Source organism: Martes martes (genome assembly GCF_963455335.1).
Source record: "Martes martes genome assembly, chromosome: 12".
Taxonomy (NCBI): Eukaryota; Metazoa; Chordata; class Mammalia; order Carnivora; family Mustelidae; genus Martes; species Martes martes.
Genome location: NC_137900.1, coordinates 91,771,586 through 92,057,618, shown reverse-complemented (window position 1 = coordinate 92,057,618; position 286,033 = coordinate 91,771,586). Strand labels below are relative to the sequence as shown.

At 49.4% G+C, this 286,033-nt stretch overlaps 1 protein-coding gene across 3 annotated transcripts; it reads left to right on the top strand.

Moving 5' to 3' along the window:
- Nucleotides 1-69,159: 69,159 nt before the first annotated feature.
- MED27 (mediator complex subunit 27) lies at nt 69,160-264,543 on the top strand. 3 transcript variants are annotated; one of them, XM_080819910.1, is made up of 8 exons: nt 69,160-69,388; nt 71,386-71,530; nt 133,442-133,572; nt 198,455-198,548; nt 234,729-234,836; nt 245,021-245,062; nt 261,678-261,755; nt 263,947-264,543. In XM_080819910.1, the coding sequence occupies exons 1-8, from the start codon at nt 69,186-69,188 to the stop codon at nt 264,079-264,081; spliced, it is 936 nt and encodes a 311-aa protein (XP_080676036.1). In that variant the 5' UTR covers nt 69,160-69,185; the 3' UTR covers nt 264,082-264,543. The 3 variants fall into 3 exon arrangements, with proteins under 3 accessions (XP_080676036.1, XP_080676037.1, XP_080676038.1); XM_080819911.1 differs by lacking the exon at nt 234,729-234,836; XM_080819912.1 differs by lacking the exon at nt 71,386-71,530 and having other exon boundaries at nt 69,169-69,388.
- The last annotated feature ends 21,490 nt before the right edge of the window (nt 264,544-286,033 follow it).

Sequence of the window (286,033 nt, the reverse complement as noted above, 5' to 3'; positions counted from 1 at the left end):
TCCAGGGCTGTGCAGACAGCTTCCTCCATCTTCCAGGGGGGACGTGTGGATTTCAGGTGCTCCTGGCCTCCACCTCCGGGGTGGGTTCCCACTGCAGTGCTCAGGCAGCCAGGCCTGCTGTTTGGATGCATCGAGAACAAAGCCTGAGGACAGGGAGGGAGAGGGACTGGTCCAAGGTCACAGAGGGTGTCAGGAACAGGAGCAAGACGGAGCACCTTAGGGCCCCACCCCTCGGCCGCCTCTTGCCTCCACCTCGACCCCTCCCTGCCATTGGCTCCCCCCTTAGCTTGGAGGGGGGCTGTCCTGCCGAGAACCATTTCGGCTCTTGTCGCAAAGCAGGCAGAGGATGCAGAATTAGAGACTGTCATCTGCTTTAATAATAATAACAGTAACAATAATTTAACATTTCGTGAACACCTGTTTTAGGCCAGGCTTCATGCAAACCGGGTTTTGTGTATCCGCCACTGATTCTTCCCAACAGACCCATGACTTAACTCCTATTAGCAAAGTCCCAAGTTAGAGATGAAGCTTAGAGACGGTAAGTAGCTTGCCCAAGGTCACACAGCCCAGGGAGACTCGGGCCTGTAGGCAGGGCTCTCTGGCTCCCAGGGAGTCCTCTGCCACTGCCTGGCTTCCCGGTTAACTTGGGGCACAGCTCAGATTGGGGTCTCAGTTTACCCATTTGTGAGATGTGAATCTTTCCTTTTCCAAGGAGGGGTCAGAACAGCCTTTGAGCGCCTCTTCCTTTACGGGCTCTCGGAACCCTCTCGCTGGAGAGGGGCTCACTCCGCAAAGCTGTCTCGGAGAGCAGATCGGTGCCAGCCTGGTCACCTGCTCCCTGGCCCCAAAGCATCTAGTCGGAGGAGGCTCCTCAGAGTCGAACAGATCCCAGCCGTTTGATTTGCAAGCGCCAGGCCCGCAGGCAGCAGAGAAGGGCACAGTGTGGGGCTCCTGTGGAGGCTGGGTGAGTGATGACCCAGGTCGGTCCTCAGCCTGCTGTCGCCCCCAGGCAGGGTCATCAATTCCCTGGAAACGCCCAGGTCCTCCATCATCCCTGACACGGGATGCTGTCAGGAACGCCAACGAGCCGTGGAGGTTGTGGTTCATCTAAATACAGTGGAGGGGCTGGGGCGCGTCCTCTTGTCATGCTTTAAGGGACCCACAGGCAAAGCTCCGGGCCACTGGAGACAATGCTTACAACACCTCTCCAGCCCTGCTCTCCCTGCCCTCTCTGCCTCACCAAGAAGCCGATGCCAACAAACTTTTTCAGGGACCCATCTGGAAACTATCTTCTGGTCTCCCCATCTCCAGGCCCTGGAAATTACGGGATGGTAGAAAGAGCACTGACCTGAGTCAGGATCTGGCGCTTTTCTCCGTTCAGCCCCTAACTAGGTATGTGGCATGGGGTCATCGCTTACCGGCTGTCAGCCTCAGTTTCCCCATCTGCATAAGGAGAGGTTTGCCCGGGGAAGGTGGTCCCTTTGTGACAATCGTGACAGCAGCCACAGGCAGCATCCGGAAGATGCAGGTCCTGTCACGCGAACTACAAAGATGGAAAACAAATAGGATTCTGGCCGTGTAGGGACCAGGTGGTCAAGAGACGTTCATTTTAAAACTTCATAAAGGTACCTTATGACAAATAACCTCTTCCTGGTGGTAATGAAAGGAAGCTGAGCACCAGGGGCAGGAAAGGGTTAATGAGTCTCCCCTCCCCCCCCCCCCCGCCCAAATAAAATGAAATAAGATGAAAATCCTCGTTGCTGACCGCCCCCCTCCGGAGAAGCCCAACCACCCTCCTCGGTTGCGGTTGCGGGATTTTGGCTCTGAGATGCAGTTTTAATTTGAATTGTGTATGTCACATCTTAGTACCAAAAAGCGTCTGCAGAACAATGCATTTAATTTTATTCCATCTATGTTTTTTTAAGGCTATATATAAAATAAAGATACCAAAGTATGAACAGGAGACATGGGGGGGGATGACATGCTTTATTACATACATAATCTCCCCGTGTTGCTTGACTCCTGTACAATGAGGAAATCTGCATGGGGAGGGGGAGACGAGTAATAGGAAATTATAAAGTCACATGCAAAAAGGATCTAGTAGCTTTGCAATGAGAGGTAGCAGATGAGGTCCAGGCCCTCTGGGATTTTTGAGAGAAGGCAAATCCTGCTGCAGACAGACAAAAGGACAGACAGGTAAAAATGAGCTCACGTTACTGGTTCAAGTCAAGGGAACGCTGAAGACCACCCCCTTTGTGTGTTCGCCCTTGCCTCCTTCCCTCCGGTCTCTGTTTTGCCAGACCAAGATTTTGATTTGTCCCCCTGACCTTGAGCAGTTGCGATGCAGCTGTGGGTTGTTAAGATCCAGGGAACTAGCCCAGGACCATCCAGGGGTTTTCAAGCCATCCCTGGGCCCCTTACTTCTACAGCCAAGGCAGGGGGAGAGTGACCAAGGCCCAAGCCCAGGGCCTTCCCCAAGGTGACACCTCCAGGCAGCGGCAGAGCCTTCAAGAAGCACCCTGACTCCTCCCTGCCAGTTCTCCGCTCCAATCTCCAGACCATAGTCCCATTAATTATTATTACTGTATTAATCATACATGTGATTAATTCAGTAATGGTGATTCATAATTGATTGCATTTTATATGGCGCCTTTCATCCACACATCTCCCAAGATGTGCACTGCCTACAACAAGAGACACATAAAGCAGAACGTGTTCTTTGCTCGCCTGCATTTTGTTGGAAAAACTTCTCTTCGCAGAGGCAGGGGGCTAATGGTTTTCGGGCAGACTGGGCTTGCCAGCTCCGTGCCCATCTCCCTGGGTAGTGTAGCTCACGCCACGCTCTCCCCGCTGGGGTCTCCTGCTACACCCTGCCTTGCCTGGGGGTGGCCGTGCCCTGGGGGCCCTGCGGACCCCATTCTCCTGGCAGATAATTCTGCCTGGGACCCAAGTTGCTGGGCAAGGCTGGCTTGGACTCTGTGGGCAGGCCGTGCCGCAGGGGCCCTGGAGGAGGGCTCTAGAGTTTGGCTTGCGGCATACGAGTCCTACCTCTCCTGTTAATTAGCTGTGTGACCTTGAGTAAACTACTGCCCCTCCCTGCCTTGGTTTACCCAAACAAAGAATGGGATTGATACAAGTATCTTTCCACCTAGGGTTATTATAAAATCGACATGCGATGATACACAGGGAAGGCTTCATACCTGGCGCATAGGAAGTGGTAGGTTAATGGGAACAGTGACTGTGGGGGCTGGAAGTCCAGTTCCAGCAGCAGCCCTGTGACCGCACTGCTCTCTTCCTGTCTCTGGGCCTCGGTTTTATCCGCTGTAAAATGGGATGGCCAATCAGCTTTGAGGGTTAATTCTAGGTCTTAAATGAGCACACGCTCTAGTAGAGATTGGGGTTCAAGGCTTCAGAGACAAGCAGCCCTGGGCTCACACTCCTGCTCACCATTTCCTAGTTGTGTGACCTCGGGTCGTGGGCTCACCTTGCCAAGCCTCAGTTGTCTACTCTGGAAAATGGGCATAACAATGGTATCCAATGCCTTGGCTTGGTGGAAGGATTTAATGAGCTAATGCTTGAGACTTGTTTGGCTTCTAGAAAGTGCTTAACACAAGGTGGCTCTGGTATTCCACACCAGGCATGGTGCTCAGCACATTATGGATGTTCTCACATTTCTGCTTTCCTACCACCCTGTGAAAATGCTCTTATCCTCTCCATTGTTCAGATGAGAATGCCGAGGTTGAGGAGCCTGTCCTGGGTGATTCGGTTAGGGCCGCGTCAGGATTTGAACTCAGGTCTCATGGCTGGGATCTCTGGTGTATGGTCCCTCCCCCAACCCCAAGCCCGCCTGGGATCCCAGGATCCACATGAGAATGTCCCCTCCCTGAGCCCCAGGCAGCATGGCAGGATGGTGCCGGTGAGCCCCAGCCCAGGAAGAAGAGCCTGGTTCCTCCAGGCACAGCGGCTTGGCTCCTTTGGGAGCTGGTGTGGGGAGGCTGCTGCGAGGAGGATGCCCCCACCCCAGTTCTTGGGGAGGCCAGCGGACAGCCCGAGTTTCAGGCCAGTCGGAGCCTAGAGTGCCTTTGACAGAGAACAGGTCTCTCGCCTACTGCTGTTCACCCCTGTGGATTCTGGAGTCTCGGGGGGAATCCTTCAGGTCTGGGAGATACCAAGGAGCACTGGCCTCCCCATCTCAGTCGGGGGTGGGTAACTGTCCTGGCCCTGCCAGCTTCCATCTATGGAGACGTGTCCCTGCAGGAGACCATGGGGCACCCGCTGAGCGCCTACTGTGTGCCGGCACCCCACCAGGCCTGGGGATGCAAGTGATCCCGAGTTCTCTGGGTCCCACCTTCAGATGATTCATGTCCCAGGCCCCGAGGGGCCCGTGCACCTCATAAAGGTTTGCTAAGCACCTACTATGTGCCAGACACAGTCAGGTCAAGCTAGGGGGGGCGGCTGAGTCTGGGGAAGTATGAATGTGTATGTGTGTGTGTGCGTGTACATGTACACACGTGTGTGTAAGGCCCAATGTAAGTGTGCCAGCTGCCAGATTTGCCAGAAAACCCTAGACAAATCCAAGTGAACTGCAGAGGCCTAACTCTCGGGACAGGAGGGAGGAAGCTACCAGAAGCAGAGCACCCAGGCTCTTTGGGAACCCATACCTTGACTCCCGCCCTCCCGGCCTGTTTTGTCATCTGTCAGGTGGGGAGGATCGTAGCACCTACTCCCTGCGGTGGTTTTGGGGGGGATTCTTGGAGAGAGGCCTGGGACTCTTCAGCTCTGGTTGTAGTAAATGCTCAGCAAATGTTGGCTCTGGCGAGTGTCCCCGGAGCATCTCTGCGAGGGCAAGTCCAGGACCCCGTGGGAGCCGGGGGGCCAGCAGAGGGGACTCCTCTGCTCGAGTCTGGGAAATATGCGGGAAACCAGCCCCAACATTCCTCCAGGCCCAGGCAGCTCCTCTAGCAAAAGGAGTTCGAAATCCCCACAGTTTGAAATCTGCTCTCGGGAGGCTGAACGGCCACCCCCATCCCCACCCGGTCCTCTCCCCGTGCACGTGGGATGCTCCTCCCAGCTGTCAGTGTGGGGGGCAGGAGAGCTGGGGGTGCTGACGAAGGAGCCACGCCCACTCCCGCAGGTGCGATCCTACACCTGGGTCCTCCCTGTGCTCGCTGGGTGTGCAGGCAGCTGGCAGGGCTGCCTGGCGCGGGGGGTGTTTGGAGGTGGGGGGTCCACACCAGCCAGGAGAGGGAAGCCGAGTCAGAGCAGCAATCCGGCAATCCGAGGGAAAAGGCCGTGTCAGCCGGACGAAGCTGCTCGTTGTTCCCATCCGGCCACCTCGCCTGGAGGAAAACATTTTTCTTTCTTACTGACCAGGTGAGCCAGGCCTCCAGACAGCTGGCCGATGTGGTTTTCCTCTCCGATATGTGCCGATCACAAAATAATTCACCCAGTTATAGTAATACCTGCTGCACCGCGTTGGCCGGCTCCCTCCTGCTCCTCCGTGAGCGCGGGGACCCTGGAGGGGCTCACGCCCCCCACCAAGCAGGCAGGCTGAGTCCTGGGCAGACCGACCTCTGCATGGGGACCAGCCAGGAACAAGAGTCCCTGCGACCCAAGGAGGCTGGAAATTCCGAAAGAGCTCTCGGGGAGAGAAAGAAATCAGCAGAAAGGCAGTCCCTCCAGCTCCGTCCTTCCTGGGCATTCACACGCACGTGGGTCACGTTGCCTGTAACAATTTCCTCATCAAACTATCGGAGGGCCACTGGGCGTACAAACTTCTCTGCCATGAAAACCCTGAATTCTAGGACCCCAGCTCCTGCGTCGAAGGGCCCTCGACTGTGCCTCCGGGAACTTCCGGCTCTCCCCATCACTCCTGGCCAAGCTCTTCTGCCCAGAGTGGGGCCTGGGGATGAGGCCCCCGAGAAGCTGCAGGCACCATCACGCATGAAGCGTGACTCTTGATCCCAGAAACCGCTTCGATTTCTCTCCTAATGGCAGTTGGCCTAACGGACGGGGACAGTTCACAGCTGACTCCCTACCCTCGCTCGGTGGACCGCTGTCTGTCGCCCGCGACCTCCAGGATGTCCACACTTAACCCATGCAGCCCCCGCTCCCCGGAGGGCTCCTCCCGCTCCGAGAGGTCCTGATGAGCTTTTGTCTTCACTGGGGTCTTCCTGACGCTCTGCCTTCTGGTCCCATCCCTGCTCCCCCTTCTCACTAACAGATGTGTCCCGGGCTGGGGACGACAAGCCGGCTGGTCACCTGACCGCATGCTTTGCGTGTTGTGTCATCTGCCAGGCAGAGGGGCATGGCTTCCGACGTCCCACCCAGTGGAGGACTCCCAGAAATGCTTATTATTATTACTATTTTTTAATCTGGAAAAACACAAGCTCCAGATCAATTTCCTCCTTGTCTGGACTCGGCTAATTCCCGAATCCAGATGTGTCGGCATTGTGCACGGATCCCTCTGCCTCTGCCGCCCAGCTCTTCTCACTGCTCCAGACATCGCTGTGGGGCCTCCGGTCGCAGAGCAAGGGGCTATGGCCCCCCGCCAGGCACAGCCTTCAGACCCAGAGCGAGGGTCTCTGGCCACATCTGCACTTAGCCTGGCGTTTCTTTTTTTTTTTTTTTTTCTTTTTTTAAGATTTTATTTATTTGCCAGAGAGGGAGATAGTACACACAAGCAGGCAGAGAGGCAGGCAGAGGCAGCCCCTGGCAAGCAAGGAACCCGATGCGGGACTCGATCCCAGGACCCTGGGACCATGACCTGAGCCGAAGGCAGCGGCTTAACCAACTGAGCCACCCAGGCGTCCCATAGCCTGGCGTTTCTGAGCAGAGCGGCGGACCCCGACAGCCGGGTCCAGCATCCCCACACTGCGGCTTGTTCCCTGGACACCTGCCTGCCCCTCATTTTCCATCCATACAGTGGGGTCCACAGCAGCGCCCGCCTCTGAGGCTCCTTATGAGGATCCCATAATGAAACAATTAACTGGTGCCGTGGGGTGTGCTTGGAGGGCTGCAAGGGGCCCTCCTTGGGATCAGGCTGGTGGGCCAGGTTGGCCCTTGACCCCACACAGCCTCCAGCGACAGGATGTGCTCAGCTCTTGTACCTCAAAGGGGAAATAGCAGCTTTGCTTTGAAGTCCCAGAACAAACTACTGCGCGGTCCAGGATCATAGGGAATCACTCCTGTCCTCCACGGTGCAGAGGAACTGTCCCCCGAGGCCGGCTCAAATCACCATCCCCTGCAGGGCTGGGAGCGCGACCCTCTCTTCCGAGCCCCACCTCCCTGGGATTTCCCGACCACCTGAGCTTCCCTGTTGGCCGGTATGTGCGGCCATGGTGACTCTGGACAGCGGAGTTTTGGAGAGACTACTGGGGTTGAAAGAAATCTCTATCAACTGATAACAGACCACGTGCCCAACCTCAGCGGGGAGGTTCTCTTTTTTGCCTCTACCTTACATATGGGGAAACTGAGGCTCAGAGAGTGACACAGCTCGGACTCAGCCTCAGACCCGCCTGACCCCGCAGCCAATGCTTTTGACTGCCCCGCCCCCATGCCGCACTGGCTCAGAGCTTCTCACCCCAAATGTGTCCCCTGCGAGCTTTGGGACACTGCTTGAGTCCCACACTCCCTTGCTGGGCCTCAGGACCCTCATGGTTGCAAGTGAGGGGGTCCTCCCAGCACAAGCGTTTTCTGAAGAACTACCCTCCTGGCAGGTTCTGTACCAAGGCCACAGTCTGAGATCACCCAGTACAAATGGTCGGACTGGTCAGCACTTGGGGCCTCCGGGTCGTGAACTGTTCTAATGATCACTGCTGGCCAAACCCCCTCCCCACTCTCTGAGCTCAGACGCCAGCCGTGCGGTTCTCTGCTGTCTCACAGGGTCCCCCGTGGATGGCTTCAGGAAGACCCCACTCCCAGGCACCCCTCAGGGCCCTGTTCACGGGCTGACCCACAGGGCTGTGTTGAGCAGGACCCCAGCTTATCAGGACACAGCGCTGCGATGGAGGGGTCTGGCTCTCTGCGCGTGGATCTGGGGACAAGTGCTCAACCTCACATCGTTCTCCGTGATCAGGAGGGAGCGGATGAGTCTCTGTCCGCCCCTTGGACAGCCCAGAATTGTACGAGACACAAATAGGTGCTTGGGAAATGCTGCTCGTGGAGGAGGGCGTGCAGCCTGGTCTCAGCCCCCCGCATGGACCGAGGACATCCTGCGCACGCTTACGCGGACGATTAGCGGGGAGGGGAACCAGCAGTGATGGTTCGGGGACATTTCAGCGTCAGTTAATTTCTCCATCCATCCACCCACCTACTTCACAGCTGTTTTTTGAGTTCCTCCTGTATGCTGAGCTCCGTGTCGGCCGGTGGAGATACAGACCAGCTCTAGGATGTTCCCGGCCGGGTGTGGGGAGACAGACAGGTGACTATGGGCGGTGTGTGAGCTGCTGTTGGTAGCAGGGGGTGGATACGGCCCTGCTGTTCGCCTCCCCGGCAGAGCCGCCCTCCAAGGACCAGCCGGGCTTATTAATATCCTGCTGAGTCAGGGGGCCCTGGAGTCTCCGAGTCACAAGATATTGGATACTCACGACTCCTGGCTGCCCTCTCCCTCCTTCTTCCCTTCCACCTGCCCTTCCTTACGAAGCCTCCACCTGCCGCAGGCTGTCCAAGAGGCTGCGGGTGCTGCTGGAAAGAGTGCGGGGGAGAGAAGACGTTGGGAGAGTCGTGGGGGAGGACAGGCTCAGATCCCCATTCTCCCACTCATTAGGCCCCCGTGGAAAAGCCACGTCTCTGAGTCCCCTCCCCTACAAAAAGGAGAGGAGAGCTGCAACTCGACAGCATTAAAGGGGCTGCTGATGCCTTGGGCTGGCCCCGAAGAGTCGTTCAAAAGTGATGGCCGTTCCTCCAAGTGCCCACGGAGGCCGCTCTGTGTGCCTTGTCTGGGGGCGCGACAGAGAACCAGACCCACATAGTTCTATGGTCGTAAAACTCAGACGGGTCAGGAGACAGATATGGGGCCTCTGATGGGGGACCCCAGGGCCTGGCAGCTCCCAGCAGAGCCCAGGCTTTCGCTCGCATGGAGGCGCCCATGCGGTATGGTGATTTCCTGGTTCCTGATGTCCCTTCCCCACACCCCTGCTGGAGCGTGAGTTCCACCGGGACAGCTGTGCCCGTCTGGTCAAACGGGGACTTCCCAGTGTCTAAACCACGGTAGGTGCTCGGTCAGTGTCCGCTGCCTGCAAGAATGGACGGGCAGCGGGGATCAAGAGGGTGTGATGCTGTTGATTCCAAATCACTCGCGTGTGCACAGGTAAAGCTGAGTAATTAGTGGGTTAATAGGCTCGGTATCGCTGCTAATTGGAATATTAAAATCAAATTTCCTTTCTGCTCTTGCTAGCGCCGTGCTCATTTCCTCTCTCCCCCGTCGCTTCCTCTCCCCCAACTAGAATCGTCTCCACTGTCGGCGCTGACTTGGACAACACACTCTGATAAAAAACGTGGAGGCCTACGTGTGCCTCACTCGGCATCACACACATCTCGGGGCCCGTCCGAGCACTCCCACCCTGTCTGGAATTCCCACACTGGGTCCAGGGGCACCAGGAACTCCTGGCACGGGCGAGACGGAACACGGCCACGCAGGGTCCGCCTCGGCCGCCCGCCACACGGTCCTGGTCTTTCCATCCCGTTTCCAGGTATCCCTTGTGATTTCATGAGCGCAAAAGGCGCTTCTGATGCTCTCACCAGGGAGCGTCTAATCATCGGGTATGTGTGACCTGCGGCTCCGTGAACGCCCAAGAAGAACGTTCTTCCATCCGACCTCAGCGAGCTTTTGAGTTGGGGAGGTGGAAAGCAGCTTAGTTTAAAAGTGCCTCCAGGGAGGGGCGCCCGGGGGGCTCAGCGGGTTAAGCCTCTGCCTGCGGCTCAGGTCATGATCCTAGGGTCCTGGGATCGAGTCCCACATCGGGCTCTCTGCTCAGCGGGGAGCCTGCTTCCCCCTCTCTCTCTGCCTGCCTCTGTGCCTACTTGTGATCTCTGTCTGTGAAATAAATAAAATAAAAAATCTTAAACAAAAGAAGAAGTGCGTCCAGGGAGTAAACGGCTGACCCACGCGGGGTCCCCAGCAGACAGCTTAGTTCTCGTCTCCTCTCTTTGATTCTATTGTCCCCAGGCCCCTGCCGTCCCGCTTCGTTCCGTAGCTGGCCATACTCAGCTCTCAGCCTGGAAAATAAGGCTCAAGGTTGATAGGTCGGTGCCAGCCCAGGTTACCTGCGTGATCCTCTCCTGGCCCTCCTCCTGCTTTAGTCAGTGCCGGGGGGTGGGGTTCCCAAACATGCCTGGAATGTCCCCTGCCCAGATCTGCCTGCCCCTGGCAACAAAGGAGCAGGCACTTAAGTGGACTCGAGCAGATCCGAAGCTCTCCGGATGGGTCCCTCTGCCTCCGTGGGTCTCAGGAAGCTCGGCTCGGCTTCGAAGACTGCGGCCCCCGCACTCTCTTCCCGGAGAAGCCGACCCTGGCCTTCGTCTTGGAAGAACTGACCCCAGTCCTCACCCTGAGGCCCCTGGGCGACTCTCGTGGGGAGAAGACACAGTGTGACGATGAAACGTGTGACTGCCAACGCTTGGGGTCCCGGGCACACCTTCAGGATGTCTATGACTTTGGACACATCAGCTGAACCTCAGCCTCCCCCTGGACGGGACGGGAATAAGGGTCTCCCACGGGATGGCTCTGGAGATGGGAAGAGATCACACACAAGCGTGACTGTGTGACTTCCGAGCCGAGTGCAACGCGTCGTAAGCGCTCGGCAGACACGGGCCGTGAGGACATGGTCACGGACTGACTTACGCTGCCGCTCGTGGCACATATGGCTCCCTCCTCTTCTAGACTGCGAAGAACTTGACGTCAGGGACCATTCATGTCTCATTTTAGTCTTTCCTTCCCTCCCGTGCCTTCCTGCCCTCACACCCCCACTCCCTTGGGAGGAAGGAAGGAGGAAGTGGTACTAGAACGAAAAGGCAATGCCATTGCCAAGTCCCAGCCACGCAGCTGGTTTGTGTGGGGCTATGCGCCCTATAACCATCACCTCTATCCCCCCGGAACTGTGCTGTAGCCCCCTTGTTTGCCAACGAGGAAACTAGGCTCAGAGTGGTGAAGTCACTGGCCCGAGATCACCCAGCTGGTGGGAAGCGGCCTGCTGGGTCCCAAGGGGGTGCTCACGGCCACCACCACGGACAGTGGCTGCAGAGGGCGCTCCCACGTGTACGCACGCGCCCAGTCAAGCAGGACCAAGGGCTCCCAGCCTGTGTTTCTTCTCCAAGACTCTCAAACCAGGTTGAACAGGAGCAGAGAGTGATGGAGAAGCAGTTCGGGGACCACCGTCCTATGGGAAGCAGGACTCGATGTGGGCCGCGGTGGACCAGCCCTGCTTCATTCCCCCCCCCACCCGATGCTCTTTTCACGCGTGGTGGGAAAAAGAACCGTTTCATTCCCCTCTCCCGACCCAGCCCCAGAAGGGGTAGCTTGTAAACATATGGAGAGTGGGGAAGAGAGAGTCTGAGCCTTGACTCAAACGTCATTCGTGTGCCAGTTTTCCAGGCAGACGAAAATGAAAGTCGGTGGCGAAGCACACGGAGGGAAGTGAAACTTGGAGAAAGGGAACAACAACCGAGCGGCTCCTCCTCCCGGTAACTCCTGCTCCCTGGGCGTAAGGCTGCATTCCCTGGCAACAATATTCACACTTCGCTGAAATGAAAGCTCCTACCAGCTAGACCCGTCATTAAAGAGGAGCCCCAGGATCGGCACATTCCGCGTGAGTGCGGAGGGCCTGCGGCTGCCCCCCTGCCGGCTGGACGGGCTTCCGGAGGTGCGGGGGCCCCAAGGCAGAGTTGCGAGAAGCCTCGCTCCGCCAGACCCCGGAGACTCTGTGGCCACTCCACCCAGAGTCTGTGACTGCCGCCGGACCAGGGTGCCTGAGGACACCGGGGGACCCCAAGACCTAAAAGTGGGTCCTACTGAGCCCGGGGGCCCGAGGACGGGGAGGAGTGGGGGAGAAAAAGCCAAGTTCAAAGAACTGCGTTGGCCAATACCCAACTATCAGACCTGGAATGGGTCAGTTCTCCTCTCTGTACTCAGTTTGCACATCTGCTAGATGGGTATAACAGCACACCCCACCGAGGGCTGCACGCTGATCCAGCAAAGAGATGTATGCCGGCGCGTAGCGCTTAGCACGTAGCACTTAGCACTTAGCAGTTAGCACGCAGCACGCGGTCCACACGTCCCAGCTTTCTGGTCAGTTCTTCTAGAGAACCACGGCTGACTTCTCAGGAACGCACCTGTTGTATTAAGGGAGCTATTATTGGACCATTTGAATTTGATGCTCTGCGAACACTTTTCCTGCGGGCCCAGTGCTAAATATGGCACCAAGCCAGGCATGTGAGTACGTGGTGTGTGTTTGTGCGTGTGTGAGAGAGTGCGTGTGTGGCATTCACGGTGCAGATGGAGGGGAGGAAGCTTTGGGGGCCAGAGCGATGGGGTTTGAGTCGGGCTTCCCCATTGACTGAGCGTCCTAGGTGAGTCACCTCACCTCTGCTCCCTGCCTCCTCTCCTCTCCGGGGCGGTGATAAAGTCCCTCCGTCGTAGAGTCGTTGCGATTAAAACGACTGCTGTGCAGGGACCTGACATCGGCCAGCCTCGCGACAGGCAGAACGGCTGGACCCGAATGCGAAGCCAGACCCCAGAGCAGAAAAAGGATGTCAGAGGAAAAACGGGTGAAACCCTTGACCAGATCTGTGCCAGTGCTAATTTCTGTGTTTTGACTAGTGCGTCATGGTTACTCAGGATGCTGACACCGGGAGAAACGAGGTGAAGGGCCTGGAGAACCACTCTGCACTGTCTTTGCAACTTTTCTGTAAATCTAGAATTTTTCCAAAATTAAAAAAAGGATATATGTCTTTGTCATTTTTAAGGGCTGAGCCACTGGTCTTAGGGGCCCTAAAGATAAGGCAGCACAACCCGAATCAGCGTGGGTTGCCGGATTGGATCCCGCGCCAAGGGAAGGAAGGAAATCATCAGAAAGAACAACGCTGCGGAAATCAGCAAAGTGTGCACACGGGCCATGTACAGAGGGGGAGAGTTTCATCGGTGGGAAATTCCTGCCCTGATCACCATCCTGAGGGGGCCAAAGGGAGCAGCCCTCAGAACGCAGGCCCGTGTGGCCGGGACTGGGCAGGAGACTGGGAGCGATCCCGTCGTGGTTACCGGTTTGAGGTTGGGCTGTTGGAAATGTTCCAGACTAGACACAGGGTGTGCTGAGCGCCACGAAATTGTTCACCTCAAAATGGTCCGCTTTAGGGGACACGCATTTCACTTCTGTGCATTCAAAAATATATGGGAAAAAGAGAGAGAAAGCGTCTCTATTCTTAGGAGACACAAACTGCAAGTGATTGGTGGTGAAGGGCACGACGTCCACAGACTTACTCCTAAATGATTCAGCAAAACACCACCAACAAGGCCAGCGCTATGGGGCGGCGGGGGTGGGGTGGGGATACAGCGCACGTGGGGGACAGTGGAGTCCAGGCAAAGGCTGTACTTTACTATTCTTGCAGAGGTCTGAAATTTTTTCGGATTAAAAAGCAGAAAACAGAAAACAAGGACATTTAATTTAAAGCAAGCGCGTGCTGGCTGCATCGCAGGGAGCTCTTTCAATAATGCGGTTACTGTCGCTGTGCACCCACGCAATAGTAGAAGTTCACCCTCATGGTTATGATTTATTTTCGCAGGTATGTTCTGAACCCTCCTCTGGGTGCGATCGGAGCGGAGGCAGGGGTGAGTCAGCAGCGCCCACCCCCGGGGGCTTGGGGGCAGGGTGGGGGGAAGGTCTTGTTGGGACTATAGTCAGGGGACAGCAGGTTTCTGCTGCCGTGCCCTGGTCCTGGCAGCGTGCCCGCACACGAGAGATGGCCACCAGAGAGCAACAGGTTGAGCGCACAAGACGAACCAGCAGGTCCTGGACCCAAAGACTGTAGGTGCCACAGAGCGGTCCAAGGGGCCCTGTCCGAGTGGTGGGGGTTCTGGGGGCTGTGTTACCTCACCCGTCCTTCTTGGCCACTAACAAATGGACTAGAAGTCACTCGGGAGAGTTCAGTGGTGGCCAAGTCTCCAGGGGCTGCCGCCTGGGGCTAGGGACTGGTCACTATGTAGGACGATGTCTGCTGGGCCCTGCCCCGACCTGGAGGAAGCAGGGGCGGGCTGGGGGTGGGAGGGAAGTGGGCGTGGGGGTCGCGTCCGTCACCGCAGCTCACCGGTGCTGGCTCCCGTAGAGCCCCATCAACACGTGAGTCACCACGTCCTGCATTAATGAGAGCAATCAGGTTAGGAGCGCATAATTAGATAATTCAATTGCTTTCCAGGGAGAGCTGCTGTTTAATTAAAGAGGACTTGAACTGAAGGCAGAACGAGGGAGCTAGGCAAGACCCGCTTGATCGGCTGGAGGGACGGAAGCAATCGGACACGGTGAGGGGCGGCCGTGCCCGCACACGCTGCCTTGGGCTGCTGGTGGCTGCCCTGGGCACGGAGGCGGAGCGAGCACCAGCTTGCTTCCGTTTAAGGGCTGGGAGCAGATCGCGGATAGCAAATCAGAGAAAGATCCGGTTAGCCTAGGTTTCGAATCGGTTTGCGTGGAAACAAGCACTGTAGCCTCTGGTCTGTCAGTTTCTAGCTCTGTGACCTTAAGAGCTTCCTTAACCTCTCTGAGCCTCAGTTCCCTGATCAAGGTCGGAAAGTGAGAAATGTGACTCTTGGGTAAAGTGAGGGAGTCTTTTTAACCTTTGACCTTTTTAACCTTTGTAAACCCTTTTTATATTAGCCAATCGCTAAAATGGCCTGCAGCTCTGTGGCGGTGGGGTGTGCACGCGGGGGAGCAGAGCAGATTGTCTCTTCTTTGGGACACACTGATTAGGTGCTCACCCAGCTGGAGAGTGAGGCTGCGGTCATACTATGTGTCTGAGGGTTATGTGAGCTTGTGAATGGAAACTGTCAGAGCAGGCCCGGGGCATGCTCAGTGCTCAATAAATGTCACTTGTATTAAAAAAAAAAAAAAATGGACTTCTCTTGAACCCAGAGAAGAAAATTTCTGCTAAATCCCTGACATGAATAGATTTATAAGGAAACACATGTTCAAGCAAAGTCACTCTTGGGGCACCCGGGTGGCTCAATCAGTTAAGCATCTGACTCTCGGTTTTGGCTCCGGTTGGGATCTCAGGGTCATGGGATCGAGCCCCGTGCTGGGCTCCACACTCAGTGTGAAGTCTGCTGGGGATTCTCTCTCTCCCTTTTCCTCTCCCACTCGTGCTTGCTTTCCTTCTCTCAAATAAATAAGTCTTTTTTAAAAAAGGAAAGAAAGCCCCTCCTAAGACAAGTAGAGATGTTCACGTGTTCTCTGCCCCTCCCCCGATCATTCGCAGACAACTGAGAGTTGCTTTCAGTGTGCTGGGGATATGATAACGTTATCATGATCATTCATTGGGGATTTTGAAAACGCATCTATGTGCTGGGCCCCAGGGAGCACGGTCGGCAGGGTCGGTGGGCAGGGTCCTTGCCCATAAGAATTTTCAGTTGGGTCCACGCCATCACCTTCGGTCTCGGAGGTAGGAGACCCTAAGCGGTAGATGGATGATAAAAATGCTGCGAGGGCAGGAAACAGACACATACGAGCGGGAATAATTTTTACTCCAATAGGACAGACAAAACAAGGAGCAAGATCGAGTTCGTGCCACTTCCTCCCCCAATTTCTTGCAGGGTGCCCCCCCCCACCGCCACCAAGAGCCTCCTCGGAGACCACAGCTGCTGCTCCCGCCGTGACCAGGCCCTGCACGCAGAGCCCTGCCGGCGGGGTTAACATTTTTAATTGGCGTTTTCACCCCACTGCAGCTGCCCGGACGCCGCTGGCTTCTGGGGAGGCTGCCCCATGGCTTTTCACTCCGCCCTCCCGGGAGCGAGTTTCAGTCTCTCTAACGAAGCGGCTCCGTCCTTCCATCTCTGTCGTCTTCGCTGCCGTCTTATTAGGGAAAGCTTAGCCCTGCCCCCCAGGGTCCGATATTGTCCTCCTCTTCCCAGAAACCACCATGGCTTTGAACTACAAAATAAAACTATTAAAAGGCACACAGTCCCTCCTTCCTGGCTGGAGCGGGTGGGGATGCCCCTTTCTGAGCTGCCCAGCACCTGCAGCTGGGGCGTCAGGAAGACCACGGTGACCGTCCCTGAGTCAGTGGGTGGCAGAAATGCTGGCCATGTGCCCTCCAGAGAGGACAATTCTGGGAAGAGTCCAAGGTTTGGAGAGCTTGGGTAAGGGATGGGGCCCGACTGTAGGAAGTGAAGAAATAAGGAGTAAGTGCCTGCGTGCGAAGTATTTTTAAGGGTCATTAATATTAATAGCATCATTCCAAATAGAATAATGAGCAGGACTCTAATTAATCATTTTTAATGGCAGCTTTGCTCCCATTTTCATACTGCATTTTTAATCAACAAGTCTCCCAAAGGGCCTTTCGCCACTGGGAATATTAAGTGGCAGTGGCTGCTCCCCTCCCCCCCAGAGGAAGCCCAGGCCAGCCTGTGGTCCAGCGACGGTTCCCAGGTCAGAATATCCATGAGGCTGCCACCAAGACCTGGCAATTAAAGAGACGACTGTCATGCATTCATTCAGCAAACATTTTGGAAGTCCCTGTCGTGTATCTAATCCTTGGCTAGGCTCTGAGGCTGCACTGTTAGCGACAACAAGCCCAGCCACGTCCCCGCTCAGGGAAGACAGATGCGTGAGCAACCGTAACCACACGTGGAAGGGCTTCCCGGGAGATCCCGGGTGCTACGGGAACCCCTGAGGAGTGTAGCAGGCAGGCTTCCTGGAGGAAGTGGCATGAAGCCGATCCCTGAAGTGTGGGTAGGAGTTAAAGAGGGGAGAGAGGACCTCAGGGATAGACAGGCACGTGCAGAGGCCCAGAGGCGGGAAGAGAGGAGTGACAGGTTTGAGGACACTTCTGAGTGTCGTAGATCAATAGCGAGGTACACACTCATGTTTGCAGCTGCGTGACTCACAGCCGTCAAAATCGGAAGCAAACCAACTGTCTACCAACTGGCAATGGGTCAGTAAGATGCAGTAGGTCTGTACAATGGACTGTTATCCAGGCTTGAGAAGGAATGGGTTGCCGACACCTGCTTCAAGGTGGATGAGCGTTGAAGTCATTGTGCTGAGTGCCAAGAGTCCGGCACGAGAGGCCATGCATCGTATGATTCCCTTATGTAAAGTGTGGGTCCACGGGGACAGGACAGATGATGGCCGCCAGGGGCTGGGGCAAGTAGTGGGGAGGGTAGCCCAAGGGTACAGGGATTTCCCTTGGGCTAGTGTTTGGGGACGAGGGAGAAGTGGTGTTGAACAGCGCTGGGAACGTGCTAAATGCCCCTGAATTGTTCGCTTTAAAACGGCTTATCTGTTATGTGAATTTTGCCTGAAAAAAAAAAAAAAAAAAACAAGTGAGAGAAGAAACAGAGCATGTGAGAAGCCAAGCCAGAGACAAAGCTGCATGCGGTCTGTCTCCTTAAGTGACCCCCCAGCCAGGAGTCCTCGCTCACCTGCCCCCGCATTTCCAATCACGAGCCCCTTGCCAATCCCCCGCCGCCACCAAGAGAGAGCCCTCTCGACCCAGTACCGACACCGGCCAGGTTCTCAGATTTGCAAGGACTTTCTAGAAACTATGGTGATGACTGGCTGGCCATCCCGTTATCCAGGATCCAAAGAATTAATGCACAGGAAAGTGCCTAAAACGGCATTTTGCACAGAAGCAATAGCACCAGCTAAAAAGGATCAGGTGTGTCCTTTGGCCCAGACACACCTGTGTCATTCCATTCCACGCACGGTCCCCAGCCGCATCAACCAGGCACTATTACTATCCCCAATTTACAGATAAGGAAACCAATGGCTCAGAAATCTTAAGTCATTTGCCCAAAATCACACAGCTAAGAAGGAGTGGACCTGGGTCTGGAATTCAGGTCTATCCAGGTCCAAAGTCTGTGTTCTTTTGCCATTATGCTCTGTTGCTTCCTAAATGATAAATTATTAAGGAAAATAAAACCATGGGGGGCCTGCGTGGCTCAGTGGGTTAAAACCTCTGCCTTGGGCTCAGGTCATGGTCCCAGAGTCCTAGGATCAAGCCCCCCATCGGGCTCTCTGCTCAGTGGGGAGCCTGGTTCCTCCCCTCTCTCTCTCTGCCTGCCTCTCTGCCTACTTGTGATCTCCGTCTGTCAAATAAATAAATAAAATCTTAAAAAGAGAAAGAAGAAGAAAACCATGACCTTTTGCAGACCTGGTTGCACTCTGCCCCCTTTGCCAAGTCCTCAGGATGCTTTCTCTCTGTTTTGAAAGCCTGGACACTCATTTCTTTCATCCCGGTCGCACCATCCCCTGGGGGATGTTGGTGGGAGCAAGGTCAGGGCTCCCTGTCTCCAGCCCACATCTTAGAGGCCCTGTCACAGCGACCCTTACGTGGGTGCCTAAATCCAGCCTGCATACACCTGTGTCCCCTTCCCAGACGTAGGGGGCGTGCTGTCCGCTGCGGCAGCGGCTCTAGGCCCAGTACAAAGTTGGAGATGACCGTTGTCTTTACCACTTTATCAATGGCCGGAGCAGGAGCTATTGGAACGTGTGAACCGAGGGGGGTTGACCCCGTACCTTGCATATCGATTGGCCATCAGGAGTATTACATGTACCCAGAAAAGGCATCTTCTCATCCCAGACTGGCCAGGAACGGACAAATTCAGCCTCATTTGTGTGCCATGAGTTGGGCAGCTGCCCAGGAGCTGTCTCTTTGGAGAAGATGTCCCCTCCGGGGTGGTTCCAGAAGGTGCCACACACACCTGCAAAGACCGGAGCCTCCTGCAAAGGGCTTGTGACCAACAGACGCAGAGCACAGAGGGTTGGACGTGGGGTCCCCGAAGGTGGCCGGGAAGGTTAATGGGGCTGAAACAGAGGCGGACGTCGCAATCGTATAAATAAAAGATGGGGCCCTATGCGAAAAAGACTGGACTCATGTTACCGGCGACTTCCCTGGGTCCATCTCAGAACCAGCCGTTTTTAGTACTGCACTTTTTTGCAACTCATCGGAGGGTAATCGACGAGCTTCGGGCCTCACATTGATCTGAAACATAAATGCTAAAAAGAGGAGGGTGAGGTGACATTTTTATTGACTTGGTTGTAAAGGAACTCGGAGAACCCAAGGCAGGCGGCCAGCGAAAGGCACCAAATTGTCGAGAGTTAGAATCCATAGCAACTGACGGCCCCAAACCACCATCATTCCCCCAAGCCGTGGTTCAATGTTTAGAAATACATTTTTGGGGAGTTCTTCAGTAACAACGGGGGAAGGCAGGCTCCGTGCTGTGGCAAGGCCACCCCCACTCGAGGGCCCACACTCCCCACGACCCGGGAGGGACGGAAAGAGAGGCTCCGAGGACTTGACCCCAACACGGGCAGTCGCCAAATAGCCAGGAACCTCTAGGACAAGGAGCTCAGTCGCCAGCCATCTCCCGTGACAGTTAGGGGCTCAGGGCCCTGGCACTGCCCACCCCACCCCGGACAGCGACCTGGCTTGTCTGTGAGGAGCGTCTTCGGAGTGGAGGGCCAGGAAGAAGGCCCGAAGCGGCCGCGGGCCCGGAGTGATGGGGGCTGGGGGAGGGGAGGTCGGCGGAGAGCACAGAAGAATCCCATTAAAGAACAAAGCTGATCAATATTTGCTGCAACCAGGAAGGTTTAAAAGCCTCTCCACAAAGCCTGCTCCCCCATCAGTGGGGGGGACAAGTGGCAGGAGAGCTGTTTGGACCCTTCTCTGGGAAGGAGCACTGTGTCTGGCAGGGCGTGGGGGAGGGGCGGACCACGGCTGAATCACAGCCTGCGTGGCGGGCTGAGGTGGTCGGTCGCTGCCCCTCGGGGATCTGAGGGCATCAGACAGTCTCAGGGAGCCCTTCCTGGAATCTTCACTGTGCCTGCGCTGGACGGGACTTTGGAACCCTCTCAGGGCCCTTCCCTCCCATTTTACAGATGGGGACACTGAGTCCCTAGAGGGGAAAAGAGTTCCTGAGGCCACGTGGCTAGAAGTTTCCAGGCCTCTGTCTCCTGGCACGAGTGAATTTCCTCTTCAAGGCCTATTAACAAGACTGTCCCTCTCACTCTTCTTTATTATCGTTAATGATGCCAGCCGTCTTAGAACCTGCTATTAACTGATTGAAGCCCGGCTGTCTGCTCCGGCTGATGAGCGCGCTGGCCGCTGGGTGTGAATTAGGTGAGTGGATGGGAAAGCAGCGAGGCCGGAGCCTTCGGAGTGCTGTGAAGCCATCCGCTTACCACCCTAGTCTGGAGCGGAGACAGACACTCCTAGGTTCCATGACCGCCTTGGGGCTGATCCCCCTCCCCTGGGCTCCAGAGCTCCGGCTCCCAGATGCTGCACGTGGTGCTGCCCTTGGGAGCCAAGGACCAGTTGAGATGTGACCAGCGGCAGAGCTAGGAGAGGGGAGGCCCTGCTCTGATGCTTCTGTGGCCTCAGGGTTTGTGGGGTCCATTAATTCAGCCACCCCCTAGCTTAGCTGCCTCTCCTGACAGCTGCCCGGGCTGCGCGGGACCAGTGGGCTGAGAGGGTGGGTGGCTCCCCCTGAGTGGGTCCCCAGAGTCAGCCGAGGAGAGAGGTGCTCTCGTAAGCAGGGTCAAGGCCACTAGGAAAGGGGGGCCCCTGTGTCCTCATGGTCCCCAAGTTCTCCCAGCTCCGTCATTCTTCACGTCAGCCCCATTTACAGACACGACCGTCTGAACACTGTGACCGTTCATGGAGGGCTCCGGGTGGGCCAAGCCCTGGACAAAGAATGTGACATGCTCCCCACCTCCCTAAGAGGTAAGTAAGTGCCCTGATAATTCCCATTTCACAGGGAATCGGACTGAAGCCCAGCAGAGCTGAAGAAAGAGCTCAGGGTTTCCCACCACTAAGTGGGGGGACCCAGATCCGTGTGCCTCTGGGGGTGCAATGACAGAAGTACCACCCAGCAGGAGTAGGTGGGTGGCTGGTGGTTCCTTAGAAATATAAACACAGAATCACTGTAGGACCCAGCAGTCCCACTCCCAGGCACAGACCCGAAGGAACTGAGAACAGGCGTGGAAACCAGTCCCCCAGCGCTGGCGTTCACGCAGCACGTTCACTGCGGCCAGCAGGTGGAAGAGGATGGATCCAGACGTGGTGGAGTCACACAGTGGATTCAGTGTATTATCCAGCCACGAAAGGAAACAAAGTACCGATACATGCCGCAGTGTGAAAACATATGCTAAGGGATCAAATATTGTAAGATTCTGCTTATAGGAGATCTCTGCAGTGAACAGATCTCTAGACACAGAACACAGCTCGGTGGTCACCAGGGGCTGGGTTGGGGGAAGAGTACAGAGTGGGTGGGGAGTTCTACTTTGGGGTAACAGAATTGTTTTGGGACCGGATACGGTAGTGGCTGTACGACATTGTAAACGCCCTAAATGTCAGTGAATGCCACTTTACGATAGTTAATTTTATGTTACATGAGTTTCACCCAAATAAATTATGTTTTAAAGAAAAGAATAGTGTGGGTTTTATTGCTGTTGAGCTCCCCCTAATAATGGGGCGGGGGAGAGAAGAGCTAAAGGTCTAAGTGAGAACATGGAGGGAGCAAGTCCTTGGGGAATCTTGATCTCACCTCATTTCTGTTCCCACACCTCCTGAATGTGGCTCAGAGAGGACCACAGGACATTTGCATCTGAAACAGGGCGAGCAGAAGGCATGGATCCACAGCCCAGAGACAGTTGACACAAGGCCGGAGGAAAACAGCACGCACACCTTCACGGCAGGCACACGAAATCCCCAGCTGCCAAGTGAAAAGCTACAAGAAGCATGGCTGCTCCTCTCAGCCCCATCTCAAAATCTGTAAAAGTTCTACAACCTGTTCCCTGGGAGGAGAAGAAAAAAGGCAAAAAAACCTCTGGTGTGTAGAGTTGGCCAATTTCCATGGTGTAAATATTCCCGCCACGGTTGATTTCACGCTGGATGTGAACTTGGGAATAGACACTCAGCGGCCATCCTTGGGCGCCCCTCCACCACACAAACAACCTCACAAGGAAGGGACTAGCAGAATGTGGTGAAATAATTAGGAGGGAGGAGTTTTGAATATTTAATGTGTTTAATATAATTTATTTAATTATAAGTTTAAGATTTTATTTATTTATTTGACAGACAGAGATCACAAGTAGGCAGAGAGAGACAGAGGAGGAAGCAGGCTCCCTGCGGAGCAGACAGCCCGATGCGGGGCTCGATCCCAGGACCCTGAGATCATGACCTGAGCCAAAGGCAGAGGCTTTAACGCACTGAGCCACTCAGGTGCCCCTAATTATAAGTTTACATAATTTAATTTTTTATGAAGATTTCATTTTTTCATTTTAGAGAGAGAGTGCACAGAGCGGGGACAGGCAGAGGGAGAGAGAGTCTTAAGCAGACTTCTTGCTGAAACCAAGAGTCAGACACTTAGCTGACCCCTACATAATTTAATTTTTAATAATGGGTGTGTTCAGGACTCTTGGTTTCGGCTCAGGTTGTGATCTCAGGGTCTTGGGATAGAGCCCCGTGTTAGGCTCTGTGCTTAGTGGGGAGTCTGCTTGTGGATAATAGCTTATTATTAGATAATAATAATCTAATAATCTAATTTAATCTTATAATCTAATGTGTTTAACAACCAGCTCACCAAATTCTTCAACATTTAATGACCAGCTCTGGAGATGGGCCCCTCCAGCACAGGGCAGACCCCTCCCTCACCCACTGACACTTCTCCCCTCCCTCATGCCTGGTTTCTTCGATCCCTTTAACGTGGAGTAAAATTCTTCCTTTCCCAGGCATGGCTCTGGTATAAGGTGTAGGTGTAGCTCACGCCCCTGGAAGGAAAGAGCCACAGATTCAATGCGGATCGGTCGCCAAAAGCGGGACCCTGCAGAGGGCTCTGTGGAGTCGTGGGGGGCTGTGCTGGTGGAGGGGGAGGGGCATAGAGTGAACACGGTGGGGGGGGGGCACTGGGAACCAAGATGCCTGCCGACGGACCCCTGACTGTCTTGCCAAATTTTCACCCCGAACTGCCAACAGCACCCTTGAGCCGAGTCACCTAACCATGTGGGACAGATGTCTCCATAGCCTAGTGGCTTCAAGTGTACAAAGTGAGACCGTTGCCTCCCACAGCAGGGGCCTGGCTCGCTGGCTCAGGGTCCCTCTCGCTAGACAGTGGCTAAGGCTGGAATCTGCCGGAGGCCAAGGCTTGCCCACAGCAGTGGGGGAACCCGTCTCTCCGCGCTCCATTCATCTCCTCAGCTGGGAGCTTCAGAGCCCCCAGACTTCGCACCGGGCCGCTCAGCGCTCCAAGGCACGTGTGCACCTGTGAGGGCAGAGGGAGCGGGAGAGTGGGGAGAGGAGAGAGCGAGCCTCTTTGCTAACGTAGCCTCAGAGGTCACGTCCGCACCGAGGCATTCCGTTTGCTGGGAGTGGGTCAGGAAACCCAGCCCACATTCAGGGACCGGAATTGTTACGGGAGGAACATCAGAGGACTAGAGGACTTGTTCGCAAGTCACCACAGGCCGCTTGCTCGGATGCATCCCGTTCCCCCGCCGAGAAGGGTCATTGTCGGGCTTGCCCATCTCTCCAAGGTTGGGTCCGTCTTTGTGGCCATCCTGGCCCTGGCGGCACCAAACTCAGCCCTTCCCGAGACCCCCTGAGAGTTGCTAAACCCAAGAGGTTTGCTTGGTGTTTGCCATGGCTGGTCACCTCTTCCTGAAAGTCTGCATCTCCCCCCAAGCTGTGCCCCAGACCACCTGCCAGCCTGGGCCGCTCCTCTCTCCTCATAGCATCTTGGTCCCTCCCCTGGTTCTACCTCCCCCCCCCCCCCACTCCACGGCCTCCTCTTCACCTGAGTGGTTGACCCTCGAACTCTGTCTCCAGCCCCTGGTTGCTCCACCTTTGGCCCCTATCTGCCAGTTCTGCCCTCCCCCCCCGACCCCAAACCGAGCCCATCCTTAGCCACGTCTCCCCACTCTTTTGTCAGCCCCACAAACTCTGCATTGCAGACGTCCCTACACTTAGACTCTGATCGCATTCCTGCTGGGCCTTCCCCCACACGGAACAGAGGGGCCAAATCATGGTGTCCCCCTGCAGGATTTCTCACCCCCCTCTACCCCTCCCCTCTTCACTCCTCTTGACTTCACCTCCCACCGGAGCTCTTGGCGACATCTCTCCAGGGCCACTGCAAATCCTCCCTGCTCCAGAGAATCCCGGAATGGTCCCCTCGCGGGCAGAGAAGGCTCTGGGGTCAGGCAGACCGAGTTCAAATCCCCCATGAGCTTCTCACTAACTATAGCCTCCAAGGGCTAGTAAACCTTCAGAAACCCAAGTCCACATCTGTCGAATGGGAATTAGAAGCTGCTTTGTGCACTTAGGTGGGAACTAAATGAGGCCGTTTATAAACTCCCACCTGTGGTTGGCTCGGTAACGCTTGCCCCCCAAAGATGTCCACGTCCTAATCTCCAGACCCCGGAAATATGCTGTTTTACATGACAAAAGCAACTTGGCTGATGTCTTTAAATGAGGACTTTTGAGATGGGGAGATTATCCTGGGTTATTTGGATGGGCCGGTGTAATTACCAAGGTCCTTATAAAAGGGAGGAAGGAAGGTCAGAGTCAGAGGAGGAAACACCAGGATGGAGGCAGAGGTCACGGCAATGTGGGGCCGTGGGGCACAGGTGCCCGTAGCCTATGGAAGCTAGAAAGGCAGGAACAGACTCTCCCCTGGAGAGTCTCCGGAAGGAACCCAGCCTTGCCAACACCTCGACTTGTCAGAGGCCGATTTTGGACTTCAGGCTTCCAGAACCATAAAATAACACGTTCGTATTGTCTTAAGCCAGTAAGTGTAAGATAATGTGTTATAGCAGCTGCCGGAAACCAATACACTGGCCCAGACCAGACACCCAGTAGGAGGAACTTTCCTTCTCTCCTTACGGAAAAATCCACCTGCTTCCTGTCACCACTCACAGCCCCGCCCCCCTGCCACCCCGCCCCTGATTCTACCTAGAGTCAAGTGCCATGTTCCCAGGGCAGCTCTCTCTGTCCCCCCCGAAGCTGGCACCCCAGAAGGGCTCTGTCTGGACCTTTCTCGTGACTCATCACAGCTGACCCGGGGACAGCTTTCTATGTCCAGCCCCACCTCACCGGCCAGGATGCTAGTGTCTCCAGGCAGGGGCACCCCTTGTTCGGGTGCGGATACCTCACGATGCCTGACTCTGAGCCCAGCACGAGGGCGCCTTGACCACCTGTGCGACCAGACTAAAGGGGAGGTGGTGGAAGGAGGTGGAGGAGGGGTGGTGACCGCAGGCGTGGCTGGTCACCATTCTGCCCACTTCCTCATCTTCCTGGGAAAGCCCAGAGCCAGGAGGCTGAAAGAAGGCGGCGGCCAGGGCTGAGCACGTGAATGCTTTATCATGTAGATTTTACACAAATCAGCAGGATCTCCATGGAAAGGGAGGTGATGGGGTCCATTGGCCCAAGGAAGGGAGGTCTGCTAAGGGCAGGATGGAAAGTTCTGAAAGGGCTTAGGGAGCTCCAGACATATGTCTGGGTTGAAATTAGCCAAATGCCTGAGCAAACAGAACAAGGGGGGAGTCAGCTGTCTAGGGCGCTGGCCGTGGCCGCCCTTCGTGGCCCTGCCCTGATCAGGAACCGGCTGCAGAAGATAAGTTGGAGCCGAAGCAGCCGGGGTGAGCAGGTCCCCCACCATCACTGACATGTGCTGGGAGGGGAAGACGCCGGCCAGGAGCTGTCTGGCCTTTTCAATCTACCTGAGAGCTCTACCTGCCTGGAGCTCAGCCACGGGGCGTGGTGAGCCGCTTAGAACCTTCAAGAAGACACAGATGATAACCAAGGGGGGTAGACCAAGGCTGGCGTTGCTGGCAAAATGCAAAGGCCTGAGCATCAGTTGGGGGGTTGGGGTACGGGGGTGTACAGGGAAGAGTTTCCGAAGTGGAAACTGGTCCCTCAGGCTCGGCTTGAGGGGCTTAGCTCGTGGAGGGTACGTGGTATCGAGGATTGAGGTGAGAACACGCTTCCAGCCACGATGATAGGAAGATGCTACAAATCCGAGGTCTCTGCCAGGAGCTGTGGGCGCCAGGCTGAATTTCACGCAATCCCCGCCTTCCTGGGTCTATCTTTGGGGAGTGCGTGGGGAAGGGGCCGGGGATGCTGGAGGGAGGCCATCCTTTGGTCGGCCCCAAGCAAGGAGAGCCAGTCTGAGAGCAGAGTGGGACCCATTGCCTTTACCGTCAGTCTCCCTGGACTTCATTCCTGAGGGATTCTGCCCACAGTGTTCACTGCTGTGTTCCAGTGCCTGGAACCGTGCTTAGCACCTAAGAAGGGCTTAGTATATACTGCAGACGAACGAGAAGGAATGACTATTTATCGAAGCAAGTGTTGGATGTGAAGTGTCGTACGCCCGTGATTTCACTTCGCACCAGGGACGCCGCATCCCCCTCACACCCCAGGCGAAGAAACAGGAGACTCAGAGAGGCTAAGAAACGGGCTGAGCTCACCAGCTAGAGAGTGGTTCAGGCAGGAAAGACGTCCAGGTCTGCCTGTGCCCTGGACCGCAGGCTTCCCCGGTAAAGTGGGGCCGAACGTACCTGAGCCCATTTCCATCACCAAAGGCAGGTCAAAAATACCCAAAGCAGGAAAGAATAGGGCAGGTGGCTGCCCAGGTACGCCCTGTATGAGGGACCCTATGTGATACTACCAGGACAGCTGTGATACAGACCGCGGACAGGGGTGAGGGGTGATAGGGGAGTTGAACCACAGAAAGTTGTTTCTCAGGCTCTGGAGCCTGGACGTTCAAGAACAAGGTGCGGGGAGGGTTGGGTTCTCCTGAGGCCTCTCTGGCTTGTAGGCGGCCATCCTCTCCCTGCGTGTGTCTGTGTCCTAACCTCTTCTTATAAAAGCACCAGTTATACTGGCTCAGAGCAAGCCAATGAGCTCATTTTATCTCTGCAAAGACCCTCATCTCCAAACACAATCACATGCTGAAGTCTTGAGGTTCAGGATTTCAACATGCGGATTTGGGGGGGCAGGCACAATTCACCCCATATCTGGGCTTAAAGGGTGCCTTCTACTCCTTGAAGCGGCTAGCAAGCTGTGAAGCCCAGAAGTGGGGGCGGCTGCAGGAGGGGAGGGCCGTCATCCCCGCAGAGGGAAATACTGCACTTTGTGTTGTCCTGGTGCCTGAAACAGGCCTTCTCAGGCAGCACTCACTGCGTCCTGTGGCAGTTTAAGGACCTGCCCCCAGACCCTCAAAATCTATAGCGAGTACGCTCAGTGAGCCCGCAGCCCACCCAGGCTCCACTCCCACCCGCCTCTCTAACCTTGGGGGGTGGGGCTCAGTAGTACCATGACACCACACTTTGGATATATGGTCCAACCCCCAAGCCCATTCCCCTCGGAAACATGGGTCCTCCGGGTAGCACTGAGAGTAATTCAGTGCCGACCCATCCTCCCTACTCGAGAAGGAAACCGGTGAGCTCTGCATTCTGAGAACCAGCAAGTACTGTGGTCCCCCGTCTTCCCAGGAGCGCCCCGGCTGATGAGACTGAGACCCTGGATGGTCCTGCTCTCATCATTCCAGAAAGGATGGGTTCGCTTCTGAGGCAGGCTGTCCAAAAGGCCGTCAGGCGCCATGGTGAGGGACAGGCGGCTGCCGGTGTCTTTGTGCGTTCCGCGGTGTGCCCGCTGCGTGCGGGACTTTGACAGGGATGCAGCAGCTCCCAGATGGCCGGGGTCCTGACCCCTCTCTGTGTCCAGCCAACCCCCGGGAGCACACCACGCACATCACCCTGCCTCTCTAGTTCCCTCCAACCCCCCTGCTGCTGTCAGAAATTGGACACCTTAGTGCCATGCAGGTGACCCTTTCTACTGCAGAGGCAGCAGAGGAAAACTCACGGCCCCCTCGCCTGGCTGGCATTCTGATAGCCCTTCATCTACCCGTTCATTTATGCGGCTCTGATGAGCCAGACTGGGATCCGGGCACGAGCAAGACTGATATGGCCCCTGCCTTGGGGACTTCCATTCCAGCGGGAGAGACAGAAAACACGAAAGCAAGCAAGCAGAATCATTATGGCTTGTAAGAACACCTACATGAAATACACAATTCCCAGGTTCCCACTCTAGAGCTAAGGCTTCAGCAAGCCTAGGATGGGGCCCGGAAATCTGTATTGTGACCAAGTCCCCCAGGGCACTGGGATGCCCAGGCAGACATGGGTACCCCTGGTCTGAGCCATCTGACTGCCTACAGACACTCTCCGTAATGTTCCCTTCCATCCAAGAATCGCACGTCTGGGAATCTATCTACGGGTCCTTCGGCACAAATCAGAAATGATGGGCAAGACATCTTGCCTTGTGCTATTTATAAGAACAAATAGTCAGACACGGTTCTGGTGTCTCGTGTGAGTGTCTGGTTGGACACGCGACACTCAGCCGCCCCGTGGAAGAGTATGTAGCTACGAAGAATGAGCGCAGCGGCACGCACCGCGGCCGGGGACCCCCCGGGGACACGTCGCTCAACGGAACAGCCACAGAGGGAAGGGTCCATGCTCACAACCTGCTACTTTTGTATGCAAAAAGGAGAGGCAAAATAAGACTAGGTATATTAGATATAATATATATCTCTCTGTTTGTGTCTGCATAGAGAACCTAGAAGGGGAGCTAGGAAGGTAATGAGATGCCTGTCTGCAGGGTGGGGTGGTCGGGGGAGGAGGACCCCTGGAAGCAGGCGTCTCAGTGTGTGTACTCTTTCCTGTGCGGTTTTGATTTGGGAATCACGCAGTTACTTGCTGGTAGGAAGATCAGGCAGGAAGGTGTTGGGGGTAGGAAGGCAGGTTTAAACGGCAGAGACTCCTGGGCTGTGAGCTGGGCTCCCCGGCAATTCTCCTGCCTTGTCCACACCTCTGTTCCGCCTTCGCCTGAGGGTGAGGACGGCCCGCTTCACCTCCGAGGGCTGGGAAGGCGAGTGAGCGTGGCTAAAAGCCTCTGCACAGAGCGTGGCACGAGTGAGAGCCCATCAGCATCTCCCGAGTCTCCCTCCTTTGGGAGGAAGCTGGGTCCAGGGGTTCATGGGGAAAGGAAATATAACGTATGACATCATTAACCATACCCCTTACCTTTTTATAGCAATTTCCCTATGTTTAGAACTTTCCCAAACTGTTCTCATTTGCTCTTGATGTAACCTAAATATCCCTATTTATAGGTAGGGAAGCGGAGGAGGTCCCTGTCCTCTACTCGCCGCCCCCCACCCTGGCCTCGCCTCCCACGCCAGCTGGGACTAGACCTGTGCCCGGGCCCAGCCTGGCAGAGTTCCCACTCTGCGCGGGGAAAGAGCCGTGGGGACCCAGGCTGGAGAGAGAGGCGGGGAGGGGCGGAGGCCCGGGGCCAGGCCGGGTCTGTGCTGGGGCCCTCTGGCTCGTGGCCCACGTTCAGCAGCGGGCTCGCCCGTGTGGGACTTGGAGTCACGTGGCCCTGTGTGGGTCGTCTTTCTGTCACGTACCAGTGACCGTAGGCAAGTCCCCAGATTTCATAAATCGTGTTTTACAGCCTTCATTTGCAAAACATGGGTAAGAAAACCCCATTTCTAGTCCTCTTGAAAGGACTCCCCCAGATCCCACACGCCGAGCCCTTGGAACCATGCCTGACCTTCCCTAAACGGTAAAGAGCTATTACTCGTTTCTCCCCATCATCCGAGTTCTTTATGAAGTGACACAACATACCTACGCGTCACCTGAACTGGGTCTACAAGGGGACCACCAAGGCAGAGGTCTGGAGTTAATATATTAATTAATACATTAATAACTGACTTATTGAAATTCTCTGTGCCTCAGTTTCCTCATCTATAAAACAGGGATCACATCCACCTCGAGGGCTGGTATGAAGATTTGGCGAGACAAGGCTTGTGTGTGTGTGGGACAGGTCCCGGCGCATTACGAGGGAACGGGAAGTGTCCATTACTAATTATTATTATGATTAGTTAAGGAAGCAGCTGTCTGGTTCTGTTTTTCCAAACACTGCTTTCCGCAGGCCGATCACCTCAGCCCGCATGTTGGCATCCCGCAGGCCCAGCCATCATATCCTGCTTTCTCAGGTGGACGCAGAAAAGGGGTGGAAAGACAGTGAAAAATCTCAGTCTTGGTAGGAGTGAAGTTCAAGGCCCTGAGACGTGACTGGTCAGTGACACTTTACTGAGGACCATCATGAGACGAATACCCCGGGGGGTCTCAGAAGAGAATTAGCCCCCCTGCCCTCGCGAGCTCCTCCTTCCCCCACCCCAGGGAACCCCCCACTCCAAATCCAGCTTCCTGTTCCTCCGGGCTCACCAGCCGCAAGTTCTCAGCTCTGCCCTCGCACGTGCTGTTCCTCTGCCTGGAACACTGTTCCCTTCCCTGCCGTCATCCGCACATTTAAATTCTATGCAACGTAAAAGACCCAGATGGAAGGGGTCACCGCCACCAGCTCCCGTCACCTGTAGCCGAGGCCCCTGAGGTTCTAGAGTCATCTCCCTCAGGTCAAGGACCCAAGGACCTGCTGGCAGATGCACCGGAAGGGACCCAGCCAGCCGTGGAGGTCCAGGGCTGCCTGCGGCGGCGCTGATCTGGAGAGAAGCATTCGCACGGATTGCCTCGGCTCCCCAAGTACGCCAATAACCATGATACCACTTGGGGCTCTTAAAACCTATTTTTTAACAATTTTATTTATTTATTGGTCAGAGACAGAGCGCACAAGCAGGGGGAGGGATGGAGGGAGAAGGAGAAGCAGACCCTCTGCAGAGCAGGAAGCCCGATGTGGGGCTCCGTCCCGGGACCCTGGGAATGACTCATCTACCCTCTGTCTATCAGTTTGCCTATTCTGGACGTCTCCTATGAAATGGAATCACACGACATTTTTTTTGTGTGCGGTATCTGGCTTCTTTGACTTTGGAGAATGTGTCCAAGTTTCATCCATGTTGTGGCATGCACCTGGCCGCCGTTCCTTTTCATCGCTAAAAAAAGATGCCCTACTGTGTGGATGGATGGCGAATTCTCTCTAGCCAGTCGATGGTGGGTGAGGATTTGGGTTGTTTTCCTCTTTGGGCTATTATGAACGATGCTATTATGAACGTGCTCATACACATTCTTTTATTTAAATTCAATTTAGTTATGTAATAAATATATATAATATATATTATAATATATATTATATATTATATGTAAAATAATATACAAATATAATAATGTGATATATAATATAATATAACATAACATAATATAATAATAACATAATAGTGTATTATTAGTTTCAGGGGCAGAATTTAGTGGTTCTTCAGTTGCATACAAAACCCAGTGCTCCCCACATCACGTGCCCTCCTTAATGCCCATCACCCAGTTACCCCCTGCCCCCTCCCCTCCAGGAACCCTCCGTTTGTTTCCTATCGTTAAGAGTTTCTTAAGATTTGTCTCCCTCTTAATTTTCATCTTATCTTCTTTTTCCTTCCCTTCCCCTCTGCTCATCTGTTTTGTTTCTTAACTTCCGCACGAGGGATGTCGGATGGCATTTTTCTTTCTCTGACGTCCTGCGCTTAGCATAACGCCCTGAACTTCCGTCCACGTGCACGTACACATTTTTGTGTGGACACGTTCTCGTGTCCCTCGGGTATGTCCCCAAGAGTGGAATTTCTAGATCAAATGGTAATTCTGTGTTTCGCCTTCTGGGGGTCTGCCAGGCTGTTTCCCGGGGTGGTGGCACCATTTTACTTTCCCGCCAGCGGTGCATGAGGTTCCCACGTCTCCTCATGGGCACCTGTCACTCTCTTTTTTATTCTAGCCACCCTAGTGGGCATGAAGTGCTGCCTCCCGGGCTTTGATTTTCATTTCCCTGATGGCTACTGAGCACCTTTTCATATAATTAGCTCAGCAGGGCTCCCTCCCTCTCTCTCTTTCTTCTTCTTTTTTTTTTTTTTTAAGATTTTACTTATCTGTTTGAGAGAGAGGGAGAGGGAGAGAGAGTACAAGCAGGGGGAGGGGCAGAGGGACAAGCAGGCTCCCCGCTGAATAGGGAGCCCGACGTGGGGCTCCATCCCAGGCCCCTGGGATCATGACCCGAGCAGAAGGCAAATGCCCAACCACCTGAGCCACCTGGGCGTCCTCATCAGGACCCTCTGAAATGCAAGTGACAGAAACCTTCCTCAAACCACCGTCAGCACGAAGAAGTGTGTTTTGGTTGGTTTGGGTGAACAGGCCAATATGAGTTGGCAGAAGGGCTCGCTGCATCCAGCGACTCGAACGGGACTGGAGATGTATCTTTCTGTCCCTCTGTTACCTCAACTCTGAGCCCCGTCTGTCAGAGAGAGCAGGTGTGAGGCAGCCCACAGTCTTCCAATTCCAGAACTGTACGGAAAAGAGGAGTTTCCCCTTCTGATTCAGCATGAAAACCTTCAGGGAGGGACTTCTGCGGGCCTGGCTTGGGTCACACGCCCAGTTAATGGGCCATCCCTGTAGTTCCCCAAAGGAAAGTGAGTTTTTGGTATCAGGCGGACGGGTAGACACCAAGTGTATACTGTGTGTCCCCCAACACCTGTGATGGGGGTGCTGGCAGCCAGAGAGGAGCCCGTGGTGCTCAGTCTCCCTGACCAGCCCTGATCCCGCCAGGGTCAAACCGACTCAAACCGGCTCAGAGTTCCTCAACCCCACGCGCTCCCGTGTCGCCCTCACATGTACCGCTACATCCACGCACCCCCCCAGCCTATCGCCAACTTCATATTTTTATTTTGAATTGTCTGATGTGTAACTCAGATATAAGCACTTCGAAAGAACATTTTATATCACAATGGTAAATGGAAAATCAGTACAACTTGCAGCAAACCTCAGGTAACTTTGAAAATAAATACAGCAAAACCAAACGGTGCTGTCAGTCTCCAGAGATAATGTTCCCATTCCGGCCAGGAGCCCGAGGGCGGCTTTCCTCGTAAGGAGGGAGATGAGTGGGTGTGAGAGAGGCTGAGAAAGACACAGGGAGGCAGTGGGGGGGACGACGCAGGAGCCCCCAAGTCACAGAATTCCCTTTAGGGAACATGCAGGTTGAAAGCAAATTGGAGAGGGAGAAATCCTCACTCTGATTTGACGTTATCCACGTCATGCCCGATTTCCACCAAACCCTTTCCACTTACCACTGGGGCCACGCGTCCCACACGTTGGCAGGCGGCGACATGATCCATAAGGCGACTCCGTGGGGGGTCCCCGTGCCAGATTACAGAAGTCCGAATCACCAGGCTTGTCACACCCTCCATCCCCCCTTTGCCCTTGGTCCTTGATGCGGGGGGGTGGTGGTGGGGCTAACTGCCTCTGAGCTCTGAGCCAAAGCCTTCCCTTAAGAGTCCCAGGATGGCCAGGGGCATAGAACGGGCCAGTGTGTGTGTTTCCTCACACAGGAAATCCTGTTCCAAACCCGTTTGGACAAGGTCTTCCCTGTTATGACAGGACCCCCTCCCCCGCAACTTCCAACAGCCTCTGGCACTCCATCCGCCAGCACTGATAAATGGGTAGCATTAGTATTTTGATAACTGGAGGCCCCGAAGCTACTCACCAGTGGAGACAACCCCACCCCGGGGGCTAAATTATTAATACACTGACGATGTGATTGGAGAAGCTAGACTGAGGCCTCCGTGGGCCTTGCTTCGAGAGAAAGAGCGCGAACGCTTGCTGATCTTCGGGGAGGTGGTGGGCCGGGCTGGCTGTCACTGTTTTTATTAATTACAGAGACATCAGCTCTCCGTGGCTGCTTTCTATTCTGTATTTTCAGGACCAGGGGTTCCCTCGTGGGGGAGTAGGGGCTGGAGGAAATCCCCATTTTCAAAAAGAAACTCAGGTCAGCCTTGAGCACCAGAAGCGGGGGAGGGGAGCCTCTTAGGGACCGGCTGGGTTTATTTTGGGGGCTTGCGGAGAGAAGGATGGAATATGAGACTTGCTTATCGAAAAGAAACTATTGATTGCTGGACATCAATAGCAGCGAAGAGTTCTGGCTGAATCACCGGCTTTGAAGGACTCAGAAATCACTCCCTTTCTCACTTTGCTTCTCTGCCAGGACTTGGAGAGCCCTCGTGGGGCTGCAGGTGCGTTTGGAGTCCAGAGGGTGCCTAATGGGAGCAGTGAGTTTGCCCTCCAGCACCTGCACAGGAAGACCTGTGTTCTGACGTTTTTCTGGATGCGGGTGGGCCCTTTCCTTCAAGGAAACCCAATACCCAGTTCCCTGATTCCGGGGGATCTTCCGATCTTCGATCTTCGAGGTCAGGCAGAGGGATTGGGGAGGAAGTCGGGGTAGCCATCCTAAATGATGGGTTTCTACTAGACGTAGGAGAGCTTTGCTGAGTGTCTGGTGGTCTCCTGAAGCCAGACCATCTGCTGGGGGCCGGCCAGCAGGGAAAAGAGAAGACCAGAGGGGTGGAGAGTCTGCTAATACAGGAGGAGGGGGTGAGCCGGCGGGGAGGCAGCAAACAGCTGCCGGGCTGCCCCGGTTTCAGCAGAACCCTGAAATCAACAAGGACTGAAGACGGGGGGAGCTCAGGACCCCGGGAAGAAGGCGAGGGATTAAGCCTTAGGAGCCCTGATCAATACTGAGACGACACCAAGAGCAGCTCCTATTTTTTTTTTTTTTCTGTTTCCTTGTGATCGCCCAAATCCTTTACACAGTTGTCACGTCTCCCCCGGCTCCAGATCCCTGCGGGGAGGGCCGGAAGGGGCGTGGGGCAGACTGAGGTCCTGCCCCCTTGTCTTAAGGTTGAGCGCGCGGAAGCCCGGGGTGCTGTGGGAGCCTGGGGCACACGTGCTAGAAGCTGGGAGGGGGGAGGAGGCTGACGGGGGGTCCTCACCTGGTTCCCTCTGGGTAAACAAATGCGCCATCAGCACATCAGGGCGATGAGCTTCCCAGGGCCCTGGAGGAATTGCCTAACCTACTTAGTATTTTGGGAAAATTATACAGGCTGAAGCTGAGACCGGAAACACAAGATGATCTGTGCGTGATACAAATACCTCAGAAAAGACAGAGGAGTTGCTCTCCAGTCCCTCGCCCAAACTGAGAATGCCATCCGTAAGGCCACCTCCCCAAAGGGCTCACAGAATAACTGCTCCCTTTCTCCCCTTGGTGATGTTTTGTTTGCTCCCCCCACCCCTGTCAGACTGTTACTAGAGCCAGTCAAGCTGATGGATTTTCCCCAGGCAAGGACCTGTTGTCAGCCAGAGGGAACAAACAGGTCGTCCGTCTGGTGTGGGACATGAGCCCAAGCAAGCACGCGTCTCGGTGCTCCGCCGCGGAGCTCCGGCCGTGTGTCTTACCTGTGTGTGGGGTGTCCTGCATCCTTTGGCTTTGTGGGTGCGATGACCCTTCAGATGAGGAGGAGATGAGCTCAGAAACCTGAAGCCTTTTCAGGAATCCCACCCAGCGAGTGTGGTATTGGGGTGGTCCATCTCAGCTGGGTATTATACATTTGGCGTTGCTGTTGCCTCACCCAGTGATCAAATGGGTCAGATACAGACGATTTGGTAGGTAGTAGGGCCATATTCTAGTTCATCAGATTTCGGCATCTTCTGCTTCAAACACCACCCATGCTCAGCCTTCTAAGCTTCCCTAACTCAGGTCGGGATTTCCTCATACCTCTGCCCCTTGCTTCCTTTTGTTTCTATCTTGTCCTTCTCCTCCCTCCACAGCTTTTCCCAGAAAAGTGCATTTGGGTCAGTAGATGTTCACTATACATCTGTATAAACATATTTTGTAATTGTTGCTAAGCTGAACAATATATAATTTTTACCTGCAGAGGAACGATTTGTCATACAAAAGAATCCCAAAGTGAGTCCCTCTGCAAAGTTAAGAGGGTGGACATCTGTCACGGTCATTGCTGACAAGGTGGTTGTATTCAGGGTGAAGGTTGGGGTGAGGCAGGGGCTGGCTTCATGTGAACAATCTCAGGCTTTCTTCTAGCTCCAAAGGTCCCTGTGTCACACGTCTTGACATTCTTAGTTTCTCTTAGACTGTCTCCTAATTTATATATCTCTGTGTTTATTTTACATGACAAATGTCCTTGAGGATGGGCTAAACTGGGAATTCTACAGGGTAAATCATTTAGTTTCTTCAATGGGTAAATGGCATTTAAAAAAAGACATGTTGTAGATGAAGAGATTAAAGAGACATGTCCACCAAATACAAAAATGCGGTCCTTCTTTGGGTCCTGATTCAAGTAAACTAATTGCAAAGAGATATTTTGTAGACAATCCAAGAAAAAAATTGAACAAGGACCAGATCTTAGATGATGTGTCATAAAAATTACCTTTAATTGGGTTAGATGTGATAATGGTCTCGTGGCTACACACACACACACACACACACACACACACACACACACACATTAGAAATCCTTACCTGTTACAGGTGCATTCTGAAGTAATTACTGGTACAATATGATGTCTGGGGTTTGCTTTAAAGTGTTCCAGGGAAGGGGCACCTGGGTGGCTCAGTCGGTTAAGTGTCCAACTCTTGATCCTAGCTCAGGTCTTGATCTCAGGGTCCTGAGTTCACGTCCCATGCTGGGCTCCACATTGGGCATGGAGCCTACTTCAAACAAACAAACAAACAAACAAACAAAAAACCAAAGTTTTTCAGGAAAATAAAAAGGAGAAGGAAGATGAGGAGCAAAGAGATGGAATGAAAACAGCAAAATGTTGCAGCCATGGACCCTGAGGGGTGCGTGGAGGTTCACGTTCATTCCATTTTTGTGTGTGTGTTTGACATTTTCCATAACGACGAGTTCAAGTTTTCAAACACATGCCACACTCAGATATTTTTAAATGCAGCCTATACCTGATAGCATGCCACTTTCATCAGAATCCTGGTCCGCTCCTGTCTCCCTGTGTGGCAGGTGAATGTGCGCCAATGTCCCGTTCTCAGTTGGACTGTAAGGTTCTTGAGGACAAGGGCCGCTTCCTCTGTTTTCTTGTGTCTTCCCAGAGCCCTGGAAGCCAGGAGCTGGTAGGTATTTCGTACATGCTCTTGGCTGGCCAACCAAGTGAAATGGAGATATTGGAGGAAATTCAGCTAACACCCCAAAGGCCACTGACTCCCTGGCAGAGTTTCTACTGGAGACAAGCAGGTTCCTCAGCTCGCTCCTTCTTCTGCTGGGACCTGAAGGGCAGGGGTGCTGTGGATGGCTGTAAGATCAGGTTTTATTAAAACGTTTGCCATAATTTCCTATGAAACTTTCCTTACAAAATAAATTGAAACCTGGAAGAACCTTATGAAATAACGCACACAGGCAAACCAAAGATAAATGACAGAGCGCGGCCTCCCTGACGGTGTGTGGGACTGATGTTTGTTCTGCTCTTAGGTAACATCTTTAATAATGATCTGGAAGACGGAGTAAACAGCACACTAATGAAATTTGCATAAGATTCTTAATTGGGAGGTGCTGCTATTGCCAAGAAGGGCAGAGAAGGAATGCAGATGCCTCAAAGGGGGTTAAAGATATTGATGGAAAATAACAAAATAAGATTTGGCTCAGAGAGAGAAAGACAAATTCAATTGGGAGGAAAGTCTAAAACAGGATACTCCCTGGAGAGAAGAACAACTCAAAAATAATGCTGAAAGAAAGGCAGAGAGCAACCTTAGTTAGAAGAGTGACATGGGAAAAATAGTCAAGATTATGGAGAACACTCGAAGAGCAGATATGCATGCCCTGGGTGGGATCTCCATGCCCCTCTTCTCCTCCAGAATTTCATTTACCCCAGAGACTCCATTCTGGGTCACACAGGTTGGATGGGCTCCAGACCCTCTACTTGGGAAAGTGTCCTTACAGAGAGTAGGGAGTTTTCTGTGTGAGGTCACCCTGGCTCCTTGGAGGCCAGACATCCATTTCCCAGAGGCTCATCCTCCGGGAGGGTACTCTGGTACAGGCTATCAGCTCCTGGATAGCCAGTCATGCTGACCCAACAGGCAGTCCTTTATGGTTTCTGAACCAAAGAAGGAGAAATGGTGGGCTTCTGGAAAATCTTCCCAGAGACTGAGAAATCGGAGATTGGGCTGTATGCAGGGTAGAAGGCATCTTACCCTGCTTGGAGATATCAGTACCATTTCTGGAATTTCATTCACTCAACACATATTTTGTGAGCACTCACTACAGTCCTAGGCACCCAAGCAGACATTGTCCCTGTCCTCCTGGAGCTTGTACTCTGACAAATGGTACACTGGTACTTCAATGGCCGCCTCTCTATAAAGGAATCAAGAAGAAAGTGGTAATGTGATTGTATTATTTTCTAGAAAGATATCCTCCAGATGACTGCACAAGCTCAAACACACACACACACACACACACACACACACACACCCCTCCAGGAGATGAGCAGGTGACAAGCAGTGATTAAAGAAGTAGGGAAAGGGATCTGGAAAGATGAAGATAAACCACAAGAACAAGAAAGTAAGACACGGATCCTTGTCAAATTCTGATACACTGATATCACAATACCATTTTTCCAGTGGTGGCTTCCAGGCTGATGGCTGTTTGGGTCTCGAGTGTGCAATCCAGTGAGAAGAACCACCAGCCAATAGCTTCAAGTGAACTGGTTACCTTCAAATTAACAGGCTGAGTTTCATGTTCCAGCTTCAACTCTGACTAGCTGTGCAGCCTTGGGAAAATCACTTAACCTCTCTGAGACTCGGTTTTCTCCTCTGTCAGGTGGGAATACTGATAGCACCTACCTCTTAGGAGCTGGTTTGAGGCTTAAATGGAATCATGCACTTGGAGTTGCTAGTGCCGTGTCTGACCTTCGGTAAGCTTTTGGTAAATGCAGCTTCTAGGACCTGGTGCACAAGACAGTTGGCAACACAAACATTTTCTGCGTGTCTGAGGCAGGGTCTTGGCCCGTTGTTCATCCTTTCTGTCTGGGGTGATGTCCACACACTGGTCTTCTCCCCGGTGTGTCACGTTGGAGAGGCGTGGACTGTAGTATGCTTTCTGTGTGGTGCTTCTTCTCCAGTCTTCCCTTTCGGTGAGGTCATTTTCCAGACTCTGCATTTATTACTCACCACACGTTTATCGAGTGCCTTCCCTGTGCCAGGCTCTGTGGATACAAAGATGAGTAAGTCCATCCCTGTGCCCAGGACACTCCCAGCACAGAAGGAACAGCGCAACACACTGCCGTGCCCTTTATTTCCTGGGACCTGGGCCAAGAGACTTGGTCCCCAAGGACAGTGCTTTGCCATTTCTTCTTCCATCTTTGAAATTTGAACCTCTTCGGGCTTTATTGCCGCTCTCCTGCCTTCTCATCTCAAATGTCATCAAGACTGAAATGATGGGCTTGAGGTAAGACCTTTTTGGCGCTGGAATCGGAAACCCACCTGTGCCTCTAGTTTGCTGTGTGGCCATGCAGAAGTGAACTTAACCTTTCTGAGCTTCAGTCTTCTCAGCTGGGAAATGGGGATGATAGGGCCCACCTCCCAGGATTGCTGGGAGGATCAAATGAAGGAAATCACCTACCTGGGGAAGTTCCTTTCCTCACAAGCGGTAAGTGCTCAGTAAATAGTATTAGGCTGTGACTGAGCTAACAGCTCCAGTCAGATGACCTTACCCGTGACCATAGTATGCATTATTTTAGCCAGTAAAATCCAATGACTTGTTTCATTTTGTTTAATTTTATATTTATTTATATTCAACTCTCTCTCTCTCTCTCTAAAATCAATCAATCAATCAATCAATTTTTAAAAAGATTTTTATTTATTTGACAGACAGAGATCACAAGTGGGCAGAGAGGCAGGCGGGGGGGGGGGGGAAGGCTTCCCGCCGAGCAGAGAGCCCGATGCGGGGCTCGATCCCAGGACCCTGGGATCATGACCCGAGCTGAAGGCAGAGGCTTTAACCCACTGAGCCACCCAGGTGCCCCAATCAATATTTTTTTTAAAGGTGGAGGGGCACCTGGGTGTCTCAGGCAGTTGAGTTTCTGACTCTCGTTTTCAGCTCAGGTCATGATCTCCGTTGTGCGATTCAACCCCCTATGGGGCTCTGCACTCAGCGGGGGTGTCTGCTCAAGGATCCTCTCTGCCCCTCCCTCTGCCTCCCTCTCTCTCGCTCAAATAAAAAAAAAAATCCTTATTTATTTATATTCCAAAGGCCAAGCTGTCTTGAAAACAGTGACCTTGCAACTCTGTTGAGGTTATCCCTTCTCCGGGCTTCGGTTATCCCAGCTGTAAAATAAGATGACGGGACATGCGATGACCTCTAAGGTCTCCCCCGCCCTCATCTCCAAAAGCCTAGGGTCCGTGGCTGCAGGGGGGGCGGGAGACGAGGCCCTCATTTTCTGGGTCGTGTCTGGAGCACCCAAACAAGTATCAGGCCAACAGCGTGGAGCAGCTTTGGAAAGCGTAGAGTCGGGGTGGAGGGAGGCTTGACTGGTGAGACCCGGGAGCGGGCGGGAGAGACTAAGCATGGAGAACCAGCTCTCTGACGGCGAGAGACCAGCCTTCTTAGAAATTCCCAGCGCTTACAGCCAGAACGCTCAGCCATCCTAAAACCGGGATTGAGCTGACCTTCGCAGGTTGGGGCTCTGGCCTCTGCAGGACCCGAGGTGTTGAATGCCGGGACGGCTGGAGGTGAGTGGTTTGGGGAGGAGCACTTGAGAGCCCCCATTGACGCCAGCAGGAAAATAGGCGTGGGTGGGCGGAGAGCAGAGACCCCGAACACACCATGTTTGCGCTCCTCTCATGTTTGTTGTGCTTTCAACCTGTGTCCTGCCGGGCGCACACACACATGCGTGCACACACGTGCACACACACACATGCACATACACACACACGGGGAATCTTTACATAAGTGCCCTCCTATCCCCAAAGCTACCAAAGCAGGAGTAAATATCTCAATAGCATAGATAAAGACACTGAGAGTCAGGGAGGTTCCATGACTTGCCTACGATCACACAGTAAGGAAGAGGTGACAGTGGGACTCAAACCCTAAAGCCCAGAACCTTCCACTGCCATAGAAGACGTATCAATGCTGCACAAAACAGGGTGGAAACCCTGGCCTTAACCTTGTCCCAGCAAGTATTTGTTACAGGGATCAACTAAAGAATAACACTAACTGCTTTCATCTCAATACACCTTCAGATTAACCCCCTGCAACGGGAAATATATTGTTTCATTTCCGTTTTACAGGTAAGGAAACTGACTTCTACAGACGCTAACTAGGAAGGTCGCCAAAGAAGCTAGTGGTAGAGCCAGGCCTAGAATTCTAATTACCAACTTCAAGGCCAATGGTTTCCTTTCTCTTTGATTTTTCTTCTTTATACTGCACTGTCATCATTGTCATCGTCATCATTATTTTATTACTGAGGGCTTGAGATCTGGTAAGAACCATTCCCTACTAGGGACACTGTGAGATTGGGGGCTGGCTTTGAGGGAAAGCTGGCCGGGGAGGGGCCATCACTGGAGAGAACATAGAAAGAAATGATTAGGCAGCGAAAGGCAGGTGGTTGGGGCCAGTCTTTGGCTAAAGGTCCGGCCTCCTCTGTACCATGCAGGGTGACGACCACCAGCCCCCTTCGGTCTTCTGCAGTTCCCCTCCCCCATGGGGTGGCTGTTGGTGAGGAGGGTGCACGGGGAACGTCCTGTGTCGTGCCTGGTGCACAGTAGGTGCCCAGTCAATGTCATTCCAAAGACGAGGGCGCCACGTTAGTGCTCAGGGTCCTCCCAAACTGGGGAGCTGCCCACGTGTTTAGGGAAGAGAAACAAACTTCAAAGAAGCTATTCCTCAGGCCTCGAGGAGCTCTGGGCTTTTGTCCCTTGGGTCCCACGGGGCTTCGAATGACAGTGAAACAGCAGGCCACACGTACCAGGCCTTTAATGACCAGCTTGTTCTGGGCCTCCTAGTCCAGAACCTTCTCAGCAGTGCCCATCCAGACTCCGGTACTGGGGCAGGGCCCCACTGGGCCCCTCTCTTTGGCCTGCTACCTCCCCATGCCCCCCCCCCCAAATGCCCCCTTGCTGACGGAGCCAGGTATTTGCAAACAGCTTAGGCACACATGCACGCAATCAATATCACAAAAGATAAATCTGCTGCAATTGACTCCAGGCTGTACTGTCACTAAGTGACAATGAAAAATGATCAGCACTTGAATACATTGCGTTTTTATCTTTAAATCTTTCTACAGAAGCCGTGTCAATATCAGAGCACTAAATAATTTCTAGATAGCAAGAAGACGCAAGAACGTTTTTTTTTTTTCCTTCGTGGAAGATGGATGTAGCTTTTTTGAAGGCCTTAAATACTGAAGCAAGGAATTAGCTCTCTAAATGCCCTACAATGACTGGCCGCCTTGTCAGTCCTCCAAGGACGATTTGAATACCTAACTCCACTCTTCCATCAGTGTTCTTTAAATAACAGTGCTTGGCTCCAGGACCGGAGGCCCTTTCCAAACCCTAATGAGTCCATCAGTCACGGCTTGCTGCAGCTTCTTCCTCAGCACCAGCTCAGGGAGCGGACGGGGGAAACTGAGGCAGGGGAGAGTTTAGAGTCTCGTCTAACTGAAGTCCCGGAGGACCTCATTTTTCCCTACGGTCCCTGAGAAGAGGACAGGACCGATTTCACTTGGGGCTGTAAATGGAAATTAGGCGGGCCATCAAGAGTGCGGGGGCATCACCATCAAATGCTTGCTGGACCCTATGGAGTGTCAGCCAGTAACAGGCATTGGAAATGCAGAGAACCAGTCTTGCTCTTTCAATCTTACAAGGCGTTGGGGGGAAGGATGTTTGCTTAGTGATAATAACCACCACACACTGAGCACCCGCAGCACCCCGTTCTGTGCAAATTCTCAGCTGAGTGGCCCCATGGTAGCCCTGCGAGGTGGGTACCATCAATCCTGTTTTACAAATGAGGCAACACTTCCAGTGACAGAGAACCAGGGCAAGGAAGCCGACCCGAACTTGAGTCCCACCTCTGTGTGAACTTGGGCAAGCCATGACCCTCTCCGACAGGTCCCTGGTAAGTAAAGGGAGGGGAAGCCAGACTCAATGACCCCTGATGACTTCCCTGTCTTTATCATTGTCGGGCCCTGTGAATATCCAAGTAGATGGGCAGACTGTGTCCTGCAGGGTTGGTCGGAAACCTGTCGCATGCCAGGCCATGTGAATGCTGGTTGGCAGAGCTGATTTTCAGCGATACATCTCTTATTCTCAGAATGGAGAGCGAGATTACAGAAACCCATCCCCTCCTATAAAGTTATTGCAAAAGTAATTAAATATCAATAAGCTCTAGTGTGCCTGGCCCTGTGGGCAAGGGAGAGGTGTAGGTGTAGAACATGAAAAGAAGAAGAAAACAAAGTTTCTGACTTGAAAGATTTTGCAGTGATGCTGGAGAGAGGAGGCTGGTGTCCAATAGTCCTCCACAATGCGACGTGGGGACAGGTGCTAGGGAAGCTGGGGGCTAGGAGAGAGGGCACTGGAGGTGGAGTCCCAAGCCCTCGGACTGCAACCAGTCATTAGGGAACTGTTTGGAGATTAAGACCCTCTTTCAGTGTGGACCTAGTAAGAATGAGCCCAGAGCATATAAACCTGGACATTTGCTCACTCTGAGAAATAGCCCCTGAATGTCTTGCTGACTTGGAAAACACTCAAATCTAATCAAGGTGGACAGGGTGTATCATCAGGACAGACTAAGAAAGTGGTAACGACATCGATTGTGCTCTAACCTGTCTGGAGAGGAACTATTAACAGAAAAGTACTGGTCAGCATCGAGCTTAAAAGAAGGGAAACTGGGTAGCACGGACTGGTCAGTCTTCTAAAAAATTTTTTAATTTAAAATAAAATTTTTAAAAATCTTAAAAATTTTTAAATTTAAATTCAATTTAATTAACATATAGTGTATTATTAGTTTTAGAGATAGAATTTAATAATTTGTCAGTTGCCTACAACACCCAGTGCTCATTACTACAAGTGCCCTCCTTAGTGCCGGTCGCCCAGTTACTCCAGCCTCCCAACACCTCCCCTATGTCACCTCCCCTGCCCGAGGGAGAGAGACACAGCCCAAGGCAGCATTTTCAGCATTTCTTTGGTAGCTCACCATGCCCTGAAATGTTCGGGGAAAGAGCTCCCAACATGAGCACAGGTAGGAAATGCTGCATGCCACACCCCTTCTGTGTGTCAACATGGACATTAAATCCATTGAAATTTTTAAAAAAAATTTAAAAAAGAACTTTGGGGCAAAATATACATTATATGTTAATTTTTAAAAAAGCAGTGGCTGAAAAACAATAAAAAAAATAAAGTCCACTGGAGTCCAGTGAAGTTTTGTGGTTAAAAAATGAAAACCAAACAAAACCAAACCTACTTATCCTTGTTTAACCTAGAAATTACCACACTTATTTGAAGGTGAGGGGGGGATAGGAATGTTTGTGAATATGAAACATAGTTTAGAGAAGAATGTTCTAAAGATTTAGATCAAAGGCATTAATTGGTCTACAGAAAAATGTAGATAATGAGGAGTAGGGGAAACAATTTTGGAAAGACAAGATGTCTTAAATGCTAAACTAAGATATACAAATGGTGAGGGAGGTACCCAGATGCATTGTCTCAGATGAAGAAAGCTAGATGCAGAAGAGTGTGTCAGGTCTGTTTTCATTTTTAAAAATTTTTATTTTTTTTAAAGATTTTATTTATTTATTTGACAGAGAGAGAAATCTCTCTGTAGGCAGAGAGGCGGGCAGAGAGAGAGGGGGAAGCAGGGTCCTTGCTAAGCAGGGAGCCCGATGGGGGACTTGATCCCAGGACCCTGAGATCATGACCTAAGCCGAAGGCAGAGGCTTAATACACTGAGCCACCCAGGCGCCCTCATTTTTTTTTAAAAAGGGCGAATATATGTGGATATATATTATATGCACATATATAATATGTGTGTAAGTATATATATATTTGTAAGTATATGTGTGTATGTACTTATACACGTAAGTATATATGTGTGTGTGTGTATACATACACATTTTTTAAAAAGATTTTATTTATTTGACAGACAGATCACAAGTAGGCAGAGAAGAAGGCAGAGAGAGAGAGGAAGCAGGCTCCCGGCTGAGCAGAGAGCCCGACGCGGGGCTCGATCCCAGGACCCTGGGATCATGACCTGAGCCGAGGGCAGAGGCTTTAACCCACTGAGCCACCCAGGCACCCCTACATACACATTTTTATAGGCACAAGACATCCCTGGAAATATAAAGTATCAGCAAGAAATTAATAACACAGACTCCAGGGAAAAAATAGGAGAAAGATAGATTTTTTTCAATGACTCCTTTCAAATTTGAACCATATAAAAGTATTGTTTATCAAAAAGATAAAATATCTTGAACTATATAGGTATTATTCAATGTAGAGGAACCCAGAATGTGGTATTACTAAGAGACATTGCTCCCCTAAAATAGGTCAGTAACTTTCCACCCTCCTTGGGATGGAGTCTAGACCTCCATGAGGTCCTGCACAGTCCGCCTCATCGCTCCTCACCTTCCCTCTCATCCTCCCCACCGCCCGCATGGTGGTGTTCTTCCAACTCTTTAGACAAGCCACTATCTTACTCTCGTCTCGGGTTTTCTACGGAGGATAGTCTTTTCACTTGGAGTATTCTCTTCCCAAATGTTCATTAGGAAACCCATGCTCATCATGCAGGTTTCTCATGAGGTTCTGTCTTATCCACGCCTTTGGCTGCTTCCCCTCGTGGGGAGAGAGCACTGTCCGTGGTGCTGTCCGTGGTGCTGTCCGTGGTGCTGAGAACACAGTGGCCAAATGGGCTCTGCACTCACGGAGCTGGGATGCTAGAGTGACAGAAGCTGAAGATACGCAAGGAAGTAAATAAATACAGACTATTTATTAACACTGCCCCCTTCACTCTGACAGTGTCCTTTAGATCGCAAGCCATAAAGTCGCTCCAGCTATGAAGAAAATAAAGCATGCCCAGAGAGAGAAACAGAGACAAAGAGAGAGAAACAGAGACAGAGAAAATTGAGAGTATTGTCACTGCCTTGCGGGTGGAGGCTTTTCATGACCCTGGAGTTGAAGGTCTGTGAAAAACAAATAGCCAGAAGCAGAAAAACAAAGTAGAGCAAAAAGGTTGCTTAAAAACCCTAGAAACAAAGATGTCTCTAAAAGCAGGGTCTTGTCCCTCTTGAGAACTACTTCTGCTCTTGGTAGCTTTTCATAGATGATATCTCTTATCTTTTATCTTTCAGCAAGTACAGAAACACTGAACCGAGGTGAAATCAAATCTTGATCCAAGCAAAGTGGAAGTGAGATTTTCCATCTTGGGGGCCAAGGTGCTTTGCAAACACATTTTATATGTGTGTCTTTCTAATCTATTGGAGAGTGTTGCCTTGGGAACAAGGACGCTGAGAGAAAGTTAGGGAGCTAAGAGGGTGTGTTCCTCTGCTGTCCCCCCAACCCCCCGCCCCAAGTGAAAACAGTGTATTAATGAAGATGTTATCACTTTCTAAAGTTGACATTGTAGACCTGGGCCGATGTCGTCTCATAACCAGTTGTTAATCCACTTACTCCTGTTGGCTGCTACTTTCTAGATCCTGATTTGTCACTCTTTTTGCCTTTTGGTGATGTTGCTTCACCAGGATGGGAAACATGCGTTTTGGAGGGGTGGCACCAGAATGTGCAGTCTTGATCAATGGAGAGGTTTTATTTGTGTAGCTGAAGGTCTTAATCAGGATCCAGTCCTCCAGGCATAATATTATCAACCACAGTTCTTAAGGATTGTGTGCTTTCTTTGTAAATATATGCGGTTCTTGATGCGATGCCAAAAGTACATTTTAGGACAGGCTTTTCTCTTCCTCACTCTGCCCAGAACCTGAAATTGCCAGGCTATATTTGAAAAGTGAGCTCAGATGCAGATTTCCAGACTGTATTTTGTTTAGACAGTTCTTGTCCTAACCACCCACCCAACCACCACTACCTGCAGGAAATAGAGTTGGAATTTTGTATCAGTCTGAGTTTTGCCAACCAACATCTCTAAAGCTCTCATTTGTATCGCTAGTGTGGTTGTCTGTGAGTTTTTTTGGGAGGGAGGGTATTTGCCTGTTGCTTTTCATAATTATTTATCAAACACAATATATAGCAGAGAGGTTTTGAGGGAGCAGAAATACCACTTTCTACAAATACAACTACTTAGGTCTCAGTATTTTGGTTGAAGGGGACCTGAGCTCTCTGACCACCCCTTCCTTATCTCTACCCTTAAGGCAGAACCTTCACAATGCTTGCGAGGAATGTTGGTGACTTGCGGAACTCAGTTTGAAACCCACTGATACAGAGACATAGCGCTCCTTGATATTGGGAAACCTGATTCTGTCTTAGCTCTGCCCTTAACTGTTGAACATCGAGCAAAACAAAAAAAATGCCAGTGGGCTCAGTTTCTCCATCTGTATAGCGTTCCTCTTAGACTGACTGGTTTTAAATCCTGAACTCTTAGCTTTGATGTGGTAGAGATTCCACAACAGTAAGATTTAGATTCCAAAATTTTATGACTGTCAGATTCTGGAATTCTGCAGCTTAAACAATAATTTCATAGTAACTTCCATATTTTAAAAATGTTATCTATTCATTTATTTGAGAGAGAAAGAGCACAAGCCGGGGGAAGGGCAGAGGGAGAGGAAGAAGCAGACTCTCCGCTGAGTAGGGAGCCCAATGTTGTGTTTGATCCCAGGACCCCAAGATCATGACCTGAGCCAAAAACACTTAACTGACTGAGCCACAGAGGTGCCCCATAGTAACCTCTGTATTTAAAAAAAAGAAAAGGAAATGGGTCTGGAGAGTTAAGTTTCTTCTAAGAAAGAGTGGTTAGTGAATATCTTCTAGGAGAAAATGAAGAAAAGTCTTGAGTTATACAAAGACCTGTGGAAAGAGTATTCCTGGGAGCTGGATCAGCACATACAAAGGGCCTGTGGTGGGGAATGCATTTAGTATATTCAAGGAACAGCAGGCAGGCCAGCAGGGCTGGGATAGAGTGAGCAAGGGAGAAGGTGGTAAGAAGAGATGTGGAGACGATAGCTTCTTGGTCAGAGCTATTGAGTTTGAATTTTGTTCTGAGTGTAATGAGAAGTCACAGGAGAGTTTTAAGCAAGGGATGACATAACCTGATTTATAGTTTTAGAAGATGCTTTTGGCTTCTATGAGAAGAACGAACCAAAGGGAGGCAAGCATGGAAAGCAAAAGGACCAGAGAGAAAGCTAAAGCCCCATTCCAGGTGAGTAATGGCTGTGATGCCGAGCAGGGGGGCGTCAGAAGAGATGGCGAGAGGTGGTAGGATTCAAAATACATTTTGAGGGTGGAACAATCAGGACTTGATGACTGATTGGATGCTATGCCACACATACTAAGGTACTGTGGACATAGAAAACACAGAAGAAATTCTAATATGAGCCTTAAAGGTCATGAGCATGGTGTTCAGAATTGTAGATGTTGGTCTGCAATTGGGCTGCTTCTCACGTCGGCAACTTCAGGGAGTCTGCTTCAGAGCAAAGAGTAGCAAGGATGAAATTTATTCAACAATGGTTCAAGATTCTTCTGAGCCACACAAGACGGGCCAGCTAGCAAAAATGTAAGCACAGACCGATGGGATATATACAATAGTATAACAGCCAAAAGTGGAATTGTGAGCAATTTTCTTTTTCATAAACTTACGTATTTTCTAAGTTGTTTCTGATGGGTTGCTATAACTCTTATAATCAGAAAAAAATTATTCCTTTAAGACAAAAAATGAATCTCACCCAGTACTGTTGTTTCCCTTGCCACCTTTGTTGTCTTTTGAATTCCCAGTTCTCTGCTTTTAACTATAGCTTTGGTAATTTACCTCGTGGTCAGCTAACATGTGCCCCGCCTTGTCTGTCCACCTGCCCTTACCCCAAGTTCTGACTTGGGTCTGGGCTTCACATGGCCCCAGGCTGCCCCTGACAGCCCCCTGCTTCGGCACTCAGAGCCACACCTGCTTGGATCTGGGTACGTCCCGCTCAGGCAGCCCCTGTGAGTTGGCTGCCTGATTGATTCATTAGTCTAAGTTTGCTATTTCCCCAAAATGTTTTGAGGTTTTCCTCCTGACAACTGTGCTCATTGCAGTCATGATGAAAACAACAAAATGAAAAGGAACCTCATGGGCCACACAATTCAAAACGATGTAGGGAAACATTTGGTTTCTCGTAGCTGTCAACACAATTATACCCACAGAGGAAGAAAATGAAAGGCAAGGCAGAGACAGCTCAATTTGGCTTGGAGAGTGGGGCAAAGGCTTGGAGCTTTCATGCCTGGGCAGGAGGATGCCAAGACCTCTCCGGCTGGCCAGGGGCAGGGGCAGAGAGATAGGCCAGCGAGAGCAGGTTGCAAAGCTGACAATGGATGAGTCTTCCAACCGAAGACCTGCCAACCTTGCAGAGAGTGCCTCACCAAGCCCCTTCCGCTCTAGGGCAGGGGCCCCTCTAAGGCTGGGGAGCCCTGGAGGGCGACCCTTCTCCATGGCACAGCTTGCAAGGGATCCCAACCCGCCCTCGGGGTTCTTTCCTCTCTGGGGTTCCCAGGAATGAACAGAGCTGAACTTCATGATTTTAGAGAAGGCAAAGTTAACTTCGGACGATTGGTTCCTAAAGGGGAGGAAGGGATGCCCCGTTGGGCGCGGTATCAGAGTCCTAGAGAGAGCTTCTCTCATCTGCTTTCTACCTCCACCTCCCACATAGTCTGATTTTGCTGCCATAGGGAGAAGAGGGCCCCACTGCCAGCTCAGGCTACTGTTACTGACGGAAGCGCATTAGTCACTCATTCAGCAAGTACTTGCGGAGCACCTGCCACATGCCGGGCACAGTCTTAGCCCTCGGGTGGACTGGGACTAGAGAAAAGGGCTGAGCCCCTGTGATTTAGACTCCGCGACAAAGACCAGGTAAATGTGAACCACTGGGGTTTTGTTTAACTAAGTCGTCTCCCTTTCCCTGACACTCCTTTTTTAAAAGGCAGAGGACAAATGTTAATGCCAAATCAAACGAGTGACTCCAGGGTGGCAGACATCCCTTTGCTGCGTGTGCGTCATCATGTCATCCCAACTAGAAGGTGAAGACGTGGCTACTCACCCCCCCTTTTACAGAGGAAAAGTGCTAAGACTCAGGGAAGGTAAATAACCCACCCAGGTCACACAGGGAGGCAATGGCAGAAGAGGGTTTTAACTCAGAGGTCTCTGATGTCATAACACGTGCACCACACCCTTCCAAAACGTGTCATAGCACGTGCATCACACGCATCCAACTGATGTGGACGGGCTGCACTGACATCACTTGGGCTCTTGTTAGAAAGGCACCTGCTGAATCATGATTCGCATGTTAATAAGTACGGAGGTGATTCATTTACACATTAAAATTTGAGAAGCACTGAGCCAGGAAATTCACACACAAAAACAATCTCACTCTCAAACACAGTACACACATTGGAAATCGAAAGGATTCATTACATTTCCCCATTCTAGCTTCGGTTTCTCGAATGCTACAGTACAGACTTAAAGAACACTCCCCCAACCCAGAGTGAGAAACATTGGAGTTAAGAGGTCAAAACTGCCAGATGGTCGTTGTGTCCTGCTGATGCACCCTATGGTACCCTCATGTGGTACTCGGGATGAGTTCGAGCTTGGGAGGGAGCGTGAGGGGGGGAGGGGACAGCTTGATTTACAAAGCTGGGTGGCCAAGCCTGAATGTCCCAGTTCCACAAGGGAAAGCTAGAGGACAGGGACCTTGTTCTTAGGAAATAACTGGCCCCTGTTCTAATATGATTGGTGAAACTCACTTTACCATTTCTCATTTCTCAGATGAGCTAGTGCAGACCTGTTGCCCCTCATGTGGGGCGAACAACCATACAGTTCCATTTTTTTTTTTTAAGATTTTATTTATTTGACAGGCAGAGATCACAAGTAGGCCGAGAGGCGGGCAGAGAGAGAAGAAGGGAAGCAGGCTCCCTGCTGAGCAGAGAGCCTGATGTGGGGTTCAATCCCAGGACCCTGGGATCATGACCCGAGCCAAAGGCAGAGGCTTTAACCCACTGAGCCACCCAGGTGCCCCCAGTTCCATTTTTTTAGAAAAGATTTTATTTATTTGGCAGAGAGAGAGAGAGAGAGAGAGAATGTACAAGCAGGAGGAGCGGCAGGCAGAGGGAGAAGCAGGTTTCCCAAAGAGCAGGGAGCCTCACGTGGGGCTCAGTCCCAGGACCCCAGCATTGTGACCTACTGAAGACAGACACTTCACGGACTGATCCATCCAAGTGTCCCATAGCTCAATTTTTAAAGAAGATTCTATTTATTTGAGAGAGAGAGAGAGCGCACAAGTTGGGGGTGGGGAGAAGCAGAGACAGAGAGAGATAGAGGGAGGGAGAAGCAGACTTACCGCTGAGCAGGGAGCACAACGTGGGGCTTGATCCTAGGACCCCTGGATCATGACCTGAGCTGAAGGCAGACATTTAACCAACAGAGCCACCCAGGCATCTCCGGGATATAATTTTTAAAATCAGCTTTGGAGTTTAAAGACCCTAATAATAAGCCTGGAAATCATTGCCATGAGGCTACTCACAGTTCCCTAACCCCTATAACTTTACAGGAAGTCAGAGTTGCTGTTACCCCACACAGGAGCGCCTTTGTGCGAGTTAGAAAAATGTGCCCCGCCAGCTGGATGCTGTCCCAAACTTGGTCCCAAACTTGTAGTTTATTTGGTGAATGGACTGTGAGATAGATTTCAGTTCCCACTTCCCACTTGGGCTGGAGCCCTTGTGCAGTGAACAGTCTGCACAACCACACATGGCAGCCCTGCCGGAAGCAGTCATTTAAGATCAGTTAGGAGGTTGGATTGTCTGCTCTAGCAGGGTGGAGACAACACCTGTCTTGTTCACTGTATCCAAGTATCTAGTTCAGTGCCTGACTCAGAGTTGGTACTTAATTAAATACATGTTGGACAGATGGATGAATAAAAGAAGGGAAATGGGTTTAATGACTCCTTAGGATCCTAGGGGAATGTCAATGGCATTGGAGAACATGGGCCAGGGGACACGCATGAGATCCCTTTTGTCATCTGCAGCTTTTCATGCCCTTGAAGGCACCACTACTGCATGAGAAGCCTCTGTTGGAAATGGGTCTGTGGTTCTCTGCCTTTGAGAAAGGCAAAGCGGCCCCTTCTGAGACGTAGCATGAGGACTCTTCTTCACGGATACGTAAATCTTGGCTCTTTGGAACTAAGATAAGGAACTAAACAATCTGACTCTCAGGGTGGTGTGGACTAAAAATTCTCATGATGATTTTGTGAGGGATTGAAGAGGGAGACCCAAGAAATCAAGAAAACCAGAAGAATCGGGTCCACTAAGGTCCTGTTCCCAAGGCTCTTCTCCATGTCTGAGGAAATCAATGAAAGACGATGACATCTTGTGTGCACACCAGAAACCACATGGCCCGTGCAGGAGAAAAAGATAAAGTCCCTCCTTACACATTTCGAGGCAGCCTCACCAGTCAGGGGGTTGGGGAACAAAGCACAGATGTGTGTTCTAACCCCCGGGTGCTTGAGATGCTTGGCCGGCGTTTCCCAAAGTGTGTTCCATGGAACGCTAACCCCGTGAGATGCTTCTTGAGACCGTGCAGCTGTCCACAGGTATAAGCTTCTTTAGGACATTTGCAAAGCAAGTTGAAGTTTTCAGCATTCCTGCCCATTTTAAAAAGATTTTATTTATTCATTTGTCAGAGAGAGAGAGCAAGAGAGAACGAGCACACAAGCAGGGGAGGGGCAGGCAGAGGGAGAAGCAGGCTCCCCACTGAGTGAGGAGCCCAATGAGGGACTTGAGCCGAAGGCAGATGCCCAACCGACTGAGCCACCCAGGCATCCCAGTTTCCTGTCTGTTTTAAAAAATTGAGTCCGGCCTTTTCCAAACTCCTTTGACCACAGATAATGTCCCCTCTCCCTCCACACACCTTTATAACTTCTGTTACTCACCAGCACGGCGAGTTAGTTCCCCAGCACACGGGTTTCAGTTCTGGGGGTAATTTGGGGAACAGGCTTAGTCCTTGTTGGGTTCAAGGGCTTCCAAACTGCTTTTCCACCTCTCCCTTTGAGAACAGCAGGCATTGGAAGTCTGGGCTCGGCTGTTCTGACAGCACATCTCAAATGTGTTTTACATAATTTGGTGGTGACTATCAACATATTTATTATAAAGGAGGGACAGAGGAAACCAGTAAAGGCCACCTGCCATTCTCCTGTCCCTAAACCAGAAGCGACCACATTCTTTAAGCACCCCGCTGCTTTTCTGAGTGACTGTGCTGAGCTCCAGGGTGTCCGAGCCTGTGCAACCAAGGTCGGCCTGGGGTCTTTCTAGAATCCCCGGAGTAGCCCTCTTAGCAGCGAAGCTCTTTGTTCTTTTGCTTTTAGAGATATTTGTTTGTTTGTTTACTCGTTCATTTATTTATTTATTTGCGAGAGAGTGAGAGCAAGCAGCAGAGGCACAAGGAGAAGCAGGCTCCCCGCTGAGCTGGGAGCCCGATGTGGGGCTCGATCCCAGGACCCTGGGATCATGACCTGAGCCGAAGGCGGATGCTCAACCTACTGAGCCTCTGAGCGCCCCAGGGCACTTCGCTGCTATGAAGGGCAACATTCCCTTCTGCTCCCTAAGTCCTCCTGTCAGGGTTGCCTCCCTCCCTGGAGATCTTCCCTGATTTGGAGGTTGGAGCAGAGAAGTGAAGACAGAGTGAGTCTCTGGCTGCTGGAGCAAACCAGACTGCATTCACGTTCCCAGTGTCACGGGTGGGGTGGAACACGGGGCACAGCCCCATTCCCCTCCCACTAACCTCCCCAGCTGCCTCCAGCTCTCCCTCTCTGCCTGCCCCACCCTCCCCCTCCCCACCCAATGCACAGCCAGGTCTGCCCCTGGAAGCCGTATCACTCCCAAGCTGACCCTGGCCCGGGGCCGCCAGGCCTGCTGGGAGGACTGTGGGCAGTGACAGGTGCCTACAGCTCTCAGGACCCTGTCCACCACTGCTCTTGCTCTCACCGCAGCAGCCGCTGCGATCGCGGGGAGGCGGAGGGCTTCTGGCCTCATCGGACCTCCTGCAGGTTTGATGTCCTTTGCTGAGATCATCTCCCTCCTGTGACTTAATGAGGCTGGAGTAGGAGAAAACCCGGACCTGCCAGAGGGGCTGTGTGTCCAGGACCCCAACACCTGTCGCCTTGCTCAGGGGGCGATGACATCCTTCCCTTCTTTCCCTTTTAAATTGTTTAAAATGTTTTTTATTAAAGTGGTACAGGACATAGTTTAAACAGTTAAATAGACTGTAAGGCTTATATTTAAAAATAGCCCCACACACCACCCCTGATCTTTTGCCCCAGAAGCAGTCACCTTCAAGTCTTTTGGCTTTATCCTGATTTTTTTTAAAAAAGATTTTATTTATTTATTTGACAGACAGAGATCACAAGTGGGCAGAGAGAAGCAGGGGGAAGCAGGCTTGCTGTTGAGCAGAGAGCCCGATACGGGGCTCGATCCCAGGACCCTGAGATCATGACCTGAGCCGAAGGCAGAGGTTTAACCCACTGAGCCACCCAAGCGCCCCTGGCTTTTCCTGATTTTTTTATCTAATTGACTTCCTGCTGGAGAAAATGAGGGTTTAGCTCTCTTACACACACACACACACGCATGCACACACACTTCAATACCATAGACCCTCAGTTCCATCAATATTCCTTCTTTACTGTCCAACGATTTATGTAAACCGTTTGCCACAACCACCCAATGCCCTGGGATTACACTTTCAGTACAAGTTTACATTTCTCAGAGTTGGCAAACTTTTGGTCGCTTAGTTTTCTACTCGACTGTTGGTAAGTCGTCTCCAAAGTCTCCATCCTAACTCTAAAGTTTTGGTTAATATAATAAAAACCTCTAGAACCCATCAGTTGGGTGTTTCACTTTGAAGCCCGCATCCTGGTCTTGCTCTGTCGAGGCTGACGGCTGCGCTGAGCCCACTGCACGCCTGTGGTCGGGGTTTTCTGGGGTAACTTTGCCTCTCTCCTCCGTTCCTTCTGCTGTGTCCTGAATTCTCTGTCTTCCACTTCCATGACATACTGTCTCATTTGATGAAGCATAGCCTCTAGGAGCTTCTTGAGAAAGGTCCACGGAAGGAAACTTTGGTGAGAACCTAGGTGTCAGAAATATATTTAATCCACACTGACACTTGACTGATAAAATTATCAATAAATTCCAGGTTGGGATCTTTTTTCTCCTTGGGATGATGAATGTCCTGCACCCTATCTTCCAATTTCCAGAGATAATGTTAAAAAGACCAGCATGTGATACCTGGTCCTCTGTGGGCAGCATTCTTTCTTTGGAGGGTTTGCTTTTTAGAAGATTTTATTTATTTATTTTAGAGAGAGAGAGAGCAAGAGGGAGAGAGAATCTGAAGCAAACTCCACGCTCAGCACAGGGCCTGACTCGGGGCTTGATCTCACAACCATGAGATCATGACCTGAGCTGAAACCGAGAGCTGGATGTTCAACCAACAGAGCCACCCAGGTGCCCCGTTTTGGAAGCTTTTGATATGTTTCTGTGTCAGTCACTCTGAGGGCCCTTTAAATCTGGAAGTGTGTGCCCCACAGTTCTGGGAAATTGCCGTGTATTATTTCTTTGATAATCTCCCACCTCCCCTTTGCTTTTGGTCTGAAACTCCTAATTTTGGATATTGAACTTCCCGGACAATGGTAGACAGATGTCCCAAAGATGTCCCGCCCCAAAGATGTCCGTGTCCTAATCCCTGAAACTTGTAAGCATGTTAATCAGAGCAGTGATTAGGCTGAGGACCTCAAGATAGGGAGAATATCCTGGACCATCCAGGTGGGTCTAGCATAATCACAAGGGTCCTTATAAGAGGGATGTGAAAAAGGAGTGTCAAAGTCCAAAAAAGGTGATGTGATGAGCTTTGGAGGAGGAGAAGGGGCCACGAGCCCAGGGATGCTGGAAGAGGAGAGGGAATGGATTCTCGAGCCTCCAAAAGCCACATAGTCCTGGGGACACCATGACTTTAGCCAATCTCAGACATATGGCCTCCAGAACTGTAAGAAAATGAAGATATGCCACAAGCAGAGCATACGAAGACGAACAGGGAGCCCCTCTGTGCCCGGGCCCCGTCCAGTGGTTCACGTTCATGAACTTCTTTGCTGAAGCCTTCCTCAGCCTTCAGATCAGAGTGGGTCTCCCCTTCCAATTCTTGCTCATGGCCTTCGTCATCATCCTGACTGAATAGCAGAGGCTGTGATCATTCCTTTAATGCCTCTCTATGCACTAGACTGTCGCCGTCATGGGGTTGGGGCTGGGATCATGGGTCTCTTCATTTCATTCGGCACTTTGTCCCCTAGACGTTGATAAACATGCACCTTGGGAACGACCAGGTTCATCCGACGAATGACCTCCGGTCATCCTCCCAGCCATGCCGTGACATGGGAACCAGTATGCGTTTCACAGGTAAGGAAACTGAGGCACAGGGGAGGCCCCATCTCTTTTTCAAAGACACATGGATGAGAAGGGGCAGGGACAGGTTTTGAGCTCAGCTCTGAGGGTCTGGGCCCTAAGCCCCCCAAGTCAGCCACTGAAGTTAAGGTGTCCCTCCAGGCTCTTCCCCTCTGCCCGTCCCAGCGGAGGACGGAGCGTCTTTTTTTTTTTTTTTTTTTTTTTTTTATTTATTTATTTGTCAGAGAGAGAGAGAAGCGAGAGAGAGTGAGCACTGGCAGACAGAGGCAGAGGGAGAAGCAGGCTCCCTGAGGAGCAAGGAGCCCGATGTGGGACTCGATCCCAGGACGCTGGGATCATGACCTGAGCCGAAGGCAGCTGCTTAACCAACTGAGCCACCCAGGCGTCCCAGGACGGAGCGTCTTAATCAGGCGGGCCCGCAGCTGTGAAGGGAGCTGCCTGGTCCCCCGTGGAGGCGGAGGTTTTCAGCGACCAATCCCGCATTCTGCGCTTGGCTGGGCCGGGGGCGAGGTGCTCCTGGATTTGTCAGGTCTGCTCTGCGATCCTCTCCAGAATTACAGTGTCATCGTTATTATTGTTTTATCTAATCTGTTCTGGAGAACAACCATTTTGAAATTGGGCAAAAATACAGCCTAATATATTTAAACATATATATTTTTATTTTTATAGGATTTAAAAATAAATGCATTGATGTACATTTTCCAAGTGCCTGCCTGCTGAATTCCTAATGTAATACAACATGACTCAGAGCTAAATTTAAAGAGAGAAGCACATATGTTTAAAGCAGGCAGCAACTTTCAATCTGAGGAGAAACAGAGTCAAAAGTATTTTTTTTAGCGAGTGAACGGACTGAGTGCAAAGTGAATTATCTGCGCGCCATCTGGGCAGTCGGCTGTTTCTCAATCCTTCGCAACTCTAATTTTAAGCCGTTATTTGGCCTTTAAATAACAATGTCTTTTCTTTCCATTGGAATTTGCACCAGATTCCGCATTTATTGCGCTATCAGCTCCAAAAAGAGACCTATCTTTGAGAGCAAAAAGAGCAAAAGTTATTGAACGTATTACTCTGCAGATTGGCTCTGGGAAAAAAACAGCAGTCTGATATTTTGCAAATGAAGTTTGACATATTCTGGGACGGCATATTGTACTCACCACAAACAGGCTGGCTGTGCCCGGAGGGGAAAGCTTAATTAAGGCCCCCTTAACAGCATGCAACTGAAGGAAAAAGACTCGGGGCACACTCCCTGTGACCTTCACGTTGTTCTGTGGGCTTCTCATTTATGAATGGTCTTGATTTTCACCTAGAAGACAGTACAGTTGATTATCCAGTTTTAGCTCCAAGGGGGGCTCTGCTCCAACCTTCCAACCGATGCCAGACTCCCTTGCATGAAATTTCAGATAAATATCCATTTACTTTCTGTCTGAATACCGTTAGTCATGGAACTCACTGCCTTCCCATTGTAGGAAGCCCTTTGCACTATTACGGTGAAACCTTCCTCCCCACGGCTTCCTCACAAGTGGTTCTCGTAATCGCCACCATATGCCATATCCCATGGCTGCGTGAAGGTGAGTTGAAGGTCACCGTCATGACCTTCCTCCTGCCCTCATCTTCTCCTCTCCAAGCTACGGATGCCCAGCTCCTCTAAGGAAAGAATGTGACGACTTGAGGAGGTTCTCTCCAGTAAAGACGGTAATATTTTGGGGACCTGTCCATAGTGGAGAGGACAAAGGAGATGTCTTGAACCTCTGTGAAGCCCGATGTTTTGTCTATTTCATTTGAAACCCAAACACTCTGTTCCCTCCAGAAGCTGTGTCTGTATCTTCTCTTCAGAGGTGTGGGCTGTCCTGAAGACTAGATTCTGATTGGCACGGGGGCTCTCAAAGGGGAAGTCTTGATGACCACAGCATCCAGTCAAAAGACCCCTCAGATCCTTCCTGTTCTCTCTCTTTTACCACGAGAAAAAAAAAATACCAAGGAACTTTCCAGAATTAATGAGAGTTGACTCCAACAAAGACTATGGGAATGCTTTGGCACATCATCAATGTATGGCCCAAGAGTTCTCTCCACAATAGATGTTTGCCCCTCCCCTGACTTCTCCTTTCCCTCCCCTCTGCGAGAATGTTCTGCCTGCAGATATCCCCGCAGCTACTCCCCGAGTTCACACAGTTCACCCCCCAAAGATCTCATCAGACCGACTTGTCAGAATGGTCGCCTCCCTGTCACTCCGTTCACGCGTCCTGCTGTACTTTCCTTCTTAACTGTTCTCACTACATGATAGGCTCCAGGTAAAGCTATGCTTTTTATCATGTTTCTCTTGCCCAGAATGTAGGCTCTGCGAGGCAGGGACTTTAACCATGGACCTTGGTGAATCTGTTGGACATGTTCGATTCATCAATATTTATTGGATAAATGTTTGAGGATCGATTGGCGGATATCTATCTCAGAATATCCTGCAGATGGGCTTGGTAGGGACTGGCTTAACTTTAATGCTACTTCCCTCATGAGTTTCTGACTCCCAGAGCAAGTGGCTCTCCCTACCATAAGTTCTCTTCGACCCCCGGTCATCATTCAGGTGGCCTTTATCTTATAGCAGTTTGAGGTTTAGCTGACTCGCATTCATGTCTTTCCTGTTAGGAGCAGTTCCCGGAGAGCAATCACTCAGCCAGATGCCACCAGGTGCTCAGAAAACACAGGTATAAAAAGGAATGACGTCCTCCTCCTCCTCCCTCTGTTCTCTTTAACAGAAAGGTTTTGGAGGTATTTTGGCTTATGATAGCTCATCATGGTGAAAACCTGTCATATCCAGAACAATTTGGGGTGCTTGTTAGCAGTTTGGGTGAGGCACAGTATATGAATATCTCAAAAAAACTCATACTGTTTGCTCAATTACATTCTCTATAACGTGTGGCACCATGTAGAATTTATTTAAAAAGTCCTCTTACAACTCAACAATAAAAAGACAGATGACCCAACTTAAAAATGAACAAAGAATCACAAAGACATTCCTCCAAAGAAGATATTCAAAGACCAATAACATCTTTAGCCATAGGGAGATGCATGTCCAAACCGTGGGAGTCCGGTTCGCACTAGGACAGCTATCATCAAAAACACAGACAGATGATAAAAAGCATTGGTGAGGATGTGCACAAAGCATGGTTCTCATACATTGCTGGTGGGGATATGAAACGGTGTAGCCACTGTGGAAAACTTGGGCAATTTTCCAAAAATTTAAAGTTACCGCATGACCCAGCTATTCTACTCCTAGATAAACATCCAAGAGGACTGAAGGCATATGTCCGTCCACACAGGAACTTGTACACATGTATTTATAGCAGCATTATTCACCGTAACCAAAAAAGTAAAAGTCACCCAAATGTCCACCAACCGCTGAATGGATGAACAAAATGCCGTACGTTCATTCTCTTTAGCCATAAAGAGAAATGAAGTACTGGCCCATTATCTGTAACATGGGTGAGCCTTGAAAACATTATGCTCAGTGAAAGAAGCCAGACACAAAAGACCACTTATCGTACGATTCCATTTATATGAGATTTGCAGAATAGGCAAATCCATAGAGACCAAGAATCGTTAGCGGTCTCCAGGGACTGAAGGGAGTGGAAAATATTCTGGAATTAGATAGCGGGTGATGGTTGCACCACTTTCTGGATATATTAGAAACAGTTCTTTACAAGGTGAGTATTAAAGTATGTGAATTATATCCCAATAAAACCATTATTTTAAAACAAAAAAGAAAGTCATCACCTTTCAGTAATTGAACACTTACTAAAAGTGATTAGCATACAGCTCTTGCATTTCAATCCATTCTGGAAAACAAAACAGAACAAACTTCATGATGGAAAATGTCAAACAATATAATGAAACCTACAAACTCATCACCAATTTCAACAATTACCTTCTTTAAAAAAAGATTTTATTTACGTATTTATTGAGGGGGGCGAGAGGCAGAGGGAGAGAGAGAGAGAGAATCCCAAGTAGACTCTGTGCCCGGCATGGAGCCTGTTGTGGGGATTGATCTTATGACTCCAAGACCGTGACCCCCAGGTCAACCTGAGTCGGACATTCAACTGACCCAGGCACCCAGTCGCCCCGATTGCCAATCTTCTCTCATCCTTTCCCCATCTGTCTCTGTGCCCCCATATAATTTTGAAGCAAAGCTCACATATCACATTATTTTACCCATAAATACGTACCTCTAAAAAAACACACACAAAAAATAGAGGTGCCTGGGTGGCTCAGTCTGTTGGGGGGGGTCTGACTCTTGATTTTGACTCAGGTCCTGATCTCAAGGTTGTGAGATCGAACCCCGCTCCGGGGGTCTGCTTCTCTTCTCCCCCCACTCTCAGGAGCATGCTCTCTCTCTAAAATACATAAATCTTTTTAAAAACCCCACAAAACATATTCACATCTCTCTTATTGTCTTACAAACTTTTGAAGAAACAGTTTGTATAATGTCCTTTTTTATTGTTACCTCCATTCTCCATGGAAACATGGAAACATGAATAGCAATCATTGCTATTTACAGGAGCAGCTACTGTGTGCCTGGCAGCTCGCTGGGGGCTTTCCAGATATTACCCAACACAACTCTTGTGTCCATCGCGAGGAGTTGGCTGTTATCACTGTCCATGCTCCTTCCCCAGGTCAGGGAGGTTAACGGACTCAGCCAAGGGTCAGGCTGCCTTACCCAACCTCTAGCTCCTACTCATGCCTCTCCCTTGCCTGCCTTTATTTTAGGACTGTGCTCACCAACCGTGTAGCTACTGGCCACACGTGGCTACCGGGCTGAATGATAGCTGATGTGGCTGGTCCAATTCAAAATGTACTATAGGGTAAGATACATGAAGATTTCCAGAGGTTTAGCAGGCAACAAATACTGAAAATCTCAGTAATTTTCATACTGAAATGTCATGGTTCGGATATATCGTATTAAATAAATTATATTATTAAAATTAATTTGACCTGTTTCTCTTTACCTTTTCCTTCCAGTTACGGCAAAATACACATGACAAAATGGACCATCGTGGTCGTTTTTTAGTACCTCAGGGACATCAAGTACATCCACAGTGTTGTGCAACCGCCATCCGTCTCCAGAACTTTATGATCTCGCAAACGGAAACTCCGTGCCCATTAAACACTAACTGCTCATTCCGCTTCCTTCAGCCCCTGGCAACCACCGTCTACTCTGGATTTGATGACTCTCGGTATCCCATGTAAGTGGAATTAGATGGTATTTGTCTTTTTTGTGACTGGCGTAGCCTATTTCACTGTGCATAATGCCTTCAGGTTTCACTTACGTTGTAGCACGGGTCCTTTTTTGAGCCCGAATAATATTCTACTGCACAGATAGTCAACACTTGCTTAACCATTTACCCACTGATGGATATTGGGGTTGCTTCTACCATTTGGCTGTTGTGAACAATGCTACGATGAACACGGGTGTACATACATCTTTTCGAGATCCTGTTTTTGATTCGTTTGAGTGTATACCTGGAGTGGAATTGCTAAACAATGTAGCACTTCTCTTTTTAGATTTCTGAGGCAACACTACCTTGTTTCCCACAGTGGCTGTGCCATTTTACCTCCCCACCCTCAGGGTACCGGGGCTCCCGTTTCTCCACATCCCACCAAAACGTATTTTCTTTCCTTCTTTATAAAATAGTAGCCATTCTGGGGCTCAGTCAGTGAAGCCTCTGCCTTCGGCTCAGGTCCCGATCTCAGGGTCCAGGGATCGAGCCCTGTGTCGGGCTCTCTGCTAGGCGGGGAGCCTGCTTCCCCCCCACTCCCCGCCTGCCTCTCTGCCTGCTTGTGATCTGTCAAATGGATAAATAAAATCTTTAAAAAAAAAGAGAGAGAGAAGGTGGAATTCAGGTTCCCAGACTCCTTTGCAGTGAGAGGTGGCCATGTGACCCTGTTCTGGCCAATGAGGTGTGGGCAGAAGTCTGCTGGTGTCACGTCGGCTCCTTCCTTCTTCTTCCTGCCTGAAATGCAGAGCTGGGACCCAGCCACCCTGCAACCCTGAAGTGACAGAAATGAGTCTGGAACTAAGGGCGCTCAGGCAGACTGACAAACAGCTGTGGGTCCCTGATGACCCATTGCAGCAGCCCCGCATTATGTACCCCTGACCACTTCTCATGTGAGACCCGTCCGCCCTCTCTCTTTAAACTACCTTTATGTCATATGCTATTGTTAGTTTCAGCCAAACGCTTCTCCAGTGGGATCCCTCGGAAGGGGACAGCTGGGATTTGAACACACGTGTCTGTCTGTCCTTCAAAGCCTGGGCTCTTTCCACTTCTACCCACCACTGCCTTCCAAGAATGGACCGGCGTTACTTAGAAGGTGGGAACTGGTGAGGCTGTCCTCCACACCTGCTATCCCTGAACAGGCAAAGTGATTTGCAACCACATGGGGGACAGACATCACCTGCAGGGAACGTGTTCACTTTACACACAAAGATTTACGGTTAGAGTGTCTACAGCTGTACAGTTTCTCATGGAAAAACTGGGCGGTCCACGATAAGGAACTCAAGAAATTACATAAAGCCACTGAATGGAATCTTTGGGAGACTTTAACATGTTTTACAAGACTATTAGATGAGAGGAAAATGTATTTAGGCTATACTATGAACAACAGAGGTCACGATACAGTAGGGTTCTAGTTTTATAAAATAATGTGTACGTGAGAATAACCAAAATGTTGAGGTGGAATTGTGCATAACCTTATTTTCCTATGTAGGTTTTCTCTATAGTTTCCAACATTTCAAAGTACGTGTTTGTGATTAGGTAAAATAAAGCAACACACGAAAAAGAATTAGACTCCAGCGCCAAGGGGAACGGATCGCCTCCTTGTCAGGAATCTGAGGTGCCTTCTTTTGCTGTCTGACCTGAGGCTTAGAGGAGGGGGTGTGGAGCTGGAGGGGAGTGCTGGGAAGAGTAGGAGGTGCTAATGAGAGCTCCTGAGACAGGGATCTTGTGTTGCCCTGGCTGCCCATCTGCCTGGGCTTCCCCTCGGGAACCTGAAAGCCTCGCATCGGCCCTCTGCTCCCACGTTCTGTGTGAGGGTTACACGCTTAGTAGCTTCTGACGCTAGCGGCCCACTGTCAGTCTTGATTAAAACACACAATCCACATAATGCAGTAATAGAATTAGAAGGCAATCCCTCCCTCAAATGGGCTGCGGTAGAGGCTCAACAAACAACCTGCGTTTTGTTCCACTTTGATTTAGCCTAATGTGTTGGTAAAAGGGGCCATCCCTGAGATGCTTTGTGCTTAATTACGCACGAACATGGGAGAAAGCGGAGGTCCCTAACAACATGCTCGGTGGTTGATTAAGTGAGCGTCCAAATGGGCAATCAATAATTTACTAAAATATTTAAAATACCTCCTGGCTTCCTGTGATGGGAAGAATACGGCTCGTGTGTGGTCCATTGTTGACTTCTCTGCAGGTGGGGATAGTCCCCGTCTTTCTGGTGTCTCTGCCTTGAAGCCTGGACACTTCTGCCCACTTTCTTCATGGCTAGAGGGTGTACTTTCGCAAACACAGATCTAATCACAGCACAACCCACTTCAAACTGTCCACTGCACTCCCTTACCTCTATCCCCCACCACACCTGGTTAGCCCCTCGTCTCCTTGGAAGGCTTGACCCAGACCTCCCCTGTGCAGAAGGATGGCGTAACCACCTTCTCTAAGAACTTCAAAATTCTGTGTGCAGGTCTCTTATCTTGCAGTTGAACCTCACTGCGTTTCATGTTCCGTTTGTGTCTGTCTGCCTGGCGAGGCTATGAGCGAGCGCCATGAGAGCGGGAACGAGTTCCACAGGGATCCTTATTTAATCCTTTTATTCAGCGAGTGTCCCTGGGTAATGAATGAGTTGGATTGCAGGAATTCTGGTGCAGTGTTGTGATCAGAATTAACAATGAGTGATCCTCTCCCTTTCCTCCTTCTTGAATCACTAACACGTTGCTCCTAATCTTCCCCACCTGGATTGTTAGTTCTGGAGGTGATCCTACTTCCTTGTTCTCTAGATGCGAGATCTGGGGTTCAGAAGGGTTAACTCATTTGTCGGGGGGGACACCATTCTAGGCTGATTTCCTGCTCTCCAGGATCCTCTGTCTTTGGGATCATTTGATCACCGTTCTCATCATTGTTCTCGTTGTGTTAAAACCACAAGAGGCAAGATAAGAGGAAAACAGGAGTCGGGGGCGGGGTGGGGTGGGTTCAGAAGAGGCCAAAGGAAGTTTCTCAACCATACTTGCATTAGATTAATTTTAATGAACTTAACTCTAAACAATTTAAAACTCAGGGATGCAGTGAGCCTTCAGGTGAAGGTGAAGGAACACGTAATCCACTTCAAATATTTGCAGTGACATTTGTCAGGGCTAGACTGCGCCTGGTTTTACCACAGGCTCCCCAGCTGTTTAACAAAATGTCGAGCACATCCAATATCTATATTTGTTGAATGACTAACTCGCATGCCTACTATGTCCCCAGAACTGTATGCTGCCTCAATTTAATCCTCGGAGCAACCCCTAAGGTCTTAAGCATGATGCCACACTGATTACGACAGGTGGCTTAGTTATGTCTGGCTTATCCAAGGCAGATTTGGGTTTAAATCTATCTGGTGACATTCTGCCCGGCCGTCCAATGCAGTGTTCTGCATCTAGTAAATCCTTAATAATTATTAATTGATGAGGGTGCTTTCTCGGTCTGAATGCTTAAACCACATGCTCTCTGAATATGATGGGAGTTGCAGCATATTTTAATTAAATACTGACAACTTTAATTCTGATTGCTCATTCTAATACTCTTGAGCTGATAGCACCAAGCTAATGGCTTGTTCATTTTGGAAGATATTAGCAGCAGGGTGCTGCCTTTTACCCAAACATAAGATCACAATAATTAAAATCTGATATTGCTCGAAACGAACTCCTTTTAAACTAATTTATATCCCACAAACACACACAGATGCAAGCATATATGTGCCAACATTCTCAAGGATTTACAGCACCTTAGAGAAACTCTGTCCATTCCCTTCCAAAATGAAAAGTTTTCTGTTGCTGTGATGAAAAACTCCTTACTAGGTTCAGGGGGAAATGTGCATTGCCACAGATCAATTTCTGAGTTTCCCAGAAGAGGGGAGCCAGAGAGAAATCCTGAAAACTAATGACTGTGGGAGCGGAGCATGTTGGTACTTTATAGCTCCAATCAGTATCTAAACCACTGAATCAGAGAGTAAGACAAAGGACAATCTTATTGCGTGGGGGGTGGGGAGGGAGACGGTGGGCTGGGGAGGTGGGCTGAGCGGGAGGGAGAGACATCTGAGTATACAAAGGGATGAAGTAATTTGGAGGGAGGATCCAAGAAGGCAAACATAATATATGGTGTTAATTCTTTGCTTCCAAAAACTTACACTGAGCATCTATTGTGCCCCAGGCCTTGGAGACTTGCTGGCTACAAGCTAGCTGTGGGCCATCCCCCCATGGTGTTTGCCTTAGAACATGATTCTAACCAGAGGTCCATGTTTGGACTTTAGGGAGGCTATGAACCCCTGGAAACTGTATGCAAAATCTTGGGTTTGTAAGTACATATTGGTGCGGGCAGAGGTAGACTGGCACATTTTTTTCTTGGGGACAAAGTATGCAGCCAGGGTCACATTCTCTAAGCCTTCAGGGATTCCCAATAAAGTACATAACCACAATAACAGAGTTTGCCTTCTCTAATCTCCCCCTCGAAGGGATGAACAAACTAGAAGGGAAGCCGAAATCAAGAGAAGCCAACAGACACAGATATTTCCCTTCATTTACGAAGCTAAAAGAGGATTTTCTCCCTAAATCTTAAAAAACAAAAGCCAAAACCCTGTATGCCAAAGGAGATTTAAAAAAAAAAACAGGCCACCAAGAAATAGTGAATTATAGGACACAGGTAAAGGACAAGCTCTTAGCAGCAGGGTCATGTCACTAGAGATATTTGACCCAATAGACACATTGTACATCGTTGCCTGATTCTGAGCAGAGTCCTCAAGAGGAGATAGAAGCATGGCTCACAGGCCCACAGGAGGCTCTCCCAGCACATTCTCCTGACAGCTACAACCTTCTGAGTATTTATTACTTGCAAGGCATTATTTCAAAAGCTTTGCCTTCATGGTGCTATTGAACCTCACAGCTATTTAATGAAGGCGGTTATGATTCCTAGTTCTATTTCACAGATGGGAAGACTGAGGATCAGGGAGTTCTGGGACTTGTGAAGAGTTCCACAGCTGGAAGTTTCTCCTATCTCTTACCCCTCCTTAGGAAAAGCTGTCAATGGCAATGCTTGAAGGTGGTGTAGATGTCAGGAAATGACAGCTATGATGTAAGCCCAAGACAATGATCCCCTGCCCCCCACTTTTTATTTTCTCCCGGGATTACTCGTTCATCTAAATAGTGTCTAAACCCTCACGGAAAGCAACGTCAGGGTCCAGTTTTGGAGCAGAGTTTATCTTTCCTGCTCCACAACTGGAGAATCTGAATTGACGTGGTGTGGGATGGGGGGCGGGCAGGGAGGAGTGAGCTTGGAGAAGGAAGAGTGGAGGATGTATTAAGGAAGTAGGTTTGAGGTGAACTCCACAATTTCACATTGCTGGTCAGCACAGCCCGGCAGAACTGAAAATTTCTCTTACCACTTAGACCATGTTTACACTTTCCATGCCCTTTACTGACTTCTGTTTACAACAACTAATCTTGACGTCATTTCAGACTGATAGGTGCAACAACAGTACAAACCATTCCTGTATACTCTTCCCCCAGATTCCGTAATTGTTAATATCTTACCACATTGGCTCTGTACTTCTCTCTATAAATAAATATCTTCATACTATTTTCTTTTTCATAGAGACGCTCTTTCATAAATTATGCTCTTTAATGCCTTCAAGGTATCTTCCCCCAAACGAGGATGACCTCTCTCATAACCACAGTTGAGTGATCAAAATCATGCAATCATCACCGACGTATTAAAATACTATGAACTAACACACAGACCTTATTCAGGTCTCACCAATGGTCTCCGTGATGTCAGCAAAGAGAGTCCCAGGTCACATGCTTCTTCGTCTTCCATGACACGGATGTTTTGTGGAAAAGTATAGGTCGGTCATTTTGTCAAATGTCTTCGAGTTCGTCTCACGTCCTGATCAGATTCTGGTTTCGCATTTTTGGCAGGAATATCACAGAATTCACATTGTACTTTTCTCTGTGCATTGTGTCGGGAGATGGTTTGTCCTACCGCAGTAATGTCAACCTTGGTCTCTTGCTGGGGTGGTGTCTGCCAGGTTGCTCCACTGTGAAGTCACTAGGGCCCCCCCTCTTTAACATTACTGAATTTAAAAAAAAAACAAGAATTATGGTAAAATACACACAACATAAAATTTACCATTTAACCATTTTTAAGCGTCTCATCCCGCAGCATTGAAGGCTTTCACGTTGCTATTCAACCATCACCACCACCCACGGAAACTTTTCATCTTCTTGAACTGAAACTCTCTGCTGATTGAACACTAACTCCTCATTCTCCCCTTCCCCCAGCCCCTGGCACCCACCATTCTACTCTCTGTCTCTCGGGTTTGCCTACCTAGGTATCTCATCAGTGGAATCATACCGTGTTTGTCTTCTTCTGACTGTCTACTTCACTCAGCATCATGTCCTCAGGGTTGACCACGTTGTAACCAGTGTCAGAATTCCCTTCCGTTTGGATGCCGGACAGAGATCCCCTTGCTGTATATACCACACGTTGTTTATGAATTTATCCCATCACGGACATGAGCGGCTTCAGCCTTTTGGCTATTGTGAATAATGCTGCTACATACTTGAGGGCACAAGCACCTGTTCAGTCCCTGCTTTCCTTCCTTTTGAGTATATCACCAGAAGTGGAGTTGCTGGGCCATTATTTTACTCTTCTTAATTAATGAGTGTCTTGTGGGATGATGCTTGGAGACTATGCAAATATCCAGTGACTCCTCACACTCCCACCCACCAGTTTCCGCATTCCTTGACCCCTACCCGAACCAGTTATTCCTCTAATGGTTGCCAAATGGTGATTTTCACTCTATCATTTCTTCTACTTCTATCAGCTGGCATTCTGCCGTAGGGAAGAAATCTCCCTTCCCCCTCATTTATCTAACCGCACGGACTCATTTCATCCAATGGGTCATACTCCATGGCTCCGTGGCCACTTTTCTACTCTGAGCAATTCTTTTCCCTAGTATTTCCAAGAACTCAAGGTTGGGGAAACGCGGGAACTTTCTGTAGTTCCTTCTCACCATTAAGAAGACCGAGAACGCAGCCTGACTTCCCCAAGTCTAAGCGATCGCGTTCCCGCCTGCTCCTTGGCTTCCTTGAGTGGAAACCCTCTTTCGGGCTGCCGCTGCACTGACCCCCCGGGCAGCCCGTCCCCGCGAGAACTACATTTCCCAGAGGCCTTCGGGGTTCTGCGTCATCAGCGAGCGCGGCCTTCAGCGAGCGAGGCCGACTTTGGAGAGCCCGCTGTGGCGGCGGCAACATGGCGGACGTGCTCAGTGTCGGAGTGAACCTGGAGGCCTTTGCTCAGGCCATCAGTGCCATCCAGGCGCTGCGCTCCAGCGTGAGCAGGGTGTTCGACTGCCTGAAGGATGGCATGCGGAACAAGGAGACGCTGGAGGGCCGGGAGAAGGCCTTCATTGCGCACTTCCAGGACAACTTGCATTCGGTCAACCGGGACCTCAAGTAGGTACCGGCTGAAGGGGCCGGCGTCGGGGACCCTCCGGGCGCCCACCCTGCCCCGACCCCGCGCGAGTCTTCCCAGCCAGGGGCCGCTCTCCGTTCCTTGCTCGCTTGCTCTCTGCCCCTCCCTTCCAAGCCCATGCCTGTTCCTCAGGGACACCTCGTCTCCCACCCCCGCTCTCCCGTCTCCCTTCTCTTGGCCTCCTAGTCCCGGCTGCCTCCCGCCGCCCCGCACCTGCCGTGGGGTCGTTGTGTTCCTGACGAGGAGACGCGCTCTTCCCGTGCACTTCCACTTCTCGTCTCCGCCTGGCAGGTTTCTCACCTGTAGGCCCTCTGTGCCCCGGCGTGTCTGATCAAATAGTACCAAACAGGACCAGCCCAGCGCTGCCCCAAACCCAAGTGCACTTGGTCCCTTGAGCACCAGTTCCTCGCCTCGGAACCTGGAATTCGTCCGTTTCACACTACTCCAGACCCAAACTTGATAAAACAGGACTTGCTCTTTCCCTCTCCCCTGCCCCCTCCGGAACCGATCAGAATTCCACTCCCGCTCCGCTCCGGTTCTGTTTCCTCCTCTAGAGAGACCTCATCTCAGGTTTAATCACTTATGTTTAGCCCCCGCCCCCCCCATATTAATTTGCAGTCCTTTAGGGTTAAGGATTGTATATTTCTTTCTCGTTCTTACAAGTCACCTTCTTTACTTGTACTTTCTAAGTGGTCTGTAAGAAATAAGTGAGAGGGTGTTTGTGAGATGCCCATCAGGTTGGAGGAACTCTTTAGCTGGTTAGGTTCTAAACGTGTCTTCCCTTCCTTAAGAGAGTCAGCCCTTCTCAGGGAGGTTGGAGTTCCAGGATTTTTGCCTTTTACTTCTCAGAACTGACCTTAGCAGGGAAAGGCGTTTGCTAAGATAGTCATCCTGTAATTTCTGGAATGGATGGATTTTTTTTCCCCCCCAACTTGGTCTCCTTAGTAACCAGATGGAAGGCGGAGGTAGCATGGAGGAGGTGGTGACCAAATGATGGGTGGTGCCTCTTTTGATTTTTTTCCCCTAAGTAGTTGCTATTCTTTTTTGGTGGAAAGCCAGGAAATCACACACCCCTCCTCAACTCCCACATTCACTTGCTGTTCTCTGGCGCAGTGCCAGTTAATACTTTTCCCTGCTTGAGGGGATGCAGTAGCTCTTCTCTGCTTCTTCCGTTTCCTCCCTTGGGTAATGTTCAGGATCTCACAACCCTCCACCGTTCTAGAAAGTTTATAGTACCCTGTCGCCTTTTTAAATCTTTGTGCAGTAGTGCCAAGAAGAAGGTGGCTGAAGATTCCAAAACGAGTGTGGCATGAGAAGCTGTTCCTAGAGAGTCTTTTGTTGACAGTTTGAGACTGGCCTCACAGAACATGCTCCTGGAATGTGCTTTTGCTGTTGGCTCCTTTTCCCCAGCTTCTCTAGAGTTTTCCTGCTAGACTGAAGTATGTTTGTTTGACACAGCCCCCTCCGTGGTGTCTTCTCATTCCGTTTGTTTATTTTATCTCTTCTTTGTTTTGTTAAGTTTTAACATCTGTGAAGTACCATGTACCAGTCTATTCCTATGTGAATGATAAATAATCATCATCTATTCAGGTACTTGCTGTTCTGCCAAATGTAATGATCTGTATGTGGGTCTGGAAACTCTTCGTGAGAAGCAATGTTATAGCACATTTCAAAATTCCAGAAAGTCGCCCTCCCCACCCTGAGAATAATTTGGGTTGTTACATCCTGACTTTAGGAGTCTTCCCGGTTCCAGTGCTCTTAACTTTTTTCCTCCTTTAGAATGACACCGGAGAGCTCGGTTTTAAAATAAGATAAGCTCCCACTTCAGGGTTTTCTTCATTGTCGGTGATCTTGACCTTTCACGGTGTTTGTTAAGAGCCTTCTGATGGACAATTTGAAGAACAGCCTTTGTTCTGGTTGGCTAAACCCTGGAGTGTCAGTGGACTCAGGTTTATTGCTTTACCTGCTTATTTTTCAGTGAGCTGGAACGTCTGAGCAATCTGGTAGGCAAGCCGTCTGAGAACCATCCTCTCCATAACAGTGGGCTGTTGAGCCTGGATCCTGTGCAGGACAAAACTCCTCTCTATAGTCAACTCCTGCAAGCGTATAAGTGGTCAAACAAGGTAAGGGAGACATGTCAGAAATGGAGCTGATACAGAAAAAGCCAAGTTTTGTTAACATTTCATAAATGCAGAAGGGGAGGGTGTCAGTTTTTGTTTCTTTTTGTTGTTGTTGTTCTTGATTCAAAATTCAGATCTTGTTCTCGATGAGATTACAGAGGTGGAAGTTGTATAATTTCTTTATGAGCTATTCTGTAGTCCTTTGAAGTCTTTGGGGATTAGTCATGATGCTCAGGTAATTAATTTTTTTAAAAAGTCCTAAATCAGGTGTGCTTAGGACTCTATACCTGGAGACTGGGTATAGGGAGCAGCTTTCGTGAACCCCTTGAATTCCTGTGTAAAGTGTTGTGGTATGTGCATTTTGTTTTTCCTGGGGAAACCTTCCTCGCTTTCGTCAGATTCAGAGGAGTCCATAACCCCCAGAAGGTTAAGGACTGGTGGTCCTTATGTTCAGCCACTCACACTGTTTGTATTGCTCGTGCTGTCTTCCCCTGTCCTCCCTGCAAGATCGTGAGGGTGCCGTTTGTCCGGTTGCTCTCCATTCTCTAACTACATCTGGGGGAGACTGTTCTAAGGCTGCTCCGAGAAATCTGCTGTTCGTGGTTTCCTTCAGCAAGCAGCCCTGGGGCGTAGACCCTGGGACAGCTGTAATAGGAAAACTAAGCTCTAGTCTAAAAATAGCCATTAACAGTTAGGCTCATAAGCCTGGAAACAGCTAGTTTGTTTACTCACAAGCTCCTTTTGTTTGGGTGCTGCGAGTTGTTGTGTATGCTTTTTCCCTGCTGATAAAGAACTAGAATATGTGTTTGGAATGATTTGGGAAACTTCTTTCATTAGACTGTGCTACTTCTCTGGAGACCCTTGTTCTCGCAGTTACTGGTTCTGAATTGCCGTGGCCTCCAGTCATCCATTGTCTTTTCCGTCTTTTCTGTGGTCCTTCTGCCCCACCCCACCCCGCCCCTGTTTTGGATGAGAGATGAGCATTGAGAGTTTTTCTGGTGTGCAGATTTTTATCTTTAAGTTGCTCGGTGATATTTAGTATACTTTGGTTTGAAGTGGGGCCCTGGGAGCTAAGTCTGAGAGGGAGGGAGAGGTGAGTGAACCTCTGATACAGACACTCAGCTGTAGGGGTTGTCCCTCCGACCCTGGGCTGCCGTTGGCAGAAGACCCAGTTTGGTCTTGAGCAGCAGGGTGCCCAGTTGGTGCGGGGATCTGTCGCTCTCCTGTTCTCTGTAGGTCTGCTTTCCTAGGTTGGCCTGATGTCTGTAAGTGGTGGGAGAGAGGGCCTGGCGGTTGTGAATTTGCAGCGCTCTCATACCACGTGATCTCCTGGTGTCATGCCAGACCCTGAAAAAGGATTTTAGGCCTGCTTGGTAGGTTGCCCCTATCTAAGTAAACGGTTCATTGAATCCAGGGTTGGGATCCTCTAATTGGGTGATGCGGATCACCTGAGGCACAGGACGTTGGAGAGGCAGTTTCCAAAAGGTGGGGATGCAAGTCAGATAAAAATTATGTCTTTGCCACAGCCAGGCGTGAGATTCTTCCAGCCTTACGCAGATAGCACTGCTCTGTCAGGCTGTCCTGTTGGAGCCTCCTTGTTTTCCCAGGGACGCTGTCGGTCATCCTTAGCTGAGTTTACCTAGGGATTGGGTGGGATCTGATCGTTAGGTACATGGTGTGACGTCCTTCTGGTTGGACTCCTGGTAGAAAGTCTTGCTTTTTGGTGTTTGGACACACAAACTGTGTTGGTGTATCACATGGGTAGTGTTGTTTTTGGAACAGCCTAGAGCTACGGAGACTTTTCAGTGGAGGGAAGACTTAGGCCAACTGAGAAACCATGAGTGACCCGGGACTCCTAGTGGAAGTGACTGGTTTCAGGTTGAATGAAGGTAGTTTACTTGTTCACCGAATTTAATAGTATATTAAAATCCAGTTTCCTGCTCCTGACTCTTACCCTTGCTCTAAGGTGAAAAAGAGGTTGTATTAAGGAAAAGAAATACTGTGTTCTGTGGAACTTCTTGCCCTGGAGATGCTACAGATGAAGTAGTTTGTAAATCCTGTAAGAGCAGTGTGAAAGCTGTGGGGTTGGGGGGATGGTGTTTAAGTCATGTCCCTGGCCTGGGAGCTCCTCGTGCACAGTAGCTGCCTGTTCATCAGCTCCCTAGTGGCCCAGGGGGTTTGGGGGGCTGCTTGTACCACCGATCAGTAGAAACAAAGAGAATGATTAAGGGATGTTTAGTTTAGGCCTTCTTTTATAGCTGAGCAGACTGAGGCCCAGTGAACTGACCTGCCCGTGGCTTCACAGTTAGACTAGAATTTGCATTTCCTGACTTAGTTCAGTGTTCTCTCCTCTAAACTTGATGCTTTAATCCATTTTGGCTTAAGGTTTTCGACTATAGAAAACATTTTTTTCCCTTCCACATTCATCCTGGAAGCAATTCCTGCGTTATCTTTTATTCATGAATCCGTATGCATTTTGCTAATTTGTAATGGTTTATTGAAAGATGGAGATGACAAGTGTGTGGTACTTGGGCCCCCAAACTATTGCTCTTGTCCAGGGCAGACACCACTAATCACTTTCTGCGTTCCTTCCTGCTGAGGTCATGCAGGGGCTCGCAGCTCTGTTCTGGGGCGAGGAGGCCCCTGCCAATTATTCAGAGATGGGCTGCAGGGAAAACATGTTTTTTATTTCCATGATGATAGATAATGTCCTGTTTGACTATGACTTATTTATACCCTACCTTACCCTACAAAGGATTTAAGGTCGATTGCAAGAATACATAAAAACCTTGAAAGGAAAGAGGGAAACAATGGTGAGGGTGCCTTATGTACACTTCTTTAATAAACTCAAGAAGTAGCCCCAAGAAATAAGCCAGTATTCTAATTTCCAGCTGGGGATATGGAAGCAGCAAGCAATTAGATGTGTTTATTTTGCCTCTCTTACAAATGAAAAGAGCTTTTTAATTGCTAAAGCTTTCATCATTCATCATTTTACCCTCAAAGAGTTTAAACCAGTAAGTGCATTAATATGTTAAGTGAAGTTTGGGGTAACTTGCCAATGTCAGCTTTACGCACTGTTGGCTAAGAATTGAAGGAAGTGTGGGAAAGGCTTTGATACCATCCATTATGTGATGAACTTTCTGTTTTATGTGCTGTTGGCCATAGAAAAGTCTCGTTCATGCTTCATGACTAATTATTTTCTTTAGGGGATTTTGTAATTTTTGTAAAGTCAGTCGGAATATTAATTACATGGTAGTTGGCATAATTGTTAGGTTAACACATTTAAAAATTAATCTAATGTAATGAAATGATGGCAAATTGCTGTGAGCAGCACTTTCTCCACGCTGATTTGGGGGAAGAATTTAGCTTTTGACTATTATGCACCTATAGATAATTGTTCTGTAGAGGGATGACAAGCTCTCTTGACGAGGGCAGAAATAATTGGTATCATCGCTGTCCTTAGCTGTGGGACAGTCTGTGCGGACCTTCTTTGGCATCTTGTGTTCTGGAACGCCAAGGGCTAGGCTGAATTTTTTCCGAAGATCCCCTGCTGAAGGTTTTCGGCGTCCTGTCACAGGCTCTTATCTCTGACTTCGACTTTTATTTCTGACTTTTTCACTTGTTTGTGGCAGAGGCTGCTGGTGCATTTGCCCGAACAGCTGGCTGAGACTACATCCCTGCCCAGTGACCTCTGAGGCAGAGAGTGCCCCAACGTGTCCCTTTCTTGGGGGGCTGGGAATTGGGCCCAGAGGAAGGTGCTCCTGCCACCTCTGATTTTTTTTTTACAGGCTTCATTTTTCAGTTTTATTAGAGAAAGAGCTGCTTTCTGCCCGAGAACATTCAGTTGGCAAGTGTGAAGGCATTTCCTCCAGTACACCTCCCTAACTGTTCTTCCCAGAATTTAGTTAGATGGCCTCAAGTTACTGTGACCATCATCTCGCTCAGATCCGTCCTCGAAGGTGCACCTTGTGTTCCTGCGTCTTGGAGCTGACGGGTGGGGTTGTTTGTAATGGAGCCTTTCCTTTAGGGACCCTGTCCTCTTTTATGTCCCTGAGGAGTGATGCTCCCTGCTGGGAGTCCCCAGCACCTAGCAAGGCGCCTAGTCCATAGTAGGCATTCCGTTAAAATCAATGAATGAATGAAAGAATAAATGAAAGCTTTTTCTGTTGAATTTTTAATTTACAACCCCTTTTGTGGTTTGCTTGCTTGTCTTTTTAGTGAAGTATGATAAGGACATTTCCATTTTTGGCCATTACTGAGAAATCCAGTTGGCTCTTTGGAGATGAGAGACAGTTCTGAGATCCTGCGATGGAGGCCAGGGCTGGATTCCAGAAGGGTCATTTGGAAGGACAGGGTGAGGTCGGTTGGTGAACTGATGATAAGCTTCTTGAGGGCTGAGGTTAGCAATTTTATCTACGACGCTTGTCACCCATGTGCCCTTTCTAAGAGAGCCGGGTTGACAGCCAGCGCTTAGGAGGGGATGGGACTTGCTGGAAGCCTTCTGGAGTTGACTGAGTCAGGCTAATTTGAGCTACAGCACCTGCTGTCAGGTGCTGTGTGGCAGCTGTCGTTTTGGCAGTACAGAGAAAACGGGGAAGAGGAGCGTCAACCCCATCAGCCTCGCAGGGCTTATCCCTCTCTGTATTGTCAATCCCCGATTTCTGTTCCTCGTGTTTTCCTTCCCACCAGACCCCCTCCTGCCCTGTTCTTCTCTCTGGTACACATTTGGGGGCTACTGATGCATTAAGCAAATCGTGAGGAGAGACAATCACTTAAATGCCCCCCAGACCTTCATCATCATGGGCTAGGACCAGACGTGGTTTGGGATGGTCCTTATTTTTTGCAGAGGCGTCGTTCCCAGGGCCGCTCTTTCACCAGTATCTCACCTTCACAGCCCCTGCTCGTTCAGAATGGGCTTCCGTGGCGAGCTTCACTCTAGGACTTTCTGCCCTGGTTAGGCCGGAACCCTACACCCTTCTCCTTCCTCTCCACCCCCAAACCTTGATACTGTGGGAGCCATTATGAGAAGAACAGAGAGTAACACAAACAGAAAAAGACAAGAGAACAAAACCAATCTCCTGGATTTTTAGATACTGGTGGAAGCAGAAGTAAAGGACAGGACAGCGAGAAGTGTCTGGGCTTCCAACTAAGTCCTGGACTCGGGCTGCCGGGGCTCTGATGCAGCGCTGCACTTACTCCGTGCCTTAAGCAGGCGAGAAAGAAACTCTTTTAAGACCTCAGTTTCCGAGCACAGGGTGTGGTGCATAAACAATGAATTCTGTTATGCTGAAAAGAAAAAATAAATAAATAAATTAAAAGCTAAACTGTGGGGGAAAAAAAAAGACCTCAGTTTCCTCCTCCATGAAATGGGGATAACTCTAGTGTTTGTATCATAGTGTTGAAGACACATGAAGCAATGCACATAAAATGCCTTAGGATACCTCACGTACCATGCATGTCCTATCAGTGGTGGTCGTGATTCCCAGGTGTGGTAATAGTTGATGTGTGTAAATATTTACGGAGTGGCAGTATTGCTCAGCAGTTAAGAGCGTGGGCTCTAGAGCTGGACTGCTCCGGTTCGGGTCCTGGCTCTGCTCTCTGACAGCGGTGAGGCTCGCCTCTCTGGGCCTCTGTTTTCTCTTCACTGAAATGGGAATGGCCATTGTGCCCACTGCAGGAGGATATCATGAGGCTAAATGAGGTAATACAAATGAAGCACTTTCCTGGCACAGAGTTAATGACCGGTCTCTAGGGGCTGGTCTTAGCTTAACAGAGACGGACAGACCTCCAGGCAGTGCTGGACTGTCTTTCAAGGATTTTTGCTCGATGTTGCAGCTTCCCAGACTTGATTTTGGTATATTCTTCCGAAATTCTGCAAATCAGAGATTTTTTTTTTTTTTTTAAGATTTTATTTATTTATTTGACACAGAGAAAGAGATCACAAGTAGGCAGAGAGGCAGGCAGAGAGAGGGGGAAGCAGGCTCGCTGCTGAGCAGAGAGCCCGATGCGGGACTCAATCCTAGGACCCTGAGATCATGACCTGATCTAACCTAACTCAGTGGCCTAACCCACTGAGCCACCCAGGCGCTCCCAAATCTGAGATTCTTTTAGGTAGTCAGCACCTTTCGTGCCCTGGGGGAGCCCGAGGGTAGGTGCCAACAGTTCACACATTCATATGAACCAGTGGGAGGGGGAATCTTTCCTCAGAGAACCTGGAGCTTGGGTGAGGGATGGGGAGGAGGGTCGCTGACCTCTTGGTGTGGAGTCCTGGCTTTTGGAAGGGTAGGACGGCATGTGGGAGTTGAGTGGCAGCAAAGGCAGGGTGAGGGTCCTGGGGAGGAGCGCAAGGAGGTGCGAGGGGACTGCAGAGAGGGGGATGAGAAGGGCGGTGTATCGCTCAGGGCAGCCTGTTTGTCCAGAGTGGGGAGGAGCCTTCCCGTGTGGGCACTCCATAAGGCCGTGTTCCCAGAGCTCAGCCTTCCTATGGGTCCGTAGTCCTCCTGCCTGGTAGGGAAACTCTTGTGGCCTAGTCAGGGGTTTCTTATGTTGTTTCTTTAGAAAAATGCTTGCACGCAAAGGCCGGTAGGAAAAGAAACATCTGGATTCCATCCACTTTTGTCAGTTGGGTGCTCGTTACTAGCCGGGCTATGGGGTTAGACTCTTGGGTTTGAATCCCCAGCCCTCCTCTCAGCTTTATGATTTGGGGCAAGTTACAGAGCCTGTCTCTGTCTTAGCCTTCTCATCAGTCGGAGTGGTTCATGACAACTTCTGTGTCGGGGCTGTGGTGAGGATTGATGGGTTATGTGTCCCCCCACCCCCCGCCCGGCACCTAGAACAGTGTCCAGTGTGTAGTGGGCATCCACTGGGTTCGCTAGTCCTACTCCTTTTCGTATTTTTGGTAAAGTGTTCAAAAGGCAGCGTGTCGTTGTGGCAGCATGGGACCGAGGTTTTGAGTTCTGGGTGTCGCTGTCTCCTGGCTCGCTGTGGGACCTGCCCTGTGACCTTACACCAGCGGCTTCACTCCTTTCTGGGTTCTGGCTGCCTCACCGGTAGATGAAGTCTTGGACGGGATGATCTCTTGGGTCCCTTTCAGCTTTAGCTTGGAGAGACTGTGGAGTCACTTGTGCATTTCTGTGGTTTTGGAAATGAAAGCATAACCTGGGGAGTGGAAAAGAGCAGTGCTTGTCCGGTAACATTTCTTCAGCACGACTATTGTGTATGCATCTCAGGGTATGCCAGAACAGAGCGGCCGCCCGGAGGCCTCGTGGAAAATTACCTTCCAGAGGTTCTCTGGACAACAGTGGCCCCTTGTAACACACCAAGCGTAAATGTTAATGAAAATCAAGTGATGCCCCTGTAATTGTAAACGGTTTCTATCCCAAGGCTTTGGCCCAGTTCCACATCTTTATGTTCTGTTTACTAGTTGTGGTTTCCGAAAATTGCCACTTTATTGTTGCCTAGAATCAGATTTGTGATTCTCTCATTTTTTCCTCTAAAGGAACAGGCCGTCTCTCTAGAAGCTGCCCTGGGAGGCTGCAGAGGCTACTGGCTGTGTCACGCCTGCCCCCAGGAGGCGCTCTGTCTGGGGGGCACTCACCTTGAGTCCCTTCTTGGCTGCTCACATTAGCCTTCTCTGGGCTGATAAGGTTGGTGCGGTTTGTCCAAAGCCTTCTGTGGATTGTAACCAGAGCCTGAAAAGGGCGCTTTCTCTCCCGTCCCAGGAATGTTTAGGAGAAAGGAAATTGTCCCATATCATTTTTCTTCGCAGCGAGGTGTACATCGATGGCGGGATGGAAGCATATCGTTACAAGAACGGAAAGAATCTGATGTCACACCCCCCCATTTTCTTGTCTGCCCGTCGTGGCGGTGTGAGCCGGGGCAGAGCTGCTAGATAACTGGTGCTTCGCCCCCGTTGTCTGAGCTTTCTCTGGGCCACCTCATCTTTTCTGCAGCTTCACACGGCAGCCACACATCGATGCCACCTCACTGCACTGCCAGCCTAGGTCCCTCTCCTGAGCTCAGACCCACGTAGCAAAGTGCCTGCCCAGTGTCTGCACTCGGAGACTCGGGGGCCTGTGACGCTGGATCCAGAACTAAAATCCTGCTCCTTGTACTGGGCCCCAGCTGGGTGCCCAGACCCTCACACCTGCTGACCAAGATGTATTGATTCTACCTCTTGAAAACCTCTTACCCTCTCCTCCCCATTTTGACTGCTCTTGCCTGAGCCCAGGCCCCCATGATTGCTCGGGACAGTGCTGCAGCCTCCCACTGACTTCCTGCCAGTTCCTACCCCTTTGAATCTATTTTCCTCTCTGCAGCTCTCCGGGGATCTTGAGAATGTAGACATCTGATTGGTTGCCCCTCAGCAGTTTCTTCCACCTCTCTCAGGATGAGTGCCAACTCCCCAGCTGGCATGTGGAAGCATTGTAGTCATCAGGCTGTGGGGCCCGAGTCCAGAAGCAGGCAGCCCTTTGGCCGGATGCCTTGGCCTCAGTTTCCTGATCTGTAAGCAGCACGCACAGTCCTGCGTCCTAGGGCGGCTGTAGGAGTACACGAATCCTGCTCTTGGGTCTTTCACACAGAGCCTGGCATGTTACCCGTTTACTGTCAACAGTCCGGGTGTAGGACTTCATGATCCGACACCAGCTTATTTCTCGAGCTCCCGTCCTCACTCCCTTCCTTCTGGGAAAAAAAGAACCCAGAACTTTGGATTATGGAAAATTTCAAATATACACAAAAGTAGGTACAGTCTTGTTTCAGTGGCGGGAGCTGAGTACCTTAAAGCGGTCTGTAGATGGGTCATTTCGTCACAAAAACTCCAGTGTTCAGCTTCCTTTCTGGCCACTCTGCCAGTTCCCGGTTACAGAATTAATCGCAGATCCCGGTGGGGCCATGATCTTTTCATCTCACGGCTTTTGCACACGTTATTCTTCCTTCTCCTTTCTTCCTTTGGAAACCTCTTACTCATCTTGGTCTCAGCTGGGTTGTTACCTCCCCTCGGAGGTCTTCTGAGTTGTATCCAGAGCAGGTCCCAGTGTTTATACCTCTTCGTGCTTTTCTCCCACTCCGGTTCTTTATGACCCCACAGGATTAAGCCTGGTCCTATACTAGGATTTAGACTTGGAGTCCATCTGCTGGACTGTAAGTGGGCATAATACCGATCTTGGTGCTGATCTGGGTGTCTCGAAAATGTGTATACAGTTTGTAGTTCAGGGTAGGGTACAGAGTGGTGTTTAATAAACAGTAGTTATTGCCAGTAGCTGTTTCTAAAGGTGTCGTAAAACCGTATTTGAATGGGTCACTTGAAGCCTCTAAGTCTCTTCCTCCTTTCCTTCTTAGATGATGTATTTTCCTTCTACTTGATTCTGTTCGACTTTTCCAGATTGTTGTTGTAGGGGAGGGATGGGAGCGAATGCCAGCGGCTATCCTCTGAGTTCCCTGGCCACCAGGCCCCCTCTGAGGAATCTCCGGCCTGGGGCCAGGAGTCCCTGATGGAGGGGAGCTGCGGGTCTGTCTGGCCTGTGGCCCTCAAGCTGCCGCCGCCCGCATCCCCCTTCATTTGGTGTGATTTTGCTGCAGTTACTGCCTTGTTTCGGGAGGTTCCAGCTCATGCAGTCTCCTGGGTTTGTCCCTGGGCTCCGCCTTCTGCTGCTCCTTGCTGACTTGACAAAGTGACTAGAACTCCCGAATACCCTCCCTTCCACCAGGGACAGGGTACTCCTCTGGTCAGTTCTGGCACGGCGGGAACTTCTGTTTCCCCCTCCCTCTGTTGCGCCGGCAAACTTACCATGACCCTGTGTCTTGGAGGCTCTTTCTCAAACCTCCAACTTCATCTTGGCTGCCCTGTGAGCCTGCTGCTTGCCATCCCCTCTGCCTGGAGCCCCTGGCACCTTCTAGAGCGCATTTTCTACTGCTTCCTCCTGCAGCCTGATAAAGAATTGCTTCAGAGAATTCTCTGGAATAACCAGGCAGAGCTGACCTTGTCTGGTTTTGCCCCCAGCCTCTCGGCAGCTGCACTGATCACACCGTGCCACGGCTGCTTGCTGTCCAGGTCTGTCCCCTTGTCTGCGAGGCTGGGGCTGTGGCGTCATCTTTGAATACCCAGCGTCTGGCACATCGTAGGCACCTCGTAATGGAAGCTTCCCTCCCTCCTCCGCCCCACCCTGCCGTATTCCCGAACAGACTCTAGGGACTGTTATCTCCTTTGACTGAGTGTTCGATCTCAAAGGGACCTCAGTGATCTGGTAGGTCTTTTTTGCCCCTCATTTTGAAGAGGTCTCCAAGGCTGTCCTGCCAGTCCTCTAATTGGGACCCAAGGTATTGACAGCTTGGAAAAGGAATGTCAGCCGAATGTCCAGAGCACAGAGAGGTTCCTTCCGCTATTAAGGGCCATTAAAATACTACCTTTTATCTATGGTTTTGCGGCCGCTGACACCCTCTCTGTGGAGCAGGAGCAGCGGTCAGTCCACATGACACCTGGAAGGGAACCATGGGCACAGGTGTGATTTAAAGATAGCAGTAGTCTGTGTGCAGAGTGAGGCTGCGCAGGGCCCAGCCTGGCCATGGACTTGGCTCTGAGGGATTGCCTTGACTGCCCTGCGGAAAGCAGCCCCAGACCCAGAGATTCTGAGCTGCAGGCACCTTCGTCCGCTTCAAGCTTAGGAGCGGGTGAGTTGGGATCTTCGTAACTAAGCGGTATCTTTGCTGGGCACAGCATGAAGAGAGCGGGACTGCCTTGGTCCCCCTTACTGCCCTTGCCGGCCGGGGATGTCTGTGCAAGTATGGTTGTGTAAAGACAGGTGCCAGTCGCCACTGTTTTCCCCCTTTTCAACAGAAATTGCCCTCCACGGGTTCAGGAAATGCCAGTGGCTCTCATCTTTTCCCCGTTAGTGTGTGTCTGCCTCTTTTAGGGTTGGGAGTTACAGCATAGCCTAGTTATCTTCAGTTAAAATAACAGTGGCTTCTTTGATGATTATCGATCACTTGTTAGTAGTTGCTACCACTAAGCATTCTAGGCTCGGCTCTGTCCTGATGACTCTGCACAGGGCAGATTTTGAAGGGGGAGGGGTCTGCAGACTTTAAGAGCATGCGTGCGTTCAGAATGGTTGGACTTGTTATAAGAGGCTCAGTCTTACTAGTTCCCAAGCTGTGCCTTTGGGCAGTGTGCTCTTTGCTAGGAGGTGTCAAAGCCATCCATTCTGTGCCTGCTTACTGAGCACCTACTCAGTTCTAGGCACTCTTTGGGACACAGCAAATGAAAACTGATCAATTTCCGTCTCCTTGGAACTTAGCTTATATCCAAATCTCTAACTTGATCAGAGGAGTTAAATGCCCAAAGCACCTGCTTTTAGGATAATAGTATTAATGGTGGTCTTCCCCCCCACCCCCCTTAATTAGTGGCCTTTACATGTCTCATTTACCAGTCTTTACCATCAGGAAGGAACAGAACTCACGGTATGCTGGGTGACTGCATTGTCATCTGTAACTGATCTAGAACAGCATCTGAACATAGAGGAAAGTGTGTCTTGGAGTCTTGATATCTTAAATATCATCCTGTTTTCATAGCTTGGTGCATTTTAATTCTGTCATATGCTTAATGCAAATGCAAATTTCTTGCTAGTAATACACAGCTTTCTGGCTTATTTGCCCTTGGCATGTCACCTGTTTGTCCTTATCCTGGTCCATCCTAAGGCTGGTGTTTGCTTTAAGGGGTTCTCATCGATTTTAAGAGGACACTAAATATGTATCTTCAGGTGGTGTCCAGAGGAGAAAAACTGTCGCTCAGTGAGCTTCAGGTACCAACTTTTTTGAGGCTGTTGACCTCAGACCTGATGCAGTCAGTCTGTTGCTGTGTAAGAGAATTCTCTGTGTTGTGATGTGTGTTAGTGACTCTCACTCCCTACATTTGCACCTGGGTCTGTTTAAGTTTCATTTAAATTCCTGAAGCCCTGAGGGACGATTTTGCCCATGGGTGACAATTGGCCTGATGCACTGGCTTCAGCACCTCACCCAGGGACAAGCAGGGCCCACTGAGTGCGCTGTGCTCTCTGATTGCCTGACTGCCCACCTGCTTGTCCGTCCAATTAGTTCTCCATCTCACCATTCAGAGGCACACTTTGTAATTCAGTGTGCTTCCTGGAGTTGAGTGCATTGATTCCAAATCCTGCATCATCCATGGTTTCTGTGATGAGAATTAGAATCTTCTGAGTTTCAAGATAGACCAAATTCTGGACTTCATCCTAATGAGCAGAAGATGATTAAGTGACTGTTGAAGTTTTGTTCAGTGACTCGGTAGAAGGGAATTTTCCTGTTAAAATCACTGCAGTAGTCTCTGTATGTCATAGCTCCTCTCCATGTTTCTCCTTCCTTGCCGGCAAAATGAGTTTGAAGACACTTTATTGCCTGGGGCGGGGGGAGGGGGGGCGGCGGTGAATGCACTTAGCCCAGGACCAGCATGGAGGAGGCACTCACTGGGTCTTAGTTGTCCTTTGGTCGCCGTGTGTTCCCGTCTACCGTGCCCTCCACCCCTAAACACGGAACTCGCACCAGCAGAGACATCCTGCTTGTCTAGGTCAGCCCCCGGCTTGGTGTGGGTAGCAAAGAGGCTCGCTAGCCCTGCATGCCTTTAAAATGTTAAAAGAAACCATAGAGGATTATGGAGGCCAACATTCTCCTATTCCTAGTTTTCCCAATCTAAAACAGAGTAGTCCGTGTTAATTTTAATTGCCTGGATGAGCTCAAATGTTGAGATTTTAATGCATTTTCACAGTGGATCCGGTGGCGTAACCACATTATTTTGCTGGCAGTTCATTGGAATTCTTGGCCAAAATGCTGTAGTTGGGGACCTCTGCTTACAAAGCCAGGATGTGGTAATTTCCCAGCAAGATGTCTTGTGGGGAACGTTGCTTTTCCTGTTGAGACTTCCTCCAAACAGTGAAGCATTTGTTGTCCTTCTCTGTGCCGTAGCGTTGGGCATGGATTGTTTTCGAGGAAGGTTTTCAAAGCTTTTGGTTAGCAGAGGGTGTCTCGGGGGAGTTGCTTTTATTCTGATGAGTCACAAAATGGGGAAGGCCTCTCGGAAGCCTCCAGTTTGCTTTTGTTCCTGACGGAACATTGACAGTCCCCGCGCCTGGTGTGGGCTGTTGGGCAGTCCCCAACCACCGCACCTCCCGTCTCCTCCTCCCACTCTGTGGGTGACAGGCCAGCCTGGCCAGGGGTGACACGTGGAGAGCTGATGCCCGGTGGACGGCTGGGAATGCCAGGCTCCAGGGTGGGATAAGGAAATCTGAAGTTGAGCCGGGCAACCTCTCTGCCCTCTGGGGATTTCACTACCCCCCCCCCACCCTCCCCTCATCCCCCTGGCCCCCCCTTCCCCCTGCTGCCGGCTAGTACCGAGCCCTCCCAAGTCCGGCCCTGCACTCACACGGTGGTCTCTGGCACTTAGCATGGAGCCACATACTTGCTTCGAGAGTGTGTGCTGCTGAGTGGATGAGGGAGTGCCCCCACCCTACTCCTGGCCATCTTCTGTGGCTGGGTTGGTTGCAGTAGTCCCTTAACTGGCTTCCCTGTCTCACCACCTCGTGTCTTTCCCCGCACTGTGTCAGAATGACCTTTAAAAATGCAAGTTTGATCACAGAAGTCTCCTGCTTAAAATGAGTTGATGGTTGCTATGCTCAGGATTAAGACATATCCCGTAGTGTAGTTTGTGACGGCCCCGGCCCTTGGCCACCTCGAAGCACTGTGCTTACCCTGCCTGCCTTCCTCCCTTCACTCAGCCTGTGGATGGGCCCCAACACCCTCTTTTGTTTGGCTTATACTTTCTTGTTTTATTTGTTAACATCTTTATAGTCACATACTCGGGAGAGTCTTTAAGTCCCCAAGGGTCCGCTGCTATGTCCTTCCGCAGCCCGCACCGAAGCCCGCGTCACGGCGTGACTCCCGTGGAGCTGGAAGTTCTGAGCGCTCAGCTTGTCTGCCTGTTCGCCGTTGTATTTCCAGTGGCCCGCAAGGCCCCGCCGAAGAAAATGAAGCAACAAGACCTTTCCATTTAAATCAGTTGCTTAATTATCTTTGAAGTCAGTATTGTAATTTTTTAAAAAAAATATTTTATTTATTTATTTGACAGGCAGAGATCACAAGTAGACAGAGAGGCAGGCGGGGGGGGGTGGTAAGCAGGCTCCCTGCCTAGCAGAGAGCCCGATGCCAGGCTCAATCCCAGGACCGTGGGACCATAACCTGTGCCGAAGGCAAAGGCTTTAACCCACTGAGCCACCCAGGCGCCCCAGTATTGTAATTTTTGAATGTGTTTGAGGGGAGAAGGTAGGGGCCTGGGTAGGATTTTGGTCCCACTTTTGTTTAGGTTTGGGTAGAGATGACTTTTAACTACTGTGTTTCCTGGCACACAGCTGCTGAGACAGCCTTATTTGGTTTGTGCATTCCACTCACAGCTTGACTTGCTGAAGGATAATGCCTATTAAGTTGGGTTTTTTTTTCGTTATAAACTAGTTTGAGGATACAAACAGAAGGCAAATTATTTTGATTATTTTGAGGCAGATATGAGAAGGACAGAGAAAGCATACAGTGAAAGTTCTAGAGGTCCCGTATATTTAGCGTAACACTGGGCGCTTCTGAAGCGTGGAAGCATCCCTCCTCTCATCAGACGGGAGAGAGGCAGTGTGGCGTGGCCTTAAAACCATGAGCTCTGGGGCCCGATTACCTGGGTTCAAGTCCTGCTTCTTCCCTTTATTGCTTGTGACCTTGGGCAACTTATTCCCATTTCCTGATCTATAAAATTAGCTTGATGACAGTATCTCCCTCAGTGCTGTTGTGAAGATCAAAAGCCCAGGCTGTGGGAGGGTCAGGAGCGCACGGGTTCGCCGTCGCAGGGGCTCTCTCACTGCCAGAGTCTCTGGTAACCCCACGTCTTTGCCTTGTTTCACCAGAGAGGGAACTCACACTCTTAAAAGATCAGGGACCTGCCCCCTAGCTGCCAGGTGTAGGCGACCAAGAAGATTCGTACGTCATCTGATTCCCAGACCCCTTTATTCTGTAGTCTGCCTTTGCTGTCTCAACAAGGTAAAAGTTTGGGATAGAAACGTCCAAATATTTACTAATGATTATGGAATCTATGTTGCTGAACTTTTATTTAAATCACAAAAGCCATTGTCAGTAATTTTATTTTAAATATATAAATGGGCTGGCAAAGAAAATCTCTTACATGAATCGTAACTCCCTAATTTACCTATATTACGTTATATGTGCAGGTTTAAAAAAAACTTTTTAAAAAATTTTTCGATGGTGTTGTCTTTAAACTTGAGTGGCTAAAAGTATAACTTAGCCCCAAACACCTTTAGGACCAGAGACATGGTCTCTGATCCTGGTTATCATAGTACGCATCTGTTCCTGTGGCTTCTGCTAGCTCGAGGCAGAGATGCAGGGACAGAGTTTATGCATTGGATTGGGGGGAGGGTCGAACTGTATTATATTCTGTGCCTGTTAGTTTTCCACTTTCTCCCACCCTGACTGGTGCTTGCCTTTTTTTTTGGATAAAATATGTGTTCTAAAAAAGGCCCTTCACGAAAGGCAGAGGTTCTCGATTTTGGGGGTCTGTGCTGCGCCCTGTGTTGGGTCTGTGAATGTATTAGGTACACCTTCCGGGAGAGTATCCCTTAGCTTTCATCAGGGTTCTTCCAGAGGTCTGTGGCTCCAACAAGTTTAAGAGTCACCACTATGGAGGAAAAGCATTGTTTGTTCTTTTATTTAACTTGTAAACAAAGCATTTTATTAACAAAATATTTACACCCTTCTTACAGTGCAAGTTTTCTAGTGATTGTGTTACACTCTGTGAAAGTAATTATAGAATACTGAAGCTGAAAATGTAGTTCTAAAGTATGCCAAATCCACCTTCATTTGCAGAAGCGCTCTTCTCCCAGCATAAGTCTAAAAAGCAAAATTTTAACAACCAAAAGCAGAAGGTCTAGGGGTGTTGTTATTTTTATACCACATCACCTCCAACTCTTCCTGACCTGAGCTGGACTATGCTGGCAAGGCTGTGGCCCCAGAGTCTCGAGGGCCAGGGCCTGCAGGCGGGCGTGTAAATGAGGTGCCTTCAGTCTTCGTAGCTCTGGCTTACTGTCTGATCCGAGAACTCATTTCTAGAGTCATTGTTCAGCCTCCATGCCTCATGGCTTACCCGTTCCTTGTCCCTCCTTCGAATGGTCCCTCCCCTCTACCCTTTTCTTTCCTAAAGCGTCCTCAGTGTCGCCCAGATGCTTGCAGACACAGGGGGAGGCTCCTGTCAGTCCTTCAGTTGATGAAGGGAGACTGTTATTTGGGGTTGCTTTGGGGTGACGGGGGACAGAGGTAAGACTTGTGGGTATCTTCCTCCAAAAGAAAGGAGGAAAATGTTTTGAAACTGTTTGCAGGTTGAATTTTGAAGCTGAGCCGTGTAGTATGATTGGTGGAGAGTCCAAAGGGCTTCCTGCAGAAGCTCAGAGAGGGCGACTATCTAATCAGAGATCCAGAGAAACATGATCATTGAGTGGGATTGTGTAGTGGTCCCAGGAACAGTTCCCCGTGTGCTCATTCCCCTGACCGATGGAAAAGAATCGGCCTGCATAGAGTCTGCTTTATGGCACACCCATGTCCCACGGGTGTAGACGGAACCAGCAGCCAGAAAGCCCAGAATGCTGCTGTACGACTTTTTTCGTCCATTCTTGTCACCTGTTCCTTTGGCCCAGCTTCTTCCGGCTGTGTCTGTTGGCGGCCGTGAGTTTGCAGATCTACAAGACCCTGTTGCTGCTTCTTCCTCCCACGGCAGGGGACTCCCTGGTTCTGCCACTCGTCTCTACACTTGGGAGCACATTTCTGCTACTCTTAGGCTTTCCCAGAAGAAATGGAAATGGAATTTTCATTAACTGGTTAATGTTTTTTCTACCTCGAACCACCCCTCCCTCCCTGGCAGTGTAGGTCTGTAGACGGAATCCAGGCCCCACAGTTTAAGCGTGACCTTGAGCAGGCCGCTGGGTCTCTCTTGCTCAGTTTCCACATCTTTAAATGGGGATGATAATCGTTCTTACCTTCTTGGGTAAGACCAGCATTAGGTAAAGAACTTGGCTCTGAGCTCAGTAAATGTAAGTGCTGAGGAGATTGCTAATGAAGCATACTCGTGAAGATTGATACTAATCAACTGGTACTAACCTGACCTTGTCCTAACAATTCCCACTGAGGAGGTTGGTAAGAGAGGGCATGAGGCCTGGTCACCCATCTCCGCAGACAGAGATCTTGAGCTGTGTTTTGGGCAAGGCATATTAATGGCTGCTCCCCCCCCCCCCCCCGCCCCGCCCCAGTCTTTGCTTCCCTGAGGATTTATTTCCGACCGTGATGTGTAAATGGCTGTGGGTGTTCGGGCTGTAATGGATCTGGTGTTTAAGGCTCCCATTGTCACGGCTCAGCAGAGCCCTCCCTCCACCCGCCCCTCGGATGGCTCAGCGCGTGACTGCACCTCCTCTGCCCCTGTCACCTGCCAGCTCCGATTTGGGGGCTGTGACACGCAGCCTTGGCGCGGTTGGCAGGTTGGCCTTAGGAGAAGCTAGGCACTGGAGCTTGCCAGCGCAATTTGTAATTGATTAATTTATTTAATCTCACTATGTTGTATCAACCTGAGAGGATAATTATGCACAAATTACTGTTTAAACTGGAGGCTTGTCTCCCTTTAACTAAGCCCCACGCTGGTCTATAGCTCTTCACTGAAGTCATTCTGAGGGTAATTCTGTCTCCTTTTGCCCTCCCTGAGATCCTAGCCTCTATCCGAAGTGAACACTCTAGTTTGAGTTAGAAGCTTTTAAGAGAGGGGGAGCCCGTGTTTGGATTCTGATCCTGTAGGTCACGTCTCGCTGGTGGAGAACTGTTCTCTTTTATCTTAGTGCGTGAGTTAATTTCATCTTCTCCAGTGTGGTGAGGGTGTGTCGTCTATCCCCTGCCGCTGCTTCACTCTTTCAGATGCGGCGGGATTTCCAGCATGGGGCCAGAGCGGGCTTATTAGTTCTTTTCAGGGATGGGAAGGAGGTGTGGACCGGGAGTGATGGCATACACGCCAAATCCCTTCTGTTTTCCTGAATGTAACGTTTCATTGATTGTAAGTTGCATCGTGATTTTTGTACCACCGAGGGAGACAAAGCACAGCCATACGTAGATTTTCAGACACCATGATCATAAGATGCACTGTGGTTTCAGAAGGTTTTGGAAAGGGTGAAATGTGCTTTACTGATGATGGGTCTGATTAAAAAATCCTTAGCTTTTCGCCAAAGTTATAGAGATGTGCATTTGGAGGCCCAGACGTTTTTGTCATACAGTGCCCTTCACATGACCTTCCAGTTGCTAAAAGTAAGATGTACTTTGCCTCTCTGTGCGTAGGGAGAGGGGACTAGAATCCCTATATAGTATGTGTCATATCACGTTTTTTATGTATGGCTCTCAAATGCTCACGTTCAACATATTTTCACTCAGCCTAATATAAAGATTTTACTTTTATAATTGGTGGCCAAGTTTCATGTAATTCTTAATGTTAAAAAAGGTAAGATTGGTACTTTTGATATTTTTTTCCCCAAACATTCATTGTTTGTTTCACTCACGGGAAGCCACGGTCATGACATCTCCATCAGGGTCATCAAGGACGGGCTGAGGAATTTGAGGGGGTGCATTCTTGATTCAGGCATCTCGAAGAAAGAAACTCGGTTTCTACCTTCAGACCGCTTACCAGTACTAAATTCAGGAAGTCTTTTCATTTTGATCTGTAATGCTTGGGGCCACTTGCTAGAAAACCCCAGGTGTAGGCAGAATTTTCTTGTTGCTAGCTAATTTTGTAACTGGAAATTTAAGTTCTGGCTTCTCATTGGCTTTGATATACGCACATACTTATCCTAGAGTAATTGAAGTTTACCGAGGTCCCACCTAAATTATTCCTGATTCAGGCGGAAGGAATCTGGCTACAGATACAAGAGAACATTTAACTGCCATACCGAGTGTCTATGCCACCCAGCTCTGTGTTCCTTCTTTAGGTGATGCTGAGCTCTTTCATACCTTCTCTGGGACTGTGCCCACATGTGAGTCCCATAGAAATGATCCTCATAGCACGCCATCGCCCAGACTCCCATCCATGATCTCACTTGGCCCTCCCAGTGACTTGTGCATCAGGCCATTTGAACGTGGTGTTCCCTGCTGGTTGGCTGATGACCCCAAGTCTCATCAGGAAGGCAGGCGCCTTCCCTGAAACCAGATAGCTTTGAAATGGCCACGGCCTGAGCTTTAGCCCTGACCCCTCCTTCTCTCCCTTCGGAGTTTGAGGAGATCCACACAAGCTACCACACTTTATTTATTTATTTATTTTTAAAAGATCTTATTTATTTATTTGACAGAGATCACAAGTAGGCAGAGAGGCAGGCAGAGAGAGAGGGGGAAGCAGGCTCCCTGCTGAGCAGAGAACCCAATGCAGGGCTCGATCCCAGGACCCTGAGATCATGACCTGAGCCGAAGGCAGAGGCTTTAACCCACTGAGCCACCCAGGTGCCCCCAAGCCACAATACTTTAAATAATCCTGTTTAATGGCGTTGGCTGAGGATCATCTCAGGTGATGCAGGCTTACTTTTGTCTTTGTCTAGGTTCCTTTGGTCACAAGGAAGAGATTCATTTGAGTTCATATAAACAAAAGGGGGGCGTTTATTGGGTGTTTATGGAACCAGTGGGGGGGAAATAGAGCCAGGCTTTCCTAAAGGGCCGGTGCCAAAAACCAGAGCGATATCAGGAACCAGAGCAACTCCTCTGCCAGGAGGACAGACCCATGGTTCCTTGTCGCCGCGGCTTCACGTGTCTCCATCAGGCCTTCCATCGCGGGCAGGTGGAGACAGTGCACTGGGCGTAGGGCAGCCCCGTAGCCTCTGACTTTACATCACTTCAGTTTCGGTGAACAGCGAGGGCCGGGTGAACCACCTTTCAGTGCCAGTCTCCAGGAGGGGATCTGGAGTCCACTGTTTTTTCTGGTCTAAGGACTGTGTCCGTGGAGATGGGTCGCTCTTAGAGGGAGAGGTCCTGTGGGCCTGGTCCAGAGGCTGCCTCTGCACGGTCACCCCGTTAGATCCCATCTGTACCTTCCCCTACTTGACTCTGAAAGTTGGACGGTTGCTCTTCTCCAGTGGCCCTTACCTGCTTGGAAGTTGGGGATCCTTTCCCCATTGGTGCACGTGTCATTGTAGGGTTGGGAGATGGTCGTTTGCCAGGGCATCTGTTGCGGGAATTTGAGTTTTATTCTTCCTCTTCCTTGACACCACGACGAGTCCGTTCAGATGTAGGGAGATTAATCTGAGTCCCTCACAGGAGCGGGGTATGTTGTAGGACTAACAATGAGCTGCAGAAACTGCCAGCATCTGTCTGCGGAGCGAGGTGTCTGTGATGCAGCGGGACGTAAACAGCGTGGGGTGGTTGTGGTGGTGGAAACGGGAGCAAGTCTTCTTCCTTTTCACACGTGAGGGTGAAATTGCACCGTTAGCTCCACAGCAGTGCAACGTGATGGTGAAGTCCTTGGGCTCCGTCTGAGGCCCAGTTGAACTCTGCCTCGACCGCTTCCTCCCTTGGGGTCCTGGGGGCAAACCCCTTTGTGTCTTCTCATCTGCAAAATGGGCCTAACTGCTGCGGCTGCCTCCCTGGGTCATTGTTGGGGTTCAGCGAATGGATGGACCTAAGGCATTTAGAACGATGTCTGGCATATGATAAGGGCTCAATAAAGAGCCATTTTTCTTAGCATTATTAAGCATTACAGGTGTGCCACGGCGTGGAGGCGGGGCCGAAATGAGGTGTTTGCCTTCTCTGTGGACTTAACGGTCCTGGCTACTCCTGCCTCCCGCGAACAGATGGGTAGTGGGGAGTCCTTTCTGCACGGACTTCGGTCCAAATGCCTTACCTTCCTAATGTTCTGTCTTGGAAGCAGCTCGTCAGTGCTACGAGTGAGCGTAAGGCATCTTAATAGCAGATTTCATTTGTGGTTTGGAGGATGAGTTGACCCACATGTAAATCCTTCTTGATTTAATCGTCTTTGCTGTCCTGTTTGATCTTGTAAATATTAATTTCGTCTGGTTGTATGTGTGGTTTTCAGTGGTCCCAAGGTTAATTACTGTATTTTGTTTATGAAGTACTCATAGAAGGGTAGGCACATGGTGGAGACCTTACAGGAGCTCAGTCCCGGTTGTGGCCTGCAGACTTGCAGCGAGACTTGAGCATCAGTAAGAAAATAATTTCCAGTTCCTTACAGATTTGGTTTACGACATTCCTGCTGGAGTCTTCTATTTCAAGAAATATTTAGGCCATAACGATTTTGTACTATTTGCTATTTGTGGACAGAACTGAGGAATACCTAACCTTGTCTCCTGAGAATGCTCAGGAGGAGTCCCGGCACGGGCGTTTTGGGAACTGTTTCTTGAGGACCTACTGTGTGCAAGGCTGCATGCTTGACTCTCTGGGGGCCCCACTCTGGGGACCCTGCCTTCACAAGCTTCCAGGACAGGGAGAGGTGAGCTGGGCCATAGACTCTTGCAGCCCAGGGCAGAAGGTCATAATCACCTGGCAGGCACAGAGGGCTCTGAAGGCCTTACGGAGGCGACCATTGTGGTGAGTATACCCTAAAGACTAGGAGAGGGGGGTTGACCTGCCCCAGAAAGATGTCTGTGCTTTTGACGGGCAGACACGGAGGGCTGGGAAGAGGGCGAGAATCTCCCATGCTAGGTAGAGAGGACAGTTTGAGCAAGTGTAAAACAATGAAAATCGTAAACCTGGACTTTCTAAACTTTCCAGTCTTAAAAAAAATTAGACTCCCGTGCCACCGTCTCTTGATTTGTGTGTGTGTGTGTGTGTTTGTTGGCCATATTCCTGTATCATTTTTACTTTAGATTACTTGGTATTTTTTTAAACAGATGAACTTTTTTCTTCATACATTTGCTTTCAAAAGGAAACTTTGTGACTTATTCAATTATTATATCTGTGTTTTCTGATAGACATCATAATACATAGGTATTAAAGTGAAATGCCACGTTCACCTGGGAACGATGCCGGGGTGCCCTGGTAGGCACCAACGATACACCTCACACTGTGGTCAGCTCTGTGTTCAGCTAAAGAGACGTGGCTCTTTCGCCTGGAACATAAGGTGTGTGAAGAGAACAGTAGGAGAGGCAGAGCAGTACTAGCAGGAATATTGTACAGGAGTTACAAACCTGTGTTCTGCAAGTTCGGCCTGGGTTCATTGCCTGCTTCTGTCGTTTCCTAGCTGTGTGGTTTCAGGCATGTTGCTTAATGTCTCTGTGCCTCAGTTTTCACATGTAAATGGGGCTAATAATAGTGCCTGGGTCATTATGATGGTTGACCTAATACCTATCAATTACTCCCTATAGGGTTTGACACATAGTAAGCACTCACGACAGTGTCCTCGCGCGTGCGCGCACGCGTGCTTGTATTTTCAGAGGTAAGCATTTTCTCCCGATATCTGCACACGTCTCTCTCTCCTGCTCTCTCTCCCCCCCTCTTCTGCTGTCCCCCTTTCCCTCTCCCACCTCCCCCTTTCTCTCTCCCACACCCCTCCCTTCAGATCTTTGGTGCTTGTCCTAAAGAAACTCGTACTGCCTTCCCCATTACTTTCTTTCCACTCACCGTGTTTTTCTTTATGGCCAAGCTTACAGATCTCTGAGCAACCTTTTCGTGCAGTCATGAAGGGACATACTTATAAACCCTGAACAGAGCAGTAATTTCAGTTGACCCAGAGCGTGGTGTGGGGAGCATCTCACTGCCATTAGTTTGATTGGGCTTTGTTATAGATTTTTTCTTCCTCTCTGTGTATTTAAGTCTTGCCTTTGAAATGCTTCTTCTACAAAGAGTTACTGGGCTTTATTCCTCATAGCCATTATATACTTCAAAAACATACATACTGCGTCGCTATGAGATAGCCACGGTGCTGAATTAATCTTTTATTATTAAACCTCGAAATAGGGACTGTTTGCAGATTAAATGTCAGCTCCTCTCCAAGATGTTTTGTTTTTGCTTGTGAAGCAGAAGTTTGTAGACAAATAGCTGACCCCTTGTAAAGGAAATGTAAAAGAGTAAGATTGTCTTAAGGTGACCACTCTGAGAGCCAACAGATCTGGGTACTTGCTGACGCTGTGCTCTCCCTCCCGCTCCCGCTCCGTGTGGCCCTCCCTCTCTGCCTGGAAGAGCTGCGTGCGGTTTGCCCCTGTCATGCCAAAGGGAACGCGTGGGCTGGACGAGATTAGTCAGAAAGTGAGTGGCAGCCATCTTACTTCTCCTGTTGCCCGTTTTCCTGGACCGCAGTTTGTTTTGCTCTCTTGTTCATCTTTTGTACGGTTGATCGTAATCTGAATGTCCTCGTCATGGTTAAGACAGCAAGGGAAGGGGCCTGCTCTGACGCCTTAGTCCCTCCACTGGAACTCTTCAGGCCGTGGTGTGGCACGTGACCTGCTTGTTCTCTGGCATCTAGAGCAGTTCTCGCCAGTGGAATGTTCTGTGGTGTTGGACGCGTCTTATTTCTGGGTTTTTCCATGTGGTAGCCATTAGTTACATGTAACTAGTGAGCACTCGAAATGGGGCTAGTGTAAATGAGGAACTGACTTTTAAGTTTTATTAAATTTTAATTAAATTTAAATTATAGGGGCACCTGGGTGGTTCATTTGGTTAAGTGTCTGCCTTTGGCTTAGATCATGATCTTGGGGCCCTGGGTTCAGCCTGCATCAGGCTACCTACTCAGGGAGAGTCTGCTTCCCCCTCTGCCTCTGCCTGCCGCTCCCCCCTGCTTGTGTGCTCGTGCGAACATGTACTCTTTGTCTCTCAAATAAATGAATAAAATTTTTACAAGATTTTTTTAAATTAAAAATTCACGTGTGGCCCGTAGACACTGTATTGGGTGACACGGCTTCTGAGGCTGGAAGGCCCCTTGAGCTATATAGATCAGTACTGCCTCCTCATTTATTTAACTGTACATATTTCCAAGTCCTGATGTCTGGCTCAGGGATGTGGGCAGCAGGTAGGATAGGTCTTTGAAAAGTATTATCTATAAAGATGGGATCGAGAAGAAAGCTGACCCTCAGCTAAATTAATCCGTCTGCGGCCAAGACAAGCGTTCTTTTCTCCCCAACGTTATCAGATTTTACAATAAAGTGCATGTGGCATTTGGGTTAATCCTTCCAGAAATTCATGTACCAGCTAGCTATAGTTCTAGTCCCTCCTTTTGTGCTCAAGAAAGCTTGCTGAAATGCAGGTGAATGGCCCACGTGTTACAGCGATAACCTTGCATCTGATCCAGTTTATCAGGAAGTAATCGGCAGCATCATGTGCTGTAGCTGGTCTTGGGAGCACACTGTTCGGGATGCACCTCACAACTGATTAGAGACGCTACTGTCTTGACACTTGAGAAGGGATTCGCTGCTTGGAGTATTTGCAGCAGTGTGTGTGTGAGGGGGCAGGTATTTACATGTGTGTGTAGGGGGGGTGGGTATTTATATGTGTATGTGTGTGTCGAGCCTGGGGTCACCCGGACAAGTTCTGGTTGAGAAACACTGGGGCCGCTGCTGAGTCTTTTCAGTCATCCATCCAGTATTAGCGAGTGCCTACCATATGCTCCGATGCTGGAAATAGTCATAAAAAAATGTCTCAAGGTCATTGCTCTTATGGAGCTTACAGTCTGGCAGAGGAGACAAATAGAAATATATAAATAAAATCGGGCAGTAATAAGTGCTTTAGAGAGAAAATAGCACAGGATGAAAGGCTGGAGAGATGGGCAGGGCTCCTTAGATGGGGTGGGGGCAGGGCCTGCGTGAGGAGCAGAGGCTCGCAGGCAGTGGGGGCCGGCCTGCTGCTGTCTGGGGGGGCGGGGGCAGGGGGGGCTTCCCTCCAGAGGAAGCAGCAAGAAATCCAGCCTTAGGAGGCTTCCAAAGGCATTGTGCTACAGTTGTTGCTGTTAGTATCTTTCATTGTCAAAAAAGATACTCTACATCTGTAATTTATGTTGATTTCCTAGTGTTCTTTTCCCAGTGAATGTAGGAGGGCCTGGACCCTGTCTCTTACGGTGACTTCCCATGTTGGACATTGTCAGCCAAATATGTCAGCGTCTCCAGTGGTGATCCCACTGGCAACTGCCCTCAAGCCTGGCATTCAGACCCCGGCCCACCCTGACTGCCTCTCATCTCTCATTGGATGCCTCCCATGCATCTTCCTTTAGATGGTTCAACTTTCTGTCCTTGGAACATACCTTGTACTTTACAGATTTCCCTTTTGCTGATGTCATGCCTCTTCTGAAACACCATATTCTCTCCTCTCCCTCCCAGGTCCTTCCTGTCCCTGAAGGCCCCCCTGCTATCACTTCTTCTGGGATGTTCCCCATATCACCTTGTTGTGACCAGAACTCTTGTTTCCTGTTTTGTAATGAAGTGCCATTTATAGTATAAGTAATGCCCTAACGTTTGTTAAGTTGGTGATCTATATGATCAGCCCATTCCGCAGTCTAGGGGACGATTTATTTCTCTAGTCTTGGGCTTGAACTGAAGGACTCTTTATGGGATTAGGTTTAAGAAAAAGGAATGCCCTTATTTTAGGATCATACAAAGTGTGTGTGTGCGTGTGTGTACACACAAATATATCTCCCAATTCTGGATTCTTTTAAAGAAATTTTACCTTTTTTTGTTCTTTTTGGATCTCCTCCATTTCTTTCTGGCAGGGTTTTCCGTTTGCTACTTTTACTGAGGATGGAGTGTGTGGTTAGGGTAACGTGGGGCTCTGGGATCTAGTGTTGCCGACAGTTGGTGGACCAGAGAGGACTGGAGGGGCTGCAGAGTGCCTGAAATGCTTTGTTTCTTTCTCAGTCCTACCTGAGTGTAAGAGCCTGTCCCAATCCAAGCACTCTATGATCCCACGTGTGTTCCCAGTTAGGCCCACCCAGCCCTCTGCTGGACCTTCAACCACATCTTTCCGATTTGTCACCGAGAACTGGAAGGAGCCGAGCAGCATGGGCGGGTGACCTTCCGGCTCCTTGCACGATGCCCCCCCACCCCCACCCAGGCAGTCTGGAATCACTAGCTTGCCGTTGCTCTTCTGCCTCCAGATGCAAGCACATGCGTACAGAACCTCATCTCAGGAATATTGAAGTTTTTCCTTGATTTTTCCCACAGTCTGCAGAGCCTGATTTAGGGCCGCATCAGGATTAAGTAAGATTACCAGCATCTTCTCTCCATCTCTCTTGTGTATCTTGTATGAATGTGTCCTAATAACTATTGATATCAAGTTCATCCCTCAAGAAGCCAAGACCGACCTTTGGTGTCCTGCTGAGGTTGCAGTTTTATGATGTGTTTTTCTTGCAAGTAAAATCAATTGAGATAAATCTCGGTAACTTTTCCTGTGCAATGAGGTGGTTGGGCCCTGCCGCTGTGGTGGGCTCCTCCCTCTACAGGGCACACTCCTGTGTCCCCAGCAAGTTTGTTTCACCAAAATTGATTGGTCGATCCACTACTCTTAAAGGTCATGCTTAATCACATTTCAGGAAGATTGAAGAAGATACCCAGTCGCCCGGGTGCCATAGTTGACTTTGTGCTCTCCTTCGGCACTGTTTGCTTTTAACAGCACGGCTCTAATTTACTAGGCGGCTACCCTAGTGCTTAAAGGGCAGAAACCCAGGGTGCATTTTTTATCCTGAAAATTAGTCACAGCTACTCTTCCGTGGCTTAGAAATGGTCTCTTTTGTTCATGGAAATCCTCACGTCCACGGATGACACCCCAGTGTGCTTCCAAAGCCCTGCTCTCCGCCCCATACGCGGGGTGTCGGATGAAGGACAGGCCGTGGCCGCAGAATGGGTTGGCTCCTCCGTGTGGTTGATGAGCCGGGCTGACGGGTCCGGAGGGCTTCTGCCGTTGGTCTTTCATGTGAAGCCCGGTACTATAGAACAGATGGAGGGGAAGGGGCTCCTTGACAGTTTGGGGGGTGGGGACCTTTAAGTTATGGGGAATCAAAAGAACGGTTTAGTTATTAGTGGTGTTCGGTGTGACAGCTTGATGTTCTGTAATTGTCCACAGAGACCAAGCTACTTTGGAATGGTGTTCTTGCAAATGTGTCATATTAAATTTTTTTTTTCCTAATAAGGAGAACTGGTCTGATTTGAATAGTTCTGCAAAATTTCACATTATTTATGAACTGTCAGCAGGGGGAATGTTTTCCCTTGCCATAGTAGTTGACTGGAGGACTAGAAACAAGAGCGACTGAGATTCTTACATTCAGGAAACCTTTTTTTTTTCATTCTTGGGAGGAAAATTTGGGTTGGAAAGTTAGTGTCTAGAGAGAGAATGTTGAGAATGTCTGCAAGATAGGAACACTTTTGCACGTGTGTGGGAAGCAGTTAATTATTGTTTTCAAAGTAATATGTGCTCATTATCCCAATCTGTAAAACAGAGACACAGAAGAAAAAAGTCATCTGTAATCCTTCTACTTTGAGTTTAGCTCTGTTAAACACTTTAATATTCTTTCCTTCTGCTCGTTTTTTCGAGATAAATGTTTCTGTGTTTCACTTTGTTGTGTTTATTTTTCATATATGATAAAAACTACCCCCATCTCATTTCCCATTATATCCTAATAATTTTTTTGATGATATTATATGCTAATATATAGTATTCAGAAAATTTAAATTTGAAAAATGTATAATGTTCTACCATAGTTTCCCATACCATTTCCCTGTTAGGTTGGACATTTAGTTTAGCACTGTAACAAATATTGATGGAATAAACGTCTTTGTGCACAAGGTCTCATCTTTGTTTAGAAGAACTTTATAAAGTTCTTAGAGGACAACGTGGCCCTTGGAGGATAGAGTCCCAGAAGTAGAATTATTGGGTAAAAGGGTATGGAATTTTTTGTTCTTCAGGATTGGGATAAACTTGATTATAAAGCCATAAATCATCAGTTGTACCACTACAAAGGTGGACTAAGGGGTGTGTGTGTGGGTGCGTGCGTGCGTGTTCATTCTTCTAAAAATTCCATTTGGTTCTCTGTATCTTCTGTTTACTTGCTGAGACTTTGTTTTTCTATTCATTTTAAGAATGTTTGCCCTTACTTGTTGGAGCATTTTTATATTTGTCATTTAACGTCTTTGTCAGAAAATTCCAATGTCTCATATATACACAAAATTCCAATGTCTCATATATACTCAGACATCAAAAAATATCAGAAAATTTCACTCATGAGTGGATTTTAAGAAACAAAACGAGCCTAGGGGAAGGGAGGGAAAATAAAACGAGAAGAAATCAGAGAGGGAGACAAACCATAAGAGACTCTTAATCATGAGAAACAAGCTGAGGGTTACTGGAGGGGAGTTGGTGGGGTGTTGGACTAACTGGGTGATAGGCATTAAGGAAGGCACGTGATGCAATGAGCACTGGGTGTTCTGTGCACCTGATGAATTACTGAACTCTACCTCCAAAACTAATAGTACACTATATATTGATTAATTGAATTTAAATAAATTAAAAAAGAAAATTCCAATATCTCTGTCATCTTGTAGTGGTATCTTTACATATGTGTATTGAGATTTTCCTCATCATTTATATGCCAAGTGATTTCGGGTTTTGTTTTAGACATTTTAATAGTATCTTCAGAGGTTCAGTTTAAATTCTTCTGGGAATATGGATTTGGGGGGTGGGGGAGGGAATATCGACATTTTTGCTTTAGGAGGCAGTTGGCCCTTGTTGGGTTTGGGTTGCAAGTTCAGGTCCACCTTCTGTGGGTGGTGGTTTCAGTGTCAGTTTTGTTTTCAGAGATTTTATGCGGCTCTTCCGGTCTGTCTCATGTGTGTGTCCCTCAGAGTCTGTGACTTGGTGTTTGTCTGTCCCATAGTTGAGTTGGTAGAGTCTGCTTTATGCTCTCTAAGGTCAAATCTGTGCTTGTATAACTTAGGGATGAAGACAGGCATTCATAAACAACTTTATGAGTTTGCTTCCCCAAGTACTTCTTCTGCAGTCTGTCTTGTAATTTCTGATTCTATAGGTCTCTCCTTTCTGGTTCTTGGCCAGAAAACTGGGGCTTTATAATTTGCCCTTCTTCGCTATGAGATTCTCCCTGTTCCATTTGGGACAAAGTAATAGGAGGGTAGAGAGAATGAAAATCTCGAGATTTTATGCCCTGTTAGCTGCCGATGCTGTTGTCACCACTGCTGCTTTGATGGCTGAGGGGCTGGGACATAAGAAAATGGAAAAAAAGACAAAGCCAGCTGATTTTGCGCACTTTCTCTGAGCTAGGTGACCCTTTCCCACTCCTTGAGCTGGAACTAGAGAACTTTTCCTGGAGTCTCTCCCTTTGCACTGATGTAACTTCCAGTTTGGGGCAGCATTGAATCCAGCCTGAGGATCGTGGTGGATAAACTCATCACTGGCTCCGTGGTACTTCGAATTCTGGTCTTCTTCCTTGACTCACCTGTTGCTAATTATTCCTCAGAATCCTCCAGTAACTGCTTCACGCATGCCAGCCAGTTCGATAGCTGCAGTCAGCGGAGAGCAGGGAGGAAGGAGCTTGCTCTTTCTTACCTGGACCCGGAAGAGGGATGGGGTTTTTTGTTTTTTGTTTTTTTTTTAAAGACCCTTGGTATGTATTACCAGATTGCTTTCCAAAATGACTATTTCAAAATGACAGCTTATAGTCCATAGCAATATTAGATGGTCTATTTCAGTACACTTTCATGAGCGTTGGAAAAAATTGTCAAAATAAAACAAGAATACTCCCATCTGTATTTAGTTGAGACGTGAACCAGAGCAGCTTACTGTGTTAGTTTGTTTCCTTAATTGGAATTGAGGTTGAACTTCCACCTTTATATTTATAACATAGATGTGCTTCTTTTCTTCTCTTCATTTGTCACTTCTGATCCATCGTCTTTTAGGTTGCTAAATTTAGACATAGAAATTTATTTTTATCAGAATCAGGTTTGGTTGTAAATAACATGGTCTTCTCAAAATAATTCCAGGGCTGGTATGGGAGTTCCATATTGCCAGGGACCAAGGTTCCATTTATCTTGTTGCTATGCAAGCGTTGGTGAGAGATGTCGACTTTTGGTTGGATAGCATTGGGTCCTGCTTAAAAACTTGGCATTCTGTCACTGAGAAAGTAAAGGAGATTGGATATTGACAGGCGGTTAGAAATGGCTACCACGGTATTGGTTTTCTTGGAATTATAAGATAAATCTGTTGTAAAACAAGCAAACAAACACAGAAGTCTGGAAAGTAAAAAATGAATAGTTGGGGTGGGATTCCCTCCATCCCCTCCCTTTGTCCCTCAGATAGCATTACCTCACAACTTGACGCATGTCCTTTAGGGGCTTTGTGTGGACGAGTGCTTCTGTGAGATTACCGAAAACAGATGCGGGATCCTGCTGAACATACCAGCTCACCATTGCCTTTCGTTCAGTAACTGAGAGGTCGTCATCGGTTTGCCAGAGTGCCGGGTTCCGTGCTGGGGTGAACTGCGGAGCGCGTGTCCCCGGCTGCTGTCGTAGACAGGGCGCCAGCTGATTTCACACTTAAATATGCTTGATGGAGTATTCCCGAACACACGTCTTGGCATATTTTGTACAAATATTTTTCACTGTTGCTCTTTGAAACTATTAATATTAAGCCTTTTTTGGTTTGCATATCTCTTCCCAATTTGTTGTTTGCCTTAGATTTTGTTCTGTATATTTTTTTAAACATAGCAAATTTTTAAGAGTTTGTTTAGTCAAATCTGTTGGTCCTTTCCTTTTTGTCTTCTGTCCCTTTGAGCTAAGAAAGTAGCTGTGAGATGTCCGCATCTTTTCCCTGCCGTTCTTTTTTTTTTTTTTTTTTAAGATTTTATTTATTTATTTGACACAGATCACACATAGGCAGAGAGGCAGGCAGAGAGAGAGAGAGAGAGGAGGAAGCAGGCTCCCCGCCGAGCAGAGAACCCGATGTGGGGCTCGATCCCAGGACCCTGGGATCACGACCTGAGCCGAAGGCAGAGGCCTTAACCCACTGAGCCACCCAGGCACCCCTTCCCTGCCATTCTTGTCTGTGACTTTATGTCATACTTTTCACTGGAATTGATGTAAATTTAATTCTGGTGGATACTGTGAGGTAATACTCGGAATCAAGCTTTTTCCCTGTTTTTAATGCCTTTCCACTCAATTAAATAATTTTATTTTTGCCTTGTTTATGGTATGCTTCTCCTTAAATGAAAACCGACTGGAAGTGAAAAAATGAAGTGAGGGTCTTCATTTGATTCCATTCTACAGGTAATTTTCCAACTGTGGGACTTGTGGGTAAAATAAATGTGCCCTGTTTTTGATCATTTAAACAGATACAGGACTGTCCTTCAGATGTGAGGTCAGCAGATCCAACTGCAAAGCAGATAATTAGAAACAAAGTCAGCTTGCAGACTGAAAATTGTGGTGCAGTGGGCAGTCAGGCTGCCAGAAGCATGGGTGGGGAGAGGTGAAGCCTGTGTGCTCCTCCCCATCCTCCCATCACCCCTCGCCCTTGGGACAGGCCTAGGTGCCCTCTCTCCTCCCCCCCCAACCCCCCCCCCCGCTCCCCTCCCCTGCCTGGGCATTTCTGATGAAAGACCACTGAGAAAGGTGAGAAGTAAGAAGAATGCGTTTAGAAAGTGTTGACGGAGTACGTTCACAAGACACAAGATGTCACACACCGTGTGGGGTGCGCTGTGTGCAGGGTGCTTCCCGAGCCTAGAAACAACTCTGCAGCGATGGATTGCTGTCCCTGTTTCACTGAGGACACACTGAACCTGGGGGAGTCCGTGACCCACCCCAGGTCTTTAGGTTTTCCCCGATTCCAAACCTCAAATTGTGCTCACCTTCCCTTCTCCTCCTGTCTGTCCCATCCACCTCTTGTCTTTCTCTCCCTTTTTCTTTTCCTTTCTGTTATCTCATGAATCACTTTAAAAATTGTATTTTTATCTTTATTTTTTTTTTCTTTTTTAAAGATTTTATTTTTTATTTGAGAGAGAGAGAGAGCATGAGAGGAGAGAGGTCAGCAGGAGAAGCAGACTCCCTGCCGAGCAGGGAGCCCAGTGCGGGACTCGATCCCAGAACTCCAGGATTACGACCGGAGCCGAAGGCAGTTGCTTAACCAACTGAGCCACCCAGGCACCCTAAAAATTGCATTTTTACTTATGAAAGACAGCCTGTTGAAATTTGGAAAATACAGCAAATATGAGGGAGAAAATAACTCTCCCGGTTGACACCCTCGACCCCAGTGGGCGTGACCGCCACTTTCCTCGCTTGTTCTCAGCACTGGGTGTCAGCCTGGAAAGTCTTCACCATGTCCCGGACAAGAGATGATGTTTGCGCGTCTTCACTTGCCTGTCGCTGCTTCATGTTTTGCCCTTTCTGATTGCGTGGGTGGTGACTCGTCCTTATTGGCACACATGCTCTGGCTGCCCTGCTGTCCAGTGTTGGGTCTCTTGCCTGGAGAGTCTTTGTCCTGACTTATATAAATAAGTTCCTGACCATTGGCATTCCCTTGTGTTTTTTTTTTTTTTTTAAAGATTTTATCCACTTATTTGACAGAGAGACAGATCACAAGTAGGTAGAAAGGCAGGCAGCGAGAGACGGGGAAGCAGGCTCCCTGCTGAGCAGAGAGCTTGATTCGGGGCTCGATCCCAGGACCCTGAGATCATGACCTGAGCCGAAGGCAGAGGCTTTAACCCGCTGAGCCACCCAGGCGCCCTGGCATTCCTTTTTATATCTGTTAACTTCCATTCTAATGAAAGTCATTTCTTCCGGTTTACTCTTTGCCGATAGCATACATTTTCATCTGCTCTTCACTATGAAGGAATCAGAGAGTCTTTTTCCTTCTATTTTTTTTTAATTATGAAGTATTTCACATATAAAAAATAAGTCTATTTGTATACGAAATAGGGATGCAGGAAGTATATAACTAATAATAAAGTGTACACCGGTGTACCCACCCCTAGCTCAAACAGCAGAGCAGGGGCACTTGTGAGCCCCTGCTTGCTAAACCCTTCTCCCCCAGGTCCTCCGGGGTAGCCACCATCCAGGATTCTCAGCGGTGTGTGCATTCTTTCCGGAAGGTGGACATTTTTATTCCTTTTTTTTTTTTTAATCTTAACATGGTAGATGGGAAAATGGGGCCTCAAAAGGTTAAATGAGTCACCCTAGGTCTGGCAGTAAAAGTAACTGTGACAGTAGCAGCTAAATCCGGGGCTTCTCCTATGATTGTTATTTTTTCTTTCTCTTCTCAAACACCGCACTGCCTCTTCAGTCTGATGCTGGTGTTTCCACCCCCCCCGCCCCTCCCCCCCCCCGCCCGCCTAAACTTGACGGCACAGATTTCTGAAGAGTAAATTCAGGCTGTTTGGAAGTAGTCCTTTTAGTACTGAGAGTTTCTACGTTTGCCTGCTTCAGAAGTTATTAGAAAACGTGCCTTGCCCCTCCAGAAGGAAACTGGTGGTCCGCAGAATGTCTCTCAACCTCCCTAATTCGTTTCGGTGTCGAGTCGGCAGGGGTGGTGTTCACCTGATTCACGGGGACACGAGCACTCCCTTCGTACAGCGCCACGGTGCCAAAAGATACCTCGCTAGCCTTTCAGAAAATCAAATGCTGGGCATTTTCCACTGGACCTAGTCCAGTTTCGGTTAATTTTTACAGCTCACATCAACATTTGGTCAAGGTGTGCATTGCAGGCGGAGCCTCCTAGATCCGACCCGTCTAGCTGGACTGCCAGCTGCCGCAGCCCGCTCGCGGATCGAGAGTCCGGCTTCGGACGTGCGTCGCCTCGTCGGGGTTTTGCTTCAGCGACACCTCAGAGCCAGTGCGGAGCGTGGCCGCTGGACTCTGGGTCCTGGTGGAGGGGACCGAAGGCCTCTTCCGTCCGGAAGGCCACTGGGCACGGTGGTACCCCGGTTCCTCGTGCAGTCTCTGGAGACACACATTCCTTGCTTTCCCACCCCTAGCTGTGTGAGCTTGAACAAGTGGCCCCACCTCTCTGAGTTCGGGTTTCTGTGCTGTAAAACATTAGTACACATACTCTCGGGTATCAGGAGTTTAAGCAAGGTGTAGGATGGGTATAAATGGGAGGGTTTAGTGCAGCCCACATCTCAGTGGCTGGCATTAGAATGCACTAGGAGCTGTTGCTGCCAGTAGGGATTGCTAGTGTCCCTATGGTCACCATTTTGGAGAGGAAGACATGGAGGCCCAGATCTGTGGCCACTCAGAGGCTGAGCGGAGACAGGAAGCCCGGTCTCCGAGCCCCCCATGTGCAAGGCTCTTTCCACCCCACCACCTGCCCTCCGCCACACATCTCTCCGTCATTTACTTGTCACCTTCTTTGGCTCTCAGCAGTGCAGTTTCTTGCCTCCTCTCTTGAGCCGGCAGATCCTAACAACAGATGGTGCTGTTTTGAATTAAAACAATTTAACTCAAGATCCATCAACTGCCAACATCAAACACCCTTAAAAGAAGGAAAGAAACTCATTATCAAGAGTATTTAAGCAAAGTAGGTATTTAATCTATCTTAATCATTTGCATTCTTGAGAAGAAGAAAGTCAGTGGCAGCTGCCACCATAGGCCAGACCCCATGAATGTGCTCGCACATGATGGCTTCAGACAGAATTTTCCCCCTTTCTTCTTTGCCACACAGTACTAATTTGGACTTCGGTCCTAAGTTTTGAAGCCACACTGAATATTTAAAAATTGTAAAACATAATCTTTTTTTTTTTTTTTTTGGTCAGCAAATCCTGTGGCTGCACAGTTTTCGGTAGCAGGGGTTAGCTCTCAATGAGAGCTTTGTCCGAGGCATGTGAGCCCCGAAGGCCGGCCGACTGCTGTGGGGTTCCAGAGGCGCTCTGGGGCAGGACAGTCCCTTCCACACAGAGCCCAGTTCCCCAGGGCAGACGCCCGTGGGATGCCGTCCCGTGCATGCCAAACCTAATATTCTTTCCAAAGCTCAGAGTCCACAGGATGACTCCTTGCGGCCGTATCACAGAGCGGACGGGGAAAGACAGTGGGTGTGAGAGCCGTGGAGACATGCACATGCGATAGCAGCATCCGTGTCCCTTAGCCCCTCTTGAGCCTGGGCTCCCGCTGCCTGGGCTCCCTGCGGGCAGCTCCTCCCGTCCGCCCCTGCGGCCGCTGGGTTAGGCCCTGACCAGTGCCCGCGAGCTGTTGGCCGCCCTCTTTTGAGCTGCCTTTGTTCTTTCATTCTCTTCTTCTCTGCCCTCTTTTCCTACTCTACTCGCTTGCTTCTGGTCCTCCCTTTCGTTCGCCGCTGCCCATGGCTTGGTCTTGAGTCTCATGCTCAACAGATTATGAGCAGCGGCCTGGTGTCCTGCCCCTCACTCTCTGGAGCAAGCCTGCTGGCGCTTCCCTCTGTCCCCACATCCCAGCACGAGGCCAAGGGCTAACGTAAGCATCCGTCATCTTGAGCTCAGCCCAACGGGTAGCGTAAAGTGGCCACGGGGGCTGCCCGGGAAGGGCCGCAGCTGGCGCAGGCCTGTGCGTGTGCCGGGGAGTGCCTGTGCAGCACGCGCAGGGGAAGAAGCAGTCCACTGAGCGAGTGTGACGCTTTGTCACTTTTAACCCTTCCTGGAACCCTTGTGCCCTTGATCCAGAGTCAAGCCCTGACTGGTGCAAGGTCTGGGAGTCAGTGAGCTCCACCGTCTCTTCCCGTCAGGGCAGGGCTAGAAGGGAACATGCTGCCTCCCCGTTTGCCGCATCCCGCTTTGCTCAACGTATGGATTTCAAACCCTATTTATAGCTTTCTCGTGACATTTGCCTGGGCGGGCTGCCGTCAGGTGACACCTCGTCGGAGAGCCCGAGGGCCGGCCCCACCCCTCCGCGTCCTGGGACAGACTCACGCTTGATGACCAGCTCCTCTCGAGTCACCTGCCACGCAGCCTCATGCTGATTCGGTTTAAGCCATTCTCCCACAGGGAAATAAAGCAAAAAGGTGACGGCACGTGCTTTTTCATGTTTTAATAATTCATTTCCCTGCCGCAGGGAAGAGAAGGAGGCCCCGGCGGCTTGAAAGGCCCAGGTTTGCATAGTGTCGATGGGCCCATGTGTGGGGACTGGCACTGAGCACGACAAGACGAAGTCTCACAAGTCAATCTGTTTGTGTCTGACGGTGTTTTGAGAAGTGATGTGTAAGTGCTTGGTACTGGTGTGGTAGTATGAGTGGAATTTATCATAGAGCGTGTGTGAGGGACAATAGAGGTTGTCTATTTTCTGTTTAGCAAAATGTCCTACTTTTTTATTGATACTTTTCCTCCTATGTGGTCTTATGAAACAGAACAAGAAAAAAACACAGAACTTTGAAATTTCAGAGCTGGAGAGGGTAAAGAGGCCAACAAGGTCCCTCTTTTAAAAAGGAGGGACTGGGGCGCCCGGGTGGCTCATTCGGTTGAGCGGCTGCCTTGGGCTGGGGTCATGTTCTCCGGGCCCTGGGATCGAGTCCTACATCAGGCTCCCTGCTCAGTGGGGAGTCTGCTTCCCTCTCTCTCTCTCTCTCAAATAAATAAATAAAATCTTAAAAAAAAAATAAAAGGGAGGGAGCTGTAGTCACAGAGGTGAAGGGTGTCTTCCTGAGAGCTCTTGGAGGCAGGATCCAGTCTTGTGTGCCTTTGTCTCCCCAGGCCCCACCCTGACATGGGATGTGGCGGCTACTCGGGGAGTGATTCTTGTGCGAGGGAACACGCACCTCCTGGCTCCTCTTCCCCAGCTGTCATTCTCCCCGTGGGCTTGCTTGAAGTAGGGCTCTCCCTCTTGAAGTATATGCAGTGTGGCCTTTGACATTGGATAGCCCGGACGTGGATTCAGCTCCCTGCTCTCCCCACCCCGCCCCCAGTGGGAGCCTGTCTCATTTTCTTCCATTGGTATGATGGCACAGAGCCAGTAGGAGGATTGCTCTGTGGCACCTGATAATGACAGTGGCCAGTGTTTACTGAGCACTTGCCCTGTGCCAGGCACTGTGCTAGGGGCCGTGTGTGAATTAGCACATTTGATCTCCCCACACCCCTGTGGTGTGTGTACAATGATTATTGTTCCCTTTGTAGAGGTGAGGAGACTGGGGGCCGGGAACTTATGTTCTACAACGAGGTGATGGGGAACAGGCCCAGGAGCTGTACCCTTGACCTTCCCCAGAGCTCTCCTGGCTCTCAGCAAAGTGCCTGACACAGTGCACGCACGCGGTACACGGCCGGCGTGATGATAAAGTGAAGACATTCGTACATCAAATCTAATCATTCTCCTCGTGTTCCTACTTTGCTCTCAAGCTTGGGAAGTTCTTCCCCATCTAGAAATCATTAGCCATTTATTCCATGGAGAGTTACTTTGTTCTGTGGCGTTCCTTGCAATTTAGAAATCCAAGTTGAAAGCACTAGGACCAAAAGAATAGCACTTAGTTACATCCGACGCCATTGTTAAACCCTGCTCTTGGTCTGGGCCTGCCTGGCCTTGTTGGCTGTCCCTGCTTCTGCAGTTCATTCTCGACCAGCCATCAGACTCCTTTAGCCAGGAAGGTCAGGTGATGTTCCTCTGTTTAACGCTGTGCGGTCGCTCCCGTCTCACCCAGAGTGAGAGCCCACGAGCTCGTGGTGCCATCAGCACCAGCCATGATCTGCCCGCTGCCGTACCTCACCGCTGCTCCTCTCCCCTTTGTTCTCCTGGCTCCAGCCACAGCTTCCTTGCTGATTCTACCCCATGCGAGGTGTGCTCAGAGCCGGCCGTTCTTCTGTCAGATACCCCAGTATCCAGATCTCGTTCTCAGGTCTCTCCTCAACCCTTACCCTCTCGGGTGCCAGGTGTACCATTTGCAGCACCTCCCCCAGGCCCCGACCGTGTGCATTTTAAGCACGAACACGTGTCATCTTCTGACATACATATATTTTAGGTATGTAGGAAAAGAGCTTCTGGTTTACCTGGCTTCCTCTCCTAGGAGGTGTTCTTTGTGTATTTCATGGATGTTTCCCAAGTGCTTAGACAGTGCCTGGCACATTTCAGGGAGTGGCCCATAAGTAGTTGTTGAATGAAGGAACAAATGACTGAATGAAAGAAGGATAAAAGCGTAGCTTTGGTGAAGCCACTTTCTCTTTGGGCCTTTGTTTTCTCTTTTAAATCAAATAGCAGCTTGTGCTGGGTGAGCCGCATATTCTCCCGACTGTAACTGCTATTGATTCTTTGCATTTTACTTGTGTTGATGGGGCCCTCATCATTCCTCACCCCGCCCAGGGTGTTGTGTTTGTGGGGCAGGCAGGATTTAGCTAGTGTTGAGGAGGCAGGTGGCACGTCTTTGCAGGCTCTGGAAACCTGCGTTCTCATCTCATTTCCGGGACGGGAACACGCTCTGTGTCAGCCAAAGCGCGTGCATGGGAAACACGCCACTTCTGCCGGGACTGTAACCCCTGGGCGGTGGCGGGGCGGGGGGGCGGGGCGCCCTGCCTCTTCTGCCTTTTTTCATCTCATGATGTTTCCCAGAGACTCTTTGCCAGGCTGTTCTCACCTCCCTACACCGGCGCGGCAGCTCCAGCTTGCTCTCAGTGCCACCAAAGCCAGTGCGAGCCCATGGTTGCCGCCGATGTGTTTGCATATCACACAGCCATCTGTTCTCCGTGCCAGCCAAGCTTGAGATTTTGAAATAGGAATTACCAACCACTCCGTGGATTTCAATTGCTTGCTGTTTGTTTTGTATGCCAATAACTAGGCTTTCAACTGCTAGAGCCACTGTTTTAAAAGCCTAGCTTACTCGTGTTTCGTGCAGGCGCCTTGGGCTGCACGAGGTGGTATCTAGGTGCCTAACTGAACCGTGAGCTGGAAGAGCTTCTTGCCCAGCTGTGACGGCTCATGCTCTCTTTCCAGCAGGTGATGCTGAATCAAAAAGTCGTTTCAGAAGGCTACCAGTAAATGGTGACTCTGTGTATAGTGAGCCTATAAAATAAGACTGCATTTCCTTCAAATTTGCTTACGTGCATTGTAACTTGAGCTGACCATTCGCCATGGAAAGTGGAGGACTGTGTATGATGATAAGGGGCGTGCTTGTGGCCAGACAGGGTCTGTTATTACTACCAGCCTTTGTTGAGTGCTAAGCCTGTTCCTGGCGCTGTGATGAAACGTTTCACACACGCTCCCTTCTTCCACTTTCTTTAACACGCCAGGCTCTCTTGCCTCTGCTTTTTCACATGCTCTTCCTTCTGCTGGAAATGTCCTTCTGGCGTAGGCTTTTAGCACCTGTGCCTTTCCTTTGAGGCATTTGTCGCAAAGGTCATTCACTTGTAGTTTAGGGGGTTATCTGTTTAAATTCTGTCTATGTTTCTGGGCTGTAAGCGTCCCGAGGTTGTCCCTGGCACCTGGCTCTGGAGCTGGAAATAGAGTCGCTGCCGTTTCTGCGGTGCCGGACGTGCTCGGGTGCGCACCGACAGGCCCGTGAAGCGGGTGCACATTGTGTCCGACAGACGAGCGGGCTGGGGTAAAGAGGGGAGGCGCTGGCCCATCACCACCCAGGCAGTCAGTGGCAGAGCCAGGATTCAAACCCAAAATCCTTTCCGCCTGCTGTCTCAGTAAGCTGATTGCTAGCTGGGGGACATGGTAATGACGAGTACAGTTAAAACACAGTAACATAGAAACCGAAAGACCCACATTCTGAGCGCACCCAAAATGCTTAGGAGAATGAAGTGCTCCTGTTTATTAAATGTTAGAGAAAATTTTTGTTCTGTAGCTCTTTTCAGATGTTTCCAAAATATCTCTCTTTCTGCTTTAAACCATCCAGCACATGAACGTAATTTTGTCCCCCCTCCCCCCAGCCCCCCTCTGGGGAGCCTGCAGGTCTTTGAGAGCCATTGCTCAGGACGTCAGGTCTGACTGGGTTGGACTGGGAGGGTGGGCCGCACAGCCCCTGACCGAGGACCCACGTTGCAGCTTGCCTTACTACCTCTCTGGCCGAGTCTGGGGACAGTACGCTAGTTGACTTCCGGCCAGCTGAAGCTTTGGCCTGGTTGTTGCCCACATGTGAAGAGAAGGCTTCTGCCCCCGCCCCATTCAGGCTTTTCCGGGAACCAACGCGGCCATCTGTTCCCCTTTGGAGGGGCGCTAATGGTCTGGGTGTCGCAGAGCTTCCCTTGGTGAGGTTTGGCCGTGATCTTAACGGTTCTCTTAAACTCTTTATCTTGCAAATACTTCCGGCTTTCAGAAAAGTGACGGGAATAGCACAGTGAACTCTGTACGTTTTGCCTAGATGCACCACATGTGCCCCACAGTTGGTGTCGTGCAGATTAGCAGTCTTCAAGTTTGACTGAAGCATTGGAGGATAGGTAGGCCGCATCCCGACCCTTTATTTCTGAGATCGGAGGCATCCTCACCCATGGCCACAGTACGGTTCCCGCACGTGCTCTTTTGAAAGGCCATTGTTCCGTCCTTGTCACCCTCAACACTTTCTTTTCTGAGCAGCTGGGTGTACCACGACCAGTTCGCCATAGAGGGAATTTAGGTGGTTTCTGGTTTATTCTGGTTTATTATTACAAACAGTGCTCCACCAAATACCCTGGTATGTAAGTATTTGCCCAGACACATGGTTTTTAGAGTGAGAATTGCTGGGACACCTGGGTGGCTCAGTCAGTTGGACGTCTGCCTTCGGCTCAGGTCATGATCCTGACATCCTGGGATCAAGTCCCGCATCGGGCTCCTTGCTTGGTGGAGGGGGCCTGCTTCTCCCTCTCCCACTCCCCCTACTTGTGCTTGCTCTCTCGCTGTCTCTCTCCCTGTCAAATAAATAAATAAATAATCTTAAAAAAAAAAAAAAAAAAGAATGGCTGGCCCAGGAGCAGCTGCCTTTTCCGTTTTGGCAGATACTGTGCGCTTGCCTTCAGGGTAGAAGTGGCTTTGCACCTGCCCCACCAGCAAAGACCAAGTGCCTCGTGCTCTGTAGTACTAGCTTCTAGGCCTCCGCTTGTCCCGCACGTGATCAGAAGCAGAGAACCAAATGCTGGAGGCCGTGTGTGACTGGGAAGGGTCAGAAGGAGCACTCCTTGTGTGGAATGAATTTTGGCAAACTGAACTGGAGAGACAAGAGGTCCAGGCTTAGGACCCACCACAGTTAGCCATTGTGTGAAAACCATGAGGCCAGAGGCTTGCTCACCCACCCGCATGCGCCCAAAGGAAGCAAAGCAGGCTGGGTGTGACACTTAGCTCTCAGGAGCGGAGGCTCCCCTCTCTGAGGTTTGGGCCATGGAGGTGTGCTAGACAGACTGTGGGCGCACCTCCTCTGCCAGAAAGTTCCTTGGTTGTCTCAAAGATGTGTTGTGTCTTTCAGGTCTTGGCTCAGGCGGTGCCTTCTCAGAGAGGCCTTCCTTGACCACCCCGTGGAATATTGCCACCTCCCCACGCCCTCTGCTTCCCCCCTGCATTTTTCTCCATCCTTACTATTCTCACGTAATCATGGGCATGTTTTACTTCTGCCTTTGGTTGCTCACCTTTCCCATCCCCCCAATGGAATGTTCTCTGCGAAGGGGTGGGAGTTTCTGCCTTGCCGGTTGCTTGTTTCCAGTGTTGCCCTTACAGCAGTGCCAGGCATATTAGATTCACCGAATGTATTTATTATTACTTATTACTATCATTCATGAGGGACTAAATGGAATTCTCTTGGGCAGGGCCGTGCAGCTTCGTAATGAAATTTACAGTCTGGGCTCCTTTGGATCCGAGATCAGCTGTGTTACCGGGCAGGTGACTTCACTTCTCTCAGCTTCTCTCCTTAAGGGTGCACGGGGCTTCATTTCCCCTTCGTTGTGTCGTGAAGGTGAAGTGCCTGGCACATGGGGACACTGAGAGGCTGTTCTCACTGTTTGTGAAGTTATCTAGACGCGGAGTCTTGCTTCGTCTTTTCTGCTCACACGTTCTCGTTTGAGGTACGTGTGTATGTCTGTGCACATGTGTGCGTGCACTCTGGTGGGTTATTATGCCGTACACCAGCTAGGCTGCTCTCACAGGTCGTTTTAAGAGCCGAAGTCTCAGCACCAACAGTCCCTACTTTTTACAAGCAACAGTTTGATGGTTTATAATAAACACGTACACGTAACATCCTCCCGCCTCGGGCCTCTTTCTCATGGACTGTGTTCCTAGGCAGACAGGAGAAGGGTGCAGGCCACAGTGAGTGCCTCGTTAGGTGCTCCGCCTGAATCCGCTGTGTGTGGGAGGAGGAGCCAGCCATCCCTAAGGTGACTGGGACATGAGAGGAGGAGACAAGGAGGGCGTGCCGTTAAGTGTCTTTACGGTAACATGACAAGAGCCCAGGCTGTCATTTGGAGATTCAGTGCTCATCCCGTGCTCATTTTTAGCCACGTTTCAGACGTGGAAGCGAGGCGCACCTTGTGCTGCTTCTACAGACATCTCTAGAGAACATCTCTCAAGTTGCACCCTCAGACAGAGCACTGTGATGGCATCAAAGCAAAGGGCAGGCTTTGTCAGGAAACCAGCTCTTGGGGGAGTGAGAACCAGAGTTTGTTTTACTGTTCTAATCAGAATAGGTGACCTCAGTGACCTTAAGTCCTTGAGTCTGATACTTTTAGATGAATTTATCATGTTGATTTGTCCATGTGTACTTTCAGACTCCCTATTCCCTTTCTCCCTGGTATCTAATAAAGGTAATCACTTGTTTTCTATTTCACGTGTGTTTATATTTATGAGAGCGAATGATATGTTATGCCTTTGGGGAAGAAGGGAAAAATACCTCCTGATTCTTGAGCTAGGGAGGGGCTGGGCAGGAAGTCACATTCTTTATTCCTGTATATTTAATAAAGATTGCGGTGGCACTCGCGGTTCCACATCTATTCATACCGGGCTGTGCGTCGGCCCTGTGTTGCCGCTTCGGAGATTGGCGCTGTTATATTATTAATAGTGCTGATCACACATGCCTCGCATTTAATGTAGAACATAAGAGGCTCACCTAGCATGAATGAAAAATCTCAAATTGAAAGTGTGGATGCCATAAAATTTTTAAAGAATGGAATGTGTTATGGTTGAACTTCGAAATAAAAAAAGTATATTTTTTATCGCCAAGTTATGAACGTCCTTGGATTCTTGAGGAGGGAGGGGAGTTGGTGGGGAAGGAAGGAAGGAAGGTGGCTTCCTCTCCCTTTTCTGCCAGCTAGGATCCAGAGACTTCGGCAGAACACTGAGGATCTGAGTTCCACGGACAGAAATGAGGAGGAAATAGGAGGAGCTTAGGAAGGCCGCTCCATGATTAACTCATCTGGTTATGCCAGTGATGGCAGAGCTCTCAGAACAGTTGGGGATTTATATACACAAATGTATGTGCTGAAATGCCACGCTCTGATGACATTCGACGGAGGGTAACCTTTGATGATGAATTTTTTTGCCCTTTTTAGGGGAGTGGAAGGGGAGGTGGGTGGTACTTCATAAGACTCTAAATTTACCAAAGTTTTTTCAAATTTAAATTTTCTTAGAAAAAATGTCAAATGATTGTAGTTCCAAAAATGCCTTTGTTGGCATTTTAATGGTGCTTTTTGAGCCCAGTATGGTGCGCAAGTGAAAAGGGAAGCGATTTCTTTTCATGGTGCGAGGATATTGAATCTGAAGGCCCGGACCAAACAATGTCCCAGGAGTCTTCATGATTTATATATTGTATGTGATCTTTTCTTAAACATTGTTAACCTGCGCCCTTTACAGACAATGCTGGGTCAGAAAATGTCAGGGGAACTTTGGATTGCTTTCCTAAGCGTGTGAAGAAAATTATTGTCCTCGAAATCCAGAGGCTATGATGGGCATTCTTAATAGAGTGACGTGTTTAGAGAGACACACACCATGAGGAGACTGCTTTTGGCTGGTGGGGAATGAATGATATTTGAGCGATCGTCTACTTCTAGTCTGGATCGGTTGTGAGGAAGAAAATGTGTCCTTGCTGCTACCTGTCAGGCTTCTGGAGACGCCTATTGCATTTGTTGGAAAGGCGAATTCTCAAAGCAGGAAGCCTTTTGAAAGGCTTCTTCACACTCAGACAGTTTATCACAGACTAGAAAGAAGGCTCAGCATGGGGTGCAGTGCCAGTCTGTTCCCCGGAGGAGACTGGCCTCCCCGCGAGGCTTAGGGACAGGGGACCTGCGAGGCCAGGAGGGAGACTGGGTGGAAAAGGGCCATCTCCTAGAGACGGAAGGGGAGCAGGAGAATCAAGCGCAGTGATGGGGGGCAGCGCCCCTCCTGGGTGAGCTCTGCCTCAGGAGACCTGTCTGCTCCTTGAGGAGTTCAGCTCTGCAGCTGAGAACTTGTTCTGGACCAAATGTTATTTGCATAGGTGAAAATGAAAAAGTGTCTTCTTCTTCATCTTCTCGTCTAGGTCATTAAAAAAAAGGATTTAAGTGAAAATGGGAAGAAAGACAGTTCTTTGGCAGAGCCAGAAGCGGTGTAACTATTTTCAACCCCTGTGTTTTGAAACAACATTGGTTACTTCGGCTCAGCTCTTTCAGAAAGTAGGAAAAAATCAAATGTGTGGGCTTGATAGGTGGTTTTGCCAAATTTACAGTCCAAAGTTGAATTCAGAGTGCCACATCATATCTTTTCGAAAAGTTCACTTTCTTGGTAAACACCAAACAAGAACCTATAAAAAGGAGCCTAAAAACCATGATTTTATTTCATGAGGCATGGTTGGTCTCTCACTCCCTCGCACGTCTCTAGAATCTTTCCATTGTCTTCCATTTCTCAAGGTGGTTGCCATGTTGTTCTTGGTCCGAATTTGAAGCAGGGGGTGGGTGGGCGGTAGGGGGCAGGGGTGGGTCCTTCAGGCTCAGGGTGGGCGAGCGCGGCCCGAGGGAAGGTTCCTCTGGCGGGGGCCCCAGCTCAGCACCTCGCCCAATGCTTCCACCTTCCGATGGCAGCGCTTTCCACACCTCATTATTTCTACAACCTGAGTGAATTTGCAAATTAATTGGTGTGTGGGAGGGCTGGCATCTGCTATTGTAAAAACCTTTAACTGTCGCAGTAAAACTTGTAATAAAATTAAGTGTTACTCTAGGAAACTAATAGTCCCCAGGCAATGACATACATTTTGTAGTGTAGAGGGGCTCACATTTTCAGGACCCGCTTAACTTGGAGGCTCTATTTTTTTTCCCCCAGTATGATTTTTATGTTCATCAAAGGAATACAAAAAGATGAGTAAGTAATCTGATAAGACCGAGAACATAAGCATTAGCCTGCTGTTCCACTGCCATTCCCCGGGGTGGGGAGCTCCTTGCAACCCTTTGTAGCTCTTTCTTTGGATGCTTGCCGACGTTGTTCTAAATAAGCTGCTTGGACTACTATTTTAGATGTTATCTACGCACCCCCGGCATGGAAGATAGTGATTTAACTCTCGTATCCCACCTTCTGTCCATCAGTTTGCTTTAACTGATACTCAGTTTTTATCAGATTATGAGTCCGCAGTGCTCGCAGTTGAGCCCTGTAGTGTACTAGGATTGTCGTTCCTTTTTTGCAAGGGCTTGGGGTGGGGCACTGGCTTGCCATTCAAAGTGTAGACTTTCCTCCCGGTTTGTGGTTTGTGGCTGTCCGTGAGCCCTGAGCCTCTCTAGGTCAGCCTCTCCTGGGCGTACCCCTCCTGACTTCTGATGGGAGCAGCCACTTGGGTGTTTAGAAGAGACTCAGCCAATTGACCTGTTTTTATTCCCACCCCACATGGACCCTCCACCGTACGGGGTGCCTCCGCTTGCTTGGCCTTTGGGGATTCTGCAGTCCAGTTTGGCTTGTTTTTTGCTGACTTCTTCGACCCTCCTGCTACCCCTTCCCCCTGCTGGGTGAGTTTTCAGCATCCTTCTCTCTGCTGAGCTAGTGCTGGCCCATTGGCTTCTTTTCTTCTGAAATGGGGTCAGCCTCTTCCTGCTCCTGTCTCCTCCCTGCTTGCTTTGTCCTTGTGGGCCGACACCCCATGTTTATTCCTTTGCTGTCATTTTAGTGGTTTGGGGAGGGAGTGAGGGTGAACATGACTTCATTCTACCATGTTCCACATGAAAACTTCTGACTCCTGTCTTATTTTATTTTATTTTTATTTTTTAAAAAGATTTTATTTATTTATTTGTCAGAGAGAGTGCGAGAGCACGCGTGTGAGCACACAAGCGGGGGAGCGCTGGCAGAGGGAAAAGCAGGCTCTGCTGAGCGGGGAGCCCAATGTGGGACTCGATTCCAGGACTCTGGGATCATGACCTGAGCCAAAGGCAGATGCTTAACTGACTCAGCCACCCAGGCGTTCCTGGCTCCTGTTCTACATACATTTTTGCTTTACTTTGATAAGATCGTAACGTATTTTTAAAAAGTACATTTTGATGTAATGGGCTTGTATTTTCCAGGAAGGTCTCCTTTTCATGGTATGATTCTAAGAAATTTGTGCAGACATTTGCACGTTGCTGGCTTGAAATAGAGTAATGTGTCTCTCGGTCCCTAGTACGCTTTCTAAGAAGATCCATCTGATGCTAATATTTCATTATGTAGCAGGAGGGAGAAATGATAAAATGCCGAGTTCTTGAGAAGAAAAGACTGACCTTTTTTCCCCTCTTTTACGTACAAGCTGGCTTTGAAACCTCTTTCTCAGCGGAGCTCTCTTGTTATTACGGCTGTTAGCAGTTAGCTTTTCTGGAGTGTACGGTTGAGGGCAGGAGGACCTGGTGGGAGATGGCAGTGTTAAAAGCTGAACTTTTCAAAGAAGCAGCCCCTCCATTAGAATCAGAGCCATTATCCTTGTGCTGGGACAGGAGAGAGCCCGACAGCCAGGGCTCTGGTGAGGGAGTGCGGTGATGCTGCCCCATCAAGGAGGACGGGTGACTCTGGAGCCAGTGCAGACCCCCTACTTCTGGGAGCAGTGGCGAGTGGCTGGCCAGATACTCGCCAGCCTTGTGTCTCTTGAGCAGATGCACAGTGTTACAGATAGAACGTTCATGTCCCCCCAAATTTCCTTCGTTGAAGTCCCTAACCCAGTGCGATTGTATCAGGAGGTGGGGGTCTTTGGGAGGTAATTAGGTTAGCTGAGGTCTTGAGGGTAAGTCTACCGTAATAAGATTAGTGTCCTTGCAAGAAGAGGAAGAGAGACCAGCGCTCTTTCTGTGGGCCTTCAAAGAACAGGTCGTGTGGGCACACAGTGAGGTGGCAGCCATGTGCAGGGCAGCAGGAGAGCCCTTACTGAGAATCTGTCCACGCCTGAATCTCGGGCTTCCAGAAGTGTGAGAAAGAAGTGTTTGTTGAGTAAGGCACGTGGACAATGCAGTATTTTGTTCTAGCAACCTGAGCTGATGAAGGCAGACAGGTAAAGCCTTTTCACATCTCTTCCTGTCCTTGAAAACTAGGACCTAAGCCACGGATTTAAGTGTTCTGCCTTCGGGAGATCCTATTTTCTGTGTAGGAAATGCAGCCCATTGGAATCTGCCTCTCTTGGCCTCTGTGTCTCCTTCCACAGCGGTTCACACAGGGAAGCCTGTATACCTTGATCTGCAACTTTTGGACCAACCCTCCCCATCTTCTTTTCTTTTTTTTTCTCCTTTTGCAAGGCTAATGCAGAATGCAGCTCACAAGCCTATTTCATACCTTATTAAAACATCATTTCCCCTGCCTTGTTCCAGATTTCTGTGCTTAATCATAGAAAGGCAGCTTGTTCAAATATACATTATTCTTGTTTGGAAAACTCTGTTGGCTTGTCTTCCTTCCCACAACCCTCCATGTTTTGTAGCCCTGTTCTTATTAAATATCATAATTTGCTCATTGGAGAGTTATTTGTAAACTTAATTAACTCTCTGTCAGTGTTTGAGTTAATTTTCTCCCTTTAATTTCTACCTCCCTGGTCATGGTTTTTTCCCGACTCTGGCCTGTGTCTGTTAAAGACTTGGTAAATAGTTTTGAAATGCCAGTTGGTGATATATGGGCCTCTTTAACATTTCTTTGATTTATGTGCAGTGCTGTGGAAAAAGGCAAAGAAAGCAAATTATATGGCGAAAAATGTTGCCAATCTTCACTTTTTTTACTCTTAGTTTTAAAAAGTACACTTATCAATCAAACCTGATGGATTTTCTTTTTTATAAAGATTGAAAATTTAACTGTTTGCGGACTCCTGCACTGCATGTTCTGCATTTGCCTAATCAGGGGTCGAGTGCTAGACTAGGGCATCGGCATTCTAAAGCTCCCTCAGAGTCTGCTGTTTGTCCCCGGGCTGCCCTTCCCACCGCTCTTCAACGATGTGTGCACGGAACAGCCGGATTTCCCCTGGGAGTCGCAAAGGTGGGGGCCTCTTGAACGTTGGAAGCACACTGCCTCCGTGTCACAAACCCGAGTCTGTGTGGTGTGCGACGAGGGCTGCGGCCTCGCATTAGCCAGCTGTGACCTGCCTGAGGCTTCCCTCTGTAGTGTGTTCTTGCCGGGTCCCCGGTGGAGAAGACTTGCAGAATCAATCAGTGAGTCACAGGTACTTCCAGGATTGTACCGTGACTGTAAGACGCATACGGAGTGCGTTCGTGCTGCCTGCCTTGCTTCTTCCAGGGCTGATTCCAGGGTGCCTGGGCAGAGGTGCAGATCCCGCCGCTCGGAGGCAAGAGCCTGCGATCTGTGTTTTTGGCCAGCTCGCTACAGATGGTTCTGATGCAGATGATCTCTGGCTGTGCTTTGAAAAATGACTTGAAGGCTGTAGTGCCCTTTGATTGTACCACTCCCTGCTTAGAACCTTCCGCGACACCCCTCCCCCAGGAGTCTACCAAATAAAGTCCACAGAAGATGTAAAAAATTCATACCATTTGGGAGTAATATGGATTTTTAATTTGTTTAGGCAGGACGTCTGGGTCTGGCTGTGCACGGGGCCCGCAGTGCCTGCAGGCGTTGTCCGAGTGCTTTCTTATTTATTCAGCAAGTATTTATTTACAACTCAGTGCCAAGCACTGTTCTAGGTGTTGGAGCTGTAATAGTGACTAAGGTAGCCACGGCCTGTGTCCTAATGGAGCTGTTACATTCTGGTGTGGGATGGGGGTAGGGGTGGCGGTGAGGCCAGGGAGATACACACTAAACAAAGAAACGGACAATATGTGTAAAACACGTGCTCAGGTTTCCTACTGTGATTAAGATAAAACACCACGGTGTGCGAGCGAGAGCCCAGAGGCTCCCGTCGTTGAGAGGGCCAGAGAAGGCTCTGCGAGAAGGTGAAGGGCAGGTTGAAACCTGCACGAGAAGTCAGGCAGGCAAAGATCAGGGAAGAGAGTGTAAAGAGTGTCCCAGGTAGAGAGGACAGTGAGTGAAAGGGGCCCTAAGACAGGAGTGAGCTTGGGTGTTCTTGGAAAGGAAGCCGGCCGGAGTGGCGGGGGCAGAGAGCTGGGATGGAGCAGTGGAATTACGGCGAGCTGGGCTGTCTCGCTCTGTGCCCTGTGTCCCTGGAGACTGGCTGTGGCCACTTAGATCAGAGATGGGTGCCTAAGTCAGAGGCTGCCAGCAGTTTTGAAATACAGGCTGGCACGGGCACTGTGCCCGGTACCCCGTGCTCCGCTGCACAGCACGGGTCCCCAGCTCCTGTTCCAGAGCTCTTGGGATCGGAATGAATTTTGGATTTTAGAATATTTTGGATTACTGAAAGGCAGTATGGTTCATATACCACATTTTACATTAATTTCTCCGGCAGGGTCTGGGGCAGCACCCTGTAATCAAATACTGTGTAGCAAAATGTTAGACTATTCACACTAAGTGAGATAAATTAAGATTTACATAGACTCACATCAGTTCACGTCAGTTTTTGCTGTCACAGGGGTTTTGGTGCCTACGTTGGCCAGAAAGCGTTTGACTTTAAGAACTTGCTACACATTTCTATGTTGAGGGGAGAAATGATGCTCTGTACTGGCAGATTCTTGTCCCGTCCTCTTTCTCCTGTGTGAGACACCAGCAGGCACTAAGTGTGTGAAAAGGTGTGTACACACGGGTTTGCACATGGGTTTGCACACTCATTCATGCAGCAGTAGGCCTGGCCGTGAGCAAGGGCGTGTGGAGCGGTGCTCTGCGGTCAGAGTCGGAAGCGGCAGCAAGTGGCCAGGGCCTCAGCAGTCACCAGCGGCAGGGGGAGAGGGACTGGGGACTGTCGGAGCTCTTCCTGCTTCCCCGAGGCCTGGCTGTGGACACGGTCCAGTTTCCTCCACTTCCCATGGAGCTGTGCGGCAAACCTTGACGAACTGAGTAGGACTGCTCGTCGCAGCCTCAGAAGGCTGAGCTGGGGAATAGGGGAGGCAGGAGAACCCTGTCATCTTCCGCTCTCCGTGGGGACCTTGTGCAGGATTCAGAATCCAGATTCCTACCATACTTTGACATTGAGTTCAGATCTCTTCTCATGCTAATTGTATATTCATTTGTTTAAAAAATACTTACTGAGGGCAGATGAAATTCTGGAACATCCGAATGGTGGAGTAGTGACAGCAGGGACCCTGGAGCCAGGCTGTCTGGATTCCAGTCCTGACCCTGCCTCTTACTGGTTGCTGATGAGATAGTTCCGGCTTTCTTGATTCTTACAGTTGAGAAAAAGAGTAAAGATAGATATATGCAAAAAATACTGTAATGTACAGAGATCAGCCCTAGAAAAGGTGTTTTAGGAAGACTTCTGGACTGACTCGAGCAAGCTTCAACTCTTCGCAGCTCCCTGCGTGCCAGGTCCTTAAGGGAAAGGCAGCCTATTTATTTGAGCATCGTGGATGAAAATAAAATACTGGATGTGGCATCGCTTGCCTTTTCTTACATTCTTACCCTTGGTCCCCCAAAAGCTCCTTCCCACATCTGAGATCTTCTTCTGGATGGATGTGGTTGTGGTGGAAGCGTCGTGAACATTCCTTCTTGGCCATTCCCGGCTCGGTGCTGCTCATGTGTCTGGTTGCTTGCTTTGTTCTTGACAGCAGAATTTGGTACGTTTGAGTAGGGCCTCAAACATCATGGTAGTAAGTAACTTGCACATCAGAGCAGGGGCTCCAGCCTTCTAGCTCGCTGTCCCCGTACACGCCCCTTCGCCAGATCCACCCAGAAATAGGCCTGGTTTTCGCTGGTCCAGCTCCTCTGAGGTGCTTTGGGGGTTTTTGGGTCAGCAGTGCCTTCCAGCCATTGGCTCGATCACCGTGGTGCTCAGTCTGATTGTTAATGCTCAGCATCTTGGCCTGTTAGCAGTACTCACAGTTAGCCTTTACTGAGTGTGTATTTTGTGCCGTCATTTTGCTCAACACTTTCATGTATTTAACCCTCACCAAGTGTGGTTTTGCCCAGTGAAACCACAGGCTGTTTCTAGAGGAATCAGGTAGTAAGTAATGAGTAGCACCATTATCCTCAGTAATAGACGAGAAAGAACAGAAGTTTCGGAAAGTTGAGCAGCTCACCCCAGCCACATGCTTCAGTGCAGGGCCTGCTGGGTTATATCCGGACTGTGGACCACGCACCTGCTTCTTCATTAGATTAACGATAGTAGAAATCGTGCCGCGGTCACACTGATCGGTAGAAAATTCTCTCTAACCCGTTGTTCATCGTAAACCAAAAACATAACCACTGTTGGTAAGTATGATTTAGGGTTTTAAAATTCCAAACAAAAAAAAAATTATAGTCTTGTATTTATCATAGGAAAATTCTGCCGCCACTTAGGCTGACATCTGCTTTGCCTTTTCTGATACTTCTCCTGCTTTCTCCTACTTTCAGTTCTCATAGACAATCACAGCCAGCCCTTAAACCAACAAAAAACCATCAGCAGTCCTATAAAGGGGACAAGTCCTGGGAGTCTGGAGAAGAGGCTTTGGTCTTCCAGTGCCGAGTACCTTGTGGGTTGTGTTAGAAACACTCTGTAACTTGATGGTTGAATGCACTAAGGTTGAGCCAACTTTCTGGGCGTTTGGGTGCATGTGTAGATGAAAAAGAACAGTTTGCACAGTACATTAGAAAGGGCTTCCCAACTACCCCTCTGGGTTGCTTTTCATTTAGAGTGCTTATTGCGTTTCCGCAGGCCTCGTATGGTTGTCCTGGATTGTAGTGAATTTTACTCAGAGTCGGCCGAGGGGCACCGTCAGTGTGACGGGTTCTCCTCCACTGTACAAGGGTTGCGTTGGGGCGGCTCCTCTACACGGCTACTCATTCAGAGCAGCCTGTAGGGTGCATTTCCCCCCTGTTTTCCGTCGCACTTACCAGTTTATTATCTGACATGTTTGGGGTAACAATATTTGATGAAAAGATGATGATTCTACTCTGTTTTCTGAAAAGTCAGTCATTCTGGCATTGTTCGAGAACTTCTGGGTGTTGTCACGTCTGATCATCACAAGAATGGCTCCGTCTTTGCCGGGCACTGTGCTTCAGGCTTTTGCGCATGTCCTTCCTCACCCCGACAGCGGTTCCTCCACCTCATGCATCGCGCTCATTTCACTGTGTCTGACACCAGCGTTCTAGATCCTAAAGTCCGTGATCCCGTGGCTCCCTATTTCCCTTCTCCTCCCAAGTTTTCTCTGCACTTTCTCTGTCCTACTTTTCCTTCTTCCCTACCTCTCCCTAGTTCGTATGCCAGGTACGCCAGGGTCGGAGGGAAGTCTGACCAGATCCCTCCCCAGCGGACAGCAGAGGAAGCTGATGGGGGCCGCAGGTGACAGGAAGGAAAACGGTGCTGGGAGCAGAAGTGGCACGTGGTGACACTGGCAGATGATAGAGTTGAGCTCCAGTTAAACCTGAACCGACTGGAAGGCACAGAGGGATCATTTTTTACGGCCCCAAAGAGAGGTTGGTAAGAATCTAATCATAATCTAATCATAATTTTATATATATCGGATTGGTCATTTTAAAAAATCATCTTTACTGGCTTCTTGACTGGAATCCGTGAGTGGTAACTGAGCCTTCAGGGTCTGGTTTTGTGATCTGGTGGTTTCCATTTTACTCATTTCTCAGTTGAAACCATTCCCCCTCTTTTAGAGGGGGGCAAGGAAGAGAAATACCCAGGGATACGTGTGTTACCTGCGACTCTTCAGTTCTCCCGTCATGCCCCCCCAATGAATGCTTTGGGAAGAACAAACAAGGTATTTTGATGTGTCCGTAAACGTCCCATGCCCATCAGGCCTCTGCCCTGTGCTGGGTTCCAGCTAAGACCGCAGAGAGCCTCTTCCCTACCCCCTCGCTAACTGCCCCCATTGGAGACTTTTGGTGACTGCGGACGTGTTCACGCTTCATAAATATATTTAAATTTCACCAGCATTGATTTTTATATTAGGAAGTCAAGTTCAGAACTGCATTTTCTTAAGAGAAATATTTATAACATCATAGAATTTCAGTGTTAGAAGGGGCCTTAGACACAATCCAGCCTCCTCTTTTAGACTTTCGTTCTAGGCCTTATGTGTGCATTTAGAGACTGGCATTCAGCCTTTCTGATGGAAGCATAAAGGTAATTCCGGGACATGTCATTCTTCCCTGCCACTTCTGTCTTTAGTCATAACAGGGTCAAGCACACATTCTGTTTTTGCTGAGTATATGGTGGATAAAGGGGTAATTGTTCTGGGCTGGTTCAAGCTTAGCTGGGAGACGAGGACGTGATGACCCATCCGCCACGGACTTTTTCCTCTAGCAGGAGGACAGGTGAACAAGATGGCAGCACGTCGTCTTCTCTCTTCAGAGGGCATGTTCTCACTCACTGTCACCGTGCTTTGATGAACTGTTAGCATTCTCTCGTTGACACGTTGTCACATTTGCCTGGATCCTGTTTCTATTTCCTGCCCGCATCGTAAGCGGTCAGGTGAGCCTCCAGCACGATTTTCCTTTATGACCCTGTGCGTTGCTGTCTAGGAACACGCCGGGCAGAAAGGTTGAGGGCCTGGTCTGAGGAGCGAGGGGAGTAACAGAGACAGGGAGGCACAGATTCTAGTGTACCCTTGTCCTCGTTCCTTCGTGGCTTTCTTTTGTGTTTTTACTCTCTTCCTTTACCGGCAGCCCCCTTGCTGGTGGTTTCCTCCATTTTTAGCCACATTCACAGTCTGCTTCGTTAGTGACTCTGCTCAGATGCATGAGTGTTATCTCTTGCAGCTGATTGGCATCTCCGAAGTACGATAACATGCACACAGCTGTAGGGTAAACAGCAGTTGTGGGGAAAGGCCTATTAATAAAGGTGCGAGATCTGGGATGTACCAGAAGCACCAATCTAAACGACCCTAAGTGTTACAGAGATTTAAGAAAGTAAAAGGCTGCTACGCATCCTCTCTATTCGCTTCTCTGACATTTTGTGAGGTTGGGACAGTTGAGGGTTCATGCGCAGGAGGAAAGAAACCCAAATGGCCTTTGGCATGTAAATGACGCCGCAGTCCGGCAGCAATGCAGCCCTGACTTGGGTCCTGCTGTCCTAGTAATTGAAAGGCCTGAAACCCAGCTTCCCAGTAGAGGACAAATAAGCAGATAAATTGGAGGCTTCCTTCTTATGGTTTATTGATGCTGTTTTGACCGAGTAAAAAGATCATTTACCCATAAAGGCTCAAATCTAAGGTTGTTTTTCTTTTCTTTTCTTTTCTTTTTTTTTAATACTGGCTATTTGAAAGAAGCGTTAGGAGATAAAAGGAGGAAAGAAGCTAATACCATTATCCAATATTTGGATAAAAACCCGAGCAAAACAATTAGATTTATGGTATTTTTCTGTAGCTGTTTTCCTTGGCACAGATAATAACAGTCAGGCTTGCTTGTTTCTCTGCTCAGAGTTATGTTCAAAAGAAGAATCAGAGCTTTGTCGTAATACATGTTTTTTTCTCATTAGCTGGAAACAAAATCTATTTCAATAATGAGGGGCAAAGGTCTTGCAACTCAAAGTGGTGATGAAGTGTTCCTGGTTTTGCACAAATATTGGTTCTAAGTTAACGGTTTAGGGGAAATGGGGATTGCCTGAGAGTCCCAGTGGCCCACACCCCCACCCCACCCTGCCACATCCGCATATCCCAGCTGTAGGGGCTGTGACTTGATCCATGTGTCACATTGTCTTGAGATCAGGGGTGTGAGCTTTGGTGTGTTCCATTGCATCTGGGAAGGATTTTCAGCACACTCTCATGCCAACCGGTGCTGGCCGTTTGGGTCGGGGATCTGCAGGGGACGTGATGCTCTGCGGCTGATGTCCGTGCTTATTGTCCTCGTGATGTATTACACATGTTCTCAAAGAGAATCCCTGAGTAAAAACAGATTATACGTGTGGACTCTCCCAGCCTGTAAGAGAATTTATACAAACCTATTAGGCAGTAGCACCATTGCCCCATCAGAGAACAGTAAATAGTGGAGATGCCAGGAAGGTTAAATGTGTTATTGCTGAGTCTAAAATTTAGATTTTTGGACAGTATTGAGGTTTCTACGATTTCTTGATTTCTTTTCTCCATGGTTTTTAACCATGAATGATATTAAAGCCCTAAGATGATAGAATTTAGAACTTTGCCATACTCCCTGCTTGGGACGTGAGCAGAGTCTGTAGAAGGGAAGAACCTGTGACATCATGGTCCCTAAGAGGGGTCCGAGTGAAGGGAGCAAGCAAATGAGCAGATGCCGTTGATGCCAGCTCATACCGTTCTCCCAGAACACAGTCTCAGTTCCCTGTCTGGGAAGAGGCACTGTGCTCTCCTGCTGGAAGAGGTAGCAAATGCCAGGTCGTCCAGGTGGAAAGATGTGGCACACTTAGCCCCTGCCGCCCCGCCCCCTCCCTCCCGGAAAAAGGCCGGGGAAGTGAATCCTAATGGCTTCCCTCCCTCTCTGGGTGTGTGTCACCTTGGGCCAATGACTTCTCTAAAGCCTGAGTCTCCTCTCCTATAAAGTGGGGATGGGAGGTGGGTGGAGGTTGGTGTCTCTAAGGGCCTTCTCTGACATTAGAGTACTATGATTTGAGGTCATCTGAGTGCAGTCCCTATAGATGCCTTTGCCTGAACTCAAGCCCACACAGAGGTTTAGACATACTCACTATTTTGGGCAGTTAGAATTAGAGGAAAGAGGGGTTCCTTGTGCTTCTGTGCTGACAGTGAGCCCCTGCGAAGCAGTGTCTTGCTTCTGTAAGTGCCCAGCCTTAGGAGGACTGTCTCTTGGGGCCATTGTGTTCTCTATATTGGCTACAGTGACAGGCCAGGCCAGGCCGTAGCGTTTCACTGATCTGCCAGTCCACTTACCAGTTGACAAATTCATTAGCTTCTCCTGTATGCAGTGCAATAGCCTGGATGCTGTTGTGAATGCAGAGTAATCAATAACAAGGTCTGCACCCTCCAGAAATGTCTCCCCAGGTGGCCAGCTTAGCTTTGTTCCTGGACCGAGAAATAACACAAGGCTGCCTTTCCTGGCTGCCAAGTCCCAGTGACGGGCAAAAGCTCTGTGCTCAGAGAAGGGAGACTGGCCTGGAGGGACTGGGGGAGGAGGTGGTGGGGCACCGTGGCCTCTTGATCTCTTCGTCCCCTCCCATGGGCCCCTCGTCTAAGCCAGCCAGAATTTCTTTAACTTAGTTCTGTCTCAGTCCTCACCCAAAGGGTTTAGTTACTGGAAGCACCAGTAAATCTTGCTAGTATTCTTAGAAACTTGCATGAAATTATACATAAAGTGATTTTTAAAAATAAAGCGAACTCTGTCTTAAGGTTAGGAGAGTTGTGGGGTTTTTTTGTTTTGTTTTGTTTTTGTTTGTTTGTTTTCACAACCTCCCTCCCCCAAAAGAAGCCTTTGGTGAATCTTGGAAAAGGAGATCATGATTTTCACAGTGGGAAGAATCAAACCTTGCTTGACCTGGCTTATAAATTTTGAGAATTTTGAATGTCAGGTTTTCTTAAAGCGGGATTCAGGCCATATGGCACGGATAGGATAATCTTGGGAATGAATAGATGCTGTACCATGAACCCCAGAGAGGTTTAAGCAGACATTTCAGCTTTTATGTGCTAGACCAAATTGAATGCCACTGGCTTAATTAGTATATTGAACGGGATAGGTGTGGTGACTTTCCTTCTCTTTGCCCCTCAAACTTCTGTCCGTTGCAGGACATTATCCTCTGTCTGATTTGGAGCAGTTAGGAACGTTCAGTACAGTGTGGAAGAAAGCCGGGAGGAGAGCCGACCAAAGGACAGTGTTGCTCGTCTGATTCTCTGAACCCAAGATATAGGAAAGAGACTTTGCATTTGAATCCTGTTTCTTATCATTTACTTCAATAATATTTCCTTCCAGTATGTGTTGTTATTTGTAATTTGAAACATTAAAGCTAAGTGAATTTAGGCCTCAGAAATTTGGACTTCTTTCAAAGCAGATTCTGTAAAGAATGAGCCTATTGGGTGAAAAGCGTTGTTGAGCTTATTGTGTGAAATTATGGGGACATTGTTTCATCATTTTATGGTGAAGCCAGATACCCAGGTAACTCCTTTAGAAACCCGGAGGAGTGAAACTTCGGAGCTGGAGGAGAAGATGCAGCACGTGTTGTGTCGAGCGGGAAGTGAGGTGTTTGTAAGCTCGCGCGGCCCTCGTTACTGGCAGACGCCGGTCTCACGCCTTCAAAGAGGGTGCTGGTTACAGGGCTTGTCGGTCTGCCCTGGAGCCTTTACGGTGACCGTATCTTCTAACCCTTGGCACTTTTATTGGTTTAATATTACCAGAACAATATACTTTATTATTTTTTTTTAAGATTTTATTTATTTAAGGGGCACCTGGGTGGCTCAGTGGGTTAAGCCTCTGCCTTCGGCTCAGGTCATGATCTCAAGGATCGATCCTGGGATCGAGCCCTGCATCAGGCTCTCTGCTCAGCGGGGAGCCTGCTTCCCCCCTCTCTCTGCCTGCCTCTCTGCCTACTTGTGATCTCTCTTTCTGTCAAATAAGTAAATAAAATCTGGGGCACCTGGGTGGCTCAGTTGGTTAGGCAACTGCCTTCGGCTCAGGTCATGATCCCGGAGTACCAGGATCGAGTCCCGCATCTGGCTCCCAGCTCCACAGGGAGTCTGCTTCTCCTCTCTCATGCTCTCTTTCACTGTCTCTCTCTCAAATAAATAAATAAAATCTTTAAAAAATAAAAAATTAAAAAAAAAAGTAAAATCTACAAAAACCTTTTTATTTATTTATTTATTAGAGAGAGTAAGCGTGAGCTGGCGGGCGGAGGGGGCCAGGGGGAGAGGGAGAGGAAGAAGCAGACTTCAGCGGCAGATGCTTAACTGACTGAGCCACCCAGGCGCCCCCAAACAGTGTTACTTTAAAGAAAATGGCCAACAAATCAAAGTTTTCCAAATTCTAAGAGGTGTTTTGCAGCTCATTATGACTTGTTGAGATGTTGCAGGTATGGAGGTAATTAGTAGAAGTAATTGATTAGAAAGGGCTACAGGTTGAGAACTGACTGAAAAGTCCTAGGTCAAGCATAGAAAATGGGAAGTTGACAGTAATAGCAAAATTGTAGCTGAGAGCAATGCTCTCTAAATCCAAGGAACGCTGAAATCGCTATTAGCACGGAATGGCGGTTTACCAGTAAGTAATGCTCGCCACACCAACGTTCCCATTCCCCACCCCTGTGTGAGGTGGAAGTTGAGAGAATAGATTGTTTTCCTTCTCACCCTCTTTAATTTTATTCTTGCCTAGTCAGTGGAGAAATGATCTTGGATAGAAAAATCGCATTAGAACTTTGATAAGTTGCTTTTTGAAATAGACTTGTTTCCATGCCACAGACATTTGGAACAAAGTATGTTTATTGAAATATATTTTTATAGAAAATATTACAGAACCTGTAATTGAAAACTTATGGCAGCATTTTGGGGAGTGATATGTTCTTAATGTTAATTTGTGGATTTGCTCTGAACTCCCTTCTGCTGTTTTAGAACCATCGGCTGAGTGAACGTTTTCCAAGTCTTTTCAGATCAAAACTGTGTTTCATGGAATGGAGTATTTGGTGCTTAAATAATGTATAAATCCAGTTGGACAGGATCTGCCTGTCAGTTTTATTAACTTTGACCTTTTCTCCCATTATAAAGATGGTTCGGTAAATATTTAATGGGCCCCTTATAGATCTTGACAGTCGGAGCTGTGTTCCTGGAAACTGGGATACGGATACGTATACATGATGTCGCTTAATCACGGTGAGTCAGCGTCGAAGGGCAGGTTTTATTTTTTTGGGAAGAGGAGTCCGTCCCTCTCTGTGTGCTCTTAGAGGTGCAGTGTCTGTTGAAGGCGCCCAAGATGGCAGACATTTTAAAGGAACCCTTTAAAAGACAGCAGCTAGCATGCATTTCTGCTCTTTTGGGTTTTTTTGTTTGAGCAAATGATCAAAATGATGCCAGGTGGGCAAAATCACCCTGCCACTGTGCGTAGTTAGCAGGACTCTTCCACTCAAAGAGTCAGCAGGGCCGGAATGGCTGAGCTTGCATGGACCCTAATAAGATACAAAGAACAAGGAGAGCCAAAAGGAGAGACGATTCCTTGAGCCAGGAGGGGACCCCTGCCAAGCTGTCTTTCCCTTTAATTCCATAAAGCCCCATGCATATTGCACTCATTGCAAATTCTGGTGGGGAAGATCGAAACCCAAGTAGCTGACATTTTGAAACATTGTCTTTCAGACTTGTACTGTCCCTTGCTTCCATTGATTTCCCATTTAAGAAATCTGTAGGAGAAAAACAAATTTGAGCAAAATTCATTGGTCTAAGATGAGTTGTTAGAGCCGAATCATGCCCCCCCCTTCCACCCTGAGAGGAGCTCCATTTTTATTATGAATGTGATACATCTTTGTCTTGTATTGTGCAGCCGTAAGGCTCCCCCAGCAGATCGACCAAGTAAATCAAGAGCCTGTTAAAAAGCAATATGGATGCTCCAAACACAGACATTTCAGTCTTACTGGGTCACTGGATATCTTCATTTTTATGACCACTTTCAAGAAGCAGATCATTTCACTTCGTTCTGTTTTCTTGCTCTCTCTCTGTTTGTTTGCAGCCCACCGGCTTTAGGTAAGCCATCTGTTTTTCAGAACATCATTACCCTTTGCATGCAGGGCCCAGCCCCTTTGATATGGTGGTCACCAGTTTCATTACCACGAACTGTAATGTAGCTGACTCTGCAAAGGAAATCTATGCCTTGAAAGAGCATTTTGAAAAGAAATTGATTCAGAGCTTCAGAGTGAATTACTATTTGTATGTTTAGTTAATTCTAAATAAATGTTTGAAGGACCTTGCTTAATTTGAGAAGGGAAGAAGAAACATATTGGATGTTATAAATGGTCTCAATCCAGACTCTTAGCTTGGCATTTTCACATTTGAATGTTTTATTTACATCTGTTCAAAATTGGGATACCTTTCAAGGATGATTTTATTATCGAGAGATTGATGACAACTCTTAAGATCTAAAATACCAAAGTATGGGATTAAAAAAGGAAGATAGCAGTCACTGTCACATGTCAGATTGGATGTAAGCGCCTCACTTGGCAAAGAGTGAGACTGATTAGTTGTATTTTAAAACAAAGGATCCTGATGGTAGGAGATGGGGGTGGGGAGGGGAGGGAGACTGACTGCACTGGGGCCCTGGGGAACTTTCTTCAGGGATGGACATTGTACCTTGATTGGGGTGACAGTTTCACAGGTATAGACATTATCCTAACTCATCAAACTGTACACTTAAAATGTGTGCATTTTACTTTATGTAAATTTTAACTCAATAAGGTGGATTTTTTTTTTTTTTTAAGTCCTGTTGGGTTTAGAATTAGGGAGTGTCACTTCTCTTTTCCAAAAGTGAAATGGAGGTCTAGAGAGGTAAAATGACGTGTCCTGAGTAACTTCAAAGCTCAGTAGTTTGTCCAGAACAAAGCCAAGGATGTGGGCCTGGAGCTCACTGAAAGTATTTTGCATCCTTACTGGCACTGTATTGTTCCACTTACCTGTACACAGAGTGAGAGGAACTCCTCCGTCCTGTATCCATTTGTATGCTTTTTGTTGTAAGATACACTCAGGAGCTTATCCTTACCACTGATACTTGTATCTTCAGCACTGAAGACAGCAGCCAGCGAATGTTGGGGCTGACTACAGGTGTGTTTCATGTATGTTTATGATAGGCCAGGTTGTGTTCCCAGTTAATGCAGTAGACTCCCAGTTATGTGGTTTTTATTATAAGCAAGAGTTCCCAGAACTAATTTGTCTTTAAGGAGTCCCTGTGGATCTTCTTAGAAAAAATGACGTGGGCTTTGAAAAACCACTTATATAAAGCATATATGAAATAGTAGTGAAAAATAAAGAAGAAACATTATTCAAGCTCTGCTACGTAGGAATGTGCTGTTAATGTTTCTTTCTTTTTTTTTTTTTAAGATTTTATTCTATTTATTAGAGAGAAAGACAGTGCAAGTGGGGGGAGGGGCAGAGAGAGGGTGAGAGAGAATCCCAAGCAGACTTCCCACTGAGTGCGGAGCTGACGTGGGGGCATGGGGGCTTGATCTCACGACCCTGAGATCACGACCCTGAGATCACGACCTGAGCTGGAACCAAGAATCGGATACTTAACCCACTGGGCCACCCAGGCGCCCCTATTACGTTTAACATTTGAGAGACAGTCTTCTTCAAGCGTTTCTCTGTTTACAGTGTACCTGTTTTTGTTTTTTATTCCACAAAATGATGTCATAAATTTCTTTCCGTATCTTAACCAAGCTCCCGGTTATTGCTGGGTGTTCAGGAGTTGCCCGGTTCTTCGCCGTTATGGAATGCTGTGACGAACAGCCCTGTCCACTCTTCTCTTCCTGTTCGTCTCAGTAGCTCTTTACAAATACATTCCTCGAAGCAAAATGTTAGCCGCTGCATTTGCCGTGATTTAAAACGTCCTAAGGGGGTAAGACACATCAAGTAGTGATAGTTTCATACCCCTCGGCCTGCGTTTACCAAACGGTATTTTTCTTCCCCTTTTATTCTGTTTGCCCATGCAGTTGCAGTACCACGCAGGTCTGGCGTCTGGCCTTTTGAATCAGCAGTCCTTGAAGCGCTCGGCTAACCAGATGGGAGTGTCCGCCAAGCGGAGGCCGAAGGCTCAGCCCACTACTCTTGTCTTACCGCCTCAGTGAGTAATGGATTTGCAACAGTTCTTTCGTCCTGGGTGAACTCTTCTCGGTGCTTGTTTGTGGGAGTGGAAAGTTGTTTCTTGTGAGGCTGCTCTTCCTCTTGCCGGGGTACCTGCTAAGGTTAGAAACCCAGCACGCAGGTAAGATCGTTTGCATAGATCTTACGTGAAGCAGTGATCGTGTGGTTCCTAATTAACATATTTTGTGTGACTTTCCCACCTAGGATTTCAAGATACCTCATAGCCTTTTCTTTATTTCCTTGTCACACTCCCAGAGCTGGCAGAGCCTAAGTGTGGTTGTCCTTATCTAACCGATGACACAGCTCAGGGGCACGTTTTGAGAAGCTGCGGGCCACTCAGAGAATCCGGGGGAGCTGGGATTCGAGTCGGGCTAGACTCACTTGTTCTCTTAAATGTGCAAAATATGAGCCCTTCTTTATCCTAGTAGGAGAGATAGGAGATACTGTAAGGTTCAGAAACGTCCAACTCAGTGATGGTTTTCACATGTGCGTACCTCCATGGAGCTCGACCCAGATGAGGCCATGTGGCCACGGCTTCCAGAATCCCATGAGGGGTCCCCCCCATGTTCCCAGTCTATACACGTGCCGCCTCCCTACCCGGGTTTAGCACTGTTCCACCTTCTTCGAACGGTTGATTTTTAACCTGTTCTTGAACTTCATGTCACTGGAGTCGCACAATATGTAATCTTTTGTTTCCAACTCTTTTTCACTCAGCATAATGTCTGTTAGACTCATCTAGATTGTCTGTTCTTTTTTGTTGCCTGGGTAGTGTTCTCGTGACTATGCCGCAAGTGACTCATCCATTACCTGTGGGGCTACTTCGTGCTAGAAGGCCTAGCACGTGAAGGCCAAGGCTCACTTTGTGGGAATCAGAAATGCGAACACACCAGTCTTTGCTGATAGCTTCTCTGTGAGTGCGCACACTCCCCGGAGCGAAGCAGCACTCCCAGCGGCCGGCCTGGGCCTTTAGACACATTCCCCGTCCTGTCCTGCCCTCCCATTGTACCCTTTTTCGGTTACATCCTCAGTCACAAACTACAGTTGATACCTCGAACAATGCAGGGGTCACAGGCACAGTCAAAGATCTTGTATAACTTTTGGTTCCCCCCAGACTTAACTACTAATAGCCTAAGAGTGACCAGAAGTCTACAAATAACATCAACAGTCGATTAACATGTACTGTGTATGTTAAATGTGTTATGTATTCTGTTCTTACAATTACATAAGCTGGAAAGAAGAAAATGTTATTAGGAAAATTATAAGGAAGAGAAAATACATTTATAGTACTGTATTGACAAAAATATCACAGATACGTGGATCCTTGCACTTCCAACCCATGTCATTCAGGGATCAGCTGTACATTTTAAAATTTCCATCCAGAGGAGTGTTTTCGGTGAGACGCCGTTGTTTGCCTTTACATGAGATCTCACTTATTTTCCGTTTGACGAGCAAATATTGTACCTCCTATCTGCAGGCACTGTCCTAGGCTGTGGGGTTACAGTCATGAACAATACAGATGTGGTCCCGTCTTCCCGAAGCTTTTGGTTGCAGGGGGAAAAAGACAAAAAAGAAAAAAAAGGCACCCCTCAACAAATTAATAAATTAATATAATAATTTCTAGTTATGATAAATTAACAAATTAATGTAGTGATTTCTGGTTATTATTGGTGCTTAGAAAGGAACACATAGTGGAGTAAGGGATGAGGTTGAGGAAAATGCTTAGATCGGGTGGTCAAGGAAGGCCTCTCCAGGGAGATGACGTGAGGTGGAGAGAGGCCAGCAGAGAGCTGGGAAGTCACAGCAGATGCCTCGGGATCTTTTCCCTCATTGCTGGACACTCGCCCCACCATTTCTATGATTTTCAGGTTTTCTTCATAATTAACATTTGCTTCCAGGAGAAGATGAACATAACCAACCGGCTTCCAGTAAGTTATTTTCTGCTACTGCATGGCCAGGTGTGCGTTTTTCAGAAACTTTGAGTGATGCAGAGCGGAGAGTTTTCACGGTTTGGTAGGCGCTTCTGAAGGAACATGATCTGTGGTTCCTCATATGTTGACTTGGTGATTCTGCGAACCTTCAACTTTCAGCTCTCTAAAGTCTAACGGGCGTTGTAACTTGTCATTTTCCCTGCATGATGGATGGTCTACGGAGGCAAGATGTTTGGCGAGAAGCGAAAGACTTTCTAATGGTCCCATAAGACTGGAGCCAGAAAGTGTTTGTTGCTAACTCTCTCTTGACAAAAGTCAGCTCGTGGTCCATCTGTTCGCCATTTGTTCATTTGCATTGGCTTGAAACCTGTTTACAGGTGACATGCTATTATGAGGACACTTAGAAACTATTTTAAGCACCAAGGCAATCAACAGACTCTGTTCTCATGCCAAAAAAAAAAAAAAGGAGGTGTTCACAACTGTCATTATAAATTTATAATAAATCATTCAAAATACTTAGTTTCAAAGAGAAAAGTTGTTGCCGTGTCCTAAGAATACAACGTCGGAATGATTTCCTATACTCAGCGTGTTTCCTGTGAAAATTGACTGCTGCCTTTTCACATCATTGAGCTTTTGGGGTTCACGCTCCCTTCAGAGACCTGTCCGGTAGGCAGGGTCTGTAGCTAAAGGACATTCAGTGCACCTTTCTTGAGCACCTACTACATGCTTCTTATTGTGTTAAGAGTCAGAAATAGAAATACCAATAAGACATAGTGCTGGACTAATTGAATTATAGAGAATTTTTAAATTAAAACATAGGCCACTAGTAATATATACATATTGTAGACCTTGAACCAAACAAAGATGATACGAAAGGAAAACATAACGCCCTCACGCAGAGGGAGTTATTGCTAAGGTTTTCATGGATATAATTCTCAACTTTTTCTATGCAAATATAATGTTTAAAAATAAGAAACAACCTCCAAAAAGGATTGTATTGTAATGTTCTGTATCACGTCTCAACATTTCTTGAATATACTTGTTAGACTTGAAGGTAGTGTAATTTTATCTGCGGAACATTTAAATTTGCATATTAATCAGCCATGTTCTGGTTGTATTCTGTAGAACACTGCTAATTACAAAATTTTTATTACAAGCACGACATGACCATAAACTAACTCTGCCATTAAGGAAATCCCTTATAAAACAACACCCAAACCCTGCGTATCGGTCACCTACAGCCACATAACAGATCGCCTCCCAGCATGGTCGTTTGACAACAGTAAACACCTGTCACCTATTTTGTGGCTCGGGAATCTCAGAGTGGCTTGGCTGGGTGGTTCCGGCTCAGTCTCTCGGAAGATTGCAGTCCGATCTCAGCCAGAAATGCAGTCATCTGAAGGTTGGACTGAGGTTTGACGGTCTTGCCCAGGGCGGCTTGCTCACACGGTAGACAGGTTGGTGCTGGCTGTTGACAAGAGACCTCCGTCCCTCTCCATAGGAGACTTGAGTACCCCCATGACTTGCAGGTGACTTCTCCCAGAGCAGGGAGCCCAGCAGAGCCGATCCTTTTTCGGACCTAGTCTCCAAAGACACAGCATCCATTCCGCCCCATTCCGTTGGTTAGAAATGAGTCACTAAGTCTGATGTTTAAGGAGAGGGGATGAGGCTCTCCCTTTTGAAGGAAGGATTGTCAAAGAATTTGTGGTGGTTGTTTAAAACCACTGCAGTTGCCAGTGAGGAGAGTCATTGCACAGAGGGAAGAATGGTGGAGCCTGTAAGCCCCATTCACTTATTTATTCAGCAAATGTGTACTCAGGGCCTACAAGTGTTTGGTCCTGTGCACTGTGCTGGGAATTTGGAGATGAATACGATACAATTTTGGCTTTCATGAAGCTCTGAGCAGAAGCAGAGGAACAAACAAGTAGCAGGGAATCCTGGTAATGTGTGCCAAGCCCTAATGACATCCCAGAGTGCTCAAGACGGCCACGGGCAGGGCGCTGAGAGAGAGCCGCACGTGGGGAGGCCTAGCCAAACGTTGGTGAATTTCTCCACTGCCGGGTGAAGGATGGAAGCTTGACTTCATCAAGAGAGCTCGATGTTTCTCGCATAGGCTCACAGGATTCTAAGGAAAGGTTTTATTTCTCCTTGGAGGAAGCCACCAGAGGACCAGCACTGGACTCCATACTCACCCTCCTCTGGAACTCTGGTGATGTGGTGACAGATGGGTTTCTGCATTGCCTCGTGTCAGCATTTGGATGGCAGGAAGGCTACCATGACAAAAACACAGGCTCTAAGTGTGCTGAGACCACAGGCACGGCGAGGGGGCAGGAGAGGTGTACAGTGTGTTTGTTTTTTAAATGCAGTTGGCTTGAACAGTAGTAGTCTTTGAAGACGCTGATTCTGCCAGAGTTCCCATAGGATTAGTGATTCATGGGATTAATGATTCATACCTTTCTCCTCCTCCAAGGAAGCTTCTAAGAAGGTAAAGATGCTGTTCATGATGAAAGATCTTTTACCATATGTCAGCATTCAGAGGGCACTGACGAAGCCACCTCACTTCTCTGATTCCCCCCGAGTATTGAATCCATTGTGGAAAGGGCCCTGTCATTTTCAGAAAGGAGCTGTGTCCCCTGTTGCTGGGTAAACGTTGTCAGGCTTTTGACCCTTGTAGGAATGAGATCAGCTGACGGTTGCAATATCTGTGTGTTTAATACATGTCAGATGCGACCATGTTTGCTTGTGCTCCCTTAGATAGCTGTCTCAACTTCATGACCCATTGTTCAGCACGCTTTCGTGTTAACATGGATACTGTTTTGATCAAGATTGTCAAGCCAACTGGCCTGGGACCCCTGGCGGCGGCCTGATGAAGTGCCGACTGTCGGCACTTGGGAGTGGGGAGTGGGAGTGGGGCGAGCGAATACTTACGCATTTGTACTTCGCACACATAGATCTCATTTAGATTCGAGGGGAAAAATTGTTCTACAGGAAGGTTATCTTTCAAAGTATTACCGTCCCCTGGAAGTTGTGGGGACGGGCGGTTTCTTTTGTGTCATGTTATCCTTCCTGAAAAGGTGCTGCCAGCTCCATTAAGAGCACTTTTCCTTTCGTAGGCTACCTGTCTTCTAGTCACTCGGGAGGCACTGTCCACGCTCCTAGCCAGGGACAGCCCCTCCTCTTCCCCACTAGGTCCACGCGCTCAGCTACTCCAAGCCACTCAACCGCTGGTCTCCTCTCGCTCCCACGCCATCAGGATTCCCCTTTCTCCTGGCTCATTCCTAGTAGTACGCAAACACGCTTACCCACATCCTCCTCCCGTGGGAACACCCAGCTCATAATCCCACTTCTTCCAGCTCCCCGCTCCCCTCTCTCCTTTTGACAGCAGGACTTCTAGAAGGAGTGGACTATACTTCTTTCCAGTTTCTCGATCAGGCCACCACTGTCCTAATTTCTATCCCTATACCCTAGTCTTGCCTCTGCTAGGACTCCCCATAAGTAGAGTCCTGTGGAACACGTTTTCTTTCCGATTTCTTTTGCTCAGCATGGTGTTTTGGAGATTCATTTCTGTTGTGTGTGTCCGTGGTTCGTAGCATTTCATCGCTGAGTGCCGTTCCTTGGTGTTCTCCAGAGTCTTCGTTACCATTTCCTTAACATTTTGCGTCTGTTTCAGTATTACCTACCACCTCTCAGAGGGCGAGGAGTCTTCATGCTCCTGTTCTTGGATGACCTGCCGCAGGTTTGAGTAACAAAACCACCACCACAGAAACAGCATGCGGGACAAGTGTTGCTGGGGAGAAATGCCACCAGTTCGGGAGGTAGCAGGGATAATGACACGGCGCGTACGCCTCGGGGTTCCAGTGTTTGAACAACAGATTGCCTTCGGTAGGGCCTCTAATTTGGCTGTGGGGGTTTAACTGACAGAGGCTCATTTTCTGCCACTGCCTTACACACTAATTCCCAGGAAGATCATCGACTTGAAATTACACACGGTGCTTATACAGATGATTGGATTCTTTCCAAGATGTGTGGTAAATGCTGCTTCTGTTCTTGAAAGGCAGAGGCTCGTGTTGTCTTTTGCTTAATGTGAAACCAACAGGAATCACGGAGAGCAAAGCAGTGGCATGAATCTGTCCTTGGCGATAGCGATGAACGAGGGTGGGAGCTTCTCGTGGTCATTGATGTTGAAACTGAGCAAGGTGAGTGTTGGCCGGGACAGAGTGCTGCGAGCCCAGAGCCCCCTGTAGCTTCCTGGCCATCACATCGTTACCTTTCCTCTTGCTGATTTTCAAGACTTTTTTTCGGGGGAGAACGTGTTTTTGTCCCTCGGCTGCACAGATATGAAACTCCAGGCTTCTGTAGTCGCTGTGCCATTACAGAAACCTTGATACAGATGTTTGAGGAGTGACGGTGGACGCACTTCCTTGCAGGGACCTGATTTTCTTCCTGATGACTTGAGCTTTGTTTTGCCTCATGAGGATCTTGAAACTTGGTCGAGGGCAGAAGTTGGTTCTATGCTGATAAGTTTATGTTAAGTTCTTCAACGTAGATGATGATGGGAGTCCCGAACAAGAACATTTGGCATCTCTTCTTGTTGGAGTTTAGTTTGCCTCTGAGAAGACCAGCAGCGAGTAAACCAGGAACGAGGAGCACCCTGGTCCGTTGCCACGAGCCTTAGAGACGCAGAGCATTGTATCCTGAATCCCTTCCTGCGGGGAGCCTCAGTCCACAGGCTGCCTCTTCCCGAGCGTGGGCTGCTGAGCGGAGCAAGCCTGCTGCCTGTACGGCGTGTCCCCGAAAGGAAGTAGAGAACTCTGTGGCTGTGAGTCTCGGAAAGTCATCAAAACTTAAGTAGGAACTCACTAAATCCTTCTTTCCCTACCGGCAAGTATTAAGTAACAATATTCATTAAATACCACTGAGAGGCTGTGTAATAAAGAAATAATCCTAGGCCTTGGTGGCTGTAACTCTCCAGAAGAGTTGAAATTGAGAATATAATTAAAGATTAAAACATTGTTTGCATTCTAGAACATGGAGAAATCTTTGTCTCCATTGCGGGACCATATTAATAAGGAAGAGATCAGTTTCCAATAACCGGCACGGCAGAAGCTCATTATTCACATCAGTCGTGTTTCAGCCCTGACTCAGGGCCGCTCTTGCATTTCCCTGCAAGACTGGCACTGCCCCTGGAACGGTGAGAGGTACCGGCCCCACCGCAGAAGAACGGAGCCACGTCTCGTCGGGGTCCCGAGTTTGCATCGGAGTGTGCACACGGCGAGGATCTCCAACCCTGTCCTCTCGTCGTCTTCCTCTGTTTCGTCAACAAAACTATTTTGGGCCTGTGAGTTTCAGGCAGTTTTCCATATGAAGGTTAAAAGGCTGGTAGAAGTGAGCGAACCTGGCTCTTGTCAGGTTTTATGGTTGTGACTAGGAAAGGCCCACTTGACAGTGACGGGAAGAAACCCTCCGTGGTCAGAGCTCCGAGCAGTGGGGGCTGGGAAGAGCCCGGGCCTTGCCCGATTGCATCGTGAAAGTCTAACCGCCCCAGCACCATTTCGTCCGCTCCCTCTGCTTTCTCGTTGCCGCTCACATTTGTTTTCCATTTGCCGTGAAATAGAATCCAAAGGCATCTTGAGGCCAACAGTGCAGAGTGGTCCCCTGCGCGTCCGGGCCACCCTGTCGCCTCGCTCTCCCCGTTCTTGAGCGTCTCCCGTTGGGGGGCTCGGAGGAGGCACACTCAGTGGTGGTTCCTGCGGTGTCCTTTCTCGTGTGTCTTTGTGCTCATGTTATTGGCAGGTAGAGAAGGGAAGTGTGTCTCTCAGTCTGTTACTGACTGGGGAAGGCAAAATGTGGTCCAGTGACTGGGCAGGAAGAAACCTTCAGCTCGTAATCGCTGTGACGCCTGGCTTTGTGGCTCTCCTGTGGCGTTTACCACTCACTGTCTGCCTTGTGTTTTGGTTAGACTGGAAACCCCTTGGGAACTGGGGCCCCCTGCCTCTCCTTTCCCGCCTGGCCTTGTCTCAGGCACCGAGGGCTGGACAGGCACGTCCTGCGGGCTGGTTCCCCTCTGTGCTATACCGTTCAACCCCTTGCCCGCTGGCCGATAAGGCTGAGAACATCTTTCTACAAGATGTTTACCGCTCATGGCTCTTAGTAAATTGAAAGTGTAAGTGTTGGGTATTTAGATGGCTGGGAACCAGGTACCATTTGGACCGACAGAAATATCTCCGGGGGAGGATTTGGAGGTGCCGGTCTGGCCCTGCTGAGTGAGGACAGATAGGATTGGATCTGGAGGCTCGGGTGGCAAGCAGGATCTGCCAGCCGGGCCCAGGCCTTGCAGTGTGCTCCCGCGGGGAGCGGCGGGCCCTGGGGGCTCATGAGCGGGGGGCGGTGTGTGGAAAGTGGTATATTAGGAAGATTAATCAAGTAGCAGAATGCAGATAAATAAGGTAGTCCTTTGTAGCTGTTTAAAAGATAATTGGTTCATGTTACTTATCTTTTATCCCTTCTCTTTGGGCAGGAGAGAAATCTCTGGGAGAAATAAACGAGGAATCCCTCATAAATATTAATGTAAAAATCTGTCTATGGAGAATAAATATAGGGACATTTTGTTTTAAATGCTCTATGTCGTTGTGCTTCATTAGCATATATGTTGTAAAAGATCCTTTTCTTCCCTTGAGAGAACCATATTTAGTTCTACTAATAGCCGCGCGCTGAAATCTGTAGCTTGTCAGGACTGTCACACTTGCGATGGACAGAACTACTTTGCTCTCCTGCTTCAGCCAGAGGGTTTCCATACTCAGAAGTGCTGGCCCCTGGCAGGAAGCCAGTAGGAAGTCCTGGATCCTGTCTTATTAGCTAGACCCTCCGTCTGGACCTTTGCTTCCTGCCGTCTGGTCCCCTACTGTGTCTGTGTACGTGCGTGTGCCTGTGTGTGTGCGTGCACGTGCACGTGTGTGTTTATACTTGTCACTGTGTAAGCATCGACCAAGCACTTTCTACAGGCTAGGTGTTTGCCTGTTTCAGAGTTCCGGCTGGAACTCTGAAAGTGCAGAAGTCCTGCTGTCTGTAAACACAGGAGAAACATCAGTTCTGTCTGACGCATGTTAAGTCGGAGGAGCTCACAGGTCTTGAATGAAGTGATATGATGGGCCTGTGTTAAGATACCCCATCCTCCCCGTTCTCAGAAGTGTGTGTGTGTTGGGGCGGGGGTGAGGGCGGGGAGAATTCGGTAACACTAGCTACTAACTGGAAACTGGGGGAAGAGAGCATGACGCCGCTGACGAGCTCATTACAGTTTCATCAGCTGTTGTGTGTACTTGAACATTTTCACTATCAGTGTTTTTAAAATACAGGTCTGCAACTTGGATTGTTGTTGAAGAAAGAGTTTTGGTAATCAGCTCCTTAGGGTGGTAGGGGAAGTCTTGAGAGTGGATAGAATCTGCCGGGGTGGAGGAGGGAGACAGAGGAGGCCGGCAGGAGGAGATGGGGGGAGCCCTGCCGCCCCGCCCTCCCTGCCCATCTTGGTGGCACTTCAACCCCTTACTGCCTTGTTCTGGTCTTGGCCTCACTCTTCAGCTCATCTATGTTTATCTCAGGCCTGGTGTGACATAGACGAGGATTTAAGTCTCAGTGTCTTCTACAGATACTGAATCAAAGAGAAATTGCGTAAAACAGAAAACTATAATAAACAACTTGGCCATTAAGCACCAAGTCAAATGTGGCAGCCTGTAGAATCAGTTCAAAAATTATATTTCATTGTATCCGCTAATTGCATTTCTCCTTTACAAGGTGATTTTATCCAGGAAGACAGCTGTCTAGTGTGGTTATGACATCACTCTGGCCATTACTGGTGAAGGAAGAGAAGAAATGGGTGGTTGTACACACAATCTCCCCCGCTCCTTTGGATTTTTAAAATTCATTTTTGCATAACAAAGAGCCAGAGTCTCCGGATTGTTAATATTTTGCACTACGTCATTCCCAGCTAACACTGTTGGGAACTGAAACTTTTTTTTTTTTTTTTTAAGTCTTTCTGGTCTTTCTTAATGGAAAGTAATTTTGGTGGTCTCTTGCTGTGTATCTCTTTTTCCTTCTCTCTCTGCCCTGTAGGCTGTTAGTGACCCATAGATTTTTGCCCAAAAAGTCCCTATTTAGGGTTACAAGTGACCAAGAAGCAGTGAGTCAGTTTCTCTGTTCACCTGTGATGAAAACTATTCTTTATATAAAGTTCTGACATCTACAGTGGCCTCAGTAACATGAGAACAAGCGTGGTAGGAAATGGCTCTGTCTCTTTGCTTGAGGCTCTTAGGGTAGGGTAGATTTTGATCAGGTGACACTAGTCGCTCCGATGGTCCCCATTCTGGCATTTTTAGTAAGAAAATGTGAGAAAACCCCTTTCAGCTGAGACCGTACTTCTGGCTTCCTGAGACGCTGGGAGAACATCTCCCCAAGTTTGTGCAGTGCATTGCCATCTCTCTCTTCTGAAGCAGTTTCTCAGTCTAGATTAAGCTCTGAGCTCAGGCCTGCTGGTCCTTGGGATGAGCTGTCAAGGTCAGTTCTCACTCTGGGGACACTCTGCGAGCTGGGCAGTACAGGCCTACCTCGGGGATATTGCAGGTTTGGTTCTCGACCACCACGATAGTAGTAAAGCAAATCAAATGAAAATTCCGGTTTCCCAGTCCATATAAAAATTATGTTTGCCCTCCACTGCAGTTCTGTTACGTGTGCAATAGCATTATTATCCAAGAACAGTGCACATACCTTAATTAAAAAATACTTCCTCACTGAAGAATGCCAGCTGTTACCTGAGCTTTCAGAGAGTCGTCATCACTGATCACAGAGTACTGTAATGAAAATAATGCTAAGGAAAAAGCTTGAAATATTGCACGAGTTACCAAAATGTGATGCGGAGACATGAAGTGAGTGAATGAATGCCTGTGGGAAGACGGCACTGGTTCACTTGCTCGGTGCAGGGCTGCCACTGACCTTGAATCTGGAGAAAGTACAGTAGGACGCAGTCAGACTAGGTAGGCCTGCGGTGGACACAACGGGCTCCCAAGCGGAGGGACCAGCCAGCCACACATGGGGACCCCTTCTCCAGAGACGAGGGGGCCTTTCAAGCAGTGAGTCCCAGCCCTGGCTGCACATTAGAATCATATGATGGTGAGGCCCTGTCATGGCTACGATGAAACGGCTCCCAGAAAGATTCCTGTTTAATTCTGAGATTCAGAAGTGCTGCTTCTGGAGGGGGTGTGAGGAACTGTCCGGAGTTCTGGGGATCTGGGAAACCATCATCAGAACGTCTTTAGGTCAAGGGGAATGACTGTTGTGGGGAGACTTGGCAGAGCTTATTGCCTATGGCTTAATGCCACGATGGGAACCTGCTAGAATTTAAAACCCAGAAGAAGTTGGTTGGTTCCTCATTGGCTCGCAGTTGTGTCCAGTGCTGCCAGTAGCTTTCCTGACCAGTTTTAGCTTGGGACCCTTGGGTCAACAGACCTTGCGGTTTGGCCCCTCTAGTTAAATTAGTATCTCTAAGCATGTTGCATTGTCATTAAAGACACTTTTAAATTTATTTATGTAAATCGGAACTACACAGTTCAGTTCATTGCAAATCTGATGTGTAGTCTTTTTGTCTTACATTTTTAACAGCTTTATTGTACCTGCTTAAAGTGTATACAATTTGACATATGTATATACCTACGAAGCCTTTGCCTTACTTACCAATATCAAGATAACGAACATATTCTTCACCCCGAAACTTTCCTCATGCCCCTCCGTGATTCTTTTTTTTTTTTTTAAAGATTTTATTTATTTATTTGACAGATGGAGATCACAAGTAGGCAGAGAAGCAGGCAGAGAGAGAGGAGGAAGCAGGCTCCCTGCTGAGCAGAGAGCCCGATGTGGGGCTCGATCCCAGGACTCTGGGATCATGACCCGAGGCGAAGGCAGAGGCTTTAACCCACTGAACCACCCAGGTGCCCCCCCCTCTGTGATTCTTCTCACTCTGTCCCCCTGTCCCCAGGTAACCACTGGGTTGCTTTTTGTCACTGTAGATTAGTTTACATTTTCTATAAGTTTATGTAAATGGAATCATAACAGTGCATTCTTTTCTACTCAGTGTAATTATTTTGAGGTTCATCTCTCCTGTTGCATGTATCAGATCATTTCTTTTCACTGCCGCATTGCATTCCATTGAGTGGATATGACCACACTTTGTTTAGCCATTCATCTGTTGCTGGATATTTGGGTGGTTTTAGTTTTTTTACTATTGCAAGTAAATATTCATGTACAAATCTCTGTATGGACATGTGCTTTCATTTCTCTCAGGTAAACACTTAGGAATACCACATCTGGGCCATGTGGTAGGTTTATGTTTAACACGTTAAGAAATGGCCAGATTGTTTTTCCGGGTGACTGTGGTTCTAGTCGCTCCACGTCCTCGCCAACACTTGGTATGGTCAGTCTTCCAATGTTAGACATTCTAAGAGGTATGTAGTGGTAGCACATTGTGGTTTTAACATGCATTTAACATGACTTATGATGTTGAGCTGCTTTTCTCATGCTTATTTACCATCTATATATCTTCTTTGGTGACGTGCAGAAAAAAAGGTGAGGCCTACTGCACGGGAAGGTACTTTGATGGCTTTGGAAAGATCTTACTGTAGATCCTGTCATAGGTAAGTTATTACACATTGACTGGTTGGTGAGTGTCTGTACAGAATCCTGTGTGCTTATCACGTGTGCTCATCATTTCACCAGTCGCTGCAGGGAATTCAGAGGAAACGGTGGTCAAAAACTGGAGCGCACCGGTGTCTAAACCCTCCAGGGTTTACTGGAATGTTCTGTGGTGCTTCTCCACCCTGTTCATCCTCCTTCTTATACCTGTGTCACAGCTGTGAGTCTAGGGTTGATTGGTGTTGGGGACAGGTTTTTTCATTTAGTTTGTCCTGATTTTTCCGGTAGGGACCTGTCTTCCAACCACCAGAGTCTAGCCTCTTGCTGTTCTTTAATCGGTATTTACTTACAGCCTGCTCTGCCTTTTATTAACTTTTAAAATTCAGCAGATAAAATCTAATCTCCATAATGCTAGGTACTAGATAAGGTCAGGGATGAGTAAACTTTCCTCTAAGGAACTTAAGAGTGTCCTGGAGAGACAAGTAAAGAGGCCATTTGGACCCAAAAGAAGGACATGAAATTGACCCTAGGGAACCAGGAAAGGCTCCCTGGAGGATTGGACTTGGAAAATTTGAAATATCCCATAAATGGACTTAAAGGCCCGCAGCCAGGTACCCCCCAAAAAGAGACAGTAGAAAGGGGCTGAGGCAAGAAGTCATGAAGACAGAAGTTGGACCTGCCGAGTAAGACCACCCCTGCACCCTTACTCTTCTGCCCACCTTCTTCTCCTGGAGCCCACCTCTCAGAGAGAAAGAAGAGACACCGCTCCCTGCCGCTCCCAAGAAGACTTGCTGGGGCCCAGGCAGCTGCTTATCCGCATGGGGTCCTATCAGTGGCTTCCGGGGGTGCCGTGGTGTGATTGGGAGACTGGGAAGTTGCTGTGGAAGCGGATCTGAGACTCAGGCCCCTGCTCCGGCTCTCCCTTCAAGGCAGGCCCCTCCTCACGGTTGTTCTCCCTTACCCCTCCCAACGTTGCCCCTAGAAACCTTGTTTTTAACTCTTTAGTAACCATGAGAAACTTTACCAGGCTTGAGTCTCAGATCAAACTTGTAGAAGACTCCAGTCTCTAATCATGGTGGACACATGAAAATAGGATAGGGCAGCCTTTTGGGATTCCCCTGTGTGCCCTGCCCACAGGTGAACTTCCTTGTGCGTTCCTGAGCTGAAGCTTCTCATGCCCCCCACCTCTCTTACTCTGCTGCATCTGGGGCTCAGGCAGAGGTATTCCTGCAAAGATTTCTCAGGGCTCTTCCAGAATGCTCCTGGCTCCAGGGGCTTTCTGTCTATGTAGCCGCCCCAACTCCCCACACAAGGAGTTAGGCTTGCTGGCGCTTAATGCCCCCAGAGGAGAAACTGAAGGGTCCTTAGCTACAATTTCAGTAACTGGTCCTCTCTCCAACCCTAGCGCCACTCACCTACTCCTACACTTATATCTCAGTGCCCCAAACACAATATCCTTGTGACTTCCTCATAGCCTTAAGTAGTTTCACTTCATTTTTGTTATATCATTAAGCCAATGTAAATCCCAAGCACAGTAGCTCTAGGAAAATGTTCTTTTCCTCTCTGACATATAACAAAATTGATTGAGTTTTTTCCTTTTTCTTTTTCTTTTTTTTTTTTTTTTTTTTTTTGGTGTTTGGGCACCTTGGGAAACGTAAAATAGAATAACTGAAATAAGTAAACAAAGTCTCCAAAATCCTTTTCCTTTTCTTCACCAGAAATCCCAGTTTTTGTTGTTCATTAGATCGCACTCCCCTCCCCCTACCCCCACGGTTTGCCCTGCACCAAACTTGACTTTACACATCAGATGGGGAACTAGACTCGGTTGTTACAAATCGCTTCCCCTCTCCCCAGTTTTTGGCACTTTATTTTTTAACAAAGTCTACTTATCATTTAAAGGTCTCCTAAGACCAATTAATTCAATGCAGTTCCATCACCAGACATTTAGACCGTATGTGGCATTGTCCTCCCCACAGAGGCCCCTCCGATACTGTTGAGGGACATGTCTAAGTGTCAGGAAAACCCAGACCCGGAAGAGCCAGGAGGCAGCTACTTCCCTGTCCTGATTTCAGCGTGAAGGAAACTTCTCTTTCGGTAGTGAAGTACTGTTCTCAGAGATGTCACAGAGAGACATTAAGAGTAGCGCCAGGACCGGAAGCTCGTGACTCTTGTTTCTGTAATGGTCCAGCCGAGCCTCGGCCACTGCATCCCGCTCTTGGGTGGGTGAGAGTGATAGAGAAGGAAGAGAGAGAGAAACAACCAGGGTATTAAAAAATGGTGTCTTTTCTTGGGGGGGGGGTGCTGTTTCTGAGTAGACCCACAGACCGCCATCCCTGTTTTGCTATTCTGAGATTGCCCCAAGTGGGACACTTTGCTGATTTCTCCTTGGGTCTTGCTTGCGAACCTGGCAGAAGCCACACGGCCCGTTGTTTCTGGTTCTTTGCAGGTGGAAGGGCTGGTTTCGGCATTTGCGTACTAAGAATTCTAGCTTTCTGCTTCAGCGCTCCTTGTGGCCCTGGAGCTCTGCCCTGTTAGCACCGCTTTTTGGCAGAAAAGCAATACTTTATCAGCCAGTAGGAACAGATATTTCTGTTCTACAAATGAGCCCAGATTTATAGACTCAGAGTTCAAAGAAATGAGATGAGAGATCACCAACCAAAGCTGGGTCTGCAGTGAGGGAAGGAGCGCCGTAGGACTGGTTAATTACCGAAGCCCTGGGAAAGGCACTCATTTAGATTTTCCTTTGTGCTCTCAGGGGTGCTGGTCCTCTCCTTGACGACACTGAGGCTCAGAACCTGTGCAGTCTCCCGGCTGGGGAGTGGGGGCACTGCGGGGGGTGGGGGCACCGGGGCTCCAGGAGCTACAGCATCTTCAGGGCAGGGCTGTGCCTCATATGCACCCCTGTCCTCGGTAAGGGTTTCCAGAAGCAGATGCTGAGATGGAATTGGGGGTGCGGTATATTTACTAGGGATCAACACCTGTGAAAGGAAGGAGGAGAAAGCCAGCTCGGGCAGGGGGCGGCTGTCAGCTGTGATGCAGGCCTGACAAAGCCTTGTCTGCCCGAGAGATCCCTGGAGTGGACCTGACCTGTGAGAGCCTTCCAGTCTTTTCTTCTAGAACCTTGACAGTCTGACCACTCACCATGGCCTGTGAGTCTGTCTCATCTGTGTCCCTTGTTTTTCCATTCAGTGCAGTGCTCAAAGCACTACCTGTTGGGAGCCCCCCCCGCCACTGTCTTTCCTGACCACCCCAAGTGAATCTGACTATAGCTGCCATGCACTGTTGCCTCATACCCACACACCCAGGCGGCCTATCTGTAGAGCAAGCTGGGCCTTCTCCCTCCTCCTTCAGCTGATCAGATGGGGTTCCCTACACAGCCATAGGTATGGGCTGTGGGAGGAAAGCTGGGCCCAACCTGGTGGGCACCCTGGGGTCTGAAGCCTCTGGTTCTGCTTCTGCTCGGCCCCACATGTGCTGCCTCCGGCTTAGAGCTGATTGTTACTGGACCTGCTCAACCTCAGGACAGCACCCAGAGGGGCCCACCAGACACTGGGTGTCTTCCCTTGTGATAAGAAGTACAAAATGTAATGATCCATGTTCTACTTTGGATAGGTATTAAAAGCTGTGAAAGGTCTGACACTTTTATTCCCAGCCACCCTCCCAACCCCCCTTTTAAGCTAAAATGTTAGCTTATCCCAGTAACTTGGATGCTGACAGAGGTCCCAGCAAAATGAGCATTCAGAGTGTCAGCAGGGTCGCATTGGCTCCTTGAACCCCATTCCCATGGGTTGACACAGGGGACCTTAGAGGGATGCCTGCACTCTCGGTGCGTTACAGCACAGGAGTCCTGAGCCCCGAGCCTGGGGCCCCTGCATTACAGCAGCCTGGGAGCAAGCCTGTTCTTTCTTTATGGAGGTATTACCTCATCCTTCAAGGCTGCCCACTGCAAACACAGCCTTGAGCATCGTTCCAGACAAAGAGTGGTCGGGGCCGCAGCACACCCGGCAGATGTGTGGGCGTGTGAGAAATCTGTCTCTCGATAATGAGATGTCCTGGCATGTTGCTGGCCCCTGGATCTCCAAACATTCGATGGATATGGAAGACAGAGCCTGTGTTTACCAAGGTCTCTGATGACTGGGGCGCCTCTTGCACCTCCGACCTGATCCACATGATGCAAAGGATGTCGTGGATCACTGTGCTGATCTGAGGGAGGTCCGGACATCCAGGAGGGTGGAAGTGTGCTTTCCGCTGGAACTGGTAAACCTGTGTCGTCCTGTGTTCCATGGAACGTGAACTGTTTCCGATCTCTTTTTTGATTGGAATAGTAAAAAAAAATGCATTCACTAAGTCAGTGGCTGTGTATGACCAGAGGCTGTATTACTCTGTTCTAGAAAGGACAGCAGATTTGACACAGTGGCCAGGATCAGGGCTGCCTCTCTGATTGAGCTCTCCGTGGTCTGCAGTCTTCCTCCAGGATCCCCCTGGTTTCTGCAGGGGTCAGACTGGATAGTTGAGCAGATATGACGGAGGCCGTGCCCCTGCATCCCGTGGCTCCTTCGCGGTGGCGCTTAACCCCTGCCATTGCCCTGGGGGCCAGTACTGTTTCTGATTTGCTGTCTTGGCCAAGGCTAGGAGTGGAACAGGCCAGGGGAGTGTCAGACCTCTGCTTGGCCTTACCCACTCCGGGCGGTCTTACCCTGCAGACCAGTGACCTAAAGTGGTGATCATGCCAACTGCCGGGTGTGTCGATCTCAGTTCATGCCGCTGGATGGGTCTGCAGACCCAGTGGGGGGAATGTGCTGTAAGCCAGACCTTGGCCAGGACTCTGTCTAGTACCTGGCCCCCAACGTGCCCCACGTTCAACAGTGGGGGGATGTGATGCCACTTCAGGGCTGTGGGAATTAGTGTCCATGCAGGGAAGGGGCTCTCTGCAGCTGATACCCGCCCTGAATGAGCTGACAGCTGGAGCTTGCCTGTCGACTGTGCCCCACGGCCGGGCAGCCGGGTCTTCTGGAAAGGGAGCCGCGTGGTGGTCTCCATGTCCGCTGTGTCTTCCTCCTCTGTGAGATTCTTACTCTGTGGCTAAGATCCAGAATACTGATCTTCAGTCCTACCTCTTCCCCCTTAGTATTAATCTTTCTTAGGTGTAGCCTTTCAACATGGTAAGTAAGGGTTTGCAAGGGAGAAGCTTTGCTTCTTCTTTTTTTTTTTTTAAATAAATACCAACTACTGTTACTTATTATCCGCAAACTTATGTAAGGAATACAGAGAGCCCCTGTTCTTAGAAATCTACCAACTGGGGATTTAGAACATAGTGTGTATGAAAATAAACAAGGACATAGACTAAAAAAGCAGGTTCTCGAGTTGACTGGGTTTGAACGCGGGATCTCCCATTCAGTCTCTGTGTGCCTCAGGGTGTGTGACTCGACTTCTCTCACCCCACATTTTCTCATCGGTGAAGGAGGGATAACAATGGGGCGGGAGGGCCGTATCCACCGTATGGTGACCACGTGGTAAGTGCCGGCTGCTCATTTATTACGATTATTGTTACTTACAGGAATAGTAGTGGGACTCCATGGAATGAGTATTGTGGGCAGTGAGTTCCACCGGCCTTCCAGGGAGGGGCAGCGAGGGGCTCTGTGGTGGAGGCGGGCTTGCAGAATTATCCTTCATTTGAATATGTGTGTTCCTTTTAAGAGTGGGCACCCAAGAATTGCAGTATTGGTAGATTAGAACGTCACAGATTTTTGTCCCTGTTTGCGTGCCGCTCACTGTCTACCATGGCCGTGTCCTGTGAGGCAGAAAGAGTCCTGTTAGTGATGGTGGAAACAGTAATAAGGCCTTCCTTTTCTTTTCCTCAGTTTTAGACTCAGATGAAATTATGTCTGCCATCGGCATGTCTGTTTTCTACTGTGTACATACACATGCACACATATGCTCACACACACACACAGACACGCAGTATGCATGGGAGGACATTGTTTTCTTTCCAGATAATGTCACGGGAATTGGGCAGTGAAGAATAATAAAATGTCATAACAGAGGTCACCAAATGAACTTCTAAAAGCTCTACTACCAGGCATTTTTGGTAAATGTCTTGGTTAGTAATAATTAATGAATCCAAGACACTGAAAAATCTATGAGTTTCTTCCTGAACCTTCAAGGAAAATTAAATTCCATTTTATGTATTTTGTGTTGTGTGTTTTATTGTATTTTAATTTTGAAAATTATTAATTTATGTACGTTAAGTGTGGTGCCTTAAAACAGGAAGTTAGGCTGTGAGTGCCCTGGCTTTCTGTGAGAGGGCGGATGTGTTACAGGGCTCACATTTGCCTGTTACCCTTACTGAGTTTGATTCCGATCTCTGAGAGGTGTGGGCAGGGATAAATACTGAAAGTGTTTTTGTTGCTTTTAACAGGGACTTAGAAAACAGGCTGCTTTGGATTCGCAGCACACCTAATAAAATTGGGGTGCTCTTAACTTGTTCCTGGCCGGGTTAGAGAATGTGGGGATAGCAGCTCTGCCTTCAGATGTAACGGGAGCGCCTGGGTGGCTTAGCTGGGTAAGCGTCCAACTTCTAGTCTCAGCTCAGGTCTCCATCTCCGTGAGTTCGAGCCCCGCGTCGGGCTCCATGCTGGCGTGGAGCCTACCTTGAAAACCAAAAAGGACCAAAAGAAGTTCTGAGTGGGGGTATCTGAGGGTATTTCTGTCTCGACAGGTGCAGACTTAGGTCTCTGACGCACCTGCCATTTCTGAAGTGCAGCTGTGCTTGAGCACAGCAAGCGTCTGCTGTTTTGTGTGGATGCCTTAAAGATATTTGGGTACAAGTAGCAGTTATGGAAAACTGTCAGAATTTGTCTTGGAAGGGAAAACAGGCTCTTTTAGTGCCTCTGGGTTATGATTTAAGAGACAGCACTGACTTTGCTCTGCTCTTTAGCACACCTCCAGATTTCTCATTGTTCCCTGCCCCTGTAACGCCAATGACATTGATCGATGAACTGACCACAAATGTTTATGGGTTTCCCACCCCACGTCTGATTGGCGCATGGTGATATGTGCCCTGGACGGGGAGCTGGCAGTCCCATTGGAGGTTGAAATTCTCTTCAGAGGCAGGTCAGAGAATGAGTTCCTGATGATTTGTATACGCAGTCCTTCATGAGACTGTTGTGAGCTGAAGTCCTCTGGAAAGTAAGATGCGGCCAGATCTCCTTCCGTAACAGAAATCCTAGATTGGGTCAGGCTGAGGGCCCCGGGACGGAACTGCAGAGCGTGGAGTTCAGGGTGAACCAGGAGACACACCCTCCTAGAGCGACACTGCGATCAGTGGTCAGGTAGGCTGTATGAACAGAGTGGATCCAAAAGGACTAAGTCTGTGGTTTTGAACCATTTTTGGAATCACAGACACTCCTTGCCCTTGGAAAATGTGTAGGATGCCCTAAACGTTTGTGGAATCAGTATACTAGAAACTATTCCATATATTAGAGATCTGGGATGCCTAGCCAGACAAGATCCTGGTCTCATGGAGATGATAGTTGGCAGTTTCAGGACCCCAGGTCAAGAACCTCAGGGTTGGTCCGAAAGAGGGAATCCAGGTGGAGGCCCCTGGACAAAACAGAGGATAGCCATCAGAGCAGGAGGGTTCTAGAGGCGTTGACTCCTTGGAGATCCAGAGTTGTTGGAGATGAGCCACCATTATTTATTCCAAGGTATCCAGGGGCTCATCTGTGGGAAGGGAGAGCACTGTTAAGGGCCCCGACCCGCCACAAACAAGATTGGATCCAGACTTTGAAGGAAGCAGAGCCTTTCTTAAACAGAGAGGGTATGGGGAGGAAACGTGGGGTGGTCTGGGACGGGTCAGCGAGGAAGACCAGAGGCAGAGCTGGTCCTGTGGGTTTAGGGGAGTCTGCTGTGCAGGTCATGTAAGCAGGAGCGTGGGAGGCCTCTGGTTCAAGGTAGTCTGAGTAGTAGGGAGCCAGTGCCCGTAGCGGGAGCCAGGTGCTGCTGGGTCAGTCACTTCGCAGGTGAAGGTGCTGCTTCCTGAGGCCGTGCTAAGTGCTAAGACACAAGTGTGTCGTGCTGAAGTGGATTATGGGTCAATTGATATCGAATCTGTGCTGTTCGTTTTCTTAGAGAGAGGGGGTGGGGAGGAGCAGAGCAGGAGGGAAAGGGAGAGAAATCCCACGCCGGCCCCACGCTCGGTGCGGAGCCTGACTCGGGGCTCGATCTCAGGACCCAGAGATCATGACCTCAGCCAAAATCAAGTCAGTTGCTCGACAAACTGAGGCACGCAGGCGCTCCGTGAATTTGTGTTATTCTATTTTAATTTTTGAAAAAGTATGTTTATATGGGGGCCGGGTAAGGAAAGCAAGCTGACGTTTATGAGTTTATGAGTTCATGAGACAGTTCTCTCTACCTCTGGATTTGTTCAGACGTTTTCATAGTAAAAAGTTAAATTAAAAATAAGATAGCTGGTAGCAGGACAGTATGAACGTACTTAATGCCACCGAACTGCACACTCGAAAATGGTTAACGTGGTAAATTTTATGTTGTTTTTTTACCATGACGTGGTTAAAAAATGGTTAAGGTGGTAAGTTTTATGTTACGTGTATTTTACCACATTTAAAAAATAACCCATATCTAGGGTGACTGGGTGGCTCAGTTGGTTAAGCAACTGTCTTCAACTCAGGTCATGATCCTGGAGTCCGGGATTGAGTCCCTCATCAGGCTCCCTGCTTGGCAGGGGGTCTGCTTCTCCCTCTGCCCCTCGCCCCACTCATGCTCTCTCTCCAATCAACCAATCATTCTCTCTGTCTTTAAAAAACATAATAATACGTACCTTACCTACAAAGGGATAGTATCAGACTGTGATTGGCAGCCACAGACTCACTGCCAAGACCTCTTAAGACACAGTTTTAGGGGATGAAGGGTCGAGGCAGATCCTGGGCTCCCGCTGTTATCTGAGACGGCAGTTGCAGGCAAACTGTCGGAACGAGCGAGGCTTCCTTGCTTCATGGCGTTGCTAAGGGAAAGCCCAGTCTGAATTAGTGAAGACTGAATAATGAGGTATTTTCAAAGTGTTACAAATGTGTGTTCTTTTCTAATTTTCCCCAGTTTATATAATTGCCATAGACCTTGGTTTCTTCACCCACAAAATAGGGGCAGCAGTATTTACACTTTGTAGTTGTTATAAAGTTTAAATAAGGTGATAAGTGTAAAGACGCCCAGCAACATTCCACCTCCCCACACTTCTGCACATCTCTGCTCAGAACTAAGCTCATTTGCTGAGTTGATGGTTTCTTTAATGGACAATAACAGTTGCTGTATTAACGATTCCTATGTAAACAGGCATATCTAAGTGACTAACGAATATTTTCTCAATATTTACTCTGTCATTTTTTAAAATTAGAAAATGTGAGTTACCACTGTGCCAGAGAAAATTTTGAAAAAGAGAGAAAGGGCTTATAATTTGACCACTTAAGTATCATAATTTCATTTTACTTTGTTACTGGCACATTTATAAAAGTAACTTTCCTAGCTCGTATTTTTTAAAAAATTGTAAACCCAGAAGTCACCCATTTCGGGCTATGTCTTAATGGACACAAACTGACCTTTCACAGTAGCTTTTTGCCACAGAGAAGCTCGGCGTGTCCTCTTCTTGTGTAACTGGGAACTCTGAGGCCAAGGCAGGGACAGCTCCTGACTCAGAGCCGGGACGGGGGCCTGACTCAGTCCCCTGTATCCTGACTCCTAGTAGACTGCCTTCCCCACTGCCTCAGTAGAATCTAGATTAATGGGGTGTTCTGGAACTTGGTCCAGCGGGGAGAGGACCGATTTCACTTGTGATTCTTCAGGACTGCCCATAGCATTTTAATTGCTTGCTTTTGTGTCAAAATATTGTCCTCCTGGCAGTTGAGATAATGTAAACAGAAAGCAAGAGGAGATAGAAAATTGAGTAAATTTGCAAGAAAATAAGAATGACTTTGAAATACCTGAAAGACTGATTTAATATCATCGGGAAAACATTTTGATCTCATGCGTTGTCAGGTGTGATATTTGGGGGAGGTAGTGATTTCTTTAAGACAGAACACGTTTTCATGAAGTTTCTCGGAGTTGAACACAGCTTGTGGAGAGAGCTCAGGCTCCTGCCTGGCCCCCTCCACCTGCCCCCTTGACCCACTCAGTAAATTGTTCCGCTGGGCTAGTTTCCGGACACACTGCATCACGTCACACTTCTGACTGACTGTTGCTCACTCGCGCCGCTTTCTGCTCGTTCTTACGTCCGTGCCTTTTTTCTCTGTTCCCCAAACTTAACGGAAATTTCGGTCTCTGTGCCAGGCCTCTACTCATACACCTCATGGGAAGAAAAAAAAGTTAAAACCAGCAAAAGATGCACCGGTGAAAGGAAGGAGCATAACTTCTTTGGAAACTGGTGGTCAGGGAAAGTATCAGAAGAAGGTTCCAGGAATCATTCCCTCGGGGTTTTGTCGCAGCACGTGTTCAGTGCCGGGAGACGCTGGAGTGGGGCTGCGAAATTTGGGTGAAAAGTTTGACCCAAGCCTTTGCTGTTCAGCCAGGTTTTATTATACAGAAAGACAGCAGTTCTTACAAGAGGATGGTGCAGGGGGTGGTTTAAACCTTTCTTTAAAAATCTACTGTGACAAAAATCCAGTGAGTCGAGGCATCCATTCATTCATTCAGCGAATATGCCTGTTACTTAACCAAGCTCTGTCCTAGCCACAGGGAATATACCAGTTTGCATTGTGGTGAGTTATTGGCAGAGACATCGGTCATTTTAAATATATAATGAAAGCCAAATGATTGCCAGAAATAATAGTATATCGGAAGGTAAGTGTGAAAAATCATGGGAGTATAAAAATACAGAGCAAACAGAATTAAGTTTGGGTAGGCAAATTTTCTTATCTTATTTGGGGGCCAGAGAATATGTCTAAACATTGAGAAATAGAGGTTTAGGTACATAGCGTAAAATTAGAAAGAAAACCCTTAGAGGGACTTAAAGAAAAAAAAAAGATGCAGCACAATCCCCCCGCCCCCGAGGCAACAAGAAAGACAGTTGTATCGCAGGAGATAAAAACACAATGTAATAATAGCTGAAAACCTCAAATAGGATGACCAGATTTAGACCGTGTCTTGTGTTTTCAGTGAACACCAATGGAATAAATACCTTTTAAAATAAAAAGATTCAAATTGTCCCCCAAAACAAAATCCTACTGTGTACCTCATCCAGGGGATGTTAGACAAAGGCAGATCCTGCATTTCCAACCAAGAGAAAACTGGGTTTGCAGTAAATACGAGAAAAGTTGAGTTCAAGGTGCGTCGTGTAAATGGCTGACCATGGCAAGGTCAGGAAGTGCCTGGAGAAAGAGAGCAGGAGGTGGAGACCTCCTAGGAGCCCTCGACAGATCAGGGAGACAGGCAGGTGCAGGGGCGGATATCTTCTTATTCTACTTTGTAGCTGAAGGTATCACCTCCTCTGAGAGGCCTGAAGTCGCTCCCTAGTCACGTGCTGTCAGACCCCCTTTCTGTGGTCTTTGTAGTGCTCTGCACTCTTTCCTGGTGCATGACCTTGGTTTGTTGTTGTTGTTGTTTTGATTATTTGGCCAGAATGTCTGCAAGAATGAGAGACCCTGTTTGTCTTGTTTCCAGCTATAGCCCCAGTGGCCAGGACAGTGCCTGGCAGATGAGTCATTCTTAATTTAACAAATAGCCACCCTTCTCAGTGCTCAGGATATTTCAGTGAACAAAACGAAGCCCCCTGCCCTTGGGATGCTTGCATTCTGGCAGCGAGTGAGCCCGTGGATGACCAGCATAACAGATGAGAAGCCTAGAGAACGTTAGAGGTGATGGGCGCTGCGGGCGGGGAGTGGAACAGGATAGGAAGGGCGAGGGGAAGTGGCTTCCCATTTTTAAAAGAATGGTGAGAGGAGACTTAGTTTGAGATGGGGACATTTGAGATATGTGACAGGGCAAAGGTTAGCCATGGAGGTCTCTGGGGACAATGTGTTCCAGGCAGAGGAACACAAAAGAAGGGGGAACGAACATTGCCCTTCGGTTGTGAAGACGGACTGGGGCCTTGAACACCAAGTGAGCGTGCCTGGACTTGTTCCTGACACTAGAGGTCAAAGACTGGCCCTCATCAGATACAGCTGAATTCATTGGTGCCACATGGGGAATTGAAAGTGCTACGTGACCTTGAGCCAAGCCGCTGATCATGGGCAGTTATGTAATAGAAACATTCATTCTTGTTTTATAAATTGTTTTGAGGGGTACAATATGTGCTCATTTCAATTATTAAATTGTCCATTTAGAACATTTATTACCACAAATGAATTCAATTATTTCAAATATAGAAGCAAAATATTTTGTGGAATGAAAATATATGATATAATTAGACTATTAATGAAAACACTTGCATACCTCTGCGTGATCGAAAATGAAAGCCTAACAGTCTCAAAAGGATGGTGCTAAATATTTACATATCTGTCTGAGATGCACATTTTTAGATGCTAAAAATATTCATTGTTAATGACTGGAAGGCAAGTCTAGGTTTAATGTAGTAATAAGCTTCCATATATTTGTCTCACACAAAAGTCAAAGCCAATTTTGTTAAGCATTCCAGGCCGCCCTTGAGATAAGAGCCGCTGGGGTAAGAGCAGAGGCTTCACGGGCAGGTAGCAGAGCCGCTGTAGTGCAGGGAGAGTTTGCAGAGTGGCTGGGAAATGAGAAAGTTCACTTGGCAGCTTGGCTCTTACTCTTCAGGGTTGCGTCCGCGTCTTAACATCTTCCCTGAGTGTGCCGTTCTCTCAGGGCGAGTTCCCTTTTCATTAGCTAAAGCAAGTCCCAAGACCATCGTAGACTCGGCGGGCGGGGCGGCACTGCACAAGGGCATAGACAGCGGGAGAGGGTCGCCGGGGGTCCATCAGTGGAGTGGCGGCTGATGGAAGGGCGTGTGAAGTGCCTAATGAGTGGCTCCGCGGCCACCGTGGCTCCCGCTGCTGATGCACGCGCGTACACATGGGCTGGGGGTGGGGGTGGTCTGAGGGTGGAAAGGTCCTTTCCCCGGATGCTTTCTCTCCTGATGATCCTGCTTCCCACCTTCCCTGTTGCTTCCTAATAAAGTGGGAAGAGAACAAGTCAGTCAGTGGTCAAATTGGGTTGGAACTCCGAGGACTGTTTTTGTTGGAAATCGTGGTAATTCCTCACCTGGCAACGTGCCCCTCTCCCCAAGGCCCTCTTGCTCCCTGTGGGTGGTAGGAAGATGATTCTGGGCCCGCACAGCTGATCAGGGCCCTCCTTCCTCGCTTGGCAGCATTGCTCTGTGATGGTGTCAGTGTGAGAAATTGCCTTCCTGCTCTTGTGGGTGCACACCAGCTTGAGCCACCCAGGTGGTTGTAAATTCCGTGAGCCCCTCTGACCCAGTAATTCCTTCTCCTTGCAATAGCTGATGAAGGAAGAACTCTCTGGCTCGCATCCGTTAGGACTGTGACTCACAAATGGCCATAGTTTAAAATAAACAAACCGAGGGGAAAAGGAATTTTGGATCATCTGTGCTTTTTCTTATGCATTTGACTTCTTCATTACCAGAGATGACATTTTAGTTACATTTCAGCACGGGAGCACAGACCCCATGGGGCTTTACGTATGTCGTGTGCCAGTTTTGAGGGAGAACGTCCTCAGCCATCACCCTGTGCAAAAATCAGAGGCATGTCATTTGTTGTAATTGATCCAAAACAAATAGTGGCTTCCTTAAAACTTGCAACAATTGCTGTGAATGAGCAAATGTTTATACAAGGTGTGAAATTAAGTCTCATATACTTGCAAAATGTGAGTCCTAGCCAGCATCTCTGAAATTATATTTATATATTTAGAAACAATGTCATTGGTGTTCTTTGTTGCAGTTAGGAGCCCTGCTGCTTCAAGAAATGATACCCTCCTCCGGATTTAGCTCTTGATGAAGAAAGCTGCGTTGATTTCTGGTGGAAAAATCTGCGGTTTAATCCTTGCTTTTAAAATGTAAAAATTCTGTCAAAAATTGGGGGTGACTGAAACTCTTCCTCCAGGATTTTAGTTCCTAATATGCTCCATTGAACTGTTTCTTCCACTAACAAGGAATTAAATTGTGTCTTTGCTGACTGCTGTCTACTTTGAGAGGTGTCAGAATTCATTGAACTAAAGAGGCTATAGCAGTGAAGTAGTTAAAAAGCTCGACATTTCTGGTGCCTTTTTTTTTTTCTTCTTAAATGGGACTAGGCAGGCTAATGTTTCTATACAGCTTTTCCACAAAACAGTCAAAACCCATTTTAAAGAGATCACTTCCAAGAAGAGCAGAATTCACAACATGATTGAATATGGTGCACTGATTTTTAGGAACTAATTGGGAAGCCTAACTGTCTCCTGTCAGATCCTTCCTGATAAGTGAAGAGTGATGTGTTATTTTGTACCCCTTACCTCTTTGCCCTAAGGTCCCATTTGTTTTATGGAAAGACAAGGTGCAGACACATGCATTAGCTGACTGTGGACATGAGCTGGTGCCTGCCGGTCTGTTTGCAGATCTCCTGAATGCTGGAATCTCCTAATCGTTGCAGCCTTCTGCTGAGTGCAGTAATCCGTGGTTCGGGGTCAAAATCAGGTGTGCCGTGAATGGGAGGAAATGTTTGCCTGGTCCGGCATTTGATACTTGATGAACTGGGTGGCTGGTTCCTTTCTAAAGCGGGTTAGTGCCTAGAGCTGTGGCTCTTGTGAACGGTGGCTCCTCGCTCTCCTCTCCCCTCCCCTCCACCACTTCCCTTTCTAAAGGTCGTTTGCACATTGTAGCTCATAGATACATGTGTCTGTACGCGTGCATGTCTCCATCCCTCCCCCACAAGAAACGGCGATTTTCTTGCTCGTGATATATTTGTACTTTGTCAGTTTGCAGACCAATAAACATTTAAAGAAGCAGGTACAGTTTGAGCTGGGATTCTGAATTGAAGATTCATAAACTTTTATTATGTTTTAAATGAAAAGTGGAAATGTCAGTTTGGGCAGACCAGCTAGTTCAAGGTCTTGAGGGAAAAAGGAGACCCTACTGAATACTGGGGGGGGGGGGGGTGTGGATTTTATTAAGTATCTGCCTATCCATCCATCTTTCTTCCTGGTGCCAGGTGCTACTCTATAAGGCGGTAGCATTGTCTGGTGGGAAAACCCTTTTCCAAGAGAGGGGATATTCCAGGTGCGTGGCTCTGCCACTGAGCAGATGTATTTCTGTGGGGGTGTCATGTGACTTCTCTCTGAAATGGGGAGTGAGGTTAAATCAAGAGCTCCATTCATTTCTTCATTCAGCAGATACTTTATTGAGCACCTGCTAAGTGCCGGCCGCTGGGCCAGGGGCGTAGTAAGTAGCACTAAGCCCAGGATTCCCTAAGTGATCTTCTTTCAGTCACAAAATTCAGGGATTTAAAAAATATTCAGTAGCAATATTGTAATACAATAGAATACTCAGTAAGTAAGGTGACTTAGTTGGAAAAACCGAATATTTGCTCGTATATATCATATGCTTCTAATACAGGAAGAAAGATAAACACATATGGGTTAAATTTCTGAATCTGCATAAAACAAGAGCTTACAAAGATACTCTGGGTCTTATCTGTTGTAGTTCATTGGTTGGCCTGATGTTGTTCTTAAGATGATGAGACAAGAAAGAAGGTGGTAGGTCTCATGTTTGACCTAGATGGGGTGTCTGCAGCCTCTGGCCTCTGCCTCCAGAGAGCCAGACGATACCCAGGGGAGCTCCCGAGGCCCAAGACCTAGGTCGGAGGGAAACAGGGAAAGGCATGTGATGCAGGTGACAGCCGTCATCTCTGCGGGGTGTCACTTGCCTGTTCCCACTTGTGCACCAGGTTGTCACCAGATAGCTGTAGCCGGATCAGCCAGCGTACACGAAGCTTAGGACTGTAACTCATTTCTGCGTACGATGGGCTCTTTTTTGGCATAATTTTTAAGGTTTTGTGTTATTAAACAAAGGGCAAGGGCTGTGGGAGAAGGAGTGTAGATGACCTAGCCATATTAAAAACAGTGATGACATTTCCTTTGCCGGAAGCTCTTTATATATGTAACGGTAAGGCTGAATGAAAGATCCCCTTTGAGATGGTTTGTCCAGGTCTGTAGTTGTTTTGACGAGTAGCAGGGTGTCTCTGCCAGTGTGAACTCCGGCGCACTATGGCGCAGGGTTCTGCGTTGTGGTAGAGTGCCTGGGACAGTTTGTTAGTATTTTAACTTAATCAGCTTTAGAGTGGTTTCAGGTTCACACCAAAACAGAGGGAAAGGCGCACGGCGTTACCCCATACTTCCCTGCCTCCCCATGTGCACAGTCCCGCAGCAGCCTGGCAAATCTGTTACACTTGAAGATGCTCCACTGACCCTTGTCACCACCCAGAATCTGAACTTCACGGGCTCCCTGTTCATGGCCTACATGCTCTGCGTTTTGACAGATGTCATGACATGGATGCACCGTCGTCATTCAGAACGGTTTCACTGCCCTAAAATCCCCTGTGCTCTGTCCATTCTTCCCCTGTAATTCTTTTTAATGCTTTACTTTTAAAAAGTTTGCGATGGAGAACTTTAAACATGCGCAGAAGTAACAGATGGTTGTGACGAACGCGTCGTGTACCCCGGCAGCCACCAGCCTCTTACATTATTTTGAAGCAAACCTCAGACCTATCACTTTATCCTAAGTCTTTCAGTGTGTCCGTGTCCATGAAGTATAAGAACCTGAAAATACGTAATCCTGAGACTGGTGCCCCACTTAGAATAAAACTAATGAGAGTTCTGTAACGTCAGATGTCCAGCCAGCCCTCTGAGTCCCACTGGTCTCCGTTTATTATTATTATTATTTTTTTATTTTTTTTAAAGATTTTATTTATTTATTTGGCAGACAGAGATCACAAGTATGCAGAGAGAGAGGGGGAAGCAGACTCCCCGCTGAGCAGAGAGCCAGATGTGGGCTCAATCCCAGGACCCCGAGATCATGACCTGAGCCTAAGGTAGAGGCTTAACCCACTGAGCCACCCAGGCACCCCTGTTTTTTAATATTTTTAAAAACAATTTGTTTGACTTGGGATCCTAATAAAGCCCACATCTTGGTTGCTGGGCCTTTTGTGTCTTTTATTCTATAGTTCAACCCCCACAACATTTCTCTCTCTCTTCTCTCTCTCTCTCTCTCTCTCTCTCTCACACACACACACACACACACACACACACACAGACTTTTGTTCCTGCTCTGACCAGGTCGTTTGTCCTTTAGAGCCCCCTAGCCTGGGTTTTGCCGATTGCGTGGATAGAGTCCTCTCGGGTACCGTCATTGCCAGCTGGATCAAGAAGGTCGGTCAGAGCCCGGTTTGCTTTGCCTGGTGGTTTTGGCAAGGCTGTCCCGTCGACGGCGATGTCTTCTATCAGGAGGCAAAGAATGGCTCCGCGCCCCTCTCCCTGATGATGTTAGCGGTCGTTTGTGCACAGTGTCTAGGTTCATTAGGGTGCACAGTGGTGATGGATTAATGCTCTCGTTCTTTGTTCCTCTATTGCTTCTATAAAGAGAAACTTCCCATTATCAACGATTTGATTACCCAATAGGACAGGAGAGTAAATGCTTGATTTTGTTCCATTATTTACCAATTTTCAAAACAGAGTTGGTTCTCCAGCATCCTTCAGTAATAACTAATCCACTTGTTTTCTAATTATTTTAAAACTAAAGTTTAAAAAATTTTTTTTTGTTAGGAGCATTCAATTTTGAGACGTCTTAGATGGTCTTTTCCATGGACCCAGAGCATCCCCAGGCTGTTAGAGAGCTGATTGGATCTGGATTCCAGAACCTTCCCAACAAAGATCAGTACATCAATTTCAAAGGGAGGGAAGAAGCCTTCCTCGGGCCGGCCGGTAGAGCCCATGGGTCTGAACCACTCAAGGAGCCTGTCTCAGACTGGGTTGGATAAATCAGGTTGCCCTAACCTTGGTTTTCAGGGAGTTGGAACACTCCTTAGCAATCATCTAGACCAACTTAACTTTTACAGATGAGGAAAATGAGGCCCAGAAAGATTGCCTAAGGCTACAGCCATAGTGACAAATGGCCACTAGAAACCCAATTTTCTAATTTTCCACAGTTTAGTAGTACTGACTGCCCTGGGTTCTTCTAGATTTGCCACTTCCTAATTTGGCATAGTCTGTTGCCACTTCACGGCTCTGTGGCACAGAGCAGAGACCCCCATCAGAGGATGTGTCACATGCAGAATGTTTCTACAGAAGCAACTTTGTCTGAAGTCCCAGAAACCACGACTGGAATAACGAGCGGCCTAAGGGTTACCTTCCTGACTCACGGGCTTGGCAAGGCCATCAAGAAATCTGCTCAGATTCAGCCTTATAACTGACATCAAAGTAGTGCGGCTGCTACTTAGAGTCCCAATTAGTGCTTTTCCGGTTTAGATGGGGCTCCTGCAAGTCGAATCTTGAAGTAACTGTGTTGTGATCAGGGCTGGGGAGAGCAGATTTGGGGAAGGCCTCTTATAATTACAGTGTTCTTAAAGCATAATGATCTGTTTTTCAGTCTTCCCTGATTAGATAATAACATCGTAGCTTCGATACAGAACCGGCTCAGTTTACTGCTGTGCTCATTTGGTATTTGGTTGCATGTCTTTTGGTAGTTATTTCCATAATCACTGTAAATAGTTTACATTTACAGGTTTTTTAAAAGCAAGCAAGGAAGCAAATTGGTCAGAAGTTTAGTGTGTCAAAGAAGAAAAGGGACTTTGAAGGTATTTCTTTGCTTGCTTTCCTAGATTGCCTTGTTTTTCCCAGTAGGATTAGGTTTGTTTGAGGTTTTTGGTTTTGTTTTTTTTTTAAGATTTTATTTATTTGAGACAGAAGGAGTGAGCATGCAAGTGGGGTGGGGGCAGACAGAGGGAGAGGGAGCAGCAGATTCCCAGCTGAGCAGAGCGCCAACTCGGGGTTTGATTCCAGGACTGAGATCACGACCTGCGCCTAAGGCAGATGCTTAACTGACTGAGCCCCCCAGCGCGCCTCCCACCCACTCCCGTCCCCCTGACCCCCCTACCCTCCCGCCAACAGGATTGGTTTTAAGTCATCGGCAGGGCCTCACAGTATTGGACAGTTGGATCAGTGACGGCATCCATTCCGGTTTGGTTGCAGGACTGGTCCTCAGGGACCTGGGAATAACCCCATCACTCATCTCAGTAACAAAATAACCTAATGCACCCACTGCCCAGTATCTGTTCTCATTTTCCTCTTTTTTTCTTGGCCTTTGATTTTAAGAGCATAACTTATCATCAAGTGATCAGGATAATGGAGAGGATAATTGAATCTCTAGCATGAAAGCATTTTAGAGCTCAAGTGTGGTTAGATTCCGGGACAGAGGGAGAGACAAGAGGCTGGGCCCTTCCTGGGCTTTCTCAGTTTGGCCAAGTGACCTCGGGCCCACCTGACTTTAGTTTACCTCAATTTACTTTGCTTCTAACCATGAGAAGTTGGACCACTAGGGTTCTAACAGCTCTTTTAACTCCCCTCTCTAGTACCACTCTGGTCCTCACAGAGCTTCTCTCTCCTGGAATGGACAGTCATTGTCTATACCAGTTGTTACCTCTGCCCTCGCCACCTCTGCCCACCCCACACCCCACAGCCTTGCCTCACAGACCCTGCTGAGTGGAATGGCCACCAAGTCCCCAGAGAATCAGATAAAGCTAGCCCTGAGAGAGACAGATAGACAGATGCTGCCTAGACCCCAGCACCCTTAGTTCCTAAGCTGTGTCTCTTGGGGCTGGCAGCTTTTCTCTTATTCAGGTCTGTGAGAGACATTTGGGTGTCCTGCCAGTGGACTTCCTCCCCCTTTTTCCTGCATTTGGTTTTATTGGATTCCTATTCCTTACAGTTGATCCCACTGACGTCGGTGTCCTCCTCATGCCCTGACATCTCTTTCTGTTTGTTGTTCCTCATCTCGTTGGAAGTGAGGTGCTCATGTTTCTTTTTGCCTCAAGGCTGTGGACTCTCTGAGGGCAGGGACTGGATCCTGTTCATCTTTGTTCTTCGGCTCTGACGACAGTATAGGATGTGGTAAATGTTGGTTAAATGAATGAATGGCTCTCGCTGTTTCATATTTTTTATAAATAAATTGATTAGAATCATGTAAAAAAAAAAGAATGAATGGCTCTAGACCACAGTATTTTTTTTTTTTAAACTGGACAACTGAAACCCAGAGAGATGGTATTTGCTTAAACTTTAGGAAGCTTGTTTATTTAGAAGCAGAAGCTAGACCAGAATTTGGGACTTTTATCAAACTGTGCTTCTCTGTAGCCATTGGTTTTAGACCCCTTTCTTTTCTGTCAGTTCATTCCTTGAGTGTTCCAGCATGGAGCAAAACCATTCTCTTTGTTTCTGCCCACTGTCTGTTGGAGATGTTAATAGCAGCAGGGTTGGCCAGCAGGAGTAAAGGAAGAGTACCATGGTCTGTGTGGCCATCAGCCACAGCCCCCTACATGTTCTTTGGAACACAGAGGGATAGCTATTTACAATATTAAAAATTAGATGAACTTCTCATATTAGAGATGTAATGCAAAGCTGCCATTTATTTGGTGATAAAATTGGAGATAGATTCCTTTTAAAAAATATTGGCTCCAGGATATTATAAAAACTTACTTAAGTATTCAACAGACCTTCTCCAAATCACATATTTCAAGATAAAAAAATAAATAACAGTAACCAAAACAAGTTTTACAAGTGACTGCAAAGTAATTAAGTTTCTTTTTCTGGTGTTTTACATTGGCTTAAAGGTCAGCGTGAAAGCATAGGAGAGTTAAACTTGGAACTGATCACACAGACAGTGTCACTTGGGCTCCGTCGACCACCCACTCCCACCCAAGCTTTTCACACCTGAATCACACAGTTCTCCCTGGTACTTATGGACTTTGCTGGTCTTAAAAAATGTGCATGCCCTTCTGAACTGATGAGAAGTGGAGGAGAGATCTAGAAAGCCAGCACTGAGGAAGTGGAGGAAGTTCACACGGTAAAAATCTGTGTCGTTAGGTATAACCACACGTCCTGAGTGTCCAGGGTCATTAAAACCTCAGCCTAGGAGTAGTGCAGGTGGTAAAGGATGGGGATGAGGATGTGGGCTCCGTGTGACATGGAGTGGCAGGTCATTCTGAATCGGGATGTCAGTTAAGCCTGGAACCTTCCTTCACAGGTGTCAGAAAACCCAGTGTCATTTAAACAGTAGGACAGCTTGTTTATCGTCACAGTTTGTTCTATGGTGAGTTCCAAGGCGGGGTCACTCTGGTGACTCTGGTGGGGCACTTACGTCTTGCTGTGTTTAGTCAAATCTAAGGTGTCTCCAGCCATACGATGCACCCTTGTTTTTCATTCCACTAAGAAAGGAAAATCTGTCAGTTCAACTATGCCGGACTATTGATTACAAAACACATCTGATTTGACTTCAGAGATGATTAAATGTGGAGGAAAATGTATCTTAGAATCCAGGGAACTACAGTAATTCGGTAGCTCATGGATATCATCTTTCCAACTGCCATCCGCAACGCGTTGGCCTTGCCAGGCTAGCTCCTTCACGGCAGTCGTGAGATGGCTGTAGCCCATCCAGTCATGACGGGGTCAAGGACTTAGGTGGTTCTTCCTCTTCTGGAGCCCTCACTAAGACAAAGGAAACCTGCCCCAGGAGTCCCGCAGCTGATTTCCCCACATGCCCGTTGACATCCTTGTCATTGCCAAGGGACCCAGAGTTATCCTGGTTGTGGTTAGAGTCAGACTGCTCCGGGTTTACCCTCCAGATGGGGATCGGTCACCTTCCGAGGGTGATACCTGTTGTAGTCAGGGTTTGATTCCCAAGGAGGAAAGAGGGAAGACTAGGTAACTATTGAAGCAAATATGCAGATGAGAATTTAGAATTTTTCCAGATAGAAATTGGCGACAAGAAGATGGTTTGTGATTAATGTCAGCTATCTTCTTGCTCTGAGCATGGGTGTTTGAAATTTTATTGCTATATTAAATTGTTTATGAATTCTGCTATGGTAATTACTTTCTTTACATTTCAGTGGCAAAGTACATAATCCATTTTGGAAAAATTATCAACTTTTTTAAGCCATGAAGTTTATTTCTAAATGTTTAGTGATTGATTATATTATGACAGGATACCCTTAAAATTCCTTTAAAGGGGGTTTCTAGATTAACAGTGTTTGAACGTTTCTTATCTTTCTCCCTGCATACATTTTTTGGCTTAATTTTTATTGTTTTTAAATGCTTTAAACAAAAGAAGTAGGTGTTCTCAATGTTCCTGCCTTTTTAAAAAAGATTTTATGATTTATTTTAGAGGGAGAAAGAGCACACAAAGGCACATGTGAGTGAGCAGGGGGAGGAGCAGAGGCGGAAGGAGAGAGAATCCGAAGCAGACTCGGAGCTGAACGTGGAGCCCTGTGCAGGGCTTGATTCCCGACTGCGCGATCATGAACTGAGCCGAAACCAACACTTGGACGCTTAACCAACTGAGCTATTCGGGGGCCCCGTGTTCCCACTTTTTTATTTGGAATAGGGTAGCTGCTTACTCTTCTTTTTCTTCTTCTTCTTCTTCTTCTTTTTTTTTTAAGATTTTATTTATTTATTTGTCAGAGAGAGATCACAAGCCAGCAGAGAGGCAGGCAGCGGGGGTGGGGGGGCGTGGTGCAGGGAGGCTCCCGACCAAGCAGAGAGCTCGATCGACTCGGGGCTCGATCCCAGGACCCTGGGATCATGACCTGAGCCGAAAGCAGAGGCTTTAACCCACTGAGCCCCCCAGGCGCCCCTTACTCTTCTTTTGATAGAGGTCTAGGAAAATGTCAACACTGTAGCCCACTTGCTGCTTGATAAGGAAGCACGGTGCCTGGCTTCCCCTCTCAGGCCCTCACCTGCATGCCCACAGGGCCTCTTTTCTTTAGGGGCAGAGAGGTGACCCATTTCCTCCACCTTCCTCTTTGCTTTCGGTGACTTGGTTATTTCCTGCTCCTCCCCCTGTACGTTGGTGAATAATTTGTTCCGGGTTTTCTGGACAGGACTGATGGAGCAGACTGTAGGCAGCTGGGGGTCCAGACAGTAGCTTTTGTGCTGTAAGAGCTCTCTTTGGGGATGTCAGCTGCGGTCTTCTGGACCTTATTGCCCCAGGAGCGTTACCCCTACTTAAGGCTGTCTTCATTCAGCCCAAGGACTTGAGAGTTCAGGGGAGAAGGATGGTTAGAGTCAGAGACAATGTTCATTCATTCGTTCAGCGGATATTTACTAATAAGCCTCCTTGTCTGCGAGGCCTGGTGTTGCGGGCTGCGGACCACCCACCACAGAGGTTCCGTGGGTACATCACTTTGGACTTCAGTGCCCTGAGGAGGAGGATCTGGCTTTTGAGAAATCTGTTCCTGGAGGGGACATTTGTTCTGTGCCGCCTTGGTGGTGTTTCTGCACTTTGTCCCTCAGCCACACGGGTATCTCCTTGACTCTCTTTGTTTACAGCGCAACGTCTCTGAAAATCGGCATTTGATACGGGAATAACAGCAACGTGACAGCTAGAGCTGTCATTCTCCAGTAAATCTAAACACACTGCTTTGTGTAGAGGACTTGCTCCAGCTGAAAATCGGAATATGAAATTTCGACCTCACTTCCCGTGTAGGGAGAAGGGACAGATCATTTTAGTATTCATTCCTCCAAAAGGATCTGAAATAAATATTCATTGGTTCAGACCTCTCATATTTGAAACCTTTAGGTTCATGATGGAACAAATCCAATTAGAAGACGTCTGTACTAGAACTAAGAGGGTTGGGAGGGAGACAGCAGTTGCCAACATGGGCAGGTTTTGGAAGGTGAGGGAGTTCAGTTGGCCTTGTAGGAAAATCTTTTCTGTGAGTCGCCTGCAAAGTCTGCGAGTTTATGGCCTTATTATCTGTGGGTCGGGAGTGGCCTCAGCTGGGGTACATGTAAATCAGACTTCCCAGGGTGATTTAAATCTGACTGCTTTTGAATTTTCTTTTTAGAGATACAGGCTCCTTTGCATAGAACACCTTTCAGAGATGACCATAGAGGGTGCAGAGTTTTCTTCTTGTTTCTGGGGGAAAAGTTACGGTCCCACAGATAATTAAGGCAAGACCAGCATCCAGGAGTCAATGTCTCTTTTCTTCTCCTGGCCTCCCTCCCTGCCAGTCTAGCCCAGGAGCAATATCTCCAACCCTCCCCTTCTCTCGGTCATCACTCATGTGGCCGGCATACCCCTCACACCTGTCTCCCTGCTTCGATTCTTGCTCCGACGCACAGCAGCCAGAACAGTCTTTTCACGATGTCAAAGTCATTGTATCTCTAATGATTAAACCCTCCAGCGGCTTTCCAGCACACTCGGAAAATATTCCAAACTCCTCCTAGTGGTCCACAAAGGCCTGTGTAATCTGGCCCCTCCTGGTTCTACAGCCTTCTCCCCATCCACTTCCCCCATCCTGCCCTGTGCTAGCCACAGACTCTCCCCTGTTCTCGAAGTCTCCATGCTTGTTCCCTCCACATGCCTCAGCACTGTCTTTCCTTCTGCCTGCCATGCTCTCCCCTGATCCCCACCCCCCTCATTCGAGTTTCAAAAATGCATCAAAGAAGAGAATAGTAGAATGGACTCCCATGGGACAGTCTCCTGCATCCTAAATCATTGTCATTTGGACATGTTTTCTGTAGCCTTTTTTCTTTCTTTTTTTCCTCTTTTAAATTGTTGTTGCTGCTGTAATTTTTTTTTAAAGATTTTATTTATTTCAGACAGAGAGAGCAGAGCAGGGAGGAGTCGATAGAGGCAGATGGAGAAGCAGTGCCCCACCAAGCAGGGAGCCTCACGCGGGGCTCGATCCCAGAACCCTGGGATCATGACCTGACCCAGAGGCAGACACTTAACTGACTGAACCACCCAGGCACCCCCTGTAATATTTTATTTTTATTTTATTTTATTTCTGTTTCATTTTTAAGTAATCTCTCCACCCTATGTAGGGCTTGAACTCATCGCTCCAAGATCAAGAGTTGCACACTCTACTGACTGAGCCAGCCAGGTGCCCCACTACTATGTTATTTTAAAGCTAATCTCTGACACCATTTTATTCCCGAATACTTGTTTCTGCCACATAAGGACATTCACCTTTATAGTCAAAATGTCATTACCACACATAACAAAATTAACAAAAATTCCCTTTATCGTCTACTCAGTCTGTATTCACGGCTCCCCAATTGTCTTGAAAATGTTCTTTCACACTTGGTGTATTTTTTTCTCGGGATCTGAACAGACTCCACATAATGTCTCCCGAGTGTCATACCCCTCACTTGTCCCCCCTCTCCTCCATTTCTCTTCTGTGCTTTCGGGGGTGTCTTTGCTCTTATTTTTCTTTTAATTCATTCTTTCTTCCCAAAGCTTTTCTCCCCCCTCGTACTTCACTGAGTTTCCGCCGCTCTCCATCATATGTTCCTGTTGTCTGGCCGTCTCAGTCCTCAGAACTTCTATTTCTGACTTGTGCTGGTTTTCAAACCGGTTAGTTTCTATGATTTCATCTGCTTGCAGTCACTTTTTCATGGTGTGGACTGTTTGTTCATTGCACCTTTTTGTCTTACTCTGTTGAGTAGGGCAAGTTCATTTCTCTTGTGTCGCCGTGTGACGGAGGGTGGGTCCGTGGACAGAGCATGGTGGCCAGAGTGGCCTTCCCAGCTCACAAAATACATGGGTGCTGGGTGCCCAGCCTTTCAGTGCTGTGTTTGCTACTCTGCCCTCACTCTGGACAGCCTGTCCTCCTGCCTTTTGGGGTTTCCTACCCTGTTCCATTTGATCACTCCTCCTAGCACGTGCGTAAGGAGGAGGGTCTGCCTTTCTGAGTGGAGTGTTTCTGGATGGTTCTACTGCTCAAGCAGCCCTGGCTGACCCTCTTGCAGCCCTCCGTGAGTCCGTCTTGGGTGCGCGTGTCACCTGTACTCAGACCCCAGAGGAGGCACTCAGTGTGCCAGCTGTTTCCACCCCCACTACAGGGCTCCTGCTCACGGGGGGTCCTGCTTTTTGGAGGAGGGTATTTCCTGGTGGCTTGGAGGCTTTGTGGCCCGTAGGCCAATCACTTGTCCCTTTTCCCGTCACTCCACCCAGCCTTACAGCCGCTGACCCTGGCAGTCCTATCCATTTGTATTTTGTGGTTCGTGGAGAATTTTTTTAAATCAAGTTTTACTGAAGATTCATCCATCTCTCACTCTTCTAGTTGCCCTGTCCCGTTTCTAGGAGGAGATTTAGAGAGATTCCAGAATTATGCTGGCTCATCAAATTCATTGTTGCCTCAGAGGCCTCCCTGACCACTGTCGAAGTAGCCACCCCCCCAAGCTGCCTTCTCGCTCCCCCCCCCCGCCCCAGCTTGAGCTGTGTGCCTGATAGGCATGTCTACCTGAGCAGAAACTCCTCTTCATTCTCTAGTTCCTTGTCAGGGACATCTCATTCACTCCTGAATTCAGAAGGGTGACGGCCTGTAACAGCAGGTGGGAGGTCTCGAGCACAGAAGACCCTGTCCCTCTCTGGCTAGCCCAGACATTGTGAAAGTTTCCCCCAAAACTAACCCTTTCAACCATGATTTATATTACCCTGAAAAACAAGTAAAAGAAAAATCTTTTTCTAAAATGTTGAGGGCACATAAGCTGAAAAAAAAAAATGCCAGAGGAGGGACACCCGGGTGGCTCAGTTGGCTAAGCACCCAACTCTTGATTTCCGCTCAGGTCATGATCTTGGGGTCATGGGATTGAGTCCCATGTTGGGCTTTGTAGTGTGGAGTGTGCCTGAGATTCTCTCCCTCCCTCTACCTCTTCCTGCCCTCCCATGCCTACACTCTCCCTCTCTCTTAAAAAAAAAAAAATGCAAGAAGAATTAATTCCATTTAAGATATTAGAGGGGCACCTGGGTGGCTCAGTTGGTTGGGCGTGTGACTCTTGATCTCAGCTCAAGTCTTGATCTCGGGGTCGTGAGTTCAAGCCCTGTGCTGGGCTCCATGCTGGGCATGGAGCCTGACTTAAAGAAAAAAAAGAAAGCTACTAGAATGGTAATGAAATATTCACTGAATTAAATATCAAAAAATTTGAAGTCAGGATTAGCTGTCCCAGTAAAGAGTAGTGATGTCTTGCTCTCTGCCTTTCTGCCCTGGAGTCTCATTACGCCATGTTTATGCACATGCACACATCTACCGTGGTTGGAGACAGAAGAGTAGTGGTCACGTATGACGGTGTAGACTCTAGACTCGCAAGCAGAGCATTTCCACTGCAGCCCCGTCGTACGGCGGGAGGAAGGATGGACTCGGAGCTAGAAGCAAAGCAAGATTCTTGCCCCGCCTCTGCCCCTTCACAGTTATAGGACCTTGGGTCTCCCACTTACTGCCATTAGGTTTCTTTCCATCAGCTCTGCATACTAGGATTCTTGTAAGGATCAGTATCTGTTAGCTTAAGACAGTCTGTAACGCCACGTGCAGGTGTCTTTCCTGAGGTGGCGTCTCTGCTGTAAATGCAGCCTGTGTTACAGAAGCGGAAGTCATCCCTTCAGCCGGTCGTACACCCTCCAGTTTCATTTTACAGCTCTCCATGCGCAAGTAGCCCTTGAGCATTTTTGTGGATTCGTAGTCATGGTGTCATGGGGGATGCATTTAAGGGATATTTCTTGGTGAAGTAGAGTTCTGAAAACAGTGCTATGCTTTTCTGGTACTTTTGAATTAACACTCACAAGTTGGAATGGCCCCGGGCTGCATTCTGAGTAGGCTTGCGGCATACCATTTATTCAGGCGCAAAGATTCGTGCGCAGAGTAGAGAGCAGTGTGAGGAAGCTTCCGTTACTGATAGAATCTCGATGATCGCTACCGCATACCGTGTCGAGCACATGTGTACAGGGCCCTGTGCCAAGGACATCACATACGTCGTTACTTAGCAGCGTCGTGAGAAAAATATTACTATTCTTCCTGTTTTACGGAGGAGGAAACTGAGATCGGGAAACAGTGCCACACAGTTAGCGCAGAGTAGTTCTGGTGAGCGTGCGGCTGGCATTTACCAGGTGCCGTGCTCTGTCCTAAGTCCTCCGCACCTACTACTCCAGCTAGTCCTTCCGTGTCCCTGTGAGGTTGGCACTGCAGTAGTCTCCCCCTTATCTGTGCGAGATCCGTCCCAGGACCCCCAGTGGATGCCTGAAACCGCAGTTAGTACTGGACCCTGTGTCATCTGTGCTTTTTCTAATTCTTTTTTTTTTTTTAAAGATTTTATTTATTTATTTGACAGACAGAGATCACAAGGAGGCAGAGAGGCAGGTAGAGAGAGAGAGGAGGGGAAGCAGACTCCCTGCGGAGCAGAGAGCTCGATGTGGGACTCGATCCCAGGACCCTGAGATCATGACCTGAGCCGAAGGCAGAGGCTTTAACCCACTGAGCCACCCAGGCGCCCTGTGCTTTTTCTAATTCTTACATACCCATGAGAAAGTTTAATTTCTAGATTAGGCACTGCAAGAAATTAGCCACAGTAACTAATAACAAAATAGAACAGGTGTAACAATGTATTGTCATAAAGTTGTGCCAGTGTGATTTCTCTCAAAATATATTGTGTTCACCCTTCTTCTTGTGAGGATGTGAGCTGGTAAAATGCCTGTGGGATGGGACGAAGTGGGGAGTGACATTGGCATGGAGACATAGCGCTAGGCTACTATTGACCTTCTGACAACACATCAGGAGAAGGGTCGTCTGCGTCCGGACCGCAGTTAACTGTGGGTAACTGAAACTGCAGGTAAGGGGGGCTGCTCTGCTGTGCATCTTTTACAGAGGAGGAAACTGAGGCACAGAGAGGGTAAGTGACCTGGCCAAGGTTGCATAGCTAGTTAGTGTCAGAGTGAAGATCGGGACTTGGGCAGTCAGGGTCTCTCTGCTATGTCATGACGCCTGGCAGCGGCGTGGTGACAGCCCGACTCCAAAGTTCTCACTGCCAACCACGTCATCAGAAGTGTGCTGAAAGAGCACAAAGAATCCTAAGAAATTTTAAACTTGTTCTTCCTTCTCGTAGGGCCAACAGTGAGTTTGCAACCTTATTGCGTGCGACCTGAAATCAGCAAAAATAGAACTTCCTCTTGCCTGGTGTTGAAATCTCGCATTAGGGACCATTATTAGCCGGAATGCACCCTTCATCTCAGGGGTCAGAACCATATTGTGAAGTGGATGGCCTCTCTACATACCCATGGTTACTGAGAAACGTTCGAGACTCCTGAGTCTGTGATTGTCACCTGCTGTCTTGCTGATGCTTGGTTACCGTCACTGGGACTTTCATGTTTCATAGCTATTAACTTTAGAAAGAGAACTCTCAGATGGGGCGGGGAGGAGGAGGACTAAATTAATGGCGCACTTTTATGAGAAATTTGAGGTGGTACTTGCTAACAAATGAGAGTGGCCTAGGCTTTGTCGTTTAAATGGAATGCTGTGTTTTTTTTGTGATTTGAGCTCTTTCTTAACTTCAGAATTGTATTAAAAAACAGGTGAAGCCCAGCGATGCCTTTGAACATAAGGTAGTCCAAGAGTCTCAGCGACATGGAGACTCCCAGGAGACAGATCGAAGCTCTGCATCTTGGCTGGCTCTGCCCCTGTGCCAGCAGCAAGCCAGCAGCACTGATCCAGGAACCATAAATGACAGAGAAGGGCCAAGATCAACAGATCAGCATGACTTGGTTATTGAGCTGATTGCTTGGAAAGTCTTTAGTGGTTTTTCAACTTGAAAAGGACAAATTTGAAATAAATAAATTGATCCATTAACCTGTTACAGGAAGGTTCCCAGTGTGCTTAGTTCCCCCAAATCATCTCAGATAGGGTTGACCAAGCCACACTGTAATAGATTTTCAGGGTAATATGTGGACCATAAAATGACCATTAACCAACTTGTTTTGTTGATGAGAGGCAGGCACTTAATGCCACTGGCCCCGTGCTGGAAGCACATTCCACTGTGGTGTGTTTCAACACTGCGAAGTCATTGATCAGATGAAAATGACCAGTTAGCAAGTAAGTGTTTCCTGGGCTGTAGGCTTTATGAATAATGTGTTCTTCAGTTAAAAACAGCACTTTAAGCAATTGTTTAAACCTAACCATTTGGGAATGAGGGAAAGAGCTTCATGAATAATTTATTTTCAAAAGAAAAGATTAAGGGATCTCAACTTTTTCACCTTCCCAACCTTTTTACTGAGGTTGAAAATACCTGCAAATGATACAGATCCAGATAAATAACTCATCGTATACAGGCTCTAAGTTTATGTACTTCCACTTTCAAAAAACCTTTACTGAGAAGGGTGCGTGCGAGAAAATACAGTGAGTTTAAAATAAGGGAGTATGGAATTGCCGGAAGGGTTGCAGGATTTCAGATGTGACACTGAGCAGGCGCTAGCATAGCGCCATGGGAAAGCTTGAAATATGGTTAATATGTCCTTGTATCAGAAAGGACTCCATCAAAGTGGACCAGTTTGATCCCTTGTGCTTAAACATTCTACTTTCCGTTTTCTAAAACAGACCACCATCTTATAAGAGTTGCACGTCCTTGGTTCAAGGTTTAAATAAGAAGAGTTTGGGGTGGGGATTCGGTACCAATCACGATGCCAAAATCCCCCCCACCGCCACCTCTGCTTCCTCTGGCCCTTATGTCATTAAAAACTCCCATGGTTTGGTACTTGTGGACCTGATGTGTGGCCAGGGTGATTTGTCTCAGTGGATGCAACTTTCCTTGACCATCTTGACCTTGAAGAAATTAATCAAGGTGCAGACGAGCCTAGATGCTGCCTCAGTCACACCACCTTCGCCACCACCATCAGTACCATCACCACCCCCTCTGCCACCATCAGCGACATCATGGCCGCCTCCACTGCCACCGTCACCAGCGGCACTGACAGCTGGGATTTCTTGAGTGATTACTTGGCTTCAGGCCTAGTCTACAGCATTTAACACCTTATTGAATCCGAACAAGCTTCTGGGCTAGGTGCAGCTCTAACGATCACTTGCCCAAGTTCACCGGAGCCGATGGTTTGCAGCCCTTCCTGCACCTGTGCCGCCCCCTCCACAGCCTCACGGTCAACCAGAGGCACTCACGCCGGGCGGGCAGTTGGCACACCTTCGTGGCCCCTGCTCGGGGCATTGGCGTGGAGGACCCTCTCACAGAGCCCGTTGTCTTCAGGTTGTCAGGGCAACGCCTTTGGAAACAGGCAGCGCACATAGTAACAACAGCCAGGAGCCGATGCTTATGTAACAGGAGGAGAAATAGGGGGAAAAAAAAATGATAAATATGAAGCAGAAGTCTTCAGTCGGTGCTCCTAACATTAATGAAAAATCAAATTGTTTTCTTGTTAGGAATAAGTAGGTCTTCGTTTTTAAAAGACATTCATAAAAACAGATGACATTAATTTGAGGCATCCAAAGAGACAGGCGGGAGGGATCAGAAGCGTCTGCTAATGAAAAAGCAGTGTCCGTAGCTGTGGGCCAGTGGGGGTAGCCTGTGAGGGTTGAGTCTCGCACCTTACAGCCAGTGGTGGTCGAAATACTTTTGCCTTGTTACAGGAATCTTGACTGTTCCCATCTTTTTTTTTTTTTTTTTTAAACCCCCCTGCTTGCTGCTTCTGGGGGCTCTAAAAAAGGTCAAGTTTAAGATGGTGGGCCTCCCATTTGGAGCCAGTCACACTTGAAAAATATCCCTTGAAATTATCTAAACTTAATTTCTGGCCATTTTGTTTCAGAAATACTAACCTCAGGGGGTCTTTGTTCTCCGCACTAAAACTTAATCTATTTGGAAAAATTCCATTTGCTCTCTGTAGAAATTGACTGGACGAGGCTCCTGCGAATGATACAGTTGCTATTATCCCTGGACACCGTAAAAATGAACTTTGAAACAGTTGGGTAGGACCCAAACACAAAGTGATGTATGGCTTGAAAATGGTTTAGTTGGACATTATGCTCCAATATTTTACTGGTCATTGCGGCACAGGTTTTAGAAATATATGTTCGGTTTCTTAAAGTTTTATTTTTGGATTGGAAACTTTCTCGCAAACCAAAATAGATGAATCAAGTGTGCTTGAATCAATGCTGAAATGTCATCCACATCTGCGGAATGAAAATCATTAGCAAGTTACTTGAAATCCACATGAGACGAAACTGTCTTCCTGTGTATGCCGTCCAGCTTTTCCTCTTTGCTGAAGGGAAGAATGCTGAGAATCTTTACAAAGACTGGATTATTATTTTATTCCAAAAGTTTTTCGGAAAATATCAAAGCAGCTATTAATTGAGCATGGGGTAGCTCCCAGCATGGACTGATTTGAGTACATCCAAGTGTACATTTAAACACAAACTCATTATTTCTCCCAAATCTGTTCTTGAAAAGAGATCAAGAAGATTTCCTAAAACCTCGTGGCATAATTTCAATCACACTTAAACTGTGACTAGAATTTACTGTTGGAAAAGCAAGAGTAGATATGAATATTATAAAAAAGAAATGCAATGGGAAAATACACTGAAAACTTTTTTACATGTGGCTAAAAGAGGCTCTTAAATCTGTCTTTTAGAAGAGTTTACTGGTTCATAATCTTTATTAGTAGGCACATTTGAAAGGGCCTCTATCCAGGACAGTTTCAAAAGGTTTGAGTTCTCATCTCAGCCTTGCCTACAGCCAGCCAGAAGGCTTTAAACAAGTCAGCCAGCCCCTGGGTGCCTTGTTTCACTCTCCAAAGAGTAAAGAATTTGGACTAGATACTTCTCGGTTGCTGCCCAGCTCCACAATTATGTGATTCCTTTGGGGGCTATTACTATAATTCTCAAATCTGTCAACTTGTGGAATATATTTCCAAGGAAGAATTGATTCTCTAAAGTGCCTTCAGTCCTTGTGGAGGTAGTACTGCTAGAAAAGCAGTGTACACGGCCTCCGTAGAGGGCAAGCAGAAGGCCTCGTAGCCTTCGGGAGGTACCGTCCCAGTGGTCACGAATGGGTGCTGCTGTTTGGGGTGCGAAGGAATGTAGAAAGCTGAGTTTCCCCAAGCCTCCTCAGCTAGTTAATGAAGGCAAAAGTTCAGTCACACACCCTGCTGCCTTCATTAGGCCTCGGAATGCAGAGGCCAGTGGTGGATCATTATTTACTGTGGATATCTAGAGAAAGTCCCTATTTCCCAGAGCTGTCAGCAGGCCCTTGGAACCTTCATGAAAATGATGAAAAGTTTTAGAGTCATGCTAATCAAGCTTAAATGCTTTACATTGTTTAACAACAAATAATATGCTACTGTTTTGAACTCAACAAAGAAAGAAACCTTTGAATTAAGGCTGAAAAATGTCAGAGAGCATTTCAGGCAGGGAAGAAATATTGTTCAGTGGTTGTGATGTGCATTACTGAGAGCCACCTTCCAGACAGCTAGCCTTTCTTTCCTCTGAACGGAGTCACCCTTGTGTTGATTTCTTGCCAGTTGTGGCATATGCAAGGCCATTGTAAGGGGCATGTGATGGGTTTAAATGTCAAGAGTTTGGCCCAGTGGGCAAAACCCTCACTTATACCGGAGGGTTAAGAATGTTGCAGAGCAGGAGTTTAACCTCCTTGTTTTCATTCTCATTTAGATCCAAATAGACCTCTCTAATGGGACATTTCTCCCGTTCTTGTCAACTGTGGCAGGAATAATTCCACTCGTAATTAGGCAGGTGTCGAGTTTTAACCCCGAATGCCTCTACAGGCGGTCATTTCCTTGCCTCTCCCAGCAGCCTCTCCACTCTGCTGGCAATCCTTCCTCTTGTAAACTTTTGCCTAATATTTAACCTCAGTGTTCCCTGCCGGAACTCTCTCTCCTATTATTCTCATCGACCAAGAATAATTGATCTGTCTTCCCTCGGCAACTTTCATTTGCATGTTTTAGGAGTAACTGTGTCATCTGTCTCATCTCGGCTAAAGACAGACTCTCTTCCCTTGTTGTTACATCTTTGTCCCCCTTGTTTCCAGAAAGGATTACTGGTTGTGTTCATCTTCTGTGCACACCCTCCAACTCGTCATCCCTTTACTATTCACATTGGTGCTGCACCTGTTTCTACCCAAATGGAATGACTGTGTGTCCTTTTTGCACGTAATCCTCCATATTAACACCGTTCCAAGCAGTTGACGTTAACACCGTAGTGGTGTTGACTCATTCACAGGGTGATTCACTGCGGTCCTCCCAGTCGAAGACAACTGTGGGATCTCAGCAAGAGAAACTGACAGTGTTTTATTGTTAATGAGCTGTGTCCCGAACTCTTGAATAATCTGCTCTGCCCACTGAAATGTTGCGTGTGCGTGTGTGTGCACGCGCATGCATGGACACGCACACACACGTGCGCACCCGCCCACTCCTTCCCAGGTCGGAGCTCGAGTTACACCTTCGTGAGTAGGTGCATATGGTGATATTTGGAGAATTAAGTGGAGTGATTGATATGACACAGCTCAAACTGAGTTATGTCTGCGTCTGTTCTCGCGGCAGATCTGTTTACAGGAGTGGGTGTTGGAAATACAGGAACTTAAGGACCTGTGTGCGTATACTTCTGCTTATGCTCCTTGTATTTCTAAAGCAGTTAACGCTTAAATGAATAATTGTTTTTATCTATTTTATTCTGAGGTCCTCAAGCGAAAGGCATATTAGATATGTGTCCTTTAATTACACATGTTCTCTGAACATCCTACTTGGCCACATTAGGGCAGCCTACGCAGCCACAGTCAGCGTTCACTTGTGAACCGTAGTGGGGGGAGTCCTTCCTGTAAATTTCCTTGATTACAAAATTGTTGTTTCCTGGGGCTCTCGTTAAGACACTCCTCTTTTAGTGCTAAGAGTTAACTACAACGGTCTTTTCTGGTCACAGATTTCTTCAGAAGTATCTAGCAATGCCCCCCCCACCCCAGACAGTGCCGAAGGCAACATGTTTTATGCAGAACTATACTTGGAATGATTCTGTTATTGAAATGTTGATGGGGATGGGGGCACCTGGGTGGCTCAGTCAGTTGAGCATCTGACTCTTGATTTTGGTTCAGGTCATAATCTCGGTCGTAGGATCGAGCCCTGTGTTGGGCTCCGCCCTGGGCCTGGAGCCTGCTTGGGATGCTCTCTTTCCCACTCCCTCTGCCCCCTACCCCCACATGCTCATCTCTTGGGGGATAAAAAAAACGGCGGTGGATCTTACTAAAATCTCTCAAGGATAGCAGATTCCAGTTATTTGCAAAGGCTAAGGAATAGGGTATTCTGGTCAATTGAGTTTTCTAGCGTGATTACCGGATGTACCGTTCAAAGATGGAGAGTCTTTGAGACTGTGTAATTGTTTCTTTGTGCGCATAGCACACTCCGAGGAAATGTATACTGACCTGACTGGAACTGGAGGGACCGTCAGAGACCTTCCTCTTCTGAAGATAGAAGTGAGCCAGCACGTGAGCAGGAGAGCGGGGGAGAGCCGGGCCTTTCCATACCCCCCGCCCCACACACAGTGGGGTGATGGAGGAGCGATGGAGGACACATTGGCGAAAGGACCCCATTACGTGGATTCTGGGTGAGAGTTTGATGTGTCCACTTACCATCATCATCGAACCTAGTATTACCGTGTGTGAGAGATACTAGGAGATGCGCTGATTCTTCTGTGCATTATGTCCTGTGGTCCTCACAACCACCCCCTGAAAGATACTCTTTTTATCCTCATCTCGGGAGGGTTGAAGCCCAGTAATTTGCCTCACTTAGTGGCGCCGGGACTTGATCCCACCCAGTGGGACTCTGGATCACCTGATCTGAACTACACTACTGCCTTCCTCACTTATTTTCATTGTTCCCTCTTAATAAGAAAAGAAAATATTTTCTATCCAAAAATTATTTTGAGGAAAATATCTTATTTTTGATAGTGATATACAGATCTAAATATACCCAAAATACTTTCTATATTCAAAAGCATGTGAAATGCTTAATAATCCAGATGGGCAAATACAGAGGCCAGAGGGCTTCGCCGTATGAGGTCGCCCTGCTGAAAGTCGACCGCTGGGGGGCGTGCTCGGCACTTGGGGGCCCGCAGCTCCTCGGGATGGATTCATGTCCATCTTCCCCAACCAGAAAGATCGGGCCCAGGCTCCAAAGAGAAGACAGAAGTGATGAGAAAACCCGGCTTTTGTTAAGGAATGATGTGTCTTTGTTTAAGAGGAGTATATTATTGTAGTGGCTTTGTCTCATTTCAGTGTCAGGGAGGGTACTGGCTGCATTAAATGAATTGAGAAACGTTCCCTTCCTCTTTTTTCTGAAGGTTTCTGTACAGTTCATGTTACTGCTTCCCTAAATTTTTGATAGAATTAACCAGTGAACCCACGTGGGCCTGGAGCTTTCTTTATTGAGGAAGTTTTTGATAGCCAGTTCAATTTTTAAGGAGCAGATATCAGAGCTCCTTAAGTTTTTATTTCTTCTTAATCACTTGTCTGATTTATGTCTCAGGGGCTGTCCGTGTCATCAGAGCCACTGAGTATATTGGCATAACATCGCTCATAATACTCCCTTACTACCTTCCTGATATCTCTGGAGTCTGAGTGGTATCTCCTCATTCAGTCCTGATATTGGTAAATTATGTCTTTGCTCCTTTTCCTTCCTTGATCAGTCTAGCCAGAGACTTCTCAGTTTTACTTAGTTTCTTTCAAATTATCTGCTGTTGGTCTCAGTGATTTTTCTCTACTTTTTGTCCGTTTTCTGTTTCATTTATTTACATACATTATTGCCTTCCATCTCCTTACTTTGGGCTTAATTTGCTTTTCTTTTTCTAACGTCTTAAAATGGAAGTGTAGATCTTTGATCTTTCACTCATTTTTTATTGTTTATGTAAGCTCTTTTGAACTATAAACTTCCCTCCAAGCATGGCTTTGGCTGCATTCTACACATATTCATATATCTTTTATTATCATTCAGTTCAAGATATTTTCTAATTTTCTTTGTGAGTCATTGTCTCGCGAGTTATTAGGAAATAGGTTGTTTAATTTCTAAATATCTGGGAGGCTTTAAACATATATGTATTTTTTTCTTTTAAATATTTTATTTATTTGACAGAGAGAGAGAGCACAAGCAGGGGGAACAGCAGGCAGAGGGAGAGGGAGAAGCAGGCTCCCTGCTCAGCAGGGAGCCAGATGTGGGGCTCGACCCCAGGACCCTGGGATCATGACCTGAGCCAAAGGCAGACGCTTAACCAACTGAGCCACCCAGGCGCCCCAATTCCTGATATATTTTTGTTATTGATTTATAACTTCAGCTGTGGTCAGAGAACAGCATATTCTGCATGATTTTTAGACTTGTTTTAAGACCCAGCTTATGGTCTGTGTGAGGGAATGTTCTCTTTGCACTTGAGAAGTGTGTATATTCTACTATTTGGGGATGGATGTAGGATATATATGTCATTCAGGTCAAGTTAGTTGAACACATTGTTCAACGTTCTGTCTTACTGATTTCCTATCTGCTTCTTTTAATAATACTAAGACAGGCCTGTCGTTGTCGTTGACTCCGCTTAGGAGCATTTAGGATTTGTTGTATCTTCCGGATGTAGTCACCCTTCTATGTCATTATTCTTTTCTTTGTCTTTTAAATCATTCTTATGACCTTCCTTGTTTATAAATGATGGGCTTTATTCCCCTAAAGTTTTCCCCTCTCCTCGGGCAGAGGAAAGTTTCCTTGGAATCGGGTGCCGCAGGGACTGGACTCGTAGGTAGAGCTCAGAGGAGTGGTGATGGTGTGGGTGAGCAGGAGGTCAAACTGACTAACTCTATTTCTCCTCTGATTTGCAACGTTAAGAGTTTGTGCAGGATTTGAAAAGACAGCCACAGGATTTCTCAGTTCAGGGAAGTAAAGAGAAGTGTTGTTTGTAGTTTGGTGAGGCCAGTATACACCTGTAGAGGGCGCCCTCTGAGAGTTTGTTCGGGGCCCGCGGGCGGCACCCACCTGTTTCAGGTAGAATCCTAGCTCTGGCTGCACTGGGAGAAATGTGTCACGGCACAATTTTTTACTCCTTTTAGATGACAAACGGAATTTGGGGGCCAGTGGCCATCCATGCTGCTGCCTATGTGAAAGCCATCTTACTTTCTGTTATGGAGACTCACTTCCCATGCCCGAATTGCACCTTCCCAGACACACGTTCCAGGGTAGCCAGCTCCCGGGGGTGGATCGTTCACAGCCCCTGCTTCATGGCACTGCCGGCGGAAACACCCTGGCCCCTCCTGGTTTGCTCATCCATTTCTCTCTCTTCAGTAGCTCTAGATGGATGCCTGAAGATCTTTTTTTTTTTTTTTCTTTAAGATACAAAGGTGAAGATATATTTAGAATGGAAAAAAACAGTTTACAAAGACAAGCAAAATCTTCCTTGACCCAGGCTGTTTAATTACCTGCCTTACTGGAAGGGGTTTTCTCTACTCAGTCATCTAGAAGCCACCTTTAGGATTTTTGCCATAACCTTGGTCGGCTGTTCTGTTATTTGCATAATATTTTCCTTTAAATAACCTCATCATTAAAACTTAGCCTCATCCTGGAAATGGAGTCACAGGTTTTATTTGTTAGTATTTATTTTTCTATATACATATATATTCAGATGCAAAATGCTTGTTCATCTGCATCACGTAACATCACCTCATGTGCTGCTTTGTGAATGTACACGTCACACTGCGGGAATTGTTAATCTGAGGCAAATGTGAATTTGGCAGTGGCCTTAGAAGAGCAAACTAGTGCTTGCAGTGGTCCAAGAGGAGGTGCCCCCTCCCTGCAGCCCAGGGGTGTTGGTCCCCTTGCGAAGAAGGAGGGAGGAAGGGAGGGGCAGAAGATGAGACTGGGATCTCCATTTCTCAGGGGGACAGTCCTTTCCTTGTGATTGCTTTATCCTGTCTGAATGCCAGGCATTTCCGAACTGCCCCCACCACCCCACCACCGTTACAGCATCTAGGAAATCCCTGTTAAACGAATGCTGTTGAATTAAGTAGTAACCAGAGGCTCTGCAAAGATTTATTTTGTTACAGGTTTAGACTTTTCATATCACCATCGCCCTCAATTAGTTTGACTATTTTTCAGTTTGCCGTATTTCTTACTCCGGCGGGGAAATTACAGGGCTTGTTTTAATGTCGTAGGTTTTATGTGAGAAGAGTCTTCGACTGTCCCGGGAGGTGACTCCAACAAGGGGTCTATTTCCAGTTTGGGGAGACTTTACAGAAGACTGTTACCAAGGCGCAGGGGGTGGGGGGAGCCGCAGGGAGGAGTGCGGTCCCGCAAGCTTGTTCTTCCCTGAAGGGTGCGATTACCAGATGCCTGAGTTAGAGCCGTGATGAGGGGTGTGACCCGTTCCTGGTGATGTGCCGGCGGAGTATCTACCCTCAGCACCTGCACAGGCTACCTTCCATGTCACCCAGAAGCCGGTGGGAAAGGAGCCCGTTGTGGAGGTCCACATGGCTCTCTGCAGGTTGGGGCAGGGAACACTGTGGAGGAGTAGGTTGGTCTTACTCCCACCCCATGCTCTTTATGTTTTTGTAAGGTAGTAGTGGGACAGGGGCGTTGAAGAAACAGGGAACAGAAAACATAGCTGTTACCCTCCCACCCCGCAGCTGGAAACAAAATGGAACTGAGTCGTTCTAACCAACTTGTGCCACCTCCCAGTCCCAGCCCTCGTTGCGCTCTGCTGCTCGTATCTGTGCCGGATGGGTGTGAACCAGACCTTCATCGCTGTTGGTTGGGGTCCTTGGTATTTGTCAGTACTGAGTTGTCACAGCCACCCTGCGTGACCCGAGCCTTCAGGCTTCTGTCCTCTGAATCTCCTTCCATTGGCCAGAGTCCAGCTGGAAGCCAGAGGTTAGAAGGCTTGTTGATGTAGGCTGTGTGTAAGGTGGAGAGGCGGGAAAGGTATCCAGTGTCAGTCCCATTCTTGAAGCCAGATCTAGGCACGCCATCCCACTTTCGTACTCAGCCCTGTTCCCGGAGCAGCAACAGGTTTCCCCCTCCCCTGTCTGCCTTCCTTCAAAAATACTGAAAAGAACTCCTCTTACTAACTACAATGCAGTCATGGGTTTAACAGTGAGCAGGACACCGGAAAGAACATTCCCTACCTTTAACGCGTATTCTTTGAGTGGTTTTCCGTCTGTGGTTGTCTTGCTGGGGCTTGTATTCCTCCAGACTCCAGCAGAAGTTTCTTGAGAAAAAGGCAGTATTTGCGCATATTAAAGGAGCGGCTGGTGGTGCCCACTGCTTGTTTTCTGCCGAGTGCTGTATGTGCTCCGTGTTCCTGTAATTCCCACAGTGACCGCACGGAGAAGGTAGTGCTTTTATCTTTATGTTACAGAGGAGGAAACCGATGCTTAGAGAGCCTTAAGTAACTTGAGATGAGGGCAGTGCGTTGGAGAGCATCAGGGTCCCTAGGATTCCTAAGCCCCAGCCTCCGGCTCTGCTCTGCCGCAGACCCTTGCGAGGAGTCGGGTGTCCCTGGAGAGCTCGCTCTCCGCCGGCCAGTGTGCCCGGAGCTGGTGGCAGGGAACAAGACGGGCTGTGCCTCCCTTCATGGAGTTTTCCGTCTGGTGGAAAAGGTAAGCGTTAAACAGTCAGCGTCCCAGATGTTGTATGAGAGTGCGGAATATACTGTGAAGGCCACCGTGAGTGACAGTGCTGGTCCATCATTCACTGGGCGTCTTCTGCTGAAGGTTCGGGCCAGCAGAGAAACGGGGTCCAGTTTGGGAGGAGTCAGGCAGTGAGTGCTCCAGGCAGCCTTGTGTGAGAAAGCTCCTCGAGTGCCCTTGAGAGACCCTGCCCCAGAAGATCTGCTTCGGGTTCCATTACTTTCCATTTGTTGTCATCAAGTCTGCCTTCTAGCCCAGCTGCCGGCAGAAAGGGGGAGCAGAAAGAGACAACCTCACTGTGTCTACAAACTGGTGGGTGGTATTTTCTGGTTTCGAATTTTTTACTCTTTATTAAAGGAGCCATTGCAGAACACGGTTCTGCTCACTCTGTTTTTTATTTAGCCTTGATCCAGTCTGCTGAACCCAGTCCTGGCCACGGAATGCTTACGAAATGTGTATTAAGTGCAAAATCATCGCAGGGACTGGAGACTCGCTCCTCAAGCGGTGATGGCCTGATGAATGAAAGTAAAACTTGTACAAACAAATTTGTCCCAGGATCGGGGTTGGAGGGTTTGTTTTGTGTCTTCCTGAAATGTGTTGGCTGTTGCTGGCCGTTTCCGCATTTGCTTAGTGTGTCGCTGTGGGTGGGACGAGTCCGGTGCTCAGCAGCTATTGGCGCTGTCTTTGACATTTCTCTTCGTGAAATCTACCGCGTATGTTCTTTGGGACACTGCAGGTCAGATAGGAACACAATCTTGTCCTGTGCGTGTGCAGCAAATTCTGAATTAGTAGAACACAGTCACCCTGTGAAAGCATTGCCAAGAAGTGCCCAACGTGAACAGGCCAGTCTACCCCTGGCAAACCAGGCCTTGGCTATACCCGGGGTTGGGAAGGAAAGCCATGGGAAGTTGGGAAGGGGTGTAGCTTTCCAGCATGCCTCGTCCAGCTCCCTGGTCGAAAGTCAGAGGCCCAGGGGTGCTTTCTCACGGCGTCATTTGTTCACACATGCCTCACTGCCCATCTGAGCTCCGAGTGTCATCTCACCAGGTCGGACCGGAGATGACTGATTTAGTAACTGTTGCTAATTGGTGTTGCTGGAAAGCTCAATATGGGTTTTTTCTTGTTTGGGTTTGTTTGCTTTTTCTCTCTCTCTCTGTAACATGTAAGGGCTTGTAGAGGAGGTAGATGTTGAGTGAAATTATAATCCTTTCCTAAGCTTAATACACTGTTCAGATGTTTTAGGAAACACTGGGGCCCACAGATATCTGAATCAATGTTTAGTCATTAATAAATAAATCACAAGTGTTTCACCCCTTCCTGCTACCTGACATTTTGCACATCAATTGGGGGTCGCCGTGTCAGTACCCAACAGGAGAGTGGAAGGAAATTTGTCTCAGTTATCCTGTTTCTCTGGAGCTCAGCCTGTGGCCTTGAAGGAAAATGGCTTGTCTGCGAGTGGGGCATGAGCCCCGTGAGGATGGAGACCACCTTGCTCAGTGGTGTTCCCCCGCTCACTTAGGCACCGATTGAGTATTTCCTGGATGAGTGGGAAGAAGGGACATCATAAATTGCTTTCATTTCGTTAATATGCTCCTAAAATTTCTCTGTTGTTATATAAAAAGTCGGGGGGGGGTGACAAAAATGAAATCTGTTTTTCTACAGCCCTAATGAAAGCGCAGTGGTGCGTAGGAATCAGACATAGGACCTGGGCTCGCTCTGCCTCTCCCCTGCGCTGCTCCCTTGGGCAAGTCGCTTGACCTTCTTTTTTCTGTCATTTATCAAATGGGAGTTTTGGATACGCCTCTCTTACTTCCCAGAGTTGGTGAGCGAACAGATGAGATAAGGAGTGCAGAAGTGCTTTGAAATCTGGAAAGTGCTGCCTGCTTTCCTGCTCATCCTGACTCCCCAGCAGAAAGCTAGAGCCATCCCCAGGCTAGAGCCATCCCCAGGCTAGAGCCATCCCTCCGGCCATCTGGTGCTCACCGAAAGCCTTCTGTGGGCAGCTCATTCCACGGTTTTCTGTCCCGAGTATTTAACAGCACTCCCCGAACACAGTCATTGTTTGCTGAGCACCGTGGACACTCAATACATATGGATTAATAGATCTAGTAGGACTAGTTAATAATGCACGGCCTCTCTAAATTGTGCTAAAATCATGTGGAAGAAGAATCCGGGTTTTATGATGGTATTTGCCATGTGTTCTAGTTCGTACACACGTGGCCCCCACCCGGGAAGAAGGAAGGCAGGCAGGTTCGTTTCTGTGTTTCCGTATGTGATGGGTCTTTGTGCATTCGTTTTAGCTTGAGGAAAAGTGGGTTAGCTTTTGTTTGGTGGTTCCCCTGCCTTTGTTCCGACAACATATTCATATAGTTCGAACTTCCTAAGGGAAATCTCCCACTTCTCTGACCTGGCCACCGTGTCGCTCCAAGGAAGCAGCTCTTCCTAATCTAGACAGCCCTCTCTGCTGGTGGTGAGTTTCTATAGGAGATTGTGAAGTTTTGAGTGTTTCTTTAGACGAGAGTGAGAGCACAGTTGGTGCTCTGGGCAGCGAGGGCAAAGCAGCGCAGTAGAAGATGGAGAAGAAGCCTGAGCAGAAGCTCTCATTCCTGTATGTCTAGCCTTGCCTTTTCGTGTACAGTCGAGAAAATACGTTTAATTTTCTCGAGAGAATAACCAGAAGGCTTTCACAGGCACGATCCAAATATCTTACAAATCCGAGAAGTTGGCTGTAGGTTTCCCGTCTTCTTTCTTCAGCGTATACTGAGACCGATTGTTGAGTCTCAGGCAGCTTCGTTCTCATGCAGTAATTAAACCCCCTTCTGTTCCCACCCACTGGCAGCCCTCTTGGACTCCTCGTTCTGGACAGGTGTGGAGGGAAATCTTGAATCGTTTTCAGAGTGTGCAACGATTCTCTTTTTGATAGCTTCTGGGCATTACCCTCTCCCCAAAAAGGTGGTTTATTAATACATGCACTCCTAGCTTTCAGATTTCATATGGGTGGAGAAAATGAACAGCATGTGTCGTACACACTGTGTGGGGTAGATGCTATTTAAATCTGATTTGAGCTGCTAAACGTCTCACCAACACAGGATCCCTGGCTGGAGTCCAGGTTTGTTGGTTGGGTTTTTTTTTTTTTTTTCCTTTTGAGGAGGGGTCAGACTTTAGAGAACCAAGCCATCTGTCCAGCAAATTATTTTAAGGTTTTTAATAACAAATAGTTTGCAATATAGTTTAATGTGTGGAGTAGAAAATTAATGTTTTGCAAAACTGGTGTCTTTAGAAATGTCTTCTGCATTCTGTTTTGTTATCATTTTGGTATCGTAATCCCAGTTTGGTAGCACGTATCTTTGTACGAATGTTTTTGCAGAATTAATTAGTTCATTAAAAGCGACATTTTGAAACCGGCCCGTCAGTAACACAGTGCACTTCTTTAGAAGCCTCCTGCTTCTAAGAGGCATTGAGCTTCTACTCCAACAGATGCGGGGATTTTGTAGCTGCGTGTAAAGCTGTAAGACTTTGAAGACTCTCTCCTGCTTTCTTTGAGGTTTGTCTCTGGAGCTCTTCGGTTGCTCTGGTTCGTGCCTTTTGGTGGCAAATATGGTGCCCTGTCCGCACCTCTGATCTCCGTCCGTGGCAGAGAACTCTGGATTTTAGTGGTTTCCTACCTGCCTGGCCTGGGCCTCCATGGCTTACTTTTAATGTCCTGTCTACTCGTTCAGCAAATATTTAAGGAGCATCTAGTGGGTTCCCAGCACCGCGGCAAGGTGCTGGGATTCAGCATTGAATAAAGCAGCCAGCCGGCCCACAGAGAATCCTTTCAGGGAGACAGACACTAAGCAAATAATCACTAGAAAAATTGCTTAATTAAACTGGGATGGGAGCTACAAAGAAAATTAAAAGTGCCATAAGAAGTGAGGTAGGGAACACTGACTGATGGGGGCTGAGGGGAGAGTCCGGGAAGGCTCCCTGAGAAAGTGTCATTTAAGCTGGAAACCAGACTTGAAGCGTGAGCTGGACTGACCTGGGCCTGGGAGCAGAAGTGGATGTGGGAAGACTTCCAAGCAGAGAACGCGGAGTGTGCACCGCGTGCAAGGTAGTGCGAGCCTGCTCGGGCTCGTGGAAGAAGGAGGCGGCTGAGGCTGGAGAGTGGTAGGAGCCTCCTCGGCCCACTCAGGACTCGACACTTAAGCTCACCATCGAGCCATGTCTTATGCAGTGATGCAGAAGGCAGGGACCTCGTTCTTGATACAAGCAAGGAGCTTCTGGAAAGCACGGTGATGCGACTTTGGAGGGCAGAAATGGTTACTCGCTCTAGGGTGGCCTCTAAGGTCACAGAAGCAGGTCCTTGACTTTGTTGGAAGGGCTCAGTGACAGCAAGAGGCAGGTGTTCAAATACAAGCAAACAAACAAAAACTAACCGTGGACGCCCGTCGTGGAAACATGATTTTAGGGCTACAAGAACTGTTTGAGTCGTTGTACCCCAATTGCTTCAGTGTGTTCACTTCTGGGCTGCAGCGAGAACGAGCTTATTTCTCAAATGAAGGCAGCGTTGTTGAAAAATAAAGCTCACCGTTCAGAAACAAACAGAAGAAAACCAGATACCTCCATTCCAAAACAGGCCTAGAACAGTTGTTCTGAACTTGGGGTTCAGAATGGACTTCAAGGGGCCCATGAACTCCAGTTCATGTAAAATGCTGTACAGATTTGCATTTTGGTTTGCAGTACCTTTCTAGAGGGTTCCATGACCCGGGAAGATTGAAAGACACCGATAAAAGAAATTGGAAAACCTGATAGTCTTTTATGTGTTTGCAGAAAGCCTGGAGGTTTCGGAGGCAGTGTTTGTGTGTCCTTCCTCGAGGCTGCAATGGGGGACGTGGGTGGAGATGCTGGGGTGGCGGTCCAGGGGCTGCCTCCTGGGATGTGGTGGGGGAGCCACCTCTTGGAGATGTCATCAGTCATTTGTAGATTCACAGGTCCCCCGACGAGAGGACCTCTGAGTGCCTGGTATTTTTCAATTCTCTGGATAAGGACATTGAAAGGAGCAGGCCAAGCTGCTTGAAGACAGTTAGAAAGAACAAGGCTTATAGGCTTCAAAAATTAATGTTAGAAATCTGAGAATGGCATCATCATTTCTGATGCTGCCAAGATGTTGAAGTGATTGAGACGGAAGCTTGGTCCTAAGGAAGCCTTTACCGATTCGAGAAGGACGGGGTGGATCGCACTGGGAAGAATTGAAGCGGAAACCATTGAGAGTCTGACTGGAACTGGGGAGAACAGGCAGATTGGATTCTCTAATCGCTTCAAGTTAACTTCCTGCCTGAAAATACTGACGTTCAGAATCACACCTTGATCTGAACCTGTGATTTCTAGGACTTTGTGTTTCTAGCCCAATTCTTGGACCAGAAGCCGGCTCATCGACCAAGTGCTCTGGGACGAGAGCTTCAAGCAGCTCTCCATTTCGAAAGGCCTCGGTAATGTAAATAGGAACAGCGATCTTTCCAAGTTATTACCCTGTTAACAGGTTGACAGATATGTGCAAATTGTGACTCACTGCTCAATTTGGCACTAAATTAATGTCTTTGCGCGCCGCGTCTGCTCAAGTGTAAACTAGTCACCGCTGCTGTGTTACTGCTTGTTTGCCTATATTCCAAAGGTAAAAATTAAGGGAGTTTGATCCTGCCACAGTACGGAGTGGAGCATATGGTGGACGTGTAGGAGGAGAGCACGCTGTTCCTACCTGTCCTCAGCCCTGCACTTGGAGTGGGACGCAACACGTTGCCGAGCTCTGTGCAGACGCTGGCGAGCTCACGGGCTCGGGAGGCAACATCCCTAGAAGTGCTGAAGTGCTGGCAAGGAGGTGGTACGGCAGAGACCATCTCCCCTGCCAGCCTGCCCTCCCCTCCCCTCCCCTGCCAGCCCCCCCACCCCCACACCCCTGCAGCAGAAAGATAGTGTCATTCTCTCTCCAGCTTTCTATCATTTGATGTTCCTAGCTTTCCTTATTTCTGTCAAGTAACTGGTGGTGGATTTGCGTTTTAAAGGTTGGGTGTATCTGAAAATGAAATGTTTTGATTTTTGCTTCTAGGATTTAGACATTGTTTTCCTCAGTTAAAAACGCAGCTGACTCTCTTTCTCTTTTTGGCAAATACATAATGTCACCTGTAAAAAGAAAATTTGCATCTCCTTTATGTTAGGCATGTGAATGAAAAACAGTTTCCTTGAGGTGCATTTTTGCTGCACAAAATCTTTGGATTGAGTTTGCGGAGCTTCATCTGAGATCACCAATGGGAGAGGAAACCAAACGTTCTGCCCCAGATCTCTCTGCTGTCCTGTGTTCAGAGATCTCGTAAATGAAGGAATCCAGAAAGGCAGGGGGCGTTTCTTGTCTGCTCATGTAGAGCTCTAGCCCTCACTAATAAGCAAGCAAAGTCAAGTAGTTGGTATGGAATCCTGGAAATCCACACTCTGATCTTGGTTTCCGGAATCATCACGTAACCTACTCGTTCCCCTATTTCTCTAGCCTACTTAAGAGCCAGGTTTTCCAGAAAGCATTTTGAAACCTTCAAGGTGAAAGGTACAAAGGAGTGCAGATTATGATGTTACCTTTGTACTGAAGTCCCGCATGTTCATTTGCATTCTCCTGTCCAGAACTATGATGGTTATTGATTGAGGATTGGTTCCGAAGACATTGCCCGCCCCCCTCCTCATTAGCATATGCTTAGCAATGACCTCCAATCACACAGGACAGCGGATTGTTGCTTCCTGCTGAGACTGAAGTAATTGGGTTTCAACCATACACACAGATTTAGAAAAGAGGTATGTAAATGCAGAAGTGTTTCCAGTGACTTGACATGAAGTTTGCCTTGTGTCATCCACCATTTCAAAAAACATCAGGCAGTGATGCAGCATGGTTTCACTTCCTCCTTCCTTCATCTTTTACCTGTTTATGGCATTTATGCCTAAAGCCAAGGTTGTATCATGGATCTACAAATCTAGAAGGGGACTGCGTGAGGTGACATGCAGTATCTTGGTCTGTTCTTTACAGGAAGGGTTGTTTCCTCAGCCATTTTAAAAATCAACAAAATGGGAGGGGGAGCCTGGCTGGCCTAGTCGGTTAAGCATCTGACTCTTGATTTCGGCTCAGGTCATGATCTCAGGGTCATGGGATTGAGCCCCGCATTGGGATCTGTACTAAGCATGGATCCTGCTTGTCTCTCTTCCTCTGCTCCTCCCCCTGGTTCGCGCCCGAGCATGTGTGCTCTCTCTCTCTCTCTCTCTCTCTCTCTCATAAATAAATAAATAAATAAAATCTTTAAAAAAAAAAAAAAAAGGAATTGGTGGGGGCACATGGCTGGCTCAGTCGGTGTTCCATGTGACTCTTGATCTTGGGTTGTGGGTTTGAGCCCCACATTGGGTTTAGAGATTACTTTAAAAAATAAAATCTTAAGGGGCGCCTGGGTGGCTCAGAGGGTTAAGCCTCTGCCTTCGGCTCAGGTCATGGTCCCAAGGTCCTGGGATCGAGTCCCACATCGGGCTCTCTGCTCAGCGGGAGCCTGCTTCTTTCTCTCCCTCTGCCTGTCATTTCCTCTGTTTGTGCTCTCTCTCTCTGGCAAATAAATAAATAAAATCTTAAAAAAATAAAATAACATCTTAAAAAAAAAAATCAACAGCATGGGGCCTTGCCTTTAAGAAATACTGCTCATTCTTTCTGAGCTAGTTCACTTTTCAAGGCCTGGCCCTTTTCGTACGGTCCTTTCTAGAGGTGGGAGAGAGCTGTTTGGTACTGAGTTACTAAAAGCCGCTCACCCACTCGAAAGGTGTCAGTCTCCCGTCGACTCCCTTTCCCAGGAGCAAGTGGCTTTCCGCACCCCCCTTCTCACACACTGTTGCTCCGGTCCGCTTACTGTCCTTGTTACGTAGCGCTGGGTCTCCTGCGGTTTTCCCTCCCTTCAGTTCCAAGTCTGAAGCTGGAGGACATTCTCTGAGGGAAACCTGACAGGTTCCTCAGTACAATTACTCCCTGCCTTTTATAACTGACACATCGGTGTTCACTTTTTAACAAATGGCACTATGTTGTCTCTTATCTCTTGTGAGCCCCCGGTTTTGAGCTGAAATCGTCATGCTGTGAGTGGAGAGTTAATCTCCCTCTTCTCCCAAGAGAACATAGCTTGTATATGTCCCTGATCTAATGGATATGTAATTTAATTTATCATGCCCAATGGATACGAAATCCAATACAAAGCTCTTAATAGATAGTTTTGCATCTCAGCTATTGTGTTATACCTCCCCAGTGTGATTGGGTGGTGAGCACAGATGCTGGTATGATTTTATTCTCAGAGGATGTGAGCCAGACCCAGCTCTGTCGGTGCTGTGGGTTGACGTCATCACAGTGAGCCTCCGCTGGTAGGGAGCGTTCATCCTGCTAAGAGAGGGCATTTCTGCAGAGTATGTGCCAGCCACCATGCTAAGAACTTAAGTGTCGGGGATTAGTAAACTTGAGAGTTAAAAGTTCCATTTGGGCCAAAAAAAGAGAAGACTTTCTTTCAGAGGAACGTGTCCAGGAAAAAACGGAACTGACAGGTTGCCTGGTATGTCTGACGGTAACGAAAGAAGTTTTAGAGTCGGGCAGAGAGTTCGGGGATAACGTGGATAACATTGTGGTCGGCACAGAGAAAACTAACCTAGTGAAAATCAAGGCTAAACGGGAAGCTGCACGAATGAATGTATGTACTCATGCGGCCCTGTGTGGCTCAGCTACTTAAAATACATGCAGGGATTTGGGGTGCCAGGGCAGCTCCGTTGGTTAAGTGTCCGGCTCTTGACTTCGGCTTGGGTCATGACCTCAGGATCATGCATTCAAGCCCTGCGTTTGGCTTCATGCTGGGCATGGAGCCTGCTCAGGATTCTTTCTCTCTCTCTCTCTCTCTCTCTCTCTCTCTCAAAAATAAATAAATAATATATATGCAGAGATTTTAGAATGTACACACCAAATACTGACTTAAGCAAAAATGATGATATAACTTGAATTAGAGTCCAACCAGCAAGATAGGAATTCAGGTATTTAAATCCAAGAGAATTCAATCCAGGGAATCAGTTATGTAGGTAACTGAAGTGAAAAGCCAAACAGGAGACAGCGAGGCTACTGCCATCCCTAGACCAGCAGGGCAGAGGGAGGAGCCTCTGTATTGGAGCCCAGTGGCCAAGATGGTGACAGCTAAATTCTGATCTCTGTAGAAGAAAGTCACTAGGTCATGCTTACAATGAAAAAGCTCCTTGCTACAACAGTAAGACAACAAAAAAGAGAAAAGGTGCCCAAATCAGCAAGGGGGCAGTAAAATTTGGACTATTTGCAGATGACATGATACTATATATAGGAAACCCAAAAGACTCCATCAAGAAACTGCTCGAACTGGTACATGAATTCAGTAAAGTCACAGGATATAAAACCAACGTACAGAAATCTGTTCCATTTCAATATACCAGTAACCGAGCAGCAGAAAGAGAAATGAAGGAATCAATCCCATTTTCAGCTGCACCAAAACCAGTAAGATACCTAGGAATAAACCTAGCCAAAGAGGGGAAGGCCTGTACTCTGAAAGCTAGGAAACACTGATGAAAGAAATTGAAGACACCAAGAAGTGGAAAGACACTCCAGTTTGTGGATTAGAAATGCCTGTACTGCCCAAGGCAATCTACACATTTAATGCGGTCCCTATCAAAATACCAACAGCGTCGTTCACAGAACTAGAACAAACAATGCCAGCATGTGCGTGGAACCACAGAAGACCCTGAAGAGCCAAAGCCGTCTTGAAAAAGAAGAGCAGAGCTGGAGGTATCCCAATTCCAGGCTTCAGGTTCTATTACAAAACCACAGTCATTGGAGCAGTGTGGCACTGGCACAGAAATAGACACGAAGATCAATAAGACGGAGTAGAAGTTCAGAAATGAACCCACAGTTAGAATGGGCAGCGAGTGAGCCTTCGACAAAGCAGGAGGAAAGATGCAATAAGGAAAAGACTGTCTCTTCAACAGGTGGTGCCGGGAAAGCTGGACAGAACCTGAAAGAGAGTGAAACGGCCATTCGCTGTCACCTTACACAAAAGCAAATTCAGAATGTATTAAAGACCTCAATGTTAGACCTGAAACCATAAAAGCCCTCGAAGACAGTGTAAGCAGTAATTCTCTGACGTCAGCCATAGCAACTTTTTTCTAGACAGAGAGACAAGAGAGACAAGAGAGACCAAAGCAAAAATAAAGTGCTGGGAGTACATCAAAGTAAAAAGGTTCTGTACAGTCAAAAGAAAGAGCCAACAAAACTAAAGGGCAACCTATGGAATGGGAGAAGGTATTTGTAAATGACATATCAGTTAAAGGGTGAGTAACCAAAATATATAAAGAACTTATAAAACTCAACACCCAGAAAAAGAATAATCCAATTTAAAAAGTGGGCAGAAGACATGAATAGACATTTTTCCAAAGAAGACATCCAGATGGCCAACAGACATATAAAAAGATGCTCAACATCACTGATCATCAGGGAAGCACAAATCAAAACCACATAAGATACCCCCTCACGCCTGTCAGAAGGACCAAAATCAACAACACGAGAAATGACAGGGGTCGGCAAGGGTGCGGAGAAAGGGGAACCCTCTTGCACTGTTGGTGGGAATGCAAACTGGTGCAGCCCCTCTGGAAAACAGTATGGAGGTTCCTCAAAAAGTTAAAAATAGAGCGCCCCTACCATCCAGCAAACTCACTACTAGATATTTACCCAAAGAATACAAAAATACTAACTCAAAGGGATACACACACCGGGGTGTTTATAGCAGCATTATTTACAATAGCTAAATTATGGAAGCAGCCCGAGTGTCCATCAGTTGATGGATAGAGGAAGAATGGATAAAGGAAAAAATACACACACCCACACGCGCGCGCGCGCGTGTGCGCGCTGGAATATTATTCAGCTGTAAAGGAGAATGAAATCTTGCCATTTGCAATGACATGGACGGAGTTCGAGAGTACTATGCCAAGTGAGATAAGCCAGAGAGAGACAAATACCATATGATTTCACGTGTATGTGGAATTTAAGAAATAAAACAAATGAGCAAAGGGGGAGGGGAAGGGGGAGACAAACCGAAAAACAAACTTGTTAACTATAGGGAACACACTGCTTGCCAGTCACCAGAGGGGAGGTGGGGGGCCGCTGGGTGAAACAGGTCGTGGGGATTCAGGAGTGCTCTTGTGAGGGGCGGCGGGGGTTGTACAGAATTGTGGAATCACGGTGTTGTACACCTGCCAGTGGTATCACGCTGTATGCGAACTAACTAGAATTTAAGTGAAAACAAAAAAATGAAATGAAAAAGCAAGAACTGGCATTAAAAACATATCGTATAGAAATATGGCAGTAAATACCAGAAGAAAGCACTAAAAACTGGCTGGCACTGAAAAGGAGGAACGAGGGAGTAGTATTTTTTGTAAAAACACTTATAAACCCCATTGGCCTTCTTGACTGCATCGCACTGATGAACAGCTGAGGGGGGAAGCTTTCAGGACACTGTAGCTTCAGGTTCTTTGAGTGAGGCTCCAGTTCAGACGCGTGCGTTTCTTTTTCCCACTCAGGTATGTTGATGACGTGATCAGCCGCATTGACAGGATGTTTCCTGAAATGTCCATCCACTTATCCAGGCCCAATGGCACATCAGCAATGCTTCTGGTAAGTTCTGCTTGACCTGTCTGTAGGGCCACGTAGAAGACTGGCCTCAAGATCAAGTCTCCAGTTCTGTGTCGTAGGATCCAGAGAATGGAGACTAACTCCCAGTCTGATGGTGAATAGCGTGTTTCTCTTCACTGTGTCCTATATATAGTTTCAGAATTCTGCACATTGAAACCTGGGCTTTTGAATGAAACTGTAGAGCCCATGTGAGAATGACCCAGAGAGGAAATAACACTGTAAGACCCTTCTGCCCGTCAGTCAGTTCAGGATATTTTGGTGAATCTTTTCTGTTGTCTCAAAGGTATGCCCAACTGTTGGATCCTGCTAAGAAAAACACACATCTTACAGTAGAACCAGGCTCAGGGCTCCTGGTGGTTCAGCTGGTAGAGCGTCTGACTCTTGATTTTGGCTCTGGTCATGATCTCGTGGGCCATGAGACTGAGCCCCGTGTCAGCCCCACGTGTGAGCCCCACACTCAGCGCAGAGTCTGCTTGACGCTCTCTCTCCCCCCACCGCCCCTCCCCCACTCACTCAGGTGCTCTTGCTCTCTCTTTCTCTCTCAAATAAATAAAATCTAAAAAAAAAAAAGAAGTAGAACAGGTTCTGTGGAACATCACTTATAAAATCCATTGTGTACTTGAAGCAAGTGTTCTGGGACCTTATCCCTGATGAGTTCCAACCTTGTTTCTGGTTTTGACTTGCTCTGAGCAAGTTGGCCTCACAACTGCACCACTAGTGTTTGCCTTTGTGTGACTTCACCAAAGGCAGGTGTGACTGGGGAATACGCTGGGATAGAAATGCTGAATTTGACTAGTAATCAGGAAGGCACAGAGAGCTCAGGGGTGCAAAGCTTTTCTAACGCTCTGTGTGATGTGTGCTTGAAGAAGTCTTCTGAACGGATTTTGAGGAGCCCCACATTTTACAAAAAGCAGAATTAATCGAATCAAGAGTGGTGGTTTTCCACGGGCATCAGGGAGGTGAGCTTCAGGACTGAGCGTTTTTTGTGTCTTGGCAGTTATTGTCGCTTGGGCCCTTTGCGAACTCCCCGTACTTTAGCATTTCACTTGGCACCATCTTATAAAGAGCCAGTCATCCGGGACGAGCTGCGACTCCCTCCAGCCGTTCCGCTGAGCAGAACAGCCTTGCCGTGTGTGTGCGTGTGGCTTTGTCCTAAGAAAGGAAGAGATGTGGGACGCCTGGGTGGTTCACTGTGTTAAGCGGCTGCCTTCAGCTCAGGTCATGATCCCAAGGTCCTGGGATTGAGTCCCACATCGGGCTCCCTGCTCAGCAGGGAGCCTGCTTCTCCCTCTGCCTCTCCCTCTGCCTCTGCCTGCCACTCTGCCCGCCTGTGTGCTCTCTCTCTGACAAATAAATAAATAAATCTTTAAAAAAAAAAAAAAAAGACAGGAAGAGATGTGGGTTTATTAAATGTGTGATATCTCTTTCGTGAGAAAAAAATTAGTGAGCATCCGGGCATCGTGCTACCTTAAATTCTTTTCAGTTAAAAAATTCAGTGAGTGAGGTAATACAGTGTTCTTTTAATAGAAAAGGAAAACAATTTGTATCTGTCTACAAAGCACGTAATATCTTCTGCCTCAGTTAAATGTACAAATTGTCGAAATTTTGAGATCCTCCAGACCCAGCAGCTAAAACATAAATCCTGCTTTCAGCGTACTTGACAGGGACCAAGGAGTTAATGAAGATAAAAATGAGAGCATCCTCGGTGAAATAGGTTTGTTCAAATTATTTCTGGGTCGCTGAGCTTCCATTTCCCGGTGGAGGTGGGGATTCGGCCTTGCAGGGAGACAGCAGAGGGAGCAGGGTCGTCGCTAAACCGGGAACAGGCCTGAGATGAGTTACTTCCACCTGAGGAAGCGGCCTGTTACCTCACTGCCACTGTCACCCCGTCTGCTTTCCCACGGAGCTGCTGTTTTGACAGCCCCGATGGAGGAGTTTAGGGGCTCGATGCAGGGGAGGAGCCCCATTCGACACGTGCATTGTTGCCCCCGCGCGTGCCTAACTCAGAACATGCTCCGCATCTCGCCAGCGAGCTGCCGCCTTCCCCCGGGGACGCAGAGCTCACACAAGGTGGGGCGTATTTAGAGGGGGAGCAGTGGGGGAGCTGATGCGGAATCAGCCTGCGGGGTGGGTAACCATGGTTTTAACATAACCGCTCGCGTTGGCTTTTACTTTCACAAGATGGCATTTTATCAGGCCGCACACCTCTGGGCCCATTTGCTGCTACACGCGGGCGCCTTCTGCCAGGCCGGAGGGAGTTCTCGCCGGGCGGAGGGGCAGGGCCAGCCGCTCCCCGTCTGCCCGAGCTCGGCCACGACTGCCCGTGCCCAGCGGAGGGTGCTCGGGCCCGACACCGTAGGCAGTGAGGGCACCCGCAGGAGGTGCAGGCAGGAGTTGGAAGGGGTGTGTTCCGGAGATGAGTCTGGGTGGATTGTATACGTCTGGAGTCCATTGTATTCTGGAAAGCTTCAGGAGGTGAGCGAGAGCGACCAGGACAGACCGTTAGGGCTGGTGACGCAGGACACACAGGAGCAGCCTCTGCTGACATCTCCTTGTACCTGCCTCGGCCAAGGTGCAGACTGCACCTGTGCCTTTTAATAAAATGACATCTCCTCCTGAGTCAGCCAGGCTTCCTTGAGCGCGGCCAACAGAAACCTGCTCTGATTAACTTAAGCAAGAAAAGGGTTCGTTTCTGTCTTTGTTTTGCTTTCTAATGATGCTGGCTACTCACAGCCCGGAAGGTAGAGGTGATCTGCCAGGAGGGACAAAAACCAGGGCAGCCCTGGGGCGTCCAGAGCAGGGTGACGGTCCTCGGGGACCCTGTGGCCCAAATGACTCAGCATCCCCTGCCTTCCATCCTATGCCCGTGCTCCTACAACCGGGACGGAGAGCTCCTGCTGGGCTCTCCTGAGCTTGTTTGCCTGTGATGGGAAGGAAGTCATGCCGTGGTGGCCCCGCAGTTCCGCGTGGGGGAGAGGAGGTGATTCCCCGCAGGAGAGAGGCAGGGCTGGGAAAGCGGCAGTCTGCCTGGTAAGGGAGACGTCCACGTGTCCTGTTATAAGTCTCCAGGGTCCTTTCCTCCTCCCATCGGTTATAGCTCTTGGTGGCGGCAAGTAAGATTTGGACTACCGGGCATTGAGCTGGCAATTTCTTCTTAAAGTTTTATTATGGCATTTCATATATATAAACAAATGTTTATAATAAGTGTCGATTATAAAGCATAACGATAACCCCAGGAGCTCACCACTCAATTTAAGAAGCAGAGAATAACCAATCTATGCCTCTTCCCAGTCCCTACCTCTCCACCCAAAGGCACCACCATCCTGATAATCGTCCTCTTCCCTTCCTTTTTTAAATGCCTTTAACCAGCTGGGCATGCTTTCCTAAATAATACACAAATTAAGTTTTGTGGAATTCTGAACCTTATAAAAATAGTGTCATACCGTGTGTATTGTTTCCCCTTCCTCCCTCTCTCCCTCCCTCCGTCCCTCCCTTCCTTCCTTGTGTGTGGTTTCTGGGGTGGATCCTGAGTCAGCCAGGACGCACCGGCTGGGGCTCATACCTGGTAGTTGGGTCATCTTCACTGTTACGTAATGGTCCATTCTGTGACTGGACGCACTGTGGTCTTTCTCTGTGTGTGTTGGGTTGTTTCCAGTTGTGCTTTCTGAGTAACGGGGACCTGAGTGTTTTGGCACCAGAATGCACGTGGCTGTTTAGCCCGAGCTCCAGAGCCGGTGTAGGCCCCCATCGGGAGGAGGAGGGGGAGTGCTGGGAGCAGAGCAGAACAGACCGCTTTTTCCTCGGGGCCACTCGAGCTGTGGAATGCGATGGCGTGGTGCCCACACTCGCCTGGATGGGGGCCCGGAAACGGCTCTGGTAAAGTGACCGTCAGCTTCTGCCGTCAGCACGTTCTGCCGACTTGCTCCAGATCTCTTCCGGTTTGGGTGTGTGAGTACCTGCCGGGGGGGTTGTGCACATACACAATAAAACGACGTAAAGTCATCGAACTCCAGGGCATTCTGTGAACAAAAGGCAGGTGTGGTGTTCCATTCTGATCCTCCTTCCCTCTGCCCCCAAGCAGCCGCCAAGAAGCAGCGGAGGGCCTCAGATGTACAAAGATCTGTAATCGGGAGCCACGGTCTGGCATCAGGTTTCTGCGCAGTGAAGAAGGGTGAAAGGGAGGGTGCAAGTTTGGTACTTTTCTGGGGGATCGGGGTCACTTTGGCTCCCCAAAAGCAAAACCAACCTTTCTTCGTTGGCTGTAGGCATCGGGGCTTCCGAGCCCACTGGAACCATTAGGGGCGGCCAGCTTCCGGCCTGGGCACTGCGTTCGACTTGAAGCATGTGTATGTATCCCTTTCACATGTGTGGACCCCCAGATGGTGCCTCGTGGGAGGGGCGGCTAGACGATGGAAGGGAGGACTCGTAGGTGCTCAGGGAGTGTCTGCTGCGTAGATACGCGGATGACAGAGAAAAGCATCTTTCTCTTCTGTGTGTATCACTTTGTCCATCTTGGCTGCAGGGGGCCTGCTGCTCAGGGGATAGGCAGCAGCTCTGGTGCTAGTTTGGTTCCAGACTGTCAGAATCGTTATCGCCCTAACTTCTTCTGGCATCTTTGTGAGCCTTAGAGAATTGGCTGTATCCTGTAAACCCCGAGTCCTCGCTGATGGGAAATACAAACTTTCAGCCTCTTACATAATCTTTAAATGCACTATGGCTGGCTCTCTGCTCTGTTGGGGGGGTGGAGGGGGCTGTTTTGGTGTTGTGTAAGTTAATAACTCATGATATAATCAATCCTGTTTCCGTTCTTTGAAGGGATGAGCTCAGCCATCCAAAAATAAATCTAGCTCTGTTGATATTTAGTTTCAGTTAATCTACCACCTAACATCCCATTATTAATTTTCTTCGAACAGTCAAAATATTGTAAGAGCTTAACTGAGTCAGAGACTAGAACAAGCAGCTGGCTTCTTTTGGCATTTAAAATATTAATCTACAATTTTTGACTGATCTACTAGGTATATGAGCATAGAAAAGGAGGAAAAGATGAAGCCTTAATCATGATACTTGAAATATACCTTGATATTTTATAAATTAATCTTTGTGGATGTTATATGATTTACAAGAGATAAAACTCATTTATCAATCTTTCTAAATACACATTTTCACTAACCTTTAACTTTAACATGTTCATGCCTTGCTTTTGAATAACGCATCTTTTTCAAACCGTTCAGACTGACTATCTGATTTTGCTCTATCAGAAGCTCTCGTGGTAGGAAAGTGTTGAACAGCTAACCTGCTTAACTGTTCTGGGCTTCGGTGTCTCCACTGGGTTCCATAGTTCTCGAACTTTAGTAGATCCAAGAATCACTAGTCTTGTTTGTGGGAAATGCACATCCCTGGCAACAGCACAGAAACTCCCGTTCTTTGGCTCCAGAACAGAGGCCCAGGGACACGTCTCACAGGTGCCCCACCGAAGCCTCAGATCATCTCTGCAGCCCCTTTTGAGAACCGATATTCAACCCATTGTACCCGTGGAGTTCCGGTGAAGGAGAACCTGTTTGCTAAGTCCCAGCTGTGGCGGCAGACTGTTTTCTGAGCTGGGTTCCCAAAGCATTCCTTCACTTCCTCAGTGAGTACCCGGAGCACCAGGAGAGGAGAGCATGGCTGTGGGTGCTGCTCAGTTTTAACTGAGGTCCCTGCACTCGTGCTGCCGGTGTTGGTGAACGGGAAGTAGGCAGGACACCAGCCAGTTGTCGCGTGATATGGGGCAGGTGGGGATAAGGCCAAGGGGGAAGGAAGCAGGACTGGGGCTAGAGAGAGACAGCGGGGCCATGGGAGTGGGGCTGGGGGTCAGGGAAGCCCTCTTCGAGGAGACACCCACCTGGAAGTGGGCCTAGGTGCTGAGCTGGGTCCAGGAGGTGCAGGGCAGGTGCAGAAGACCCTAGTGGGATGACAGTGGGGATGTTCGGAAAAACCCAAGAAGGCAGGATGGCCGGAGTGCCAGGAGCCGGCGAAGGAGATGAGACCGCGCAGTAGACCAGAATCATGGACTGTGTGGAGGGCTGGGATTATTTTAAATTTTACTTTATTTTGTTTTTATTTTTATTTTTTTAAAGATTTTGTTTGTTTATTTGACAGACAGAGATCACAAGTAGGCAGAGAGGCAGGCAGAGAGAGAGGGAGGAAGCAGGCTCCCCGCTGAGCAGAGAGCCCGATGCGGGGCTCAATCCAAGGACCCTGAGATCATGACCTGAGCCGAAGGCAGAGGCTTTAACCCACTGAGCCACCCGGGCGCCCCTATTTTAAGTTTTATTTTAACCTTAGGGGTAGAATTGAATTGATCACAATCCTCGATTCCTGACACACTGTCCTCATTGATCCAGGTGTGGCCCTTTCATATTTCTTTGATAAGACAGGGAACATTTGTGAACCTACCACCCAGCTCCAGAGCTAGAATTTAATCTGCGGCGTGTACACGACTCCCAGTGAGCAGCCCCTCCTGTCCGTCCCCTGCCTCTGCCCCGCAGGGAGCTGTCAGCCCTCCCTTCACGCATCTTTCTCTTCCTTGCCTGTTACGAGGGAAGCTTTAACACATACGTATGTATTCTTAAATGATGTATTCTTTAATTTTGCCTGTTGTACTTAATTATTTTTAAAAGCTATCATATGTTGTCTTTAGGGACTTAATTTTTTCACTTAGCGTTTTTTTTGTTTGTTTGATATCGCTCAAATAGTTGGTTTAGCTATAACATATTCATTTTGCTCAATGAAATATTCTATTACATTGCTAATTTAATTATCCTTCTTTCTGTCAGTGGTTGTTGATTTGTTTTGGTTTTGGTTTTCATACTATGAACAGTCTGCTCTGATCGTTCTTGTTCGTATCCTTGGGGCCCCGGGCTTAGGTTTTTCCTGGAGCTACCCCTAGGAGCGGAGTGCTCGGTTTAGGGCAGTGGTTCCCAGCGGGGGTGATTTTTGCCTCCCAGGGGACATTTGGCAAAGTCTAGAAATATTTTTACCTGTCACAGCTCCGGGGGAGGAGTGCTCCTGGCATGCAGAGGGTAGAGCCCAGACCTGCCACCAGCCATCTTACAGCGAGCAGGGCCGCCCGCCTACCCCCCTCAAAGGGCCAAAGTGGAGAAACCCTGAGGTAGCGCGTGCGGACGTGTGACCACCCGTGAAAACACCATGGGGTTTTCCTAGGTGGTTAAACTCCTTTACACCCACCAGCAATTCCAAAGTAGCAAAACGTGCCTTCCTCAGACATAGAAAGATTCAGACGGCGGCTTCAGCCGACCTTCAGACATTCCTGAAGGTCATTGGGTGCTGACGTGCTATGATGCAACAGCAGTCACTTGTGGAAACTCCACCCGTGTGTTGGCATTTTTGTCACAGCACAGAACATTATTGGAATTTTTTGTTAAATGCCTTTTTTTAAAATACCGTTTTGTAAGATTTATTAAAAAATCCTGTCAAGAAATGGGCAGAAGACTTGAACATTTTCCCAACGAAGACATACAGATGGCTGAGTGACACATGAAAGAATGCTCAACATCACTCGGCATCAGGGAAATACAGATGGAAGCCACGAGATGCCACCTCACACCAGTCAGAATGGCTAAAACGAACAAGTCAAGAAACTGGATGTTGGAGAGGATGCGGAGAGAGGGGAGCCCTCTTACACTATTGGTGGGAGTGCAAGCTGGAAAACAGTGTGGAGGTTCCTCAGAAAGTTAAAAATAGGGACGCCCAGGTGGCTCAGTTGGTTAAGTGTCTGCCTTCGGCTCAAGTCATGATCACAGGGTCCTGGGATCGAGTCCCTCATAGTAGGGCTCTGCTTAGCGGGGCGCCTGCTTCTCCCTCTCTGCCCCTCCGGCTCACGTTCTCTCTCTCTCTCTCTCTCTCTCTCGCTTTCACTTTCAAATAAATAAATAAAATCTGAAAAAAGAAAAAAAAGTTAAAACCAGAGCTACCCTATGATCCAGCAATTGCACTGCTGGGTATTTAGCCGAAGGATACAAACATAGTGATTCAGCAGGGCACACGCACCCCAGTGCTTACAGCAGCAGTATCCACAGTAGCCGAACCATGGACAGAGTCCAGATGTCCACAAACCAATGAATGGATAAAGAAGATGTGTATGTAAGAGTGTGTGTGTGTGTGTGTGTGTGTGTGTGTGTGTGTATACACACACACACACACACAGGAATATTATGCAGCCATCAGAAAGGCTGAAATCTTTGCATTTACAATGATGTGGATGAAACTAGAGGATATTGTGCTCAACAGTGGAAGTCAGAGAAAGACAGATACCACATGATTTCACTCATAGTGGAACTTAAGAAACAAAACAGATGAACAGCGGAAGGGAAGGAAAAATAAAGTAAGATAAAAACAGAGAGGGAGGAAACCATAAAAGACTCTTAACTCTTGGAAAGAAACTGAGGGTTGCTGGGAGGGAGGTGGTAATTGGATGATGGGCATTAAGGAGGGCCCTTGATGTAATGAGCTCTGGGTGTTAATATTAGAATGATGAATCATTAAATTCTACCTCTGAAACTAATAATATACTATTTGCTAGCTAAATTAAATTTAAATTGTTTTTTAAATCTGTTTTTTAGTTCTACTTCATTTTGGACACATCAAAATTGCTTTACCAAACCTCGATCCAAAAGACATTTGTTTCCAGAGATCAGATGCATTCTTTGTGGCAGCAGCTCTCCATTACGGTTTGGCAGCAATGGGTCATGGAGACCCTTTCAGGAGGTCTGCAAAGTCAGAACTGTTTTTTGTGGCAACACTAAGACGCCGCTCTCCTTTCTTACTCTTGTTTACTCACACATTCACAGTGGCATTTTCCAGAACTTCTGTCACATAAGATGATGTCATCACATGGACACCCATTGAATGGCTCCGTCTTCAAACATTTCTGTTTTATTGGTAGCCGTATCCCACAGAAACAGAAGTTCCTTGGGGTCCTCAGTAATTTTCAAGAGAGTAGAGAGGTCCCGAGACCAAACTGTTTGAGAACTACTACTTCCGGGAGAAGTATATTCGACTGTTAAGCATATTCAAAGCAGTATATCGAACTAAATTTCAAAAAGGTGGTTCCAGAAATGTTCGTTGCAATGGCAGTGATACGAATGGAAACTTACTAGCGATAGAAAACTTTGAGGTTTAAAAAAAAAAAAAGTCAGAAAGTACAAGGTAAAGGAATGGCGAACAGCATACAGGGCAGTTAGCTCTGTTTCTTCGACAAAGTCAGTGATGGGAGAAAAGCAGGGAGCATGGAATGCTGCAAAGGCTTTGTAGCAGTATGTGAAGTGTGGACCTTGTTTGGATCCTGATTCAACAAACCAACTGTAAGAGAAAATTTTCTCAAGCAATCCAAGTGATCTGCTCATGGTCTGAATTTCAACTGATAGCAAGGAATTTGGGGTAATTTTGTTAAGTGAAACCAAAGGTTTGTGTTTTAGAGGCGGATACTGAAGTTTTAGAGCTGACAAGACATGATGTAGGAGGTATGCTTTAAAATACTGCAGCAGAAGGGGAGGGACGGATAAAGCAGGTGTGGCAGAATCTTGATCGTTTTTCAGTCTGGGCAGTTATTAAGCAATGTCTCTTCCTTTGTGTCTGAACATGTTCACAGAAACCCTGTGGATGGCCATCTAAATTCAAGTCTCTCCACAAATTCTTCAAACAATACAGAAAAACAAAACAAATACAACTACAGAAACTACACAGTAAGCACAATTAGAAGACCAAGAATGCCCACACTCCAAACTATGTGTGATTTAAAAAGAAAGAAAGAAAGTACAAACAAATCCTACTGCACTGTATCACTTGTGTACTCACTGTTAAGCTTTACTGAGGGGAAAGTGCCTCATGGAAGAGGACGTACTGTGTAGTTGCATTACATGAAGTTCTAGAACGGACCATGATTAAGGTGGATAGAAGCAGAATAGTATTCCCCTGGGAGGGATGGGGCAGGAAGGAATGTTTTGTGGTGGGACAGGAGTTCTGTATCTTCAGAGAGATGTGGGTTATATGGCTGTATGCACTTTTCAGAATTCAGAGACTGGTACACTAAAGATGGTACATTTCATTACAGGCAAATTTTACCTCAAAAAAAAATTTTTAGGGGCGCCTAGGTAGCTCAGTGGGTTAAAGCCTCTGCCTTCGGCTCAGGTCATGATCTCAGGGTCCTGGGATCGAGCCCCACATCGGGCTCTCTGCTCAGCAGGGAGTCTGCATCCCCCCTCTCTCTCTGCCTGCCTCTCTGCCTACTTGTGATCTCTGTCTGTCAAATAAATAAATTAAATCTTTCAAAAAAAATTTTAAATCAATGTTAAACTCCACTTGAGGATGTGCTTGCCTGAGTGTTTAGGATGAAGTATATTAATGACTGCAACTTTAAAATGCATCCAAAAAACAAGGTGGGTCGACAGATGACTAGATAGGTGAATCTGGGATGGATGGATGGATGGATGGATGGATGGTTGGATGACTGAGTCTGTGATGAGGCAAGTAGAACGAAATGACAGTCACAGGATCTGGCTCACGGGAATATGGATGTTCACTCTGCAGTGCTTCTCACTTTTTAGATATTTGAAATTTTTCATAATGAAAAGTCGAACAAATGCATAACCTCAACTGAAGATGTGCCGCACCCCCCAAGGAGAAAGACACCACAGAGCAGAAAAAAACTGTCTAGTGTGGCACACCGAACTGGTTTTAATATCCTCAAGCATTTGGGGAAAAAGACTTGAATCAGAAATTAAGAACAGAAATGAAAAGGATTTAGTATACTCTGGAAACTTGGGAGAAAATGATAAAACTGTCTCGGAAATTAAGGCTAAATTTCAAGATCTTTGAGGAAGAAAATATTCACATGAAGTTTAATAGAGAACATTGAGGAAAGGCAGGGACAACCTGGAGAGTGACAGACACTAAGACCAAGAAGCAGAACGGGTCAGAGGGGAGGTGGTTGAAGTGAGACTCAGGCAAAAAGGAGACAACACGGACATAATCAGAGTCTGTGGAGAAGAAAAAGAAAGAATGGAACCGATGTAAGTATGGAAGACTGTGAGAAAAATTTCTGAGTTAAGGAAGGGCTGAATCAGCACCTCGGATGGGCTCAACGGATGCTTGGGAAATTGACCAGCAGCAGTGAAGTCTCAGATACATTCTAGTAATGCCAGCAGACTTCAAAGACAGAGGGGAAAAGTCCTCAAAACTTCTTAAAAAAAAAAAAAATCCCAATAACTCACAAGGCAGAAGAATTAGATTGGCATCAGATGTCTCCAAAACAGTACGTAGAGCAGAGCAGTGATGGACTGACGGTTTCAGAGACGGTGCGAATCGACGATATGTGTGTCTTTCTAGTAGCAAGACCCGGAAAGACCGTTTTAAACGTACAAGAATTCTCTGTGCAGTTTGCCCGGGGTGAGCTACAGCGCCCCCCCCCCCCACGGCTGAGTGGGGAGCCTGAGCCTAGGGACTGACCGTGTTCAGTTTTTGGTGCAAGATTGTTTGGGTGTGTGTTGGTGACCATGGAAGGAAACCATTAAAAATTGGGAAACAAGATGCTATCTAAGAAAAATGGGAGGGGCGCCTGGGTGGCTCAGTGGGTTAAAGCCTCTGCCTTCAGCTCAGGTCATGATCTCAGGGTCCTGGGATCGAGCCCCACATTGGGCTCTCTGCTCAGCAGGGAGTCTGCTTCCTCCTCTCTCCTGCCTGCCTCTCTGCCTACTTGTAATCTCTGTCTGTCAAATAAATAAATAAATAATCTTAAAAAAAAAAAAAAGAAAAATGGGAGTCTGCGGGCATTGACACGTATAGGTACGAAGGTGAGCATGAGAACAGAAGCAGAAGGCCTCCTGAATACAGTCCATCAGTCAGTAGCGGAGTGAGCCGGCAAAGACAGCATCACTCAGAGGAGGAGGTGTTGGAAAGGTAGAGCACATTATGGCAGTACGATTATGTGACTAAGTTGAGACCGTACACATCAGTAAATGTGAAGAATTTAATGCAATCACTAAAAGATTTTTTTGGGTTGATATTAAAGTTCCTAAGGAAGAGAAACATGGAAGAGAGGATAGGAAGACACCAAAAAAGACCTTGTCTCTTGGGCACTGAAACCTACTCTAAAACTTCTGTAATTAAAACTGCGTGGCATTGGCTTATCCGAAGACAAACAGGCTAGCAGAGTAAAATAGGCAAGAGGACTCAAGTACGTGTGAAACTTTAGCATAAGGGAAGGGTAGCATCTCCAGTGGGTAGGGCCTCAGTTGTAGAAAGGAAAAAGCCTTCATAAAGCAGAGTCAAGGCAGCCGACAGTCTGGGAGGAATATTTGCAACATGTATCACAGATACAGAGCTAACATCCCTAAGATCAGTTTTTAAATCTTAAAAATGGGAAAAGACCAAAAATGGGGGCGGGGGGAGACAGTTCATGCCCCCCCCCAAAAAGATGTAAAATGGTACTTACGCAGGAAAAGATATTCACCCTTCCCATCAGTAGCGAAATGCAGATTAAAACTGCACTGAGGTACCATTTCTCACTTCCAGACTGGCAAAAATTTTAAAAAGTATCATAACACGTTGGTGGGCCCGGAGGACCACAGAGCGCTGCAGCCCCTGTGGACGGACTTGGGCAGTGGCCGACACAACCGTATGTACATTGCCCCTTCCACCCAGCAGTGCTACCCCAGGAAGTCGTGCCGCTCACACACCTCCTACAGTACGAGCATGCACACTCATAGGCTTATGAATTGCAGCTTGTCTGTAATTGCAAAACCAGGAAATGATCTCCATGCCCCAGCAGAGAAGAGGGGCTGCATAAATTATGACACAGCCACACCATGGGGCCATGCCGTTCCTGGTTTTTTTTGTTTTTATTGTGTTATGTTAGTCCCCCTACAGTACATCATTAGTTTTTGATGTGTGTTCCATGATTCATTGTTTGCGTATAACACTCAGTGCTCCGTGGTTTTGTTTCTTTTTTTAAAGAACACAGAACACCTCTATGATTCCCACGAAGTGAGTTGCAGGATATATTGTTGGGAGAAAAAAAGCAAAGTGTAAGAGTGTTCTTCCTTCTTGGTAAGGAAGAGGATATCAGATAACCATCATCTGCTTGTCTGTAAGGGGAAACACAGGAAAGGTAAAGCCGCGACAGAGAAATTGGGGAGAGGGAGGTGTGTGGGCAGAGAGTAGGTCGGATGCGTGTGGGGAGAGGTGGCAGGGCTCTGAATGTACCTTTTGTATAGTTTGGACTTTCAGAACCATGTTAACGTTCCACATAATAAATAAGCATTTATGTCATCATGCATGATTCCAGGACTAATTTGTAAAAGAAACACTGTCCTTCCTGGTGTAGAATTCACTGGGCACAGAGGCTGTCCTGATACTAGATGTTTCTTCCGTAAGGGTCCTTGTGTACTCAGTGTGTTCTCCATGCCAGGCTGCAGCTCTGTTCTTTACATGGCCCCAGCAGGGACCCCAGGTGCTGGGTGGCTCAGGGCACACAGCTGAAAGATAACCCCCAGTCGTTAGTGACAGTGTGACAGTTCCGACCCTAGTCTGTCAGACTCGAGACTTCAGACTTTGGTTGGTTGGTGGGACATCAGCTTAGTGAAGCTCCCGCCTGCTGGGCGCGCCACTCACCCTCGGAGTATCTAGCCTCCCTGGTGCCAGAGACGAACTTGGGACTCAGCACCCCAGGAATGGGAAACCACGCTAGGGACACAGAGAGGGGGTCGTGGCCTCGGTGACCTTTCTGAACCCACTTGATTTGAGGTTTCTTAGGCAAAGTACGTGAGCGCTTCTGCTGAATGTGCTTGGGTTTGGCTTTGAAAGCGTATGATTTTAAGTTCTGTGTAGATACAGTATTCTGTTAAAACATACAGATGTCATTTTGTGGGGGCTCCCTAACCCGTTCCTACTTAATCTTTTAAAATTAGCTGTTCTGTAATGGCAGGGATCTTAACCTTGGTCCGTGACCCCCTGGGAGGTGATGGATAAGCTTCCAGAAATCTCTGCAGTTTTTGTGTGTAGAAGCACTTGCTTCCGTGCTTCTTCCTGAGGGACAGGGGCTGTGGCTTCCATTAGAAAGGGCGCCTGGTGCCCAGAGAAGGCTAATTACACTGCACTTAAACCCCAGCTAGAGCCCCGTGTCCTGTCTCTTTAGGCTACCTGGTCGGTCACCTGCTGACGCAGCTTCTACTCTTAGAATAACTATTTCTTTCTACTCTGCGTTCTCTCGTTTTATATTCAGTATGTCTTACCATTTGTACTTGGCTTCCGGGTGAGTTTCTGGTGGCTTCCAGGTTATAGCGCAGCGCTGGAAATTCTGCTGCTGGCTGTGCGCGCCGTGGATAGGAAGCAGGTGGATTCGATACTTTTGGGCACCAGGATGGAGCGGCTTAAAAAATGCTTGGGCGTTAAATCTGGTTTACAGTTTTCTGACAACTGAGTCTTTAAAAACGTTTCTTTTTGAGTTATATAATTTTCTGACACAAGCATAGTTTTTTCTTAGAACTAATTTCAAAGAACAGTTTATACTGTTTCTTTCCTTCCTTCCTTCTTCCTTGTTTTCAAATACCATTTTCTAGGTGTATGTTTTGCCTTTAGTTTCTGTAGCTGTTAATTCAACATAGTCATTCCCAGAGGCAGTGGCGCACTTACATCTATCATTTGAATGTATGTTTAGTTTGATAGTTTTCCTATGATTCTCTAGAAATACTTAACTCTATAGGTGCCTGGGTGGCTCAGTGGGTTAAAGCCTCTGCCTTCGGCTCAGGTCATGATCTCAGGGTCCTGGGATCGAGCCCCGCATCGGGCTCTCTGCTCGGCAGGGAGTCTGCTTCCCCCCTCTCTCTGCCTGCCTCTCTGCCTACTTGTGATCTCTGTCTGTCAAATAAATAAATAAAATCTTTAAAAAAGAAAGAAAGAAAGAAATACTTATTCTAAATTAGTGAAAGCCCCTTGAGGCACCCTAGATCCACACCCCAAAATATCAGTATGTCAGTAGTCGTTAGGTTCTGCCATTTCTTTTTTTTTTTTTTAAGATTTTATTTATTAGAGAGAGAGAGAGAGAGACAATGAGAGAGAGCACGAAAGGGGAGAAGGTCAGAAGGAGAAGCAGACTCCCTGTGGAGCTGGGAGCCCGATGCGGAACTCAATCTCGGAACTCTGGGATCATGAACTGAGCCGAAGGCAGTTGCTTAACCAACTGAGCCACCCAGGCACCATTTCTAATGATACCCGTTAAAGCCCAAAACTCAGACCTATAACTTCCCTCAACACATGTCAATTGCATGTGCCCCCCCAAGCAATGGGAAGCCTGTTCATCGACCTTAACAGGTGTGTCTCCTTAAGCTGGCATTTACGATAGTGAATATAAATGTTGGAGGAAGCTATTCCAACTCCAAGGGGGTTGGATTTTACTTTAAAAATATTTTGAGTGCTTTATATGAAATTAATGTCTGGTAGAAACAGGTGGCACCTACCTTTGTGAGCCAGGGTGAACAGTGGGTTGAGGGAATGCACCATACCACAACTGCCGTAGCTTTTTTTTTTTTTAGTTGTCTAATTCAGTTGTATTCAGTGCTAAGTGTTGGGTCTTAGTTCAGGGTACCTGGTTTCCAGACTCCTCATCTTACACCCTGCCCCTAATGTGACAGCCCTCTGTTCCACTACTTACTTCATTCTTGTAACAAATACTGGTCAGATACCATGTGAAAGATAACCCCAACCGTCATCCCTAGCAGTGAGCATCCCCGTACACGCAGAATGCCACAGACACACTTCCTGATGTGCCGTCCTTCCTGTCTGGTGTCTTCCAGCCAGCGCCTCCGCCCATCTGCCCTGCTGTCCACCCTGTTGCCGGAACTATTGCCATAGCCATCCAGTTGGTCTTTTGGTCTCGTTTCTGGACATACTGCCTCCTCTCCATCTTCCACATCTGACTGATCATCCCAAAGGGTGGGTCTCGCCTTGCCCGTGTCCTACTCTGTTGGCTTCTTGTCGCTTGCAGGATATAAAGCCCTCCTCTGTATGGAAGCCTGTGTGGTCTCTGTAACCTGGCCTCAGTTTACCTTTCCGCCCATCCTTCCCTGACCTGGGCATTCTCAGTGCTCTCTAATGCTCCCAGGGGAGGCACCGTTGGCATTTTGGATGGCATGGTTCCCATGATGTGGAACTGGCCCACGTATTGCAGATGTTTTAGTGTCCCTGGCCCCAAGCTGCTGAACGCCCTAGCTCTCCTCCACTTACTGTGACAAGTGCAAACACCTTTGTGTTTCCAGAGGCTCCTTGAGAACCACAGAGTCCAAATACTCCATGCCCATTTGCTTCTGTGTTTCGTGCCTGTCCTTACCTCTGCCTGTGGCTTTCTTGTCCACCTCCTGACTTTCTGGCAAACTGCTATGCATTCTTTAAGATTGGGATCTAATGTTAGCTGTCAAGAAGTTTCAGGCTAAGATGTTTCTTCCTTTATGCTCCTAAACCCTGCTTATGCCTATATTAAAGGAATATACTCTGTACAGAGATGCCATGGATTGATCTGAAATGGATCGTTTTGCTTTAAAATGCACTTGACCGTATCTACAGTATCATCTGGTAGTGCACAAAGCCGTCCTGAAAACCCTAAAGGGGAAGTGCTGTGATCTGGCCAATTACGCGTGAGCATCTATGTGTCCACGTCACTATGTGGCATGACACGCCTCTCAGTACTAGACATCGGGAACTTTACAAAGAAGGAGGGTTCCCCTGGGGCTCCATAATCACCCTAGGACAAAGAGACAATGTACATTATTATTGTTGGTCTTGTTACTAGAAGAAAAACGATACAGATCAATAGAGTCTCCAAATCCCTTGCACCCTGCCTCAGCCTTTGTATTTGACCAAATGGAGCCATTTCTCTCGGCGCCCGCTGCAATCAATAATGCGAAGCCAAAATGATGTTACTCTTCCCGAATCATAATCTTTGTTTTGAAGAGTTATTAACACAGGAGCCCAAGCTGCTGTTTCCTTTAGACAATCAGGTTGTCCTGTTTCAGATTTATACACAGCAATTGAATCTCATTAGCCCAGATACACACTGCATAGACCAGGCATGGAAATAATTGAGACCTTCCAGAGCTATATTAAATCTTCAGCTGATTTTAAAAGCAGTTTATCTTGGCATTTTACTTTATTCCCTAATCCCAATCTACACAGTTGATTTTTCCTCCAGTTAATCTTGTCCTTTTGTCTGGGCGTTGAGATAAAACAGTCGCTCGATTCTAATAAAAGTGACATACACAATCCATTTCCATTGGCAATTGGATTAAAAGATGAGTGTGAGTCTACACTAATATGGTCTGCAGTAGTATTAATTATATAAACTATATAGTGTTTCATTTTAATTACAATTAATTGAGTGAACTGTGCTATGTGCAAGTCATCGGCGCAGTGGTGGTCATCATCGTCATTAACCCAATCCCTCGTAAGCAAACCACAGTGAGGACGCGGCCTCTGGAGCCAGCGCTGGGGTCCGGTTCCTGGCCGGGCCGCTGCTGGCCACATGACACCAAGTGGTCACCTGGCCTCTGTGCCATCATTTCCCTGCAACACAGAGCTGCTCCGCGACCTCTCTGGGGGGTTTTTGTGAGATCTGCCTCCACTACTACCGTTAATCCCCAGGCAGCGTGCTTAGAGCGCCCCAGGGGCGCCTGCAGTGATTCTGCCGGACCTTTGGTGAGGATCATGGCATTTCATAGGTGTTGTTCATGACATAGTTGCCGTGATGACTGTCAGTCACAAACATTGTAAATAAGAAAATTCCTTTGTTTCTGTTCAGAAATCTCTTGTGATCATGTGGTACCCTTTTTAAACATGGAAAGACTTAACCTTCTGTTTTTGCCCCTCATTCTTGCCTCACAGTTCTAGCTAAAGTTACACAGCGATGGTCTTTGTGTCTGTTTTTAAGGTGGCTGCTCGTTGGTTGTGGTTTTTACAGGAGGTAAGATGTCCCATCTCTCCGGTTTGCACAAGTGGGGCTGCTCGGGTTTCGTCTGTCATCACAGCCCCTGCTGTTCCTTCAGGATCTCTCCTCCCTTCCCTGCGTATTGGTTCTCAGTCTTCGCAGATCCCTCTTCCCAAAGCGTCAGTGTGTCCCGGGCTCAGTTCTTGGACTTGGTCCCTCCTCTGTCTACTCGTATTCCCTAGATGACCTCAGATACCCCATGATTTTAAATATGTTCTGTTAGCTGGTGACACCCAAGTTGACAACCTCAGTCCAGATCTTTCACGGGGCTTCAGCCTCAAATCCCCACACCTGCTGACATCTGTACTTGGTTAGTGGCCCCTGCGCCAGTCAGTGACATCTCCCTTCTTCCTGCTGTCCAAACCGGGACCCTCAGAGCTCTCGTACCTCTTCTTTCTCAGCTGGGTGACAGCACCCTCCCAAATGGCACGTCTGCTTTTGCCCTGGCACCTCTGTCATCTCTACACCCTGCAGCTGGAGACTGCCCAGAAGACTCTGCTAGCTTCCCATCACACTTAGAGACCTCTTCGCCATGATCTCTGAGCCTTACCAGGAACCGCCCCCTTCTCCCATGTTAGGTCAGGCCCCATCTCCTACCTCCTGGCCCCTGGCTCACTCCACGGCAGTCACACTGGCCTTCTCATGGCTCCTAGAGTACAACAGGCCTGCCTCTGCCTCAGGGCCTTTGCACCAACTGTGCCCTCTGCCCCGGCTCTCTCCTTCACTTCCTGAAGGTTCCTAGGCCTTCCATGAATACACTGTTTTAAAACAGCACACTACCCACCCGCAGCCACCCTGTCTCTGCCTCTGCTGTATTGTTCCTCACAGCGTTTGACCATATGGCATGGTACTAACTTCTTGTCAATCTCCACCCACTGGAATATAAGCTCTGTGAAGGCGGAGACCTTGTTTTGGCCACTGCTCCATCCCTACTGCCTAGAAGAGCGCCTGGCACATGCTGAGTGCCCAGTAAGCATTTCTGAAGGGCGGGAGTATGCTGTCTCGCAGTGTAACCCACCCCAGCCTTCCCAGGTAGGTGCCACACCGAAGGCAACATAATTGCCAAAGGCATGTAGCACATAAGTGGCAAAGTTAAGGTTTAGCCTCTGTCAGTTTGACTCTAAGTTGCATGTTCTTTCTGCTGTCCCACATAGCTTCTCATTTCTGGGTGCTTCTGAGCGAGCACCACATCTCTAGAATGTTAACTCTGCTTTTGAAGCCTCCCATCTTGATTTTGTTCACCATTGTCATCAGATACTTCTCGAGCGCCTGGTTTCCCCAGAGCTTGCACCAGTCACAGGAGGTAAAAGGTGGGGGTCAGTGCCTGGTGCCTGCCTTTCCACTCCCAGCCTTGAGCAAATCCCCCACTAGACGGGGAGGTCTTCCAGGAAAACATAAAGTTACCGAATTCTTTCTTGCTCTTACTCTTATTTCCCAGGCTCAGAACCGCACCTAGCACAGAGGGGGCACCCGTTCACAGCTGCCAAACTAATGAACACGAGGAGCACAAATGACTGCTGGGAGAGTTCGAGTTCTGTGTTTGTTTTAATCCCGCAAAGACTGACTTCAGTACTGCCCCTGTTAGGCACCTCACCAGTGTTCAGAGAGTCACTGGAGTCCCCAGTGCTTGCGGGAGAGGTCAGTTTGAGCCCGGCGCTCACTGGGTAAAGCAGAGTTGGGCATCTGATTCCGAAGGGGTTGGGTGGGACTTGGCCTTAAGAAACCCCCCCCCCCCGCTGCTGCCCAGTGAAAACACAGACTGCAGGAGAGATGTCACAGCTGCACCAAGGAAGGGGTGAGATTGTGGTGAGCTGGCAGGAAAGCTTGCCGTGCAGGGAGAAACGAAACTCACAGGGAGACTTGTGACCCTAGAACGCTGTGCCCCTGCCACTGCTGTGAGTATAATTCTGAGCGCTGCTGCCCCATCAGTGCCTGCCGTGTGCCCCTCTCGTTGGCTCTGCATCTCTGAATGCTTAGTGATTTGATTTCCCCAACCTGCCCCCAGTGCGAGATGTTACTGCACATCACTGTGACCCAGAGGGTAGATAATGAGTTCAAGGTCACATTAAGTGGTGGGGCTGGGGTTTGAACTTGAGATCCAAAAAGTCCCAAAGTCCTGGGCTTTCTGTCACTCTCCTTCTGTCCAGGAAGGGGTCCCGTGGATTCAGAGAAATACAGGAAGCTCCCAGTACAGGCAGGTACTTGGGGGGAATGCACTGAAATGCATCCAGTTTCCTTTAAAGCTTCTTAAAAGAATGATGGTTTTGCTAACATTTAATTTAGGTGGGCAGTGCTTTCTGAATATACTCCCGACTTTCCCTATTCTGTTTTCCTCTTTCACGCAGGCTCTATCAGATGATTGTTCTGTTGATAAATTTAGTGTGCAGTTGGGACTGCTATGTAGATTGTACCTACCCTCAAAGGGAGAGAGGATTTTATAGTTTCCATTCATTCTCATTAAAATCAGAACATTTGCATCTTAACTTTTACATCTTGTTCCAGGAATTTTAAGCAGTCTGATTGTATGGAAGTGGGTCGTATTAATTGCAAATGGGCTAGACATCTGCTCACTAACACAGAATGATTTTTTTTTTAGCTCTATTTTGTTTTTATATATGATCTACCAGAGCGATTAAGTGAGAGCTGTCGGTGATGCTGTTTCAAGACTAGGATTTTCAGAGACTTACAGTGTAACCATAAAAATAAATTTAAGAGTGAATCTTTGGAAGTTCTTGAACTGGGAGTAATTAAATGTGTTAGAGTTGATAGATTTTTATCCACAGCCTATCTGGGAGCCATTTTCGATCCTTGGAGCCTCTGTGGGTCTCATGCACGAGAGCCCGACTCCAGTAGGTTGCAGGCTCTGGGGTAAGGGAGAGAGGGGAAGGGTTGCTGTCTTGTGTCTGTCTGCAGGGAATGGATGAGGAAAGGTGTGTGTCTAACTAGAAGAAAGGGATCCTGGCTGCTGGTGGCTGGGTAAATTAGGCAGGTTATTTGTTTCCTGCTAGTAATGGAACAGTGGATTTCTTGGAACGCTGACTCTTAAGGAAATTGATATGTGCCATAGGTTTAGGAAGTACTAACTGGTTAAGTAAAGGTAGAAATAAGGTTCCTTTTGTTAACTTTAAAAATAAAAGTTACTTCACCAGCACAAATGGGTTTATTCAGAAATAGCAGAGAATTGCAATTCAGGACATGCACGTGACAGCAAGACCACAGGCAAGTCCAACAAGAAAGGAGGGTAGCGTGGCTTTATGGAGAGGACGTTGGGAGGGGCTATCCTGGACCGAAGTCCCCTGGAAAAGCAGGACTTCAGAGTGAGGACGGTTCCTCACTGGCTGAGTTGCTGGGGTAGTGGATTTCTCGCTGGAGAAGCAGCGTCCGTCCTTCCCTGTTGGGTCTGTAGTCACTATTCCCTCCTGTGGCGGGGGCCTCTCCTGGGGTCTCTAAGTGATGGTTCTCCTGCGACTACTGTCAAGTGGTGTGGATCTCTCTTCTGGCCTCGCACCTGTACTTCGGGTACAGTCAAGGGTTCCCTTGACTCATTTCATTTTCTCGCGGTCCTCTTAGAACATCTAATGTGCCTGCATGTGCCGTGAATCTTCGAGAGGAGGACAGGCTATACAGAGTTTTCCCAACATGGTTGACCACGGCCTCCTTTTCATGGAATACACATTGGGAAATGTTTTGGTGAACTCCTCCAGGACTTCTTTTTAATTTAGGACCTGAAGAGTCCCCGTTGATGCAGTCTTAGTCATACAGCATAATGTCTAGTCTCAGTTCTTTGGGGAGATAGCCCCAGCCATGTTGCCACCCTCGGCCTTTAAGGGCCTGGCTTTCTTCAGAGTTTCAGGTTCCAAGCCAGTGGTGCCACTGGCCCAGTTGGGGGTCAGTAAGGAGTTGGGGCCTCTGTGTACCCATACATGTCCACGTCTGGCAAGGAGAAGAAGGTGATACGTGGGTTATATAGCGTCAGTGATTAGGAAAGGACAAGTAAAGTAGGTAAAAGGTAAAAAGAGTTCTAGAGCAAGTGACATTTTTCCTAAAGTAGTTTCCTGACCCTGACCCAGTGCCTGTTCCCTAGAGGGGCCCCAATCAGTGTTTATTGTATGAATAAATTGTTAGGTGCTTGAGGCCTTTGCAGAAGAGATCTAATGTTGATACACCGTCATATTCTGTTTCAGGTTAGTTGCCAAATGTATACAGTCTTTCACACCTTCTGAAATCAGAGGGTAAAGCACAGTAACTTATATTTCTGCAAATAACAGATGTCCTTTTCATACAGAAAGATCTATGTGTACTTCCTTGCCACAGAGCAAATGTTCCTGGGCATTATTATTCTAGGAGTGGGAATGGATTGTAACTGATTGATCCAAAACCTTTACTTAATCTCTCTTGGAACCAGTGACAGAAAGCTGACACATGTAAGAGCTGTCATCTGCTACCATGGAACCGAGCAAAGCTAGTTGACCCTCGAGAGGAGTGAGGCTGCAGCTTGAACCCGTGGCCTAGACCTCATTAATGCCTGGCATCTGCAGCACCAACATCATGATCATGGTGCAGCACCTGTCTTCCTAGCCAAACCCTTCTCCTGGTGCTCAGCTGTGATGTTTTCCCGCTCAGTGCCTGCCGGCTGCTGACTGGGGCTTGTTACCCAAAGGAAGGATCACTTGCTCACCCTTAATATGGGGAAATCATTTAGAGCACTTAATTTGTGTTGACTCTTTATTGGTGCACTATTGCAATTAAGTTAGATTAATGAAAGGTAAATTCCAGTCTATACATGAAAAAAAAATCTCTTGTAAAGATCCTAATTAGTATGTGTGTTTGTTCAGCCTCTCATGGCTTAATTGCATCCCATCTTGCTATTTACAAACAGGCATCATTAAAGAGTAATGAGCGTGTGAAGAGCATTAATACTGGCAGCGGATGAGGTAACTGGAGGTGGGGGGGGGGGGTGGGCACGGATGGGAAGGCCGCGGGGTTGCGTTGTTTCGAATGAAGGAGAGTGCAGAGTGACCGACCCTCTGAGGCAGTCGTCGCGGGGAGGACGGAGCCGACGTTGTGCGAGGTGGCAGCTTGTCCTCTGGCTGCAGAGTTGGGCCGCTTCTGGTGTGTTGCTGCAGCCTCGTCTGTATGGGCGAGCACAGCCCCACACAGTGGTCTTGTGAGCTCGGCCTGGCTCAGATCGAAGCGGCCTTCTGCGCCCCGCTGTGCAGGACACCTGCACCTCCCCTCCAAGAGGGCTCCCGAGGAGGCCCAAAAGGCTGCCCCAAGCATGCGACATTCCCCACGGATCCGAGCACCAGTCCCTTCAGGAGCCTCTTTGTTTTTTCCCTAATGTCTACTTGCAAGATCAGTTGAGAAACCAGTTTCTCCTTCCCTGGCGCACCCCAGGATCTCCTTCCAGTTTTAAGGAATTTGTGGTCGTTCCTGGAAGCCACAGAGCAGTCTTCCCTTTGTTAGGTGGCTGCGTGATCATTTATGTTCTCTCCCAGCCTGGCTTACGTGTGGAAAACCTGAGATTCCAGACGGGACGGCGGTGTGGCAGAAGGAATCCAATAATAATACGTTCCGTCGTTTCTTGCAAGACTCTGATTCAGGGCATAGAAGAAACGTTTCTCATTACTAAGAAACAAAGTGTAGACGTAGAGGCATAAATCTGAAGAGGAAGCGTGGCGTGGCGTCCCGTCCCGTCGGCTAATGCTTGCAGGAGAATAAGACTTCTAAATTCCAGTGCCTCAGTTTCCCCTCATGTTACGGTTACAGTTGTAAGCAATTTTGTGAACATATTCTATATAAATGCAAATTGCTGCTATTCAGACTGTATTAACACCTTAGGTTTCTCCAGGGATTCTGGGTGAGAAGTCCAGGGCTTAATTTATTTAAAATTGGGTTATAGGAATCCAGTTTTCAGTACATTTTACAACTTTCTTCAAACAAACTACAGTTTAATTTTAAGCTACCCTACATAGAGGCCCATCCCCCACCCCTAAAAAAAAGTTTGCCGGTCTTCTGACTCCTGAATGTACTTAAGGACACAGCTAGCTGCGTTATCGAATGCAGAAGGACCGGCCGGCTTTGTGTGGACGCCTCTTTTGTTGTTGCTAACTTGCAACTGTTCCATTTTCTGCTCTCGGAACTGTGGGGCATATTTTCCCATTCATATTAATTGGATTTTAAAGTGACCTTGTCCCTGTATTGATTTGAATTAAAATTTTCTACATCAAGGTCAAGTTGGCACACATCCTACAGTCAAAATATTAAAAAGCCAAGTGCTGCCTAACGGCATATCAACAGAAGAAGTGGACGTAGCAGGGCTACGTGTGCCACACACGGCTCCGCAGGTACCTTTCGAATGCCTGTGGCAGGCAGCACACGTGCCCCGGGACCACCTCCACCTGGGCTGGAATGTGCCTCATCGAAGGGATCCTTCCTCCTTCAGTTCTCGGACCCGCCTCTCCTGCGCATGGGGCTGTGGGTTGAGATGAGCTTTCAGCTCCTGTGCATCTAGGCAGGCGCGTTGAAGACCAGCGACGGTTATCCTCACTCAGAAGCTCGAACCGTGAAGCCTTGTCTCCAGACTGCCCGTCTAACACGTCTCCCTTTAGGTATTTCAGAAGTACCTTCAGCTTGCCGAAAAGGAGGTGATTATCCCCACTCCCTGGTTTTCCTCTCTTCTTCATCTCAATTTGATAAATAGCAAAACTCGACCTGCTGCTCCCGCCAGAAACCTGGAAACCTCCTTAGCTTCTAGCTCCCTCTCCCTCGCCTCACGTCCTCTAGCAGTTTGTGTCAGTTGTGTCCTAGATCCATCAGGTTCCTGCTGTCTCGCCCAGCATTGCCCCTGCTCAGGGTCCCCCCGCATTTCTTCTCTTGCTCCTTCTGTGCAGCAGCCAGGGGCGTGTCTTGCAAAAGCACACGGCAGACTTGTCGTCCCTCTGCTCAGAGCTCTGCGGTGGCTTCCCGTGTCTCCCGAAGTCAACTCCTTCCCAGAGCCTCCAAGGCGCTTGGTGGCCAACCTGGCCTGCCACCAGCCACGTCAGCACGTGCCACCTTGTCACCCACCCCGCTGGCCCTTCTGCTCCTGGGACACGGGCTGTCCTCCTGCTCAGGCCTTCCCACAGGTGTCTCCCCAGCCCGGGCTGCCGTGCCCCAGCACTGGACACGAACTAGCTCGGTTTCAGCCCAACTTGAACCACCCCCGGTCCAGCTTTATTGTCTTCTCAGCCCCCTGCAGTGAAATGGTCTTACGTTTGTTTGCTGTCTGCCCAGACCCACCCCCCCCCCCGAAGAACGTCCACTCGTGAGACGTTGTGTCATTCCCTCCCTCTCTAACCCTGACACACAGTCGGTGGGCGTCTGTTGGATAAATACTTGAATGAACTGAATCATCTGATCCGAACGTCACTTTTCTCACACACAGCTACGACCTCACTAATCTCTCTTTAAGCTATCCCCCTTTTCTGCATTTCCTTCAGAATTCCTTGCAAATGGTGTTTCTATGTATACGGATCTGTCTGCCGTCAGCTCCGTGAATGTGTGTTTCTCCGTCTCCGCGTGCGTGATGCCTAGCCTGCACGCTCCCGCGTATTGAGTAAATATTACCCGGTAGCAGGAGGGAGAAGAGGAAGCAAAGTGCAAGCCATTTGTGGCCCAAAGGCAGCTCTGGGTTGCAGGCTGCACCTGTCTGTCCTTCTGCCGTCCTTCCCCACCCGTTCATTCCTTCCCTCTTTTCCTCCACAGCCTCCTCCTCATGGGTGCTGTGGCTTGTTCCCACCCTTCAGGCTTTGCAGAGCGAATTCTGGAAGGAGGCAGTTTAATTGGCCTAGCCAGAGTGGGCAGAGCCTTCTGTTCCAGGCCACCATACAGGGTGGCCCTTGGACAGTCCCGCCTCTGCCGCTCCCCCCTCCCCGGCCCCAGTGCAGGAGGCAGCAGCTTCCCCGGCACAGGTAGGCTCGGTGAGCCAGGACCGTTGCACGTTCCTTACCTGCGTGGCCGGTGTAGGGGACGAGGAAAGTGCGCCTGTCCTTGAAGATCCTTCTTCAGATCTGATAGGAGAAACTGACCATCTTCAGTATGTTCGAGAACATAGTAGTCCGCTTCTCCTTTCATCGGCTAACCTGAACCCCACTGCAGTCACATAAATCTTCCTGGAACTGGGACACCCTGTTTTCATGCAGGCCGTGCATCAGTTCCGCACTCTGCTCTTTCCCAGAAGAGCTGTTCTTACATAGTTGAAGATACGTTTTATAAATTAGAATGCGCTGTGTTATTTTGACGATTTGCGGTATTTCTCCTAACAGCAGAGGAAGCCCAGGGAAGCCCAGGGTAGCTGGAGATCCAGATCAGGACGGCTGGCCCTTCTCCTTTCACTCTGGTTTTTGTTTTTGTTTTTGTTTTTTTACCTCGTGTGTGGATTTTTGTTACTGGTTTGAGGGGGACCTGGAGGGAGCTGGGGTAAGAAGATTACGAGGAAATTTATGTTCAGCACGTGAATTAGGAGGTCATTTCTCAGGCCATCCTTCTCATGAAACCTTTCGGCCAGACTCGGCAGATGAGTCAACCCTCTGTAGTGTTCCCCTCCAGCCAGGTTAGGTTTGACCTCAGAAGAGAGGTATGGGGGGGTTCAGGAGGAGCAGGTACCCAAATGGTTAACATGGCACCCCTCCGCAAGTGAGTCCATTCGTCAACAGGATAAGCCGCTGAATGCAAAATAAACCCCATCTTATTAGTCAGAGTGTTTAATAATTATTAAAAACAATTGCTACCATTTAGCAAGGGCCAGTAGTGACCACCCCCCACCCTGGCACCTAATCACACCAGCTGTCCAGTTCACATAAAGATTCCGTTTCAGAGATGAGAAAGCCAGAATTCCCCCTGGGTTGCCTTTCCCAGGGCCACGCTGCTCTCTGTATGTGGCAGGAGCAGAATTTGAACTTGGGTCTCTGGACTCCAAGCCCCGGCTCTTGCCCCTGCACCATGCTGCTTTCCCCCAGTGACCAGGAGACCAGTGGGAGGAGCCCAGCTTGACCTCTGCTGAGTACGGCACGTGTCTGGTGTCATTTCCTCTCACAACAACCTGATCCTGGGTTTACAGGTGAGAAAACGAGTTTTGAACAGCCCAGATAACTTGTCCCGGGTCACAGGGTCAAGAAGGGGCAGAGCGAAGATCTAAGCTCCCGTGTCTTTTTTGTCCCAGAGTTCGTAAACATAATTCCCGTGCCTTCTTTCCTTGCTGGCAGTTGATTTTCTGACTTGTTGGTAGACAGAATCTAAAGTTGGCTTATCTGCCTCATATTTCCTGGGCCTTTGTCAAAAGGAAAAATAGAGTTCCTGTCTCGGGGCTGTGAGGACTCTGTATCGCAAGTCCAGTCCATACATTGGGGTTGCTTTCCGGTTTCATTTTTCCTTATATCGCATTGCATTGCGTCGCATTTATCATCAGAGGTCCGTCCCGTTGAGCAAAACTAGCGGCCTTCAGCGTGCGGAAACGTCCGTCTCATCTCTGACAATCCCTTGCTTTGACCCCTTGGTTTCCAAGTCACGTCGCCCGTTTCCCTTTTACAATTCTGTTACCGGCCAGCTCTCCGCCGTGCTGGCGGCCTCGTCTCACGGGCCGCTGACAGAGAGCGGATCTTCTGCACCTCAGCCTTCCTGGAGTGTCAGCCTCGGGGCGGGTCTGTGTCCGTTTCCTTGTAGCTGTATCCACTGTGAGCGTTTGCCTAGCAGGAGGCAACAGCCCGTTTCCCTCTACCTCTTCGTGGTCAGTCCCCCTCACTGCTGCAGCTTCTGGAAGCCTGCTGTTGGGAGGACTGTTCGCCCAGCGTGAGTGTTGGGACTCTACATACCTACCAGCTATGCAGAAGTCAGAGCACTAAGTCATGTTTGAAAAACGCTAAAATTTAAAAAAAAAAAAAAAAAAAAGCTAAAATGAGATGAAACTTGCGCTTTAATCGGGTCATATAGATGGGATCCAGAGTGTGAGTTTAAAGCCATTTGTGAGGGAAACCAGGAGTCTTGTGAGCTCAAGTCCAGGTTTCGAGCCACTTGCCAGAGCCCCAGGGAAGACGGCGGGACGGCTAGAGGGTGAGATGGAGGACGACCGTGCGGCCACCGTTGCTCGTGAGGCAGAGGCAGTGATGGGGGTCATGGGCTCTGCGTGGGAAGGGGGAACAGTGAGAGGCGCGCTTCTGGCCCTGCACAGAAAACAGGGAACTTAGACTCGAATCTTTTGAAACCTCAGCTGCCTTCTCTTGAGAATGATAGACTCCCGGCTTGGCTCCATCCCAGGGTTCTTAGAGGGGGAGGCTCTGGCCTCCTGGGCGCGCCCCGTCCTCGTCCTAAGAGGTGAGTGAGGCTGCGGCGCGCAGGGAAAGACCCCCAGGGCTCAGGGAAGCTGCATGGGCATTGGACATTCTGTTCTAGGCCGCATCTGAGAACATCTCTTGGACGAATGTCCCATGAAATACCACTCGCGGACCGCTCGTCTGTACAACCAGCTCCACCTTTCAGAACGTGTGCTAAATTGGACAGAGGCCGAACGAAGCATTTTCTGATGATGCCAGACGGGCTCAGGGACGGAGCACCCCACCCTCCCCGAAACTGGTCACGCCCCGCGAGTGCGACGTTGGTCTAGTACTTACGTGCCCTGCAGTTAACTCAGGCGCCTGCCGGCCCTGTCCCCCGCTGCAAGGCAGGAGCCATACTGGACCCCTAACCTCCGTAGGCTTCAGTTCACCCCTTTAAGAGTGGGAGAGTTGGGAAAAATGATTTTTAAAGTCCTTTCCAGCTCTAAGGTCATGTGATTCTCTGAATCCACGTCTTCCCTCAGGGCCTCACGTAGCACAGGCACAGGTGCCAGTAATCGCCTGCTGAAACCGTTCACTTTATCCTTCTCTTTATGTGGAATTAGTACGAAGAAGAGGGCTCTTAATACGCTGCACTGAAGAGAAGTTGTTCCGAGCCTCCGTCGAGCTGCCTCTCCCTCCCTCCCTCCCGATCCCCCGCCCTTCCAAGTACACTTGGACGAACATCACTTAAAATACCGCAGACCCCTTAAGGACACCCACATGTTACACTGGACCTCGTTTATACTTGGAAAATAACATTCGTGGGTGACCAAATGATTGACTCCTTTCCCCCTCCTTTGTCAACGTACCCCCTCCCCTGAAGCAGAGCTCGGCCATCCTGCCTTCGTCTGAATGACAGGCATCATGCTACCCCTTCACCTCACACATACTTGATTCTTGCCTGGTCAGGGATGCCGTATCTGGTACCAGGTTCCACATGCAAAGGAGCTTTTGCTCCCCTCCCCTCCCCTCCCCTCTCTCCCAGACATGGCCACCTCACTGTATCCTGGACTCAGATATTGCTCAGTTTGGAAGTGCCTTCCTCCCCGCACCGGCCTCGGAGGGATAAACTTTTCAAGTGAGCCATTTCTCTCACTTCTGACCTTGTAAGCTCACGTGGTCTGCCAGGCTGGGTAACATCTCAACTACCAGATTTGTTAAGTCTGTGTTCGACAACAGTTGGTGGCAGAGCACAACTAAATATTTTTGCTATTATCCTCAACTTTCCTCCCACTTTCCCTTCTTATCTTGTGACTTGCCATGCCATCATGAACAGGAAGTTCTCTTACTGGGATTCAACTTGGCAGGTGGCTGTTAGACCCGATAGAGAAGACCATCGATGCAGCCCCAGCTGCCCAGAGCACAGCTAGCCCACAGGCAATGAGGCAGTGATGGCCCGGCTGAGGGCACCTCCATGTCAGAGTGATGACCGGCCGGGAGGCCCGCTGGCTTCCTCTGACTCTTCCCAGCCTGACATTTGAGCACTCATGGGGACACAGGAGGAGTAGTGAGTGAGCTCTTTGGAAACGTGCTGCTCGGTAATAGGAGTGTTACCTTGGTAACAGCGAGCCCGCTTCATTACCAGATGGCATTAGCTTTATTTGTGGTATCCCAGGCAGTTGCCAAGAACCAGCCGGTAGCCCCTGTCACTGGGCATTTTGCCCAGGACCACGGCCGGCCCTGGCTGCTTTGTGGAACGATGTCCATTGGCCGGTTTACGATGCATTGCCGGGTCAGGTACCAGAACTCCGAGGTCATTACAACCTGGTGCAGCCAGTTACGTTTGAAGCTAGCGTAGTCTGGATTCGTGAGAATCTGAATCCTTGTAGAGTGACGTGAGGGCTGGGAAGAACATCCGTGTGCATTAAGCTCCATCTCGATGGGAGCTTGAAAGGCTCCTGTGGCCCTTTCCACCACACCAGGCTCAAGAGAATCGGAGGCCAGCCGCTCTCAGCTTTGTCGTGTGCCACACCCGCAGCCACGCTTCAAGCGGATCCCCTCGATGATTCCCTCACGGTCCCTCCGCATTTCGCAGCTGAATAAACAGTCCTGAGAGGTGGTTTGACTTGCCGTCAGTCACATGGCCCAGTGACAGATGTGGGACTGAAGCCCAGTGTACTTGACCTCCACACTAAATGGCCTCTTCTGGGTGTCAGCAAGGTATGTCTAGATCAGCGCACAGGGCAGCTTCCCCCATGTCTTCCCCTAAACTGCCCCAGCTCTCAGGCTTGCAGACCCCACTCGGCAGTCATTCGTCAGAAGGCACATTTTTGTTCAGACCTCAGGGCCCAGCACCACTGTCACCCACTCTCTGCAATTTTCTGTCAGCCCCAGGTCCCACAGCAGAAGGGTAAATTAACATCAGCGGCAAGATCACTGAACTGCCTCCAGCTGTGCCGTTAACTGGCTTCAAACGGTTTCACTTCTGCCAAATCCAGACCGGGCTCGGGCGGAGGAGCGGCAGTTACTGCTGGGAACCTGTCCCCCGTCCGGCCTGTTCCTCGCCCTCACCCTCGCCCTCGCCCAGGGCACTGTCTTGCTGACCTTCACAGTCACTCTGAGGTAGAGCTGTCGTGACCTTCGCTGGGTGAGAGCTGGTAGACGGCCGGCCAGGCTTTCCAGCCTCCCTGAGACCTGACTCCAAGTGCGTCTGATTCTGGAGCCTCTCGCTCTCAGGCTTCAAAGTTGTGTACGTAGTTGCGTTACGGCCGTGCTAAAATTTCAGAAAGCCATAAGCCTACGCATATTCCACCCAGATGAGCACCAGGGTCCTTTCTGGGTTTCTAAAAAATAAGAATGGACAAACCTGGGGCACCTGGGTGGCTCAGTAGATTAAGCATCTGCCTTTAGCTCAGGTCATGATCCCAGGGTCCGGGCTTCCCGTTGAGTGAGGAGTCTGCTTCTCTTATCTGTGTGATAAGATAAAATCTTTTTTTAAAAAAGATGAAAGAATGGACAAACTTCATAGAGCTTTACCGATTTGAAAGATAATGGAGTTGTCCACAAACTGCTGCAGGCTAGTAGGGGCACAAGCCGTGGGGACACTCACTGAGGGAGAAGGTGGAAAGGAGAATATAGACCTAATTCATATTCATAAAATGAAAAACAAAAATTTTAAGCCTTCAAAATTCTTTGCGCCTCTTGCCCTGGCCATGGTCCTGAAATGCCGTTTTCCATTGAAAAGAGCCAGGGCTGTGGAGAAGATGACTGACTCGTGACCTCAGGCAGGAATTGTACCAGACCAACCTGGACTGTCCTGTACCAGATAGCAGGGGAGCCGTCACAGAGACTAGAGTGTGTCAGAGGGACTCGACCAAGGAGACGCCCACGGGCCACAGGGCAATGTGAGCATCAGTAAGAACATAAGACTAATGATTGAATCGGGTATGAAGACGTCAGATATGTTGACATCCATGAGTTTATAATAATGTTGGGTGGAAAACTGAGCCGTCTGCATTGGAAGGAAACTGGTGGGCCAATGCCTTGTTTTGAAAACTGGTAAATGGAAAGAATGGAGCATTAACCTGCCTTTCCTGTGTAACAGACTTGATCACTGAGTAGCCAAGTAGTAGATGGGGAAGTTTTTCTTTATAAAAGTGTCCCAGCTAGTAAACAAAGACGGAACGATCACATTGGTATGTGGCCGGCTGGAGACCCTGGTGAATTAAAGGGTCAGCCCCTGCCAGCGTCACATGCTGAGACACCCAAGTTCACTTGGCCCCCATTGGTAGACCCTAACACCGCCCGTGAACTCGCCGGGCCAAAAGAAATCAGGCCTGAATCCTCTCTCATGCCAATTTGCAGGAAGTACAGAGTAAGGAGGAACGTGTAAAGTACACCGTGGGGATGCCGTCAGCGAAATCCAGACTGCGGGAAATGCTATAGAAAACAATGACCCAGTTTCTTCAACAAACAAAATAAGGGGTGGGAGTAGAGATGGGGAACCTTTAGTTTAGGAGAGCCTCTTGAGACATGTCGGCCAGTCATGTTGTGTGGGCTATATTTGGATCCTGGCACAAGCAGACTTTTTTAAAAGTGGCATTTATGAAACTATTGGAAATTTGAACCCTGACCACTTCAGTTTTGATAATACTGAAAAAAAAGTGTTGATTGAGGTGTGGGATGGCATGGTAGTCTTGCATTTTTTTTGTTTTGAGAGTCCTTTTAGAGACACAGAAGGATATGTTTACAGATGAAATGATGATACTATGGCTGTTTCTTGTTTTGACGTAACACAGGAAGGGAAAAGTAGGTGGGGTGGAGGAAACAGGATTTGCCAAGAGCTGTGGTTGGTGGAGTTTGGGGGCAGGGGTCTGTGGAAGTTCTTTCTTCTGCTTCGCTTACTTTGTATATGTGTTTAAGTATTTCATAATAAATGGGTTCGGGGCGCCTGGGTGGCTCAGTCAGTTAAGCATCCGACCCTTGATTTCTGCTCGAGTCATGGTCTCAGGGCTGCCGGGCTCCACGCTCAGTGGAGAGTCTGCTTGCGGATTCTCTCCCTCTGCTCCCCCCACTCACACGCACACACTGTCTCTCTCTAGAATAAATAAGTCTTTGTTAGCATTTTTTAGATAAATAAATGGGTTCAAGAAATTAACTAAATTGCTCCTTCCAGGAGGGGATGGCTTTTACTTTGTTTTCTTTTGGTTTAATGATACCTTTTATTGACAAGAGAGGACTGAAGTAGGTATGTTTGTACCTTCGTAGCTGGCATAAATAACCCTTATGGCTCATGTTGGCAGATTGCATCAGAAGACTTTAAATATTTGTACTGTTGGCCCTAGTAATTACAAGTGTACAAAGCTGTCTCCAGGAAATAATCCCAAACACAGCAAAAGCTTGGTGAACAAAAGTGCACATTGTAGGCATGTTTATGTTGGAGAAAACTTGGAAGCAACTCATGTCCAGCAATAGGAGGGTGGTTAAAGAACTGTAAGTGGATGCTCTCAGCAGAGCACCAGGCAGCACAGGCTGCGTTTTTGAAGACTGCACAGCAATAAAGAACAATGCATACATCATATCTTTAAATAAAAATTTGATTTGAAATTAGGTATATAGTTTCAGGTTTTTGTTTTGTTTTGTTTTTTAAGATTTGCTTATTTATTTATTTATTTGACAGAGAGACAGAGATCACAAGTAGGCAGAGAGGCAGGCAGAGAGAGGGGGGGAAGCAGGCTCCCTGCAGAGCAGAGAGCCCAATGCAGGGCTCGATCCCAGGACCCTGAGATCATGACCCGAACCAAAGGCAGAGGCTTTACCCACTGAGCCACCCAGGCACCCCTATAGTTTCAGTTTTAACCATGTTAAAAATTCAGAAACAGAATTCAGAAAATCTTTTTTTCTCCCAGTTTTATTACAAAGTAATTGACTTACACCCCATTTGAGTTTAAGGTATATGACACAGTAGTTTGATGTGAAATGATGCCCACGGTAGGTTCAGCCAACATCTGTTGTCTCAAACAGATTCGATAGAAAGAAGAAGAGAGAAAAGGAAGAAAAATCTGTCCTTGTAATGGGACCTTGTAGGGTTTACATGGTACACAGCTTTAGTGGTCAGCATCTCCACACCACACCCCCAGGACATATTTATCTCGTAACTGGACGTTTGGGCCTTTTGGCCCCTTTTTTCTAGTTCTTCCTGCCCTCCCCTCTGCCTCTGGTGACCCCAAGTCTGACCTCTTTTTCTCTGAAATCCACAAATCTTTGATAGTAAAAACATGGAAAGGAAATCCCTTTGAAATGTTAATGGTTTAGAAGGGCAGACTGTGAATGATTATTTCCTTCCTTTTTACTCTAATTTTAGGTTTTTCTATTACAAGCCTATTTATTAGTTAAGTTTTTAGTATTCGTTAGCTTTAAAATACCAAAATTCACTTTTAAAAACAAGAATTAAATACAAAAATTTCTCGTATCTTTAGTGTGTTTTTGTTTTTGTTTTTCTAAATTCCATCTTAAAATACTTGAGAAATGACAGAGGCAGTGTATTGGTTAGCTAGACTTTGGGTTGTTTTGTTTTGTTTTGTTTTAAGATTTTATTTATTTATTTGACAGAGATCACAAGTAGGCAGAGAGGCAGGCAGAGAGAGAGGGGGAAGCAGGCTCCCCTCCGAGCAGAAAGCCTGTTGCGGGGCTCCATCCCAGGACTCTGAGATCGTGACCTGAGCCGAAGGCAGAGGCTTTAACCCACCGAGCCACCCAGGCGCCCCAAGACTTTGGTTTTTTAAAGAAATAATAGCTTAGTTATCTCTGCTAATTGGCCAAGAGCATTGAAATAGGCAGTTGAAAACGGCGGCCCTGTTGGAGACGCTGTGTTGGACCTCCGCCGCAGCCCAGTGAGAGGCTCGTAGTTTCAGTGCTTAGAATCACAAACCTGTGAACTTGACTCTTTTCCTCCCTCTCTCCCTTCCTGTGTGTAGACTCCATGTGAACTGGAGAGAGTTGGGGCTCCTACCTTGGTGGTTTACTGCCATCCTTATCTAGTGATTTCCAGTTCTTCAAGAGATGCCCCATTAAATGTTACGTGGTGTAGCAGTACTTGAAAGTACTATCCAGAAATGAGAAGTTTTTATTAACGTTCAGTTGAACGTAAATAAGGGTATCATCTCTTTTTCTTAATGCCGTTTATAATTCTGGACCGTTTTAGGCGTACAAAAACAGAGAGATCCTCTCAGCACTTTGAAGTTATTGAAGGAACCAGATACTGGGAGTGTTTGCTGATACCCAGGACTCATCAAGGAAAGAGGAGGGTTGTTGCTGGGGACGGTCGGACAGCAGAGGACAGGGAAGTGAAGAGAGGGTGCTTGAAGGTGGCATCAGCAGCAACGGAGTATATGTATTGGGTCAGAGGAGTAGGCTTGAGGTGGGGGCCCTTTTCAGCCCATTCTGTGATATGGGAGCCCCATCAGACAAGCTGGACCGTGGGCCCTGCGTGGGTCCTGTTCCCAGTCTGCCTCCAGGGTCTCGTCTGGGGAATGAACAGAAAAAGTACAGTAAAGCATCAGAAAAGTTACATGAGCCCCTAAGAGAAAGGAAGGTGCTGTTTCTATTCTTAGTGCTGAGCCCATTCCAGCAAGCCCAGCAGGTTACTTTTTCCCCAGCATTATATGAAACTACGCTTTTTTTTAGGTGTGTGGGTTTTGTTGTTGTTTTTTTTTTTTTTATCCATAATACATGCTTAGGTTCTGAGAGAGTAAAAGCACTTAATGTATTTCCAGGATCATGTTCCTTTTTAGAGATAAAATCCAGCTACTTTCCTTTTACCTTCAGAACTTACTAGAATCACTTCTGCACTTACTCTGAGCTGTTATAGATAGATAGTTCAGCCAGGTGGGTGTCTGGCGCCTGCCTTTAATCTCTCCGCTCTGTTCTTCTGCGTATTCCATGGGTGTACGTAGGGCCATGAAATCATAGGAAAACAAATGTGCTTACCAAATCCTAGGATGCCAGAATCCTAGGATAGCCTTTGAAAAAGATCATCTTAAGACAGAAAAAAAAGGAAATTTTACTTTGTCCAGCAGGTATTAAACATATGGAACTTATCCCGAGATTTATAAGCCAAAAATTCATGTACATTCAGTGTAGCTATCCTGCAGGAGGGCCGTGCTGTTCAGAGCTTGTTCCCGAACGCTCTAGGATGCCCTCCCTCGGAGGGCCCTCCCCTGCGTCCGTCAGCAACAAGGGGGAGAGGTGAGCCTTTCTTCTTCACAGAGTCTTGCCCAGCCTCATGCATCTGCATGTTCAAGTGTAAGCTTTCATGTTTGCATGCATGTGTTTTGACAGGTGACCTTGGGAAAGGTGTTGAAAGTGATCGTCGTTATGCGGAGTCTGTTCATTGATCGAACAATAGTAAGGGGATATAGTGAAAATGTCTACACAGAAGATGGCAAGGTAAGCATTCTGGAATCTTTTGTTTCGTTTTCCTTTCTTTTTCTGTGTCCCAGAACAAACGTAGTAGAGTCCCAGATGAATGACATTAAACACCAGCAGTCATCGCTGAAATGATCCGCAAGCGTGGTTTCTCAGTATGAAGATGAACGTTTTACAGAAAAACATTTCTCTCTCTCTCCCCTTGCATTTTTCATCAAGCTTCTGCTTTTCCCTTTAAGCCTGATGCCCTTAGTTGAATTTCTAATTTATCACCTTAGACCCCAGTTGCCTCATTAAATGTGTCTTCTGAGGAAATGGATTTCTTTCTTTCTTTCTGCCCCCCCCCCCCCCCCCCCGGTAGCACAGCACATCAATAGCCCAGGGTTTGGCATTTTCGGCATTTTGCTTTTCCTAGAACGATGAGGAAAATTCGAGCTACTTTGACTTACAACTTGCTCGGGATCTTTTCCCGTGGAACTAACAAGGAGCCCTGAGGAGGCGGCTTGTCCTCCGAGGTTCACATTGAACACTGCAGCTGAAGAGAGAGGACTTCTTTCCATGGGTGGTTTGTCTCGTGGAAAGTTCACCCATGTGAACCCCTGATTTCTCTTGACTGCACACTGGCCGTATGGCTCTCCGGGGAGCTTCAGAGGGTGCTAATGGGAGCTGACAGCCTTCGTTTGAGTTGGTGTCCGGAGTGTGGCGAGGGCTCCGACTGAGACCCCCAGCCGGGTGCTCCCCGGCCGCTCCCGGCGCTGAGCCTCCGTCTGCCCCTCTCTCCTGCGCTTTCCCATCTCTACACGGAGTCCGTTCCAATTCTTTTTAAAGATTTTAGTTGTTTATTTGACAGACAGAGATCACAAGTAGGCAGAGGGGCAGGCAGAGAGAGAGGGGGAAGCAGGCTCCCTGCCGAGCAGAAAGCCCAGAGAGGACCCTGGGATCATGACCTGAGCCGAAGGCAGAGGCTTAACCCGCTGAGGCCCCCAGGCGCCCCACCCATTCCGATTCTTAAAGTTTGCGGTGGTACGAGCACTCACCACCCAGTGCCACATTATAATGAGGGTAGAGCGCTCTTCAAAAAAAGGTCACCAGCGTAGCTTAGCCCGTAACGGTGCCTGCGCTGAGAGCTGGGACCCGCAAAACGATGAGGTTTGTGTTTGGAGCAAGTGACCCCGCGTCTCCACAGCCCACACAAGTGTTGTCAATGAGGGAAGCTACTCTTCCTTCAAGGACCCGGCCAAGTTCTCGTAGCTCTCCCCATTGAACACAAAGCGTTCAGTGCCCTTTTTCTTTCGGGAAAGCACCGGAGTGTCTTCAGCGCACGTGTGCGGAGTAGACGCGTCCCTGGGGCAGGCGCGGTCTGCGCGTGTGATGCGTGAACCCCGGCGGCAGCGCTCGTGAGTTGTTCCCAACTAGGCAGCAGCCGCAGAAGCGACCCCGGCCAGGAGCCCCCGCGACCCTGGTCAGCCGATTAGAGATGTGGTTCTTGCCGCCTTTGTTCGAGGTTCACGACTCCTTAGTCCACCCGGTATGAATCAGGGTCCTTGCCCTCCGGGGACTTAGAAGCACACCGGGGAGAGAGGGCTCGAAACACAGGACGGCACGAGGAGAGGTGTGCACTCGGGAGAGGGAGGAAACGTTCTCTGAAGTTAGAGTCCAAGGAGTGAGGGTTTACCTCCTTGGCCGATCTCTCTCACACCGTATGTTTCTCCACGCCGGAAATGTCCTCACTAAGCCCTGTAAAGCAAAGCACTCAGCACTCTGCCACCTCGTCACCACGCAGTAAATCACTGAATGCCATTTTTTTTTTTATAAAGATTTTATTTATTTATTTGACAGACAGATCACAAGTAGGCAGAGAGGTAGGCAGAGAGAAAGAGGGAGGAAGCAGGCTCCCCGCCGAGCAGAGAGCCCGATGTGGGGCTCGATCCCAGGACTCTGAGATCGTGACCTGAGCCGAAGGCAGAGGCCTTAACCCACTGAGCCACCCAGGCGCCCCATGAATGCCATTTTTATTGTGCGCTTAAAACAAGGGATTTAGAAAATGGTCACGTATGTATGCGTCTAGGATTTCTCTCAGGTAACTTCCCCTCAGGTGCTTCCGACCATCCCCCCACCCCCGCCCCATACCGTGGTTTCCTGTGTCAGCCCGCGGGGACCACTCCCGACCTGTGTCTAGGCGGGACCTCTCCTCCCCAGGCGCACCTCAAGTTCAGCCCACCCAAAACTCTGCTCACCGCTTTCTTCCCGAAACTCAGGTTCCCCCCGCTGTCCCTCATCTGGGTAACTGTACCACCACCTCGTCACTCAAGCCATCCTTCCCCTCCCCCAAATCTAGTCTGTCCGCGGGTTCTGGTTTTCCCTGCTGAAATCTCTCCCAAATTGGGCTCCTCCTGTCCGTCTCCCCTTCTTCCAGTTCTTATTTCTCAATGGAGCAAGTGCGCTGGCCGCCTCATGCCTCGTCTCCAGTCTTCCTTCCCTCCCACGGTCTGTCCTTCACTGGGTTTCCAGAGCAGTCTTCCCAAAATACACATCCAAGCACATGATTTCTTGCTCGCACCATCCCCTGTTGCCCAAAGCAGGCAGGAAGGTAGAATATTAATAGGTCTTAGACACAAAGCAGTCCATGATCAAAATGTCTGAGAAACACGGGGTTTGAGAAGGTTCACGAGGTTTCTTTACTACAGAAATTCTTGGAAACTTCAGTTTGCTTAGTGTCCTTTGAATCTCCTAAGAGGAGCATATAGTATGGGGTATTTTCCTAACTTATTTGAACCCCGAATTCATTTTCTGCCTTTCTTCTCAGTATATTGTGGCACTGGCGTTTTGCAGAACATGCTTCTGAAAACCCTAGCTTCTAGAATAAAATCCAAACTCTTCAGCAACACATAGAAATGCCAGGTGATCTGACCCCTGCCTTCCTTTCTGACCTCAGCTGCCGTCATTCTCTGCACACGTTTTGTCTCGCTCTCCAGCCTTTTGTGCTGTTTGTGGCTCCCACAAATCTCTCACTCACTCTCAGCACCCTCAGTGCCCTCAGCACCCTCAGTGCCCTCAGCCTGGGATGCTTTGTGCTCTCGCCCACCTGACGCAGTCACTCTTCCCTTCACCCTGGCTTACTGCTGGTCCTCTTTCTCATCCTGTCCCCGTTTCCCAGGGTCTCTTACATGAGCCCAGACTCTAGAGCCTCCTCGTGAATACATCATGGAATTTTGAACAGTCTTTTTCTAGGACTAGAATCAGTACATCATGGTTATTTGTTGACATGTTTCTCTTGCAATTAATAGAAACACCGAGTACTCCATATGTTGTCCTGGTAGGCGTCATGCTAAGCAAACTTTGCCCACAGTGGTCATTGAGTCCTGGTCATTAAGTTCTGCTTAAATTAGTCTCGTTCTCCAGAGAGGGCAGCCGAGACCTCGAATGTACGGGGACTTGCCTGCAGTCACACCCACCAGGCCTCAGAGCGCCATCTGCTGGGAGCACCTCAAGGGCCAAGACCCTGTCCCGTGATGCTGTCCCAGGGAGACGGTGCCGTGCCTGGAGTGCTGGAGAAGCCGGGGGCTGTGTGGGAGGGGACAGTGGAGAATCCTGCTTGGGATGTGCCAGTGCTTTAGCCAGAGTGGAAGGGTGGAGAACGGAACATCAGAGACGAGGACCGAAAGAAGCAGCCGGCAGTGGAGTCACAGTGCAGAAAATGAAGGAGACACACACGCGTGCGCACACGGTGTGCGTCTTCTTAATGAGAGATTAGCGTGGGTTCTGTGTTCGTCAGAAGGAAAATGAGTATGTGTCTGGGAACCTGAATTCGGCTCTGACTCATATCACAAATGTGATACAGGAGGCCTCTTGCTGCAATTTACAGCTGCACACATTGGCCCAAGTGGTCAGCAGGGACCCTAAAACGGGGAATAGCGAGGTTGAGAGGGCCGGGGCGCTCGTTGTTAGAAAGGCCCACTAACCGCGTTTGGCAGAGGAGCGCTCAGCACGACCGCTCTGCCCAGAATCGAATCCTAGCCAATTTGATTAGCCCCTTCTTTTTTTCAGAGCACTTTACAAAACCATGCGGACATTATTAGTGTTCTGTTTTGAGTACTGATGCTGGTATATGTGAATTTATGTACAGTTATACGCATATAAGCCTTAGTGTAATGAATATGCTGAAATTTCTGGCCCATCCCAAACAAAATGTAACCTTTGGAAGCAGACCCTGGAGCATGGGGTGTGGTCCTTGAGACCAGATTGCCACTTGCAGTTCTGTCCGCCTTTGCTGAGTTGGTGCCTGAGCGCGTGTGGGGGGTTGGTGCTGAGCGCCGCAGTCTGAGCGCTCAGCCATGCATGCCGGATGCCGTGGGCGTGGCTTGGAAAGCCGGACGTGCTGGGGTCTGAACTTCTATGACTGCTGGCGTCTGTGTCCCCCAAACCCAAAGCAGCCAGCACCTCCTGAAGGGTTTGATTATCCCGCTGCTACGGTAGTGGCCCGGTGCCTCTCCACCCCCGAGCCCCAGCTTTCCAGAACTGGCAGGACTTTTCCCCATCAGAATGCCAGCAAGGCTGTCGCTTTGCACTTTGCAGTAACTCCTGCTGCTGCCCTCATCGTCTGCCTCTTTACCTGGGATGCATATTTTTGAGACCAAGCTCTAGTAGAGTAATTCCTCTAATAAAATATAAAAATGTTTTTTAAACCTTACCAACCTGCTCTTCACTGTAACCAGGGAGGCACAGAGAGCCATGACTCAGCATGTTAAAAGGCAGATTTAAGTTGAAATACCTGGCCATTGTCCTGACTTTATACCCACCAGACTTAAGTGAAAAAATGTGTGTCTCGGTTGAATTTATCTTATTAGGGGATTTAGGTTATGTTAATGCTATAGCTTCATTAATTACCCCATATCAATAAAAAAGGCAGCTTTTAGCCTCCTAGCGAAAGAGAGGAAAGAAATAGTGGTATCAAAGGGAACCTTCAAAGACAGCCAGAGCTGTCTCCAGGGTAATTTCTGATCCCCGCATTCTTCCCACTTCAAAGTTGGATGTGTGTGTGTGTGGGGGTCGAGGGGGTTGGGGAAGCTTGAATCTGATTTCTCTAATAAGTGTTGGCATCAGCCCCGTTTGATATTAGATGCAGGGAACATTTTGATTTGTTATAGCCTTTGAAATTGTTCAGACGACCTTCAGAAAAACGGCCTCTTGTTACTTATGGGGGAAGGGGGGAAAGCCGGGGAAGGGGCCTCCTGTTTAATTCGCATGCGGACGGTGCCCGGGCTTGTGCCTTCAGCAGTTGCTAGTAACAAATGTGTGTCCTTATCGCAGGTGGAAAGTTGAAGACCAGCAGACCCATAGCACCAGTTCTGGGGTGAGACTTGTTCGCTTCCTGGTTGGCCAGGGAGGACTGAGCGCAGTAAGAAGGCGACTGGGTAGAAGTTTATGTTTTTGAAAACTTTTGCGTAATCATGGAGAGACGCCCCATCATTGCTGGTTTACGGCCCTCTGCCCCACTGACGCACCACCTGTTGACCTCACAGTGTTCATAAATAAAAGCTTCAGAAGTTGAAGGCCCTTGTGAGGCTTAAGAGTTTTATTTGGAATTGTCAATTTTAGATCATTTATGGTACCTTGTACTATTTTTTGGAATGAAGAATTGGTAACTTTCTGAGAAGCTGCCAGAATTTCCACTGGCTGCTAAGCGAATTTCAGTGGCGATGATTGTCACATGAGCGGGCCTCGGAGCACATTTGTCATGTGGAACTTCTGCAAGAGTGCCACCCCCCCGCAACAGCTGCCACCGCTTGGGGGTGGGGCTCGCAGTCAGCCGTCCTGAATTCTAGCTCCAAGGCGGTCTTCCTCCCAGGTTGAGAGCTGGGCCTCTGGAGACAGAGCTGGTTTTGAATTTTCTTCCACGTACTCGTGTGATGTCGGACAGGTTACTTAACTTCTCTGAGCCTCGGTGTCCTCTTCTGGGAGGTGGGATAGTTTCATCATCCCTGTCCAGATCTCTGGGAGGATTTCGGAAGCTAACGCAGCCCCGCGTATGCTTGGGCTCCGCGCCCAGAGGGGAGTCTGCTTGTCTCTCTCCCTCTGCCCCCCCCCCCCAATAAATAAAAATCTTAGAAAGAGAGGGAGGGAGTGAGAGAGGAAGGGAGTGAGAGAGGAAGGAAGGAAACGCAGGTGTAGTTCAGGCCGCATGCACGGTCCTCAGTGAATGATGTCTGCCCTCGCTGGGTGTGCAGCCATGCCGATGGCAGGGGTCCTTGTCATAGCTGGCGTGCCATCTGATACTGGGCCATTCTGTTTTTTCTTTTCAATAAGTCAGTTTGATCATCACCATTCTTACTAGTCGAGAGGGCTTTTGACGTCTTGATGTTTAACCTGAGAGCAGATGTGTCTGTGCTAGAGTGGTTGGTCATCTGTGGGGTTTGTTTCCATTTTACCCAAGAATAGAGCACATTCCTACCCCTAAAATACTCACTCCAGTCCCCAGAGTCCCAGAGGCTACTCCTAAGACTGCAGATTCAGCCACCAATTACCATAAGGCTGGCTTTTCCATTTTGAGATCTTTCTAATTCTTACCCAGAATACTGAGAGGTGCTTTACTTTCTTTCCCTGACATTATAGTTCAGAATAATTTCCCATTCACCCAGCTGAAGTTTACAGCTTCCAGAATGCTCCTTTTTGAATATCATAGCCAGCAAAAAAATTGGTAGCCATGCCCACCTTTGCGGTCCATAAGCTAATGCTGATAAATATTCACTTGGGTCGGTCCGGGCTCCCTGAAATGAATTTCTGAAATCTTCTTGGCCCTGAGGAGAGGCAGGGCACTGACTCCAGAACGCTCACTTAGATGGCTTTCTTTGGCATAAATCTAGCAGAAAATGAAGTCCAAACTGCCTGCTGTGCCGTCGCAGCAATAGGGAGACCCATTGTTCCCGGCTCCCTTTCTTACCGTGCGCACCTGGTACGTGGGGCGTATTGTCTGACATCCTTCCGTCCCAGACGGCTGCGGCTCTTCCCTAGGGCCCTGAATTATATATTTAAACCGCCTTTCAGAAAGAGCAGCCCGCTGCCTTTGAATGAGCGTGGTGTGTTTGAGAAGCCGCAATTAGGCTGGAGAGTGCATCTCTTAATTAAACTTGGGCGCGTTTCTCCCTAGATGATTTCTCTATTAAAACATTCTGCAGATACTGAAGAGTTGGGGTGGTTGGGTTTTTTTTTTGTTTTAATAATTTCCTCTTTTAAATAAAAGCTATCACTTTTTGGTTTATGTGCCGCTTCTTCCTTTTCTCGTTTTCCATAGCCCCATGTTTATGTCTTGGTCTGCCTACGTGTGGTGGGAACAGGCAGGAAGGATAAACAGCGGAGAAGCTCCGAAGAAACAGCTGTCGGCTTCAAATGGAAGGGGAGCTGTGTTAGTTCCGAGTTGAGACGCTGATGTTATACTCTCCCTAAAATTTAGAATCTTTGGCATCTCCCCGTCATCTTGGCAGTGATTTGGCAGAACTGAGAGATACAAAAAAAATCATTCTTATTCATTCTGCACTCTCTGAATAATCTTTAAGTGCTGCATTTTGTAAGCCCTGGCTCCGCTGCGGCACGGAGAGCCCGTAGGAACCGGCCTTCTCCTCCCCAGGATGCTGGCCGGCAGTTTTCTTCAGCAGAATTGACAGTATGGGGTTCATTCCATTTGTCTTTTTTTGAGGTTTCCTTCAAAGTTATCTAAGTAACATGTCACTTTTCCCTCTACAAATTGCTAGCCTACCAAATTAAAATTCTAATGCCTAAAGTTTTTTTTTAATCAGCTGGCTTGGGGGGTGGTGCAGTGACTGAAAATTGATTGATACCACCTTTCTGCAGAGCAGCTGAGCCAGGGCTGAAGGAGAGGGGTCACCTGGGGGCTTCTCTGGCAGTCCAGGGAGGAGATGGTAACACCGGAGGGGTTAGGGAGAGGTGGGCCCACTCGAGTGACTGTTCGGGCAGAGTTCTTCCGGTCCTTTCCCTGGGCGTGGACCAGCTAACACTGGCCCTCTCCAGCAGGAGCCCCAGGGAAACCCTCTCAGAACCCTCTCAACCTCTTCTGTGGCCTGAAAGTTCTCACACACGGCGCAGCCTACGTGCAACTCATTCTGAACAGGAGGAAGCCGGGGAGGACTGAGTGGGCGCCTGTGCGCAGACCACCTCTCAGTTCCGAGGACCATTTTCAGAAAACCAGATTTGGGTGTTTTCCTCAGAACAAAAACAGAACTCTAAGCTGCCCCGTGTCAAGTGCAACACTTCACTTCCTGTCTTGGAGGAATCTTCCCATGAGATTGCTGCTGGTGTTCCCAGGCGCTCCACAGTCAGTAACACAACCTACAGGCCATACAGCCGTGTCTTGGGTTTCCACTGTGACCCCTGGCGAACCCCAGAGGCAGGTTCCAAGAGGCCCATTTTGTTCAGCTCTGGAATTCACATATTACAGTTGACTTTCTAGCACCCGTGGGACATACTGACTCTTCTAATCTGTACTGTCCTTGAGCTGTCTCCCAACACTGTATTGGGGCAATTCTGTTTTTGTTCTACTTAATTTATTAGTATGAACTCATGAAACAATGAGTTTGTTTGAAACTCAATAATAAATAAATAATATATAAATAATAATAATTAATTAATCAAGTATTGACTTGATTTATCAAGTATTGATAAATGATTGATAAATGATACTTGATATTGATATTGATATTGATTTATTGAAATGATACTTGATACTTGATATTGATTTTTTTTTTTTACTTGATATTGATTTATCAAGTATTTAATCAAGTATTGACTTGATTTATCATACAAAACTGTAAAACAAAAATCCTTTTGGTTAAAGTAAGCCGCTGACATGCTCTGTGCAAGACCCAGTGTAGCCCGAGGAGGATGGACCGGGTTGACTCTGAGCCCTAGCCATGACCTCCAGTTTCCTCACTTGTGAAGTAGGGGTGCCCTCGATCAAGGGTCCCTGGCCTGACCAGCCATCAGGTTACACCACTGCTTGGGGAGCAAACAGACAGACAGATGAACAGATTCTCAGGCCCACTGTAAGCCTACTAATTCCGACACTCCAGGGGAAGAACCAAGGAATCTGTATATCAAAAAACAAAAAAATTCCCCCAGCAGCTTCTGATGCCAACCAAGTTTGAGCGCCCTCAAGGGAGACCGTCTGTCAGAAGCCCCTCCAGATCGCCATGGACGATTGAATGGCTCTGAAACCATTGTCTCGTCGTCTGGAAAGGAAGGTTGCTAGTGGGACCAGCCGCACTGGCTTGTTCTGGGGATTAAATGAGCAAGTGCAGGCAAGAAGGGCCCAGTGTGGTGACTGGTGTGGAGCAGGTGCTCAGCAGCTGGGAGCTAGTTTTTCTCCACTCAGCACGGACCTATTGATGCCTGTGACATGCTAGGTCTCACACCAGGACAACATAAGCGAAAGAAAGAAACTTCCAGGGGTCCCTGGGTGGCTCAGTGGGTTAAGCCTCTGCCTTCGCCTCAGGTCATGATCTCAGGGTCCTGGGACCAAGCCCCACATCGGGCTCTCTGCTCAGCAGGGAGCCTGCTTCCCCCTCTTTCTCTGCCTGCCCCTCTGCCTACTCGTGATCTCTCTCTCTCTCTTTGTCAAATAAATAAATAAAATATTAAAAGAAAGACAGAAAGAAAGAAACTTTCCAGGTGGTTTTAAGTGCAATGAAAATCTCAAATTTTTGAAACAATAAAGAGAATTAAGACAATACATATGGAAATAATATTTTAAAATGACAGGGTAACTGGAAAATGACTCTCAAGTAAGTTGACATTTGAACTGAAGAAAATTAGGAGGAGCCATGTGTTTGTGGGGAAAAAGAAATCTATGCAAAGGTCCTGAGGCACGGTCAACACGGCCATGCAAGAAAAGTATGGTAGGAGGCCAGGCTAGAGAAGGGAGCCAGGGGCTCCGCTCATGCAGCCTTGGATGCAACAGGTGCCTCTTGCTCACTTCCCTGTATCCCTCTGTGGGTTTCCTTACGTCACTGACAGGTTGAGAGAGAAGAAATTCAAACAGGACATTTAAGATGCACACACAATGCCACGATCCTATTATTCCATAATTGTGTTTATTAGTTCACGCTGACGAGTGTAGAATGGTTACAGTGTCCTCTCTCGAAGCTGACAGTTCTAAAATCGATGCTGATGATGTTTTATGTCTTTCCCCCCAGCTGGATATATGGTCCAAATCCAACTATCAAGTATTCCAGAAGGTAAGCTCTACTCTTTCCTTCTTACTCAGGAGCAGGAAGGGAAATATGAATGCTTAAAGGTATAAATATTGGTCTTAAGTTAGAGGCTTTTTCAAAAGTGGAAGCCAGACACAAAAGGCTGCTCACGGTATGATTCCATTGATAAGACATTCTGGGAAAGATAAAACCTTAGGGACAGAAATCAGATCGGTGGTGTCCAGGGGCTTGGGAGTCAGGGCAGGAGATTGTCGCCAAAGGGGCAAGAGGAAATGTGTCGGGGTCGTGGGAATATCCTGTGTCTTAACTGTGGTGGTGATTACACGTTGTATTATGTTCCCAAAGTCACGGATCTAATACTGTACCGACTGTAGAGGGAAATCTGCTTTCCTTCCTGCATAGGGAAGACCCCTGTTCTGCCCTCTTGTGTTTGTCTCCAGTGAATCCCCATTACTGTGCACATGAAACACTTCACTTCTGCCCCTCCCGGTCACCGAACATGTGGGGGTTTGTCCCCACGGAAACAGGTCACCAGCTGGGTGTCCTCCAATTCAGCTTGGCCTGACACGATCGCCCCAGAGCTACAGACCCCAGTCACAAGTTCAGGGACCTGTGCTTCTGCCCCACCAGTGGTAGATCGGAGGTTCCCGTGCCCACTCCTCAGGCTCTGTCCGTCTGCCAGAGCAGCTCACAGAACCCAGGGAAATGCTCGCTGGGGTTTCCTGGCTTATGAAAGCACACAATAAAGGATACAGATGAACAGCCAGGTGGAGGGACACACAGAGGAAGCTCTGGGAGGGCCTCGAGCCCAGGAGTCTTGGTCCCCATGGAGTTGGGGTGCATCAGTCTTCTGGCGTTGCATTGTCTAGTCTGGCAGCTCTAAACCCCCTACTGCTGGCATTTTACGGAGGCTCCCTCATGTAGACATAATCGATCATGAACTCAGTTTCCAACCCCACTCCCTTTCTCTGGAGGAGGGGGAGCAAGACAGAAAATTCTAAGTCTCTTATTACCCAAATCATGGCTTGGCCCTTCTGGTGACCAGTCCCCACCCAGGGGCCCACACAGAGTCACCTCGTTAGAACAGGATATGCCCCAATGCTCTTATCACTTGGGAAATTATAAGGATTTCAGGAGCTCTATGCCAGGTACCAGGGGCAGAGATCAAACAGTGTATGTATTTCTTTCCTGTTACCTCACACCTACAAAGGGTGACTTTTGCTGTATGGAAATCATAGCTTAAACAAGAACAAGCAGCAGAGGCTTTTGAGTTGATCCAAGCTCAGCCAGTTTTTAAGCTCAGTTTGCCAGAGCCCTGTGGTCTACGCGGGTGCCTAGTATGGGCTGAGGGGGGCGCGCTGGCCCCATCCTCCCCCCCCACCCCCGCTTGACAGTCTGGTCACCTCTTTTTCTGATGTCAGGATTCCCCGTGAAACGCTATTTGGGAGATGTCAGAAGAAATGGGACTAGAGAAAACCCTTTCCCGGCTTCTGGTGGTAGAAGGGGCCCTTCCCTGGAGCAGCTCGGCACCTGGGGCTGACAAGGGCTGCCACGGCCCGTAGCACCCAGGCCGGCTCCCCTGCAGGGCACCGGCTGCCTCTGTCTGCTTCCTGCATCCCTTCTCCGCTTCATCCAGCGGCACACGTGCTGGAGGTGCTTGTGTTTTCATTCCGTGCCCCATCCAGCTCCCTAGCAATGACTTACTGGGCCCCTTTGCCGTGAGCCAGGCGCTCTGCTGGGTGCTAGAATTCGAGGGAAAACCAGACAGGGAGGCACGAGAAGGAAGGAGGGTAACTCCAGGGTGTTCCCAGGGGACCGCAGTCAAGAGCAGCAGGAGGGGCCACTCACGCTGGGGCAGCCACAGGAGGCCTCTACGGGCCAAGACCTAAACTGAGATGGGCCACTCCTGAGAGGGCACCGGTCACTTGAAAGGCCGAGAGAGGAGATCCCCAGGCAGTGGCGGCCGCAGCTCACCAGGCCCATGCCGAGGAGCGTGTTCTCAGAGCTGTTGGAAGCCCGTGCGATGGGAGCGCACAGTGGGCCGGAGGGAACGCTGCGGGGGACGGAGGCAGAGCCAGGGGTGGGCCTCTGGGTCTGGGGACAGAATTCGGATTTTATTCTCAAGTCTGCTGAAGGGGTTAGTTATGTCCAGGGGACGCTGGGTAACTTAGAAAGCATAGAACTTTTTTTATTAATTGAGGGGAAATTCACATAACACAAAATTAACACAATTCCATGACTTTCATAGTGCTGTGGAACATCACCCCATCTAGTTCCAAACCTTGTCATCACCCCGGAAGGAATCTCTGTCCCCATTGAGCAGTGAGCGTAAGACTTTTGTAACAAAGCAGCATAATGGACCAGCTCTCTGATGGTGTTTAATACATCACTTCACATTGTTCCCGCACCTTCTGCACGAAAGGCTGGGCCAGGGGCGGATGCCTGCAGCTGCAGAGGAATCTGAGGCCCAACGCCGCCCGTTTAGGGAGCCTGCTTAAGCAGTATAATTTCACAGTCTGGTCACAGTTAAATACAACATGCTGTCTTGGGCTGGATCCTGAAAGAGAAAGCGAGACTAATGAGAAAATGAGCTTAGTCCCTAATAAGTAACCAGTGTTGGTTTCTTAGCTGTGGCCGAACGTACCGGGTCATGACAGGTGTCACTGTGGGTGAAACTGGGCAAGGGGGGGGACATTGGAACTGTGTGTACCATCTTTGCAACTTTTCTAGTCCACGATTAAGTTTACCTTAAAAAGAATATCATCGGGGCGCCTGGGTGGCTCAGTGGGTTAAGCCTCTGCCCTCGGCTCAGGTCATGATCTCAGGGTCCTGGGACCAAGCCCCACATCGGGCTCTCTGCTCAGCAGGGAGCCTACTTACCCCTCTCTCTCTGCCTGCCCCTCTGCCTACTTGTGATCTCTCTTTCTCTCTGTGTGTGTCAAATAAATGAATAAAAATCTTTAAAAAAAAAAAAAAAGAAAGAAAGAAAGAAAAGAAAGTCATCATCTTGACTCCTCTAACACTCTGCTACCCAGCTGAGCTGGCTAGCAGCTTCTCCTAAAGGGAAGGTGTGTGTGGTCATAGGTAGGCTTTTGGGACAGGCGGCTACATTTGAATCTTAGCCTTCTTATCAAAGTGACCAGACCTGAGGCATTTACTTGCTCGGTATGCCAAAAGTCTCAGCCTTAAATGCTAATAACTTTGTCCATGCTGGCTGCTTTTGTCATGTTTTTCCCCAGCAGCTGGTGGAAAAGTGCTCTGAAGAGAAAGAACACTGGTCATTATCTGCATCGTGTTTCGCTTTAAGAGTGTGAACATTAAAGCAGTTTTGGTTTTTTTGCCTGGTTTGTCTCCGTGTCCTCGGTGCTCTTGCAGTGAGTTACCCGCTTCGGGCCATGGCTTGGGGGAGCCATGAGCATTACAGACCCTAACTGCTCTTTTCACAATGGTCCGATTTCCGTTCAAATACGAGGGGCTTGCACATGCTCACCTTTGCATAGATACATTTTTTTAAATGTTCTGTGTAGTATTAAGTATTTTTGAATGCCAGCAGAAAGTTTATTAGGAAGTTGTAAAATGTGTGAAACACAGATTTGGTGAGGCATAGATGTGGAGAGACAGGCTGTATTTTTATTCTACCTCCCCTAAAAATAACCTGCCAAGTGCTCTTTGTGTTTGTTGAAAACTACAAGCGCACACAGCAACAGCGTTTAAAATCTGACATTAGTCTAGTCGGAGAGACGTGGGTGCGCCGGCCGTGCCTCCCTCGCAGTCTGTGTGGCGTGTCGGACGATCTGTCTCTAGGGATTTTACCTCACCTGGGGCATGGCATGTTGTCTGTGTGGGCAGAGCCCTTTCTGGAAGCCCTTCATCATCCCTGCCTTCACCTGTGTTAACTAAATGGGCTTGACCTGACACTGACCCATACTCAGCGAACCACAATTTGGGGACGGGAGACCGTGTTCTCTGATTACAACTGCCTGCCCGTAATGAAGTCTTTGTCCTGTCCCAGGGGCAGGTGAGAGTAGGTGGGTTAGGGAGTCCTCTGTCTTCCCTACTAAAACATTGTCTTTTCGCTGTCAAAGTAAGGAACATATTGGAAAATACTGTGGTACAGAATTAAGCTTCATCCTTAACGCTTTCAGCTAATCATCATCACATGGAAGAGGTTTGGGATTTTGTTTAAAGAAAAAGTCACATGTGTGCGGAAGACACTGGTGGAGAGGACAGAGGACACGTAGGATGGCCTCAGGAAGAGGCAGGGCCGTCCATGCTTATTTTTCTTTCAGTCTCAGGCCGCGTTGGTGGACAGAGGACAGACCATGCCATGAAAACAAAGCTGGTGCGATTCATGGGACGGTGATTAGCGTTGCCAACCCAAAATGCCAAAAGAAAAAGATTAGTTGGCAACATTTCTAAACTCTGCTTTTTAGTCTCAGCTTTTTCTCAGAACCCTATTTGCTTCTTGTCCACCCACTTAAATTGTGGGTGTCCCGATCGATGTTACTGGTAGCGTTTCCCACAAAGACACTGAGAGCACTGTGGTAAGCATTCTCCCTGCCTGTCATCTGTCTGCTCACACCTGTGCCCGGACACCGGGCAGGGGAGCCCTAGTTGTCTGCATTGTCTGAAATGGCAGAGAAGTGACATGGTCACTCAGACCACACTGACACAGTCAAGGAGGATCCTTGGTCATCGGTGAGAAGGGATCTCTCCAGCAGAACAGAGTTCCCGAATGTGCTCGCCATGGCGATCAGTGCCGGAGTCAGGAGTCCTGGACCACCAGCACGGGCTCTCCCCGCATGGCTGGAGGAGCGCACTCCGGCATTGCTCTGGTCTAGAACCCCAGGACCTCCTTTCTTTGGCAGTCATTGTGTGGTCGCAGTTTCTGCAGACTGCGGGTTTCCCTGCCCACGAGCAGCAGCAGTGGCCGCCGCGGAGTGGTGCCTGCTGGGAAGGTGGGACCCCTCCCGGGTCTTTCCCCTCGATGTGACAAAGCAGGGCGGCGGGAGGAAGGCTGCCTCGCAGAGCCCACCTGCGCTTCCACTTGCCGTTCCGTCCCTGGAAGAGAATGTCGGGAGCGGAGAGAATGAAAGCGCACCTGTCACATTGTCCTCGGCCGTGTGCGCGGGACTCCCTGGGTCAGAGACGAGCTCACGAGGTCCTGTCGCAGATCCCACCACGTGAAACAACGTGCGGCCTGCCTTTTGTCTGCAGCCGGGACTGGCCGCAAGCCCTCTCCCTCTTCCTCATTAGACCCCTTCCCCGGGTGCGGGGGAGCGGCGGAGGGCCGGGGACAGCTCGCTGTGGGGCCACGGCTGCCGACAGGCCCCGTCATTTACTGCAGAGCCCTGGAGGCTCTGTGCGCTTCGTCCTAAGGCAAAGAGGCTTTTTATAGCCAGCGCGTCCAGCAGAGCAGACTCAGAGAATGGGACTTAGAAATAGGGGGGCCGTCTGAAAGGGCAGAAGCACAAAGAGCCAGGAAGGGTTTCAGGCGTGTTCATATTTTTCTGACATTTAAACTCTGCGGGGGCAGTCACCGTTTTGATCTTTAACCTCTTCATTTCACAACACTGTGCATTTTCATCCAGGAACTTAGGGAGAGGGAGAGTGAGTCTGCAGCTCCTTACTGTGTTAAGTCCTGGCGGGGAGGCTGAGGAAAGTGGGGGTCCGAGTGCGCCGTCGCAGACGGGCAGGCAGAGACGGGAGAGGCAGTACCAGGGGACAAGCGTGTCCCGCGCATAAGCATGCTCGCCCGTGCACCGGCTCAGAGCCCATAGTCATTGTTCCAGAGGCTTCGTGGCGGGGAGGAGCAGCCCTCTCGGGGCTGTGCCATCAGAACTTTGCTGTGGACGGGTGGGTCGTCCGGTGGCGGAGAGCACTCTGTCTGCTTCCTGGTGCATTCCCTCACTGGTTCATTCTCGGAGACAAAGACCGACCTCGTCCTCGCACAGACTTTGTTGGGGGTGGGGAGGTTGACCAAGTGGCCGCCTGGGCCTTTTCCATGCAAGAGACGGAGTCATCCACAGGAGAGTCATTGCTCTGAAGTCAGGGATCCGTCGGTTACTCCCCACAGGTTGAGTGCCTGCCTGGGTAGTACACGATAGACCCACTTGTCACTAGTCCCAGGCCCCAGGAAAGGGAGCCGTCTCAACCAAGGATGGCTCCCGGAGGACAGGACCAGCTCTTCGGGAGGAGGCTGTGTGGCGGGTGTCACTGGAGTGTGCGTGCCTGCCACAGCGTTGCACGTCGCTGAAGAGACGCGGCAGTGACTTCCAGTCTCCATCTCTGATGTCCAAGCTGCGTCCCGCTGGCCCGTGCACACGCCTTGCCGCAAGCCCCCTGAACTGCCACGCAGACCTGGCATCGCCGACGGCTGTGGCCAGAGCTCGAAGTCCCGGAGCCACATCTCTGTCCTTGCCCTCGCTCGGTGTCCTCCTTCCAGGAGGCCGTCGGCAGGGGCCCCCACGCCTACAAGGTTTCTGCAGCCTCCGAAAAAGGGGTCTCTTTCAAGTTGTAGAAGGGACCTCTACTTTTTCCCGATCCCATCACTCTGACAAGTGCCCTTTTCTCTTAAATGCTGATTAACTTTTCTCAAGGAGGAGAATGTAATGTTTTTAGACCAGATATGGCGTCAGTCGGTGTCGCGTTTCCATGATTCCCATGGCTGCCTCAGTGTGTCTTGGTGCTCCCAGACAGAGGAAACCGAGGGCACCCCTCAGTAGCGTGGGGGTCGGTGGGCCGACAGCAGGCGGGGATGGTGCAGGAGGGGGGCCTGTGGGAGCCCAGTGTCATCAAGCTGTTGACACATTTCAAGGAGGGAGAGGAGGCAGACAATCCCAGGGACATCCCCAGTGGCAGCCTTTCCTAAGCCGGCAGCTGGGCTGTACTGACCAGGTTGGGAAAGCAGAAGGAGAGCGGGAGTGCTTGTCGGGGAGTGTCAGCCCTGGGGGCCGTGGGTGCCGAGAACGGCTGGCGGGGATCACCGCACTCCCCCTGCTGCTGGATGCCTTCTATCACCACCATCTCTCTTCAAGGGCAAGTTTGAATATTCACACACTTCCAAGCCCAGAATAGATTGGATCGCTGATTCTCCCCTTGACGACACCCCACTGCCTTCCTCGGCAAGGCTCCCTCCACCACCGCTGATCCTGGTAACGACCGAGACAGCCTTGTTCAGGTCCGCACACGTACCCAGTTCCACGGTTAGGGGGGAACAGGAAAGCCGGGCCCACCTGCCGGTTTGTGGCTCTCTGTTGTAGGAGGAGTCGGTCTCGACTCTGGAGCTCGTGTCTTCCTGAGGGCTCGCACGAGTGAGCCTTGGGATACCGCAGGTCAGAATCCAGCAACAGCCTCAGGGAAGCCCGGCCACTCGACATTGCCCAGTCCCCGTTCCCACTGCCCAGCAGTCCTGACAGCCTGTTGGCCCCGCCCAGGAGCGCCCGGGCAGAAGGCTGCGGGCAGGGCTCCCTCGTGCTCTGCACACCGGGTTCCTTACCCTGCGGTTGCCTTGGCTTTGGTAGGGAAGTAGGTGGGATTGTCTGGATTTTCTTGGGAGCCCAGATGTCTCTGGATGTGTTTCTCTAACTGCGAGGCTGTTCCTGCAGAAAATAACATCACACCAAGTGGGTACAGAACAGTTCAGGTATCTTTGGGGCTTGGACTTTGCTAGCAGCCAGCAACAGAATCTGGCATTTTACCATCTGGAAAGCGTTGAACTTTTTTTCATTCCTCTAAATGAAGAGCTTTAATTCCTTAATCCTGGGAAATGTCAAGGACCTTGGGTGTGCAGCTCCTGTCAGCCCCGCACAAGGGCTTTGGCAGAATGAGGCTGGTCGGGACTCTGGAGAATTCCCTCATGGCCACCCTGGGCTTTCCCTGTTCACCCAGGCCCTCCTCCCCACCGTGCCCCATGACCTCAGCTTTTCCCACTCCCAAACCCCCTTTCGATCTGCTCCCCTAACGCTGCTGGCCAAAAATAATAGCATTGAACCCCGCCTTATCGCTCGCTCACTCGTGCCGCCCAGTGAGTGACAGCAGCGTGGAGCCACATTTTTGAGCACTGTCCTCCCCGTGGACGCCCTGAGCCAGGCCCAAGGAGGCCACACGGGCCCAGCACGGCCTCATCCTCACGGAGAGCACGGCCCGGGTGAGGGCTCCTGGTCCCAGTCAGGCCAGTGCAGGGCTGGGCCGCCCACAGGCGCTGCTGGGGAACAGGCACAGGGACAGAAGGGCTTCAGGGGAGGAGCGTCCCAAGCTTGAGCACAGAGCAGTCGGCAAAGCAGGTTTGGGAAGAGGAATCCTTGGGACGGCTGGCAGGGTGGGAGCGTGTCGTGGGCTTGGGGGAGACAAAGCTGGGACCCGGTCATCCAGGCCCTCACATGCCTTTCCGTGGTATTTCCAAGTTCCCTGCAGATGCTGGGGGCTCTTGTTGCTCGGCCTCCGGAGGCCGTCTGCCACGGTCTGCACTCAGCTCGGGGAGTCTCCTTCAGGGTGTCCGTGCATCTTGGCTGAGGCTCTTAAGAGATTGGAGTGAAACCCCCAAACCAAACAAAAGACACCTTTACGGAGGCCCTGGCACGTCACAGGCTGTGTTCAGTTAGAGACAAGGTCTCACCCTTCTCACACAGAGCTTGATCTCGAAACTCTGGCCACGTTTCCAGTGAAATGAAGCAGCAGGGTCCGTGTCCGCCTGCTCCCGCCCGGACGGCCCGGCCTCTGCCCTCACCCCCGGCCGCGCCGCCGGGCTCTGGGGACAGTTAGAAGCCCTGCAGAGCCCCTGCCGACGGCCCCTTCATCAGGCAGAGAGGGAAGTATTGATCTTGTCTAAGTAATCCCCGGTCTCCCTGGACTGCGATGCTTCCTCCTCGGGCCTCCGGGCCTGGCGAACCCGCAGCCTACAAATCCAGGGCGCAGATTGGAGACTAGGGCTGCATGATAAAAACGAAACCGCCTGCCTCCGCTCTACTGCACTTTTACCCCACTTTTAGAAGCAAGTCCCTGCTCCCTTCACCATCGCCCCCAGCCCCCTGCCGCCCAGCGCTGTCAGGACTGACTTCATAGCATCCCCATTTTGAAATCGCGATGGCTTCTCTTTTCGCGGAATGAGCACTTCTGGGACTGTTTTACATATTCTCCATAAAGCCAGTGCGCCTCCTTGGAGCCATGTCGCTGGCAGGGATCACGGTCCCTTGAAACGTTTAACACACAAGGTTCACATCTTTGACTGCTGGACCCACACGGAAAATTCTCATTCTGCGACATTCCCAGCAGCCCTCTCCTTAAGGGTGGGCCTGTCCTTGGCAGAACCCTGAGGAGAGACCCGAAACTCTTGGGCTGATCTCCTTGTGGAGCATTCGGGCACATCCAGTGAGTGAAAGTTCATTTTTATTCTTTGGTTTGCAGCGTGGGTACAACCAAGTGGCCTGTGTTTGGTTGGTGCCTCTTTGAAGCCCATCTGGGAGGCTTCTAGCACCAAGAGCTGCTCCGCGCCGACCGTCTCCCTGGTTCTGAGCTGGGTTCTCCGAGCTCTCGGTAACTAGAAGCTGAGGTGGTAGAAGGTCACACACATCAGGCAGTGGGTGGGTTCCTGGAGTGCGGCACGTGGGTTCGTCCTTTTTGTTAGAACAGAGGGCTTTAATGTCACCGCTGGTTGGCCTGAGGGTGGAACTCCAGCACCGATGTGCCCTCGGGCCGTGCAGCCAGGCCCTGCAGCCGTGTCCACTGAAAACCTAGACCCAGGGCTGCCAGTGATCCAGCCTTGTGCTCCTCTACCAGGGCCAGCGGGAGAGTGATGCGGCCAAGGTCACCCAGATAATTAGTGATGAATCCAGGACTGAACCCTGTCTCCTGACAGCGGCACATCACCTTTCCCAGCACGCTGCCTTTGGTTATGTTAATGTAGGCCACAGAGAACGTTCTCTTCGGAGGAAGTAGAAGCAGGTATTGGCTGGGGGGAAGCTGGAATCTGGGCCTCTACCAGGCTTCTCTTTTAAATAAGCAACTCCTAAACACTTGGGCACTTAACTTTCCCTATTCATCTTGTGGGACACACTTTTTTTTTTATTTTTTTTTATTTTAATAAACATATAATGTATTTTTATCCCCAGGGGTACAGGTCTGTGAATCGCCAGGTTTACACATTTCACAGCACTCATCATAGCATGGGACACACTTTTAATAGAAGCCTCAGCGTTGCTGGCTTAGTGGGGGCAGCCTCCGGCCCCACGGGCCCTGTGCTGGCAAACACTTGGCTCCGTGCTATCGGCCCGTCGCAGTAGGAAGCGCGGCGTCACTGCCAGAGCCCAGAGCCGGCTCAGCGCCACTGGCCGCAGCCCTCGCCCTGCTGGTAGGAAGCAGGCAGTGGCCCGCAGCGGCCCGTTCGTCTGTGGTCCCTAGTCCTGCTGACGTCACAGTCACCTTGGGGAGCTTTGTAACTACACACATCCTGGCCCCCAGCCTAGACTCCCTTTTAGAAGCTGAGGGAGGCCTCACCTCCGTGCTCCTCACCTCAGCTGCTCTGCGAGCCCTCCACCCCGACCTGGAGGGCCGCACACAGGCAGGGTGACGCCTACACCCTTGGGGAGCCCAGGAACCCCTGAGGACAGGCTCCGGGCCACCAAGTAATGCAGTACAGCCACTCCCTGACTCACAGAGGCTCAACTTAGGATCTTTCGCCCTTGCAGGGTGCGAAAGCAACACACATTCAGTAGAAACAGTACTTCGAAGTTTGAATCTGGGTCTCAAGCTAGCAATGAGCGAGAGGTATGATCCTGTCTCGTGATGCTGCCGGCAGCCGCCACCCTCGGTCAGCTCCGCCTTCGTGAGGGCCACCGACCCCCCCACTGCCCGCTGATGGCCGCTCTGTGCGGCGCTCTCAGTATAGTCTTCAGTACGTTACATAAGGCACCCTGCGTTTCATTATAAAATCGACTTTGTGTAAGACGAGTGCCCAGCTGTAGGCGAGCGAGAGCGCTCGGAGCACGTGTGAGCGAGGCCAGGTTACGTGTATCGGCTGCATCTCCAGCTTAATGCCATCGTAAGTCGAGAAAGATCTGCAGCACAGACGGTCTTTTTAGAAGAGGAAACTGCTGAGGAGTGATAGCATGTTGAGAGTTTTTGCCCCCTCCGTGTCTCGCCGACTCTGTTTGTCACCACTCCGTCCTTTGTTCTTCCCTGACAGGTTAAGCAGAGTCTTTGCGGTCGCCATGAAACCCGGGCTCTGCGGGGTTGACCCTCAGCAGAAAGTAGCCCTGCCGGCCCCAGCCCTGTGCTCTCGGCCCTGCAGCTGGCCAGAGGCCACCAGTGGGAAGACGAATTTGGATTTGACGTGCCAAATGTAACAGAGGACCCCCCTCTGGGTAGCAACCCCCCCCCCTTATTCTTTTCACAACGTTCTTTGGATTTCCCTTCATTAACGTGTGTTCGCCGACCGAATGCTGCCAGCTCTCACTTGCCCCATTCCCCCCCCCCCGTCATTCTGCGTGGCAGGGAGACTCAACCCACTTCTGGGGGGCCCAGTGGGATAGGCGCCAGGGCTGTGACGGGGCAAGAGGCAGAGGGAGAGCCCCGTGAGTGGCAAGAGCTAGGACACTGAGTCCTGCCTCCTACGAGACCTGAGGGCCCTTCCGCACCCCTGCGGCCTCTGTCGGGGCGCAGGCACCTGCTGTGCGGCTCTGGAGCTGCTTGAGCGGCGGCACTTGACCTCCCGGGACCCCTTCCTCTCTGGGGAACGGGCGGGCTCATCACAGCGCCCTCCCGCGGTGGCCGTGAGGATGGGGCCAGAGAACACCCGGAAGACCCACAGCACGGCGGGTGCTGCTGTTCTAGTGCTTTCCCTGCCCCGGCCACTGAACCCTTGTCCGAGGTCCTGCGGCTGGAATGTAGCAGACCGCGCTCAGACCCGCGCCAACTCCTCCCACGCCGTGTGGTGTAGACCACCTCGAGCGGGGCTGCGGCTCACGCGGCAGGCGGCTACGCTTTGCCTTCGGCTGACATGACTCGTGATCTCCCGCGCACCCTCTCGCGCTCGGGTTGAAGACGGCAGAAGCTCGTCGCACACAATATGGTGCAGGAGCTTCGGGAGATGTGTTTTGACTGGCATCTCCTTCACCAGCGTGTTGACTGACAGCTGTTTCAAGGGCTCTTGAAAGATTCCTTTCTCCCTGGGAGCTTAGTTCCCCACCAGTCTGGGTGCATGAAGACCTTCCCTGCCAGTCTGAGCTGGGGAGAGAATTTCGGGAAGCCCTGGTTGGCGGAGGAGGAAGAGGAAGTTGACAGGGAGACTGATGAAGCCCCTCAGATCTGTGGTGGCCGCGGGGGTGTCACCCTCCTCAGGAACCCACCGGCAGTGAGCCGGCCGGGGCAGCGCGCCCCACACCGGGCCCCGGCGTCTGCAGTGGCCCTTGCCCGGAGGTGGAAAGGGACAGCTCTCAGCGGCAAAGCCCCTGTGTGGCTGTCTGCTCACTGCTTTTCGGTTTTATTGTTTTTAAATAAGTTCTGCCCCCAAAGGGGGGGCTCAAACTCACAGTCCCAGGATCAAGAGTTGCACCCTCGGGTGCCTGGGTGGCTCAGTGGGTTGGGCCACTGCCTTCGGCTCGGGTCATGATCTCAGGGTCCTGGGATCGAGTCCCGCATCGGGCTCTCTGCTCAGTGGGGAGCCTGCTTCTTCCTCTCTCTCTCTCTGCCTGCCTCTGTCTACTGTGATCTCTCTCTCTGTCAAATAAATAAATAAATAAATCTTTAAAAAAAAAAAAAAAAGAGTTGCACCCTCTACCGACCGAGCCCGCTGGGCTCCCCGCCCACTGCTTTCTGAGTGGCCCTGTCCCTCTGTGCCTGAATTTCTCCTGCCCTCGCTGCTTACCTGGCATCAGGTCCCCTCTGCTCTTCTCTACGGGTCCCCTGTCTTGCTGGTCTATTGTTACTTTGCTCCTCCTTCCCTTGCCACCGCCCAGCTTGAGGTCTGCTTTGATCTGTTCTCAGGGCTTTCCTAAGGGCACTCACTGGAGGGATGAATGGCCTCCCCTTCGGGAAGCATCAGTGCCCTTCCTCTGCCTCCCCCACTGGGCAGGGTGACTTTGATCTCCCAGTGGAATCCTGGGAGCTGTACCTTACTTTGGGGCCATTATGGTGGGGCCCAAGCCTCGGCTGGGCTGGCACAGAGTAGATTTAAATTAAATTGGTTAATAGCAAAATGTTTTTGTTGCCTCCCAGCCTGTTTTTTTTTTCTTCAAAATCTTGGATGATGAGCAAAATACAAAACAAAACAACAATAAAAACTTCGTTATTAAAAAGTTTAAAACAGGGGCGCCTGGGTGGCTCAGTGGGTTAAAGCCGCTGCCTTCGGCTCAGGTCATGATCCCAGCGTCCTGGGATCGAGCCCCGCATCGGGCTCTCTGCTCAGCAGGGAGCCTGCTTCCTCCCTTCTCCTCTGCCTGCCTCTCTGCCTACTTGTGATCTGTCTGTCAAATAAATAAATAAAATCTTTAAAAAAAATAAAAAAAAAATAAAAAAAAAAAGTTTAAAACAAGAAAACAGTGAAGGTAGAATGCTTGACGGAAAGGAAGACCATTGCAGGTGAATTTTCCCCACACTCTGCAGCCATGGATGAGCCTGGTGCTTTGGAGTTTGGCCACAGGAACCCCAAAACCAGTAGTGGAGGAGTTTGTGAGGAAGAGAGAGAAAATACAACAAATCTGTCAGTTCTGTCTCCTTCTAGTAAGATGTCTGTCATTTGTGATGGGAAAGTGGGGAAATTAAATGATCGTATCAGCACAAGAAAAAACTGCCACCATTTGGCAATATAAAGGAGTAGTTTGTACTGGACCTTGTGAAAAAGTGGCGAAATTGGGCCGGGTTGCCAGCCTACTAACAGAGAAGCTAATGAGGCACCCTCTCCAGGAGCCAGAGGCCGAACAGCACTGAGCTGGATCTGGGGCAGGACCCGGAGGATTTTCTGGTCCATTTGGTTGTTCTGCTGTCAAGTGCCCGGCTGTCCAGCAGTCACGTTTGCACATCTCCTGACCTGGGCTTCTGATCGGGCCTCTGGTGCACTGGGGACTTCACTGGGCTGGGACACGAGGCAGACGATGCCCGGGCCCCTGGGGCCTGTGCCTTTTCCAGAACCTGCATTGCTGGCCAGGGGTCCCTGTTGGGAGGGGTGGCCCAGGCTTGGGGCCCCCACTGCCCCTCCCCAGCTGTGTGAGCAGCCGCCTGCCCAACCTCTAGAAGTCTCCGTCTCCTCCTCTTTAAAATGAAAAGGAGAGTACACCCACCTCAGTTAACTTTCAGTGTGCTGCCGAATTTTATATGTTGGTCATGTACAATGGTTCTTACTAAAAATTCTACAAAGAAGAGCAAATAAAATGTGCAGCCAAACAAAGCAGGTCAACCTGGGCCGTGGCCTCTGGGCAGCCAGTGTGACTGGGGAATGTGGCCCCAGGACAGTTGCTCAGTCTGCTGAAGTGGACAGATCTAGGCCCGTCCCAGGGGATTCCTGGGACTAGTGATGAGCTCCTGGGGAAAGGAGCGCACCCATAACTAGGGGACAGCATGCCACCGGCGAGCAGCTAGCCTGGCTTCCCAGGTATGACAGCACTGACATGGGGGGCAGGGCTTGTTAGAAGCATTATAAAGTAAATAGCAGGGGCTGGAGAAAGAATTCTCCAGAAACTCTCTCTTTCATAAATGTTCCACAAAATGGCATGTGCACGGGTGGTTTTATTTAGCAATGGGTCTGGGTGGGCAGGAAGCAGCCTCCAAGCTCAGGGGCCACGGGGCCCAGTTTGCTTTGCTATGTTTTTATGGCCATAATTTCACCCCACCGATCACCACCCACCATCTTGCCAAGTTATCATTACTACTGTTTAAAAAAAAAAAAAAAAAAAAAAGCATTGCTCATTTTAGAAAGCTGTCTGTCAGAAATGCTTAAAATAAAAACAGTCTGCACTTGGAAGGATAAGTACCACTTATCTGAAAGTCACTTGGGTAACAATTTCTCAGCAGTGTTGGATATGTGACCTGTAGGTTATGTTTCCAAGAAAATCACAGGTGTTCTCGGTAGGTGGCCTTTGGTGAGTGGGCGTTTTTAAGTTTATTTCTTGATCCAACAAATATGTATTTATTGAGCAGCTGCTGGGTGCTAGATGGTGTTCTAAGCCTTGGGGACGTAGCATGAACAAGATGGGCATGATCCTATCCCCACAGAGCTAATCGTCTTGTGGCTTCACCAGCCACCAGGCAGGCCACGGAAGTCCAGCAGGGAAAGAGTGCTTGTCCGGAGACGAGAGGAGCAGAAGGGAGGAGAGACAGGCAGGGCTGCAGCCTGGCTGGGCGGGAGGTGCTTCCCACGCACGGCCATTTATTTAGGGGAAGTGAGGCCCAGGTTCTGTAAGCTAGGGAGCCTGTGTCCTCTGTCTGGATCGTGGCCTCTCTGACCTTGAGCGTGGACACGGCTAGACTGACTATTAGATCGTTTGCAAACTCACCATGTGGAGCCTGGAGCAACCTCTCTGGGTTCCTTCCACCTGACGGCTTTGTCCCCTGACGCTTAGGTCCATTGGCAACATCACGTGGTGTCTGAGGACACGTAGAAACTGGGGAAGTCTACACCAGGTAGACCCATGTTACTCCTGCTCAGAGTTGAACATTTTACATGGGGTTTTTTGTTTGTTTGTTTCATTTTGTTTTTTAACCACAACATTTATAATGACAAGAATCCTATTGAAGACAGTCAGTTAAACCAGGACTTTAAACAACTGTCAAATCAGGTATATTATCTATTACTTTGCTGATTGGTGGCAGGCATTAGCAGTTTCTGGTGTCACATTTCAGAGCTACAAGGGATCTTAGATTACTCCTTTGTTTTTCAGAAGGGACACTGAGACCCAGAGAGATTAAGTAGTTGAGGGCTTACTCCCACCGTGCCTTGTCTGGTCGTTGGTTGCCTCTAGAAGGCCTAAAGCAGTCTTGCCCTTAGCCCTGCTGATAAAGCCTCTACTTGGATTTTGGAGACAGTGGGTGTGGCCCACCAGGATGCTGAAAACGGGCCGCGGCTTTGGGAGAGAAAACCACATTTTGAGTGGCAAGGCACCTCGGAAGGGTAATAGGAACTGTGAGACCCAAGGGAAAGATCATCAGAAATTGCCAGATTCTGGGTGATGGAATCATAGAATCTCTCCAACGACAAACTGTGAGGCAGAATGAGAATTACAGGAAGCAGAAAGAGTTCCCCACCGGGGACGTTGTGCCAGCGTGGGGACAAAGTGCGATGCGACAGGGGGAAGCGTCTTTGCATCCGTGCGGTCTCATCCTGCAGTGACTGAGCTAAAAACCTCTGGGGCCTGTGGGCCTTTCCCCCTCCGCTGGCTGTGGGCCGCCGCCCTCCTCTCAGGTGCACATCCCCGCTGCGGTTTCCAGTTGTTGCTGGAACTCACTCCTCCTTCCTCCAGGCCTGAATGCTTGATGTCCTCCGCCTACGACACTCCCGCTCCCCAGCTTTCACTGATTTTCGTACTTGAGATTTTCTTTTAGATGCCCTTTCCTTCAGATCACTTTATCACGGAAGGGGAACGCATTGGTTTTCTTTTCTCCGTGCTGCTTTGGAGTGGCCTCTAACCCCTGTCGTTGTCCCTGGTTCCAGGTGACAGACCACGCCACCACCGCCCTACTGCACTACCAGCTGCCCCAGATGCCGGACGTCGTGGTCAGGTCCTTCATGGTGAGTGGCCTCAGGAGGCACGTGTCCTTCGAAAACCTCAGTTTCCCCCTAAGTAAGAGCGGGTGGCTCGGAAGGCAGTTGTTCCGCCTCTGGGCCACGGGGCCTCGCCGTGGGAGACGGGCCAGCCTGGGGAACTGAGGCTTTCTTTACACTGGGAAGGGATTTATGAGAATCCGTTTCCCACTTAATTAACTGGTGTACTCTGTCAGGCTGAACAAATGGTGGTTTCAGAAGTGATCTCCCAACACAGTTTCCTACATTGATTTAGTCAGTAGATATTTATTGAGCGCCTCATCTATGCCAGGCCCTGTGCTTGGCGCTGAGCAGGTGGCAATGACTAAGGCAACTGTTGCAGGGCCCCCCAAGACGTGTACATTCTCAGGTTGGAACTCAGGCTGGGGAGTGACCCCAGAACAGCCAGACAGCCGTTGTACTGGTGTGTTAGAATCGGTTCCTGCCGGCTCTTGTGAAATGTCGAGAATTTTGCAACCTGGTTATTCGACCACTAGTAGCTTGAAATTGAACCAGAACATTGGCACCACTGACGTCAGCGAGTGCTGCGGGTCAGAGCCCGCCACCGCCCCAGGGGCTGGCTCATCGGCACGCCTCTGCCCAGGTCTGCCATGTGACCCCCTGGTCGGCCCGAGCTAGGTCCTTCCAGCCAGAACTGGCAGCTGTGTGTGTCCGCATCATGCGGACATGGCTTCGTGCTCTCCCCTTGCTAGGTTCCCTCTCTTGCTGCGGCTGAAGCTCCCTTCTCAGTGCGTGCCGGGAAGGCTGCCAGTTAGAGACCTACTGGGAAGACCTACCTGTTAGCAAGTCCAAATCAGTGTTGACAGCCAGGTGGGGTAGCGCTCAGCCGCGTCATCACGTCGGTTTCCTCAGCAAGTGAGCTTCTTAGAGAACCCGCAGTTCATTTCTTGGAAGACACAAACCCGACTTATTGATCCGCCTCACGGCGCTGCGGGGTGAACGAGCAGCCCTGGGCGCTCGGCAGAGCTGTGTGAGGGGCTCTCTCGTGCGTCGGGAGGACAGTCCTCTGACAGCTTCTGCGAGCTCTTCCTTTTTGGAGGGATAGAGGTTCTTGCTTTTTAACCTAACATGTCGTCATGCCCAGTTTCCCTTTGGTAACTGACTCTGGGATTTGGGGAGGGTCTGGCTTTGGTCAGGACTGGAGGATAAACAGTCTACCTGAACGGTCATTGACCTCCTCGTGCTTATTGCCAGAACCTCAGCCACCTGGCCCTTGGAAGGGGGACGGCAGCGATGGGCCACAGTCTGCCACCACCAAGGCAGCTGTGATGGAGACGGAGGATTTGTATCAATAAACTCGACCTCCCTCTTGAAAGAACAATTTTCTCCTATTGACATAATTCAGGAGGACATTAAAGGATGAGATTCATGTGCCCCTGTCACAGTGAGAGCTTGCTTAACTTGCTTGCCTGTTGTGGGGTTTGGGTTGGGTTTTTTTTTTTTCGGTTTTTGGTTTTTTTTTTTTTTTTGGTAGCAAATCTCCTTGAGTTTGAGAATTGAGTTACAGGCGTCTCATCCTTATGTATGACGCCCGGGAGAACCCTGCACTCTGAACCACTCAAGTGCGTATTCGCCTCTTATTATGTTATTTGGTGGCACCAGGGTGTCCCCGCCCTCCTCCAGGTGCGTTGGGCTGCATTGTGACAGTGAGCGATGACCTCTGAAATCAGATTAGAAGAAGGCATGTTGACCTCAGTGGAGAGTTGGAACCTTGTCATCGACGCGGAGCCTTCCTCCACAGTGTCCATGCCCGCTCCTTGGCAGGGAGCGAGGCGAGGACCGGTGCGCGTCTTCAGGGGACACGGGACACAGGACTGAAACGTGGCTGTGTGCGGCCCCGAGCCCCAGGCTGTGCGCCGGTGCACGGCCGCTCCTCCAGGGAGCACTTCCTGCCCCTGGAAGCAGGAATTCCTATTTTAAAAATACCCTCTGCTGCGGGGGTGGGGGGTGCCTGGGGCAGCGCCAGAACTGAGAATCAGCAGCCTGGTGACCTTGTGGACGACTCTGCGTGCGGCGCTCTCTGAAATCACGGGCCGTCTTTTGGGTCACAGCCAACTTGAGTTCTCTGGCCTCGAGGTCATCGGGCTTGACAGGAAGGATGACGTTGGAAGCACCCGGGTCCCATTTCTTTTATTTCTCTCCTCACTTCTCTTTGTAGACCTGGTTGAGGAGTTACATAAAGCTGTTCCAGGCCCCGTGCCAGCGCTGCGGGAAGTTTCTACAAGACGGCCTTCCCCCGACCTGGAGGGATTTCCGAACCCTCGAAGCCTTCCATGACACCTGCCGGCAGTGACGCGGCCCCAGGCCCAGCCCGGTGGGCCTGTCGGCCCCGCCCAGCACCTTCCCAGACGAGCCCCCCGTCAGAGGTTGGCCCAGACCTGTCCTCTCGGCCCAGACCCAGGTCCAGCGCTCTGCCCCGACCGTCAAGCAGCCCGTCCTACGTTAAGGCTGAGCCGCTTCCCCGGCAGATGCCATCTCGTGTGTTTGGGACTCATTATACACTGTAACCGGTTTATGGGAGGCAGAGAGGACCTTTTTAGAACTCAGAATGAGAGAGTTATGCAGCCTGTTCTTTCTTGCATGCGAGCAGCGCTGGCGAATTGATTCTCCCGGGTCTGTGTTCTAAGTCATTGTCACGAGCCGTTATCGTTTACATGAGCCCGTGTTCATTGCATATCGTCACGCTGGGGGTTTGGTTTGGTTTGGTAACTTTTTTTTTTTTTTTAAATAAGCAGTAAATCTTCGTATCCCAGATAAGGCTTTGTCTCCTATTTCTTAAAGCACCTTCTGCACTCAGTTGAGTGAATATGTGAGCGGATCTGGGCCTTTTGAAAAAAACAAAAACAAAAACACTTAGTAATGTCTGTGTTTAAAACATTGCTCTTTCCAAGGACACATTTCCTTGCTGCTTGCTTTTAGGAGAGAGGACAGTGTTGGCAAATACTCCATTTCAGAGACGTTTTTGCAGTTTGCAAAATGGATTGTTCTTTTTGAGGAAGAAAGCGCACACATGTTTCTTTCTGCTAAAGCAGTAACACACATACGTACCAAAGGGGAAGGAATCTGCCCATGTTACCAGCTAGAACACATATAAGCAGGCATGAGAAGGACGCCTGGCTTGTTTGTCCCATGTTGTATCCTAAATATTACTGTGAACAGACGCCGGCCCAGTTCATGCAGAGCCTTGACCCCAACACGGAAAGGCGTATACTGTTTATATGAAGAGACGTTGACCTGGCGAGGGTATTGAAGGAAGGGGGCGTTTCCTAGAGCTTTCCCAACCCAGCCATCCCCTTGCTGTGAAGATGCCAGAGAGCCACTGCCTTCTCGAGATGTCCCAAAGAATGGGGGTTCCTCCCTGTGTGCTGGTACCGCCCGCGCCCTCCCCACCTACCTTCACCCTGCTCAAAGGAGCTGAGGACAAAGGGGATTTAGTGAGGAGGAAAGGATAGGACCCTGTCTCTCGGGGTGTGGTCCAGCAGCAGTATCCTGGGGCTGAGTAAAAACACGGAGCCTCAGGCACCTCCCCAGACCAACGGAAGAAGATGCCATGGGGTGAGGTCCAGCAGTCTGATTGTTAACAAGCCCCTGGGGGACTCTGCTCGGGACCGCAGTCTGAGAACCCCGTTCCAGGAGATGGGCATGCTTCCGGTGCCCCGTCTGGGGAGGAGTGATAAGAGGCAGCGCTTCCGCATAGCCAGCGATTACAGACTGAATACCATTCCGGCTGTTACCGCTCATGAGAGGCACCACGATCTCACGAACCATTAAGAAAGGCAACATGCTGCCAGTTCAGCCACCACCCAGGCCCTCATGAGAATCCCGTGTGACACGGGAGTCGCTTACACCAGCCTTTCGTTGCTCTGAAACGTCTTTCATCTGTTCCAAGGGGGCTGGCAACTTCTCCTGCCCAGGGTCTCCTTGTCGAACGGGGGACAGACCAGAACATGGCTTCGCTGGCTTGCGGGTCTCTTCCCTTCTTATTCTCATAAGACGCTTGTTTGTTGCTTTGTGAGAACATCCCGAATTAAGGACGTGGGGTCTGTGACAACCTCTTGTCCTGTTGCTGCCCGTCCTTTCTAAGACGTTGAAATAGCGCGTAGACTGGCCCCCCACCCCTCCGCGGGTCTCCAGTGTGCGTTGTCATGTGCAGTGAGGACGGTATAACCAGCTGTGACCAGGTTGGAGCACATGGAAATGACAGTACATCATGACCGCCAGCTGGCTGACAGCACCTGTCAGAGGTGTTGAAATGGGGGGTGCGGGGTGGGGGGAAGGGAGCCACTGATGAAATCACGATAACGAGAGCGCCTTCTAGAAGGCTATGTGGATTTTTACCTGTTTGGATCCTGACTGCACCAGACCTGAGCAGACCCCGTTGGTACTAGAGGGTCTAACTCCTGCCAACCTCCGCGTTCAGAAGAGAGTGAGCCAGCTTGACAGAGCCCCCGGCAAGTGGGAGTTGCTACTTAATGACACTGTTTTCTCTGTGTCACGTTTAGGGATACCTTCCATTTGCGACAAATGATGCTTGTTTCCCATGTACAGGAAGGTGTAAAGTTGCCACTTTAAACAAATGTATTGAGGCAGGAAAGTGGCACCGTTAGAGAGAAATACGAATTCTAGCGCAGGTGCCTATAGCAGCGGGTGGGGGGCGGGCCCCTAGCTGGGGGGGCATGCACGGCCAGGGCCTGAACTCTGGCCCCCCGCTCTTGGTGGTGGGGGCCCAGACAAGTCACCATTCCTTGGTATCACCCTGTCCGTGCTTCTGTGAGATGAAGACGGATCGCGAGTTTGCAAGAGGGAAGCCAGGGGGTGGGGTTTCATAGACGAACCAAGAATGGCCGTGAGCTGATCACTCACCGCGGCTGGGCATTGTGTATGTGGGTGATGATTGCTCTTCTGTTCTCTATGTTTTATAATTTTTCCTATATTTTATATACTTTTCTAAAAATCTTTCCCTAATTAAAAGCAGGACGAAAAATACAAGGGTTGGCCCAGTCAACCATTAAGGCTTCCCATTGTGGCACTTGCGCTCTTTGGTCCTGAGAGGGGGAAGCTGAAAGGAAATGCAGTGAGGTCTGGAAAGGTGAGCGGGGCTGGAAGGGTGAATGCTTGGTGCTTCAAGAGTTGGACACGAGGGGCGCCCGGGTGGCTCAGTTAAGTATCTGCCCAGCTCAGGTCGTGATCCCAGGGTCCTGGGATCGAGTCCCACTTCAGGCTCCCTGCTCAGCGGAGAGCCTGCTTCTCCCACTGCTCGCTGTTCCCCCTGCTTGTGCTTTCGCTCTCTCTCTCTGACAAATAGATGAATAAAACCTTTTTAAAAAAAAAAGAGAGAGAGAGAAACCAGGGAGACTAGCTTTGTGTCAACCATTAAAATCCAGAGAACTTATTGACCCAAAGTCAGCCAAAGTAGAGACCAGTGGCTTGGGACCAGTGCCAGGGTGGCAAATGCAAGGGGAGCTGGGAGGCCTGCTGCCCCTGGGAGCAAGGCATCAGGTCCCAGAACTGTCCCTTGGTGCCCCTCGCAGAAAGGAAGGTGGCCATCACTGTGTGTACTACCCAGATACTACTTCTTGGGCTGTCTACCGTGACCTCTAGACCAGACCTACAAGGTGTAGTACGTGACTTAGTCATCACCCAGCAGCTCAGCCTCTGCTCTGTGCCAGGTGCTCCATCCCAAGTGGGGACGTGGTGTCTCCCCTCATCATGTGGACTGGGAGAGGGTCTCACGCAGCAGTACACCCAGGGGCTGGATATGGGACCGACCATGTCATCGGGCCCTGTGGCTACGGAGCGGCAGGGCCTCCCGGCAGAGGGAAAGGGAGCAGTCCCTGCTGTGTCTGCTGGAGAGTGCTCTTGGCCAGGGCTTGGGTGTCTCTGCCCCGCAGGTGCTTTCCTGCTGTGAGGAGTGAGGCATTTACCTGTGCCTTCTGCCAGCCTGGCTCCTGCTGATGAGCGGGCCGACCGGGAGGGACAGACAGAGTGGAATGAGGACATCTGTGCAGGGTTGTCCAGATTTTTTTCCTAAACTAAATCGGGAATTGGCCTTTCGGTATCGAGTGATATTTTTCTACTTCACACCACTGACGGCGAGCTGCAGGCACGAAACGATGAACTTTCAGTGTTAATGTGCAAACTTTCCATTGCGTTCAGACTGTCAGAGTGCGGGCCTGATGCTAAAACGAGAGCCTCGTAAGGTCACCCTAGTTGGGAGGAGGAGGGACATCAGCCTCACCCCCAGGATTCTCACAAGATCCGGAACCTTGGCCAACTTGATGGGAGGCGCCGTCGGGCCATCGGGTCTGTGGGCAAGAGGACCGAGCAGGAGGACTCACCTTGCTTGTCTGTGCCTCCCAGGGTCTGGGTCTCCGCGGGCGCGATCTCCGTTGAGGAGGATCTCGGTGAACTTCCGTTGTCCTGCATTTGACAGGAAAGGGTGGACCAGTGCCCTTGCACCTGCTCGGAGCTCCTCCAAGCCTGCACCATTGTGTGCCTGGAAGATGATGAGCGGGAGCGAGCGCGGGAGCGAGCGCTGCGGCCCAGCCCGCCCGCCGTCGCTCCTTCCAGTCTGTCCGCGTCTGCTCGGGGAGTAATTAGGCTTCACTTTCTAGGACAGGCAGGTCTCCTTCCCCCGTCTCTGCCGTCCTTCCCCCACTCTCATCCCCACCCCAGCTCCTTCAGTTAGTGGAAAGGAACCTCAAAAATCACTTTCAAGTTGAATTTTAAATTGCAGGTTGGCTGCTCCTTGTCATTAGTGCTTGAAGAGATAAACCTTAAAGTTCACGAGCACGTCTAGGCAAAGCACCGTCTCGGCAGCTTTCCGCTGATTAGTTACTCAGGAGCAGCTCCCACCTGTCTCTGTGCTAATGGAGTTTGAAATTTCCACTGGAGATCGGCTGTCCTCTGGGAACGTAGGAGCTCGGGTTCGGTGCGAGCTGAACAGGCAGGTCCTGCCGGCAGCAGGCTTCATCGGCGCTGCGCTTGCCCAAGCCCAACAGAGGCAAAACAGTCACGTGTCCCTGGTGGGGAAGTGGGGGGTGGGGGGGGGGGTGGCAACGAGAGAGGCCGTGAGCTTGGGAGCTGGCCTGGGCCACCAGCGAGCCCTGTCACCGAGGGACGGCTTGTTCCCGTAACTGTGCTGCTCCGTTTCTCCGGTTCCCAGCTGTCCGCTTGCTTTCTTAATTACTAGAGGAGTGCGCGTGTTCCGTTTGTAGAAAATTAGATAATGTGGATGAGCGAAAGAAGATATTCGTGATTCCCACCAGCGCACGATAATGACCAGTCCGCTTCCCCGTCGGTCTTCCCGGACCCTCCTACCCTCCGGTGGATATGTTTGTGCGTGTCCGTTTTTTGCCAAAAATACGAGCGTACCGCGTACTGTTTTGAAACCTGCTTTTTCCCATTTCACAAAGGCTAAGTTGCTATGGCACAGAGGCCCCAAAATACAGCGGCTGAAAGAATGCAGACGCGTCTTCTCTCTCACCGCAGAGCTCCGGAGGGGCTGCTTCGGACCTGAGGGTGGCTCTGCTGCGCGCCGAGATCGCGAGGATCCTCGTCTTGCTATGCTGCCTGTCCAGCGCCTGACTGAGGACATGGTCCTCGGCAGGGTGGGGGGTGAGGTGGCCCGTCCAGACCACCTCCTGCTCCAGCCCGGCGGAACTGCGTGTCCCACGTCCCTCGCGTCTCAGTGGGGCTGTGGAGCGCCAGCGGCAGTTTCCTGTCACCCGCAGAACCGAAGGCCTGCCTTTCCTGTGCTCTCGCCTTCTTTTCTGAGGCCATGTCGGAAGTGGCACACGGCAGCGGGACGTGATGGAAAGATCGAGAATCCCTGAGTCCCTCCCTGGAGAAGAGCCGGCCCCGTGGGCCTCCCAGCCAGGAGCTTCTGCAGCGGATTCTGTGTGAGGGACGTGAACTCCCAAACCCTTCGTTGTGTTACGTCACTGAGATTTCAGGTGGTGGAGGTTGTTTTAAATAGCTGCCGGCTTTATTTACCCCAAACACCATCTGCACACGCTGGACACAGGCCACAGGTGGTAAATACTGGATCGATGGCAGAGGTCACTGCTTCCACCGCTACCGCATTCATTAGCTTGAGTCCAGATCGTCTTCATCCGTATAGAAGAGGACCGCATAAACGCCACCTCGGCCTGGCTGTTGCGCTCCCCCCGGGAGAGCTACCCTATCAGACAGGCCTTGCCTGACCGTTCGCTGTGGAAGTGCGCGTGTCCCCGTCCGTCCCTTCCCGTCGCCTCCCTCGGTTCGTCAGATCATCCGTGGCCTTGGACGGGAGCTGTGTATCTTGTCATTTGCACCCCCCACGAGAGTGTCTGGAAGGCAGGGACTGGGTCTGTCTCGGGCACTGCTCTGTCCTAAACAGGTGGCCCTGGGCCAGTCCCTTGATCCTTGGAGCCTGCATTCTTCATCGGGGAGCTGGGCCGGTGAATTTGGCCTTCCAGGTTCAGAAGTCTTGCGAGCGACCACACCAGATAGGTGTTGTGCACCTACTGGGTGTACGTACTGGGCGCGAGGGATAGTTGACATGTCCCTGGGGAGCGGGCCCGACGGCACAGACGACATTGTCAATGCATCATTGCAGGCAGGAGCACGGATGCTGTGGGGAAGTCGTCCGTGTGGGGCCTGTTCTGTCTCCTGCCGTGCCTTTGTGCCTCCCTCCCGTCTCTCCTTACCACCAAAGAAAAGCCTCAGAGAAGAATCCAGAAGTTTGACGGCAGTGCCAGGGGATGGACTGCCCCCTGCAGACACGGCGGAGCAGCCTGGGCTGTGCATGGAGACCATCTCTGAAGCACAAGAGATTTAAGACACCGTTTAGAAAATGCGAGTGTTCGGAAGAGACTGTCAGAAGCCCAGACCGCCGCCCCGCTTCCCGATCCTATCTGCATTTCTGGGACTGTGCCGCCTCTCCCTGCCTTGATTAGAGCGGGGTCCCTCTTTTTGCCATGGCCTTTTGATATTTGACTTTGCACTCGATGCCCCCAAAGCTAATAGGTGCTGGCCTTTCACTTCCAAAGGGTAGTTGGTCAAATTAATGATTGCTAAAAGGCCATAGTTAATTTGCTGTCCTTCCTGTTTCTTTCCATTAGTTTGCAAACCAGCAAAGTTCAAGAAAACTTCTGAGCATAAAAGAGTAGGGATCTAATTAGGAAGCAGGCAGGTAGTTCTAAACTTTTTCAAAAACTTAGGGGCCGTAGCCAAGGGAGGGCCGGGAGACCGTACCAGCAAGAGAAAACCAGTTCACCGCGTGGTCAGTTCCTGGCCGTGGGGCTGATGCACAGAGGCCTGGGCAGCCTTTTAAGTGGGTGAGCGTGTGACGCCGTGTAACTTGTCCTCAGCGAGGGATCACAGCCCGGACTGTCCGGCCAGACCCCAGGGCGCCTTGCTCGGTCCACGGGGAAAAGGGCTGAAGGCACTGGGGACCAGAGCAGTCCTGCCGGCTGCCTGCCTTCTCAGAATAGAAATACTGATGATCAGGGGCACCTGGGTGGCTCAGTGGGTTAAGCCGCTGCCTTTGGCTCAGGTCATGATCTCAGGGTCCTGGGATCGAGTCCCGCGTCGGGCTCTCTGCTCAGCAGGGAGCCTGCTTCTCCCTCTCTCTCTGCCTGCCTCTCTGTCTACTTGTGAACTCTCTCTGTCAAATAAATAAATAAAATCTTTAAAAAAAAAAAAGAAAAGAAAAAGAAATACTGATGATCAGAAGCAAGTGGGATAAGGTTAAGAGTTTGCACTTACCGGAAGTGAACCGCACCTCACTGCATACAGGTTCTGGGTCCTCACGAGCCTCAGCCCAATAACGACTCCGTGCCGCAGGCCACCAGGCCCACGTCAGCAATGCCATCCTACCACAAGCCACGGTGGTGACTGGCGCCTGCCCCGTGAGAGCACATGATGACAAGAATCCAGACCCCAGGCTGGGGTCACCCCTTCTTAGAATAAAATAAAACTTCGCCTTGCCTTGGGGGAACTCCCCTCTGTCCCCTCATCAATCCACATATTTCCATTAGATTGGCTCCGTCAGTCACCCCCTTTCCGCATCCACCCCAGAGTAAGGAAATCCTGGCCAGTCTCAGTCCCAGACCCCCCACACACACACATGCACACACACGCGTGCGCGCCCGTGCACGCACACACACTTGCTGTGATGGGCTCAGGGACAGCACGCTGTCTAACTGCCGAAGGTCCGCAGTTGTATCTTCCTGGGGAGCTAAGAGGAAAGCGGCCACCATAATTTCTACTGAACTCGAGCAGAGGGAATTGCGACAGAGCCAGGTCCCGGGGCCGGGGCAGCCTCCCTCTGCGGGACGCTAGCTCACTCCAGCACGGCTCCGGCCAGGGTGGAGAGAAGGGGAGCCTGTACGCTTTTTCTTGCAGTGCCTGTTGTCCATGCTTCACATCGCACCAGTGAGCAAAGAAAAAAACATTTACAGGGCCCCGATCCGTCTTCGAGATCCGGCAGTGACGGATGAATTTGGAACTGAAAGACCATCAGTTGGCAAAAGGAGGCCCTGTGTCGGGCACGTCTGCGCTATCACCAAGGGTCCAGCCTGGGTTCGATCTTTGCCCAGAGGCCATTTTTTTTTGTAAAGATTTTTATTTATTTATTTGACAGGCAGAGATCGCAAGTAGGCCTAGAGGCAGGCAGTGGGGGGTGGGGGGAAGCAGGCTCCCTACTAAGCAGAGAGCCCAATGCGGGGCTCGATCCTAGGACCCTGGAATCATGATCCGAGCCGAAGACAGAGGCTTTAACCCACCGAGCCACCCAGGCGCCCCCAGAGGCCATTTTTTAATTTGAGATTTTTTTTGCCATCTGGAGAGGCTGGGAATGAGAAACCATTTTCTTTTCAAACCCGGCAAGTTATGGCTCTTTTACATTGCCTTTCAATTGTCTTAAAAAAAACTGGAAAGTTTCCTTTTTAACCCATCCTTCCTCATGCATTTTGCTGTCAGCAGCCAGAAGAAACGAAGACACGTCTTCAGCCCTGTGTTGCGAATCTCTTGGGAGGCTACCCGAGTCCCCGGGCAGGTTTCCGGGTTCCCCCAGGCCCAGCACTCGCGCTTCCCGGCACCACCTACGTAACAGGGCTCCCCTTCCTCTTCCTCCCAGGAGCCTTCCCTTGCTCCCCTCTAAGCCCTCTCCAGGGGTCCCCTCGAGCCCCCTCTGGCTTCTGCCACCCAGCCCCCAGCCCACTATCTCCCAGAGACACTTTTGGGTGCCACCGTCTCTATTGTCACCTACGGCCACTCAACAACCCCCTCTCCCAATTTAGTGGTTCATCTCCCCATTTTGAGCGTGGGCTGAGCTTAGTGTCCTGCTACTAGTGAAGACATGGAGAGGTGGAGAAACCCGGCGGGCGCCTCCTTAACCATCAAGGTCAAGGTCGCCGGAACCAGCGGTGGTGTAGCTGGGCTCCGACGGCATGGAAAGGGCCCTCCCCCTCTGTGGGGCTCTTCCCCAAGATCTATACCCCCCCCGTCTGATCTTGGGAGAACACTCAACAGACCCAAATTGAAGGGCATTTTACGCAATACTTCACTGCTACTCCAAAAAGTGTCAAGGTCGTGAAAGACAAGGGAGGACGGAGAGAAGCTGTCACTGATGGAAGGAGACCAAGGACACAAGGCCGTATCCTGGATGGGGTCCCAGAGCAGAAAACCAACGCTGGCAGGAAAAGAGGAGAAACCCTATAACCTCTGAGAGTTAGCAGCAGTACATCAACGCTCGTTTCTTTCTTTTGATAAACGTGGTCATTGGAAGACGTTAGTATTGGGTGAAGGGTCCATGGGAACTCCGTCTACTGTCTTTGCAGCTCTTCTGTAACCCTAAAACCGTTTCTAAATAAGAAGGTGTGGGGGCGCCTGGGTGGCTCAGCCAGTTGGGCGTCAGGCGCTTGGTCTCGGCTCAGGCTGATTTCCTGATGGCGGCTCCGCGCTCCGTGGGAGTCAGCTTCAGATTCACCCTCGCCCCTGCCACTGCCCCGACTCATGCCGACTGGCTCTCGCTCTAAAATCAGTAAGTCGAATCTTTCTAAAAATAAATCAATAAAAAGGTGTGTGTTTGTTAATTCAGTGTTTCGAAATCTACAACCACCACATATAGCGCTCACAGATTTCCAGTGTGGGTGGGGCTTGGCTGGGAAGACGCAGCTCGGCTCAGCGCCCCAGGGGACCACGGGGACCAGCAAGGGCGGCCCCTCCAGGGCTTAGAGGAGATGTCCTCGAGATGACTCACCTGCATGGCTACAGACAGATGCAGCCATTGGCCGGGGGCTTTTCTGCTTTTCAGCTTTTCTGCTTGGGCCCCTCTGCCCCGTGGAGCTGGGTCCCGGGCGTTGGCAGCCCAAGAGAACCATGTAGACGCTGTATCATTTTCTACACCCCAGCCTCGGAAGTTACACAGCATCACTCTTAACCAGCCAGCCTCTAACGGCCCAGAGTTGAGGGAGGGGACCCACACTCCCACTCTGATTAAGAGGGACACCTGGGTGGCTCAGTTGTTGGGCATCTGCCTTCGGCTCGGGGTCCTGGGATCGAGTCCCACATCGGGCTCTCTGCTCAGCAGGGAGCCTGTTTCTCCCTCTCCCACTCCCCCTGCTTGCACGCTCTCTCACTGTGTCTCTCTCTGTTAAATAAATAAATAAAATCTTAAAAAAAAAAAAAAAAGAGGGGTGTTAAGAGGGTGTGACCTTGTTTGAAAACCAGGACGGGGCCCACCCTTCTCTTGTCCTCCTCTTGCGGTGGGATACGGAACTGCCATCTTGGACCGTGAAGTGGTCTTGGGAGTGCAGGCCACGCATGCAGAGCAAGACAGAGCAGACTTGGTGTGTGATGGCCCCACGGAGCTCCGTGCCAGCCCTGTCTGCCCACCTCCAGGCTCAGATGAACGAGAGGAGGAAAGTCTGTTGTGTAAGCTGCTGCTCCTTGTCTCTGTCCCTGCCGGCCCAACCCCATCCTCACCGACACACCCCTCTTCCTGGCTTTCCTGGCCCTTACCGACCCCATGGGACATGTTGTATTTATTCCTGTGAGGGTTTGATCAGAGTCTGACTCTGTTACCTACCCTGGGAGGTTCTAAGCGCACAGTGGGTATATATTACGAAACTAAGCCTTTTTTTACGGCTTGTTTCATGGTTAACTGGGGGTTCAGAGCAATGGACAATCTTTCCCACACCGTGGAGCCCAGGGTCCAGACTGAGGATGGCGCGGAGCCGTACGCACAGCAGGACTAAAATATGAGGGTGCTGAGGGCGTGCCGGACTGCAGACTACTTGGATCGGTCAGGATGAGTTTTGGTTTTCCGTCTAGATAAAGGTTAGCATTTTTACACTGTGTAGCATGAATAGCGCCATAACTGAAATGTCACAATTTACATGACTCATTCCATGTCCTTTTAACACTCTGTCATGTTACGTTTTGCCCCTTCCAGGCTGGTTCACGCTCCCTGATCGTCAGCCTCCCCCTCCCCCATGCCACACTCAGAGCAGTGTCGTGTTCTGACCTGAGACCTCGCTTTGGTTGGCGCTGACTGTATTCTGACTTCAGGGCATGCCAGAGTCCCCTGTCTGCCTTCCCAATAACCACACTTCCATCCTTCCTTCCAACAGAGCTCCCCATTTGAACCTGGGAAAAAGACTTCCTATCCCAGCTCCTTTACAATTAGGAGTGGCCATTGAGATGTGACTCTAGTTACGTACAACTGCTGGGAGGTATTCCTGAGGAGGTGATGAGAGGAGGGAGGTCATTTCTGCCCCTTCCTCCTTCCTGCTGAAGTGTGGGCGTGATGGCTGGCACTCACGCAGCCATCACAGACCATGAGGTAGAAGCCGCATGCTGAGGATGGCAGAGGAGCCTGGCTGGCTGGCAAATCTGACGTCCATCGCTGGTCGTCTTTTGTGTGGGAGACAGCTAGGCTACCTTGTTGAAGCCACCATTGTTCTGGCTCTTGTGTCATGGCTGAATTTGATGCTAATTTATATAAGGATATCTGATGGAAGTTGGCTTTTTTAAACAGTCGTCTGTATGAGCTTGTTTCCCTGTGTCTCTTTCTCACCTTCCCGAGGAGCTAATTGAAAGTCCCAGTTAATTGCCTTTTTTTTGTTGTTCTTGTGTGCGGTGTTTGTCGCAGGCACACGGAAGGCCCAGCCTGCGCTGAGAGCTGTCCTCCTCCTGTGTGTTGTTGGCTGCCGTCCCCAAGATCATTAACGCCCCGATTCCATCAGCCTCTTTGAGACCCGCACGATTTCGGTGTCTGCTGGTGTTTAACACTGCTAAAGGTTATTGAATCCATCTTTAGTCAAGAAAAGCGATTTAATGAGCATGTTTCTGCCTTATGATGAGACAGTGGCTGCACGCGTGTGCTCTGCGCTCCAGTCAGCCCCGTGGCTGTCCGTCTCCTCCTCGCCGATTTAATTTCTTGGCTGGTGTGGGGCAAATAGAGCAAGCTGGCTTTTTCATGTGCTCCTCCCAGCCCCCCCCCAGCCCCTCATGCATTTTTCATCTCAGCTCCCCACTCCCTCTGCCCTGAGAACAATATTGATCGCCTGATTAAGCCATCAAGTCACAGCAAACACCAGGGCCCCCACTCCTTCCTCCCCTGCCAAGTGTGCCTCTCTCACACGTTACAGTGGAGAGATGCTTCCACAACCCACCCACCACTGACCTCGGCATCCCCCGCCCTTGTTTCGTGGTATTGGGATAATCAGCAGATGAACTTTCCAGAAACCAGGTCCTCTGTACCTGTCATCTAACTAGAATACTTTGGGGCTTTATTTTTAAACCAAGCCTCTGAAGATCCCCTTGCAAAGACCTCTTTAAAATGAACTTCAGGGGGCGCCTGAGTAGCTCAGTGGGTTAAGCCTCTGCCTTCGGCTCAGGTCATGATCTCAGGGTCCTGGGATCGAGCCCCGCATCGGGCTCTCTGCTCCGCGGGGAGCCTGCTTCCCCCTCTCTCTCTGCCTGCCTCTCTGCCTACTTGTGATCTCTCTCTCTCTCTCTCTCTCTCAAATAAATAAAATCTTTAAAAAATAATAATAAAAATAAAATAAAATTCAGTATTACTTATCTACTGCCATGTAACAAATTGCCCCCAAATTTAGTGGCTGTAGGAACAAACCTGGAGAACGTCACATTTTCTGTGGGTCAAGGATTCAGGAGCGTCTTTGCTAAGTGGTTCTGTCTCCGAAGGCCTGGAAGTTTCCATCAAAATGGCAGCTGCAGTCCCCGGAAGGCTTGGCTGGGGCTGGGAGATAGGGGTCCACGCTCACCTGCCCGGCCGTGGGCAGGAGACCCCAGTTCCTCACCAGGAGCTTCTAGAGTGTCCTGCTGGCATGCAGCGGGCCTCCCCCACGGCGAGGGATCCGAGAGAACAAGCAGGACCCCACAGTGACCTGGTGTCACCTAGTGTCCCTGCCTCCTCGGTCCCTTCCACCTTCAAACAGCGTCTGCCCCACCCTCCTGGGCTTCTCTTCTCCCGGCCTGGCTGCTCCTTCCCCGCCCGGTGCTGCCCCATGCTGCGGGTGAATCCTGCCTCTCCCTTCCCCAGCTCGCTGCAGTGCCCGCCAGCACAGGCCGGGCTTCCCCCCCACCCCCCCGCACTGAAAGGCAGGGACGGTCACCCAAGCGTCCCCAGCATCTCCTCCAGGGCTGGCCTCCAGCGGGTCCGTACCAACTGAGCGAGGGAGCCCTGAGTTCGCCACTCGCGCTGGCCTCCGCGGGCACCCTGTAAAACCTCCCTGTGTTTGTCTGCTCCTAGGGGAGCAAGAGAGGGAAACTGGTGCCGGGCGTGGAGGGATTTGGACACCAGCGTGAGGAGCTTGTTCCTGACTGTGCTCCCCAGCTTCCTGGAAGGGCCCGAAGGGGGCCCAGTGTCTGCCCGGATTCAGGGAGGAGCAGGGAGGCACTTCTGCTGCCGGCGGGGTTGGTCTTGGTGGGTTTCCGGGGCTCCAGGCCTGAGGACGGCCCAGCCCAGCTCCCCACTTCCCTCTCTGCGGCCCTTCTGCAAGCCTGCGCTCAGGAAGGCAGCTCCTTTTCTGGAAGCAGAGGCTCAGAGAGGGCTGGGACTGTGCTTAGGCACACTCACTGTGCTCCCCGCCCCGGGCGGCACACGTTGTCCTAAAGGGAAACACAGAAACAGAACCTCGTCATCAATTCGCCCATAATCAGTAGCTGCTTCCCAGGTTCTCACAGGAGCCGCCCCTCTTCCCCTGAGACGGTTCCCCGAAACCCACATCGATGACTCCCCATCTCCGCATTTCTGTCAGGAGCCCACCGGCCCCCGAGTGCAGCCCCGAGCCATCCCTGCGCTGCCCTGTTCCCTGAGAAACCTGCGAAAGCAGGGCCTTTCGTGGCCAATTTCAAGGTGTTAATGGGAGGACGGAGTGGAATTCACTTACAACAGTGACTCCCCTGAATGCTTTCACCAAGCATTTTGCAGCAAAGTTCTTTGATTTCCCAGCCGCCCCACGCCCCCCTCCCCACCGCCACCGTGTCCTTTCCCGCCATTACTAAATACCAAGAGATATTCTGGTCCAAGTTCCCACTCCCCCAAGCCCTGATTCACACAGTTGTATGTGCTGGGGAGTATGAGACTTGTCACCCTGCCGCCCGTGAACTTGGATGGGCGGGCGACACCGACAGGAGCACCAGGAAAAAAGCTGGCATTTGAGCTCAGAACAACTTGGCTCTGCAGACATCCCCAGAGACCCAACTTAAAACACTCAGAAGCCACCCATGTGACCAATGACGTCACCTCCCATTTAAACCACTTCTTTCTCTGAGCTTCTTTCTCTTACCTCAGGGCCTGCGCCTTTCTAACTGCCCAGCTGGCTCCCGGGCTGAGTCTCTGCCTTTCTTGAGTGGCCCCAAGCAACCCCATCCCGGACAGGACTTTTTACCTGGTCTTTGGACACTGCACCTCGTTTGGGGCTCTGGTTTGTCATCTCCACCCGATTTTGAATTCATCTACTTGTCTTCCATCCCGACATTTGAGTTGGGATGGGCTTCGTAATAGTAATGATAACATAGTCACAGTAATAATAACACAGTAATTGGACACTCCCCGGGGGCCTGCCGCACGCCTGGCGCTGTGAGAAGCCTCTGGAAGTTGGATTCTCTGGAAGCGGGGGCTGAGATGGGATGGAAGATGTTTAACGTCTGGCAACACCCTTGAACAGGGGAGGGCGGAAGCAAGATTGGCCAGAGGGAGTGGCGGACCCGTGATGCAGGCCAGCCCCGAGAGGGAGCTCAGGACGAGCGCGAGCTGTCCAAGTGCCCCACATTGGCCCACGCCCCACGTCTCAGTCTCTGGATGCCTACTATCCTCCAAGGACATGGACCCGCTGAGGTGGGTCTCCACAGCCCAGGCCCACCCTAGAGGAGCTGAGAGCTGGGACCCTTCTGCTCCCCGCACTCCTGCAGCCGGGTAGCAGGTCCTTCCTGAAGATGATGAGGGCAGAGCCTCTCCACGTCCACGGCAAGCCTTCCGTGTCTACAGTCCAGCTTGCCCCTGACGGCAGGCCCCTGAGGTGCTTTTGCAAATGAAAGAGCAGGCTCAGAGAAGTGAAGTCACTCCCCCGAGGTCACACAGCTCAGGTGCTGTCGCACATCTTCGCGACTGCAAGGTTCAAATTCACAGCTACCACCATGCTGCCTCTCGGGCCGATTAGTGGGATTTTAAAGATGAAATTGAGGTGACTGGCCCTCCCTTATCCTAAGGAGCAGACGCCATGCTCTGCTGACTTCCTGGCTCCCTCCTGGGAGAGTTTTATAGTTCTGAGTTTCCCTGTCCGCAAAGCGGGTCAGGCCAGCCGGTGATCCCGCCTTCCTTCCCATGTCATATCTTCATTCTGCCGTGAAAACTGAGATGCTTGGCTCCTCTGCTCCCGCATCGATTCTGGGAGCTTTGGGTGTCCCTCCAGGTCCCCCCTTTCCTGTAGAAGCTGGAGTCTGTTTAGGCTGTTGCCACCAGGAGCGCTCACTCTCTGAAAGCTAAAAAGCTGTGACAGTGGCCGGAACCCCCGGGAAGACAATGGACACATATGCCTGCAATATTTTACACAGATCAGCTGCTTGAGGTAGTGAGTTCCCTGTCTGGAGAGGCAAACAAGCACAGGCTAGAAGAGCGATACCTGGATTTTGTGCAGATTCAACAAACATGTTAGATAAAAGTTAGCGATTGCCAACTGTCCTCGTTCTGTTCTCACTACCAGCCGTAGCTTGTGACAATACTTTGGTGTCCGTTTACAACAAGGTGCTCGCCTTGTAGCCCAGCCCCATGTTTGGTTTCCAGGCTAAAATGGAGTGTCCTTCCGAGGGAAGGAGAAGGGTTTGTTTGTCCTTGTCAAAATCAGCATCATTGCACCCGGGGACGTGGGATGACGCTCACAGGGCTGGGTCCATCCCGAGCCACCTCCAGAGGTGCCTGGCTTTTGAAATGTGTGGATGTTTTGGGGTTTTTTAAGAAGATAAAGTGGGGGGAAATAGGAAGTGAAATACCAGATCTGTTTTGTTCTCCCGAAAATCAGTTGTCGTAAGGGCCAGAATTTTTCATGAAGCTATTGTCAGTGTTGTTTCCCTTTTCAAGGCTGGTGTTCATAGCGAGGCGGCCTCCTCTTTCTCAGCGGCATGGGGTTCGGGTTTCGGGTTTGGGGTTCGGGTTTCGCTGAGGCCACAGGCCAAGGGTCGTTAAGAGGGACAAGATACGGAGACACAGGGGCCCGTCCGCTCCCAGGGAGGTTTCGTCACTGGGAAGCACCATTCACGAGGAACTAGAAGCGGACAGCAGGTGCCCCAAAGCCACGCCAGTCCTCCCCCCCACAAGCTCAGCTCTGGCCTGGACACGGGACTCAGCCAACTCCAGCTTAAGGCGTGCCTGGCCCCTGTGGCGTGCAGGCTACTGAACAGGCGAGAACCTTGGCTCCTTCCTCCCTCCCACCCCGTCCTGGCATGTCCTCCGCCCCCACCACGGTGCTCTCAGCCCTCTCTGAATCCGGGTCCTTGTGGCCGGCAGCCCAGCGGGGTTGGCCGGCTTCCCCTCTGCGTCTCTAGGGGAACCTTCCCCTGGTCCCCAGTCTCACTGCCCACCGACAGATAAAGCACTTGCCTCAGATCACAGGCTGCAGAGTAGAGAAGGTGGGGTTCTGCCACAGGCCTGTGGTGCCCCAAAGCTCTGCTGCTTCTGGTGTGGGCCCGTCCCTCAGGACATACCTGGTCCAGTGAGGTCACAAGGCCCTCGGAGAGGAACAGACATCAGGCCCCAGGGGATTCAGAAGAGGGACCTGGGTATCGAGGAGGGCTTCCTGGAAGTGGTGGCATTTGAAATGAGCCTGGAAGGACAGACGGGGTTTGAGCAAGAGCTGGGGCCATGAGCATCCTCGGGAAACCCGTAGGCTGGTCCAGGAAGCTGGTCGGCTGAGGACGGCGGCCGCGGGTGAGTGCCCCGCCCCACGTGCCTGGCACACCCTCCACCAGCCAGCAGACGCCGGGGTGTCCAGCATGGAGAAGAGGCAGGAAGCCCTGTGTCTGGTGCCCTCAGAGTAGGGAGGCCATCCGAACTGGGTCCCTGGGCCCCGAGCGTCTCTCCCAGCTCCAGGACTCCGGGGCAGGCAAGCCGGCATCGTTGGCAAATCTGTGAGATGTGGGGGAGGGTCTGCAGCCTGCGTCGAAGGGATCCGGGACCCGGAGGTTTCCACAGCCCCAGGGTGAGAGGAGGGTGCGGACACGGGATGGGCTGTGACTAAGGGGAGGAAAGGTGGCTTCTATCCTTGGAGGGGCTCAAGGTCGGGCATCTCCAGTCCCCGAGTCGCCACCGCTCTTTCCGCTTCCTCAGAAGCTCTGGGAGGGGAGCAGCCCCCGGCCGGCCCATGGCTCCTTCAGCCTGTCTGGGGCTCCTTCCCCTCTCTCCAGAGGAGCCTCAGCTGTGACCGCGGACGATGGGCCTGTCGGGCCTGACACAGCCTCTCTTCTGCTGAAGTCTGCAGCCAAAAATACCTTGGGTTTTACGCACTGTGTCTCCACCCTGCCCTGTGCCGGGGAGGGCGGTGACACCTTCCCTCGGCCCCCAGGCCCCCTGCACACTCGAGGTGGCCAAAGGCTGCTCACACCTGTGAGGGGGGCAGTGAGTGGCGGCCAGCCGGAGCCCAGGGGGAGAGGTGGGCTGCCTGGCCCGGGGCTCTGGGGAGCTGGGAGCTGTGCTCAGGGCCCAGGCAGAGGACCCACAGCTCAGCTCCCCGCCGGGACCGAGAACTCAGCATATCGAAGAAGGGACAACAAACAAAATACCGAAGATGGGAGGGACCCATCACACAAGGACTGGAGTGTTAAGAGCACGTCCTGAGGCGTCTGGGGGGCTCAGCCGGTTAAGCGCCGACTCCTGGTTTCCGCTCAGGTCATGGTCTCTCTGGTCGTGGGGCTGAGCCCCACGTCTGGCTCCGCGCTCAGCAAGAAGTCTGCTTGAAAGATCCTCTCCCTCTCCCCTTCCCCCATCCCTCCAATAAATTAATAAATCTTTAAAAAAAAAAGAAGAAGAAGAAGAAGAAGAAGAAGAAGAAGAACAGGTCCTGATTCCTCCCCTCCCCACAGCAGCACGGTGTCCCCACCCTCACTCGACCTCACCTGGCGCCGTGCACTTCCTCCACCCTCGGATTTGGGCGTGGCCGTCGGACTGGCTTGGGCTGGAGGAGGTTCGTGGACCCTGAGCACCGCCTTGACGTGTGTTTGCACAGCAGGGCTTGCCTTTCACGCTCAGGTGGTCCCCCTGGGAAAGAGCTGCCCCCGGAACGAACGCAGGTCAGTGCGGGACCTGGGGTCTGCCCAGCAGTCAGGCCCAGCTGCACGACCCAGGAGCAGAGTCGGCTGCCGAGCCGGCCCCGTCAGACCTCCCGGCGTAGACTCCTTACTGGGCCCCTTGCCGCCTGCCCGTCAGCTCGCGGGGGCTGCTCAGACGCCCTGTGCCCCACCTGCAGTACGGGCTGCATCAGAACCTCCCAAATTACTGAAGGTAACCAAACCCCAAAATATTCAGGCCATAACACAATAGGAATGTATTTCGTATTCACCTCCGGTTATCTACTGATTTATTTATTTTTTTAAAGCTACTTTGAAAATCAACTTAAAACGGCAACCGTTCTATTAAATCTCACAATTTTGTGGGTGAGGGATTTGGGCAGAGCTGGGCTGGGTGATCCCGGGTTCCACGCGGCTTTGACTGAGGCCATTCACAGTGTTCGGCTGGTGCTGAACTTGGCTGGGGAGTTCAAGACGGCTTTACCCATCAGCCTGGTTCCCAGGCCTAGCTGCTGGAGGGCTGCTTCTGCTGGCCTTCTCCTCTCAGAGGTCTCCCAGTCTCTCCCTGTGCGCACAAGGTCTCTCCTAGTCGTATGGCCTGTCTCTGTGGTCTCTCCAGCGGGGCGAACATTCTGCACAAGACAAGAGACGGCAAGTTTAGTGGGCCCAGAAATGGACAGTGTCATTTCCACCAAATTCTATGGGTCGAAGCAGTAACAAGACCACCGAAGGGGAGGGAATTTAGACCCCTTCTTTCAGAGGGAGAAGTCACAGAATTTGTGGCCCATGTTTAATCTACCACATGCATGAAAAGTACAGTCAGCATCCCAGAGGGGCTCTGCTCCACACGGTGACTCAGAGACCTAGGCCAATAGGCACTCTGCCGTTTTCTGCGTGTCACTTCCAAGCTTGTCCTGGTGTCAGCATCCAGCCAGCAGATGCTGGGAAAGAGGAAGCAAGCATTCCCACGGGACAGTCTGTGAGCCAGCACATCCACACACATTCCGTGGCCAGAACTTGGAGCATGGTCTCACCAGGCTGCAAGGCAGGCTGGGAAATGTATCTGGCCATGAGCCAGGAGGAAAGGGAGACGGATCGGCCAGACCACCCGTTCCCCTCTCGAGGCGCCTGAGGAATAAATGGCTCAGTATGAGGAAAGGGTGGCTGGCACGCCATCAGCAGCCCCGCGTAGCCCTCCTCCACCCTTCCAAACGCATCTAGAAGCGTTCAGACACACATCGCACGTCTGCGTCTCTTCGTGGTTGGCTTGGATGGGTGGTACCTGCCAACACCCCAGCATCTTCGCAGGGAAGCCTGTCCCCGTGGGCGGACAGCCATGGGCGTCCATACCGTGTGTCTCATGCTCCCACCTTGGCCACAGCTGAGGGGACCGAGAGTTGGCCAGGCCCTCGCTGGTCCCTGGCCCTCAGAGGGCCCTGGTGTCAGCAGCTTTGCCTAGATAGGCTGGACCAACCACACAGAGAGGAGCTGAAAAGACACAGAGACAAGGTCATGAAGTGGAGTGTGGGGCGGGCAGGGCCGCGGAACCAGAAGCTGAGAGGAAGCAGAGACACGGGGCTACAGAGGAGAGCGCTAGAGGAGGAGGGAAAGAGGTGGGTTGGTTGCAGGAGTTCTGACAAGATACGGAATGAGAAGCCGAGACCAAAAGACAGCGGAGGCTCGCTCGTGACCACTCCAAAAACGTCGAGGACGTGGCTCTGTCTCTGAGAAGCCGCCCTACATCCTGCCCTGGGAACGAGCCCCACGAGGTGTCTTGGTCAGGGGTCAGCAAACTTTCTGGGAAGTCGGTTGTCGGCATTGACAGCTCTGCACGTTTCTATCGAAATTGCTCAACTCCACTGTTGTCGTGCAAAAGCAACCACAGACGATAGGTAAGCAAACGAACAGGGCTGTGTACCAGTAAAACTTTATGGACACGGAAATTTTCGTTTTGTAAAATTCTCACATGTCTAGAAATAGTCTTTATCTTTTGATTTTCTTTTTTTACTTCTATATTTAAAAACGTGAAACCACTCTTAGTTCATGGGCTGTACAAACACCCGGGCCATAGTTTTCGGACTCCTCGTAAGAGCTGAGGGTGCCATTTTGTTTGGTCACCAGCACCCGAACCCCCCTTTCTGGGTCAGCAGACAGCTTCCCCTGATGAGGCAGAGCCCACCTTCCACTGTCAGAGCTGAGCACACAGAGGTGCCCCAGACCCAACCCGACCCACCTGCCCCAACCTCCAGCAGAGGTGAGTGGTGAGAAACAGAGACCCTGCAGGATGGGTCCCGGTGACGGGCAGTGACCTTCCAAAGCAGGCGTGACAGTGCCCGTGGCAGTGGCGTCAAGGGTCACCCACGGCATCTCACCCCCCTTGTCAATGAAGGGGTCCTGCTGTCTTCAGTTCTCCTGGGCTCCGAGCCCTGTCCTCAGGCCCCGTCCGGTGAGGCTGTGAGCCCCAGCGCCCTTGTGAGGAATCCAGGTCTACTCAGATTAGCTGGCGGCTACTCCCTTTGCTGATGAGGAAGAACCCCAGTGGCTGTGGGAATTTCTCACCAGGGTTTTCTCTGGTGAAGCCCTGGGACAGTAAAATATACTGTAAAGATCTTCCCTAACAAGTTTTTCTTTAGAAGTTATCACATCAACATCGCATGTTCATTATTTTAGAAGGCAAGAAATAAAAAGTGCCACAGAGGAGAAATAAACATTCCTCGTCATCATAACACGCGGAAAGAAGCACAATTAGTCTTCGACGCAAACCCTTGCAGGTAGAGATCTAGATTTTCCTCTCCACTCGCCAGTATCTTGGAAGTGTCGTGAATTGCTAATAAGCGTGTGTTTCCATCTCTTTATAATAACTGCCTGATGTGCCCACAGACCCACGTACCTAATGTTTCCACCAGTCCCCTGCTAGTGGGCACGTGGGCTGTTTCTGGGTTTCATTGCTAGAGGTAATGCTTGGGTAGGAGAATGCTGTGGACGGCTTTGCACCCCCGCCCCACAACTCCGATGGTGATGTCCTAACCCCCAGGATCTCAGAATGTGCTGTTTTGGAGATGGGTCTTTAAAGAGGTAATTGATGTAAAATGAAGTCATATGGGCGAACCCTCATCCAACTTGACTGGTGTCCTTATAAAGAGGAGACGGGGACACACGCGACACAGACTGATGCGGGACCGTGCGAGGCCACGGCAAGAAAGTGGCTGTCTGCGAGCCGAGGAGAGAGGCCTCAGAAGACACCAACCCAGGGCGCCTGGGTGGCTCAGTGGGTTAAAGCCTCTGCCTTCAGCCCAGGTCATGATCTCAGGGTCCTGGGATCGAGCCCCGCATCGGGCTCTCTGCCCTGCAGGGAGCCTGCTTCCTCCTCTCTCTCTGCCCCCCTCTCTGCCTACTTGTGATCTCTCTGTCAAATAAATAAAATATTAAAAAAAAAAAAAAGAAGACAC

What these genes read in the sequence shown, in the direction of transcription:
- MED27 (XM_080819910.1), top strand. Translation starts at nt 69,186, where the DNA reads ATGGCGGACGTGCTCAGTGTCGGAGTGAACCTGGAGGCCTTTGCTCAG. An exon ending in GCACATCAGCAATGCTTCTG is followed by an intron (nt 198,549 to 234,728) that starts GTAAGTTCTGCT and finishes GTGTTTTGACAG; the next exon opens with GTGACCTTGGGAAAGGTGTT. An exon ending in ACTATCAAGTATTCCAGAAG is followed by an intron (nt 245,063 to 261,677) that starts GTAAGCTCTACT and finishes CCCTGGTTCCAG; the next exon opens with GTGACAGACCACGCCACCAC.